The 268062-nt window shown below is 49.6% G+C and overlaps 9 protein-coding genes across 21 annotated transcripts; 5 read left to right on the forward strand and 4 right to left on the reverse strand.

Moving 5' to 3' along the window:
• Positions 1 to 10868: 10868 nt before the first annotated feature.
• On the reverse strand, positions 10869 to 103760 carry KDM4B (lysine demethylase 4B). Of its 6 annotated transcripts, none has more exons than XM_082331075.1 (23): positions 103664 to 103760; positions 90514 to 90676; positions 88188 to 88363; positions 87202 to 87316; positions 84926 to 85119; positions 67684 to 67733; positions 64433 to 64536; positions 59894 to 60031; positions 46026 to 46222; positions 45505 to 45537; positions 41209 to 41381; positions 35070 to 35572; positions 33374 to 33494; positions 30047 to 30225; positions 28716 to 28938; positions 25961 to 26037; positions 25715 to 25770; positions 25127 to 25235; positions 19273 to 19458; positions 18872 to 19036; positions 17977 to 18096; positions 15041 to 15133; positions 10869 to 13166 (listed from the first exon to the last, which is right to left on the reverse strand). In XM_082331075.1, the coding sequence occupies exons 2-23, from the start codon at positions 90652 to 90654 to the stop codon at positions 12981 to 12983; spliced, it is 3339 nt and encodes a 1112-aa protein (XP_082187201.1). In that variant the 5' UTR covers positions 90655 to 90676; positions 103664 to 103760; the 3' UTR covers positions 10869 to 12980. The 6 variants fall into 6 exon arrangements, 3 of the variants coding, with proteins under 3 accessions (XP_082187201.1, XP_082187200.1, XP_082187202.1); XM_082331074.1 differs by having other exon boundaries at positions 35055 to 35572; XM_082331076.1 differs by lacking the exon at positions 45505 to 45537 and having other exon boundaries at positions 35055 to 35572.
• A 3736-nt stretch (positions 103761 to 107496) lies between these two features.
• On the reverse strand, positions 107497 to 128047 carry UHRF1 (ubiquitin like with PHD and ring finger domains 1). The gene is made up of 17 exons (XM_082331299.1): positions 127970 to 128047; positions 120031 to 120193; positions 116931 to 117194; positions 115987 to 116159; positions 115329 to 115544; positions 114332 to 114438; positions 113967 to 114153; positions 113124 to 113247; positions 112929 to 113036; positions 112006 to 112110; positions 110994 to 111100; positions 109999 to 110161; positions 109761 to 109898; positions 109261 to 109372; positions 108983 to 109140; positions 108530 to 108628; positions 107497 to 107845 (listed from the first exon to the last, which is right to left on the reverse strand). Exons 2-17 carry the CDS (start codon positions 120181 to 120183, stop codon positions 107699 to 107701), a joined length of 2361 nt encoding a protein of 786 aa, XP_082187425.1. The 5' UTR covers positions 120184 to 120193; positions 127970 to 128047; the 3' UTR covers positions 107497 to 107698.
• A 1858-nt stretch (positions 128048 to 129905) lies between these two features.
• Positions 129906 to 142543, forward strand: LOC309599581 (perilipin-3-like; the record flags this gene model as incomplete). Its single annotated transcript, XM_082331129.1, has 9 exons — positions 129906 to 130023; positions 135152 to 135228; positions 135718 to 135913; positions 136550 to 136632; positions 136968 to 137898; positions 138334 to 138533; positions 138721 to 138849; positions 138942 to 139399; positions 142354 to 142543. 9 exons carry the CDS (start codon positions 129906 to 129908, stop codon positions 142541 to 142543), a joined length of 2382 nt encoding a protein of 793 aa, XP_082187255.1.
• On the forward strand, positions 141319 to 149350 carry TICAM1 (TIR domain containing adaptor molecule 1). Its single transcript, XM_082331300.1, has 2 exons — positions 141319 to 141384; positions 142354 to 149350. The coding sequence occupies exon 2, from the start codon at positions 142548 to 142550 to the stop codon at positions 144714 to 144716; it is 2169 nt and encodes a 722-aa protein (XP_082187426.1). The 5' UTR covers positions 141319 to 141384; positions 142354 to 142547; the 3' UTR covers positions 144717 to 149350.
• Positions 149351 to 149996: 646 nt separating this feature from the next.
• Positions 149997 to 153686, reverse strand: FEM1A (fem-1 homolog A). Its single transcript, XM_082331301.1, has 2 exons — positions 151374 to 153686; positions 149997 to 151200 (listed from the first exon to the last, which is right to left on the reverse strand). Exon 1 carries the CDS (start codon positions 153474 to 153476, stop codon positions 151428 to 151430), a length of 2049 nt encoding a protein of 682 aa, XP_082187427.1. The 5' UTR covers positions 153477 to 153686; the 3' UTR covers positions 149997 to 151200; positions 151374 to 151427.
• Positions 153687 to 194406: 40720 nt separating this feature from the next.
• DPP9 (dipeptidyl peptidase 9) lies at positions 194407 to 216079 on the forward strand. 6 transcript variants are annotated; one of them, XR_014230322.1, is made up of 22 exons: positions 194407 to 194519; positions 196440 to 196527; positions 199530 to 199783; positions 202559 to 202671; positions 203745 to 203918; positions 204146 to 204314; positions 204473 to 204586; positions 204889 to 205017; positions 205529 to 205590; positions 206119 to 206219; positions 207681 to 207858; positions 208661 to 208826; positions 208935 to 209014; positions 210567 to 210719; positions 210933 to 211068; positions 211777 to 211922; positions 212224 to 212370; positions 212526 to 212678; positions 213218 to 213360; positions 213699 to 213810; positions 214795 to 215219; positions 215512 to 216078. XR_014230322.1 is itself a non-coding variant. In XM_082331451.1 (22 exons), exons 2-22 carry the CDS (start codon positions 196472 to 196474, stop codon positions 214885 to 214887), a joined length of 2583 nt encoding a protein of 860 aa, XP_082187577.1. In that variant the 5' UTR covers positions 194407 to 194519; positions 196440 to 196471; the 3' UTR covers positions 214888 to 216079. The 6 variants fall into 6 exon arrangements, 5 of the variants coding, with proteins under 5 accessions (XP_082187577.1, XP_082187575.1, XP_082187576.1 ...); XM_082331451.1 differs by having other exon boundaries at positions 199530 to 199632; positions 199729 to 199783; positions 214795 to 216079; XM_082331449.1 differs by having other exon boundaries at positions 214795 to 216078.
• An 836-nt stretch (positions 216080 to 216915) lies between these two features.
• Positions 216916 to 223242, forward strand: LOC309599726 (procathepsin L-like). Its single transcript, XM_082331454.1, has 9 exons — positions 216916 to 217004; positions 219066 to 219191; positions 219309 to 219431; positions 219673 to 219822; positions 220073 to 220297; positions 220383 to 220551; positions 220742 to 220856; positions 221008 to 221217; positions 223220 to 223242. The coding sequence occupies exons 1-8, from the start codon at positions 217002 to 217004 to the stop codon at positions 221105 to 221107; spliced, it is 1011 nt and encodes a 336-aa protein (XP_082187580.1). The 5' UTR covers positions 216916 to 217001; the 3' UTR covers positions 221108 to 221217; positions 223220 to 223242.
• Positions 221946 to 225614, forward strand: MYDGF (myeloid derived growth factor; the record flags this gene model as incomplete). The annotated part of the gene is made up of 6 exons (XM_082331131.1): positions 221946 to 222215; positions 223220 to 223270; positions 224003 to 224064; positions 224410 to 224491; positions 225094 to 225166; positions 225535 to 225614. The coding sequence occupies 6 exons, from the start codon at positions 221946 to 221948 to the stop codon at positions 225612 to 225614; spliced, it is 618 nt and encodes a 205-aa protein (XP_082187257.1).
• Positions 225615 to 227658: 2044 nt separating this feature from the next.
• TNFAIP8L1 (TNF alpha induced protein 8 like 1) lies at positions 227659 to 235938 on the reverse strand (the record flags this gene model as incomplete). 3 transcript variants are annotated; one of them, XM_082331506.1, is made up of 2 exons in its annotated part: positions 227659 to 229817; positions 235819 to 235938. In XM_082331506.1, one exon carries the CDS (start codon positions 229813 to 229815, stop codon positions 229255 to 229257), a length of 561 nt encoding a protein of 186 aa, XP_082187632.1. In that variant the 3' UTR covers positions 227659 to 229254. The 3 variants fall into 3 exon arrangements, with proteins under 3 accessions (XP_082187632.1, XP_082187630.1, XP_082187631.1); XM_082331504.1 differs by lacking the exon at positions 235819 to 235938 and adding an exon at positions 233848 to 234034; XM_082331505.1 differs by lacking the exon at positions 235819 to 235938 and adding an exon at positions 232125 to 232446.
• Between the last annotated feature and the right edge of the window lie 32124 nt (positions 235939 to 268062).

Below are 268062 nucleotides of genomic sequence, written 5' to 3' on the forward strand. Positions count from 1 at the left end.
CCTCAAGCTCTTCTCACTGTTTTCCACACAGATTCTCCCTTCAGGCACCGATCTGATCTCAAACCACCGTGCCCTTTTTTGCTGTGCCAGCGAGGTGGTTTTTCCACCTAGGTTGGTACGCACGGCCTGTACCGCAGCGGGACGGGGTTAGGTGAATTGGGGACAAAAAGATGAGCTACAGGGCAATGCTCGTCTGAGAGAGCAGAGCTTCCAAAGCAGACTCAAACAGGCGTTTAAACAAAGAAATTGTAAACAAGTTGCTCACCTTTGGTGTGCTTTCCCGCAGAGCGGGATGCCATTTAACGTACAGCTGTATGCACGGCATTTCTGTGACTCCACCGAGGCAGATGCGCTCAGGCTCCCCGGTGACGACTTGCAAAAGCTCACCGAGGGCTCGCTCCGTCTCTTCACAGAAGATGGGAGAGGCAGAAACAAACCATCGGCGGATCCAATTCGCGTGGCAGATCGGCATCAGAGGGGGAAGCGTTCCGCAGGCGTCACCTGGAAACACAAATGTCACCTTTTTAAGCGGGAAGAAATGCTTTCACCGTGTCTCGGCCTCAAATGTCTCGCTCCCGGTCCCCCACTGCCATCCCACCGCATCCAACAACCTGCCTCCCTCTCCTTAGGGCTCTCGGGCATGCAGGGGGGTCTTGTGTTTTAGGATACCACCTCTTAGCTATGGGGGAATTTTTTAGGTGGAAACCTAAAGATAAATCAAAACAAATTACTATTCCACCAGGAAAAGCAGATTCAAATTGCTGCGCAATTTTTTTTATCTAAATAATGTTTAAATTTTAAAAAGAGGGGAAAAAAACTAATTACATCTTTGTGTGGAAGATCATAAATCACATAATTACAATGGGAACCTCTGCATCTTTCCAACAGACTAAAAGCAGACTACACAAGTTCTTATCTCATTACTGTTTAATTAAGAATTATGTTTGAGCATCTTCTTTTTAATTATCACGGAGCCCAGATGACTTCTAATCTCTTTTTTACCCAAAATGAGGGAGGGTGCGGTCCAAAATGGGCACTAATGAATTTACAATTTGCTCTTTGGGGAACTTTAATAAAATTACTCCACATAGAAGATTAACACCGATAAAGCGAACTTCCAACGAGAACATTTGGTTCCTTTCAATTAGCATCACACAGCCGTCAGGAGCTCATCGGGGGATGCTGAAATGGTATTTTTGGGGCAGGGATGGGAGTTTTGAGGTGGGCCAGAAGGCGATGCACAGCTCGTCGGTGGCTGTACCGACACCCCCAACACAGCCCCAGAGGGGACAGCGGCAACGGAGGGGCACGGGGGCAGCAGAAACCAACGGCCGCGCCTGCAGATGGCCCCAGCCCTTGTACGGCTTAAAAGACTCGTAAATGGCTTCTTGCCCATCAGATGAGAAAAGGTCAGATCCTAACACACCACTTCATCCCGCCCTGACCGCAAAAATCTTGATCAACATCTGAAGAGAAAGTCTCAGGACAGCTGTATTTTTTTTTTTTTGCTGTCTCCGGATAAAATCCATTGATTAAGGCTGCAGGTGTTTCGTGTCCATCTACGCTAGCACAGTGACTCAGGATTAACGGAGTTAGAGGCCGTGGCGTTCCTCCAGCTCCTACGATGCTCCAGTTCCCTCCTCTTAACATCAGGGGAAAGTTCTCCCCATCAAAACATTTTGCCACCGACAGCCTCTGTACCACGCTAAGCCCTGCTGACCATCATCGCTCACAGTAACTAGTTGCAAGGAGCACACATATATATTTTTTAAACCGAGGACAGAGCGAACACCTTTTAATTCAATTGGTTGAATCAACACAGAGAGATTATTAGTTTTCAGTAAGATCTGATTCAATTAATTAGCCTAAAAATATCAGCACAGCCAGGCAAGCAAAGAAAAACAGAGATAAATCCCTGCCACAGCACTGCTTCATCTTTTAAAGGCAATTAACTCTTAGTTATTAGCTTTTAATTAGGGAATAATAATGACACCATTAATACAGTTTATTATACTTGTCAGCAGACAGCTGTTCCAAAGACATTTTATTATCAGATCGTGGCGGCTTTTGTCTGCTCCCGTGTTTATAGGGGAAGGCAGCGGCTCCCGCAGGCCCGGGCTGGGGGTCCGCGGGTGAAGCGCCCGGGCGCAGGCTCCCGCCACGCCGAAATCGCCGAGGCCCCTGCCCCGCGCCGGGTCCTGCTCCTCGCGCTGCCGTCGGCGGGAGCTGGCTCTCACCCGCGGCCCCTTCCCAAGGAGGGATGCAGAATGAACGCCAGCTCCCTCCCAGACTTCAAAGGAGCCTTACATAATTCGCAGGGATTTTACTTTTTTTTTTTTCCCTAAAAAAACCATCCAAAATGGTTTCTCTCTCGGAGAATTCCAGTGGCAGCAGGATCCAGCCTTGACTGTGCATTTGATGTCTCTCTCACGGGTAATTCTCATGCCTTTCCTGGGGGGGGGATGCTGGATCTGCGCCAAAGCCGGTTTTACACCTCGGCTCATAACATCTGAGACGGCATCCGACGCGCAGAACATTTAAGATGCCAAAAGAATTCACTGTTTTATTTTGTTTTCTTCTGAGCTTATCCACCTCTTCGGAAGCGCGGTGTACGTTTAGAGCACAGCAGAGATGATTTGGAAACAAATAATCACTTTAAAGAAATAAAGCATCCCGAGTAAGTTTACCCATTCATAATCTCATTGCACCCCGCTGCTGGGCACACGTCGCTACGAGAAGGCAGCTGCAAAGGGTGGCAGAAATGCCATGCAATGCTCGCTCTTCTTGCCCCAAATTTACCCTGAAACTGTAAACTTCAAATCCTTCTGTAAGAGTAACCACTACCACGTTAGCAGTGGCAAACGGCCTCAGGTTTTCATTGATGCTTTATTATTTCTTTGTCTACTGCATCACTAAAATAAAATATCCAGAAGGCTCGTAATTACACACTGTCGTACGCACAGCAAGCCCGTGTTCCCGTTACTTTCACCGTCATCCTTTTTCGCTGTGTCCCAGACAGAGTTGTGGTATCTCCCCAACAGAGACTGCAAACCGTTTCCAGGGCACAAGGCTGCCTTAACTGTGTTTTATTATTCCTGTATCATACAGTCTTAATCCCAATCGTGTACGCAGGATGCTACTGTAATACAAAAATGCAGTGCAATAAATTTCCCTGATTTCTTTTGGAGTTAATAAATCATGAAAATACCGAAATAAAAAACAAGTGTAAATTATAGCATTGAGTTCCACTACCTGGATTTTAACATTTTTTGCCTTGCCCTGGACTGGAGGGAGCCCTAAGGGGAATACCAGGAGCTCGGAGGAGCTCCTCAGCACCGAAAGCCTGCTCCTGGCAGGCATCTTCCTCCTCCTCACCCAACGCGGTGCAGTCAAGTCCCGAGGAAAGAAATTAGCCTGGTGCAGGAATAAAGCAGCTGGAAGAACCTATTTGCAATTTTCTACAGGGAAGCAGAGAGTTGTTAAATTGAAAGCAAGGCTGTTCACAAGAAGAAACTTCCCCTACTGAGAACAGACATAAAAATAAGGAGGAAAAGGATGGCAGGATGATAACCATCACCGTACAGATTTAGGAGCTGAGGCACAGGAGAGCGAGATGCTGTACCTAAGGCAGAAGGCAACGGCAGGGCGAACATCGGCATCAGGGAACTGCCTCGGGACGCGGCAGCTCCCGGGGCAGACAGCCCCGCTTCCTCCGGAGCTCGGCCGGGCCTCCCAGGACCTAATTTTATTCTCATTTTCACCCCTGCGCTGACAGGGCTTCGGGTCCCAGGTGCGATGCTGGAGGCGTTCTGCACGTTTGTGTCAGCATGCAGCTCCCAAACCGTAGACGTTCACTATTCCTTCACACGGGTGACTAAGCCTGAATATTTTAGGAGAAACTGTTTGAGAGATCTTGGTGCAACTATAAAAACTTCTCAGCTGAGGGGCTTTTTCTGTGCTCAGCTGTATCCAGGCAGAAGTCGGGAGGGGAAAACCAACAGACAAATGGATTTTCATCAAACTTTGTCTCCAAAATACATCTGATGCCTGAGATCACAAGACGCTTCAATGCTACTTTCCTCGTGTAGCAATAAACAGCTTGAAAAGAGGGTTGTAAGGGAACTATAATTGGCGTTCTGGTAGCACTAGTACTAGCGAGAGCTTGTGGCAGTTCACCTTTAGTTTAAGCGCCATCATCTGAGGTCGTACAGCCGTGCTGGGAGGGAAGGGCCTCAGCCCAGGTCCCCAGAGGAGGACGGGTTCCTCCCGTTCTTCAGTGAGGAACGTCCATCAGACGTGACCGAACGGGACCCCCAAGAGCTCGGCGGCAGGAGAGAATTAACTTACCGGCGACCGGAGCTGTGCGAGCGCACGGTCTCGGGGGGCCAGCTCACCCTCCGGCGGTCCCGGCTCAGCCTGGGTCGTCCCTGCCCCGTGCAGAGCCGGGGCTCCATGCAGACGTGGATGTCCCCCACGGGAACACAACACGTCCACGGCGGGCAAATCTGCGGAGAGGAGTAAACAGAGCGGTTAATGCTGGGCCTTTCTCGATTCGAACGGGGGATAAGGAAAGAAAACTTGTCTGCAGCCCGGGGGCTGCGGGGAGCGGCCGCGGCTCCGCAGACCCCAGCTGAAGGCGAGGGGAGCGCAGCCCCTGCCCCGCGCCGCCCGTGCCGACCCCCGATCCCTGTGTCAGTCTTGCGCCAGGGGATTAATTTCAGATTTTGCTGCTGCTTTTTATCAGAGAGACAGCTCTGAAAGGCAGAAATTTTCTCCCCCACAATGGACCTGTCACAATGACAATTATACTTAATAGCGGCGGCTCAGCCTCGCCTTTCAGGGGTGCCGATTATGGCAGTAAATAGAAGCGCGTTAGAGAGGTGACAAGACACTGACAGGCTGTGGTCACGTTGCATCGGGGACTGCCACGGCCCAGTCGCGCTGAGGTCTTGACAAAAGAAACCCAAGGGATGCTCCCTTTTATCGGGCTTTTGGTGAGGGGGAAAGGTGGGAGCGTGAGGTTAAAAATACTCCGGTCTCGGAGCAGGAGCAGCCGAGGGAGCCCAGGCTGCAATGGCAACTGCGTAAGGAAAGGCCCAGTGTGGCGAGCAAACAGGTTGGTGTTTTGTTTCCCCTCTTTGCAGTCAATCACCTGCTGAGAGTGAAATAGTGCAGTGATTCTAGCAGTGCTGTAAGTGGACATGAAGTCTGGTCTCAGTGCTTTGAGAGTCAATCTTTCAAAAACATAAAATGATGTCCAAAGTCAAAGCAAGCACCTCCAAGCGTAAACCGCAGTGGGGTGGGGAGGCTCGATGTCGGGGTTCCCTTGCCCAGCTTTATCACACGGTTGTTGGGAAATCCCTGAGCAATTTTCCAAAAGGGGAGCTTCAGCGGGGCCGCTGTAGTAAGTCAGGGTGCTGCTGCTCACCGCAGAGCTCCACGGAGACCACGTCATCTGCAGGTACTTGGCCACTCAGGCCTGAGCATCAACATCTCAATTCCAGCCAGGAAAAAAAAAAAATGAGGGCATCTCTTACTATGGAGAAAAACTGCAGAGAAATTAATTTGGCCAAAATGGACCAGCTCCTTGGTTTGAGAACATCACAGAAGTGAGAGAAATCATAGCATTTAATGAGCAGCCAATTGCCTATGCTCTGAAGTAGTAAAAAATGTTCTGATAAATTGTTCCTGTAAAACAGAAACATCCCTAAGCAGTGGGATCTCACAAAAACAGTTGGAATCAGGCAGATTTTTCACTATACGCCGACAAAAATCTCATGCTAATCACCCAACGCAGGACTCAAAGCTACCGGATTGCAGTGTTAATTCCATGTTATATCTGAATCCCAGATTAATCAGATGCACCACTTCTTCAGCCTAGATATTCTCCAGTGGCTCCAAGCTATTAAGATAACAAAAAGAAAATAAACCTCAGCTCTAAGTGGAGACAGAAGGAATCGGACTTGCACAACAGCCCTTCTCCCCGCCTCATTGCTTCGCCACGCAGAAAATCGTCCAGTGACCCTTCTGTACCTACGATCAACTCACATTTGATCTTTTTAGCCAGGCAGCTGAATCCCTGCTATTCTAAATGGCAGCAGCATCTTGGCTTGCATCATGGCTAACTGACCATTCATTCCTAATCAAAGAAAATTTGCTATGTTTTCGAGAGATGGCTCCGTTAAATGAAGCAGATGAGCAGTGGATCTGTCCATTTATTTATTTTTAAACCGTGATCTGGGGCACAGGGGAGGGTATCGCTCCTGTTTCAGAGACAGCTTGGCTACGAGCTCATTTGCTGGGGGATATTAGCAGCTGGCATCTGAAATGGCACGGCTAGGGTAGAGAGGTAAGCCAAAGTCAACTGTGCTGAAACACAGCCAAATTCGTATTTATTCCACAGGAAAAGTGGTTAAGCTGTGGTCGCTATGTAATTCCAAACAATATTTGCACAGTGACCTTTACGTTTCCCCTCTTGGAAACAAAAAATTTAATTGTTTTGCTCCTCTAATGCTGAATAAATAACTCCCAGTAATTTTCTATTGGTGTGCAAGTAAACTGAGTAGTTATCTTTTTCTGCTGTCAAAGCTGCCAAATAATTCTAGCTAAACATCTCCAACTCATTCGAGTCTTGGCATTTTGCCAAAGTGGATTTGCCTTTATTTTGCGTGTGCGTGTGCGCGTGTGCGCGCCAGTGCAGTTGTTCACGGGCCCAGAAGCAAGAGAGACGACCTGAAGGTGGGGCTGGAAATGAGGAACCCCCAGGAACTCATTCGGAGTGTTTCTGCTGGCATCTCGAGCAATTTGTTGAACCTTTATTCCCGTTGGCAAGCTGAGGGAGCACTGGCAGGTATCGCCTGTAGTAGGTACTCTGAAGCAGAGACTGCTTAAATTTCACAGGGTTGAACTCATTCACAGGGTCGAACTCATTCACAGGGTCTCCTCATTAACCTGTAATGAGATCAAGGGACAAATTGTCCTTCTAACCCAAGAAACACGCAACTAATGCCACGGGAAATAACAAGGGTCACAAGAGGTACTCGTCAGGCGGCTCCGCCGTGCCTCCCGCCGAGGGACGCGCGGGCCAGCGCCGCGGGAAGCGGCAGCGCCGCGTCGGACAACAGGAGAGCGCGGCAGGAGCTGCGCGTAGCTGGGAGCACGCCCACCCGGGGAGCGGGACGGCGCTGGCGCCTGGCAGCTTCCACGCAGCCAGCCTTGCTCCTTGCTTTCATCCGTCAAAGTACGATCGCACACCTGAAAAAGCTCTTCTACAAACGTGCGCTCTTTCCGACTCGGTCTATTCGCAGGGCAGGACCTTGCAATCATTTATTTCAAAAAGGGTGTAAAAGTTTGTTAGGCCACATTTAGCTACACACAGGGCAGGGAAAAGAAGCCCAAACAAGAAGACTAACAGGGCCTTGCCCACGGCAGCGCTGGCAAAGGCACCCGCTGCGGGAAGGGCGTCACCTTACGCCGTGAAGAAATTCAAGCCAGAGCCACGTGCCGATCCGTCGCTGTCGTCCTCTGAGCCCTCAGATGAACGATGCCCACCACCACAGACCATTTCTCTCGTGAGAAATTCCACTAGTTCAACTCAAATTGCTATTAAACTGAAATAGCATGCCCAGATTCAAAGCAAAGTTTAGTTTAAAACGGCTCCCTATTACCTTAAGCTAAAACTCCCTGCGTAAACCACTCCAACCAAAACAAGAGCATTCTTCCAGAAGGGAATTGCACCTGTTTAATGAATAGTTTTATTAAACCGGTGCAATTTGTTCAAGCTGAAGGAGAACTACTGATGAAGAACTAATATGAGCAGCGAGGGAAGAGGAACAGAGAAAAATCCCCACAGAATAACCTCAAGAAATAGAAGTTCTGCAAAACTGGCCGAAGCACAGATGTCTACAGCATGTGACAAGGTTTTTTCCATCATCTGCGCTTTCCCTAAACTGAACAGTCACAAAAGTAAAGCAAAAAAGGAAAGGAGCAAGTACAGCAAAGAGGGAGTGCCCGAAAGCCCGTCATCTCCTCCCGTGTACCAGCAGCAAAGCTGGAAGCCCGGAGAGGCTGTGAATGGAAAAGCCACAAAATACCTTGTGCGAACACATAGATCTGCACGCTGGAGATTTGCAGCAACGCGTTTGCAAGAATTGTTTCAGTAGGACTAGAAGTTATCACAAGAAGTCGTCCAGAGTGAGAGAACCATGACGCAGCAAAGGACAAAGTGGTAGGCATCTCATCAAGCTTCGTGGAAGCTGGGGCTGTCCGTTCAGCCCCAGCACTACACAGCCTCATCTCAATCCACACTGCTGGTTTTAGTTTTCTAAATAATCCTGTTCTTTAGAAAGAAAAAAAAAGAAAAAAAAAAGGAACGATCTCCGTTTCTTCTCACCACGCTAAAGACCTTTCTCCAACCAGAGAAGGAGTTAATGAATCTCCATCCACCCTTCCACTCTCCAGGCATACGGCAAAACTCTCTGCTGGCCTCGGAGGAGGAATAAGCAGCCCGTTGATCCGTCTTCTCATTGCTGCCAGCAATTATCACAAAATGACTTTATTGTGCATGTGACAGTTGGTGACACTGACTCAGGGAGTTTTGTCAGCTTCTATGCTACAGGTTTCAAAACATCTGCTTGTGTGAACGCACCCTGCTGTTCGCCAGCCCAAGCGAGCTGGACCTCTGCAAGGCAGTTAAGGAGAAACCGCAGTCCTTTGCGCAAGACAAGGCGTCACATACGGGCATCTCGTCCCTACCCTGGCAGCTCAGGTCCGCTAATGGCCAAGGCCCAAGCAAAGCACCCCGCAGGGCAGGACCAGAGGCAAGCGGCGGGCGGGGGGAGCTGCACAGCAGGCACCAGAGCACGGACACGCTGTCCGGGGCGGGAGGAGGGCAAACCGGCCGGGCCGCCAGAGGATGGAGCTGGCACAAACGGAGAACGTGGAAAAGCAAAAGGAGGAAACCGAAACGTGCTTTAGTAAGAGATGCAGCTCAGCTGCGTGGGCTTAAAAGATACACGCAAATACGCTTTCTCCGGGGATAAGAAAGATAGAGAGGTTAGAAGAAAAGGCAAATGAGTTGTGCTCACCTACAGTCTTTCCTCCAGCCCCAAAGAGTACTCGGACAGAAGAAAGCATAGGAAGCAAAGCTCTTCGCTACAGCAGTTGCAGTATTCACATCGTCTCCCCGAGGACTCCCTGGGCACAGCATCATTTCCTATACCCCTCCATCTTCCGTATTTTAGCGTAATCTCAGCGAGTAACAGAAACCCACGGCGACTTAGCGGGGAGGCTGCGTGGAAACGTCTGTTCCACCTGCGAGGCTCTGACAGAGCGATGGAAAGGTTTGATCCTTGCCTTTTGATCACTGATCCAGGCAGTTACTTGAAGTATGTACTGCTTCTTAAGACATCTTTAAAATTATACTAGCTCTTATTACAGCAATATAGCAGACCTTAAATTCAAAAGGTAAGCTTTGTGTGGGTGTAAGTTCCAACGGACTGCGTATAACCAGCTTCTTCCCACTAGTATGATTCCTCAGATTATCTCAAGAAAAACTATTAAGCTGCAAAAGACTGCAAGTTGGACATTTCTTTCACATAATCTGCAGCATTAGCCTCATACTGCAACAACTGGAGAGGAATTTGTAGCAAAGTCAGGGCTCAGGATGGGAAATGAAGGTGTTTAAATGAAGGTTCAGGAAGATGCTATTTTAAGAGGTTCAATGTCAGCGCAACCTCCAAGGGCTACAAAGAAAGGCTACCGGCAGGCTGTGAAGCAGACCCCGAAAGGAAGTAGCAAACTGGCAGTATAAAAGATAAAGGATTTTAGAACCACCTCTGGCTATTTAGCAAGCACGGTTCTCATGAACGAGCCAGCTAGAGCAAATCCCGGACCTTGGACAAAAATGCATTGCAAGCTTGGTTCTTAATTTTGGGAAGGGGTGCAACGACAGACCTCTTCTCCTGCATGGTTAACAGAGAGGAAGGAAAAGACCACGCTCCTCTTCATCAGTCTCAGCTTCGCTTGGCTCAGCTTTATCAGTCAGCTTCACCAACCAGAGCCGGGAGCCACCTCCTCCTGCAGCACAAAAGACTTCAAACTTAGAAATGAAGAGACTTCAGCCCCCCAAAAAGTGTAATTCTGAAGTGCTCAACAGCCTTTAATTCATTATGAACCTAGAGGCAGAGGGAAAAAATATGCAAAAAATACATCACATCCTTAATCTAGGGGGAGGAAAAAAATTCATTATTTTTATAGCACATAATCAGACACTTACAAATATATTTCACTGGAGGAAGGGGGGGGTAGGAATGTGCATTTCCTATTTCCTTTTCAATAGTCTGATGCACAGAGGCCATCAATATGGTCATTATAGATAATCCGCACAAGTCATTCCTAAACCAAAAAGCGGGGTTTAAAAATAAACAAAAAGGGAGAACCCCTGCAACAAGGAAAAGGATTCTACAGTTCCAGGTTCACGTTTAAACATAACTCATCATCTGAATATGGGGTGAAGAAACACACTTTGTTTTTACAATATAAATAGTATTTTTAAAAGGTACTACATATGAATACAGTAATGGTGCTATTTCAGTCAGGACTTGAACATGCAGAGGAAATCCCCCATTGCTCACAACCACTCATCCCATCCCACCCTTCCCCTCCCACCTCCAAAAAAAATCCTCTGCTGTTTAAATTCTCTTTCAATTGCTTTAAATATTTCTCTTGTGGCCTGGCAACATTCTTATTCTTTTATACAAGCAAGTTTTCTCCTAAATCATGTCTTAACCGACAGGAGACAGCTATGTAGGAGTAACAACCGAGGCTTTTAAGAACCTTGCCAATTTTTAAAACTTTTATTAGTCTCAGTTTGTTTTTATTCTTGGAGACATCTATTGAAAACGTCAAAAACTCAGAAATAAAAAAACCCTGTTTCAAACGTCTTACAAACGCGCACGCGTGCACGCGCGCACAGACACGCACACGAAGAAAATAACCCGTAGCAGAGGCAGTAAGAAATAAAGGGAACTCCAATTCTCAAGGGAGAACAAAAATCAAAATAAAAAAAAACAACCTTGCTTTATTCTATCTCCACTCTTTCACTAGGACAGTTTAATACCCACCGAGTCTCTCGAGATGCTAATCTACCATCTGCTAGCCCACAAATCCTTCCCACTTATTCCCTTAAAGATCCAGCTATAGCATTGCTTAAAAACCTCTCCCCAGAACAACGACCACCTTGCAAAGGGGCTTTAAAAAAAAAAAAAAAAAGAGAGAGAGAGAAAGAATACTGTCTCTTTCTGTCCAGTAATTTCAGGGAATTAAGTGGAAAAGATTGCTGTGCAGCCTTCTGGAGAGCTCTGCTATCTCAGAGCGGCTTCTGCCCGGCCAAGGCATTGAGGTGCGTGGTACGATGCGCCCTTGCCCCCCTGCACCCAGACATCGTGGAAGCCACGTCCCCTTCCCAACTCTGCCCTAGGGCTGCCTTTTGCTTTCCCTCTGGACTGACAGAGGTCCTCCAAAGAGAGCGGAAGACTTTCCAGTGACTCCAGCAGGGTTTGGGATCAGGCTCTTTTACAAAACACTGCTCCGTAACAGCTCTTCGACCGGAGGTGACTTTCAAGTGTTCAAGTGGGAGCTGCCCACTCAATACTTTAGGATTTGTTTTTGCCTTTAACGCTCGTTCAATTCTCAGTGAACCGAGTCCAATCAAATGAAGGGCTTGCGTTCCTCTTCCCCAGGAGTGTCTCAAAGGCTCAGTCTTTACTTAAGTAAAGGATGTCACGACAATCAGAGATGTTTGGGGAATTTCTTCTTTAATAGGATAAAAGAAAAACATACAAACACCTCCCCGGCTTCTGTCATGGAATGATTCTCACAACTGTAAGGAGCACAACTCAAAAAAAAAAAAAAAAAAAAAAAAGAGAAAAAAAAAAAAAGAGGAGACAAAGAAAAGAAAAAAGTTCCTATGGGAGACATGCCTACCAGAGAGCTAGAGCAACGCCTCGACGCTCTAGTCTGCCGCGGGGAAGGGGGATGGCTCGTAAAGGAACTAACACAAGAAGCAGCAACAGAACACTTGCCAAAACTGAGTGGCATATTGTAACTGAAAGCCATGCTGATTTTTAACTAGAAAGCAACTGTGATGGCAAAGATGGGGAAGGAAGACGACAAGAATGACCAAAACCTGGCCATTTCTTCCTTAAGTCCCTTCCTGGTGACATGGCAGAAACGCACATATCTATCACATGTCTTTAAGAGAACTAATGGTAAGAAACAGCCCAGCTATGAAACATTTCTTTCCCCATCTTCCCCAGCTTACAAAGAAGATAGTGTTTCTTTACAAAAAAGAACCCAGAACTTTCCAGGACATCTGCTCTTGCTCGCTCTCTCCCCGCTGTAGTATTAGTCACATTTCAGGTGGGGGCGAGGGGGGAGGATTTTGTTTATTTTCTGTTTTAAAGCCATAATCTAGAAAAATGTTTTGTGGAAACTTTTGTTTTCCTATTTTTGTTTGCTTTTTTTTTTTAATAATGCTCATTTATAGAAAACTTCACAAAGGTGACGTCTATGTACAGAAAACACAATTCCAAAGGCTGCTTCAGTAGTCAATGTAATAGCACCTTTAAAGACAAAAGAGTTTGACATATTTTAAAAAGTCATTTCGTCAAATTTTAACCCTTTCCAAGCCTCATAAAAAGGAGCCAGTCACAAAGCTCTGTTAGTACAAACTCTTCCAAAGTCTCCGTGTGAAATGCTGTCTGAAGGTTTTTCAAGCTCCCTACTCTACTGGTCAGCAACGTCTGGCAAAGTAGAGGTAGCGTGCAGCCAGACGGGATTTTCTTGCCGTCCAAACCAAGAGTAGATGAAAGGAATTCACAGCAGGCTATTGCACAAGGATAGTCTTCTATTCCACAGTTTCCTGTTTATTTTTCCGCAGGCTTGAAAAGGGTTAATTTAATATTTTGAATTAATCCTGGTTAAAACATGTTGCTCTGAGTTCCAGGCTGGTACTGTGTCTGCAACAGGCTCTCCATAAAGGCCAAGTAATCTGGGTTTTGTCCGTATTCTTCGGGATTTCTTGAATTCCCCAGCCGGGGGCGCTTGGCTGCTCTCACTTCATCTCCCGAAAATACATCTTCCTGAGGGGCCCCGGTGCTGAGGGACTGCAGGAGACACGAAAGCACAATCATTAGAGGCACAGCAGGACAACAGGGAGAGACACGGGTGCAAACCGTGGAGCCCGCCTGTGCAACAAGACAGCAGGGACAGCAAGCGAACAATTCGGTCCAGAGTATTTCTGTAGAAAAAAAAAATGAACTCCGAAACATGCAAAGCCCACGGCTGAAATGAAAAATTCTGGGCTTCTGAAACCCAGCTGGAAAGAGAAACCCTCCAGTTGCCTTCCTTCTGTACCAGAATATCTTTCACTTCAGCTCCTGCCCTGCCAATTCTCTGTTTACCCCATCCTCCTCTGCCTCTTCAGGTTATTCACTCCTAGCAGAACGCGCAGAGGAAACCGGGGCTTCCCAAAGAAAGCACTTGGGGATCACTGTACAAACAACGGCTTCTGTTCATCACTCTCAAATGAGATGCATTTCTTGGTAGAACTTATTATCTCCTATTGCTTTGTTCCTTTGTTCTGCTGTTCTACATTAAAGCACTGTGAGCATCGCTTCCACAGAGCACAGAATAACACTTCTGGCAGCAGAAAGTATATGAGAAAAGCCTTAGCTTTCAACCAGACTTGAAATTTTCGATTCACTTTCCAGCTCGCATTCCTTTCTCTGGAACTGTTATAAAGCCTGATGTCTCCACCTCAGAGAATATGTTTCTTTCCAAATCCTGTATTTCAGGGCTCCAATATGTTGTCTTTATTATTAGACAAGCTTAAATAAACTGGAATATTGTGCACATCTTAGAAATTAATTCTGAGGTGCTTCTTTGCCACCCCTCACTTCATCTCCCGTCTTTCAACGATAACAAGGTAAATTATTATTAACCTCTAAAATTTATGCCATGAGGTCATATTGAGATAAACAACCTCAAACAAGATGGAGAACCCATCCAGAGCTACATTACAGAAAGCATTTTACAAGTGTTTTTTTGGGGGAAAACCCTTGAAGGTTTCATGCATAAGCAAACAAAAGTTTCCTCCAAATTGCCACCAGTTCTTCCACAGAATTGCCCGTCACCAGGCCATTTCTGACGATGTGCATCTCACACACCTGCTAGTGGCCGCGGATTCACAGGCTCAGCGCATCGCTGGTTGAACTTGGCACAGCAATTCCTATATTCCTAAGGGAAGGTTTTGTCTCATAAGAGAGACAGAAGCCCACAACCTTATCACAGGTTAGCTTTGTGGATCTGTCCCTGTCCTGCAGTGGCTCACATAACAGACATTTCGAATGAAGAAGAGAACTGTATATTCTCCATTTGCGTAGAAACCAGTCTCCTCATTTGTTTAAATGAGATGGCTTTAAAGGTTAAAGCACCACGTTTGAAAACATGCAGCAAGTCTGGAACCAAAAAAGCTATGAAATAAATCCCTCGTATTTTCTAGGCTCAGTAATCCCACTGTATGCAGTTAAAGACAGCCTGATCTTTTAGATTAAGAGCTACGTTCTGAATCTCCTGTTTGGTGAGAAATGGGGGTTTGGTCCCATGTCGCTAATCAGTTCTCCAGAAACCACTTAGCTGCAGACCAATTCACCTCGCCTCTGATGAAAGGCAGCACTCAGACAGAATGGCAGTCCATATAACTAAATTCATATGGTGTAAAATGATACGAACATAATCTTTTAACCAGAGAAAACAAAATTCAGATCTGAACATGCGAAAGGGAAAATCATTTAAATGCTTCTCGAGCGTTTACATCAAGGATTTCTTCTACTCTACGTATTTTGCGAATGACAAGTGGTTTTGCAGCAACAAAAATTGGAGGCTGCATTCAGCTAACGTCTAAACAATACGCTAAGAAAATGTGAATGAGTACTGCAAGTCACAGCCATTCTGCAGTTTCTGTTACTTCGATACCCACCAGGCGAGACTTCACTCTCTTGGGAAGCTCTTCCTCCAAGGTATAAATATCACCACGCTTTACCATTAGTTGGGAACCATCTTCAAACTCGACCTGTGGGGAAGGCAGAAGGTGAAATAAGAGCTTGGCCTCTACATTTACAGTACCCCAACAGTCCGTTCCCAGGCTGTGCCACATACGGTCCCTCCATGGGAATACCAAGGAAGCATCAGGCGCCAGCTCCCGTGGAATCCCCTGCTCTCGGCACTGCACGTCTCTAGGATTGCTGTAGCGCGAGCATCCCTAAGCTGCGTTACGGATGCTGAACCCAGAAAGTGCTGGTTTCAGTGCTGCTCAGGCACCCCTGTCTTATCTGGCCCAAGTGGTTTCATTCAGTGCTCCCGTGGATCCTAAAATGTCTATACTACAGCGGGACCTCTGCTCCCTCCTCCCAGTCAGAGCACTAGAGATTTCCACTGATTTTTGATTCAAATCCTGAAAAAAAGAAGCTTTTCACTTACAACAAAAGGCAGCCCTGTATTCAAGCAATATGGTAATAAGAATTTCTTTCATCTTAAACAAAGCATTTTCACACGTCATAAGGAAACAACTCCAGCTACTAAAATACTTTTGTATTTTAACAAGCAGAAATAGTCAGCCAGGTACAAAAACCGGTGGTAACTCCTCACATCAAACCTTTTTTGCTAAGCACTGATTGTATCATGAATTATGCATCAGACGTTACAAGGAATGTTTATTCATGGAAACGTGCATATAAAAATGTTAAAACTATTAAAAGTTTGTAAGAGATTCTCATTTCCTTTGCTCAAGACTTATTACGTTTTTCTGGATAATGCAGCAGGACGTACACCACAGCTTAATATGGGATGTCAGGTTCAGACTGGACAAATTCAGAAGGAAGAAAGCATCTGTGCTCTGAACTCCTCCTCCTGCGCTGCCCAGGTCTTGCAGCTCATCAGCCGTGCAAGCTCAGCGCTGCCTGCTGAGGTTCTTTAACCGAGCAGCACGCCCCAGCCGGAGTAACGGTGCAGGTGGGAGAACGGGCTTTGACAGGCGAGCTCTGCTGAGCCCTGCTGAGGTGGTTTAAGATGCTACTGGTCCCATTTACTCTCTGGTTTTACAGAGCATCGCTACCATAACAGAGTCAGAAGGGAACGCGAATTACGAAGTTTAACAGCCGAGGCACAAGCAAATTGCTGTCTGCCATTTCCACTACACGAGCTCAACTGCTAACAGAAAGGCAGGATTTGCAACTGAGGGCAGTGCCATCTTAAACCATCACAGGGTGGCGGGACCTTGTTTATTTAGGTTCCCAATTACTGATATGTGTTCGACCCCTGTTATGAACAGACATTAGAGCAAGTTACAAGACAGTCATTTGGCTCCATTTTTTAAAAAAGTATACACGTTTCATCTTAGCACACAAAATACAGACTTAGAGATGTGGACTGGGAAGCTACTGCAAAATAAGGCAAGTTTAAAATGCAAAAGCTAATCCATGCTGTCTTCCTATGAACCCACTTATTTCATAACAGAACTGTTTCTGTGTTTTTAAATATAATCCTATTCCAAAACAGATAAAAGAGATGCACCACAAGTACTGAAAAAGTATCTACATAGGGAATCAATGTGGAAAGCCATTCAGGCTATTTTCCCCATGGAGAAGAGCTTTACTTATAGGTAACTGCATGATTTGAAAAACACAGGCTCCTCATGCATATTTTTCTGTCATCTGGCACTACCAGTGGAATAGCCTGTTTCAAATTATTGTACCTTCGAGAAATCAATGACAATTTCCTATACTGTGATTAAACTGGAAGGGATGCATAACAATAGATCTTTATGAGCTATATATTGTACTTGTTCATAACCAGGGTCACCTCAGATCACATCTTCTCTGAAGCAGTTAACATCCACTATGCCCACCAAAGACCGCTAACTGACAAGGTGGATCTCGTGTGCTCTTTGCACACAGGTATGAAACGCTCTGTGCGGAAAGGACAGAAATCAGAACCCCATTTCAAACAAAGACAAGATATGGGATTTCCTTTGCCTTTTGTCCAGAGGCATTAATATCTTAAAAAAAACACCCAATTATTTGCAAATTTCAGCATATATTTTTCAAAGGATGTGCACAAAGTATACTTTGCAAATCACTATGATTTTCAACTTCTTGGTACCATTTAAAAAGGATGTATTCAAATGAATGTGCTGCATTTTGTAAAACCTTCTGTGCACCAGGTTAAATCTTCCTTTATTGACTGTGACAACCTTCTACAAACAAAAATCCCATATGTGGAACAGACTCAAAGACAAAAAAAAAACCTGGCTGCTGTTTTTCTCACCTTAAAAACAGAGATGGTGAGAGCGTATGAGACTAGAGATTGAAGGTTTCTAATTCCCCACGCACCAGCAGCAGGACATTATGCCCACATGCTGCTGCTGCTTCACAAAGTACCTTCCCGTGACCGGAGGATTATTCCCCTCCTTGAAGCAGTCTCCTGACCCATCGTTTCCCTTAGTCCCCCTCAAAGCGTCAAGGAAAGTTGTAATTATGCAGATATCGACTCATGGGGACCTACGGATGACGAGCTCAGCTCCAGCCACAGGACAGCCATCAGAGAGTAGTTCAAGTAGGTCACTTTTGACCTGAGTCAGATCTGAGCTATGAGGAAAAGGGCAAATTTATTTTATATTTTAAAAGGAGATACAGTGTAGACATATGTCTATCCATACCTCCACAATCTGCCACAGAAAACCTTTACCCTGATCCTATTTTAACGCTATATTCCTCTTTAGACTACCAGCAGTATAAATTTCAGAAGGCAAAATCTCCCTTCGTGACCAGAGCAAGCGTTCAGCACTAGGGAGCTATACAATTCGAGCACCGATCAGACACGTTGACACGAAGTACGCGGGTACTCTTCCACACTCACCTGGTAAATCTGACTGATCTGGGCTGCAATGAACTTGGCCTTATAGATGATCCCATCCGTCCACTGCAGCTGAACCAACTCACCCTCTGGAGGGGGTCCCAACTGGATGCAGTCTCTGCTCTGAAGACACAGAGTGAGAGAGGTCAGACAGCCAACACCAACAAAGCTCAAGAACTAGGTAAAGAGCTGCGTTAACATCACTGCTCAAGGAAGTTGCTACCTAACGCTATAATTAAGTGTAAGAAAGTTTCTGCACTTGTGATTAATTGCAGTCATCTCAAACAAAACCATTAACCAGTGAGAGACCAGAAATAAACACTTGCACCTCCTTCTGGTGACAGCACTCGCTTCTAGCAAACTTCTCATCACAAATCCCAAAACATCAGATCTCCTGTATCAACAAAAACAAGCGGGATGACTTGCTCTGTTTCACATGGTGAATCAATGGCACAATCAGGAACAGAATGCATGAGCTGACAAGTCAGCCTCTTCTAGACATTCCTTCTATTAAGTGAATTCCCTATTTTGAACCAGAAGTGCTTACAGACAATCTGCTTCCCCCATGAATCACACTTGTCAGTTGAAAAATAAGAGATTATTCAACCACAAAACAAAGAGGATGCAACTTAAAACAAACATTGCTTTCTGTTAAGTCATCTGCATATAGCAAAATCACATCTTTGTAAAGGAACAAAAAAATGAAATGAGATCATGTCATAAACAAGAACAGTAATGAAGAGCAGTATGAGTTTTTCTACGCAAGCAACAACTCTACTTTTGAATTCTTTTTAAGTTTTACTTCATTGTTCCACACCAAAGCACAGAGAAGAGGAATGCACGCATTACACTTTGTACTCATCTATAACGGTAATAGTCTCCACAGAGAGCTGCTTACAATAATGCTTTCTGGGTAAACGTTGTCACTGTAGGAACCGTCGTCAAAGTTTACTTCATAGAAAGTCTGCGTTGTCATGCCAATCACTTTACATCTGTAGTAGAGTCCATTCCGGTTCTTTGTGATCACAGTCTGTCCAAGGGTCACCTCCCTTCGAAACGGAATCTGCGTCATAGAGAAAGGGGAATAACTTGCAATTTGCAATCATAAAAGCTGTGACAAAAATACAGGTGCGGAGAAACTGTTCTACAAAAAAAAAAAAAGGAAAAAACAAAAAACCAAATGAAACAAACAATAAACCCAACCAAAACCAAAAAACCAACAAAAACCAAACAAAAACCCCAACACCCCACCAAAACCCAACCCAAACCAAAAACCCAAACCCAAACTAAAATACGTACATTCTGGTTAGCCGCTTTGTGTTTGAAGCAAGTGATGGACACCACGTAGGGCCAGTCATCCGGCTCCATGGGCACGCCGGCTGCGTGGGCACAGGTCACGTGGAAGGATGTGGAGCAGTGCTCGTACGAGCACTGGATGCAGGCACCCGACACTTTCTTCATCCGTTTCCGACAGTACACACATTTCTGAAAAGAAAGACAGGTCGGCGTTACCCAGGCAGTCAACAGCAGCTCTAACGCAACGTCTGGCACCCTGTTACCTGACACGGTGCAAAAGTCCGTACCATTAGTGTCTAGGGCCCAGAAGCCACAGCCAAAAACGGTGATGGTTGCTGCCGAGAGGTCAAGTCCAATACTCCCAGAATTGCCTGTACAGACTTATCTAGAATTACTCCTAAGGCAAGCAACTACAGCAGATACTAACTTATCATTCCCTTGAACGTGACGGCATCTACCAGTAACTCAGCCCTCCAGAACCACGCTGGACAGTGAAGCAGACTTAAATCCAATTTGAGACCGTGCTCACTGGAGGGCTGCGAGAAAGGGAGGGCACCACAGGCACACACACCCCAGTGTTATTAGAGAACTGCTACAGCTCAATACTCATCCTCCTTAAATATACAAAATGTACCTATCTTAATTCAAACAGCAGCTGGATCTTCGCAGATCCACTGCTAGAAAATAATGCTTTCATTTTTTGAAAGAACGGAACACAATAACTGGGTAATAATTTGTTTTATTATATTTAATGGAACATCAGACCTATTATATCTAATAGAATATAATTTTATATAATGGAACAAAAATATCGCATGTTTATTTTACACACATAAACATATCAACCGTAAATATTTTATTGGTATCCATGTCAGATTAGCTATTGTAGATAATTCAGTCACTGTGCTGCAAACAGAAATAAAAACATTGTACCAAGCACCATTATTACAGGGGGAAAAAAGGTATGAAATCTTTCAGTATTTTTTAAACTCCCTTTCTGCAAAGCAGATCCAGTTATTAGGGTAATCTAATCAGACAGCACTTAGGGGGGACAGGGAATCAACTTAGGACTACTTGAAAAAGAAATCTAAATTTTTTCAAGCTAAAAATCATAAGCCTTTTGGCACTGCAGGCTTGGCAGCAAGCATTAGGTGCCAGTGGGAAACAAGATACATTTCCTCGTTCCCTAACAGCACCAAATTCTCGTTTCCAGCCCCTCAGAAATACAGACCAGGTTTTGGGAATCCCAATCTAAAGGAATTTAAGTTGGACCCTTGAGCAACGTTTCCAGGGAACTATCTGGAAACACCATTCTTAGCTTTTAACATTTTAATTCTAGGGAATCTGTCACTGATCGATGGCAGCTTCTTTATCTTAGCTGAGGCTTGGACAAGGCAAATCAGGGAAAAATTAATATCGCACCCATGAGATGAACATGTATTTTACTTGTTAGAATGAACGGCTCATATAAATAAAATCCTAAGAGATATTATATGCCCATGAATCTGACTATACAGCTATGTAATTTATTTATTACAAAGAAATAATTTCCACACGTAAGGAGGAACAGAGGAAAGCAGTAATTTTTAGTGCCCATTTCAGACCAGCATCTCCAAAGCACATTACACTGGTTTGCTCCAGCCACTGCCCCCCACGTTTGGCCACCTGCCTCCCTCCCAGTCCATCATCTAAACATAAATGTCCTATAAACGTCCTGCGATACTATGAATGACAGATTCGTCTCCTCTCTGCAGCGTCTGATATTAAACAGAGCCCTTCTTCCCCTCTTGCACTCTTCATGGCCTCTCCGTTACCTCACTCCCATTAAAGCAGTGCGCAAAGTTTCCAACGTTACAAAACACGTGACCTAAATTTTAGAGATCCGTATGAATTACTGCATCCCATGGGATTACAAACGTAACGTAAGCCGCCCGGTATCACACAATAAGCCAATACAACCCCCAGAAGTACAAATTCACTCTGCTTCTAGGTCTGAGCTAACTTAAAAGTGTACCCTTAAAAATATTTAGAGTGGTATCATATTATAAACTATCCAGTACATGCAAAATAAGAATTGCCAAATTTCAGTGTTATATTTGTGTTACCATAGCTAAGAGCCCGGGCCCCACTTGTGCTAGCTACAGCACACTGCCAAGACACATAAAAGACCTCTCCCTCTCCAAAGACCATGTCTCTCTTCCTTGAAAGCAAAACGTGCAAAAGAAAGGGAGGTGCATTCTTCCCGATTTCTGTGCAACACCACCCTCCCTGACTGGGGTCTGCCCCCCACGTCTGTGAAATAAGTCAAATTCCCTTCCCGTGCATTAACTGAAGTCAGTGTGTTTACACCAAAGATTAATTTGGCCTTTTTTACTTAAACTAACAAAAGCCAGGAAATTCAAAGCCAGGGCCTTAGTGTTGCCAGAATGTGTTTTTTAGTATTTAATAAGCTATGCCTTTATCGCTCTGTAAACCATGTTCAAAGGCTAGATAAGCAGCACAGCAAAGTGCACAGCAGGAACCCAGCACTGAAAGCAAGTCAATAGCAATGAGATCTCATTATTAAACTGTCAATACCTAATTCTCCCGCCAGCAGGGACAACTGCTGATATACAGTGTGCTCAATGCTGCCTCTCGAGGGAGCATTAACCCTCCAGTATCAGGAATCTGCCTTTATTGATGCAAACTGGATTCTTCCAAGCCAGAAGGATTAGCATGCACCTAACGCCACTCCAGTGGCAAGACAAAACTCCTTGTGACAGGCAAAAGAGCTGCACCAACGGAATATTCAGAGCAAATATGATCAAAGGATAAAGAAAATTCTGAGCTACAGTGAGACCGACATCTAGAAGATGGTGGAAGGAGCGAAAACGTAAAAGATCTGGAAGCGTGGGAGATGGGACGGACAGAGGCACCGGTGCCAAGTGCTGTGGTAGAGCAGCACATGTCGATTTAAAGACATTTTCTGTGGGAGGGGAGGCAGCAGGAAGAGAGAAGGTCTAAAGCACAGGAGAAAAATCTTCAGAATAAATGCACACCGGAGAGTCGGGTCATAGCTGAGAGTAAGAAATGGGCTGTCTCCTGCATGATGAACACTGCAATTCATTTACTCCACTGAGGAATGACAGCTAATTATTCCAAATTTCCACGTCATAAATAATTTACGCGCACAGGCCCCTAATACACCATTCATCAGGAAGCATGCAAACTGCATTCTTTAAAGTGATGCAATACCCACAAACGGACGGAAAAGTCCGTGCTTGCAAGGGGAGGCCTGGTGCATGCTCAAAGAAGAGGGGATACTCTTTACACAGATCACTGGAACTGCTTGTTACCTCAGCCCTCCCACAGGAACTTAAAACAGTACAAACATATTTTAAAAAAATCAAAAAAATAATCACAGATAACCTCTACCCCTTTCTTTCCTTCATTACCTTCATCCATTCACTTCAACTCTCCTCAACATTCACATCATTCCTTCTCTCCTTTTCCAGCTTTTTCAGCAAAGGCCATCTCTGCAATTTTATCTAGTACTGCATCAACTCCATCATTGCCGAAGTCATCAGATCCATCACCACCACCTTTTAGTCACCTTCAGTTTATCTTCCTAAATGCAGCTGCACACCTCCAAAAAGCAGACACCCCCCTGCAACTCCTCCGCTGACTCCTCGCGTGCTCCATGAATCACCTGCCAATTCCTATAAAGAATCCGAAAACTCTCCACGATGGCTCGTGAGTGTGTTTCTCCACACAATCTTATCCAATTTAAATTTCCTTTGTACTTCTTCACACACTACACCAACACTGCTGCTATAGGCACCACTCTCTTTACATTCTGCCATCCAAATTAATTTTTTTTAATCTTTACCTAGTTCATAACTCTAAAACCCATTTCGATTTTAGCTCAAGATAATTTATTTGCTTTCTTTCCTGTAGCAAACGACACTCACAAAGCCACAATGTATGTGGTGACAACTGTTTTCAGCAGACATGGAGGGTGCGTGCATACATACTGTAAAGGCGTTCACAAGTAGAGACCAACAGAGCAGCAAGATTTTTATAATCAGTCTAAATACAACAATACTTACCTGATGGCATTCTCGAACACAGAGTAACGAGGCTGAAAGTCTACTTCTCACATCCTAACAGTTGAGCTAGCTGCATAGGGGCACCAGACATCTTACAGAGGGATCACGCTGGCACGCTGACAGAAGCTCAAGATCAAGACCTGAACCTGGGTCCAAAGCTACCTGGACTAGCCAACGTGCCAGTCGTGACAGATCCTGGCAGAAATAAAACAGCATTACACCTCTAGAAAAGTTGCTCTGATTACGATGAAGCAATGTGCAGCACCAGCCATGCTAACGCTTTCCAAGCAAAGTGCTTAAAGCCGGGCTTTGACAAGAACTGAGCTACAAGCCAGGCTCTTGCTAACTTCAACATAAGGAATAGGTGCCTGTAAATGACATCATTAGACTGTGTAAGTCAAGGTACTTCATATAAAAATTCTCTACCTTTCCTGAGACATGAGGAAAACATGAGGTGCGAATGGAATACAACACTGAAGAAATCAACAAAACCATAAAGCTTTAATTCAGGAACGGAACAGGAAGATGTGTCGTAGGTCTGTGCAGAGGCTTTGGATGGCGTAGCCAACGCTTCGGAGCAGACTGAAGCAACAGAGTTTTATGTACGTTAATACTGCCCGGGCTCTACAGTACTGTAAGGTAGCCACAGAAGAGTTAAAGAATTAAGTCATGTTTCCTTGTGAGGCTCCATTAAGCAATAAAAGCGAGTCTTGGGTAAAAGGATTTTTAGCCCATCGTTACAAGTGCTGGTAATGAAGACGATGCATGCTGGAAATGTCAGATGATCCATAAAGAACCACTGCTGCAAGATTTATCACTCTCACAACACACTGCTCCATCACTCCACCTGAATAATGAATGCTTTTTACATTCACATTTGTGTACAAAACCCATTTGCACAACAGAGAAATAACTCGGGAAGCAGACAGAGATTCTTCCTAATCTCTCATCCAGGCCCTGGCTGGGCTGCCTGCACTAAATAGCTGCGCCGTTAACAAATACATCAACGCTAACCGATGTATCACTGCTACATCACCTTCCCCCGTACCACATTCCCAACTGTCGCCAAGCTGACTTCTGTACGAAAAAAGCAGCAAAAGCACAATATATTTTGCAATAACACACTATAGTGATGGGGCATTAACTAACATTAAGATTAATTGCTCTGAGCTAATGAATCATCCATTACTAATCCCTCAGATGAGGCTATGCAACTAAATAACAAGCTGTAGCTGGACTTTTATTAAAATCTTTGCAGAGTCTCGCCTTGCAGTCCTGGCCACAAAGAAACGTTTATTAATTTCTACATGAGATTTCTTGATAGAAAAAGAGAAATATTGTGAAGAAAGACGAATCAAATTACAGCTGAACAAGGCAGCAATATGTCAGCTTCTTTCTAGTTACCACGTCCCTTCGCGCTCCCGCTATGCAGTACTGTCGGTAAGTGAAGCTTTCAGGTAGTTTAGACCTGATTGCCCTGTGGGTAAGCGTCCGAGGCTCTGCCCAGGGTAAGAGCACACTCCCAGAGAGTAAAGGCAGATCTGGTAATCACAACTTGTTTGTGTGTCAAAGCACTGAGACAGCACCTCAGAAGACATCCAAATGATACAGCTTCCTGGTGCATTTGTTGGAAATAAGAGCGAGAACATCGCCTCCAATCTCAGCTACTTTATGATCCCACACAAATTTTTTCTGTTTACTTAAAGCCTTTTTCTTTTTTTTTTGTGTCTCTTGTTCACAAACACTCTCTACAGGTAAAAGACACCTACCAGTTTCCATCTCTGCTCTGGAATAGCACTGATATCCACAGGATGACGCTCTATTACATTGAGAAAACGGGCCTCGGGGACAGCAATAGCGCAGATTATATGGATCCACCTGGAAAAAAAAGTGAAGAGACAAATCAGAGTCTACCATTATTTGAATTAAATACTCAAGAGGGCAGTTAACATTTCTCTGACTCCCTCAGTATCAAGGCATATTTATGGTGGTTGGCAGCCTTGGCAACATTACCAACTGATTGTTAATCATGGTCGTACAAGGTAAATGTCTCTGGAAAAACAGGGATCAACCTTCTTATGCATCTGATCTTGCATGATACTAAACATTCTCTAAAAATACTTTTCTCTGAGAATAAACCAAATTTAAGTGTTCAGAGCCATGCTCCCTCTGCTATTGAGAAGGCTGGTGCAGAGTGTAAGAGTACAGTTATTCAAGCTCATCCTGCCAAGTTAGTGAGTAGCAGTTACCTCCATAACGCCTAAATTAGTTGTCACACTGAGCATCAGGACCAAACTCACAACACTAGAACATTAGATGCAGTATAGAAGGACAAGATATTTAAAATCATCCCTTACCGCCCATCAGTGGTCATCTGAAGAGCTCCTCCCCTGAGATTACACAGGCAACATTCCTGCAGGAACAAAACTCCTTCAGATCTGGACCAAAAAGCTCTGCCAGACTGCCTGTCTTTCCCAAAAAATGACTACACCACATCTGGGATGCAAAGGCAAACTGTACCCTCCCACCACCCATCTCTGCTGAAGGATCTAATTAATTCCCACAGTAGGTTTTCTTTTGTCTCCCGAAGAGCAGATGCTTACCGCTGCCCATGCATTGGCTGAGCACCGCGAGCAAGACCAACTCTCGTTCACCAAGTCTGGACGTATTCCGTAACAGCCTGAAAGAAACAAAGTCATATCTTTCAGAGTTTTGCTAACATATCTGTAGTATTGACTTGTTGACTTTTCAATTTAGAAGCATCTTTGCAATCAGGTGTAGCATTTGAATAACTATATTCAATAGTCTAGGCTCAGACAAAAGCGGTAAGGAAAGTCATCCTTGGGAAGGGGGGCAGAACTTGGGACAAGCAAGTCTAAAAATGAACAAACAAAAAACCACACACAAGTAACCCTCAATATTTTTCTTCCTCTTTTGTAAGGACTACAATAGTAGTACTTTGATCCTTCAGGCAGGAACAGGGCTCAAAAGTGATGCTACTCCTGCTGGAACGCACTTGCACATCAAAACAGTTAAGACCACTGAATTTTAGCATGATTGAAGCAGTCATCTTCGCTAAGTGGTATTATGAAGAAGGACAAAACCACTAATATTGCAAGGAAATTAAATACATGCATTTCACATATTTAACAGTATTTAAACTAATAATAATTTCCTGTTATATGAAGTGTTAGAAACATCTGACTTTACAGAGCGTCAATGACTGTAATATGCAAGCACCAAATCCTCCTATGTTCTTCTCTGCAGCACCAAAATAGGAAACTGGTATTATACTCATTATAAAGACAGGGGAATAACACCAAAAAAGCTCTTAAAACTCTGTAAAAGGCACTGAGGTTTGCCACTGAAGACAATAGGGACAAGACATACAAATACTTTTGAAAAATTGGATCTACGCGATTCCTGCAAGCTTGCAAAGAAAGCCTGTAGCAGAAAATTAAACATACCACAAATTGCTGGCCAGCATCCTAGCTAACATCATCTCATGGCCTTCACCTATCCTAACAAAACTGAACATAAAATCTCAGCTGGAGTGTCTCCAATTACTGAATTAAACTTAAAAGAAGTTATTCAGAAAGCACCAAGATTGCCACAATAACCAGATTTATAAAAATCATCCACTTAACCAGATAAACATTATGTCAAAAAAAGTCAATAATATAGATCCACAGCTGTCTTCCCCATCTGAAGTCTCTTTTCATCATATGGCAAACCAAGAAAGCAGATTCAGCCCAGTCCTGGAAAATGGGCAGGGGTGTTGAGTCTAAAAAACTGGTCTGGAAACTGAGCTGAAAGAGGACAGACACCCTGCACTGAAATACTGCTGGAGCTCACAACAGCGTAGAAGAGGCTGAAATTTCAGCATTGATTTCTTGCTTCAGGACCACAGGTAGCTGGACTATGGAATCTGAGGGGAGAAACAGTCACGTTTACTGAACATCAGACCATCCCGTAACGATGATCCTAATGGAACAAGAAAAGTATGCTCTTTTTATGGATTTTGTCAACACCTTAAGAGCCCAGAAACCTTCACAAAAGCTTTCTTCTCTGTACGTCCTTGCTGTTGTCCTAACCTGGCACAGCTGGGCGAAGGCACTTCTCAATAACAAGCAGACTGCCAACTGGTTTTACAGCATGCTGCCAGATTAACCAAAATACACCTCAACACTGCAATCCTATAATAAAAGCAAATGGATTCTCTGCAGCAAAGTCAAAGGAATATCACAGTCTAGAAGTACAAACAGCGACAAGGAAACAACAAGACACTGGAGACCACATCAGACTAGATTTAACTTCTGTCCTATCCTCAAGGGTATAGCACAGCCAAAATAGAAAGCTAATTTCTCTACACCCTGTCTGAGACTGCGGATTAACATCACTTTGCCCACATCCCTCTATCCCTAAATAGAATTTTGCCACTGAAACCAGCAGACTAGTCTATTGAAGACATATGGATGTACAAGATGCAGCCCTTCTGTTCTGATCGCTACAGAGATCGCAATTTGTGAAGTAAGAAGGCAGTCTTCATCCTCACACTCACTCTGCCTCGTGTGCTCTTATTAGCCAGAAGTGACCATAATCACGGATGCAGTACAGAAATAAAAGTTGCATTCTAGTTCTCCACACGAGACAGTCGCGCTGAGCTGCACGGTGACCTGCGGACTTTAAAATTGGAACGACAAAAGTAATTCCAGATGATGCAAGTCAAATAAGTTTTCCCATCTGTCAAGATCAAACAGCTGAACAGTAATTCATCACATCTCCTAGTACAAGTGCAAATGTTAACTAGATGTCCTACAATCCACAGTGAAGGTACACCCTACCAGGATTAATCAGATCTTCTTTTAGACATAACTATCAGGGCAACAAACAGACATATGTTCCTTTTTGTAATCAAGTGCCATTCCTACAAACAGTAACACGGACACTAATAAAATATATCCCAGAAAGTATTCCATAATCTCTGATGCATGCAAGAACGATACCACCTTACCCAGCAGACCAATATCTGAACAAGTGAAAAGAGTGCGATCGGCTTTGTGATTTCTGCTTTATTACAAAAAATGAAAGATAACAAAAGAAAGGATCTTTTCTGTGAGACAGAGAAGAATCAGCCAACAAAACAAACAGTAAAAAAGAGTATTTGTGTGTATTTTTAAGACCAGTGACTGCCAAGATGGATTTGGAATACACGCACATACTAGTACCCGAAAATGAAAAAGCGGGAGTGACGGGTAGAGCAAGCACACCCAGAAGGAATTCAAATATAGGCAACATACAAAGGAACTGTGAGTTTCTCAATACCCAAAACAGCTCGGTGAAGAAGGAAACACTCACTAGCATGAACCTGCAGGCAGCATTTGGCACAGGATATCAAGGGACTGGTTCCATCCTCTCCAATATATGAATTCGAAGGAAGGGGCTCTGTGTTTTCTCCACTTGAGGTAAAGCACATCTCCGGGATCAGAGGCTTGGTCTTTTGTCCGCACTTAGAAAGGTGGACGAAAGAGGTGGTCTCTCCTACAGAGACTGGGACAGCTTCTTTATCCATCTGTAAGGACTTAAAGAGAAAATATCATCATATGGAATCGCCTCTTCCCTGGTCACAATTTTAACCTTAGTGTCAGAGCACTCCCCTTGCAAAAAAAGTCATCTTCTCATGCACAGCCCCACCCCTGCCTTTTGCTCATCTCTTCCTTAGGCCTGTACTGGGATCTGTAATTTATTTTGAAGGCTCAAAGAAGCATTAGAATAATGAGAAGCTTTCCTTGTTTTTCTTCTGTAAAAATCTAAAATCCTAAATTGCAGCTGAAAACACCAGGGAAAAAAAGAGGAAAATATTAATAAAAGCAAGACCTTCCCTCCCCCTCTCCCATCCTTCTGGCATCCTTCCCTACTCTTTCTGCAAGAATTTCTCCAGAAGGACATTTCAAGGTTTCTGGTAGCAGACCAGAGTTAAAACCAATGGATTAAACCAGCCCAGCTGTACCCAGTTTTCCTTACAACCATTATACAACAACATCCAGCAATCAGAACAGATATTTTATTTTCAGCCTGTATAATAAATCAAGAGATTTTATTGAAGGGGGAGGTGGGTTCTGCTTTTCTCAGAAAAAGCTTCCAACACATATATATGCATCTAAGGCACATATTCCTAGTGGACACACAAAGCCAGATTTGGCTCTATAAGCATGCAGGAACAAATCAATACACAACTGGGCAAATAACTAATTCATCTGATAAATTTTGCCTTTCTGCTCATAACATATCCCAAAGCGTATTGGTAGTTTCCAAAAAATGATGTATGTGCTTACTCAGTAAATTTTTATTTTGCTGCTTGTTTGCATATATTTGGAAGCGCGGCCCATATCTAAACAAGAGCGATCACATGCCCAATATGGCACTGCTTCTCTGCGTGAAATAATGTTTGCAGTACAAAGCTCTTCATGTGTGATTTTAAAAACGAAAGCTGAGAAAGCCAGAGAAGCCAGGAAAGACAACAAAAAAGGCTCCATCCACTGCCTCTGCCAAATCCAAACACACTTCTTTGGTGTGCAAATTTGTATGAGCCTTCTTTATTATTCTAAAGGTCTGCATCATAACTTACACAGTGGCCACCACTCAGTACCCACCACCGACGCGTCCATCTGAGCGGTATCAGGAATTACCTGGTTATACGGGTAAAAGAGGGTACAGACAGCACAGTATGGCTCGCTCAGGGCAGCAGCTGCATTGAATTTTCTTTCAGCTGGGAAATTATGTGCTTTATTCTTCCACTGGAGGGAAAGTAAAGATTTCAAAGCCTCTGGGTCACTCATATCTTCCTCCCCAGAAAATGGAAATGTTTCTAGAAAGAAAAAAAATCCCCAACAATGCACAGTCAGTAGAGGCAAACACAGCAAGGCAGGCTTAAACAGCTAATGTTTCGACAACACAAGAAGTTCACTAAATAAGAACATTCAACTTGTCCATGGTTCCTCACATGTGTATGCCTCAAATACTTCCTTAAATGGATATAAGCCCTGCTTTATGGGTAGGACAGACAAGAGAGAGACACCGATAACCTAATGGAACTGGCCACAAGGAAGAAGAAGAGAATCTAGATTTACTGCCTTCGTAACTCTCTCCACTTGCCAGCTGTGGAAACCTACAGCATCCTTTTAATGAAGCCAAGTTCAAAATGCCTGATGCAAGAGCAAGGAAATCCCCCCGTCCTTTCTCCAGCTGGGAGCTGCATTCCCTGGAAGACACGCACGCGGTTCGTGCTGGTTTGGTTAGGCCAGCTCCCAGTTCCCACTGGTCAGCAGCAAGTTTGTTTCAACCTTCCCAAAGTGCATCCCATACCTGTTTCTGCAAACACAAACCTTGGCCATGAGAATATTCCGGGTTCAAGTTTTCATTTTACTTTTCTGCCGCTGCTTCACAGCTACTTCCATCAAGCACACACCACTAAGCCTTCAATTTGTATTCACCACCACCTTTTCTTCTGCCAGAGCTCCGATAGGTACTGCTTGTGCTAATTAGTTTGCTAATTCTTTGTTTTTACAAAACCTTTAAAAGGCCCTTGGCATTTTATGATTAAACCACCGCAGAATCCATTTGTGTCAGTTTGGGGGTTCAAGCTTCTTACCATTCCTCATTAAGGAAGTTTGAGTCACTCTAAGTGTTAAATTTTCCACACAAGACTAAGTGTAAATCACTCATTGCACTGTCAATCTGCAAAGTTTCCAAAAGAACAGCTTTGGCCAGGGGAACTCAAAAACGTCTTAGTGGAACATTATTCCCAGAGCTCAGCACATCAAACCAAACTGTTGGCTGCTTCACTGTTAATTACTGGAAATAATGTTAATGTTAATGTTCTGCTCTCAACAAGCCTAAGCCTCCTCCCCATTTCTACCTCCCTTTTAAGATTTTCAGACTCTTAGGTTACTAGAAAGGATAAAAGGAACACTAATGGCTAAGTTTACATCTCAGATCTTAAATGTTCCCCCCAACTAATCCGATATATATTTGCCAGACAACGTGGGAAATTCTATTGCGTTTAATTAATCAATCCTTTTTTGAGATGACGAACACTGTCTGTGTATATCTGTCATGCTTCAAATGACGGTTACTTCCTAAAAAGTGTCTTTGCTTTCTTACTATATTTTTGTCTTGGACTAAGACTGGTATCCATAGGCTAACAGTAACAGCTAATACCATCGCCTTTTCCACAACGCTGCATAGGATTCTGCGGGAAAGGGAGACAAATGGGAACAGCCTTGCCAGCGGGCGAGTTAGGCTTTCCTTCCTAGAGGAAGGCACTGCTCCCGGCAGGAGCCGACTGCCAGTTCAGCGTGTGCCAGGCCAGAGCTGGCCCTCGTAACAAAGCGGGTTTACAAGGACGTGTTCTACAGCCTTAACTTCAGCTAGACGGGCTTACGTGTCCACGCCTCGTGTAAGGCACAGACAAAATTTAAAAAGACCAGTGACCTCGGGTATGCACACTGATACTTTCAAGATGTCTTAACTTTCAAAGCCAAGCTCACCCCTCACTTTTTGAAGAAATCAAGCACCTTTAATGACATTTTAAGACATAAGCCAAAAACTAAACCACATGCTTCTCCGAATCTTAGTCGAAGCACATCAGGAGACAGGCAAGGATTTAGGATACCAGCGAGATCAATGAACCCAGCATCATACTGCAGCGTGACAGTGTGAGGAAAAAAAGGAAACGGCTGTTGTACGTTATCATCACCTTCACTCAGCCCAGGATGGATTCTAGGTGAGACACAGCATTCAGCATGGCTCCTACGTTTCAAGCAAGTTATACACAAGTAGAAAAGGCTAACAATTTTTCTCAACTGAATCTTAGCGTAGCATATGCATCCTTTTAATTTGCATGCTCACTCTTCCTCACTGCAGCCTCCAGATCATCCTTACACATTAGCCCTGAAAAAGCAAGGAGTGCACAGAGCTGCTTCTATTCCCTGGCGGGGAAAAGAAGAACTTGTTTGATGAGATTTTGCCCAACAGTGCTGTAAATCAGTCCCCAAGAAATGCCAGCTTTCACAGAAAGTTGCTCCTGAGTCAGCCAAAGTCCCCGTACACCATCCAAAAAGTCAAAACAGCGAAAAGAATCTGTCTAATGAGGATCCTTCAGCACAAAGTTTGTTGCAAGGTCTCACACCAAAACAAGATAACTAGTCTCAACTGCCCTTCAACGCTTCACTCCACATTACACATATGCAAGACATCGAATGCATCATCCTTGGTAAGGAAACGGAGCTATGTATGTACAGAACATCCCCTTCCTACACAAAGTTTGTCTAAAATCAATGGATATATTCTCTGAAGGGAAGGGAACAGGAAAGAGTTGCCCTTTTGAATGCAAAGTTCTAAGTATCTTGAAAGTGAGAGGTAAGATGTTTTTGGGCCTTTTTTTTTTTTTTTCCCCTTGGTCCAGACTGTTATTGGCATTCACGGTGACTGGAATGTGGGAAAAGAAAAATCAGTGATGTACAGTTATGCACTGAGAGACTTTCTAATTCTCATTTCTGGATCTGCCAAGAAAAGTTGGATCCCAACGTTCACATGAATTAAAAAGCCAACCAAAAAGTTAGAACTAACTTTCCCCATACACACATAACAGCAGACCTAACCTCCACCACCCTCCGAGGTGAAGAGATCTCATTTTAATGCAGTATCTAAGAAGAAGCTTTTACTTTAAGATGTTATTTTCTGTGAACTATTTTTTTTCCCTTTGCCCAAAATGCTGCCTCACTCTGCAGCCAGCAAAATATTTTTCTTGACAGAAAAAAGGGTGGGAGGTGAGAAGGGACACCTCCCACAGATGAATTTTGTTTCCAGCTGGGTTATCAAAATGGGAACATGCTGCATTTTCTATCAGTTAAGTGTAACACAAAAAGTTTGAGGCCATCCAGTTATGTTAACGGCTTCAGCAATTTTTCAGATCAGACAAGACATACAAGCATTCCTAATGCTAGTGCACTCACCCTCATCGCTTGAGGTCTCCTGTTTAACCACCGACAACGGGGAGCGGGTTGGTGGTTTGCCCAGTGGATGACGACGACTCTTTTTTATCTCCATCTTCATTTTTGAAAAAGCAGAAGCAGTCTGTAACAAACCAGAACAAGCTAGATGGGAACCCCAAAAATATCCTGGCAAGCAAGGGAGAGTACAGGACAACAGAGGCAGAACCCTTGTCATAAAAGGTTCTTGAATTTATACAGCAAACTTTCCACTGCCTTTTGGCTGCAATCAATAAAGCCTTCCAAGCCAATTACTGTAGCAGATAAAGTCAACGCTATCTCTTAAGATGTCGGGTAAAGGTAAACTACAGTGTTTTTTCTTAAAATCAGAACAGCCTCAGGACAGCTTCAAGCCTGCCAATTCCATTAGCTTATGAAAAGTCTGGTCAATCACGTAAACAGCTAGGAACTCTAGCACAAAAATTATGTACAGAGCATGTAGGACCAGAAACATTTTACTAGAACATTACAGCGCATTTTATGACAAGTATATTTATATTGTACTGTACCCACGGCCCTGTATACCATCCAACATTGCGAACACTGCCTGCATCCTAATCACAGGGCTCTCGGTCCTCTTTGGTGATGGGCACTGAACGCAGTACAGGCGAGTTACTCTGCACGAGGAACCGACAGTACCACGTGCCTTGGTTCACAAACATGAAGACAAGCAGCAGTGCTACAGCATTAAGAATGAAATCCAAGTACATTCCATGTTACACAGGAGTGAGCAGAGATGAAGGTATTTACGGCAGCCCATCATAGCGGTTTTTTCCTCTCTAGTCTGCAGTTGTTATCTTACAAAAATTTACATGAAAGGTATGCTAATTGTGCCTCGCCGGTACGGCAATGCACATTTCGCCCTATCCCCGTAACTTCTAATAGTGTTTTGCCATTCTCTTGGCTCTTTGAGCAGCATCATGCAGGAAAACAGAGCTATGTAATATTGCTCTGACTTGCTGCTAATTCCTGAACATTTTCCTCCTTCCTCTTTTAGAAACTGTCCTCAGGAAAGCACTCTCCAAGGAAAAAGAGATGCCTGTGACAGATTACATGCCATAAACTGTACTGTCCACGAGAAGTTTTCTGCAAATTTTTCCAATTCTAAATCTCATGATGGAAAAGATCCCTAGGCAACACTATATAGCAGGCCAACACCTGGAAGCATAAAGCACATGTTATCAGCTGGAGAAGTCAGAAACAAGGGGGGATAAGTCTCGAAATGTTGGTGTGATCCAAGTCCCCCTTGGGATTGTTTGGTTTTACCACTAGCAGAATAGTTGCTCTGCAGCAGACATTTGCTTGTGCTGGGTCTTCCTGCCTAGTGCGTGGGACAATCATTTCAGTATTATCGCTACTACTAAATGATAATACATTTCAGTATTATCGCTACTACAGAAAAAGAGATTTTCTGTTTTATCTTTTGAAGACCATAACAAGTTTGATTAATCAGCCAGCATCAATGCAATGATGGACTGAACTGTGAGAAAATCATCAATCTCTTCCTGTAAAAGCACTCTATGGCTCTCCAACATGGCACTATTCCACTGGAGCACAAGTCAGGACTCCTCTCATTCCAAGTTTAGTCCTCAACTTGCTGCTTAAAACTAGCAAATCTTACAGTCACCTCCTTGGTCATGCATACCTGTAAATCACTGACCTCTGTAGCGACCTCGGTATTTTCTGCTTCTGCATTCTCCTCCTCCTTCACAGGGATTTCCATAGGGACCGTCTGCTCCCGCCAACTCGGACTCTTTTGCGTGGCAAACTGCTCAAACGCCTGCTGGCAGGACATGCGCTCCTTGTCAAACACCACCTTTTTGGTCCGTGGAACCACGTAAAGCATGGGAATGATCGGCCGAGGTTTGAAGTCATCTTCCTCAACTGGTGCCTCCGAGGGCTGGACAATGTTCAGGGGAGCTGGGGGCAAGCTCTTCTCTGCTGTGGACGACGTGGGTACTGCTGGGGGTACTGGTGGCCGTGCTGCTGGCGCCTCGTCCTCTGCCAGCTGCTGCTGTGGTGCAGGCGGCGGTGGCAGCGGTGGCTGCTGCTGCTGCAGAGGGGGCTGAGGCGCTTGCAGATGGTGCTGGTGTTGATGGAAAAGGTGCTTCTTCTTCCTCTCACCTTTTACTTTCGGAGGACGGGCCTTTACTTTGCAGTCACCTGTGTCAAGATAATAGGCAACATTTAGCTTCATATGCTAAGGTTTCTGGGCATTTAGTATTTTTCTCCTTTCATCAAAATGCTCCAACGCTGGGCTAACATATTACATTATGGTATTATTCTCCCTTTCAAACAGGCAGACTGAAAGCTGTAGACATATTCAGCTGTACTTCAGCACTGACTTAGCACAGCCCACTTCAGAAAGAAAAGACTTGTGTCGTTTCTATGGACTATTTAATTCTTGACTGGAACAGAAAGTCTGCCAAAATGAATGTTGCCCGGAGGGAAAAATATCTAAACCCCTAAGAAACTGGACAACGTGCCAAACAACGTGTAATATATTACATTAGCCTTGACTCTGTATTTCAAGTTTTCTGTATCAGCAGTCTCTGAAGTAGGGTGTGCAAAACCATCCACTGGGGTGCAGGAAGAAAATATTTTTGTACCATTAATAAAGAAAATAAAATACATCTTTAAAATAGTACTTTATCTCTGTTTAATCTTTTTTAAAATCTCTATGTGTATGTTTTATACTGTACCTAGTATTTTAGCACAGTAATACATATACAGATTTTATAAATAAATATACATATATCGGGACGTGTGCTCAAAATAATATTTTTGCTGACAAGGGGGTGCAATCAAAAATGTTTGGAGACCACCGTTCTGTATCACTAGTTTGCCCTAACCTCTGGACCACCCCCATTTACTGCTCCCTCCATTTGCAAGCATAGCTCTTATCTATTACTGCATGTCAATGCATTCAACAGCCGTAGGAAATGAAGAATTGAACAAAGACACCTGAATCATTATTACCAAAAAATTTCTACTGTAAGGTCTTTTAAAAAGATGCCTTTAAAGCATAAATCAAGTACAGCGCTGAACAGCCTATTACAGACACGATGCCAGCACTGGTTACGGAGACATCCTTTCCTAACACTTGCTCCATTTGTCCTTGTTTCTCCTAGCTTACTGTCATTCATCTTATCTGCATGGTGCTGCAGGTCCCTTGCATGGCTGTGACAACAAAAACACTTCTTGAACAGCTAGACGTCTCAATATTTTTACCAGAGGCAGTAACAAGCCATAAAAGTCTTCCCCACCTACCTTCCCAATATAACTCTGTTAAAGACTCTGTAACTCTGGGTATCCACACAGTCTGATTTTACAGCAGTAATTAAAATTCCTACTGGCCATTGAGCAGGTGTCTCTAGGTTAGGACAGGAGATGCCTTCACATCTTGCCTTATTCCATCTAAAATGATGTATGTTCCCTTTGCCCAGCTCTTCCCCCACTTCATCAATGAAGTTACCACTTCACTCAAAGGAAAGTAAATAATAGATGCTCCACAGGCAGACGTCAGTGCTCAATTTATCCATAAGAGGCTGTGTTCCACCTACAGATGATATGACTAGATGACCCTGCTGCAAAAGGTCATTTTCCCACTAACAGGACGGGGAAGAGGGCTGATGACAACGAAAGAGAGAGGAAGACTATCCGCCCTAATACCGGGGCTTCACCAATCCCCTCCATTAAGGACTAACCCAAAGCTGACCAGCCAAACCTTGTAAACAGCAAATCACATAATCCATCACACAATAAGGAGGTATCTGCAGGAGGAAGGGTCGGAGAGAGAAGGTGAATAATCCCACAATAAGATAAAGTGCTAAAATCCCTGTGGAAATCTTCTAGGGGATACCTCAGCCTCGACATTTCCCAGAAGTCTGGTCTCATTACTTTATTTACACTAATTTATAAAAATGGGAACAAGTCCAGCCCAAATAGTTATTGTTGTACTTGTGTAGGCAGTCCCTCAGATAAACTGGTTTGTTCTATCACAGAGAAAGGAATATTGAATTTCCTTGGAGAAACAAACATATTGAATGAAAGGCAAATTGGATTTTTCCCCAGTTGCACAAAACCAGATCATATTTACTCTCTATACACTCGGAGAATTCTCTACCCAACAACAAAACAAATGCCATTCACCAGCTTTATTGACTTCTAAACGGGTAATTTGACAGCAGCTGGCATGTAGAACTTTGTTTAAAAGTTTTTGCATTAAGATGAACAAACTAGTCTGCAAGTCAATCTATAAAATCAGAAGCCAGGAAAAAGTGAGGTACAATTCAAAGGCCCTATCTGGCTATCATGAATACTTCTAGAAAGGAAAGGGATCCTTCTGCACAAATCAATGCGGCAGCTTAACAGAGGGATGCCTATCAGCTGTCCTTCAGCATCAGTAATTTAGCCACAACTTCAGTTAAATAACTTGTACCGTCAACAGCTCAAAAAGCAACTGTAAATTAGACTTAGTAATCTAGCAGAAGCACAAGCACAGAGATAAGATGAAACTAAACACGGGAAAAAGCAGGAGAACGTTGCCAGCACATCCCTCTAATACGGCACCGCATCCTTCAAGATGTCTCTGCTTGTGCAATAGTTGCACTCAAGGGATTTTCTTCAATCCACGTGGGAGACTGTGCAGCAGATGAAGTAATCACAAAGACTCTTCCACCACGCCAAAGTTCCTCCCAAACACCAAGTTCACGTTTTCACTTAAACAGCATTACTTACTCCTAGGAAGAGAATATTACCTTAAAGCAAACCCCGCATGCTCAGTGTTTATATCCTGTACATCACCCATGCTAAACAGAATATGCAAACACGACTGATACAAGAGCAGAAAGCACAAGTGGTAGGAAAACACCTTCTACTTGCTTCTAGGGGGCTGTGTCTTGCGGTTGTTATCAGAACTTCATACGGCATGTACTACAAATACGTAGATGGCCACAGCGATTGCTAGCAGATTTCTGAAACGGCTCAATTTTCTCTGCATGGTGGCAGAAAGGTTCAGAAAGTCTCCAGGACAAACTCTTGTGCCATGACATCGTTTCATGATAATGCTGCCATCACATTAAACAGTCTCATCTCTTAACGACTTTACATTGCCAGCTTAAGCAACACCGGAGAAAAATGAGCGAGACACGAGCCACCTGGCTAACGGCCAGTTCTTGAGATCTTGCCCGAAATAAAATCCTCACGCAGCAAATGGTCACCGAAAAGTCAGTTATGCACCAATTTGCTATTATATACAGCTAACAGCAGAAAAGTTTTCAGTTCTGGTTTACTGGCATCTTGATCACAGTATTACTTTATGCAATTATGTACTTAGTTTACAACTGCAACACTCAAGGGGATATGTGGGAATGCCATTTAATGAAATGTGGTAGAAAATAACACACAACTATTTTGCAGTTAGGCAAACAAAGAATCCTCCTGTAAGGTGCATGGTTGGCAGCCCGAGCCTGCGGGACTCGGGCACAGCATCGCAGCGAACCTGCTGACTCACAGGATGCATTTCTGCTGCTTGGCACACCCGGAGAAGAGCAGAGCTTAAAGACTCTCCTTTTTCATTTCAAGTCCCAAGACAACGTGCGAAGAGTTCTAAATGCATTAATAGCAACATAATAAATTATGAAGATAAAGCTGAGTCATAAAAACCAAAAGAAAACAACACCTTAAGGTATCTGTGTCAGAAATCCTGAAAACCTCAAGTTATTAATACTCGGCTAGTCCAAATAACCAACGTGAAGCATAAGACCTACTTTGAAACTACCAATGATTACTCTGAAATCTCATTCTTCCTCCTTCTCAAGGTCATCTTTTCTGGTGTAAGTAGGAAAATCAAGCCAAATTAAAATCAGAGGAAAAGAAAACGTGAAGGCGGGGGGGAAGCTAAATTGCCATGAGCAGGGCCATCCGAACAGATGCTGTTTTCTTTTCCTAGATGAAACTGTAAGACACTTGTGAGACAGTAGGATGTAGAAAACTAGAGAATTCCGTGGTATTTAATTGCTATATTGCATTAAGAAACTTGTATATTTGCGAACAGCCACACCGAGCACTAGACCCCTCAGAAACTGCAAATAGTCTAGTTCTAGTGACGCCTTCTGCAACGGTGCTGAAAAGAAGTTTGTCCCTCCTGTGCTAACGGTTAAAGAGCTCTAAACGTAGTCTACGTGTATGATTTGGAACCTATGCGGCTAGAACAGAGTCTTTATTGTTCCTCTGCCATTCCAAGGATCTCGGATCTGTCCTTCTCACTTGTCTCCAAAGGGATATCAGCATTTTTGGGCCATTTATTACAAGCATCAACTGTTAAAACTTGTACAAGAGCTAAGCGCACACAATTTAACACACTGCTGACGCGTTCACGCTTAGGGCAATAGGAATTAACTATCTGCACGGTGGTACCCCTGCTCTGTGCTACCCCTGCTCTGTACAACAATGATTTCCAAACTCCTTATTTCCCAAGAAAAGAGAAAATACACTGTCTAGCTAAGAGACTCTGGAGCTGAACAAAGACCTCAAATCTTTTCCCAAGAGCTTCCACAGATTTCCTTTAAGATCATGAGCAAGGTTCTCTAAACAGGTTGCAGCATCAGTTTTCCCCAGATGCTAAACAAATACTGGGTCTATACAATATATGAAAATGAATTCACTAGTGTTTATGAAATGCTTAAGACTGCCTCAAAGAGGAAGTGCATCATAGACACATCAACTACTTAACCACGCACGCTGGGGGGGGGGGAAGCCATTTACTCCCAGCAAGAATTGCAACCTTTCATACACAGCCAAGGAAAAAAAAAAAAAATCACAAAAAAAAAGCCTCCAGCAAGATGGCTGAGGTCAGGCCCTTGGACTAACCATATGTATTAGGAAAATACCACACAAAAACCACAAACCAAGACATTCTCTGGTTTTGCAACAGGCCTTCAGTTATATTTTGCCCTAAGTCATGGTGTATTCCAACAAACAGCTCCAAAGAATTTTCCAGACACTGTTTCTTACAGGAGGACCATAGTATTAAAAAATATTATGTCCACTGTACAGATGTGTCAATGAGCAGAGAAAGGCTAAGTGACTTATCAAAGGTTGCACATAAATTTAGCCACAGCTTTCTGGAAAACAGCTCTGTTGTTTTATCAGCTCCTATTCCTCTTTGCCTTCTCCTGAACAGTTTGGAACCTGTGCTTTTACGCAGAAGAAATCATAAAGGACTGGGAGTTGTCACGGGCTGGTATTAACTTCAGCCATCCAAAGAAAGCTGAAAAGCTTCCCTCCTGCAGCGGACTTGACGAAAACCAAACCTGCAACTTGCACTCATGCAGCAGCTGTGCATCCCACACAACCTAAGGCTGACTTTATTCAGTCCCTCTAAGAAATGGGGAGGAAGGGAGGGAAAGGGGAAAAGATTAATTGCACATGGGAGTGCACAAATCATTCCTTTTCAGAGTAGTACACAAAATATATTTATTTGTTTCTCTGTGAAATATTTAAAAATATTCCTTCCCTAATATATATTTTTACAAACCTGTAATAGTTTTGGCAGAAATTTCAAGCCCTGCCAAGAAAGCTATTTGGACTGAATCCTTAAAGAGGGAGAAAAATCAATTGCTGCTGTAAATGACGGTGTATTTCAGTGAGCATAGATTTAATATTGGGAAAGACTCCACTGATATTTCAACAGAAATAAACAACAGCAGACAAGTTATTTACAAATGTGTTGTAGAGAGATCGCTTGCCCCAGTTCTTCACTGAAGTGAGCTGCCATCAGTGAGCAGGGCCCTCACCTTCTCCGCCCTCAATCGCTTTGCTCCTCTCCTCTTCCTCTAGATCTGGCCCTCTTTTCAGCTCCTCTTTTACTTTCACATCTTCCAAGGCTGTTTCGATAGCCATGACATCCCCAAGAGACTTCTGATCCTCTGTTTTATGTCTTCTGGGTTGACTTCTTTTTCTGTGAGACCTAGAAGTACAGAAGTGTGATTTGACATAAAAGAACAGCCTTCAATATATAAAACGATCACTGACTTAAAAAGCTGAATAAAAACCAAAAGGATCTTCTTTGCAGAGAAAACACAAGGTAGCTAACAATAGCTACAGGGCAAAACAGATATCTGAAAGGAAACAGATGAACCCTGCATAACGCAACATTTAAGATCCATTCACAGCAGCCATTAATTGTCCGGGTTTCTTGAAGAGCTTTTCCCCACCATTACTAATGTAAGCTCACGAGCTGCAGCTAAAACCATTTTAATTGTATTTTAAATCTATTTTGCTTATATTTCAAAATATAGATGAGAACTTGTTATACATCTTCCTTTCATCCTCTGCCTCCATTCCATCATTTCTTTTCATTCTGTACGTGCTTCCCTGTGGCAAACTGCTGGAAGTCTGCAAAGCATCATCTTCCAGCTCTGAAACATTACCCAGCACTGCCAGTTTCTAAAAACACAGTATAATGAATGCTTAGAGCATAATCAAGAGGCAGTCTATGGTTTTTCAGTAGTATAATTCACAGGGTCCAAGGCCTATGAAGAAGTCTAACTAAAAAAAGTGCGTATTAATATGGTCAGACTAATACTAACAAGCCAATAGCAATGCTGTTCTTTCTAAAGAGTCAACGCCACTAAGGCAAAGGGATTACAGCAGCCACGATGCGAAGACAAATGCCAATTCAGAAGCCAGGATAATGTATTTTGGTTAGGAACCGTGTTAGAAGCCAAGCACCCACACAGCCCCTCGCTCACTCCCCACCTCCCCAGTGGGACTAGGAGGGAAAACAGGACGAACAAGAGCCAGAAAACTTGTAGGTCGAGACAAAGACAGTTTAGGTGAAGGAAAGAGGAAATAATTAAAAAAAAAAAATCAAAAAATCAAAAGAAACAAGCATAGGAAATCCACTCACCCTCTCCCCCAGGCAGACCGCTGCCCAGCCAGTCTCCAAACAACGGCCACCTTGGAAGCCAACCCCTGCTTCTACTTCCTCTGCCCCCGTTTTTATTGCTCAGGGCGACGTTACACGATATGGAGCATCCCTTCTGCCACGCTGGGGCAGCTGTCCCAGCCATGTCCCCTCCCAGCCTCTCGCCCATGCCCAGCCCAGTCACGGGGCAGGGGGCAGAGTGGGAAAAAGATAAAGTCTTGACACCGTGCAAGCAGCGTTCAGCCACAGCCAAAACACCGGTGCCTTATCAGCACTGTCGTAGCCTCAAATCCCAAACGCAGCCCCATGGGCTGCTATGAAGAAAGTTAACTCCATCCCAGCCAGACCCAGCACAATTTCTTTACAGGATCTATCAAATAGCTGCTTGAATGTTGGGTTTAAGTCTAACAAGCTCTCTTTTGAAAAAGAGACTGATGCAGAGACCTGCAATTTTTACACCATTTTTAGCATGTAGAGATTTTTTTTGAAAGCAGCATCTTCCATATGGCCTCCCTGTTCCAGGCCTTTGCATCTACCATCGTGTAACAAACTGTAAAACGCAATCACACTGCATTCATCGGCCCCAAACTCTAGAAAAGCTGAAATTCAGCTTCCCATCCGCAGAGCCCAGAAACTCAGCTGCTCATTAGATTTGGAGCACAATGAAGTTAAGAGCCCTTAATCAGGTAACCAACAAAGAAGGAAGAAAAAAATTCAACCCGAAATGAATGATTAATAGAAAAGAAAGTTTATCTATACGCACAGTAATTTATAATTGCTAGACTCTAACCATATGGTAGCCCTCCAAGTATAGATGTTAACTTCGCACCTGCAAGACACTCATTAGCAGGAACACACAGCTCAACCCAGAAGGATCAACTTTTCTCCTCACCCGTATTTAAGAACACACCACCTTCTCTGCGGGGGAAGAGCAAGGTGGGAGGAGGAGACAAACCTGTAAGACTTCTCCATTGCAGCTGGAACTTTCCACAGTTGGTGAAGAAAGCACTGGAGTAGAATCAAGTATTACAAGCTATTTTTAGTGAAGTGTGTGTTTTATTCCTGTGGTGTAGAAATGCCAGGCAAAAATTAAATCACAAAGCTTTATACTCACAGTAGATAAAAAAGATCTTTTTGCAGTGCTCTTCTCACTCTGAAGTTGTGGAAAAATGAAGAGAGGCAGAAGGCACTTCATTTAAAGAAACTGTGCTTTCAGAACCACAAGCTGAAGGCTGTACATTTCCAGAAGTGAAGATGTTCTGTATCCGACATAATTCACATACCAGAAATGGGCTTTTTGTGGACTAAAACAGTCTCTCACTGAAGCCATAAACTAAACAAAGTTGAGTTTCTCAAGGTAACTAAGTATGAATGACGTTAGAGAAGAAATAACATATCTCTCTGCAGAGTTTAAAAGCTACATTTTCCAAGAGAGTTGGCAAAAAAGCAGCATTTGTACTCTTTGAAGAACAGACCAGAAAGTGACTTAAATTAAGTAGATACAACTGTGAAGAGGTTTGGGCAGAGGTGAATCCCATTCTTCCAGTGGAGTCCATCCAGCTGAGAAAAGTCAGCCTTCAAGTAAAATAATGTCTTTCCAGGACGTAAGCATAGGAGAGAGACTACTGCTAAGCAGTATTCAACTGCTTCAAAACTGCTTCAGGATAAGACTGAAATAATCTAGGAAACAATGACTAGATAAAGGGAAAAAAAGTACCTGGATCTTTTGCAATAGCTCAGGTTAAGAGAGAGGCTTCTCTTCTAAGCAATAGGCTCCAAGAGGGAAAATAATCCTTGGTGTTCATATCGTACCTTACAGTATGCAAACATTACAAATATCTAAGTAACCCTTAATAGCCATAGGCAGTAAAGAGATTCCCAATTTCCAGATGTGGAAGAAAAAGATCCAGGGACCCACTGGAGTTCAGACAGTCGTTGCCCATAGAGCGGAAATCCCAACTTCTGACTCTCAGATTACACTGCTTCTCCTGAAGCTTGCTCCAGAAGGAGTAGCTGAAAACATTTTAGGAATATAACCTCTGGAGCAGAGCAACATTGCAGACGTCAGTTATGTGCCAAAATATCCTATTTATTGTGTCTTTGGGAGCGTGGATTTAATGGGGAACACACTATCGCATTTCAGCATTTGTAAAATAACGGACACATCATTTCATGTAGAACAGGCAAGACACAGGACCACCAGTCCAAAGCAACACCAGGTGACTGAGGACTCCCAGAAGACAATAAAGACCAGTGCTAGAGAAAGGGAGACACTCTTACTAGTATGTTATCTTTTTCTTTCCTAGAATGCCTAAATAAATCAGCTACCATCAAATTATTAGGTCAAGTTTTTACACTGTTATTCAAAGTCCCTTTCAAAGATGGCTCCAGAAACTTAAAGTCTATTTAAAGCTTTTTTTCCTGGATTTCAAAGAAGTGATATTAGAACTGAAATTAGAAGCAGAATATTACATCTGGATGAAGCAGTACAATTTCCAGCGACTGCCAACACTCACACCAGAAATTCAATAACTACTAGATGAGAGGGGAAAGAAGCAAGCTCTGTGTGCTACACTGCAAGCACTTCGGGTAACAGGCAGAGCAGGAAGGAGAATGATGTAAAAAAGAAGGGTAAGGGAGGATATGGAAGGGCACACACTTTCCATCTGAGTACATTAGAGCCCTGTGATAATTTGATTTCCTATAATATAGAGTCTCATTCTTCAAGCAAGCTTGATGAGGAAGGAAAATTCTCCCAGCAGCAGCCCATGTCTCAACACCCTAGTTCAAGTCCACTTTCTGGGACAGCAGCAGCTTTCCATTAACTCTCTGCTTGGGTGACCAGTTAACTTTCTCCACAACCAGTGAAACATTACACATCAATACTAATTCAGTAGATTAACTGCACACTCAAGAATGGAAAACCAGAACAGGCATGAGATAGCTGAGCTTCTCTAATGACGCAAGAGGAGATCTCAGAAAACTACACAAAACCAAGATGAAGTCTGAGAAACCTCGATGCCCATGGGTTTTCTGTGCCCTTTCAAGGAAGCAGACATGAAAAAACTAACTGAAAAAGGAAAACACTTTCAGAGTTACTATTTTAAGAAACTTGACAGGAAAAAGAATGAAGTCATTTAAGTTGACGAGGGAAGTCACATACCGGTGTTTGTTGTCCTCTTCCTCATCTCCTATCCTATAAAGCAAGATTCCAACAGTAAAAGGTTAGCATGCCAAATTTTCAATTGAAGCATGCTGTAACACACAAAAACTACAAACTTGTAGAAAATTAATACAGAGATCAAAGGAAGCACAGAAAGGCATGCATAAAATCCCTTTTGCAACTGATAGGGTTTTTTTTCCCTCCTGCGTTCTGATAAGCAAAGCTATAAATGTTTACTATAGATTTTTTGTCTTCCAGGATAAGAGATGAGATGTGAGGGGACACACAGCGTCCTACTTTCAGAAAACATGTGCTTCTGTAACATTTAAAGGAAACAGAACAATGAGGGAGCACATTACCCAAGAAAAATTACAAGAGGAAGTGTTAAAAAAAAAAAAAAAAAGAACGAAAAAAGAAGAGTTTGAACTACCCCAAAATAAGAATTACAGTGTTTAAAATCTTAGCAATTAAAATCAAACACAGTGCTCAGACACAACTTTTTTCTTTTTTTGTCTCTTTACCTGCGAAGCAATTTAGCCTTCAACTCTGCCTTCGTCTCATTCCAGGCATCTAGTTCTGGGCTAGTCAGAGCTGTGGGTTTCATATGGTCCAGGACAGCAATGTCTTTTCCTTGTTTCCATAAATCGTAACGTTCTGGTTGCAGAACCCTCACAAAGACATCCATGGAAATCTTCACCATGTCTTTGCGGCAAGTACACTGCAAGAGATATCCAGACACCAACACCACGTCAGATCAGAGGAACGTTTTCTTGGCTCGTCAGCTGAGTTTGCCTTTCTCCAGAGCCACGCTAACGCTCTACCCATTTTGTCTGTAAGGCCTACGGTGGGTTACTAGAGCGGGTCGGTGCTAGGAATCACACTGATGTACACATGGGTATTTCAGCTTAGTGGAAAGCGTTGACTCTACCTGCCCTTGGCAAAACCAGAGACAGCACAAGCTGCCACACTCTCGGAGGGTGGTTGAAGACTCTGTTCCCAAGGATTTTCTTCTCCCTCTAAGCCCACCAACCAAAACTTTCCGGTGACTGACGCCCTGTATACTACTCATCTACTGCCTTACAGTAGTAACTTTGGCCGCTGTAGACCAGGTCTGAGTCTGATCTCAAACCTACGTTCCCCCATAAGCCAGTCTCTTGTGGAGCTTCTCAGCCTGAAAAGAGATTATTAATATCGCTTCATAACTGAAAAAAGCCTTAAAGCAACACAAAACTAACGTAGTGAACAAGGCCGTTAAACTTCATAGTTATACTTTATGACGTCGCACATAAATTCTTCACAAGACTGTAGAGAAATAAAAAAAGGCTACAACAATAACTACATTCTGCATCTAAACCACATATGCCTAAGCCCAAGAAAATGTGCGTTATTCACGTCAACTAGCATATGCTCATTAAAATTAACCTCTGGAATTACACCCTTGCCATTGTACGTGCCTACACAAAGACTACTTACAGGCGTTTTTACTTGGATATCCATTTGCTCTGATGAAGCACAGAATTAACCGTCCGAGTCTAGCAATGGGATTCTCACCCACCCAGGCCACAGATACCAGACGGAGCGAGCAGGTAGTCTTTAACAACTTTTAACTCAAAAGCAGGGACAGGATTGAAAAGGACACAGCAACGCACCGGTACCCGCTTGCCTCACGGAGGCCGCAACCACAGCTTTGCTGTTGTATGTGAAAAGTTGAGCCCCCTTTTAGTTCTGCTCTAAGGTGCAAAGCTTTGCTTGCACTTGCGCTGAATTGCTTTTCAATGTCAAGTTGAGGATGAGGTAATTAGAGCCACTTTGCAGGACTTCTTTTTTTAAAGCTGTTTCACCCTCACTCCACATGTCTTCAAAACTATTCTATCCTTTCCCTTAGCAGAAATGCACGAAATTAAACTTGCTTCTCCCCTTTCTTCGTTCATTTTTCACTACTCTTATTAAAAGATTTAGGGCCGTAGTTCAAAAGCCACCGAGAGAGAGAGTCTTTCTCTACAGTTCTCAGCTATCCCACTTCCCTCCCAACTCCTGTTTTTTGTTTTGCAAAGACCGCTGGCTACCTTCTGCTCTGCTCTGACTGGGAGAGCAGCAATAACCTGAGTGTGCCGAGTGGGAAGGAGGCACCTTCAGGAAAACTCAATTCATTTAATGAAAAATAGTGCGGGACAGAAAGGCTGGAAATGCAATTTGGCCAAAGAACGGCAGGAACACAGATGGTACCCATGCTTCGAATTCCTGGCCAGGCAGAAGCTTCTCCATCAATACTGGCTTAAGGGATTTGTATTGAGCAGATTTTCAATCACATTTCCTAAAGAAATTTTAAAAGCACCTGTGCACTGCTACAAAGAGGAATACAGAAGAGCACCTCACAGCACACATCATCACTGAGCTATGGAGATTGACCTCCTCTGGCTTTACAAAGTATGAAAAATGGCTTAAAAGGGGAACAGTCCACTTTCTGATCCTAACCTGGAACCAACATGCTGCCGCACACAGATGTGAATTCCTTCAAATCAAGCGGAGCAGATCCCAAGTCAGCCGGGTCTAAAGGTCTCCAGCCACCGTCAGCTTAAGAGCCTCACAAAAATGTAAAGTATACACAGATTATCAAGAATCCACATCCTGAGCTATCTGGATGCTATTCAGACGGCTATTCAGAGAAATGACACTGTGGGCTGCAATCTCCAGCGCACCACAACACCAGAAGCCTGCAGTAGCCAAGTTCCTTCCTTTACACAAATCTAACATGATGTATGTTTATATTTCAATTTTAATTTAATTTTATTGCTTTCACACTAGCAAGCATGAATAATTTACAAAGCCTCTTCCCTTTGGGGCTTCTTCCGGACCATACAGTTATATTTCCTCAGCTGCTGCAGTTGTGACACATTCCCGTTCCCATCATGGCCAGGGTATTTTTCCATACCCTTCCCTCAGACCCAGCAGCGAGATCCTGCTTAACAGAGCAGATGCTTCCAGTGCAACTGCAAAAGGGACTGTGCGCGTGTGTCCGAGAGGCGGGAGAGGGAGGGGAACGGGGGAGATCAGAGGAGGAGACTGCGGGGAGAGGGGCAAGAAATTTCCTTTGCAATTAATTACCTGCTCTATGCCATTAGAGCAGGACAAAAATAGCAGGCTTGTGTTTCCCTGTCCGTGATACCCATTTCCACATATTGCCTCCCCTTCCATATGCACAGTCTTATTTCTTTCAAAGTATTTAACTGTGGTAATAAACACACGTATTTCCTAAGAGATATTATGCCCCCCCCACCCCCCGTCTCTCCCTATCCCAATTTCTGCAGAACGTATCCTTCCATATTCCATTTTCCCCCCTCAAATTCTAACACTTATTATAAACTTTATAGAAATAAACAACAAAAAAAAAAGAGAACATGTCTACACTTAAACACCACCGCTAAGGGGAGATACAAAACCTCATTTCCTTTCTGTGAGCCAAAACCGAACCACAAAGCCTCGACTCGGGTATTCACAGAACTCCTACACACCAGTAGACCTGTGAAAGATTTAAGAGCGATGCGGTCACCCAAAGCACAGACCATGACTAAATGGCAACATGAAGGATACGCCTGTCATGTCAAAATGACAGGTGAGGAATTTCAGGAACTCTGAGATCTAATCAAATATCTTCCCGTCTCTCCCTGTCGTTCCCCGTTTGGTAGCCAGACCGCCACAGCAAACTGCTCGGGAACAGCAAGGCTGTCAGAGCGACAGATCAAACAACAGAATATTCATAACGTGGATCTCCAAGGATTGACTGCAAGTCCTGAAAATTAGAGTGGAAAAAAAAAAACAAAACAAAAATCATAACAGTTTTAGGTTTAGCTCTTTTCCTTTGGTTACAGGGGATCTGAGACCCAAAACAGCAACAAGACAAGAGGAGATTCCATGTTGTTCACCAAATCTGCAAGAACTTCATTTGTTCCATCTTCTGAAGGCTTTTCCTAGCCTCACCTCTGCTTTTTCGTAAGCTAACGGCTTTGCTACCCGTATGGGATAAGAACACGCAAAGGCAACTTGCAATCTAAGCGCGTGCAAAAATACTATAAGGAAATGCAGAGAGTGAAGCACTTCTCAAGCACAGAAAACCAACATTCTTCTTCTGCTTATTATTATCTGCTACTCAAAGTTGGAGACTCTGGTAAAATATTTGACCACACTCGGAACCCTGTCTCATCAATTATAACTCAAAGACTGATAGTGGGAAATTTGTGGCTACTGTACGGGTAACCGTTATCTTATTTGCTAGATTTTTTTAAAATAAAAACACTAGTAAGTCTATATAAAATAAGAGTCAAATAAAAAGACTGTCTCCTTGCAGTAATAAAATGAAATGATATATGGAAAAATGCAGCCTCATTCAACCTCAACCTTCAGCGTCATTTTTGTAAGGATATTTCCCTCCCTTCCCAGCTATTAACACTAAACTGAACCCCATCTGTTCCGTAACATATAAAAAGTTAATGTAAAATAACCCTTCTCCTTATGTAGAAATAGTCACAAAACCGATATATTTAAATTGGCACTTCTGGTTCTCATGAAGTCCCCTCACATTTAGATAAAATCATGGCCCACTGCACAGTTGTTTAAGACTCAGCTAGCCTCCCGTTTTGCCTTAATGGAAACTTAAATAGAAGAAAACCCAACACGCTCAAAGTTGAAGTTTTTTCAGCTCTTATGCCAGCATTAAATGTCAGACCAAAATCTTTGCTTAAAGCTTTTGTATCTGCTTTTTCATAATAATGAAGCCTAAAAGCAAGTTACTGGGAAAGAAAGATGGTTACGTTCAAAAGGCAGCTGGGAAATTCTTGCCGTATATTATAGGAGCACATATTGCTAACACAGACAACACTCCGAAGCTTCTCCCCATAAATTTCCAGGACAAGGTATAAAGTTTCAGCTTTTGGGAGAAACACAAAGTCCTCCCAGTGTAATACTCTTAAACAGCTATCCAATTTGTTATGGGATTACAGATGTCTTACTTGAGACCTAGTTAATACTCATCCGATATGACAAAATTAACTAGTTTGGGCTCCAGTTTAATTTTCCTTCCCCTCAGCCCAAAGCTGCATTGCCACCCAGACCCCGTACAGCAATGCTCTGATAGCCAAGGTGTCAAAAGTGACAAAGGCACCTAAATTGCAAGTATGTGCCTGGAAGACGAGCAGCAGGAATTCTGCAAGTAAATGAGGAGTTAAACTTGGAGAAGAAGGAGAAAAACCTAAAATGCATAGTTCGTGCGTTTAATGGTTGGTAGTTGAAAGCTTGTGGGATGAGTCTTGACCCCCTGTTTCTACTGTAATTACCAGCATTGCCGTAAGTCTCAACAACAAACCAGTTCATTAGGAAACCCACTGGAAATCCTCTACAGTTTCATAAACAAAACAATTAGGCAAAGATTTCCAAGGACCCTCCCTGGTCCCTGGCTGCAGGGCATGCTTCCTCCTTGTAACTCGCTTCCGTGATGTTCCATGCGGATGTTGGTGGCTAGGAGAGCTGGGTAAGCGGCAAGCGGTGTTAGCTGGGGAGTCAGACTTACCCCGCTCCGCTCCAGTTGTAATAAGAAGATTCTGGTTCAAGATGTAATATAAAATGCTATGTGACATGCTTTATTTTAAGCAAATAAAATAATAACCCATCCCAACTGGCACCAGGCTTCTGCTGATATGTTACAAGGAGGTTTGGGGTTTTTTGCTTTGTTTTGTTTTTTCTTTTTTGGCAAAGCTGTTTTGCAACCTCTGCCAGAATCCTTTTTTATCTTTTGCTATTCTGTAGACTACGCCTGTAAGGATGCTAACTACTCCTGAATCTAATCTCAAATATATGCAATCCTCATTCCTGCAAGACGAACGCAACCACGGCTCAAGGTCAGTCGGGGGGAGGATCCCCGCAGCGGGGTCCTGAGTTACATGTCCTGGGTAAGGCTGAAAGGCCCGAGAAGGGAATTCAGTGCTCTCAGCAGCACTACAAGAAGGGGATTCAATCAAGTACCAGTTCCCTTCTGTTTTGACAGACTCGTTCCAGTACAAGGGATAAACAAAACAAGACATCCAGTGGTTACGATGTAGTCTATAGTGAACATCATTCTGAGGTTATCTCAAGGTATTATTTCTTCCGCATCGTAGGACTTGCGAGCTGGTGAAGGCGGTCGACCACCGACCACTGTCGGCTGCAGAAAACACGTCCTTTCAGCAGGTCGGCACCCTGTGCTCGTGCATTAAGCAAGCAGCGAGCATGAACTGACGTGGCTTGGCGAAGATCTACAGCTTGAAGCGACAGACACACTAGACAATTCTTGCTAAGTGAGTAAAGTTACCCTTTTATCCTCCTGTTTGATCATCTTTTTATTCATTTCTTTTTAAAAGAAAGCCAAATGCTGCGCTGTATCACACACCTGTAAACCAACAGATGAAGTAGTAAAATCCACCATTTTGTATCCCATGTACGACAACCAAGATCTAGATGCAGTTTTTAGAAACATGAATAATTATGTTTGCTGGAATATGAAGTGTTGGTATCTAAAGTGACAACCCAAGATTTGCTTCTAGCACACTATGAAATTCTTTCCCCTGGTAATAGCGAGTATTCTTCAGTAACATTTTTCAAATGGCTACAAAGCTGAAAATATATTTTTTGCAACTCCAAATGCTACAACTCAGAATCAAGGGAGGGTTGATGTATAAATAAAGGAGGCAAGACATTGTATATCAATCCTAAAGGAAACAGCAATCAAGACCCCTCTGAAAACTGCACACCGAATGAAGCACTTCTGCCTCTTTCCTGCAATAATCTAGACCCACCTGCACATATTTTCGAAGCAGTTGGAGAGTCGGGTGAGTACAGAGCAGAAGCAAGATCTGAATCCTGATGACTGAGATTAGGAAGCACCCAGCTATGAGCCACCCCACGAAAACCCTGAAACTGCTAACTGCCACTAGGGAACCAAGCTGCAAGAAAATTAGAAGCACAGCTATCAGGGAAGACAAATAATAAAGCAAAATGGAGTTTAAAAAAATGAAAAGAGGCTGTTCATAAGCAATCTACTCTCACTGCACTATAATAAAAAGTGGGCTTTATTTTCCAAGTGTTCTTCATGCACAAAGCGAAGAGGCAGAAGGGTAAAAAAAACCTTGCCTTTCAGTACACTGAAGGAATTTCTGTGGAGGACATCAGAAAGGAAAGGTACCTGATGAGAAACTGTAATGTCAATTCACAGCTACTTCACACTTTTACACTGCCTTTCAGAGTTCTAACATCACCATTTCTGCAATTCTTGAACAGAAAGCACTATTTAGTTATTTATTCTTAGGTGGAACGTAAGACTTGTTCTTCTTTCTTCATATCTGTGCCCCTATGCGTCACCCCTGAAGCAATTCCAATGGAGCAACACCAGCTGCACAGGAAAGCACGATGCTAAGGCAGCTTTTAAAAGGGATTTTTGATGGCCTTGCCATACTAGCATCCCCAAAGCCAGATGACCCTTAAGCCTCCGCTCTGACACATGAATGATTGGGGCTGGCAGACTTTATCAGGGACCCCTGCGTGACAGAGACGCTGAAGGAATAAGCTGCAGGGAGCTCATTCTTCACGTCGCTATTTATTGCGGCCACAAAGCACACCACAACCTCCACACTATAAATCACAGGGTTAGCGAGGCAGAGAGAGAACCGGAGACTGTGTCAACCCAGCAACATCAGGACTCCACGGGTTCAGGGCACCTTTCCATCCCAGAGATCCGGCAGTTTCCATCGCAGGTTCTTGGAGAGTCACCCTGAGCTGGCAAAGTCATTACTAAGCAGCATTCAAAAAGTCAAGAACAGCATGCTTTACACCTTGCAGTAATTAAGCTTAAGTAAATTAGGCCAAGCAGCATAAATAGGCCTAGCCTGTTTAAAAAAATCTGTTTAAAAAACCCCAGATCCTCCCCAGTTCAGTGCTCTAAGGTTACACCAAACACTGAGCAGAGAGGGAGGCGAGCTGCCCGAGGTCGTCACAGCCCCCAGCTGCCTGCCCCGAGGTAGAAATGTCCCATTTGCTGTGTGAATCAAGTCTTCAGCAGTTCCTAATTACAGTCTGGATTTAAAATTAGTTTCTCAGATGCCCCTTCTCAAGGGCAGGACATCCAGAAGGGGAGGCCAGGTACCTACTTAGCACCCATCCATCCACACGGACGTCAGTCGTTGGGTCCAGCGGCAGCCGGGCATCCCGAGGACTGAAATCCCGGAAACCTCCAGGGTGTATTTTTACTGCCGACAGAAGCGTAAGTGTTCTTCCTTCATTAACAAAAATGATGACAAGCAACCTCCCAATCAGTACTTCAGAAGGGCATCTCGGAAGAGAGCTGATAAAACAAAGCTCCAAGACACTCAGAAAAATAACCGTCTCCTTTCCACCTTAGCACAAAAAACACTGTAAAAACTCCTCTTTATTGCATAGCATCAGTGCTTCGTGGCGAGTAAGGTATTAGGGATGTTTACAAATAACACAAAAAAAATAAGCACAAAAAACGTGGAAGATTTTGTACAAGAGCAATTTTTGAATCTGTCTTACAAAAATAAACTATGGAAATGGTTTTCCTTACTAGCTTTTTTTTTTTTTAAAGTATTCTGAGCTTAAAAGGTTTAATTAAGAGTCGGTTAAGGCATACATACAAAGTACTGCAAAAATGCAATTCTGATTTCCCTTATTTCAGAGACCAATTTTATGGGATTACCAGTTTCTGCAAAAACCTCATGAATTTTATTTCCTTGGAAAACAGGGGCATGTTTTAAGAGAAAACGTACTAACATCTGAATAGTAAGAAGGAAGCTTCAATTTTACAACAGAAATTATATGCTGGACAACTTTAAATCACAAATACTCCAAATGTAAATTTGAGATATGTTATTTCAATATTATACCAAAAAACCACCACGGCTGGAAAGGGTTCAGAAGCAATAAGCTATGTAAAAGACCACAGTCTGAGATCCAAAGGGCACCTCTCTCCAAGATGCCTTTATATATCAGTAAAACCCAAACAGGAGTCTTACTTGTCCCCTCTTCCCCCCCGAGAAATGACTCGGCAGCAGAGCAGGACCGGACCGCACCGGAGCGGAGGTCTGTATGGGAATACCGCCCAGGGGGAGATGAGGGCTGCTTATTTCGGAACGTAAAATGTAGGATTTGGGAAGGAAGGGCAACTTGACCCCATTTTACATGGAGATAGATAATTTCAGCACTATCTCTGGAGTAAACAGGAGATAAAATGAAGGTATGAAAATGTCAGCCGATAGTAACACAGACATTATCATCCAGGAGTGTCTGCTATTAATATAAAGGAAAGTGCAAGAAATTGTTCCCCTCCCATCCACTTATTTCCAGTCCAGTTTGCAAAAGAAATAGAAAAGCCGACCTGTGAGGTACGTTTGAATTTCTTATAAAATTGTACACGCTGAAAGTGCCTTTTTGAGTATCAGGAGACTTACAGGCCACCTTGACTTCAGGAAGGACACTTTACTAAAACACTTGGCTTTAAAAGGGTGGTTTAGTCAAACACGCAGCTAATAAGCCCCTCTGCCTCTCAATGGCTCCATCCAAGAGTTCAGAAACAAAGCAAATCAAAACAGGAATGCAGAAAGCACTGCAGGCTCATGCAGCAAAACAAAGAGGAAAAAAAAATGATGGTAAGGAATGAAAATGATCATTCACTGCCCTTCATGCACCAGGCCTTCTTCGACGACGAAACAGAAAAAGGAACGTGACAAAGAGTTAATGGAAAACAAATGACTGAAGAACTCTGGCTGTGGAGTACGAAGGAAAATATTTCTCCCTAATTTTCTAGGCTCTGCCTATGCAGGTAAGCGTTAACTCCAGTACATACAAATAAAACCATCCCTACTCAACCGTATTATTCAATCACTAATGTTAAGGGCTAAAGCAGAGTATTCAGATTACAGCTGACTCCTGAGGTATTGTGCCAGTATCTCCAACACTACGAAAAACCTTTTTAACCCATTTCTTCTGGATCTCTTTTTACTTTGCACACTGCGACAGACTGATATGTTAGTCAAATAGGACTGTATCTTAAAAAGAGCATTCCCTGCCAGAGTCTGATCTGCAAAGAATGCTGAAATGAATTCCCATCACGTATTTGGAAAGACCTAGTGACAGCACACCAGGATTATCTATGGGAGCCCCAAGATTAACTGAAGGTCCCTCTCCCCCCCAGACAAGGAACTGACAGATGTGCTGTTCAACCACAGCTTTTCACACAGATTAGGTGGAATAGGCAAGCTGCGGTTGGCCTCAAAGTCACCTTGGCTGGAAAGAAGTCAGCCGCAACACAAGGTTCCTCGAGGACAGATGGAGACATGTACATTGACAATAAATGGGATAACAGTTAAAGAGCTGTTAATTCTTACACTTCTGGGCACAATGTCCAGCTGTAGGCAAGACATCTATTTCCCAGCGGTACACCACCATATAATTAAAGACATGAAGTAAAGGAGAATGTTATACCCTTCCTCTGAATCTAAGGAGACTGACACTTGCTAAGAACAGACAGCAATCGGTCCTGAGGATTTATACACATCATGAGAGATGACATGAATTTTGTCTGTCACATACCAGCACTCACCACTGAGGCTAGAGAAGCAATTATTAGAAGGATCAGCAAATCAGACTTAAAGAGGCAAGCACCTGCTATAACTAAAAAGCTGAAACAAGACCAGGGAAAACTTAAAGAGAGAAAGCAGAGAATTCTGCTGAACATTTGTGGTAACCCATGTGCCATCAGCGCTCAGATTGCCCACCTGAGCCTGGGATATGCTAAACAGACACCGGAGACGTCTGATACAGATGAAGACACAAATTTACCTCTGTGTACTGGCCCTATGTTCAGTTAATAAAGATGCTTTGGTCAGTATGTTCATACAGTAAGAGGCTATTTGTCAGCAGTGGTTACAACTTCCATCTAAAGACATGAAACCCAGCACCACACCTAGCTACCGCTACACGTACACCCTTCCAGTTCCTTCACATCAGCTTCTGCTAAGCAGTTCTGAAAGAGCCTCCAAAGCCTCCCACGAGGTTCTCAAAAAGCTTTGAACTGAACAGGACAGCTAGTTTCTTCGCTTGGGTATTCACCAAACCAACTTCCACTTGAATTTTAAAGCATCTGTTCATCCTGTTACAACTTTACACAGATACAAGCATATTTACCCGCTATTAGTTTCCTACATAACTCTGCAGCCATTGCCCCTTTTTTTTTTTTTTTTTGCTAATGCTGATGCTTGTTCTACAATTAGAGCAGAACCAGCGTCTAAGAAGCTGATCTTTAAACTTCAGCCTGGTTATTATGTATTTTTTACAGCCTAGGCAGGTTCTGCTGTGGTTAGCAGAACATTTCATCCATCTGGCAGGCAATTAGCAGGGCTCTGTCTGTGTTTCTCCGAGGTGAGCCATTACCTTCCTATGTGAGCTCTCTCTTGTGCTATGCCATTGACATACATCGCTCTCAGTAGAGCGGAATCCAAATTTCATCCCCAGGATAACGTCCAGGAGAACGTTACAACTGGCTAATTTTGAACCTTACCTTGTCACCAATCTCGTGAGTACCAGTAGGACAAGACAGCCGTATTGCTAACCTGAGGAAAGGAGAAGAATCGCCTTCCAGCCAACTGGTTTCAGTGCAGTATGAGTATACACCTGCAGAGCGCGCCCAGTCTAGAGTTTCCAAGAACTTTATAAATGAGTATGTGACAAGAAAAAAACCAAACCTGCTCGGATGTGGGCAAGGATAATCTAATTGTGCCTGAGAGCACAGAAAGCAACACAGCCGTTTTTTAAATTTAGTAAACCTGCGGTAGTTATCCAAAACTCACACGCTCCAGGATGTGTCTCTCCACAAATTCTCTCTCCACAAACGTGCAGGCAGGGCGGGTATACACAGTCAGCTGATATTTCATTAAGTCCCTGTTTAACTTAAAATGAGATTTAAACAAACCTTTTGCCCTTACAGTGTAACAGCATTCATACCTCATCTGGAACCCGATAGTAAGGTACCTAAGGGTTAATTAACATGTATGCAGTGCGTGGTTTAGGCAATATTAAATGGAAATCTCTGAACAGACAAGTGTCACTGAGTGCAATGGAAATAAATTGGGCGTCTCCTTCCACACTTCAACTTTCTCTCCCTAGATTTGCTCAGAGCTCTCTATGCTGCTTGTTCAGTAATTTCACGCTACGCTGCTTAACAATGTAAGCATGGAGGCTCAATCTAAAACTGCACTTCCCAAATGTCACTTGTTTGTGAACACATGGCTGAACCCAAAATTGCTTTTAATATTAGAGTGGTGCCTGCTGGCACTGCTGTAGTTAAGGGTCTGTCAGAATTTCCACGATAAACCCCATTTTCTGGGGTGTAATACCATGACCATTTGCTACAGATAAACCTGGTATACAAGGTCACAGCAGACAAACGCGATTTTTAAAATTTTCAAACGAAGTTTGCTTGGCTATTTTTAAGACACTTAACACTGATTTGAGGCCTCTTACGGTTTCAGGTTTTTCTTATCATCCCTCCCCATCCAGAACAAATTCAAATGTACGACTCCCACTCCACCTGGCCCTGGAGCCCGATTACGGCCGCAGGGTCTGGCCTACAGCCTTGGTGGGACATGAAGAGATCACAAACACCAACGCAGGGTTCGCTACTTGAACATTGGTGGGGGACGGAGAGGACAAATACACAACTTTTCAGCATGAGGACTTCGCCGTTATGAGAATCATTTCAGTTGCCACTGCCGGCAATTTAGAGGTGTTACCGCACTGGCACAGCGAGTTCGTGTATCTTATATTTCACGACACTGCCACTAGCATGCCTAACAGAAGATGCTTTTACATCACTGTAGTTTCAGAAATGAAACAATAAAATCTGTTTCTTTGAGAAAAAGAGAGAGCTCACATCCCAAACTTGTTGCCTAATGGCAGATGCCTTGAAACTATGGGATGGATATTACCGAAAAAAATAAAGACGACAGACATTCCACTTTTCAGGAACCCTAAAGGGCTGAGCTTGCTTTCTGTGGGATGAACTCAGACATAGAGCATGGTGCCACTGGGTAGCTGAAGACTGCCTGCCTGCAGTTGCTGAGGGAGGATGTAGAATACCAAAGAGGGGAAAAAGCAGGAAAAAAGCTCCTGTAGGGTGACAACCATCTTCCTTTTCTAGTTGGGTTAATGATGTTCACTTATTAAAAAAGAAAAATAGGAAGAACCAGCATGGGGTTTTTTGTGATTCTACACGATCCCTTGAAGCCTGCAGTGCCAGAAACAGCACCAGCCTCCAGAAGCAAAGAAGTGTGACTCACGTTAGTCACAAAGCAGCCACTCAGGCTGATTAACACACAACATTGATCGCTACCGAATATAATTCTGTGCAGAAAGTTTCAGCTTGGCTCAAAAATGGCTGATGGCATTACAGCAAAAAGGTGGAGGGTGAAAAAGGACGCTGTCAAGGACCCCAGGATCCCAAAGCTGAGAAGAGAATGACGCCATTCAGTAATCATCTACCTTTTACTACTCTCAGAATACAAACCTTTGTAAAGGAAAAACGGACATCACTACATTGTTCCACAGACTGAGACACAGAGGTACTTGCAGTTCATTTTGAACAGCTGGTCTTGCCCAGAACAAAGCATTAGGATGCACTACAAAAGTTACAGAGTCAAGCTGAGTGGATAGAAGAAAAATAAGCGAAGGAGATATTATTAATGCTATTCTAGAGTGAAAACTAAGTCTGCCTTTCTGGAACAGAACATCTGAGGCAATTTTCAACTGCCACCCCACTGTAATCATTTCTCCTTTCCCCAGAGACTTTGTGGAACTGAACCCCAATTTAAAAATCCACAGATCCTGCTGAATCAGTTAAGCTGATCAGTTATACTTCACACTTAAAAACAAGAGAATGCAGTATGCGTGCCGCCATGAAAACCACCACTGACTTCAGAACTGTCAAAAGTAACAAAACATACAAGAAATTTGCCCTAATGAGAAACAGCCACACACAGCCATTCCAGCATGACTCTCCTCTTCAGACTTAACTGAGTGCTTTTGTACAGTGCACAAATTCAGATCTTTTCAGAAGGTTATCACCATAGCCTTATTAAAACTTAAAAAAGTATTTCCAGTTTATTCCTTCCCCTTCAATGTGTACTTAATGAATTGTATTCAGTTACATCAGTCACCGTATTCACTGCGAAATGCGGTTTAGATGCATCGGAAAACTAATCCTAACTTAGTAGTCTCAAAACAACCTCTACACAAGGTGTATGTAACATCTAGAGCTAGTGGTTCTAAGTAACCCTTCATCCTAACAGGCACCTACTTGGGTTGCCATTTTTCCGTAGTCAATCCATCGCAAAGTGGCAAAGTTGGTAGACTCAGCACAGTTGAAGCCATGATTGAAGCCAGCATGGTAACCGTAAGGAAATGTAATCATAAACTCTCCGGCTTCCTGGGTGATCTGAAAAACAGAAATAAAAGGAAGAGATACCCCACAGATCAGTTGACACAGCACCTTGAGAACACAGACCTATAAAAAACTCACGGGTTAAATCTCTCTCTCTCAACTGGGCGGTAGGCAGAACAGTCATTGCCAACTCTTGGCTAAACCTAGAACAATTCCTTGTTAACCGCAGAAATACTGCAATATTTCTATTAAGGAAAAAAGACAGTAAAATGGCTGGAAGGGGTCACAAGAGCTGAACTATTTAGACTCCCAAGCTCCAGTTACAAAAAAGGTCTCAGGCTGCAGCATTCTAAAAGATCAGTAAATCTGTAGATGGCGACTACTTTAGCTCATGGTAAGTCCAAATCTACACTCCCACCACCACGCCAGTGGAGCCAAGAAAACTGGATTTCCCTCCTAACATGCACTCTGCACTGCAGGGTCCTACTGAAGTACGCGCTGCCTTTCACTGTATTTATTTCCCCACTCACGTTACTCCCATTTGTTCACCCGTAAGTCAAACAACCTAAAAATTACAGCCCACCATTTGTCTACTTAAGTAAAATTAAAACAACAATAACCATTATGGACATTATTAATATAAGGTTTAAAAACTCTGCAGATTACAGCTGTAATCAGAGGCCAATCAATTTGTGATGCTTCTAGAAAATCCTCTTTTTAAATCTTATGCAGAGAAGATATCGGGGGGAAAAAGGAATTTAATTCTTAGAATATGGCACAGATCATAAGAGCAACTGGCAGTGACATAGCGCACTTGGAGCAATCCTTCCAGTCCAGCTCTCTCGCTTAGCGAGCGTGCAACAGCACCTCCCTCCTATGGATTAGGAGGAAAATTTCGACCTTCCCTGTCTTTTCAACCCAGAAGTGCTGACAGACCTTTCCTAGCAGTCACATGCCAAGCAACTCCATTTGGATTCCTTCCCACCAGCAGTAACTCACGACACAGCAGTTCAGACCCTACAGAGATTTCAAAGAACTTACACTTCTAAACACAAGGATGGGTCCAAATAGAAAATGTAAACAGGCAGAAGTTCAAACATTTACCCAGTTGGCTGGACTAACACCTAAACTTGCTAATGTCATTAATTTAAATAAAAAAAAAGGGGGGGGGAGAATAAAAGCTGCTATGATAATACAAGAAGCTTCTGCAGTATTTCTGGATGAGAGGTGCTGAAGTCCAGTCTGTACCCAGCTTCACAGAGCATCCTCCCATCCAGCCCCCTCCATAAATCAAAGCAGAGTGGTAGATTGCTAACTTCAGAAGACGGAAAGATTATGTTTCTGTCAGGAAATCTACATCCTGGTGTCTTCATTTCAAGCCCACAGTGTATGTCCTCCATGTCACTGCTGTCAACATTATCCCTACAATAAATTAGAAAGCACTCAAGATGATGGATAGGCCATGCAGAAAAGTAATAACTATTGAAGGAAAGCCAGCACAAACTGCCACTCATGGAGAAAGCCCTAAATTTACTGACTTCTGCAAGCTCTTGAAGAATAAATGGAGAAATCAATAGGAGATTACAGAAATACACATTTTTAATTATTAAAAAGCCCTAGTATTGATCTGTTTCTCTTTTTCCAGAAGTAAATACCATTATAGAGATTTATAAATGCGTGCCTATTCATTTCATTGAAATCTGCCAAGAATTTAGACGAAGGGATCCTATCTCTGTTTCTAAAGAAAAATGGCACACGTTCACCGTTTCTGAATAACAGTGATCCTCCTTCAAAAGCTGCTATTTCAGGACAGGAGGTATTCAGATAGAGGCTGCTCAGACTAAAGAGCTGCTCCTCCTTTTTACATTTAAAAACATCCTTCCAGTGAGTGCCAGCGAGAAGAGAGAAGCTATCATAAAAAAAACACACTCCCTCCACACTTTGTAAATCAGGATTAGGAGTTATATTTAAGTAATGTGTTAATAATCCCCCTTCCTTTGAAAAGTTTGGGTTTGACAGTAAAATACTCCTCTGTCTACACCGGGCTCTTCCATTTTTTGTAAAAAACGGGGAGACAAAAATCAGGTTCTTAGCATTCAGATAGTGCCTATTTTAAAGGTTTCTACATATACTCAGTATGAAAGAGACACCAATCTGCAAAAAACCTTCATGTCACAAATGATAGTGGGAAGATTCATAGTGAGAAGCCCAGCTAAGCAGGTAAAGACTTTTTACCAAGCAATAAATTAGAAACTCCCTTATTTAAACCACTCTGTATCCCATCCCTATCACCATACAGCTCAGCAAAGCTGACCTGGGATAAGCTCGGAAGGAAAGTTTTCCTCTACTCCCTTTTTACAAACTCCTTTGCTCCACTTGGTTGGTTATTGATCAGAAATCACTTAGTACATAATTACTAGTCAATGCCACTTTCCTTAAACAGATAAAAAAGCAAACATATAACAATGAATACATTGTTCTGGAGAAAAATATGCCCACCTACAACGTTCAAAAATTTGAACTCTTGCAAATATTTCCTTCGCTTTCTGACCTCTGGCAGACCCAAGAGCACTGCCCCAGCACGCTGCTTGAATGGAACGGCAGCAATTCATTCCCAGTTCCTATGCTCCTCCATTCTGCAGGACGACTGCACGTCGCCAAAGGATCACATGGCAAACTTCACCGAGAACGGCTAGTGTGCACCAACAGGTACTTTTTAAATTATTATTTTCAGCTGCGTCTTTAGATAAGCAGTGCACTCTTTTTAGGCTCTGTTCAGCCAATTATTGCACCACTTACGGCTTCTGGTTAAAACAACTTCATAAGGAAAACACCGCAAGAAGTAGCAAGACACAGCATTCAACTGATACTGAAGCAGAAAGAAGCATAAGAAATCCTTAAACTTCACAGTTTAGGCCAATAAAGATAAGGTCAGGCAGATTTTTCAGGAGCTTGCACTGGCTACAGATTTTGTACTCTTTTCTGAGCATGGTCAGGATGGAGAACATCTTTTATCCTCTATCAAAAGTCATTTCTCAGAGGGGCATCTATGCATTAAACTGAGATGCCTCCCATGTTCCAATCCACATATCCTTTCTCCTGAAATCTGTAAAGTGAAAACCCTTACCAAAAAATTCAGATCCCACAATTAGATATTTTCATTATTATTTTCAACCATGTGTAGCAGGTAGCTGTGTTTTCACACTTGGGAATTAGGTTCCACAGACAGAATTACAAGAAAAACGGTTTGTTGCTCTCTATGAACAATTTAGTATCACCCATCAGGTGCAAACTACGCCAAGTCCAGCCACTGATGTTGAACCATAAGCACCACATTGCTTCGTGCAAGTCTCCCCTGCACCGACAGCAAGCTCATCTGACATGCCAGATGATTACACTTCAAATTTCATTCATCATAGCCTTCCACTAGGAAAAATGAAACAGTCTCTGGAGCAGTAAATTGGATGAATTCATAGTTTTTATGCTACGGAAGAGCCAAGATCTTTTACTTCCATCTCAAAGAATCACCAGGCTCATCAAACAGGTGCTACACTTTGTCTCAGGTGGACTAACTCTAGCAAAACCATGCTTTAAAAAAACCTCAAAAGACCAGAACTTGAGAGTTCTTACTTAGAAAAAGATGGCCATAATATCTACAGACGATGGTGCAAAGGGGATGGGGAAGGATGCGATCAGTTTGCATCAGGCATTCTTTTGGTACTTCCCACTGGAGTTAGAGTCCTGGTGCCTCTAACTCAGTTCCTTTCCCCACATCCCAAGGCTGCCCTGGGCCCTCCTGGCAGGACGGGCTCTGCGGGCCGGTAACACGCAGCAGCAGTAGCTGTTTGATGGATTCTGCACAGATACTAAATCCGCAGTAAGCATGCTTGGCTGAGGAGATTTACTTCTTGCCAGAAGACTTTAAGAATAAGCATATTAAAATGATCATACCAAATAAACATGATGTCTCATTTCAAGTAAGAGGACTTTCAAGAGATTCATGGATCCTTACTGGCTTAGCGTAGAAAGAACGCTTACACAACAGAGAACCAGCATGTCTAACTCCACTTTTTGGTTCATACTGCATCCAGGAGAAAAAAGTCTGTGTTCAAGAATTACCAATGAGTTATGCTGCCTACAGATAAGCCACAGCATCTGTATTACAGTTTGCCCCTCTCTACCTAGAGAGGCTCCCTAATTGACAAAGTTAGTTCTAGCAAAAGCTTTTGTGAAGAGAAGCACTTCACAGAAAGTGTCTTAGCCAAACCACAAATCCTCACTTAGAGGCAGCCACCTGGTTTAAACCGATAGGATACATTTAGCATAATAATGCATTTAGAAATTAAGCAAACTGCTCCCCAGCGGTTTGCAATGAATTGTTTCCTTAAAAGAGGGGTGTGGTGCTTTGTGCACCTCACAACTTGCTAGTGTCTTCAACGCATCCTTTGTACGTACCCGGTCAAAAGGAATACCATACTTCTTCAAGATTGAGGGTGAAATGAGGGTCATCTTGTGACGGAGGAAAGCATCACATCCCTGAGAGCTTCCTGGAAAAAATCCTGTAGAGAGATTAAAAAGAGGAGGATCGCTATAGGAATACTATATCCAATCATTATTTAAGCAGAGACAAGCTGAGAAAATGAAAACCTGCCTCAATACTTTATATAGATCAAAACAATAGGCATACAACTGAAGGTGTCGGCAATTAGCACATCCCTCGTTGTTTAGAATACCAGATAAATTTTGTGACAAAACCTCGCGTGTTCAGCATCTAAGCCGTCTATGTCTGGGAATAAGCAACTTGGCCAAAATCTCAGTAAAACCCTAGCAAATTAAGAAACAGAACCTGTCTGTCTCAGGTTTTGGCTAGTACCCTAAACCCTGAGCCACCCTTTTGCTGAATACGGACAAGGAAAAAGTGACAAGCATGCACCATCTACTCCAAACACCGCTATGTCCTTTTTATCCCTTCTCTGACGGGCAGCTATATTATTCCTGGGAAAGGAATACAACTCATAAGATTCCAGACCGATCTGCCCCACTTACCACCCCCTAAAGGAAAAAAAAAATAAGCATGTAGATGTTAATATTCAGTCAAAAGAAAGAACGGAAACAAAATGTATCCATCGCAAGGCAGTGGAAGGAGGGACACTCATTCGCTGGCCACCCTGGTCACCAGCAACGCTGGCAGAGGCAGCGTGAGCCGACTCAGACAGCATCTCGGCGCTATGAGGTGTTAAGTTCTACCATAGCTACATGATCCACGCTGAGCTGGTAGAAGAAATCACAATTAATAAAAAAAATACTAAAATTGTGGTGAAAACTGAACAAACCCCTTGATGTCAGCACTTCGCTCCCAGAAATGTCAGCTCAACCAATGTAACACCATTTTCTTCAAGACCATGTGTTCCATTCCAAGTGGGTGATTCAATAACAAATTATGTGTTTATGGGGATTAAAAAACATCGCCATTTAGGAAAATAAATAACCCAAGCTCTGGAAACAAAACTAATTGATGAGACATAATGGAAGGGGTTTCAGAAAGTAAAAAAGGATTACTGGATTCCAGATTTTCTTGTATTTTTGTACTAAAAGCATTTCAATTAAAATTATGACTGTCTGCTACCCAGTCTGTCGTCCCTCTCTGCAGTTCCTCTTTTTAATGCACAGTTTAAGTGGCTCTCATTAAAGCTACTAATAAAGAAGCACATTTTAAGTGATTAGCACCAATAACATGGCAACACATTAACATTCTCTCCGTGGGCTCCATAGCTCTCCCAGTGAGCCCATTTACAGCTCAGCTATTCATTTTCCATATTAATTGCATACTCATTTCTCCATAGTACACTTCTTCATAGTATAGACCGCTGCTGCATAGGGCAGGGAGAATGCCCAAGCAGCAATACTGCTTCATTGTAGTTTCAAAACATTACCCAGCCCAACTTCCAAAAGGTACTAAGCAACAGAAAACTAAAATAACGACGAGATCATTGATAATTTCCTTCTGGTTGATACCTTGCCAACCATCTATGCGTCTCAAAAATTGATCATCAGTAAAATTAAGTTACAAGCAGCAAGAGACTTAGTATTACTTATGTCAGACTTTGGTGTGCTATTTCAGATTCTACAGACATGGGTCATCTGGATTTACTGACTTTTTAATAGATGAAAAAGTAACTTTTATAAAACCTGGCAAATAACTAAACTGAACTGTAGCTTTGAAATGCGACATTTCTGAGCAGCAATTTTCAATATTATTTGTATTTAGGGATCATGGCTCTCAGTGCACAGGAAAACAATACTACCATGCCCTAGGACATTTATACCCATTTATTCTACATTTATCCTACACAACCAGTTGCTCGCTCCCTTCAACACCCTCCCCTTTTTTATACAAGTATGAAACAGTCAATAGAACGTCAGACTATCAGCAAGAAATGCCATTACTATGAATTTGTCTACTTTCTGGAGAAACGGTATCAGAACATTTTTTAATTTTGCCTCAGAATACAGTCTTCCAGATTTTCCTGCCTGCTTCTGCTGCACTAACTTCAACAACAGATTTAAATCATTAAAGTATGCCTCGCTGAAGATGAACACGTAGATTTGCAGTTAATTATTCTGGGACAGGAGCTTTTTTTAGCTGGGCAGCACTTAGAACATTTGCAAGTGAATGAAAATAGCAACAAAAACCAAACACAACATCAACAAATTAAAAAATATATACTTCTGCAGTCAGACATCTTCCCTGAAGCTTCCAGCGTTACCAACTGGAAATCAGCAGAAATGCCAAGGACAGGACACTGAAGCCTGCGCTCGCCGCTCACCAGACGACCATGGCAGGTAGTCAGGCAAGAACTCATACACAAGGTTTTCAGCCGCTGAGGCTGGCACTTGTAAATTTTTGAGGCCAAGAATTTACAGACAGCCTGGTGAGAGGTGGAAGTTTACCACAGCTCGAGCTAGCCTTGCTCTTTCTTTTTTTTCTTTTATTAAGATGGCCTTTATTGCACTGTAAAGACGAAGGAGGATGAGGCTGGAACAAAAGGAAAGCCACCAAATACAGTGTGTATCACTATGGAGGGAAATGAGAACTCCACCAGCTATTCTTCACAAACGCTGTTGCTGAATTTGTAAGCACTTTCCTACTTAAGACTGATCTTAATCAACGCTAATACTGTATATTTACCATTTATAGTGTAGGAAGAAAGAACAGCTACTACCACCCTTTTTCCCTGCAGAACGCGTATCTAGGGGTATGAGGAAGACCCCCCAGGCTCCACACCACACCACTAGTTCTCACCTCACTGTGACAAACCTCATATTACACACGGAGATGCAAGATGGGTCTCTTATTAAACCCATTTCCCAGAAATGGAAGCATCAGGTCTCAATGCCTCAAAATTCAAGGTTTTTTTCCATTAGATTTAGTTACGGTCATGGTGTGTCAGAAGACCAAGGCTTTGAGAAAACAGTTGCACTAGTAGGAAAATTCACTGACAAGGGGACAAGGTTTCTGACTCTGAAGCTATTATACCAATGCAGGTTCATCAAGCAGCTCTTGCAAGAATAAATTATAGCAGCCAGTTCAATGTCAATTCTTTATCAATCTGTTTAAAAATCAAGGGTAGGATTCTCCCCTGGGATGCTTCAGTTTTCACCGAGAACACACCCACGTGTTTTTCCAAAGACAGGAGGAAGCTTACCTTTCGCCAGGCGTTCCAATCTCTTGCCATGTTCTGGAGGTATGGCATACCTAGGAGAAAGTTAACACCAAAGAATTAAAATCACACTAAAACTTGAAAACAGTAAAAGAAGGCTAGAAACAAGCGTGGTAATAACTTTTAGCACAGCACACTCGCAATTAACGTCTGGAAATACAACCTGAAATTTAAGTCTGGAAGGTATCAGTAACACGTAATTATAATACATGGAGAAAGCCAGTATTTTAATGAAAGTCCTTAGACATGTTATACGATGTGCATTATTTTCCTGCAATTTTTTTTTAACAGCATCACAGGACTTCACAAAGTGGAAGGAGAACCAAGAAGGCAAAGTGATGATACAGCACTGGAAAAAACAGAAATAAATCAGTATAGGGAACAGCAGGCATATTTTCTGCAGGCAAGACACCAGCAAAATAAAGCCATGAGGCTGTGATAAAGATTAACACGCAAGAAATTCTGGATAGGCTAAGTTGCGGAGGAGGGTCTGTGTATATTGGCATATCTACAGCGAAGGAAGACAAATTTTTCCAAAGAAAACTCTGTGCAATTCTTTTGGGTTTTATTCAAAAAAAGTAAATATTCTTCATAATAGCTGAAGTGGTCAATCCTTCTATCTATGCTGGACTGTGTTGCCTGATGCGAAATAACACAATTAAGCTATTTGATAATTTTCTTGATGAGGTGAATGAAAAAGCAGGGTGTTCTGAGGAAAACAACATTAAAGGGTATATGGAACAACTCCTACACTTTTTAAAGACAGTTTTGTATGATTAGGGATAAAAAGAGTGCGAAAGCATTTGATTGAAATGGGTTTTTCCCCCCACAAGTGCAAAGTATTGAACATAACTCTGGAAAAACAATCAACTGCCTAAGTCACACACAAGCCTAATTGCGATATCCTCCTGTGATCACTGGAAAACAGCAACGGAGTCCTACTCTTACAACAGTTTTGCCATGTGAAGAGATAATATGCTAGGCTATAGAAAAACAAAGACCATTCATTTGTACCACTCGAAGCCTTCCACTGAGCTCATTCGTGTGTGCAGCCGCTGATGGCTGCTGCGTACGTGCTCAGTCTGCTTCCCAAAGTTAAGAACGAGAAATTTCTGTTTCCTTACAGGCAATTTGGACACTTCAATGTGCTTTAATGCAACGCAGACAGTAGAAACAACTTGAAAAAACTGGCAAAAAAGCTTCTAATAGTTGCAGAAACAGTGCTGCGTGTGATGTTTATTTTAAAAAAATCAGGAAAGTTTCAAACGCTTGGTTTTCTTCCCCGAAAGTTGTTAGTTACCTTACTGCTTTGAAGTTATACTACCCCAGTATTCACAGAAGCAAAAATCAGGTGACGAAGATTTTGTGTTCAGGTTATAACGAGGCAACTAACTTGATACACTTAAACACGTTTCACATGATGACACACATAGTAATGCCAATGGAATTTTGTAAATTATTGTTTATATACTGCATCAACTTAAATGTGGCTCACGTGCCGTTTTTTGTAACAGAGAATTTTGAAAATTTACATTTGTGAGAGCGACGTTTATTGCCAGCTACAACTTTTGTTCAATGTGCATAATAAAAAATGCATTATTTTTGTTATTTTCAATAAAGATGTCAAAACCATCATGTCTCATTATAACAAGCTGAAAACAGGATATTGTAGCGGGCAACTGCATGATCTCAACAACAGGTAAACAGTATTGCTGTACTTGTGATAGGATCTCTCAAAATACACCTGATTTCAGAGGACTTTCAGCCAGGCCCCGTGCTGAGCTTCTCAATTTTCAAGTCTACAGTTTATCTACAATGTAAGGAGAAATAGATGGAAGTCCTATCCCGTACTGCTTTTGTACAAAACCAAAATTTACCTATTGTGGTCTGGCAGGTTAGAAAGGATAACAACGGACAGAAATCATACACAGGATGCTTCAAGATTTAGACATTAAGCCAACTTAAACTGATGGCTTAAAAAAATCTAAGCAAAAACACTATGTAGCACCTAATCTTGTAAAATAATAAATATAGCAATGGACTCCCAACATTCTCTGACCAAAGTCTGACAGTGCCTTAAACTGCATAATTATCAAACAATTCATTTGTCTGGGACAAAGCTAGGAGCTTTCATTTTACAAAGACCATTCATCACTTACATAAACGTGATAAAACTAATCCCGATCCAAAGCTCCTTTGTGGGATTAATGTCCCTTAAAACAGGGAAATGAGACATTCCATTTCTTCTGGGAAAAATGCTGAAGGATTGGGAAAGAACTAATTTATGGCTACAAGGCTGCCGATGATTAATGTAATATCCCCAGTCTACAATGCAACCTTCACTTAATTAGTGCCTGTAATTGGGAGTTGTAAAGATAAGATTAATTGAATCTTGAGGATGTTAAAAGTTTAATACATTGGAACATGGTTATTGTGTTATCGAAAACTGCAGACTGCAAAAAGCCAAGCTGAGCTTTAGAGAACAGTCCATGGAGAGACAAAGAAAAAGGACTTGCTTGGATAGAAACCAGCAACAGAGGAGGAATTTCCAGCTTACAAAAAAGAACTATATGTAATAACATACAAATCAGAACACCCTACCACAGAACAGCCTCTTGGTAACAGCTGACGCCAATTTTAGAACTTTTTTGTTTGGGCCAGTCTTGTAGGAAGCAGAGCCTATACATCTTTATACGTTTATTCTTAGGAATTCAAAAAATTAACTGCAGAAGAGAATTAGAAGTAGGTCAAATTCTGCTTTAAGTTACGCTCACAAATCTGACTGATTTACATAAAGATAGGCAATAAAGGAAGAATTTGGGCTGCTATTTAAAGCCAGTAAGAGAAACAGAAGGCTTCTGCAAGTATTGCACAGATTGAGCTAGCTCAATCTAGACATAAAATGATTGATTACAAGGTAGAATAACAATGGAGGCGACATGGATTGCTGCAATCAAAGGAGTACTGTTATTGAGCGTATAAACATCCACGAAGGGCTGGCTTTCGTGTACGACCTTATGGTACCATCCTCCTGCTTTCACTGTGAAAAACGGCCAGGCACTTGCTGGGGACAAAAACCCTTGACAGAGGGAACTGACAAAATACTGTCATTCAGTACGATTTGTTACCATCCCTCTTGCACCCACAGGCTGGGGCTCAGATCAACAGCAAAAGATCTTTAATTCCAGAGACAACTGACAAGATTATGCATGGCAAAGCATCTCCAGTAATTTCCTTTTCTATATGCACCACTTCGAATACTTGTTTCATCAAATAGCATGGTTCTTTTTCCTTTAGTACCCCAGCCCAAATACTGTATGGTGTAGGTTTCCTCTAGAAAAACACCAAAACCAAAAACCGCCTTATCAAAATCTCAAAAAGAAAAAAAAAAACCAAAACCAAAACAAACCACACACGTAAAGCTGCTTCCCTTCTCTGTCCCATTCAGGTCATAGTACAAATGCATTCCACAAATACAAAGAAAGAGAAGAAAAAACCACAGAACAAGCAAAATACCACTTTTTTATCAACTGGCCAAAATAGACTATGGTATCCACAAAAGATCTTGAATTGGGCTGTGTCGAGACTATCGGACTGAGAACTGCCCGATGCTTCGCCCCTGCTGACAGGAGCAGTTTCGTGACATCCCTCTGCCTGCGGAAAACTGAATTAGGAGTAGAGCAGGACTAACTTTGATCCAACCTTGAGCAGACACTTCCTTGTAACCACAGCAAAGATGGAGCAAGGATTTTCCATCGCCTCAAACAACCTAAATTAACGAGAAGCGGTGGTGGCAGCATAAATATTTTAACAGCCCTGCTTAAGAGCCATCTTTTTATAGACCACTACTGCTTCAGAGGAAACATCTGCAACAGCCAACAGAAAACACAACAGTGCCAAAAAAGCTGCCCTTGAGCCACTGCTTCAAGTGCAGAATCCGTCCCTTCTGGTTCAACCTGGTTCCCCAATAAAAGCAAAGTTACGTAAATAGTGCTAAACCAGCAACGGTTTTAAGATATATCAAACTTCCAAGAAACTGGGCTTGCAAACAAACCAAGAGACTAATGCCTTAAGTACGTACTTCCAAGGGTCTGCCTCGCAGTGGTTGACCAAGACAAAGGGCCAAGCTTAACCTGAAAACCTGACACTCAGCAATTTGTCGGATTACAGCATGAATAATGTCTTGCTGCTTTGCCAGGGAACACAAGATTTACAGAACGGGGAAAAAAATTATCTCAAGATAAAAAAAAATTATAGGTATATAACTCAAATGTCATCTTACCCCGAAGTCAACAATCTGAAAGTAATACGCTGATCCTTTTAAATTACCTTTTTCTACTCTTTCTACCAAAACAAAAGCAGGTCCCTGAAATGGATTAAGCATCACTTCTACAAATAGGGAACTTGCTGTTCTACCTGAGAGACTTTCAGCTTCCAAACTTGTTTGACAAAACCCAATTCCAGCATTTCTGATCTCTACTTCTGTGTAATTTTCTGAGCTCTTGAGTATCCTTCAAAACTGATTCTGACTGTAATTAACAGACATCAGCGTCACAGATCCAGAAGGTATTTGCCCCAAAGCTACAAATGCGTTAGATCCTCATTGCCCTACAGTGGTAGTTTGCTTTGGTTACCCGAAGTTTAACTGGACGGTCCTCTTCTTATCCTTAACACAAAAGAAAGATCCTTCCTATTTGCCATAAAGGATGTCATTAATAGCGTAATTTTCTTGGTGTTTTGTTTATTCCCCTGGAATGGTTTGATGGATGCAGATAATTATCAGACTATAAAAGCCAGCAAATGTGCTATTTTCTATCGCTCTAAATCATCAAACAAATAAAGTGTGAAACAGCACTTTTGAATACAATTTTCCCCTCTAATGGCTTAGAATTATTATCAGGAACAATGGAAATAAATAAGCAAATGTCTTGTGAGTTAAGAATTAAATGAGTGTGTCAGTAAAAAAGAGCAGGCAGACCATCCTGGGATACAAGGACCAGTTTAGAAGCCACTAAGGGCTGACATAACAGGGAATTCACTACGGCAGCGACAGTTTCCAGCATCAGGTGCTCGTCAGGGACTTTCCAGCCTAGCCCAGATTCTGTCCTCACCACTGCTTCTTCAAAGGCGGTGCAGTTCAATTTTGTCTTCTTGGCCACTGAAAGCTATTAAAAACTTTATCCATAACAAAGTCAATCCTCTGCTGGTCTCTCCGTTTAAGAAGAGCTGTTCTCACCTGAAGCTATCACTAGCTTTGGCAGAGGACCAGGCCATTCCGTCCCTTAGTTCAACCTCCCCTCAAAGCTTCCAAGACCTTTTCTTGCTACAGTCGTCACACACACACACGAGTTTTTGATAGTTACAACACCTTGCCTCCCCACCTCATCACACGTCAGCCTCTCCTTGCACCAACACAGAGCAATTAAGCAGTGATTAGATTACTAAATCTCAGGCACCCACTCTCTACTAGGGATTGGGCACCATGGGCAGGAGGAGGTTCAACCACGAGGCTTTGGAAATGTCACTTCAGTCCGATTCACGTGAGAAGGTAAGAAAGTTAATTTCACAGTGTCTGCACAAGGTCTGGCCAAACAGGCCTCACACAGTTTAACATGCTATAATTACTGAAATAAGGAACAGAAACGAAGAGAACAGCACATTTAAAATGCCTAAGACCACCTGTCAAGCTGGGGGTTAGTTATCTGTCTTCAAAGCAGATTTAGTTGTGCCAAGAATACTGACCCTTTGAAGATTCAAATGCCAACCTACTCTCAGTCATGACAGGCAGAATAGAAAGCTATTATTTCATTCTCTATACGACAAACTGTGTCCATAAATGCATAATCTGAACCCTGACCTTCAACATCTTTGACCCCCATGACAGAAGCAATGCCTCCAAAGAAAACCCCCCAGTCTATCAAGAATATTTATCACCCAATAGAAGCCATTACGAACCACCACTACGTAGAGGGTAGTCCCTCATTTGCAAAGTTCATATCCTGCTTCGAAGGCCTAATTTTTCTACAAGGTAAAGTAGTTATAATACTACATCTCCTGGCAGTGTCAAAGTAAAGCTCAGAGCAACAGAAGTCATTTTTCCACACTATTTTTAAGCTGTTTTGCAGCCTGTATGAAAAAAAAGGCGTTTCAGCAAGAAGAATGGATTGCTCCTTCATCGATACGGCTGTCATCTCCCTCCCTTTCATGGTCACATCTTTTTCCTCACTTTTACTTTCCTCCATGTTTAGCCTACCTTCATCCCTCTCTCCCTCCCAGTTTGTTAAAAGACAGAAATCAACTCCCTTTCTTCTTCTCCTCATCAGTATCTGAGGTTACCCCCCAGTGAATTTGCTCTAAGTATCCAGTTTCCCTTCTCAAGATCACTGTCGGAAAGGAAAATCTCCGGCCTCCCTCATCTGTCCCCTTCTGTTGTGGCTCCTTTACATCAAGAACGCAAACACGTGCTCTGGAGATAAGATCGCACACGGATCAGAGAGCTCCTTGTTCCTAGGAAAGAACCTTTATCGAGTGTCTGCAGTTTTATCTTTAATGGATCATTTTACAGGACAATAGATGATGGAATTCAGTATCTTTAACCAGCAGTGTCAATGATTTCAAATAATGACATTTTTATTGAAATACACATAGGTAGAAAGATAAACACAGAGACTGGGGAGGATCTGCTCAGAAAGTCATAATAAGGAGTAAATAGGTAATGACAGAACAAGATTACGACGACACAAACACAGCAAATCAACCTGTCTTCTGAAGCTCGGAGAAAAATGAGCTCTGCAGACAGCTGCTCAAATACAATCCTTTGGGAACCAGTGCAGGAAGAAAATCAGGACAAACCCTGCTCAGGAAGGGCCCGGGTAGCAGTAAGCATTCTCACACTTACACCACAGGGCCTGTTTCACTCGGTAAGATCTCTTCTCCACGCGCAGAGCTGCCTAATTATCAACCCCACTGCCAAGCACGATATGGAGAAACGGCAAGCAACTTTGCTGCGAACAGAACAGTAAGCAAGATGAGAAACTTCCTCCTTCCCTTAAGAAACTAAAGTTTGTGCAAGTACAAACTCTCCATTTGTTTTCCAGTAATGATGGGCACAGTATCTCGGGTCACTCTGGAGCTGGGATCAAATCCTTATGGACTGACTGTTGGAAGATTAGAGTCAAGCCTAACTCGTGCCAATCACATACGGCTAAAAGACTCTTTAACCCTTAAAGTTGCCATGAGCTAGAAATAGTATTCAAGAAGCATTAGTTTCAAGAACTGACATTAGGCAGCAGCTTTTTAAAATTCTGATTTTGAAGCAATATGCATTTTCAAGAGGTACACCTGAACTCATAACTGCAAGATTTGCCCAAAATAACTGAGCAACTGGCTATTTCCAGTGTTTCACTAACCCAGAATTCAATGAATACAAAAAGGAGATTTTTTCCAGAACTCAAATGCAATTTTTAAATACTATTTTAAAACAGAGAGTTTAATATGAACAACCATCTGCTCTTGGAAAGACTGTCAATGTACCAGTCCAGTTAGCTTCACAGCAACAAACGCCAGGCACAAAGCACAAAATTACAAATCACATTGGAGTGACTCTCCTTCCACGCGTACAAAATAAACCCATGGTCTGCTTCTGCATGCAGTGAATGAGCAGTATGAAGGGGGTATTTTACTAAGAAAAGGTGTTTTGGGAAAAACATTACGAAATCATTTATTCATTCAGTTTGGCCAAGAAGATAATTAGTATACAATTCAACAGAGATGAATGACTACAATATTCATCCCCTTGCCATTCTTCATTATTTGTTTTGAAGAACCTGTTCACATCAGATTTATTTCCCAAAACTGGCAATCAGATTATTAATTACTGGTTGGTTTTTGTAGCGGGTACTGTACGAATATAAAGAAAAGTGAAGATTATGCTTCAAAGACCTTATATTCTAAAATACCTCATTGCAACTCAAGAAACAAGGAGAAAAAAGGTAACCAGGGAGATCACAGATGTTCCTATCTTGCACCAACTGGCCTGTGAGAGCTGCCTCCTCTACCGGGCACAGGCACACGTACGCTCCTGCTCACTGCTTTTGGAAAAACATACAGGTAATTGCCTACAGCAGAACAAAAGAAATCTGCTCACTAGCAAAGAAAGGTATTTTTGGATTAGGAAATCCCTTGTGCTAGAGGTGCAATGCCTCTACGCACACTCTTTTCTTTTTTGAGGTAAAAAAAAATATTCCAAAGGCTTAATGCTCCTCATCCATCAAGCTGCATTGTTTCAAACCACAGCTACTACTTTGAAGTTAGTCCCTATGATCTTGTCAGCATCAAAGCTAGAAGTGGTATGGCTAAGATTTGATAAAGATCAGTGACAGAGTTTGTAAAGTTTCCTTTATTTCTTCTACTTGATCCCCTTTGTCATGTTGATTGGCCAGTTAGAAATGAAGCGGATAGAAACCCAGCACATGTATTACTTAGACCATTAACTAGTTAACAATTGCACAGCACTCAGACGACGCAGAGTGCTATTTAAGTACTGTCATTACTACAGGCTTCTGTTATTTTAAACTACACTTGTCCTGCACTTGGCATCACCCAACGTCAATTTTCTCTGCTGAGTAAAGAAAAAATCCCCGCTGATTTCTGCCAATGTGTTAACAAAACGTGAATAAAGACAAAGCCCTGCAGTACCACCGTTGGTTCCTTCTGGTCTTTCCAACCCCTGCTTTCAGCTCCATGCCAAGCCAGAATTCGCAAGCTCGTTCTCCCACAGGGCCCAAGTCAGATCAGGCTGAAAGGGTTGTACGAAGCACGGAAGCACATCTCCCTCCCATCTTGTCTCAGTGGCAGAGTGCCCTGTTCAAAAGCCTCAGTTATTAAAACCAATCTGTGATCCTGTCAGAATTCCATAGATCTTCATTTCAAATCAGGCCTGAGCTTTGAGCAGACACTTTCAAAACGCAAGAATGAGTTGCGGCAAGAGCCTTCTTGGATCAAAGACACGCTTCTCTCAATCCAGACTGGGACTACTGAGCTGTGATGAATTATTAGTGCTGGCGGAAACAGCAGTACACGCATTAAACACTGTGTCAGTGGAGTAGGAGCCCACTTGAAGACACTGCTGTAAAAATGAGGATGTGATCACAGATCAGCGTTACCACCACCCAAGATCACTACGGAAAGGTACAGAGACGAACGATAGATGGGAAGGATCTCCACTTTGCTAGGTTAGCTACAACAACTCACAGATGAGCCCCAGCCTCTAAGAGTTTATAATTTCCACAAACGAACTAAACAGGCCCAGTCAAGATGGACATAAAATGCACAGACTGAAAACTAAAATGGCAGCAAAGTACATACTAATACCACGTCTTCTGCAGCGGATTTAGACAAGAAACAGAAAGAGAAGAGGGCTTTGGAGGGGGAAGTACAGATACAGAACGGAGCTGAGTGAGAGGAGGAGGGAGCCGAATGGGTACGAGCAGCCAGCTGGCTGGCTGAGGTCGTTTCATCTCTTCTTACAGAGCAAGAGTCCCTCCTCGGACAAGTTCCATAGCTGATCCGACCAGTCCCAGAGTCTGGCTTCATCTCCATGGCATTGCCTCTCAAAGTTAGACGAGGGTGAATGAAGAAAGGCAACCCGCGAGTCCTGCCTCCCCAGGACACTGTGCCTCCTCTGCATCAGGAAAATTATCTTTTAATAATCTGTCTACAACAGTGTAATAAAACACAACAAAAATCTAAGTCTATTAAAAAGAAAAATCTCCACTATTCCAATTGCAGGCACCTGATGGGGAAGATAATCCACATAACACAAGTTAGAGCTCATAACTCTTCATATAGTTTGGTTTGATGAGTTAACCACATTAAAACGACTCCAGTCGCCCAAGATTCAGTCTCTGCACAATACGCCGATCCCTTGGATTTTTAAAGCAGACTATCAGCTAGCATTGTTCCCTCTCTAATGAGATTTACATCATCCTTCACCCGCAGCATCGTCTCCAGGACAAACAGTACCCCTCAGACCTGAGGGGAGCCTGGAGGAAGGCTTGTTTGAATATTAGTAGCACAGTGTGGTTTGTATTGATTAACTAATGACTGCGGTATATGAAGCTTGAAAGGCTGTATTAATAACTCACTGCTGCACTGCTCTCATTTATCAGTGAATTACAGGGGGATGCAACTCTGCATCTCAATATATCACTCCTTTCCCGAATCTCAGAGCAAATCAACATGCACATGGATTCTCAATGCAGAAAGCCTGTTCCAAAGCAGCTTTTACCTAACAGTTTTGGAAGAGGTAGGAGAGTGAAAAGCTGTTCTGCCTGGCCATACTTTATCTCACTTTCCTTTTATTTCTTTTAATGAATATCACTGTTCCTTCCTCCGTCCCTTTTATCAACAGAAAAGGCTCTCGCTTTGCCAAATCTGCCTGAGAGCAAATGGTGTTGCAGTGAATCTATAAATCAACCATCACCATAAATTCTTCTCTTTCTCCATCCAAAACTGCAGAGCTGTAAAACAGATTACATGGGATAGCAGAGGCAGGAAGGAAATTTGTGAGCTGCAAGGAGCCCATCATGGCCAAATGGCCTTCCCCTGCCGCTCCTTTCTCCCCCACTCCACCCCACCAAGCCTATAAATCTCTACTGCGAGGAGTGGAGCACACAAACCACAAACGTGTGCACACATTTAAGAGCAAGGCAACCCCACGCACTTCGCATGCAAGGCTGATGCAGACCTTGGGGATCAAGGGAGGAAAAGCTGCAGAATCTTCTTCTGAATTCCCTAATGCCAAAAAATAGGAAAAGCAAAACTCGGGGGGGAAAAAAAAAAATCTCTGTATGGAGCAAAATGGAAAGCCACAGTGTAACAGATTCAGAGTCCTCAGTTCCCTCGAGGGCAAAACGCCTATGTGATTCCAGCTAATCTAGCTTTAAGAAACTCACAGGATCTCCAGGGTGCAAGGGTTACTGAGATCCCAATAATCAAGACTTATAATCACATCTGATCAATTCAGCAATGCAACCGCCTTGTGCAATGGCCCCCTAAGGGAATGTAATAGTTAGAAGGCAATAAATGATGCGAGGGACAACTGCCCTTCCCCCCTGCTGCCATACAATTCGGTATCAAACATTAAAGCCAGCTGCTTTAAATGAGATTACATCAAGCTCGCAACAAAGTGCAACATATGTGAGAGAGTGTTAAAGCAGAGGGATGGCGCAGAATACCACATGGGGGAAACGGCGATAAGGACCCAGCATCCTGCACTGAAAATGATGAAGGAGAGAAGCTGGAAGAGTTAAGCTCCATGACCGTATGAGGTCATTTTCTTCCCCCAACATAGTTTTCCAGGGATTAACATTTTCTGTCCTGGGGGGAGGACTGGACAGCAGTTCTGACTAAGGCAGCTGCAATGCTTCCTAAGACAACAATGAAAAATAAAATCAGCAGTGAGATCCTCAGCACTTCATATCTGCCGCTGCTTTAGTATATTCTTGGCGAAAAGCATAAAGAGGGCTCCTTTTACAGTCCTCTCCCAGGGAACAGTCGTGTCTTGCTTTATAGCTCCCCATCATATCACCGTTAGAAAACGTAAAGCTTCCCTATTGGTGGCGGCGTCAGTTACAAATACTACAAATTTATTAAACTGTCGATGTTACAAGCAATTCCTCCCGTGGACTTGTTTTCCTCAATTCCTACAGACAGGCTTACCCTACACAGGGAACCTCGCTAGGCACCTGGAGGAAAGAAAGCAGAAATTCTAAAATACTTTAACCAACAAAGTTTTCAGGTAACTCTATGTCCTTTCAAGTAAGCAGTCTTAAGACTTTTACAAGACAGAATTCCGGAAGTGTTTTTTAAAATGTAATTGTATCTGTGACCAGTGCTTTCAACTAATCATATTATTTTAAAGTTCCTTTGGTAATTTGTCCTTAATTCCACATAAACTGCTGTTCTGGCATAAAGTGTACTTTGTGATATCAAAGTCAAACAGATTAGGCATGATCCACTTTCAGCAAGGGAACGTTTTGGAGAGGAGACCATATAACTTAAAAGCTACAGCTGGCTCCCTATTTTAATTAAAGGGGATTAAACATCCATCATGATAAGGAAACAGGGACATTTTATAAAAATCAATTACCGTCCTCAGTGCCACTCTGGTTTAACACCTGCGGTTTCTGAGAGAAAGAATACAGCATAGCATCCCATTAGACGTACAGAAGGTACGTTAAATATTGCTGCTATGCAGCAAGATCAGTCACAAAATATCTGAGCAATATAACCTCATTGCCCAGTCAGGTGTTAACAGTGTTGACAAAACAAGATAGAGACATTACACCTCCAAAGTGTATCCATCAAATTCACATTATTGAGATTTAAAGTTTCCTTCAGCACTTCCCTACCATAGGAAGCCCTCAAGGTAGGCACTGCACATTCCTACAGAGACGGAACGAAGCGACGGTGGAGTATCGCAGTGTTTAAAAATAGGCTTTTGAAATTGCAAGGGCTGAGATACACACGTTCCTCAATAAAAAGCCATAATAACCGTGAAGTATGAGGCTTGGCATTCAGTTTTGTTGCTTCTGTCATTATAAAAATCAGTCTTCTGTTAGCATCGTTTGACAATATGCTCTATTTTAGATCTCAGCGTATGAATGTATAAGGTAATTATACATAATATGTATAATTGATACAGTAAAAACTCCTACCACAAGAGGTTTAATATAGGGCTGCAAAATGAAATACATTCAAACTTTTGAAAAAAATGGAGACAGACTATGAAAAGGTTGTAATTAAACCACTAATGGGAGAGGGACATTTTATTGTAATTTGAGAAACAAGCAAGCAAGAGCCTTCATCTGGCAGCTCCCTGCCTGAGAAGCTTCACATGAAGCTACACAACAGCTCCCGATGCCTGGTAGGTTTGATGGGAAGAGCCCACACCTTCCATACCGCCTCTGCAGTCTGTCAGGCTTATTTTCCAGTTAAAAACAACAACAGCGTGACTACAACGTAGAACAGATGTGTGCACCTGAGAAACAGCACACCAGAGAAGATGATCAACTTCAATATGAAGCAAGTATAACCTAAAAAGGGCAGTACGGATATCTCAGCAGCAGCAATCATCATGGCGGAAAGACATGTAACAGTGCTCGTTCTTCTCGGTACAACGAGACAGAATTTAAGAAATAAATGCGTTGCAATCTACAGGCATAGATAAATCACTTAATGAGACTGGAAGCAGGAAAAAGCTGACTTCCATTACCCCCCTTCCTCTCCCTCATCACTGGATGACCCTTTATTCTCAAGTACTTCACGCTGAACAATTTTTTAACCTGCATCCCCAGTGACACAACTCTGTACACCACTCCCATTGCTGCAGCCTGTTCTACTCTGCTTATGGAAAAGGAACAGTACGGGAAAGTGTTGGCAGCAGGACTTCTCTGCAGTGACAGAGACACACATTAATCAAGGAGCTGCATGACCAAGCAGATGCTCATTAGGTTGTACAAAGAAGCCATCTTCGGTTGTTGAACCATAGACATTTAACTCTAATCCCAACAAACCCCAAAGCACCTGTTTTGTAAGAGGTATAACCCAAAATTTCAAAGACAGAAAGACACATAGAAAATACTTCAGTAACCATCCTCCCTGACCCATGAGACAGATTCCTTTCTCAGCTCAGCTCTGTCCACGGAGGTGGCTTCTCATGGTCTGAGCAGATCATCCAGACCTCCCCGAGAAGCTACTTCACCTCTTCCACAGCAAATAAACAGAGATTTCTTGTAGAACCCACTTGAATGAGGTCTGGGAGGCAACCTCAATCGGCTCGATTTCCTTTTCACCTTGCCTTCAGAAGGAAACAGAGCTGGTGGCTTCTCACTGCTCCTACGCACTACCCTGCAAAGCAAGGCTTTGGTTGCACAGCCCGGATTAAAGTAGCCTAAGATCATTTATGAGAGGCATGAAGAAAGAGTTATGGTTTTTAACAGACAATTTTGAGGTAGAATACTATCAATATACCGAGTCCTTGGTTTCACTATATAAATATCTCTGACAGCCAAACAATAACTCTGCCTCTTATTTTAGAGCTCAACCCCAAACCGGTAGACTTCGTAACTCTCCACACTCCTGCTATTCCCCGAGGTGCTTCTAAGATGATCACTGTCAGAGTCAAAGAGTCTATAAAAAGGATGAAGGAAGCTGGGAAATTTCCACAGAGGTGGTGCCAGAAAAACAGAACTAACATTTTAGCCATCTTTTGAGTAAAGCCAGGCTGCACCACTGGAATTTCATCGCTGAAGTCCAAGAGCTCCCCCAACTGAGCTCTGGGATGACTGCAATCCCAACCAGAAGATGGGCGATTGCTCGGGTACCCGGAAAGTTCCAGGTCTGCTCAAAGGGGGATTCAGATTTACTCCTCAGAAGCCAATGCATGTTCACATCACAGAAGAGCTTGAGAACTCATTAACAGAAGCTATCATAGCGAAGAACAAGGAAGAAATGACTTGGGCAAGTGGCATACTCTTGCCTTATGCTTAAGGGAATAGCAGGGGGCCTGCCAAACCAGCAGTGGCATCCTGTCACAATACATCTCGTTTTGCATTACACACTGTCATCTATATAAGAAAACTCAGTTGAACAGGAAAACGTTTTGCCCAAAACATGGTCTGTCCTCAAAATCCTTATTTTCCCCCAACCATGTAAGGTTTATAGAACTAGTTACTATAAAAGAACTATACAAACACAGAATGGCTGGATAAAAATCTTCCCTTCCTTTTTAAGTGGGGTAAAAGTACCTTTTTTTTTTTAAAAAAAACAACACACAAAACCACCAAAAAACAACCAGGTGCAGAGCATGTTCCTGCTTTGATTTTTAACTAGCAACACCTGAGCTCCTTTCCAAGAAGATTTTATTTCTCTTCTCTGTTCCAATTATAAGCAGTAGTGACTGAACTCTTCAACAACTGAAACCCCTCTTAGGAGAATATTAGGTGTTCCCCAGAATCTCCCCCAAATCCTCAGAAGATCAGGCAGAAATAAAAGCTACCAAGGACTTCTAAGATCTGGTATTTGCCAGATACAATTTTCCATCTACAATTTCCACTTCTTTCTGATTCTTAACCTCTTCACACAAACGTGCTACACAAAGGTGTTTCAGGTTTTACTGTTTGGAGCTTTGTTTTGTTTCTCTACTCTGCAATCCCCATTTCCCACAGAAACAACATCAAACATAAGGACATAAGGAGAAACCACTGTTTAGTAAAGATGAGGCAGCAGCTTCATGCAATGAGTTTATCGTCCTTATGATATACACAGTATGTGGATACCCACATATTGTATCTACAATACTCAAATAAAAAAAAAAAAAAAAATAAAAAAACTACCCACCAATAAGCCCCCACCAACCAACCAACTAACCAAAAACACAAACCAAAACAAAACCTTAAAAAAAAATAAAAAAATCAAACAACAGCATAAAGTTCCTAAGATGCAAGAAGAAAAACAGCTTCAGTTGGGCTACAAATACTTAGCGTAGACTTCATTTCACATCTGTTCTCTACCTTTTGCTCACAATGTGAGAGTTTGTGGAACAGCCGTTATTTTCATGCTGTAACCAGCCTCTCTTTTCAAGGTAATCTGTTCTTATTTCTACTTTTTGGAAGTGATAACCCTCTATTCTGGGCCCGGAACAAAGAACAAGCAGAAGACAGATGAGGCAGAACTGGTAACACGCAGGCATGAAAGGAGCGGTCAGAGACAGCCGTGACGGCATGACCCTAACGCAAACCTCAGGACAGCCGCTGTACAGCTCTTAAGAGCAGCCAACTTTGTGCGCTGATGTGCTGACACCTCCACCCTAACGAAGACAGCGGCTTTGCTGGTGGGCACTGCGCTGCGTCGGCAAAGGAGAGCAAGTGCTTCTCGTGTGCTGGTGGCACCACCTGCTGGAGATGGGGACCGAATAAAAAGGGGTTTGATGAACTGCTGCTGAAGATGGAGGAAAAAAATGACAGTATCTGAAACGAAAGCACGTCCCATTTCATTCATAATCCAGAGATATGTTTCTTGAGATCAAGCTTGTTTAACAGAGGTATCATAAGAGATTCTGCAAAATCCTTGTGCGTCTGCCTGAAAGAGGGAGACTACGAATCAGGTGTGCTGGGGAAGCAGATTTTCTGACATGCTGGCAAGACTTAAAAAATTGACATTAAGACTATAGCTGAATGTTACAGATTCAGCCCCTCCCTTCCACTCCTTTTCAAGACTGTAAAAGAACACTATAGCCATTCATTACAGCCCTTTTGCTGTTGGTAGCTTTTATATGCCCGCAGGCTCTAACAGCCTGGAGATGCTTGGTGTCACCGGGGAGTCATATTGCAGAGGGATGGGAGGATCTTGTCTGCCACTGCCAGGGCAGAATGACAGCAGCTTCACAGTGACATTTAAGCCCTAATTTGCACGCAAATGTCAACATTAGTCACATCAAGATCTTCAGTAAAGCTCTTCTGGGTTGCTAAGTCTCTCTGGTTATACTTTTAAACAGGAGACTTGAGGGGAAAAAAAAAGACAGACTGGTTCTTGGTAACATATTCCAGATTTCCTAGCTTCTTAATTTCATCCTTATCTATTGATTATTTCTGTGGAAACTTATTTCCAACCAGTCTATGCATCAACAGTCTTGAAAAATGCTTATCATTATTCTAAGAATCGACCCTGAAAAAGTAATCCTTTGACCTACCTTGTCCCTAGAGTTGTAAGCATATTTACATATTTAAATAATGGAAACTTTAAAGTAACAGATGTTTCCTGCCTACGGCACAATGCAAGAACAACAGTCTTTCACTATTAAAGTGCATCTGAAGCATCCACACATTCCCATCACCATTTGCTCTCCCACATTAGTGGGAGTGCTCTCCTGTGCATTCGTTTGCAAAAAGCCTGAAGTGCTGAAATGTGTTTTTACTTGTAATGTCAACAAGTCTTCCTAATTCTGCTACTTTTCTAGAAAGTCAGGAATTAGGCCTTCGAGCCAGTCAGCACAAAAGAAAGTAAAACTGCTTTCAAATGTAGAGTAGGAGAGGGGAAAAAATGGGAAGTGAGAGACTCGTTAGGCCTGATGGAATTAGGCAGACCTGAAGAAAAGGGTATTGCAGTGGTCTCTACGTGAGGGTAAAGGTACTTAGCCGCTATCTGTTGGTACTCTATCACTTACCAAGATTTTGGCTCCCCAAAATGCAAGTAGTTGATACTGTAGAGATCCATATCCTCTGTATGCCAAGCAAATGTTGTCTTCCACATCCCAAAGTAGAGGTAGGGAGTGTTTACACCTTCTATGATAATGCCACACTCATGTTCCACCATGTCTAAGAGGGTGTTCAGATTGCCAATATTCCATTCTGCCACATCCTGTAATTCAAAAGAAATGTTTTGTACTGGAACATATCAGGACTCGCTAAGCAGAATAATAGCCCACAGCTTCCTTCCAATGCCTTAAAATGTGGCGATCCTAGTGTTATCTGAATTAATTTAATTCCACCTGCTTCCAAAAAGCTCAATAACCATGAAAAGGATGCATTACCACTACTTTGTGGCAGTGGGATTGATTACTAGCTTCTCACTAAATGTGTTCTCTGAAGAGGCACTTGTACTATGTGATACTCTACCATTAAGTAACTGTTCTAATAAACAGAAGATAAACAAAGGGTAAAATACACTTCTCTCAATGACTATTCCATCCAGACGTTCTTCACCTGATGAACATCTACAGCTGATGAGAAATGCTAGACTTCAATGTGGCCAAAGTGGCAGAAGCCTCTACATCAGCTCAGTGCTTCGATAAAGAATAGGGAAGACAGTTTTGTTATTATCAATATTTAAACAGAAAGAGCAATAAAAAGAAGCTCTAAATCTGATAGCTGGTTTTCTGTACTTCAATGTGAAATAGAAAAAGTCACATAAACCAGTACAAATCTTTCACCTTCAGACTGCCTGAAGAGTAATACAATCTCCAAAAGGAAAGGAACAGCTCCCTTCACACCCTTTTTCCCCAGTGTACTTAATATGCATGGAAGTAACTGATAGGTGTGCGAGCAATCCCAGCGTCATGCTGCTTGCTGGAGTAACTGCAAGGCAGTGAAACTCAGGCTGTTCAATCGTGAAACTTTCTAAATCAACCTGAAAAAACCCCCACAGGGCCAGGGAGGAAAGGGCTGAAGAAAGGAAGCAGCTGAAAAGCGAGATGAAAAGGAGTGCAGAGGGAGAGTGTTTTTCGTGACTCTGAGACCTCAATGCTTGCAGCAGTGTCAGTAATCAGACAATAGGAAATGTTCTTTAGGTGTGACCGGTAATTCAATTTTTTCATTTCTGCTTATAGGAACTTGAAGGAAACTGAAGGAAACACAACGTATATTCAGTACACTGCAGAAGCTACTTCTCCTAAAGCTTGTGCTTGTGCCTGGTTATGTCACCTTCCCTGATCACACCAGGGGCAAGAATGCAATACTCTCATCCAAGCACCAAATACTACGGATAACTTTGATGTCCATGGTTATGAAGGCCTCAGATATCTATGTTTATTCCAATTAATTCCATATTAAACCATATGGATAATAAAAAGACACTTTTACATTAACATGCAGTTCATACTGCAGACAATCAGGCAACACTCCAAATAAAGGCCACTTTCCACTCAAAAGAAAAGTACAGAGAAGGGCACTGCTTTAGATTAGCTGCCTAAACAGAGTAAGAAGATAAGCAACCTTTATCATTTACAGCAGAAGAAACCACAACAGAATTACTTTAACCATAGGATGCAATTTCACCAAGGAAAAGCTTAAACAATTTGAATTGTAAAATAATTTAAATTATAAAAAAAATACAACACACGTGCATTGTATATAGCTGCCTACAAACAAAAATATTTTAGCTAAGAATCAAAAAAAGTATTTTTGATGAAGCACTCAGTTCCTTGAAATGCGGCTTTTTTCTGGCTCTCCAAGGTGCTTCAGCAGAAATGTCTACTTTATTCCCCTTAAAAAAAAAAAGAAAAAGAAAAAGAAAAAAACCACAAACCCTAACATGACAGAGATCAGGATCAGTAGCTTACTTTTAATTTACCTGCATACCATCACATATATCTGGGCATATCATTATGATACCAGTCCAGTTTTCTTTAACAACCTTTTCTGCAAGCTATACACAATTTTCGGCCAAACACTTCATAAGAACTCATTTAAATCACTTTTTCCTCATTTTTCTAGTAAAACTAAGCTTTTCACAGCTTCCATTGACTCTATTATCCTGCATCTCTGGGGAAGGTAGGAAGTTTAGTTACGCTTTTGTAATGAGGGAAAAATAAAGATATTATTTGCCTTTTTTTAAGGTTGCTAAACCAAATAAATTCTGAATTACTGTTCCTTAACGGGAAAACAGCAAGAAGGAAGTCAGTATCCATATTTAAAATAAATAAAAGAGGAGCATTTAACTTACTGCATCATATAGTGAGCCACTGATATCAGCCCCATAAATCGGTGAGACAAACGTGAGGTTCTTCCAGTACTTGCGCTCCAAGTCTTCAAAATCTTGATGGCGTGGAGTACAATACCTGGTAAGAACATGGACAAGATACGGATGTAAGAAGTCCTAAGGAACACTCATCACAGACAGATAAATGACTGAAAAGAAGCATGCATTTCAAAGCAGGCACACTCAGGATATTACTGAAGGTGCATTTCATTTTTAATTCTACTCAGATTCATATAATTTACTGCCTTTTAAATCTTTCTACAAAACCTCTTAGTGCATACTGACAAACAGGACGTGCACTTCTGTGAAGCACCAGATCCCCATCCCAAGGATGCAGGAGAAGTTATTACACAGGGAGCTGAAGGCAGGTAAAGCTCTCGCGTATACGCTGTACGAGCAATATTTCAAAGTTGACTGCAGGATGTCAGTAACGCTTGAGTCAAAACCCAAGGTACTCCAGAGCTCCGGGAAAGTGAGTCTGGAAAAAGGATGCAACTGCAGCTTGTATCAGTTGGCTTGTCCCAGCTAACCGAAGTGCTCCGCAAGTCCCCAGTCGCTTCGGAAGACGCTTATCAATAATAGCTCAGGAGCTCCAAGGTACTTGTATTTCTATCTCAGCAATAGAACACATTTTCCAGAATAACCACTAATACACTGAGAGCTCTTCTTTAAGGCCCAAGCCATTCTTTTCGGCACATTCTTAGCCAAATACTGACTTCGAAGAATTTTTCTATACCAACTCCCAGAAAAAGACCTAAGATACACCAAAAGCCACCAAGTTACAAACTTGTTTGAGATTCTGGATGTAAGGTTTCAAGAAAAAGCTGTTTCCTCAAAAACGCTTCCTATTTCACAAGGCTGCATTTTCTTTTCAGCTTGTTTCTAGAAAGAAAAGCTTTCTGCACAACTCCCCATTCACAAGGTAAGCGCATCACTTAACGGAAACATACTTCTCACTATTAGCCAGACGCCGGTATTCTCCCACAGTCATGGGTTTCTTCTGTATATTATACTGGGTGAATAGCCCCGACTGTCCAGTAACCACCTGCTGAATAGGAGCTGGGATAACCATGTCATCTATGTCATCGTAAGTTTTTCGGGGCTTCCATTCCTTGGGAGGAATCACCTGGAATTGGAAAAAAACCAAAACAATAAAAAAACCCCCACATTCACAACAGGCAAACACAACCTCTACTGAAGAAAAAACTGTTGAAGTGGAAGGTATTTCATCCTGCTGCTGCAGGTTATCAGATAACAGCAGCATCTCAAATAACCAGCACATATGGCAAGACACCTGCTCCGCATCTGCTGAAGCGCAGGACTGGCTGACATGGTTAGAGGGCTGATAGCCTGCCTGCTAGCAGTCCCATCAGTAGTGTCACAGAAGATGGCCAGTGATGATAAAAAGATATATAGTTATGCCAAGGAAATACGCTGCATGCCAGAAGGACTGCACATGCTTTCCCTCCAGAACGGCATTCCTCTCTCACCTACCATTCCGCAAAGCTGCACGAGGACTCCAGCAGCTTTATCAGCACGTTGCATCTCTACAAGTCCATAACCTTTTATAGTAGTCTACACAACTACTCCCTCCAGAAGATCACTTATGTTAGGATTTTCTTGCGGGGGTAGGTTTTTTGTTTTGTTTGTTTGGGTTTTTTTAACTAGGAAGGCTCAAAACCCTGTTGCATTATTGCTGTTGATGTTTCTGTATTTGTAAGTGACACATTGGGACTCCTTAAATGAAAAGGGGTACGGGGTAAAGAAGAACAAAAGAAAACTGTGGGGAACGCATCCAGGACTCTTTCCTCACTCTTGGAGGCTGTGCAAAAAAACTGCTGCAAAGCAGTGCTGAATCGGGAAGAAAAAGCTGTAATTTTAAACAGAAGAGCTGCCAACAATTCTAGGCTCGAGATCAGAGAACAATCAGTAGGACATTCAGCGGGCATGTGGAATGAAAAATAAAATATCTGCAATCTAATTTGGTGTAAGGATTAACCAAAAAAAGTTACGGGAACTGGAGGACAAGTTATTGACTTCTGTGGGCATGGTTCCTCCAGGATATGATGAGCTCTACTTCCATTACAAAGCTCTGAACTGCAGTTGCAAGAGAAAGGCACAAAAATTAACTTGGAATGCTCAGATTTAGTCCTACAAGTGGAGTAATTTCTTTACAACATCTGGAATTCACCAACAACCTTTATTAAAATAATCTACCCTAGCAGACTCATAGAATGTAATTGCTAGCACACTTGAGTGGACAAGGAAACATTTCACAGAGAGCTTTTTATCAATACCCAGCTCTATTTAGAACTGTAATAAAAACAGTAATTGACCTATGTTTTAGAAGAAATAAGAATTATTTCATGCCTAACAGCTTTATTTCTCTGCTGTGCTTTATTAAGTTCTGCTAAATACCATACATAACAACCACCTTGTCAGAACAAATGATCTCTCCCAGCCTGTGCAACAGGCTGTCATGTCTGTGCAACATGACACAGCCACAGAAATGCTCTTTCTAATCAGTTAGTCCTGATGTTTCCCAAGGAGTTGTATGTCAAGTACTGGAATTTAGAAGCTTCACATGAAGAGTTCTCATAATGTTTCATCAGTTTCAGTGGAAAGATGCAGACGGGAAGGAAACAAAGAGATGTTTTAGAGCTGGCTGGAGAACTGCTTCCCGAAGGTCAAAAAGGCTGTCAGGTATTCTGGGAATCGCAGACGCATACAGGACATGTTTGCAGGTCTACATTCAAGTCAGCTTAAGGTGGTAGCCCAAAACATTAAAAAGGTAAGAGTAACAAGTCTGCACCCATTCATATAGATAGGATTTAGGTCCTCTTCCCCACCCAAACCTAAGCAGACTTCAAAAGCTTGATCCTTTACCCTGCACTCTGGGGGAGCTGAAAACATGACGCCTCCAGCCCTTGAGGACCATGGCTACCACTATCTATAGCCTCAGCAACAGAATCAGGACCTGGAAACACCCTTAACCCATCCCCGCAAGGGCTGGGAAGGTCCTTGTTTTCCATTTAGGGATCAGGAAGAGACATCCTTCTTTTCACTCTTACGAAAGGCCTGGAACTCCTCTGCCCTTCCTCTCTCGGTAAACCGAAACAGAGATAGCAAGTACAATTTTCAAAAACACACTCTGCTTGACGAGATGAAAGAAAACTGCTTCTGAGTGATGAAACTTCATAGACTCCTTACCTAAAGCAGAGCCTTGGGAAGGCCGCCTTCAGGAAGCTTTCAACTACCTAAGCTAGGGCAACTCACCTTGGCAAGCCCCGCTCGGTGAGCTCCTTGCGATTCAATGTAAGCAATGTATTTCCCAAAGTCCCGAAACTCTTCAAGCGTGGGACGAAAGGTCATGATCTTACAGCCAGGGTTCTGCGGACTTGGGTTTTCCGACCCCATATTTCTAGTACGGCTGCAGTGCCTGAAGAGGGGAAACAAAAAGGGAGAAAGAAATGAGAGGCAGAAAAAAAATACTGGTTAAAAACCTTTGTTTTCCTTCTACTTGCTTTAATGAATTTCACAGAAAGGCATGGATATATTTTTCATTTCTCTCCCCTATTCCCTCAATTAAGTATTTGTAAGTACTATCCTCTAACATGGATATGAAGAGCTTCCGACCAAAAATCCACTTAGTCTATTTGTTAGCAGGGCCCTAAGAAGAGTCAAGTATCAGGGAACTCCTGACACCAGTATCAGCTGAGAGATCGGATGGGGTCTAAATATAGATCATAGACTTAACATCGCCCCCTCCATTCATCAAAGGAAGTTGTGCCACATCAGAATGGCGGTCACAAACAACAAACTTCTCACTATCTTCAGCATCTATTCAGTGCGAGCGTGGAACTAGCTGCCTCTTGAAGGTTTCCACCAGAACGCTTGATCCTTTTCTACATTTAGTTACAAAAACAACAGCTTTGGCCAATGCGTTAGCTGCTCTTTCTTCTGGTTCTTCCATGTGCCAGGCTACATTAAAAATCATAAAACTAGTTTTTTAAAATGTAGCTTCATTACATTTTGGTTGTATTTGCAAGGTACGTAGACAAAATAAATGGTGAGATAATTCTTAAAAGAAATGTAGACGCACAATTTCAAAACATTTTTCAATGTGAAAAGTAAAATTGCTCAATTTACTTCAAAATCCGCAGGGGGGGAAAAAAAAAATCCAAAACCATTCAGGATGAAAGCACAATTTTTAAAACGGACCTTTGTAAGGTTATGCTGGAAACTTACACGGCAAACAAAATGTTTTAACGACATTTCAGTTGCAAACATAACTACGAAAATATTCTCCATGTCAGAAAGGCAGCTACAGCACACACCATATGCTCAAGCTATCACGAGAGGGCAGTACGGGGCTTTTAAGGAATAAAAGGCGCAGCAACACTGTGTCAAATGGGACTTCTAAATCACAAGCAAAGCATGTTTGGATTTAAATTGATTTTGAACTAGCCAAGAAGTATTCCAGATGCTACTAAAAGTACTCTTTGTGTTAGCAAAAACAAAACAAAACAGAGAAATACTGCTATATCAGTGTTTTATTCAGTGAGCACGGCACAAAAGTCACACTTCTCCAGCGAGACAGCAGATACTCTCGCTTGCCTCCTACAATGGAAAACAACATCACACACTGATTTGGACAGACTCAACACCCAGCTCGCCCAAGACACCGAGGCTTCCTTTACTATTTTAACTGGGTAAAGCAGGTTTTTTTCACTTCAAAGGCAAATGAACAGTTTTGACTTGAAATTTTAGAAAACAGAAAATTTTAGAAATTTTCAGAGTAACTTTTATGTAAAATTTATTTCAAAACAGTGGTCCGCAAGTCTAAGCCCTTTCCCAATGCAGCCTTTAAAGGAATTTCATGCATAAAATCGCAGCCTCTCACATGCTCGCCCTAACCTCTAGCATCTGCCTGATGCCTCCTCAACCGCAGCGTCACTGCACCCCTAAACTAAAGGCGATGCCAGAAGAGCTCTTCCCAAGCCAGGAGCCAGAGATGCAAGGCACACTCCATAATAAAAACAAACTATAAACCCCAATATTGCACAATATCCCAGAGCAAAACCAACTGAGGAAAAAGATATTGTTTCACTCCCTTCACCCTGACAGATACTTCTAACAACTGCATTTCTAACAGAAATTGTTGCAGTCTTAAAAAAAAAAAAAAAAAAAAGGCCCTTTAATCAGCCCCTCCCATCTTCAGGGTGGCCCTGCCCAAAGAGATTTCCAGCCTTGCCATACAAAAAAAAAAAAATATTCGCTATGTTTCAGGGTCAGCACTTTCAGATAAGAAACATACTTTGTCTATATCCATAAGAACAATTTACTGCGCAAATGTTTTGCAGAAATACAAAAAGAGGAAACAGCATCTCCCGTCCCCGAGATGAACCACAGGAGCTGATAAGCTCCGGGCATCCATCTGCCAGAGGTTTCCTCCAAACTACTGAAGAAAAACGTTGTTCACTAGGAAAATATGGCTGATCCTGGTGAAGAGTTGGGGGGAAAAAAAAGTGACTGTTAAGAGAAGCGGGACACAGACAGAAACCATCCCCAAACTTCTTTTCCAACACAATCGTACTGAGAATACTTCTGCTATTTTTAAACTGGGTCTAGAAATGCCACGAAAGTTCAGCCGAGCGGGAAGCACCAAGTCACGCTCTGCAGCAGCACTGCGCACCGGCTGATCGGGAGTATCTGGCTCAGGGAAAGGAACTTGAATTCCATCCTGAGCAGGATCCGTGCCAGCACCATCTGCTCCAGGGATGCCTTCCCAGTATTTGCAGCTTTACCCACAACCAGGGGAAAAAAAATAATCAAAGCCAGGTTTTATCCTATCTTTTCCTCAAGATCATCTCCAGCAATTCCATTTTTTATTCTGTGAATTGGGAGCAAATAGTCAAAATACATGCTCCAACAACAGGGGAGGGTGTTCGAGTGGAACTTCATGCAAAGCTTAATCAATTAATTAAAGGGTCTGCCTGCCTCAATACAAGCAATGTCGCTCAGCACATAGCAGCATTAACGTATTTTGGATAAATAGTGGCAGTATTTACTGTTACCTCCTTCCCAGCTCCGGGTATCACAGAGGACAAGAGGCCAAGGCAGTGGGACAAGCCCAGTGGGACAAGCCACGCTGCAGCTTCCTTACGGGATTTTCAGGAGACAGCCTCAATAAAACAGTGCTGGAATAAGCTCGCCAGCATCACTGAGGAAGATTTCACAGCCGAATCTTGACTGTTCTGAGAACACTGAAAGCATTTTTCATTCACGGCTCTGCCATGCAGTGGGGTGGATGGTGACAATGTGAACAAACTCTTCTCTCTTCACTGTTAATAGCGAAAAGGATGATTTTGCAGAAAGAGTCTAAGCCCCCTATTAGTTCCTGAAAAGAAGTATTAAGGTATTTTTCTCAGCTGGGTGCATTCTGTTTCTTTGTAAGAAAGAGTAACAAATGTTATGAAAACCTCCTAATTTGCAACCGCAGTAAGGAAACACTAAAACTTGTCTCCAGAGGGATGATCTCGGTGGACACAAACAGCTGAGTTTTTAATTTCAATGACATTTACATGAGACTTTTCCCTCTCAAACTGATGTGAACCAAGACACTTCTGTGACTGAAATCCTACACCTGTTGATTGAAACCTTTGTACGGCAGAGAAAAAGCCCAAGAAACCCAGCCGAGATCAATGACTTGTGCTTGCTAAAGGACTTACAGGACTGGGAATCCTTCCTCCAGGGAAAGGCTTGGGACTTTCTGCTCCCCTGCTATTGATCTCGAGGAGTGGATAACACCAGCTCATTCTCCTCCGCTTTTGAGTCAGGGGTGGACTAAAGGCAGTGACTGTTAGGGGAAACAAACCTGCCTTTAGGCACCAGCGCTGGAGCTAAATGCTGTACCTACACCCAGGGCGTACGCCTGAAAACATAAAGCAAACCAGTCCTGCTGGTTTGCTATAAACCCTCCGTTATCAATCTGGATTTGAACAGTAAAAACACAGCAGAATTTATGACAGAGGACTCACTCTGTTTATACAGTAATAGTAGAAGACCATCTTTAATCTTACTAAACAAACTTAATATGCTCTCTGGGATTATCAGTTTCTTTGATAAACCAGAACGCGTGTCCCTTCAGAGCCCTTTAAAAATGGCACCAGGTCTAAAGGTAAACTTCTACCCAAGTGATGTATGCCCTTACTACCATGCACGTTACCCTGTATACAACTGGCAAAACCACTTTTGAACGACCTCCCGCCTTTCCAAAGATGCAGTTTTCCACCATCAGCCCCACAAAACCCCCTGCTAGCTTTTTCCCAAAGGTCTTGAAGCCAGACAACCAAAACTCAAAAAGATGAAGGAAAATGTCCTTTGGAACATATGCCTATAGCAAAAAAGGAGAAAGTAGGCGTTCAAAATCTGGTAGACAAAACCATTGCACAGAAGCCACAGGCAGCAAAAATAACTTTGTGAGAAGAGGATATATAGCATCCACAGCGACTCCACAAGACTTCGCTTGGGTTGTGTTGGAAGGGACTGGAAAGACACACGGAAATATCCTCCCGAGCGCACCCTGCAACCTGCTGCCAACTCAGAGCAGAAAATACACACGTTGGCCTGCGTGCACTGGTGGTGGGCACACAGGCTGGCACCAGTATCACACCCTGCTGAAGGAAAAAGAACCGCAGCCATCAAAATCTCACAGAATAAACAAAGCGCTGGCCACGGTTTGAAGCAAGAGGAAATTTCACAGCAGTACCAACTTGGATAGCTACTGAGCTCCCATCCACGGCCATTTGTTCTTCTCCTGTGCCAAATACGATGATTTGTGGTGCCACAGTGCAAAATGGTCAGGGAGCTGACTCTGGTTACATGGCTGTGCTTTAAAATAAGCGTGTAGTCGCAGAAGTAGGACTTTTATGGCAATAGTGCAAAGCCACCATCTCAAACTACAGCCTCAGCATGCGACAAAGAGTTTCAAATATCTGAAACAGTTATATGAAAAGTCTTAGTGGATTAAACTTTTCTAGAAGGCACACTTTTAACAAATTCTCCTCCTACAACATAGTCTCCCTTCCCCAAACAGGAGAGCTTGTTATCTCCTACATAAATTGGAGTTTGTACAGGCCTAAAAATGGATTGAGGGTTACTGATGCTCTTCAATCGAATTGCCCTTTTATTACAGAACACTGAACCTACTAACTCTTAATCTAATCAATGCAGACCACAAACATCACTGCACTTGTGTAACACCAGTAAAACTGCTGTTAGCTGTTAAGAAAATTAAGTTCCACAGCTCATTACACTATGTAAGGACAGTGAATTATACACCCTTGCAGGAGACCATCTAAGGACAACGCATGCCAAACCAAGGCAGGAAAGTGTAATAAGTCCCAGATACCGAGGAGGAAAAAAAAGAGGACATATAATGAGAAGATCTAAATGAGGCACATCTAAATAGCTTAGATAATTGAAGACATAAAGAAGATGTATCCAGCACAAAGCACAAAAATCATTAATATATAACAAATTATTCATTTCAATGCTGAAAACATAGCAGCTCACTCTTCCGGGAAGAAATTCTGAGTGCATTCTACTCCGGAGTGGAGGCAGCTGCTATCAGGTAAATAATTTACTGTTTTAATACTTTAGAAAGATAAAGAGAGATGCCATATCTTAAGCAAGGTTTTTAGATCATAACAACAAAATCTTAAAGCCTCCCTTGCCCTCCATTTTTCATTATAACTCCCCGGCTGTGTCAGAGCACCACCAAAGCCTGGCAGTACTGCATAAGGCAACGGGAAACTGAGTATCAACGGTAACAAATTCTCTCATCTGGTTTGAACACCCAAATTGTTCAGCCTTCTGTCTTCTTGCCTTACCTGGCAATTTCCCTTGAAAACTCCTGTCTATTGATCCAAATACATCTACTAAACCTCCTCTGCCCTTCTAATAACTAGAAAAAGAGAGGTGTGACTCATCCTAGGATTCCTCATCCCAGGGCAGGCTGGACAGCATATTAAGAGTTCCTCATCACCTGGACATGGTCCCCACCAGCCAACACGACGTGCCGTACTTCACCGTCACCGAGAAGCAAGCTACCACGCATTTACCACTGCTCTCTGGAAACTCGCGCAGAACGTTCAACGCGCTGGAAATCCATCCTTACCTCATCGCTTACCTCACAGTGCCCTGTCCCTGCAGCTCTACCCAGAACGCCTCTTTCAAGTGAGACCACCCTGGTAGGGCATGGTAGTTTTCCCTACAGGCATGGGCAAAACGTTAACACAACTACTTCTGTTAGTGCTTGCAAAACTGAAAAACCGAACAAAGGACTTAAGTGTGGCCATTTCTCTCATTGTCCTCAATTAAACTGTCAATCGGGTTGGTTTTATGCCCATTTTCAGGGAGATGAGGCCAAGCCGGGCGCTGATGGAGTGTGGGAGGAGGCAGAGCAGCCTCCCTCGCCTGCAGTAACGCACACTGTTCTCAGCAAAACCCAAACCATGTTGTACAGAGTCGGTCAGATCAGACAGCCAAGTAGCACCACAGGAAATCAGGAATCACAGCCTTGTTGCAAGGTTTCACCTCCCTCTGCTCTCTGCCAGCAGGGCTCTGAGAAATGCTTACAGGGGAACTTCTGCCTTAGGAACCACAGCCCCAGGCTCGGACCTGTACCTGGGCTTGGGCAGCAGGCTCCCTTCAGGATTAAAAAATAGGAAAGCTTGCGGTCTGTGAATTTTGCCCAAGTCTACTTCAAGTCCCTGGCAAACTTGAAATGAAAATAAGTTCAGTTTAAGGGGAGAAAAAAAAAAAGCTGACTCTCAACTGAAAATACTGTAAAGTTACAAAATGAAACAAAAACCCAACAAAATACAGATTTCAAGTGCACCTGAACTACCTTCTTGTTCTGACTCGCTTACTACTTCTGAGGCATTTCACATACAATAAGGTAAGAACTCTGTTCATGAAAAAATTCTTTAAATTCACTTTTAAGTCATTATTTGACTACAAAGTACTGAGCGTAAATATTAATGGAAACCTCGTGTTTATTTGAAATGGCATTTTTTTGATTAATTGGGCTGGAACTTAGAGGGCAGATTCTTCTATTTCCACCTACTTCCTTTCTCAAGTAAGCCAACTAATTATACTCAAATTTACATCTAGATTCTCATGGATCAGGCACTATCAAAAGTTTCTTAGTAGAACGAAAAACAAACTGTTGCAAAACATCAAGACTATATAAAACAGGCAATTATATATCACTAGTTTTAGAGAAGTTATGTGTTGCAAGCATAGCTGCGACAGCTTTCCTTTCTTCCCGAGAATCAATTACAGCATTTAGACAAAGAGTGTGAATTTGTAAGTTTGCAGTTCGTTGTGGTGTTGCTCAGCCCAGTTTTAAATGACTGTAAGATTACAGCAAGAATTTAAAGCTAACACCTTTTCCAAAAAATTATTTATAAATTCAATTCTTTAAATTTTTAACCTCCAAATTGCTTTGAGCTTCGTATATCCTTCATAAGGCCTAAGTAAATAGAAGATTTGAGAAAGAGGAACAGAGAGACAACATTCCCATACAGGCACGGCGAGTACCCACCAGCCAAGCTGATGGAGATCTACAGTGCTTGGGATTTGACAAATTAGTTATCTTCTATTTAATTTTACACTCCACAAGGCTTCTCCAGAATTCCAGATTCTCCTGTACTTGAAATCAAGCAGCATATGTAGCTCATTAAAGCAAAATAAAATTTTCCCTCAAAACATCCTCATAGCTATACAAACGTACGGTTACTCATACATTTCTTCAAACTGCAGCAAAATTATTTAGTCACAAACAGCATTTCAAAGCAGAAAAAGTGTTTAGATTTAAGAGCAATAAATCTGTAAGAAATTAAAACAGTTCATTATTGCCTGAAGCAAGGTAGTCAGCAGCCTTCTGTAATGTTTATTTCTGACTAAATTCAGAATCAGTACCCAACTGTCTTCCCCCTCAAAGTCAATGTTTTACTGAATATGCAAGACAAACTCATACTAAAAACACACAAATCAGCATACCACTACTGAGACAGAATTTATAACCAGGTTATCTTACAAACTTCAGTTTGCTGCATGACACAATTGTTATCCTTGCTGTCTTTTGTTATCTTCACTATATTTACTGCAAGGCTACAGGTTTTTAAAAAAAAAAAAAAAAAAAAAAAAGGCATTTCATCTGGACTGGTTCTTCTCAGGAGCTCTACTGGGACTTTGGATCTTTGATGCCAGGTACACAAAACTACTTTGGGTTCACTGTGCTAGAATATGAAGAACGGCATTTAGGAGCTCAGCATTTTGAACTGCAAGACTGCAGTGAAAGGAGAAACCTGCTGCCCAGACCTGGAGCAGTTGAGGGAAAAAAAAAGTACCTCTTTTTTATGTATTCCTGTTCAGTCTGAACGAGAGTTCAAAGTTTCAACCCACAACACCTGAATCCAAGGGAGCAGTGCTGCAAACCTTAAAATCCTGTAAAGTAACCCATAGTCTATTATTATTATTATCAGAAAGCATATGCATTTCAGAAAACTTGACTACTGCACCGCTTTATACAAAAAGGTAATTCCTCTATCAGATTAATACTTTAATGAGGACTAATTCCCAAGTCTTCCTTCAGCAAACCTGCCAGAAACTACAAGCCTGCAGCAATGTTCTCAGTAACTTGCTCAACTTCTTCTCCAGGTTGCTTCAGCTTTTTATACAACAGAATTCAACAAATGTGATTGTTGTAAGTGCTTTTGACTATTTTGCCAACGTAAAATCAAAATCCTGGTTGCATTTTTTGCACAAGGTGCTTTAGGTCCTGCCTAGAGTGGGTGCGACACACTGACCCAGATTCCAGGCTTAAGAGCAGCTGCATTGCCAGAAAATTATCTACTCAGGAAGAGACTGAGCAAGAGGCAAAGCCAGCAGGCAGAAGAACAGGACCAAGAAGCATAACGTAGCTCACGCAGCTCCAGAAGTGCCCTTTAGCAGGAACACCTATCCTCAGCTGCACCGGTAAAGGACTTAAAATCCTCATCATCACAGAGAGAAGCGGGGGGAACCCCACAGCCTTCTGTTAGGCATTTCATATCTCATTTCATACCCATTTCACACTTCTTAACCAAAATTGCAACTGAAAGGAGGGACAATTTAAAACCTAAATTGAAGCAAAACCTGGGATTAAACCAAGCTAGTTTCACATCAGCTTCAAGGGAACATCAGACAATTTTAATCTCTCCCAGCTCAATTTTATCCAGTTCTTCTCTCTGGCAGCTACAGCTCCAAACCTTAACACATACATCACAGCCAAAGCTGCACTGCTTGTTTTGCCAACACCGAACTAAGAACAAATATGGCAAACTTCATATAAACTTATCTACACACAAAAAAATAAAACCACAGAGGCTCACCAAAATCCTCCCCTCTACTCTGAATGCGTATCAGAAATTGTAAAGGAATATCAGAACACATCAGGAAATCATCTTAACACACCACCAGCTTCCAACATTGTCTTCTTAGGCCATATTCAAATACAGTATTTTTATCAAATAGATTTAGGAAACAAAAGAACAACCCTATATTTTCCAAGAAATTGGGAACTGGCTTGTTCCTGAGCCTTCTGAAACAGCAAATTAAAAAAAAAAAAAAAAAAAAAAAGACTTAAGTTGCAGGTCATTTTTGCCACAACTGAGGCACACACAGGCTAAGTAAGGATCTTATACCACACAAAAATCTTACAACAGAATACAAATGCAGTCTCCCATGTTAGCAGCCATCCAGTAAGGACATAATTGAGGAACTGCTTAATTTATAAGAGAGAATCATGTACTCCATGAAAATATAAATGAAAATAAGTACTTTAATCAAGCCATGGTAATAAGTGACTATATCCGTAAGTTGTGACAAGACAGAACATACTTGGTCCAAAACAAAGATTTAAAAAAAAAAAAAAATCTTACTAAGCAGTGATCAGTTTGCTGAAAAATACTGAAAATGGAAAAATGCCCTTCTTATCCCACAACGATTTTATACTGAGAACGATAACACAACATTAATATCACTAAATCTATGTACGACGACACGATTTCTGCCAATATCTTACAGTACTCAAGGATTTTGGTTTGCTAGTGCATCAGACAAACCATCTTTTGAGTCTTAAATAGATGACAAATAATTACTTCAAACAGTGCCTTGCACAGCCGCAGAGAATCCTGATGGCATCCAAATATATTAAGCAAATCCCTCACTTGCAGTGACATATTTAGCTGTCATCCATCTTTGATATTAACAGATGCTATATTGCAAGTAACGCTGCGTATAGCACAAGCAGACAACGAACGGACAGACAGTAACAGGCGTTGCAAATCCTTTTCAACAGCACACGGTAAAACATTAAAAAGTGAGTTAGAAAGGGCGGAAAATTCACCGGTCCGCAGTTCTATATTGCCTAGAATTAATTAAAAGGAAATAAAGTTTCTAATTCTTATGACTGCAAAGAGATTTTCATAACGTGTTAACTGATGCATGGTTGTCTCAGCCTGCAGCAAGACAGAGCTATTATTTCTGCTTACATGTGAACTTCCCTATTCATCGAAATTAGATGTAATCTTGGAAGACTAATTACAGCTACCTGAATGCCAACACGTTATTGTTTTACAGCTGGACATCCCAGTAGAAAATAAGAATACGTAACTCTTGATAAATGTACAAAAAACCCCATATAGTGAACATGCTTATCCAGCACGTCTGGACAAACTGGTTTTCCCAACTCATACAAAATTTCTTGAGACCTCTTATATGGAAATAGTTCAAAGTTTTCAGAAGTTGCCTGTATTTGTGATCGTTTAAAAGGCCTAGTGCCGGCAGATCTGTAAAACAACCATTCTACCGCTATCTGCTAAATGACAGGAGTTGATGGTATCACTAGAAATAGTTTTCGCTTCATTTTGCTCCAACAGTTGAGTTTAACAGGCCGGTAAGTAGTTCCAAGTACCGTGTTTGCCTCAGACCAATAACCAGCATTATCTAAAGGAAATAGGTGGGATTCTCCCTGAAAGTGCATTTCGCTATCAACTTCCCATCAAAAGCTGATGAAACCTCTTTACTACCTAAGGTCTTACTTACAAAAGCCCATGTTCACCCTAACATCAAGCTCTGAATGCCAGACCCCTGTACTTTGTTTTTTCGCCCGAGAACGTACTGAGAAAACTAACTTCTAATGTATAAGACCACGTATATTCTGGTCCCACTGGATCGGTTAAGTGAATCATCTCTTTTCAAGGAGCAACAAAAAGGAGAAAGAATAATACATTACTGAGCGTTGGACAGCATTTTTCTGTCAAAAGATGTTTCAGTGAGCGTCTTACACATGAGCAGGAGCTCTGTAACAAGGAATCAGGTAGATCCACCTACATGTACTTTGCATAGGAGTTAACTCCTACCGCTAATGAGGAAGAAACAGCCGCCGATTCCTTTTGGCACTGGAGAAGTCCGTCTACCTGCCTCAACTTCTTTCACTTATTACAAGGGAACCTAAGAATTAGGAACTTACTATCAAAAAGCAATTACCCCTACATACTCCAACAGTTATTTTATGTAATTGCTGGAATGTAACTGTAAGTTTTAAATTCTAGTCTTAAGATGCCTAGTGATTACATGAATTTTAACAAAGCAGGAAAAGGAAACAGAAAAAGGAAAAGTTGGTAAGAAAGAAGTGACTTATTCTGTGTAAAAACAGAAAAAAAATATGCTATTAGGTTTCTGACGGACAGGGTTCCATAAGATGGACTCCTTTTGGTTAAAGGAAACTTAACTTTGGAAGGGTCAAGCTTGATACAACACAATAATGTATTTACGCTGCCCCAGCACAAAGACAACCGAGTCACATCGCAAAACTCCCATGTTCTAGGCCTTAACAGCAACACAAAACCAGTTTGTGCCTCTGCGCAGCACCCGCTCTCTACAGCCGCTTTTATTAAAAACCATGAAAGTTAAAGAACATGTAGAAAACTAAATCTGATTTGTGACTTTAACCCTTTAAAACAAAGGGGTCCAAAACAGTCTTTCTGCAATATACCTATCTCCTAAGCAGCCATGCGTCCCGCCTCCAAGAACAAGAATCAAAGCCAGCTTTCAAGGAAAGCCAAGTACCACCTTCAGATGAAAGGCTTCCTGAACAGTTTCCCCTTCCACCACACACTACATCCCAAAAGGGCCTAATACATCTATTTCTTTCTTTTTAAAAAAAAAAGGGCAAACTGAGCAGCTAAAACCCAGGGCAAGTCACCAAAGCGTGACCGGACAAACAATTTCTGCGGACCACAAGTGTTTCAGAGCCGGTCATCTCACTTTTTCATGCTGCAAGGTTTGTGCTGAAGGCTGCTTGGCCAGGGCCGAGAGGAAGGACCTCTGCGTGTAACCACAGGGGTTTCTATTCACGTCAGGCTTGTGACAAAAAAAAAAAAGAAAGAAAAAACTAGTTTTGGCCCTAGACTTTGACAGTCTCGGGAAAGGGGGGAACAAAAAAAGAAAAGAGAGGAAAAAAAAATGCCGGTGTCATATTCTTGCCACCAGGTTTTCCCACAGCCGGGCCTGCTGCGCACCGCCGTGAGACGAAACACAGAACCACGGACCCATCGGCAGCTTTCAGTCGCCAACATCTCGCTTCACGCAGCGGAACCCCCGCTGTACATCGCCGATTTATTTATGATCCATCGTACAAATAAACCCCCGATCGCGGCGAACAACCGCCGCGAACGCAACCGCCGCCGAGACGGCGCCCGCTGCCGGTGCCCCGGGGCGGGGGGGGTAAGGGACCACCCGGGGCCGCCCCCATCCTCCACACCGAAACCCCTGCGCTGAAACACCGCGCTCAGACGCGGAGCCTTCCGCGGACACCGGGCCGGGGCCCGAGGCACCGGGGGCGGGCGGGCGGCGGGGGGACACGGCGGGGCGCGGGTACGGGGGCGGCGGGGGGGGGGGGCTCCCACTGCGCCGCCCCGAGACAAAGCGGGCGGCGGGGCCGGGAGGAGCGGGCCGCGACGGGCCCGTCCCGTCCCCTGGCCGCACAGGCCGGTCCCCCCGGGGCCGGGGCCCGGCGGCGGCCGAGGGCCGGGCCGCGAGGAGGAGGGCCGGCCGGCCGGCGGAGGGAGGCGCGGCGGGCCGCCGTCCGGAAACGAGAGGCGAAGCCGTGGCCCGTCGCTGAGGAGAGGCGGTGGGGAGGGGGAAGGCCGGCGGGACGGAGCCCGGCGCCCCGGGGGGTTGGGCAGCACCGAGCTGCGGGGGGCTCCGGCGCCGCGGTCCCGGGGGTGGAGCCGCAGGCGGCGGCAGGCCCCCGCCGCGGGGAAGGAGGGAGGGAGAGAGAGAGAGGGGCAGGCGCCGGCCGCCCCCGTACCTGAGCCCGCGGGCGGTCCCCCTCGGCGGCGGCGGCGGCGGCCCCGGGCTGCCCGTCAGCGGAGCGCCGAGCGGCCCGGCGCGGGGGGCAGAGCGGAAGGGGGGCTGTGAGGAGAGCGCAGCACCCCGCGGCCAGCACCTGCCGCCCGCCTCCTCGCCCCGCTCGTTGGCTGCGGCCGGCACCGCCTTCGCGGCGATTGGGCGCATCGCCGGTGAGAGGCGGCGGGTGCTGCCCATGGCGAAGCCGGTCAGCGAACAACAAGGCGAGCGCAGCCGTTGATTGGCGGATTGCGCTGGGCAACGGCCCGCCCACCAACAGGCGGGGCGACCGCTCGCTCTCCCGTCGCTCAGTGGCGTTCCGCCAATAGGACACGGCCGTTGGGAGATGGCGGCCCGCCCTCGGCTGCTATTGGGCGAGAAAGGAGTGAGGCGGGCTTCGATAGGCGGCGCGGGGTGCCCGTCACCGCCCCACGGCGCTGCGCTCCGGCGGGGGCGCGGGGCGGTGAGTACGTGAGGAGCCGCACAGCAGCGCGCGGGGGGGCTGCGGCCGCCCTGCGCCAATGGGGCGGGGAGGGACCGCCCCCCCCCCGCCTGTGGCGGCCTCATGGCGGCCGGCAGCGGGGTCCGGCCCGGCCCGGGGGTCCGGCGTTAACCTTCCCCTGCTCCCCCAGCCCATCCCCGCCCCGCCAGGGCCGGGCCCCGGGGCCATGGCGCCGCAGCCTGAGGGGGGTCGGACCCGCGCAGGGCCCTGGCCGGGTACCTCGGCGCTCTGCCCCCGAGGAAGGGCTGGAGCGCGGGTAGCACAAAGGTGTTAAAGATGGCATACGTACATTTCACGGCAAGACAGTCCCTCTCCAGCGGCGCCTGGCCTTTCCTCAGCAAGCTCATCACCGGCCCCGGCCCCGCACCGCCCCTGCTGCCCGCCACCATCAGCCCTGAAGGGACCTGAGGAACCGCAGCACCTGATGAGCAAAGTGAACATAAAAATGAGGTTAGATGCTCTCCCAGTATTCAGGCAGTAGTTTAGGCTCCCCATCTCTCATGACTCCAGCAGCTAGAGCTTTAAAAAAAAAGTTAACCATCAGCTACTGCCAGCGCACTGCATCCCCTTTTCCCGACCAGTTCATTCTTGCAGAGCAGCAGGGCTTACCTACACCTCGTCCCAGTTCCCCCACAGACGAGCAGCACCGTGCTATCGTGGCAACCGGCCCGGGCGGGCGGCCTGCCCCTAGCAGAGGGCCTGTCCCGGAGGCTGCGGAGGTGCCACGGGTGGCGGCGAGTACCTGCGCCCCGACCCCGCGCTCCTCTCCTCGCACCCCGGCTCCAGCAGCCGCCGTCGCCGCACAACAGACAACTCTTCTCAACCTGGCTGCAATTACGGGACCGTGGAAGCCTGCCAGGATGAAGAACTATCAGGGGCATTTTTTAATTTGTGCTCAATTAAACTGTGCAGACCATAGATTCTGTACACTGGCTGGGAAGCAAGATGGGAATTCCCAAAATAGCAGAAAGATCCTTGCCTGGTTTTTTTTGCAACGTTGTTATTCTTGCTTCCCAATTCCTTATCCACAAAACACTTCTTTTACCAAATCACAGATTGGATATTTACTCCAGAATTTCACAACACAAACGTACACAAGTATGCACGGGAAAGGAAGCATCGTCCTGCCACTGATCTCTCCCATTAAAACACACCATCCCTCCGCGCCCAAAGCCACACACCAGCTCACTTTATAGCACAGTAATTTTCCTGGTAGAGCTTTACCTTGAGATCTGCAAGCCCCAAATTATAAAGTGTCTAATTTGCAGAGAAATTCTCATTCATGCTAAGTAAACACTACACACAACAGTAAACACACACAGGACAGTACACTGAAACCTATGTAGGAAAATGAAGTTTGCTTTCCAAATTCCAAACAACAACAAAAAGAGTGTACTAAGGAAGTCGTTGCAATAGGTTCTTTCAATTTAAATACACGCACATTTCCTCAGTTTCCCCCACTCACCCCAAATTCTTCTCATCACAATATAGAATAAAAGCGGAAGGACATTTGCAATGCAATTTAAATACCTGAAATTAAAAGTGTTTAATGTTAACACTAACCTTAAAAGAAACCTAAAGAGGGCAGATTAAGCAGCAGTTGCACATTTTCACAGCTTTTGTTTTCCACATCGTAAATGCCTGTATGTTTTCTTCTTTTACTTCATCTGCATTTGTTTATGAAAACCTCAGTGTTTTAATTTATTTCTCTGGTTTGATAAGTTGATGAAGAGGCTCACGCTACTTGCTATAAACACCTCCAATACGGTGCACGACATGGCAGTTGTAACGATTTTGGTCTTATTCATTAAATGTGCAGGCAATTCCAATTGCCAGTTCATATTTGGATTTTAGTACTGTGGGAATCTAACATACGTTATGCCCCAAAGAGAGAGACATTTGGGGAATCTTTGGGGTTTTTTTAACTGAACATAACATATGCCTTTCACTAGTGCCTAGAAGCAAATATTTTGAAGACAAAAATACCAAATTAGTATTTTCCCAATTTCTTTGTAGCGAAAAACCGTAATGAAAATAATGGGCTTGAGAAAATAAAAGGCTTAGCATAACGGAACATAACTACAAATTCCTGCATAAGCAATTAGGTCTGGAAACCTGCTTCAGATAAAAAGAATTAAAAGAAAACAGTCACCACTTTCATCTGAAAAGATATTTATTTTGAGAACTTCAACTTGCACATTGTACAAAAAATTGACAAATTCAGCAAAAATCCTATAAAATGTTTTGTTTTTGTTTTCCTAACATATTAACATTATAATTTTAAAGAGGGTAAGAGTTAAGAAAACCAAAAATAGCACGTTTGTTCCAGTCTGTCTGCAGTAAAGTGTGATTAAAAACATCCCTGTCTTGTTGAGGTATTAAACTGCAAACTTTGGTAATGTTAGAAAGAGACAACCCATTCACAAAAAAGTAAGCCTTCTCGGTGTCATGTACAATAAACAAAATGTTCCGTAAAAAAGTCAGAATTGGTTATTCTCCATTTCCAGGTAGAAACGCAGCGAAACAAAGGAAAAAAAAGTCATGTTACCATAATACACCTAGCATTAGGAGGAAACCTGAAAGTCTGCAAATCCATGCTAATCATATACAGCTACAGTGTTATATTTTATCCAAAGAATAAAATCCGGTTGGGCAAGTTTAAACAATTCAGTGCTTATGAAAAATATATATATGGTGGTTCAGAGCCCAGTCTTTCAGAAAAGGACAAAAGGCACTTAAGAATGGCTTTAGAATATTCCACAATGGCATTTCTGGATAGAAGACAGCACCTGGCTGAACAAATAGTTCCCTAATAAGAAAGAAGTCCAACTGAGGTAGTACTTCATATCGCTCCAACCACTTGGCTATAGGCAAGCAGCTTTGTTTTTTTGATATACAAAATTAGCAGGAAATGGCTTTTGATAGGTTTGTCAAATGTATAAAAAAGTTCTTTAAAAAAAATAGCAAATACCCATTTGTGGTAAAAAGATCATAAGCCAGGAACCATCTTGTACAAATTGAGCATCAAAATGCTGCCAAGGTGATGCACAAGTCTACCTTTATGGCCAAATCCCCAAACGTTGAAGATTGTTCTAGCAACCAAGCCATTTTTTTTGAATTAAAAAAATTTAAAAATAAAAAAAAAAAAAAAGAGGGGGCACAGGGGGCACTCTAGGAACTTTCAGAATCATTAGCAGCCTTACCGGAAGCACTTTGTAAGTCCATTAAAAAAAAACAATTCTGTGCTGATGAATGGCAGTTTGGGGCGGGGGGGGGGGGACACACTGCAAAGTTCAACATTTAGAACAAAAACAAAACCCACAAACATACAAAAGGATATTCCTTGAAGTTTATAGTTTTTTTAAAAACAAGGAAGACTTTAAACTTTTTTAGGGGTCTGGGAGAACACAGACTACTTTTTTTTTTTTTAAATTAAGCCCATTGAAAACCCATTAATACGTTTGAACAAAAGAAAATTAGAAGTGCTTTACAGAATCACCGTCCATTGCCGTATCCAGGAAAGAGCTGAGTTAGGATGGTCTGCAGTGTTTCATTCACTTGCATGGTATAATTTTTGCCAAGATCGTAGCGGCAGGCTGGACAACTGTACACGTCAGCTTTGAAGGATCTATCCAAACAATCCTGGTGAAGGACAAAAAAAAAAATCATTGGTTAAGAGACGTGCAGTTTCGCTTATTGTACAAAGCCCCCACTGGAGAGAATGCGATTCCTTTTATATCCTAGTTCATCCAGGCATTGACAGGAGCTGAGAAAGGCCGAGAGCAATGCAAGGCTGCAGCTGGAGAGAAAACTGCCTTCGTTACGTGCAATAGCACGTGCGCTTCCCCAGAGCACGTTCGTCACGGACGCAGTATTTGGGTATGTGGTAGAGATCTCATTTCAATTACATTTCTAAAGATTAAGAACTCCCCTGCAGCTGTTAAAGACTCTTGGAGCTTCTGCAAAAACACTTCACATCATTCTTCAAAAAACCAACCCAAACCCCATACGCTCCGTAACGCTGCCGAATCCATCCGTGTCACCGAGCCGTGTCACCGAGCCCGCGGAGAAGCTCTCGGCATCTTTTGCAAGAACCGGATAGCAGCAATGCAATAGTGGAACCTTCTTTAAAGCACAGGCTCTTCTATGCTGAAGAACTTTCATCCAATCATAAAGTTTTCACATATAAACCCAGCTGAAACCAGGACAAAGAGCAACTACTGGCAAAAAAACCAAACCAACCCAGACCCCACCACCACTCAACGAGTCAGCTCAAGGCCCGGCGCCTCAGCGGAACTCGACGCAAGAGCGGTATCGATTACTCACCTTGCACACGTTGTGCTGGCATACAGTTGTGACTGGCCGAAACACAACCTCCTGGCAGCAAATACACAGGAAGGCCTCTTCAACTTTATTTAGAAATTTCTGTAAAGAGAACATTTGAATCGGCTTATTGCTGCTACCCTCTGAAAGATACAGCAAGAAAAAAACCCCACGCCACGTTAAATGCAAGGGATTGCTTTAGTCATAGAAAGTTTTTCTACAAAGCTCAACAAGAAAAAAAAGTTACATTAAACAAGTTCTGACGACTGTCTTCTGACTGACCTCAGGTACAGTGCTTTAAAGTTATGCTGTGGATGTCTACACTAAAAAAAAAAAAAAAAAAACCACGCTATAGGTCTGAGGCTCTTTCTTTAATGCAGCCAAGAGGTTTGTGCCCAGGGACAGCACAGGAGTTAGTTGTCACTTTATTACTGGGGAGGGAAAAGCGTGATATACCGGTCCATCTTTGAGAGCTTCTAGTACTTCATTCCACAGTTTTTCATTGGCTTCATCACTTTTTATAAGAGATTTTTGCTGAGATGTCAGCTTGTATGGCTCAACTTTAGTTTTCTTTGGAGTCCCTGTAGGAGAGGTAATGAGTTTTTCCTCCCCACCTGAAAGAAAACAGAACAACTTTTTAAGCTGACAAACAAAAAGCAACCAGAAGAGAGTAGCGAGGTAAGATGCACGAAGACCTACAAGGCTTTCTATATCCACTTGCCTACTCCACAAACCTGCTGATTTCCTTTTCCTCTTTCCTTTCCCCGGGGTATCAAACTCATCATCTCCATTATTTTCTTTTTCCTTATCTTTGTTTGCAACAGCTTCCAAATACCCTTCAGGATACTACAGGAAAACACAAAACAAAAAGCATCCAATGCAAACACGGCAGCTCATGGACTTACAGACTACTACAGGTCGGAAGAATGACTTCTGGAGAACTGCTCCAGGGGTTCTCTATTTTGAGCAATAGCTCCCTGCTCTGGCAAAGCACTTATGCAGACTATAGAAATTCTATACAAGAAAGTGAGTTTTGTCCATTTAGCCTCCTGATGTAAAAAGAAAACCACCAACCCACATGACTGAAAGCACTCGTGTCCCCCCTCAGTCTAAGGGGGGGCTGTCTCGATGCTTACGCAAGGATCATCCTCAGTAAGATCGCGTAATAGAAAAAATCCTGCTATCCATCAAGTTCGTTGCCCAGCGTCACCCTGATGATGTTCCGAAAGAGTACCTGCATTGTTAGGCCAAGCTTTTTCATCCTGTCCTTTCCTTCTTTGGTCCAAGGAGCAGGTTCTTCATCATCCCTCCTAAGTAAGTAACGCCACACTAAAAATCCAGATTTCCCTGTCTCGGGCCAGTATTTCACAACCTAAAAGAGTCAGATGCGAGTCCATCACGCGCTATAAAAACCCCTTGGCCATAACCAAATTCTTTCCCTGATTCAGCAGGCAAATTCAAATCCTTCTTACCTTATATATTCCATCGTATCTGTTCCCTTCTACAGGAGCGTATTTACTGTGTTTGCCTCCTTTCACATTCCTCACCACTCGGACGGGCTTCCCAGCTCTCCAGTCCTTGGCTTCAGCTCCGTTTTTGTCATTGATAGGGGCACTGCAGTTCAGAGCCAGAGCTCTACAAGAGAAAGTCCAAGCAACTTAGGGGATTTACCAGGCAGAACTCTTCAGAATCAGAGGGAGGATAAAGCAAAGCAAAGCTTGCACAGTAAACCAGCTACTAAGAAGTAATACAGTTAAACTATAGTATTTTACTCAGAGCAATGCATTGATACAGCTGAGTACGATGCTAAGAGTAGCAGCATATTGGCATTGTGCTGAACCACGCAATGGCTACCAAAAAACTGGAAGCCACTGCCTCTTTGCAAATACAGAAAGAGCCCCCCTCTGAATCTCTTCCGAGGAAAAAGGATGTAGCCAGGCTTTTGTTTGTTTGTTTGCCTTAAATGGTAACACTTTCAAGTATCTTGTATAACACTAAGAACTCTGGGAGATAGTAATTAAGCCTCCTGACTGGGGCCCACATTTTAAATATGCTGATTATTCATGACATTACCCTGATGTAATTGCAGGGACCAGCTCCTCCACTCAAGTGCACACTTATCTGTGAGAGTAACACTTGCGAATTACAAGTGATCTGGGCTCCCAAGGCTGCAAAGGTCTTCAGGAGAGAGCACGAAAACTTCTACACTAATTTACTACTCCGTTCCTTAAGTTTCAGTCAATATTAAATGCGAGACTAATACCATTTACAATTCTCTTTCATTTACAGTGCACTGTAAGAAGCACCTCCATCGTGCAACCGATGTGCAGCCTACAACACCGTCAAAACCTAAGTTTGACAGTTTTCCACTTAGCCGGTTTCTTTTGATACAAACAGGACAAACAGTTTTTCAGGTTGAGAGATTGCCAGCTACTAAGGTTAGGAATGGAGCGCGAATGTTGCTGACCTGTTCATATTGGTGAGTTTTTGATCGCAAGACTGTTCCGCCGTGCGCTTGTTTCCAGAAAGATCACGCCCTCCGCTCCCTGTATATGTGAAGGAATTTCCATGATCCTGAAACGTATATGGATGGTTTCAACACGTTCACAAAAATAATTCAATAAAAGCAGAAGAGTCTTTTAATCAAGTAGCTTTAATACAGCATTCTGAAAAAAAGGAAAGATGCTTCCTCCATCTAAGCTCCCAGCCTCGGCCTGTGGCCCTCTCCTGTACTGCCAAGGGAGAAGAGCCAGGGTGACAACTGTTGCCTTGTCACGCACCCTAAGAGTGCGGAGACCTCTGCCAAGAGAGCGGCAGACCGCTCGCACAGGATCTGCTTGCAAGTGCAGGGGCACTTTCCAGATAAGGATAACGGAACCTGTGCCTCCGTACTTACACTGTTACATGACCTTGCAGTCAGAATTAAGACTTAGAACGACGACCGAGATTCGTGGCTACCTGTTTTACCCGAGTCCTAACAGGCTTTCGGGGCAAGGGGGCGCAGGCTAGTAATGCGGCGGTGAGCTGCAAGAAGAATGAGCAGCAGAGCCTGGTGCAGCCTAGCACGGGTTAGGTCTGGCGGGCAGAACCAAACGGTACATTCAGAAGTAGGACCTCTGTCCCTAGTTGTGTTGTGAACGCTCCTCCGACACAGGAAGATCTGGCAGCGTTCACCGTGAGACGCTGTTCAAACCGTGGATGTGATGGAGGCCCTGAAAAGGCAGCTAAGGACTCTTGGATTAAGAGCTGACGTGGATATTAAACTTGATATTAAACTTAATTTAGATGAGCCTGTTTCTCAGGTTGGCACACATTACTGGATTGCAGTCTTCCTTTGCCTAGTTTTCTTCTGAAGAACATAAGTATCATCAAGATGGGGAAAGGTCTGATATAGAGTGTAAAAAGTAACTACGGCCAAGTCTTTCTTTTAACTACAAGGTAGATTGGTTCTCAGGCATAAGTAATCAAGATTCACTTACTATGTCATCTTCATAGCCTCCTGCCAGAACCAAGGAATAGGCGCCATCGTTACTTCTGCCGTGTATTCCTGCCACGTGCGGCCTGTGAACACCGGATTCGCTCACCTGAGGAAAAAAAAGTTTGCTAGGCAACTGCTGTCAACAGGCTACGAACAATACGACTGCCTGGTGGTCCTGGAACTAAATTAACTAACGGTGCTATTTCAGATTTGGTTTGCGTGCGTTACAGGGTGAAACTGTGTTCTCACCATTATCCTCCAAAAAGCTCCAGGTAGAGGAAAGAAAAAGAAAAAAGCTTTTAAAAAATAAGCCATTGAGTATTTCAGTAAATTGAACACATGAATATTTTTTATTATGTGAATTTAGAAATTTGGATCTTTCTCACCAAGATTGCTTATTAAAAAGCTCCAGGAATTTAAGAATAATACAGATATTAAAATGAAATGTTTGTATAAGGGGATTGGTTTTGAAAGACTTGCAATAGCAGCCTTCAGCTAATACTCGAAAACAAGACCTGGATAGGTAAGTGCTTTTTTCTTCCCTAACTTTCTAACAGGATGAGAAAACCTTCTGTTTAATATATCCAGGTATTCGAGAGAGACCCTTACCAGGAGAATAAGTAGGAGATACTACGTGTCTCCAGGACAAACTGCTAGAAACAAATACGTTTGGTTTGGAGTTTTTGAGTGACCAAAAAAAGCACTAAAGAGGAAAAAAAAAAAAAAAAAAACACACTTGAAATGCCTGGACAATGCAGCATTAGTTCTGGAACACTTGATCTAGACAAAGCCAGAATGCTTTCCTTTCTGCACTTACATATCCAGTGACATACGCTCCAAGATTAACTGTTTCAGGTTTCTTGTGAGAGCTGGATCATTCCCATTTGTCCCTACAGTGGCTCAGGCCGGGATTCAGCTTCATACCTGAACTCTGAACTTCCACATGGTGCCAACCGGAATCCCAGGAATTGGTCCGTAGTGGTTCGAGGGGACAATGGTGCATTCCTTTGTGCGACCAACACATGCCATGCCCTGTTTCAAAGAGCAAGACCGATCAGCCAAGAATTACACGGAACTAACACACACTATTCTTCAAAATAAAACGACTTTTGAACTGACCTTGCCCCAGTCTCTCCGCGAGGATGAATTAGCAGATGCCATCTTTTGTTTCTTTTTACTTTCTTTTAATTTCTCTCCTGCTAAAACCACCTCACTTGCATCATTTCGACATTCAGGGCAATACCTAAAGTCACCAGTCAATGAAAATTAACTAGCAGCAAAGCCTTAAATTAAAAGAGAATTTCCTCAAAACATACTGAGTTACAGTTTCCCCACGTGAAACTAGATGGGACACTGAAACAACTCTCCATACTGGAATTAGGCTTGTGTTAGCTAGTGTCCTTGCACAGTCTCCTAAGCCATTGCAGATGGGTCAGGAAACCAGCTGTACCATAAAAATCATTGTATAAAATATTGAAACAGGACACAAGGAATAAAACAGTATATTTCACTATCTATATATATAGATGGATATATTTCACTATCTCTATATATCTATCACCATATATCTATTTCATATATAAAACAGTATATATCACCAGCCTAATATGGTGATGGGGCCTGTGGACTACCTGTAAGTGACCCATACACGAGTTAAGCCTCCTGGCATCAGGTTTGTGTTTGGTTTATAGGTAGCTCCAGCTCTCTTTGAATAGGCATATAGAGCCCAAAACTAGGAAGAGAAGTTTGAAAGCCACTGGCTTAAAACATACTCTCACTAAACTGACACTCAAGAAAAGCTACAAAGTTCTAAAAACCAAAACCCGCAAAACCACACAAACATCTCTTCACCTCGTACAGTCACAATATTGCCACCTAAGGACAGCGTGAAGCCCTAGACCTCACTTTCTGCTCCTAATTAGATGGTAATTGCGATACCACACACGCATACTTAGAACTTACCAATCCTCATCATCTGGTATACTATTAAGGGGAGGGTTGAGGCAGTAGATGTGGAAAGCCATATCACACTCATCACACATTAGCTGTTTATCTGGATCTTGTTTACCTCCACAGATATGGCAAGCACAAATTCGGCAGGTCTTGTTCGGGTTGTCCTTACAAGCTTTACACACAGGTCCATTTTGTCCTGTTCGCAAAAAGAAACCGCAGTCTACTTCAGACTCTAGAAAGGGCCAAGATACGCTGGAAGCGGTCAGAGGAGTCACAACTACGAGTGCCTTGGAACTCTTAGATCCTCACAAAGCCAATTAGCAGAACATCACAAGGGAAGACTGAGACATGCAAGAACTATGCAACAGACTCACGTTTTAATGGACTGGCACTAATTGGACAAGCACTGCCTGGTTCTTCAATTTTATAAATTTCATCCACTAATGTAATTCTGCAGTCATTCAAGGAATCCCCAGCATCCCTATAAGGAGAAGTTGATAAAAGTCAAAAAGATCGTACTTTGAAAGTAAGATACAGCATGAATTCACAGCTGTGCTTGTGCGTCAGTAATACAGACGGGTCTGGTTCAGTCCTGCACCACAAGAACCCTGTTAGAGCATCACACGATCTGGGACAGTGGCATGACAGCATCACTACAAATCACATCATTTTCATGCAATTAAAGCGTAGCCCCTCTTGTCTCAGTGAGAATCCAGGCACTTGTAGCATTCAATTGGTCATGAGTAACTGTTCTCCTTCTTTCAGACTAACTCTTCTCGTATTCCATAGTTAAAAACTCAAAATCACTGTGGTGAGAGGAAAAAGGGGGAATATTCTGGCAACCCTGTGAAACTTTTATCTGAAACTTAAAAAATATATATATATATACACACTTTTTTTTTTTCCTGAAGTTGAGAGTCCCTTATACATAGGCTCATTTTCTCCTTTAGGAGAGAACTGGAGTAATTTTTCATCATCTTTATAAAGTGAGGGTTCAGTCTACATTATCGTATCTAGCATAAAATAGTGCCCTGAAGTTTTTGTAAACCCGTTATGGACAGTTAACACAGTAAACAATTCTTCGCCTCTTCGCAAACACGGGGCTTCGCAGCCTCCCAGCACTATGCGAATCCGCAGATCAGCGTGCCCTGCGATTCCTTAAAGCCTCCGATTCCTCCTGCGGAAGTTCATCAAAAGCGCAGTGCGACGAAGTCAATGCCCCAGCAAGGGCAGCCCGGCTCTCCTCGCTCCCCAGCCCTTCCGTTGCACCATTTTTGTTGCATTGTTTTTTTCAGCAGCGTCACTCAGACCTCATGAATTCCCCAACTCTGCTTAAATTTTCAATTTACTCCACATTATGAATTTGCTTACCCAAGTAAGATCTTTGCATTTATCTCCTTGATCATTTTCGTTTCCCTTTTTTGCAGAATCTCCGCATCGTACCAAAAACCTCTCTCTTTTGGTTCGTCGGGATTATAGTTGACCATCACCACCTGTCCTACTTCTAGCTGGTGCCACTTCAAAATAGTCCGTGCACGAGCCCGTACGTCATTCGAACTCAATTCTACGACTCCATTCTCTGGATAACTTGAAGCAGAAGGGAGGCATGGAGGGACAAAGAAGAAAAATCAGATTCAGCATCACTTGTTACAAGTGATAGATTTTAGCCAGACCGGTTGATTTAAGAACCGATGCCGCGTCACCTACAGGAATACCAGAGAATAAAATCTCCTTCTCCCACACAGACACAGCCAGAATCAGGCAGCCTAACTTTGCTACTATTGTATCCCATTTAAAACTTGGATAACGGCATTTTATATTTCTAAAAACATGATTCCAGCCCACTGGAATTCCAACTGGAATACAGTCAGAATTCCAACTGTAAGACAAACTTACAGTTAACAGGGCTCAGTAATGTAACTGCTGTGTCGGCCCAGTTCTGTTCTACCTTATGGATCTCTACGATAAAATTTCCCATCAACATCGTGATCCAAACGACTTCGTTAGCCAAGAAGGTGACAAAACTCACTCTTCATATTTCACGTGGTATATTACATCCTCTTCAGGAATGGTTGTCGGCTGATCGGGATCTGTGCAACTGTCAGCCGATTCATTTGTAGGTTTTTTTCTGGTTACATTTACAACCTGGGCTTCAAACCATGCTCCCATATTCATATCTCGAGCGTCGACCAAGTCATTGATCTACAGAAAGCAAAGCATACAGCTCACCAAAATGGATTTTCAAATTAAGCATTAATTTCCAAGCCTACTTGAATAAGTTCATAAGATTTCACCATCTCATGAACTTCACCATTATCAAGATATTTAACAGATAGTCTTAAAAATTAAGATTTCCTTTGCCTTCCTGATCCCATTGTGCACCCCAATGGTCTTCTCCGGTTGAACCTCTAAAGCTAAAAACCCATTCTACACCAACGTGTGTACAAACAGCTTTCTTATCTAGTACAAACCATTATTGGTTAGTCTAGAACAGACTTCCAGAACTGTCTTGCTCATAGTCTGGCAAAGAGATCCCTAGATCTGTAATAAAATCCATTGAAACAGACAAGTAAAATGATTCTGAACAGCTGGTTGAGATTTTCTTTTGTTCATTCAAGAAAGTTTCAGCTTTGACAAATGCAGTGACTCCAAGCAAAAATATTGGGAAAATTTTTTAAATCAAAACAGGCACTTTGAATGCCTTTTTTTTTTTTTTTAATCAATTAGTGTATTGTAGTTTTAGTTAAAAGGATAAAATGAAAAATAAAATATTTTGATCTACAACATGTTGCATTTTATTGGTTTGTGGGTTGGTTGGTATTTTTTGGTTTGTTGTTGGAGCGTTTAAGAGAGGAAAAAAAGAAATACCCACACAACTGGGAAATGAAAGACTTTCAGAAATTCTCAACTACAGAGAAACAATTCCCCTCCTGAAGCGCAGTTTTAAGTAATCTCAGTTTTTGAATGACTCACCTTATAGAGGCCAAACCCGGGGTCAGTCCAGTCAGGCTGCGCCGCTGTGCTCGGCTGTCCCTCCAGTTCCATGGCACCTTCTCCATTGTGAGAGCTTTTGTCAGATTCGCTTTGGCCTGAGCCGCAGCCAGAGTCTGTGTCGGAGAGCTCAGAATCCTTTTCCTTACTAACAGCAGGAAGCACTGCTGGGCTTTGTCTGACCAAGAGTTGAACAATATCGTTGAGTCCGACGCTGTAATCGAAAAGGGAGTGACCGTCTTCCATCTACAGCGAAAGCATCAAAATAATCTGGTTATTTCATTCAACGGAGGTTTTCCAATTCAAAACCACCCATCATGCTGTAATTGTCACTATGTGCCAAGAAAGACCACATTGCTTGAAAACCATTAACAATCAAGGAACTTGGCAGTTCTTCAGCATCGCAGTTACTTATAGACTGTTATTCTTACTATTTAAAACGTTCTTTTTTCAACGGACTCCACGAGCTAGAGGAACAAGACTTCTCCCATGCTGCGGCGGACCCGCTACCCAGATTGAGCCACCGCGTTCTAGGAGATCTGGAAAGGTTTGCGGTACGTTCCCTAGAAATATCCGTTCTGGGAAGAAGGACTTCAAGAACTACAGATCCCCTATGTTCCTATCAGGATTTAAAGATAATTCCACATTACCTACAAACTCAAAAGTTCTTTCTTCCTTAATTCAGACACATTCCATAACACAAACATTAACACAAACTCGTCTTTATATTCTAATTGTGTACGTTCCAGGTTATTGTTACAGCATCTCTCTTAAGTGTGGCGTTGAGGAGAAGCCAAAGAGTTAATCGCCTGCTTTTTTCTGGGCAAACACACAATTTTTCCATTGAAAGTAAAATCAAAAAAGATTCAATTCAACTTGAAACTACCCAATCACTTTTTAGCATAGCCAGGCACGTCCTAATTTCACACCCTCTCTAACTTTAAGAGTTTATTTTGCAAGTCTGGCATCGCATGTAGTCAAATCAAGATCCTGCCCCTGCAAAAAGGAAGAGAAGTGCAGAGGACCAAATAGGGCTCTCCATTACCTTTCAAGAACTCTGAGGAGCGCTACCATTTTAGAGTTAAAATGTAGTACTCGAGACCACAGTGCAGTTAGAAGTTTAGACAAGCTTCACCACATATTTAAGGTCTGACTAAGAAATTATACAGGAAATGATCATCCCCTTCCAGCCCAAACCACCAGAAAAAGCAATCCCCAGAGCTTTGTTCTCTATCAGTGGGAAACAGAGCAAAACCACAAAAATTTACACTTCACAGGAATCACTATGATAATTCAATTCTGATTTATGGCATAAAATGGCTATGGAACAATCCCTGGAAATCTGACTGTACAGGAAGCGATCTGGACTTTTTCTGGTTTAGAGATGAAAACTCATCGAGATACCAAACCAGAGATCGGCTGTTTCTTCTTAACAAAGAGACAGCGATACCCTGTTTGTGATACTATCAACAGCAGTTATCACAGAGAACACCAGCGACAACAGGTGCCAACAGAAATGGAAAAGCGGAGAACACGAACAGGACACGAAACCACAGGAGTTCAAAGGAGAGGCTGAAAGGAGCGCCAGCATCTGAAGATGTACCGCTAACAAAGGAGGCAGGGGGTTTAATCAACAAGTATTTTTCCTAAGACCATTTTAGAATTTTAACTCATAAGAATGTGAACATTTCTAATGATTCAAAAGCCAGACAAAGCACAAATGAGGGCAGCAGGGGAACGATGACTAAGAGAGCTCACATTGCACTGGATGTCTAAAAACCACGCCTAACCTAAGAACTACTGGAATTACACAGAGAGGAATTATCTCTGTAAGGCAAGTGCATCCTTACTGAAAAAAAGTTATCACTTCTACTGAAAATCTGTTTAACCTTAGTTAACTGCACAGGCTTCAGCGTAAGTAAGGCTGACAGTCGGTAGCACCCTGGACCAGTCCTCCCTTATCGCTTTATCTACAACCACAAATGGGTAATTACTGCACCCGAATCTACACGACACGAGAGAGAAACGAGGCGGCACAAGCCCTTCGGAGATGCTACACAGTCCTTTGTGTACAAACCTCTTTTTTTTACTACTATGGTACCCAAGCTTGTTAGATTAAAGCTACTCCAGGTGTATTTCCACATCCTACCGTCACACCTGCTAATTATAACGTACAGCTAGCTCTCGTCATCCCAAAATGGAGGGAAAGGTGGAAAAAAGCGACTAGAAGAAATTGTCTAACTCCACCCATCTCACAGCATTGCAACTGCAGCCTGAAGTAGCCCGCTATTTCTGAAATGAATTCCTTGCAACAACCAACCATCGGTTCAAAAGTTTCTTTAGCGTGAAGGTTTAGCAGCGCAGTACTACGCAGGAGATGGAAAAAGTATTTGAAAACAGTTTCAGTTGTCTTTAGTACTAATTTAGATACTTTATTAACTCATGTGGAAGAAAGTAGTTGTCGTACAACCGCGACCATAAACATGCTGTCGAGACCATAACGTGCTACCGAGCCACTCAAGGTTTTACAGCGAGTTCTGTACCGAATGAGATTTCGATAAAAGCGCAGAAGAACCTCAACCCCACGGGCTGGCATCCCAATTTACAAAGAAAAAACGGGAAACGGGATCTTTACGGCGTTCAGAGCAGCAAAACCCGCAAGGCTCGAAAAGTTGAAGACCGCAAAACCCTTGCTAATATCTGGATTTTCAGAGACTTCGCAAAGGCGGTGTCAAGATGGAAAAGCAAGACGCTAGGTGAGAAATAATAAGGAAAAAAAAAAAAACCCTTTGCGAGTTAAAAAAGCCGAGCTTTGCTGCCTCTCCCCTCCTTGCAGAGCCAGCAGCAGGGAAGGGAGCCCGGGAGTCACTAGATGGCAGCAAAACAAGCCATTTTCGAGCAATTAAAAAAAAAAATTAATTAAAATCTCCCTCCCCAGCTGGCGGGGGACAGGGTTGGGGGGGGCGAGGGCGGGCGGGGGGGGCCCGCAGCCGCCTCAGCGGCTGCGGGCCCCCCCCGCCCGCCCTCGCCCCCCGCTGCTGAGGGACCGATGCTGTCAAACGTCCCCCCGCCTCGTCGGTACCTGCTTGCCGCGGTAGAAGAGCCGTTGCCGGTGAGGTTCGACACCGAAAACCTCGTGTATCCGTAGACGCAACCCTTCCACCTTGGTGAGTTTGGAAAGGGAATCCACGCGGTGGGTCTCCTTCCCGTCCATGGTGCGTACCTGGATCCACATGGCGCCGGTCCTGGTCACAACCGGGAGAGAACGAACGGTGTTTTTAAACGACGGTACCCGCCGAGACGGGCACCCTATCAATGAGACCGCTCAACCTACCGCGCCGTCCCGGCCCCGCCGCCCGGCCCGCCAGCCAGCCGGCCGGCCCGCCCTCCCTTCTAACCCCCTCCACCCTATTGGTCGACAACCCGGCCGGTTCCGACATCCATTGGTTAACTGGCAGCTTAGTCCCGCCCACTCCCACGCTGAGCCTAACGGCTTTGGTTGCGCCCGTGCCTCCCTGCCGCCTCGCGGGCGGGCGGCGCGCGCCAACTGTATCTCGCGCCACAATTGAAACGCTCCCTCCGCTCTCGCGGGGGGCTCCCCCCCCCGCCGCCGCCGCCCCAAGTCTCGCGAGATTATGCAAATGAGACCGGGAGGTCTTAAAGGGGCCGTCACCAGCCGGCGGCCACCACCCTCCCACCGCGGCCCGGTGGGAGGTCCCGGGGCGGGGGGGGCATCGGGGACAGCGGGGCTGCCCATCGCGCCGCGGAGGGCACCGGCGCCCGCAGCCCCGCGACCCGCACACTCCCCCCGCGGCGGGGGACGCACACACACGGGGATCGCTGTCGTTCCGACCGTGGAACAAACGGGGGGTGTCAGCGGCCCCCGCCGCCGCCGGCCCCGGCCCGGGCGCCGCCGGCCCCGGCCGCATCAGCCCCGAAAGCCAAGCGGGGCGATGCCGCCGCTCACCGGCGCCGCCGCTCACCACCGCTCCCGGTCACAGCCCCCCTCCGCGGTCCCGGGGCGGGGGGTCGGTCCCGCTGCCACAGCCCCCGAGCGGCGCGTCCCGCCAAGCGGCACCGGAGCGCTCACCCCCGGGGAGACCGGGGCCGGGGGGGAGCCGCGCCCCGCGCCCCGGCAGCTGTCACCGGCCCGGGCGCCGCGCCCCGCAACGCCCCCTGCACGGACACGGGGGGACCCCCGCCGCCGCCCCCCCGCCGTCCTCCCCCTCCCGGCGCCACCGGCCGCTCCCCGCCCCGCGGCGGGATGGGGCTGCGGGGGCGGCCCGGGGCACTCACCGGCGTGGCGGTGCTGGAGGCCGCCGCCCGCGCTCTCCCCGGGCTTTGGAGTTTGGCGCGGAAAAGCCCCGTGCGCGGCGGGCGCCCGCCCATTGGCCGCCGCTGGCGGGAACGAGCGGGCGGGGCGGGGCCGCCGCCGCCTCCCGGGTGGCGGGGCCGGGGGGGGACGCGGGGCCGGGGCACCGCCGGAACCGGCGCTCCCCGGGGGCGGCACCGGGGATCCCCGGCGGGCAGCCCGGCCCGGCGCCCCCCGCTCCGCTGCCGGGGGCGGGGGGGGGCAACCCCCCCCCCCCAAATCCCCGAGGCGCCCGCCACCGGGAAAGCCCCTCACCCTCCGGGACCACGGCCCCGGTGCCGGTTATTGTGCTAAAAGCGGGCCGCGGAGAGCCCTGCGGGAGGGGAGACCCGAACGGTTCCCCCTCTGACAGCCGCCCTCCCAAGGCACCTCCTCACCGAGGGTCCCGTCCGCCCGGGGGCTCCGGGCCCTGCTGTGATGCGAATAATCCGAATAATCCGCAAAATCCGCAAGAGGCCTCTAACTCCCCAGGCCGTTAGCTCCGGGCCGCTCCTGGGGTTCCTGTACGGCCCCGCTCGTGAAAACGCGGCCTGGGTGACACGGCAGGGCCGCGCGCGTGGCTGCGTGAGCCGACAACAAGGGCTGGTCCGGGAGGGTGTTTTTCCCCCAAACTACTAATGCTACGAGGAAATTAAAAATGATAAAGTTTGCTTAAGGCGGCCATCGGATGGAGTAAACTGTAAGTAGGGGATTACCGAGAGGTTTCTGAGAAGAGTCAGCTTCAAAAGAAGGATAAAAGCATGAAAATTGGTGGTTGGCGGGGAGCGACCCCGCGGTGGGAAAGCGGGAATGGCGGCGGTTTCGGCGCTGCCAGAACGGCTCCACCGACACTGCAACCTGCCGAGGCCGCGCAGAGCCGCTGTCCTGCCTCTACAGACAAAGAGAACACGAGGCGCGCTGAAGATACATGCAAAACAGTATTTCCCCTGTTATACCCCCCCTGCAACCACAGAGCTAACCTCTCACGTTAAGAAATACGAAATCCGAGGGACGTAGCACCCTCCCAACCCCCCCGATTTGCAGCCTGCTGTAGAGAATGCACGCAGCCCGCGAAAGCCTCCAAAGCGGCGTGCGCCTCTTCCTCATTCCCCTCCTTTCTCAGGATCTGCCGGGGATCCCACAGCTAAGCCACCGATGGCAGATTGGAAGTCGCTGGCCTAGATTAGGTTAGTACCAAAGGTTAGGCATGTGTCAGTGCACAAAAGCCTTGAATCTGACCTGCGACCTGCAGCAGTCAGGCTTCATTTCCTCCCGGATCCAAAGGCTTTGCCTTGCCAAAAAGTCATTTTTTCCCCCTGTAGATGCACTGGAGTCTTAACCTTGACCTACCACAGCAGCAAGCCCTTCCTACAGCTGAGCGGCTTCTCAGACCTGGCAGGGAGCAGGAGGAAAGGCTGAGTATTGGAAAAACTATTTTCACCTGTATAAGGACAGGTCACATGTCTAAAGCAGCTCGGGTTTGGATCTCCTAGCCTAAAGCTCAAATTAGTGTGGCTTACCAGCACACCTGGATCCGTATTCTGCCACCCACCTAAGTCCCATTTCCAGAGGAGTGCAGAACCCACATCCCTCATGACTGCCAGGCGCAGGACAGTTTAACGACAGACTTTCACCACCCTCTTTCAGACATTTTTTTCAGCATCGCTTACATCTCTACAGAAGTGCCATAAAAAGCTCAAAAAAAGCCACTTTAAGAGACAGAGCTGACCCTTCTTTCCTTGAGTGCTCTGTGTCCCATTAAGCTGGTGTACAAGGACGGTATATTTGAACAGTTAGCTATTCATCTCACACACGCTCGGATGCTAAATATGGTTTTGATAGCACCTTATTGCCTCGCATTTGACCCTACCATATGCCCCATTAAGGTCCCACCTCACGTCCATTTAAGAATTATATATACATGTATCCAAGCGCATAATGGACGTGCGTCCTTTTACCCTCGGCAGTTCCCATCACAGCGCAGGGAACGCGCTCTTACTGTAAGACAGGGACTGTTCAAGGAAAAGGCTCCAGCCGGTCGCTGCATATGACTAGTAGCATCCCTAGGACTATCAGAGTCAGAAAACAAGAAGCCCACTTTCTAGAGAAACTTTTAGTCATTCAGTGAATCCACAAACTGCAAAACCTGTGCAGCATCCTACACACTGTTCAGCTGGGTCTACAAATCACTTAAAAGAAGGCTCAATTCTAGATCATTCTAGTAGTGGAACACTGATTTCATTAGAGGCTGAATTATATATGCTCTCCTTTTCAGGTCCTCTCTTCTGTTAAAACAAGGACATTGCCAGAGTAACTTACAGAGAACTTGGTGTCAGTGAGATAAAGCCCTGGCAGCATCAGGTTTCCACAGGCTGTCAGAAAAAAGAACATGACTTGGTCACACTGCAGTTATCTAAGAGGCTGATGAGTTTTAGTTTCCTCCCTTTCAGATTGTTTGAGGCATTTCTTTTCTTTGGAGTCACAATTCTGATTGAAAACACTTCTGCCATCTGGTAAACGCCCCATGCTGTGAGGAAACAATATCTCGGTTCTCCTGCCAGCAGGGATATCCAGCTCAGTTTATGAAAACTTAAAGCATTGTTGAATTCATCTGCAAAAAGATGCAGTTAGCAAGACAAAACTCTAACAGTCTCCCAGCCCATGGAAATACTGTTCAAAGTGAAGTTTTCGCACAAGGTTTTAGGAGAAATGAAAGCCCAGGCGTGTACATAAGACCTAGCAGCTGATAAACATCATTAAAACAAGCCTTGGATGAAGAAGCTGGTCTTACCAATTCCGAGGGGGCCAAATGTGTCCTTGGGTAGGCAGCACGGTCTCCCCGTTACAGTTACTATGATTCATAGCCCATCCCTTACAATGCCTTTACAGCACTTTCTGGGAAAAATAGCAGGGGGGCTGGTCCCATACAGCCGTAAGAAGCATCACAAGGGGTACAAACACCCTAAATGTTTAAAAGGCTCACGGTAACAGCAAGTCGCTCAGCTTGCAGAAGGCTGGCTGGGTCCAGGAACGTGCGCCTTCGACTTCTCCCTCAGCTCACCTCCCTGGCTCCCCTCCACGCTCACCAGCTGAAGAGGCCACATCTGCTTTGTCCAAGGGACTCGTCGCGGCTCTGAAATCATCCCAGCTACAGAGAAGACGCATTTACTGTTGCAAGAATCCCTTGGCAATCATGGAGGATGCATGCAAGACCCAGCAAGGGAAGCAGACTGTTCTGTCTGGCACAGGTGGAAAAACTGCCGAGACCTGACCCTTTGCCCCAGCTGGCTAGTCAATGGCTCGCCCGTCACTAATGGTCCTCGTAAAAAAATCATTGTTTGATGGGCAAATAACTTAATTCTGTCTTTCACCTTTTCCAATAGTTTGGTTTTCATGGAGCTTGGAAATCGATGCTCCGATGTGGAAACCAGCGCAGGAAAACATTTGGGACCCAAAGCAAAACTATCTGAGCTGGGGACGCAGAGGCTCACGTTCTCATCTAGGGCCTTAACTTCCTACTAAACATCCACGAACTTCCATCACTTTGCTGAACCTTCTTCCTCTCAGTGTTCAAGTGACACCTTAACTCAATTCTGCCATCTCTGTCCTGGGGTTTGCACTGTGTTTCTCTTCTAGCACGTGATGCATTGTACGGCTTAACCCCGAGCCGTAGGAAGTGCTCCGAGAGCCAGGACTCCCTGAACTGGGACAGCAGCTCAGAGAAAATCAAGGTAGCTAGAACATACTGCTTTTAACCATTTTTTGGCCTTCCTTGCAGGTGCTAACATTTATGCTTTTACATGTGCAAATACGTATTCTTTGTGTGGCTGCTTACAAGGACCCGTGATGATTCAGTCATGTCACATGCAACACAGCGAGAGACCTTCCCCTGGGTTAAACAGCAGGGCCAAGCGGTCTCAGCGGGTGTGTTCAGACCTCCACGTGCAGTGAGGTGACACAGAGTCATGCTGCATCCAGCAACAGGAACTCACCAGATTTCATTTTCCTCTCCCTTCATGCAAGGCTCTTTGGTGATGGAAGCTGAACAAGAAGCAGTTTCTCTCTGCTGCTTCATATTTGCCCTTGGTGAAACCACTGTCTGCGCAATCGATACTGACAACAGGTTAAGCAAATACATTCAGAACATGTTATTTATTTTGCACTCAGTTGTCCTGTACGAGATCTTCACCACTTCTCGAAAGACCAAAATGAAAGAGATGATGCTGGAGTCCAGGATAAATGCTGCCCTCCTTAATGCTCCTACAATTTCCAAAATAATGGGGGTAAAGCTAGCCAAACTCCAAGACCGGGGAGCGCAAAGGAAGCCTGTGTTTCTGATTACTGGGGAAGCAAGAGCAGGGGTCTCGGCAACAGCCTGAGATGGAGAGGACACACTTAGCAGGCCCAGATGACATCCACCCTCTCATCTATCAAAGACCAACCAGCATTATGTTAACCCACCCCACCTCTGCCTAAGGCAGGAGGCAAGAGTGCAGCAGCAGAGGGAGAAGCAGACAGGTATGTAGAAAACCAGCCTGCGGTCTGAAAACCAGCAGAAAGGTGAACTGGAAGACTGGGAGAGCAGCCAAGAACCCATCAGGCTGTTCCCTGCAGTGAGGGCAAAGCCGGCTGGGGCTCAGGGCAGGAACCTGCCTGAGCTGCCGCCGCCTGCCCCTGTGCTAGGGGAGGTAAGCTGTTGGAAGGGAAGCAGGAGCTGGGAAACCCTCAAGGTGAGACGGGCAAGCAGGCAGCAGGAGATGGGCAAGTCCTGTTTCTGCTGATGCAGGGTGAGGGCAGCAGAGAGCTGCAGCATGCCCTGAACCAGGAAAGCGCTTTGAAGACTTGGAGAGACATGGGGGGTTGGTTGGGAGGCAAGAGCTGGGCTGAAGGTTTTGGTACCTCACTGGAGATTGTTTTCAGAAGGCCATAGCACTTTGAAGGCCATTACCTTTGGAGATTGTCATGCAAAGACTGGTGACAGAGACTAACAGATGGGCAGAGTAGGACAGTATCCATCAGGGAGTCTTCTGCCACGGCCCTGCCTCCGTCACTCTCCTCTGGATCCAGACACCCGGTGCTGAAGGACGAGCTCAAGGACACCCAACATTCCTTCAGACTGTGGCCTTGGACAAGGCTGCTGTGAGGAGCACCAACAACTGCTGTAGCTGACTGGAAGCTGGAGCGTGAGGGGGAAAGAGTGCTTTGAGTTGATGTGACCAGCTCAGACTCTTTCTGCCAGTGCTACCCCAAGGACCACTCACTCCTGGCAAGGGGAAGTGGTGGAGGAGAGGAAGACAGGAGCATGAGAAAGCAGGGTCTCTGAGAAGTGGAGACAGACGGGGCTGACAGCAGACATCTTGTGGACCTTGCACAGCAACGAATGGCAAAGACCACAGGCTGATTTGTCCCCTCAGTGGGCTCCAGACAACACTGCGCTGCACCTTGTAAAAGAGGAACACCTGAGCTCAACAGTACGGAGCTTCTCAAGCAGTTTGCTGGAAGCCCAAGGGCTTTGCTTGATTTAACCGAGGAACAGAAATCAAAGCAACTCATGCCTCACCCTTGAATCATCTTTTCCCGTGCCTGTGTCTGCCCCGGGGAAGGTGACCATGGCATCGTGGCAGGTTACTAATGGAGTAAATGCCATGGACGATCAACAAGATCATTTCCTTTGCAGTAGATGAACACTTGCAGATGGGGCGCTTCAGTGTCACATGTGGCCTCTGGTCCCCAGCGAGACGATGTTGAGCTGTGACGCAGCACAGAGCAGGGAAGGGAATTGGACCTAACAGCGGGGACTCAACATAAGGGCCTGATCCTCCAAATGCTCCACATACCGGCATGCTTTCCTCTCAACAGAAATCCAAACAGGACTGGGACAGCTGAGAAGCATGTAGCTGGCGAGGCCTCGTCCACATGCAGACCCCAGGAGACGGCTGAAACGAGAGCTGTAAGCTCGCAGCAGGGTGGCAGAGGAGCAGGGTGTCCCGGCTGCCGACGGGCACGGGAGACGGGGTTTGCGTCTGGGGATCGCCAGAAGGATTCTGCCCCATGTCTTGATGATGCAGCATTTGCACAAAGGCCTCAGTCACTGACGCGATGCTGCCTTTTGTGGGAAGCGCTGCCCAGTGCCACAGGGCTCGTTCACTCCAGCCAACGCTCCCTTTCTCTTCCCCAAACATGTTTCTCTGCTTCCTCCTACACCCTTCCCACGCCCACCAAACCTCTTAGAACTGATTTCATCTCAGCTTTAAGTACATGGCATTTATACAGTAACAAGAATCAAAGAAATGATCATGCAAACCTTTGCCCTGCAATTGCAATCTCCAAATCTTCCGTGTTCTGACACTGCAGACAGGTCTACCACTGAGCAGGAGCTCCAAGCACGGCCTAGTATCTAAAGCCACGCTTTAGACATTAAACATTGGCTCGTTAATTATAATTACCGGTTATCTCATGCAAACCACTTGCCACTTCTGCTCACGCTCGTCTGTGCCACATTACAAGCCATATGGAGGTGTACTGTGCAGATAGTGCTGTTTTACCCACTTAGGTGATGAAATATAACCTGCCTCATGAGACTTTCACCATCGCCACCGCAACTGGCCTGGCCTACTCAGGCACTTCGCACCCATGAACTAACTGACAATTTGCATCACTGACACTTTACCTGAGGACGCAGCCACTGTCCGTATACAGGCCAAGATTCAGAAGAACATAGGACTAATTTCTTGATTCCTGGTTCCTGAAAAAAAAAAAAAGATTTCATCAAATATTCAGAGGACAGACAAGAGCATCCATTCTTTCCCCTACACACATCACAACCTATAAAAGCCACCATGTGACACCTGCTAATCAGCTTAAGTTTTAGTACAAGACATTGAACATTTCAAAACTGGAATTTACCCCGTGAAGGGAATGAGATCAAAGGAGGGACCGTGCACTGCCAGGGGGTTTGTTAGATAAAAGGTTCCCAGGTGATGCTAGAATATGAAGTTTATGTCACACAGACAAATAGGCAAAAAGTCTTCTCAGCAGTGCACGTGGTAAAACAAGAGGCAAAAGCCACAATTGGTAGCTGGGGAAGTTCAGAGTGGACATTAGGAACTGCTTCTTCAGTAGGAGCATAATGTGATACCGGATCCAATACCCAGCAAGGCTGTGCGAGATCTCCATCCCTGGGAGTTTTCCAAGACTCGGCTCAACAAAGCCCACGGCTGACCTGGCCTGGCATTGCTAATAGTCCTGTCTCAAGCAGCAGGTTGGACTGCCTGAGCTCCAGAGGTCTTTTCAGCCAACGACTCCATGGTAAGTCTGACTCAAGTAAGGAGGGGGATTCCTTTTAACCTCAAAGCTGAGAAGTGATAATTGTCTACATTTTTGTCAGCTTAACAGCACATTTTCAAAAACCATTGACAACCTCCTGCTCCCACTGCCTTCATGGCTCTGTGGGCAATACAGAAATGAGACCCAAGGTCTCCTATGTTCACTGGCCAAAAACAAGGTGACTCAATCAGTTTAATAGCTTTAGAAGACTTCAGATAATTCTTACCTGTGCCTCAGTTTCCTCCCCCACTGATCTTGAAAACAGACAACAGGAAGCATAATTGATGGTTTCAAACCAGCTTTTGAGATCTGAAGATGAAAAGGCACAAATGGAAAAGCAAAGCATTAACTAAAATTTTCGTTACTTGTTATTGCTATTAAAGAGCCCAAACTTCCCCCAGCCAGGCTGAGTCCTGCATTGCTGGGTCCTCTGCAAGTATAACAATAAAAGGCAACCCTTGTCTTGAAAATCACGGAAAACTTGAGAAGCAGCACGTTTCACCATCACGTATTTGCTGTAGCCAGGCAAGGGCTGAGAGCGGGAGAACATGTCTTACTCCTCGGGTAGTTACAGCACCCATGCTGCAGGGTAGGAGAGATTTGCCAAGAAAACATCAGGGCTGAGTGATGTTTTCACATCACAGACCCCACGTCCTGCTTCTCTGGGGCTTCTTGACAACGTCTGCGATGCCATGCAAGGAGCAGCCCAAGAGCAGGCGTAAGCGTGCTGAGCCCCACCACCCATGCACGGACTTTCCAACTGCGCTACGGGCTGCTAACGCAGCTGCTCTTTGGAAAAAGCCGAGCGCAAGCGGGCTGCTGGCGCTGGCTGACCCTGCACGTGCCCACGTGGGGAACAGGTCCCCTGCCCTGGGGAACAGGGGCCGAACTCCTGCCCCAGCACCCTCCTTCCAACCAGCTCCAGTGCTACGGCTAAACCCAGGCTGAGGATGGGTTTCACAGCCACACCGCGGACGGCGGGCAAGGCCTGCGCTTGCATCCGCGTCCCTAGTAGCACAGACATACCTTCGTGAGCGGGGCTTTGCTACAGAGTTTGCAGGAATGGCTCAGTCTTTGGCCAGGCCCTTCTTGGCTCCCAGAAGCAAGGCAGTGCATTTGGGCCAACGTGGTGGCAAGCAGGATCGCCCGGCTCAGAGATTTAGGCATGCAAGGGCATGGGAACAGGAGCGGTGCCTGCAGGCTGATGGGCTGAGCCCATTTCGCAAGCACGGGGCAGATCCCCATAGACTTCCAGCGCCTGTGTCCCTCAGCACCCCGCCATGCCGGGGGGTGCGTCCCTGTCCACAGCTGCTGGGGAGCAAGGCACGGCGTGGCCCCGAGGCCAAAGCGCTGGGGGATGGACGCCCTCCGAGAGGGCCCGCCGAGGTGCCCCGGCAGGTACGTCCCTCCTGGGGGGGACAAAGAGCAGCACCCCCACCCCATGGCCGTCGGGTCCCCGAGGGATCCCCAAGCCCCTCACCTGCCTCCCTCACCCCGCCCCACACGCGCCTCCCACCCCTCCCTCTCCCCATTGGCCAGCCCAGCACCTGCAGCGTCCCAATTGGCTCCCTCAGCTGCTCATCAGGCCTCTGGGGTATTTATGCGGGGCGCGGCCCAGCACCCTGTGTCTTGTCAGTGCTGGGGAGCAGAGGAGCCAGGTAAGGCAGGGCTGGGGGGAGGCGTTTGTGGCTTGGCTTGGGGCCGGAGGCTGCCCCTTGCCTCGGGTGGCTCTTTGCAGCCCTCCCAGGGATGGAGGGTAGAGGCTGGGCTCGGAGCTGGCTCCATCCTTGGAGCCCTTGGCTCCTGGTCCTGGGGAGCCCTGAGGCTAAAATGTACCTGCTGAGGGGCTGTGTTCCCCCAGCTGTGCCCATGGGGCTTCTCCAGCTCCCTGGGAAAGCACAGAGCTGTGTGCTGCCTCTCTGCTGCTTTTCCCCATCTGTGGGTGGGGGTGTCTTGGCTTTCTGAGGCCAAAGGTGACACCTTATGGTGTCATGCTGCATCTGCTGTGCCTTGGGGAGAGCTGAAAGCCTTCAAATCCCTCCCTAAAGGTTTCTTCCCAGCCCTGAGATGATGACTTGGTAACACTACGGGTCTCCGATTTGTGACTGAGCAGCTTTGGGTCTGAAAGCTCTTTTCATCTTACTGCCTGAAGAAGATCAAAGGTGCCTGAGGGGGTCCACAGGAGGTGGCTCTCCCACCCAGCCACGCAGGGACAGCGCGTGATGTGCACCCCGGGCATCACCGCCGACTTGCGTTGACGCTGGGGGCAGCGGTACGTGCCTGGATCAGCTGGGCATTCCCTTCCTGTTGACAGTGCGGCCAGACCTGCCTGTAGCTATTTCACATGATCATTTGGTGTAGGCATGATAATAGCGTTAACGAAGGGGGTGGCTTGAGTGACAAGGTAACTTCTCTCTTGCTCAAGAGCACCGTGTCTCTGCAGATGGAGGCTGCAGCCATGCACGGCTCTGCCAGCTTGCTGGAGGGAGCGCTTGGCAAACTAGCTTTGTGTTTCTCAAGACTAACAGGGTTCTTAAATGTGGTTGTGACTACCTGAAACTGTACGGCTGGGAAGGACTTCAATTACTAAAGCTGGTTCTGCTGAAACTTCCAGACGAAAACATGCGTTAAAGACGCTGCAGCACGCTGCTTGCTCTGCAAGTTACAGCTTCTGTCTGAAACTGCGAGGTCTGTCCTCACAGCAAAATTGGTAAATGGAAAGCACTTGAAAGCTGAGAAGCTGTTTTAATTAAACTCCCTCCCCTCTTTCCTAAAACATCTCCAAATTCTAGTAGCTTGGATAGCGTATACGCTCACTGTCCCAAGGACAGTGCTGATGGCTTCTCCAGAAAGGTTAGATGGGCACCTCTGCCAGCAATTTTGAAACTAATGTCCTAAGGTCAAAGCTGAAAATCATCTGATCCTCCTCCCAAAACTAACTCTGCCCTCGGAGCATTTGCAAACGACTCCCTCGGTTGCGGGCAGCGCCATTCCCCACTGCAGCAGGCATCCTGTGACCCAGTTCTGTTTATGGTAACTGGGGTATCGGTGGCAAATCTCGAAAAGAATGTAAATAAGTGCTTTAACCACAAATTAATACCTCTGCCCTGATTAGCCCTCTCTGCTCATATCTAAAGCACTAAATTTAGCTTTGTTTTCCTAAATGGTCATTAAGGAATTGCCAGTTAAGCTATCGAACCAGGCACGCTAGCTATGGCTCAATCTGTCTTCCCAAGGCAAAGCACGTTTGGAGGGGAGAAACGCTTCCTGAACAACAAGATCCTGCCTCTCTGTCTGCAGGACAACATAACAGCAGGCTGTCTTCGTGGGGCAGAGCTTCCTTCCACAGGAAAAATAAAAACCTTACACAAGTTAAAGAACTACTTTTATGTATGCTGGTCCCTGTCAGAGCGACAGAAATCAAGGGAGGTGCTTACCCCAGCAGGACAGTACTCGCTCTTCTGCCAGGCTAGGGTGTTGCACTGGCTGTGACAGTCTGACCGAGGCAGGGAAAACGGAGAGCAGCTTGGCAGTTCTGGTGCCGTTGCCCTTCACCGAGTCCAGACTTGTGCCAAATTGGGCAACGATCAGCAGTTAAGCGATTGTGCCACGCTAGAAACGTGCACTGAAGAGTTTCATCTTTCTGAAACCACCTGTTTCAAGAACTTTCTCCAGCAGTGACCTAGTATTTCTGATGTAGCAATGGTGTGAAATCATCAGATCATCACTTTCATGCAAAGCAAATGGTGATGCTGTTTCTGATCTTCTGCCTGGTGATTCCCATGCATGGGGTCTGCCTGCTGGGACTCCAACTTGCAACTACCCTGGCTTGAAGCTGTGCCTTTCTCCAAAGGATTCTGAAACAACTGACACAGAGTTGCTAAGTGATGTGCTTTCCTGCAGTCTCTGAAGTAAAACAAGGTCTGCTCAGCACTTTTGCAGGGGAGAGACTAGAAAGAGAAAATAAAACCCTGCTGTGGGCTCCTAAAGACTTGCCACACCACAAATACTGGTGTTGCAACACACCCCGATTCCTCCTACACAGAGGAGAGCAAGCCATGTCCTAACATGACTGTGCTGCAAGGATTGCCACCGACACAGCCGCATCCATAATTACGATGGGCTCCTAGGACTTCAGACGTTGATTCTAACCTTGTACTAGTTTTCACATCAGCCAAGGAGTTACTCCTGACTTTGCCAGCAACTAGAGTCCTCTCTTTTTTTGCTGCAGCGTCTGTGTGCTAACCCCGATACCAACGCCGCTAAGACACTCTGCAGTTTGAGGTTTTTCCCACCTATCCAGAAGTAAAACAACTGAGCAAAGAGGTTGTTTGTAATGGTGTTGAAATAGTTGTGCTTTGCCCTGTGACAGGGCTGTGGACTCATTCAGCCTACTTGGCTTCAAAAAAAAAACAAAACCAAACAACAAAAAAAACCCAAACTTGTCCTAAAGCAGTGCGAGAAGAATAACCACTAACTGAGCAAACCCTGTGGACTTTGGGACTGAGGCTTCATGTTCAAGCCCCGCTTTTGTTTGGAGCAGTTTTCCAGAAGCTCTCCCAGGCTGACAAAGTTCAAGCTGTGTTTTTGCTGCGCTGTTACATTAGGCAGCCCCCTGGGCAGGGTGGTTACCAGGAATGTGCAGAGGAGCGCTGGCTCTGGGCTTTTTGAGAGGCTGGAGGTCCCAACTTTTGCTGTAGACATGTAGCACTCTGCATCCCTGCCTTGCTTGAATCTTACTAAAATGCCGACTAATCGCACAGTTAATACAGTTAATAATTTGCCATCCTGCCAAGTTACCTCCTAGCTCGATCCATAGTTAGTCCAGGGCTAACAAATGCTTGTTCCACTGCTTCTTCCCCAGCTCTCTGTTCCTATTTCCACAGCAAAATAAAAACCTTACACAAGTCAGAGAACACAAGAAACCAGACAATGGTCTCTGTCACAAATCAGATGGCAAGTTTTTTGGGGCAGAGTCTGCCAGTGAGCCTGGAGCAGTGCCTGCCTTGGGAATCCAGTTTGTGAGGAATTTTGGTTTGGGGGTTTTCTATTGGAAAATGCCACAGCAATCGTAAGAATAGGCACTGACTGGCAAGGGAGAGAAAAGCGGATGCTGCACTGAAGAACAAACACGCTGAAGTCCCTGCTGGGCCTGACTAAGGCTGGGAAGTAATCCTGGATTTATCGCACAACACTGGAGTGTCCAGATACCAACCTAGGTCTAGGCTAGGGAAGTCAATACATGTTCAAGATATTGCATAACTCTTATACTTGAACTTCATTAATCCCATTGTGTAACGAGAATACGGCTGAGACTTGGTTTCACAGGAAGCGAGGAGAGATTCGGTCAGCAGGATGGGAATGCAAGTTTCAAGGTAGCCAGCCTGAATGCTGCAGCTGCGAAACCTGGCTGGCTCTTTGAGGGATTTTCATATCCTTCCCAGAGCTGTGAGAGTGCTGGTGTTGCTGGAGTTGGCAGCGGCGGGGAAGTTGATAAAAGTTCCCCGCGATGAACACAGGCATAGTGGGACTACTCTAAAATGACTCTCATCTCGATGTCCTTTGCAAAGGATACTCCAGAATGAGCCTTCAGAGGAAAGGCGCTATGAACACTGAACGCTTTTTAAGAAGGTAAAATATGCCTATTGCTGTTTCAGCATCTCTGTTGAGTCTGGCCCTGACACTCTGCTGGAGGGGAGCTGAAGTCCTGCCAGTATCTCTTTTTTTTCTTTTTCCCTCCCAAAGAGGAAAATGGATTAATCCATTGTAAAACCCATCTCTACTTCAGACAAAGTGGGGGAAATCTGCGGGCTTTTCCCCCTTAAAGGGTATTAAGCAAGTTCAGACACTCTCTTTTCAAAATAAATATTTCTGGTTTTAAACTCCACTATGAAACTGTTGGAGCTTGCCACATTTTGAAAATTAAAACTAAAAAATTACTTATACTACTGTCCTAACAAGACCTCCTGCAGCTGCATTTCAGCAGGGCTTGTCAGAAGGACAGTAATCCGCCATGATCCAGTGAGACAGCGTTCAGTGATTCCCACCATTACCCCGCTTCTGCAGGGTGCGTCAGTCCTTCCAGCGTTCCAGTCCTGGGCCAGCAAAGGGCCCGTGCAGTGGGAAGGTGAAGCAGAAGCATCTCTAGCAGAGAAAATGCACAACAGATGAGAGAGTTATCGCCTACTTCTAACCTGCAATTTTGAAGCCAGTCAAATGTTATCAGCAATGAAATAAGTAGGATGGTTGGTTAGTTTAAAGTATTTGGCTGTTTGGGGATTGAGGGAGGTGACTGAGTATAGTCTTTGTCCTACATAAATATTTGCACATCATAAATCATGGAGCCTCTCAAATATCTTCACACCCTTGCAAGAAAGATTAGTGATGCCACACTGATGTTCCTAGGACACGCGGAATGATGCATCCCAACTTTGCCCTCTGCTTTTCACCAGTTTTGCTAAGACTTTAATTCACTGGAGGAAATTAAGTTGTACTCATGCTGTTATACTCTTGTTTTTCCTTTCAGCTGCAGTTGAATTCAGTATGGCATCAGAAAAGACCACAAAAAAAGATCTGCTGAAGGCTGAGGAACAGCAGCAAGCGGTAGGTGCCAGGGCAGCCAGTACTCTAACACGCAACAGGTAAACTACCTGCTGGTAAACTAACTTCTGTCAGCACCTCAAAACCAGGCTGGGAGTAGCAGAAAGATTAACCATATGAAGCTGTGGCTAAATCTAAACTCAATTGATACAGAAGCTAACTTTTTTTTGCTCAAGAGAACTTCAGGGCTCGCTCAAGTAATGCAAGTAATTCTGAAACATGAGCTGTTATAGGTCCTATTTCCACATCTGGGTTTGGTGCTGAAACCCAGTGTGACTCAGAATCGATGAGCCCAGAGCTCGAACTTTCAATCCTGGCTTGTCGCTGACTTGCTAGCCGTCTTTGGATGAGTCCCGTCAACTCTGACTTTAAGAAGGGTGAGGAGATGGACTGGAGGTCCCCTTAGGACCTTTCTGGATAGACACAAGGCTTGTATTCACTCACCAGCTTGAGGCTGGGCCTCTAACGTCACTTATTTCTCTTGGGTTTTAGAGCGCTGTTAATCGGGTAACCAGCTTGCCCTTGCTCAACTCCGCATTCAACCTGGTCTCATCTGCCTACAACTACACCAAGGAGACGCATCCTTACCTCAGCGGTGTCTGCAACATGGCCGAGACTGTGGCTGCTGTCGCAGTAGGTAGCGTGGTTGGTGGGGCACAGCCCATCCTGAACCAACTTGAGCCACAAAGTAAGTGAAGAGGCTGGAGTGACCCTTTCTACGCAGAGAAATAGGTGGGGAGGGGAGTTTCATGTGCCTGTTGGGTGATATCCATCACCTACAGCACGTTGTTCTAGCTAATTGGAGCACTGAGTCTTCCACTCAGCAGCTCCCAGCGGCTCAATGAAGCCACTGAATTTCATGGACATGAAACTGTTACTAGCAGGAACAAAGTTTGGCCTCTTGCCTGTGGTTTCTTTAAGTCACTAAGCAAAAACTCCCTGCTTTTTCTCTATCGCTCCAAGTTATGAGCGTCCCAACTGGCAGCAGCAGTGTCCGTCCTGGATATAGCTCAGTCTGTCTCATCCCAACACTTTTCAACCCTTTAAACCGATCGCTCTATGCACCAGGGGCAAGTATTACATTCCAGTTGGAGCGATGTGCTGCCAATAGCTAGAAAGCTGGGAAGGCAAAATGGAGACTATTTGAACCAGCCAAATTGTAGGGTCCGTTCACTTTTTAACAAGGCACCCACACACGCGCACCATTCCAGAGCAGTAATTTTTTTTTGGCTTGCTTTCATGAGTGTGTCCTGAATTGGACACTGTAGGGTCAAAAACCCCTCTCCAAATTGAAGAATAAACTGGTACCTGTTGTCTTGTCTAGTTGCACTTGTAAATGAATACGCCTGTAAAGGACTGGATCAGCTGGAGGAGAACTTGCCTTTTCTTCAACAGCCAGCAGATAAGGTAAGGTAAAGGCTTTTCCTGGGGAAGCCATGACTTGATCTCCTGCTTGATGGAACTGTTATGGGTACAGAAGAATATGGGGAAATAAACTTCAGCAGCACTGCTTTGTCAGGTCAGTCCTGGTACGGGCTAGAGGAGGCACTGCTAGCTGATGAAAGCTGGAGAGATGCCTTCAGCATGTGGAAGTGAAGATGTCCATGTAAATACAGGTGTACCGACTTCCCCAGCTCTCCCACAAGACTGCAAGCATGATTTAGCTGTAAGGAAAAGCTTCAGGGAGGGAAAACCTATCTCAGGAAAAAAAAAGTCTCTTTCTCTGCCTCTCCCTGTTGTAGGTAATCTCGGACACCAAGCAGCTGGTTTCTACCAAAGTGATGTCTGCTATGGATGCTGCCTGTGAGGCAAAAGAAGCAATGGCTGATAAAGTGACTGAAGCTGTGGACCTCACTAAAAATGTTGTTGGGGACAGTGTCAAGCTGACTCGGTCAATGGTCACCTCCACCGTCAACAGTGCTGTGGAGGCTGCCCAGGGTGCCAAGGACCTTGTGACAAACAAGGTGACAGAAGCAGTAGACCTCACTAAACACATGGTGGAGGACAGCGTTGGACTGACCAAGTCTGCAGTTGCTTCTACTATTGTCAACGCTGTGGAGGCTGCCCAGGGTGCCAAGGAGCTTGTGACGAACAAGGTGACCGAAGCCGTGGACCTCAGTAAACACATTGTGGAGGACAGCATTGGACTGACCAAATCTGCAGTTGCCTCTACTATTGTCAACGCTGTGGAGGCTGCCCAAGGTGCCAAGGAGCTTGTGACGAACAAGGTGACCGAAGCCGTGGACCTCACTAAACACATGGTGGAGGACAGTGTTGGACTGACCAAGTCTGCAGTTGCTTCTACGATTACTGCTGCTGTAGAGGCTGCCCAGGGTGCCAAGGATCTCGTCACCAACACAGTGACTGAAGCAGTGGACCTAACCAAAGGGGCTGTTCAGGATGGTGTTGAGAAGACCAAATCAGTGGTCACTTCTACAGTCAATACAGCTCTGGATGCTGCATATGGCACCATAGCTAGCAAAATAAATACAGCCCTGGAGCAGAGCAGAGAGGCTATCCAGGAGGGTGTGGAGATAACTAATTCAGTGGTCACCAACAGCATAAGCAAAGCCAAGGCAGTGAGCCAAGCAGTGGCAGGCGGTGTGGAATCTGTCCTGGGTATATCAGAAGATCTGGTGGATCACTACCTCCCGATGACAGAGGAAGAACTAGGTGAGAAAATGCTTAGCTGGCGATTGTAAATGCAAATCCTTTCCCACGTGACTAGAGAGCACCTGACGCTGCAAAACACATCTTCCAAAGTAGACAGGTAGCTCTGAATGTCACCAAGTTGGCTCTCTGTTAACGCTGACTTGCCACATGGTATGGGACAGAGTTCAAGCATTTTCTAGCTGGTCGTTGCCTGTCAGCATCAAGGCAAATAAACACGTGGGTGCATGGTTCAACCTATCTGTCAAGTCTGCTTAGCTGAAGAGAACACGTTGAGCAGGGACTAGCCTACCTTTACCATCTGAGCAACTACAAACCTCTACTAGTTACACAGCAAGCTTCAGCCTTCATGTTTTCCAATGGGTGATCTTACCTCTTCCCCTCACTTACAGCTTGGGGAGTGGAGCACAGCTGCATCTCTGTTCTTGTTTCCTCCAGGTGAACTGGCCACTGCCATGGAGGGATTTGGTATGGCTTCTGTGGAGGAGCAGAAACAGCAACGGAGTTACTTTGTGCGTCTGGGTTCCCTCTCTAACAAAGTCCGCCACCGAGCCTACCAGCACTCCCTGAACAAACTGCAGCGCGTTAAGCAAAGCACCCAGGATACTCTCTCACGACTACAGCAGGCAATAAAACTGGTACAACCATGCTTTTTCCTTTTTCCTCCTGTCTGTAGTCTTCCTGCCCTGCTATCCAGATGGAAGCTCTTCCTCCATCCTGCACCAGCTGCATTGCATCTTGGATCCCTCCCTGGGAGGGAAGCACTCATGCTTCTCTGATTGTGTGTGCTTGCAATACAGCTCTTCCTTTCATTTTTCCCATCAGATTGAATCTGTGAAACAAGAGGTTGGCCAGAAGCCTCTGGATGGGCAGGAGAAGCTCCATCAGCTGTGGGTGGACTGGAGCCTGACCCAACCCAAAGGAAACCAAGTTAAAACCGCCTCCCATCCAGAGGTATCCCTAGAAGGGCGTGTTTAATCGGGCCTCTGGTGGATGGTGTACATCTCATCTGCTCTGGTAACTGAGCTATATCTCTCTCCCAGCAGGTAGAGTCACGGACTCTAGCTATGCTGCATATCATCACCCAGCAGCTACAACCTGTTTATGAGAACCTGAAAGCCAGCATCCAAGGCCTCCCCAGCAACATCCAAGAAGCTGTGTATCAGGCCACTCGAAATATCCACAAGCTCCACAGCTCTTTTTCCAGTGCTACGTCTTTCCAGGACCTCTCCAGCACCACCCTGACCCAGAGCCAGGTCCGTGTGGCAGAAGCCCAAAGGTCCCTAGATGACCTGCTTGAGTACGTAACTCAGAACACCCCGCTGAACTGGCTTGTGGGTCCCTTCAGGGCGATAGCTAACGTGTCACAGGATAGCAGAAAGCAGAAGAAGAAAGATAAGGTGACTGATATAAAATCACCCATGTTGGAAAAGACTACACCATCAAAGGAGGTGGCTAAGACACCCGAAGAACCAAAGGGAGCAAACGGGATTCCAGGGGAAGGGTGTGAAGCACTAGAGAAGCTGGAAGAGAAGGCAGAGAAAGATGCAGAGATGGCACTGGCTGCAGAGGAGAAAAAAACCAGGGCAGAGGAGAAAAAAACCAGGGCAGAGGAGAAAAAAACCAGTGCAGAGGAGAGAAAAACCAGTGCACCAGGGGAAGATCTCTGAAAAAGTCCCGCTCTTCTGGCCAGGCCTCCCTGGCTAGAACAGCGCTTTCTCTTTTAATCGCGTGTCCAGCTGCCAGTCGTGCTAAGAGTGCCTCCTGCTCGCTCACCGTCCCAGACTGAGTTTACAGTAAGATGTAGTTTGCAAGGAGACTTGCTAACCAAGGTGGGGTGATTCCGTATCTTGATTTACTGTCTTTTAAGTCATGCTGCTGCACTGAAAGGGAAGATGGGGATCTGTATTTCAGCTTTCTAAGTCAGCCCAGCTGTATGCGTGAACGTCTAATTCTTGCTGAGAAGAGTTGTGGGAGAGAAGAAGTGGTCTCAACTTATTTTTAATGTTGGATTTGTTTTTAATTCATCCCAGCTGCACAGATCTTGAGAGGATGATGCACTTGGCCTTTGATACCGTTTCCCTCCTTCTACCAATTTAAAAATATGTGTTACAGACAGAACTTCCTCTCTTCCTGTTGTGGTTCCGGAGAGGCTCAGCCCTGCAGCAGACCAGGAACAGCTGGGGGCAAGAGGCTGCTTCTCAAAAAGAGATTTCTCTTTATGGATCAGCCAAACACTTTTACTTTCACAGAGAAACACTTAGCAAGGTTGGGATTTTCTTTTAAGCATGCCAATTTGCAGTGGGATTATCTTTCCTAGTCATATAAATGACTTCAGGGCTTATCTGTTGGTGTGTAACTCCATGCATGAAACCTCTTGCCGCCATTAAGAAGCCGGCAAAGGAGGCAGCTTTTGCCAGGAGTCACTCTGCCAGGGTGACAGGATGCCCTGTTGTTAAAATAGGGGAGAGAGAGAGAGGTGCTGGTTATTTTCCTGGCAAACAGCGCTTTGTAGTCATTCCTAATGTAACTTATTTTGGTAACTTCTGTCCTGGCATGGTCCCTGTGCTAAGGCTGGAATAACGGCAAGCAGACTTCAGAATAAAGCGTGACCTGCGTTCAAAGGAATACCTGTCTCCTATGTGTATCTAAAGCTGCAACCTTATGTTGTCCCTTTAGCCTGAGTTGGTAAGCAGCTTGTATTTAACACATCATTTCTCTGGGCAACTTGCATTTTCCCTGATCTTGCTGGAGGAAGAAAAACCAATGATTTTAGCAGGTCCCGTGTTCTGCCTCACTCTTCTGTAGAAAAGCGTCTTCGGCATTTGGTCCCTAAGACCAAATACCAAAATACCCAAGAGCTAAGGCTGTGCCCCGAGGCTGAGCTGCATCAGTTCCACTCCAGCTCCACCCTGCCCCCGGCTCTGCCCCGCTCCGTACCCCGCACGGGGGTAAAGCCAACAGCCCCCCCCCCAGAGGGAGGCGTCGGTTCCTAGGCCGAGTCTGCCCTCACCAGCTCGGCTTCAGCGCCTTCAGGTGCTCATGTGGAGGACACCAGGTACCAGGGGCCGGGGCCTCCTCTGCCGGGAGGGCCCCGGGCCCGTACCGGGGAGCGGGAGCCTTCCCACGGGGACGGAGCTGGCAGCGCCCCCGGGCCGAGACGCTCCGGCCACGGACACCCGCGTACCGCTGCGGGCCGGGCCCCCCCCGGCCCCGGCCCCGGCCCGGCCCCGCTCCGCCCCGGCCGTGCCCCGCTCCGCTCCGCCCCGCCGCTGCCGGGCCGCGCCGCTTCCTCCTGTGCCCGCGGGCTCCGGCGGGGCGGGCGGGAGGGAGGCAGGGCGCTGCCCGCGGCCCCGCGCCCGCCGCAGCCCGGATCGCCCCGCGCCCGCCTGCCCCCGGCCCCGCCGGGAAGCGCCGCCCGGCCCGGGGCGAGCCGGCCCCGCCGCACCAAGCCCTCCCGCGGGGAGGCCGGAGCAGGACCGGCCGGAGGTAGGCTGGCCCCTTCCCTCCCCGCCGAGGGGAGGCGGAGGAGCGGGGACGCCGTTCCCGCGGGGCCCGGCTGCAGCGCGGGCGGGGGGAGGCGGCAGAACGCGGGGCGCGGAGCGGGGCGCGGGTGAGTCAGCGGCGGAAGGGCAGCGCCGGGCCGCGGCCGCCCGGGCGCCTGCCCTCGCCGCCCCGGCCCTCGCCGCCCTTTCACCGCATCAGAGGGTTTCACGGGAAGGGCCGGCAACTTCCTCAGGTCCGGCTCCAGCTCGTTCATTAGGCAATTAGAGGATTTTTGTGAGATAGAAAAAAAAAAACAATTTGAAATTATAAACTTTCCCCACTTGAGAGCTATTTTGGGGCATTCGCTGGTGCTCCCTTTAAATAGGGACGCTTTTCCAGCAGGCTCAGTCGGTGCCTGTGAGCCGTGCCCTGCCCGGCTGCCGTGGGCCCTCCGGCCGCCCGCTCCGGACACGTCCTGCTGTTTGACCTAACCTTCGGTGAGTGCGAGGGTTCAGGCAGGGCTCAGGGATTAGGTGTGGACGTCCGCAGTTTCGTTAGGCAGCCTGACGCTGGGTGCGCGTGGGTTAGATCAACCCTCCTGGCATAAGCAATTTGAAAGGGCTTCCTCTAAACGCGCTTTATTCCTCGACTGCCCGTGGCAAGGAGCCTGCGAGGCCGCTGGAACCAGCTGCCGGGAGGAGACAGACACTTGGGTTTACCTAAATACATTATTAGTTCAGCAATTATTTTAATACAGTTGTAATTAATGGGAAATGAATGCAAAGAGCTTGCTCTTTGGTTAATAATGGAGTTGGAATACTGCATGGAGCGCTGGCAGATCTGCAAGCACTGAATAGATGCAAAAATACTCGAGAGCTGTGAGGGAGAGCGTGGGAGCTCCGCGAGCCTCGCGAGGGCCCCCCAGCTCCCCACATCGCTATTTCTGAACGTCGTCCTGTGTTCTTCCCGCAGGGTCCTCAGGACGGAGATAGCCCGGTTCGGAGACGAGCCCCTGAGCAGCAAAAAGCTATCGCTCGTGCGGTCTGGGAAGCGCGACCGGGGCGTCACAGAGCACCGCAAGGAAACAAACCTTCGCTCCAAGCGCCGTAATATGCTATTTCCATCCATGCTGCTTCAGTCCGTCGTCTGGGCCACCAGCTGATGAGATGGCACAGAGCGCCGAGCTCCAGCCAAGCTTCGAGGACGTTTTTAATATTCTATCCCAGATCCCACAAGATAAACTCCTTAGCCTCAAATATAAACTGAAGCACTTGATATTTGGGCCCAGCAGCAAATTACTGCAAGCCATGGTCCTGCTTACTCTGGGGCAAGAAGCGGATGCAAGAATTTGTTTGGATGCCTTGAGAGATAACCGGGCAGCCCAGTACGTCCACCAGACCAAACTGGGCGCTGCAGGAGTGCAGGCAGATGGGGAGGATTTGCAGCCTCCCCAGCTGGATGCAGGTGCCATGGCGCTTCTGGCACAGATCTACTCAGTGCTGGAGAAGGAAAAACTGTGCAGCCACGAAGCCATGGACAAAGCCTGCCAGGCTGCCACCAGAGCCTGCAACGCCAGCAAGGAAGCTCAGGGGGACACGCTCAACAGCAGCCCAGCTGAGGACCAGGAAGAACACGGCTCTGCTGTCAGCATAGGCCCAGGTGACAAATTTCAGACGCTGAGATCTGATGAGGCCCTAAGATTTCTCCAGACGGCCGACCCAACCTACGTGGTGAGAAGCTCCCCCGTGCAGATTGGAGGCAACTCAGACCTTCCAGGCCCACGGACCTTGTGCTCCTCAGGGAGTCCCTCTCTCCCCAGTCACTTTGAGGTCAGTGCGTCGCCGACAGTTGTTTTTCACACCCAGCCGCCTTCTTCCCACAAGCGCGTCCCCCAGCCCAGCCGGCTGTGCGAAGGGAGCACCAGCGGTGCTGGACAGCCTGACGGGGACAGACAGAGCCACGGCCCGCAGGAAACAAGCTGGGACAGCAGACCCAGCTCTCATCCCGGGCAGGACACCGGTGCCCAAGTGCCCCGACCGGAGAACGTTCCGCAGGTCAGTTCACGTCATCCAGCTCTCCCTATTCCTGAAACGCAGCTGCCCGCGCTGGGTGCTCTGAATGAACCTGCCGAAAGCAGTGATGTTTCCAGCACAGTGGCAGCAGAACCTTGCACACCAGAAGAAAACACAGACAAAAAGCGAGATGAAAAGCGATTACCTACAGGTCTTCCTGCCTCAAGGGCTACAGTGGATACTGCTCCTGCCCCCAAGTCCATGAAGGACTCCGAGGTTCCAGCAGGCATTCCTTCTAACTCTGCACCTGCTTCCATTTCAACCTCTTCCCCTCCTCCTCCTCCCTATTCCTCCTCCTCAACCCTTCCCCCTCCTCCTCAGGGAGTTCCTTCCAGCTTCTCGTATCCCCCTCCCCTCCACGCATCCCCCTCTCCAGCCTGGCCTCCTCCTCTCCAGCCTGTAGAATCAGTGCCCACGTCAGAGCCAGATGATGGGAAGTTCTTCACTTTTGTTGTCCTGCACGCTAGTGAAGATGAGATTATTGCCCATCGAGTCAAGGACCTGCTGGAGAAGATGGGGGTTCCCAACGGGGCCACACTCTGCGAGGACTTCTCCATTGCCGGACGCAGCCATCTGACTTGCTTCCAGGATGCTATGGAAAACTCTGCTTTCATCATCCTGCTGCTGACCAAGAACTTCCCGTGCAACCTGTGTATGTTTCAGACAAACACCGTTCTGATGGAGTCCATCCTGAAACCATCCAAGCGCGACTCAGTCATCCCTTTTGTGCCCAAGGAGAACCCGCTGGAGCGGAGTCAGATTCCCAGCACGCTCGGCGGGCTGATGCCCTTGGATGAGAACTCTCCTGGGTTCTCCAGGACAGTGCAGAACACCTTTACCACCAGCAGGATCAACCAGAGGAAAGCCATGTGGGAGCTGATGCAGAGTAGGAAACTCCAGGAACGGTATCAAACCCTGCAGAACTTCGCTGCTCTGAACCTCGGCTCCCTTCCCCAGATGCCTCCATCAGCAACGCGGCCGCAGCTGCTGGAGCAGCCACCCCGACAGTGGTGCCCCCCCGCTTCGACCGTCCCTCCTGCCGCGTACCCACCTCCCGCCGCTGGCCACCCCATGCCTGCTCAGATGGGTCCCTCTCCTTTCCAACTTCATCTCCCACCAGGCCACTACGTGATGCCAGGTCCAGGAAGCATCCCGCCCCTCATCATTCAGCATGCTCGAATGGTTCAGATTGGGAACCACAACATGATGCAGGTAGAAACTGTCACGCCGGGGCCGCAGGACAGCGAGGCAGAAACCAGGTAAAATGCCTGATCAGAGATGCAGCAGGTCAGCCAAGGCCAGAGACGCTCACACAACGTTCAAACCCAAGATTATAGTGATTCTGCTGGGATCGGGACTATTCTTATTTCACCGTGGGTAAAAGGTGCCACTTTCTTCGAGCACAGGAGAAAATTACCTTCTTTTTTGTTGGGCAAAAAGGATTGCAATCTCCTGCAACTGTTCTCCTTGTGCTTATTTTCAAGTAACTGAGAAAACTCTTTTCCTGATTTTCTGAGGCCACTGAAGGTTTTATAAATAAATTTTAATTAATTTATTTGTGTTTCTCTGGTTCTTTCCTGTAGAATTAGCAAAGCGGATTACCAGGAAAACTGTTCTGCAGGTCTCTGCCTCTGGGGCGGAGGGGGCTGGGAGATGGCGCACCGGGGTTCTGTTTCATCCGCTGCTGACCAAATCATTTGAGGGAAAATCTTCAGGGGATGCTCTGGGGAGTCGCTGTGGCCTCCTGTCAAGGCGCTAAGCACCACGAGGTCCCACCGTTTTCTCCCAGTCCTCTTTGCTCAGGGTTGCACAGTGTCCTCTCGGCCTTTCACGCCGACGCCGGCTCTGCGTGCACGGCCCGCTCCCCTTGCTGCGGCGCCCCAGCAGCGCCATTTCCCCCCCGGCCTCTCGCATCGGCCCCAGGAAGGTGCAGGAAACCAGCGTCGCAGCCTTCCGAGAAGCTGCAGGCCTCTGGGCTGAGACATCAAAAGATCACTTTTCCCAGTTCCCCTCTGAAACTACAGAGAGAGAAGTTTTTTGTTTGTGAAAGACAAGATTCCCATATGGCCCTGGAGGCATGGCTTGAGGGGAAGTATTTTTGTGTTTAAGAAAACTGCTAAAGAACTGAGATTACACACCAGATAGAAGGCTAAACAAGAATCTTTACGGTAAAGCTGTGTTTGGGAAACAAAAATTACTTAATGAAGGTGGAGTGAGAGGGGGCAAATGCGGAGAAAGTCCGAGGAGGCAGAAGCTGAGTGTTCGCTCTTCCATTCTTACCTGCTTGTACACGGTCAGAGGTGGGAGCAGGGCCCTGTTAGGCTGGCTGTTGCACAGAGGATGTTCCCTACGGAGATTACTCCACCTCTTTACGTTATTGCCCTTGAGGAAAAAGTTTGACGGAAAAACAAAAGCATCGAGCAGAGCGTTACAGAAGGGGTGGAGAAAGGCCAGAAGAGGGGAGGTGTCCTGCAGGAGCTGGGTGAGGGCTATACCAGGCAGATCTCTACTGAGCTATTAACACAAGCAGGGCAGCTGAAGCAAAGCCCCAGACCCTACGCTCTTCCTCCGACGGCTTCTGTCGCGGCCCTTTGCCTGCTCTGTCAGCAGAGGTCAGCCCAAAGCCACCAGACGACTAGAAATGGGACTCCTCGCTCTGCGGACCAGAGCCCAGCCAACAGCACCCAGCTCTAGAGTCAACTCACCCCGCGCCGGGGCCTCTGCGAGCCGCAGGCAGCGCTCGCCCTACTCCTCGCCCCAGGAAGGAGCCCGAGAGCTGCCAAGCCCTCATTAAGCTGGACCTCGAGGGCCGGCGCGATCGATACAGGGGAGGTGACCCCGTTTCGGGTATTTCTGCAGATGTGCGTGAGCTCATGTCGCTCTGAATAGCTGTCCCAGTGCGTTTCAAAGCGAGAGGAGCCAGCAGGGTCTGGCAGTCAAAGCGCAGGACTCCCACAGGCCATCCTGGACCTGGGACTACCCAAGCTGGGCACTCACAGCACCTAATTCTGGATTACAGTCTTTGTCTAAGAAGCATCCAAGACCTACAACCAACACCTCCACAAGAAAGACATCAATAAGTCCTTGGAGAAGACTGTTCAGCTGACATTAATGCCCTCTCGGGGAGCACTCTGCTCACCGGGCTAAAGACCGTCCTCACTCTTCCCCTCTGGCTCAATCTACCGCAAGCTCGTTCCGCACAAAGCAGGCCCTCCCAAACAAGTACCAGCCGACTGAATAAAGCTCACTGCTGAGATGCGGCTCCCCAGCACGGAGGAGAGAGCAGAATGGGGAGTCCCTCCTTAGTCCTGGCTCCCCAGAGGACAGCAGGTAACAGTATAAAGGAGGACAGTCCCCTCCACCTGCCCCGTGCTGAGAGCTGCGACTGCTGCCTTTCTATTTTTGAGCAGCTTATGCCCCTCGGGAGGGGCCAAGGATGTCTGCAGGATGATGCTGGAGAGCCTGGGCGCTGACCGAACTTCAGTGCAAGCTCTGGAGCTCCCGGGCACCACCAGACGTAGGAGCCGAGAGCCGACGTGTCCCTACTCTCAAACTGCAACAGCGCAGTGGCCATCACAGTTTTGGATTTAAATCCCACAGAATTTCCTCTTAAGAGGCCACAGGTCCTTTCTCACGGATCTGGCCACAGAAGGTCTCGCTGCCTCCCTCCCCGCCACCTCCAGGAGGCTTAGCTCCTCCTGGACCTCCTTGGCTGAGAACTAGCACAAGACACCAGGCTCAGACAAATCAAAGCCCTCTCTGTCCTGACCAGAACAGGAACCACATAAAAGCATTGCTATTTAAAAGCTGCCATCAGTTGTTGGCTTCCAGCTTTGAAACAGTTTGGCTTTTAACTTCGAAGGACCCAGTGACAATGGATTAACTCATTTACTCTTTATAGAGTCTGCTGGAACCCTCCAAGTGCTTGGATACCCTCTCTTTCCCTATTTTCTCTCCTCTACGTCACCTTTGTGCAAATAGGTGTTGTGTTACTGCAATTCCTGTCACACTGCAGTGGCTGCGCAGCCACCAGGACAGCCCCTCCCCTTGGGAGAAAGCACATCCATCACTCCTTCCCCAGCTCTTCTGCTTTCTATAAATAAACGTCATGCAAACCTAGTCAACTGGAAGCTGCTCTAGCTTGTAAACAACCTCAACAGTCACATCAAGCTTGCTTGGACCAGGGAGAGGGAAGATATGGCAGCAGACTGTAAAACATTGCAGGGTTGGGTGTTTTTTTGAAGCTTACAGTGTGCGCAGGGCCGAGGCTCAAAGGTTATTGGGAGCAACTTCCACTTACGAGCCACAGCCCTGTTTTAACCGCGGCAGCAGGTTCGCTCTTCCCACGTTGTCGGGGCCGTCTGCTGTTGCTCACCCTGCAAAGGGAGCTTTGCCACCAGGGCCTTGTTTTCACCAGGAGAATCCACGTGTGCCTGCGAGCCCCTCGTTCTTCCCCAGTTTCTCTGGGAACCTGGGAAATGCTGACCCGGTATCCCTGTCTTTATGCTCTAGGCCCCTTTCTTTGTAAACGCTGATCTTACGGCATTAGGAGGCTCCGAAGTCCATAGAAGGGCACCAGCAACCGGCTCCAGGAAAACCCCAGCACATTTCTCACCACTTTCACATTTCTAAAGAAACCTGTACGGGAGGCTTTATCGTCAAGAGGGACAATTACCAGCGTTCGAGAGAGAAAAGCACATCTTAGGTTTTAAGAAAGGAATAAAAGGCAGCCGTTTTGTTCGTGGCAGTGTACCGAAGGGCTCCTGGAGAGCAGTGTGCTACAGGAGGGTCTGTAGCCACCCCAGGGAAAAAACCTCCGCTCTCTGTCCAAGACAATCACTCAGGTAACAAAATCATCGCTGAAACGTTGCACTGCTCCCCACACCTCCTCGTTTTGCCACACATACTGGAGCTAGCCCAGACCACGCCTAAAATAAATAAGGACTGTTCATTGTAATTACCCCTAAATTCACGCAGCGATTGCTCCCACCCAGTAATTACTATCAACATTTAATTGCTGGGTCCTTACTATGTAATTACAGATTATTTATGTGTTAAAAAAGAAAAAAATTAAAGCCCTTTTCTATCACACACGGTGTTCTCCTCCTTGAGGCTTCTGTACACGACTGGATCCCCCAGCTACCCGATCACAAGCTCGCGGCTCCAGAGCAGCTTCCCCACCCCAGCTGCGGCAGACCTCCCTCCTCCTCTCTCCTCCCAGCAGCTCTCGGACGGGACTGCAGCCAGAGAGCACCGCAGGCAGGACCGATGGGCCGCGGCCCCGGCCCCGAGGCTATCCGCTTCCCTGCACCTGCGGTGGCAGCCACTCACCTACGTACCTGCAGATCCCTTACGGCACAGCAGTAGTATTTTGATGGGAGAAGCGTGCCCCACAGAACTGCAGACACGGCTTTAATGTCGTGTCTAGCACTTTCAAAGGAAAGAGAAGGCAGAAACACGTTCAAACCATCAAGAATTATTTTTGAGGATGGAGCGATCAATGAAGGGACAGCCATTCAAATATTTTATCCATCTGCTCCCATCCTCCTTGGGGAAGGCCGAGCATTTTTTTGAAATCCAAATTCTTGTGTGGAACTAACTCCAGTACCTTTAATTCCTCTGTCTGCTTTTGACCTCCCACTGACAGCTCTGGGGTTGAGAAACACAGACTGAGGACAGCCACACTGCATCCCTCCTCCTGCTTGCTGTGCCCAAGTCCCAGCTGCAGGTAAGGCAGGCAACATCCGAGGCAACGGAGCAGCATCCTTTCACACAGTTTCATTTACATCAAAAGATAAAGCAAAGTATAGAAAGAGAGGTGTCGCTTCAGGGTCAGTGTTATCCTTTTTCAGGGGAAATGTTTGCAGTTGCAGTACAGATTAGCTGTTCCCAGGAATAAATTCAGATGAAACGAAACAATCAATCTGTTGATTGCAAATGCCCAGTATTTCCATACCCACAAGTGTACCAGCCCTAGGAAACAAGCTGAAAATAGAGGCTTACCAGCAAGAAGTCCAAGGCACTTGCATTCTAGCAGCCATTTTTTGTTTTATTATTTAAAGTTAAGAGCGCTCATCAGCTCACAAATTAACAAATTCCATTCCTGCAGTTTAGTTCAGGTTTCAGCCAAAAGGGAAAAAAAAAATAGAATGTAGCTAAACTAACTCTGCACTTTACATCTCAATAAAAGTTAAACCTCCTTGCTTTATAAATAAATGTTATAGTTAACACTGCAAAAATGTAATGGCGGATCTACAATATCTTGAAGGGGCAGAGAGCATTGGATTATTGAGGCAGACGGATATGCTGGCTTATAAATACAAGTAGAGAAGCTTCAGTAGCATATAGTGCATGGTTGTTTATCAGGGTTCTGCTCTCCCAGTCTTGACCTTTCCCAAATCTCAGAGGCAGCTGCTTCACCCCCAACTGTGCTTTCCACTCTGCCCGGGGCCAAGAAATGAGCCACAGGCTGCCAAAGCCCCATCACTCCCCCTGCGAGAAGATAAACTGCTGGAACAGCATCGTGTTTACCAACACTGACTGTTTACCACCAAGGAGGGTTCTGCTAACCCAGGCAAATACCTACCCTGAGACTCTGCATTTAAAGAGAAAAAGCAAGTTGTGTGCAGATCCTAATTAAAGAAAGGAGCTTGCCCAAACAGTAGCCAAATGAGACTTCAAATTCAATCTTTGAAACAGCACCATCCTCAGTAAAGTTGCAAAAAGAATCAAAAGCCAAAACCAGATGCTAACAACCCGCTCCACGTAGGTTTTCAGAATGGGATAATTAAGGGAGCCCAATCGGTTGATACTAATAAACCTCAGAAGAACAAGAAGGCACCTTTAACTTTCATTTCTTTCTTGCTTCTTCCTTCAGCCCACCCTGATACAAACACGCCACCAACACTCACTTGCTTGAATAACCCCGCAAGCACCACCCACGCTCCAAGTACCTCCCGTCCTAGAGGGCTTGCAAGAGCACATCCTCAAAGACGGCTCGAAGTGCACCGGTTTGGCTCGGAAACCTGGCCATATCCACCCTGTACAGCTCAATCCCTGCCAACCTCTGGAGCACGAGGCCCTACGCGCGGGGAGGGGAGCGGACGTGTGCAGAATGGGCGAGCTAAGGGCCTGAACGCCACATTAGGATTTTGGTTTTAAAGTAGCAGTTTTTCCTCCCCATTCATAAAAACCAACATCTATTGATGAAGCTGTATAACCAGAACTGACCTTACTATATCTTACAGGATTGAAGAAGTCTTGCAGCATAGATAGGGCCTGGCTCTAAAAGAGAAAAAATAACCCAGCTTTATGCACCATCGTTGAAATCTCAGGCCTTTAACACCACTTGCTACTTGGCCAACCAAGGGAGAATAAAACCCGTCCTCAGCATACCCAGCCCTACTGCCATGCAAGGCAACTACCTCAGCAGAGCACAAGCCACTCGGCTGTTAGACTCGTACGGGACCGAATCTGAGAAGGGGGTGGGGGGAGAATTAGTTGGAAGATTATTTTATTCCTCACTTGCATTTCTATCTGTTTGGTATTTGGGATGGGAAGGGCTAGAGCACATGTGTGATGTGTAGCTGCTCCAAAGCTTAACGCTGAGTTAATCCAGCACTAATGGGAGAGGCAGCAGGTCCCAGGGATCTCCGTTCTCCTTCCTTCTCAGGACAAGACGGTTGGCATGGGAAAGGGCAGGGGCTGCGGCCTTCTCTGGATACAGCGCACTGGAGATATCTGGTACCTGAAGGTGACAACAATGAGGGACAGCCATGAGCTCTCGAGCCTCCTCCTCCCCTACCCCTGCGCACGCCAGCTTGATGGTGACAGATGAGGACAAAGCTCGCAGCCCGTCTCAGCGCGGCGACGGCCTTCGGCACCGAGGCAAGGATGGCCTGGGATCTCAGGCTGCACTACCTCTGCGGGGTGAAAGAGGTGACGCGAAAGGCTGGGGACTTCAGCTCTCCCGCCCTAGTGCAGTTCAATGAAGGCTTCCAGCTCCTCGGGGATGAAACCCTTGTAGGGAATCTTGTGCTTGTCCAGGGCTCGAGCAGCAAGGCACTGGAGGGTGATGTAGTTGAAGGGCTGCATCGTGCTCTTGGTGAGCAGCTTCTCATCCAGCAGCTCATAAGCAGTCTGCTTGAAGGCATTGGTGGCGTCCATATGGGCTCCAGCCTCCATCAGGGCACTCATGATCAGCGGGCAGTTGTTGCGGGCAGCAACGTGCAGCGGGGTGTTGTTGTCATAGTCACGGCTATCCGGGTCAGCCCCGCACTCCAGAAGCAAGTTCACAACGTGGAGCGATGGGAACTTGCCCACGGGATAACGTCCCACTGTTGTGGTATCTTTGTCCACAGCCATATGCAAAGGAGTGAAGCCGTTCTTGGCCCGGGGGCTGCACTTTAGCAGGCGGTAGATAGTCTGGCGCTTCTGGTGTTCCTGCTCCGGGGTGCACTCCACCTTCTCCAGCAAGAAGACGAGGTGGAGGATAATGGCCAGCGTCTTGGTGAACTGCGCCGAGTCAACTACAGGGTCCTTGCCATGCACGAGCGCCCTCTCCACCTCCCGGACCCCTTTGCTCAGTACTCCCATGAGGTCAGAGAAGCCCAAGTGAGTCGCTAAAGTGCCTTTGGAGCGGTCCTGAAGCACGTAAGAGAAAAGCTCAGCAAAGGAAAGGAAACTGCTGGCAGTCATCGGGCTGAGAGGCTCCAGGTTGCCTTGCTGCATGTCCAGAGCATACTTCCACAGGTTAATGCAGCGTTCGAAGTTGCCGGAGTCGGCATAGACTGCCCCTCGGTAACGGATGTAATAGGAAGTGTCTGGGTGGGAAGGCCCCAAGATGCGCTCTCTAATCAGCAGCGCCTGCATGCGCATCTCATCCGGATCAGTAATCAAGGCTTCCAGTTCCTCCAGCGAACTCACTTCCCGGGAATAGTCGTAGGCCAACACCAGCTGCCGGGGCTCAGGTTTAGGCAGGTACTGCCCGCCCTCACACCGAAGCTCCATCGCCCTTCGCCAGTACTTGTGGGCTCCCAAAAGGTCACGTTTCTTATCCACAAATGTCGCACCCAGCAACTCCAGCGCTTCCACAGCAGCCTCTCGAGTGCAGAACACGTTGGGGACCTGCTGCTCATCCTGACTGGAAGCTGAGGCACAACATCTCTCGCACCCCTCTTCATCGCAGCCCTGAGGAGTTTCCTTGTCAGCGCTGCAGCACCTCTGATGGCTCCCACCTGATGCACAGGTCCCACTTTGGTTCCCTGCAACCTCCTCCTCCTCCTGCTGCAGCCCTCCTTGGATGAGGTACTCCACGATGTTGGTGTGACCGGTGACGCTGGCAGCTAGCAGAGGAGTCATGCCATAGCCGTCTTTCTCCATGCGGGCCTTGGAGCGGAGCAATAGCTGCAGGATCTCCAGGCTGCCGGACTCAGCGCAGTCATGCAGGGCCGTATTCCCCTTCACGCTCCGGCGGTTGACATCAGCCCCTTTCTCTAGCAAGTAACGTGCGATTTCCCGGTGCCCTTTGTAGCAAGAAATCATCAAACAAGTGTGTCCGTGCCGGTTGGCTACTTCCAGGTCAGCCCCGCGCTCCCCGACTAAGTAGCGCACGATCTCCAGGTGCCCATCGAAGCAAGCAGCCCGCAGCGGCGTGGAGTTGGTCAGCGTGGTCTGGTTCACCGAGGCGCCGTGATCCAGGAGGCTGCGCACCACCCCCAGGTGCCCGGCAGCGGAGGCCGCCCAGAGCGGCGGGGCCCCCTCGATGGTCTCCCCATCGAAGTTGACCGAGCCCCCCTCCTCCACGCGGGCCCCGCAGTGATCCAGCAGGTACTCCACCACCTCCAGGTGCCCGTGCCGGGCCGCGATCAGCAACGGGGTGCTCCCTCCCCCGGGGCCGTCGCCCCCGCCGGGCCCCGCCGTCAGCGCCTCCAGCTCCTCCCGGCTCCGGCTGCCCAGCAGCTTCTGCAGCAGCTTCAGCTTCCCATCGCGGGCCGCGTTGTACACGGCCGTGCGCAGGTCCATGGCGACGGGGGCCGCGGCGACCGCACCGGCCACCTCCTGGCCATGGACCGGCCGCTCCTCCGCGCCCCCAGCTCGGCCCGGGGCAGGGGGTGGGCGAGGGCGGCCCCCCGGAGGGGAGGAGCCCTGCGGGGCCGGAGGCGCCCGGCGAGACAGCCCTCACCTCCGCACGGCAACCTTCAGTCTCTCCGCCCGGCCGCCATCTTAGGTTGTAACGCGAAACAAAATGGCGCCCGGAGGGACGCAGGGGCGGGGCGGGAGGAGGACGATGGGAAGCGTAGTCTGGCGCCCGGCCCGGCCCCGCGGGGGCCGCTCCCCGGGGACTCGGTTTCCCGGCAGGCAGCGGGAAGGGGGCGGTGGCCGGAGCCCCCCCCCGTCCGGCGCGGGGCACCCTGGGCAGTGTAGTCCCGCTGCGCCGCCGCCGGCGGCCGCTCCCCGGGGACCGCGGCGCCGCCGAGCCTGCGTTTCCCAGCGCGCCCCGCGCCGCGTCCGCGCAAGGGCTGCGGGGCGGGGGCGGGGTGGCGCTGAGGGGGGGCCCGGGCCTCGCCTGCTCCCCTGCCCCGCTCCTACCGCAGCGGCCGCGGCTCTCGCAGGGGAACAAGCCCGGGCCGGACCCGGGGCCTGGCTGCCCCCGGGGCGGCGCCGCGGACCCTGGGGGACTCGGGCCCGGGGCGGGATGGGGCCCGGGGGGCGAAGGACCCCGGTCCCTGTGCCGGGGCGGCCGCACAGCCCGGGCGAGGGGCCCGGCGCCTCCCGGTCTGCGCGGACAGATGCGGCCGGGGCTGTCAAAGTTCTGTTTGCAGCGTGTGCGGATTTCATGGGCGGTTTTATTTCTGTTCAATTCCTGGAACCCATGGCGCTTCAAAATACAATCGCTACCCAGCGTGCTGCACAGCGTTAGTCTGACGCGGTTTTAATTGTAGCGAGTCATTTGGGTTTGGTAGCGCGCTTTAAAGTACAGCTTTTCTGCCTGGGAGAAGACAGCCCGGAGGTCGCCAAGCCTCGTCCGTAACGGCAAACACAGATCTGTTCCCGTTGGTCCCTGCCATCGGACAAGATGTACAGCTTTCTCCGTTCCTGAATGATAATACGTGGCTGGAGCGAGGGAAAAATATTCAAGGCAATAAATAGCCCAGCTTAGATGAGCGAAGCTTTAGTTACCAGGACCTATTTTTAGGGCGTAAGTTGAATTTAAGTGGCTCTGATCTTTATATGGGGAATTGGCACAGGGTTTCTCCTGTTGTATTTTATTTATAGCTGTTTCTTCTCCTTTCCAGGGAAATAAGATTAGCCTCATTATTTCTATTATTATTATTCTGTCATTATTATTATTCAGTCCATCCATCCATCCACCCATTTAGGTCTTGTCTGGAATTACCTAGGATTATCCTGGTAATGCATGTTGCCTTCGCACAGAATATAATTTTTGTTGCTAAGAAACTGCTTTTGCATAACAGACAGCGTGGGCCTAATTTTCACTTCAGCAGCTGTTAAAGTCAACGGGAGCAGCAGGTGCTCAGCGCTCCTGAGAGCTGGAGCCAAAGTGTCCGTGGCAGAATTCCCGCACGAGGGCCGGCTGTGCGTGCGAGCGTGTCCTCTACACGTGCGATGTGCTCGGGGACGCAGCGGCTTCGCGCGGGATAAGAAAAGGAGCAAAGGTGTTTTGAGCGTCTCCCGTCCGTCCGCGCTGCGCGAGCGCTGTTCCCCGCACGCCGGGACAGGAGGAGCGGCTGCGTGCGCTGGAATATTTGCTGGGTGGGAGCGTTCCCGTGTCCCCCCTGCACACACGTATGGATACACACCTATGGTCACAAGCTAAAAATTGGGTTCCCGTAAGTAAATAGCTGTCAGCAAGGAGCGTGGGCACATGTGGTCTGTTTTAATATTAACGTGTCAGCCTTCGTGCGCGTGTCTGCGTGCCCCAGCTCAACTGTGTGCGAATACTTAACGGCTGAACGCACGAGCGGGCTGCGTGCGTGCGGGGCCGCGTACCTGCGCGCGTCTCTGTCCCCGCTTGCGAACATCCATGGGTGAAATCCGCAGCACTTAGGCTGTTTATGCTGCGGGTCAAGGCACAGACACGGTGACATTTCCTCTCCCTGCTGGCTCCTACATGTTGCTATGGTGATCAGATGCACTCGCACTTTTATCTGAAGTATCTAGTAACTAAAGCTTCCTATTAATTTCCTCTCCGTAGAATGCATATGGAATTCACCGGAACACCAGGTAGGCTTTTTAGGTCCCAAATTTACATCAGAGCCTGCCCCCAGTTCTCGGGGGGGGGCTGTCAGAACCATCACGGGGTAGAAGTGCCGCTGATGAAAATGCTTTTTCCACGAATAAAGAAATTGCTTAGTAATGAGAAAGAGAATAAAGAGTCCAAGGAGCAGTGTCACAGCAGCCCCTCCCTGCAGGTCCCTGACTACGAAAGGTACTCGAGCCTCGGTACCTCGCCCCCGGCCTGGCTGTAAATGGATTATTTGGTCGGGGGAGTCAAAGAGAGCGGACGGTGGGGGCGGCCGCGCTGCTCGCCCGGCGCGGAGGGGCTGTAACTGCATGGGGCTGCTCGGAAGGGTCTGGGGTGAGATTTTGACTCTGCACGGGGCAGAAACCAGAGGCACCCTGGTTCGTCCTGATCAAATTCCTTTGTCACCTTGGCTCTCCTGCATCCTCGGGCTTCTCTTATTGAGGTCGCCACCGAAAATTAGTGTCCCAAACCAGGGCACCGGGGTGATGGAGATGTCACCCGAAGGCGGCGGCTCTCCTGAACCAGATTGCCCTCAGAGGCGCGGCTCCCCCTTCCATTGACAGGGCAATGGGGAATAAAAGCTCTGTGCGTAACACCCCACCTGAAAGCGTGGCTGAGCCACGCAGCGCTGCGACGGGCGAGCGTGCGCAGGGGCGCTTCCCGCGTCCTCCCGCAGAGCTGGAGCTGCTGCTGCTGTCAGGGAAGCTGCCGGGAACCTCCCTCTGCAAGCGACAGCCACGAGGAACGGGGGGGATCTGAACACCTGCGGTAGAAATGAAGGGCTCAAAACTATCGCGTCCTTCATCTACAGAACACGTCCTCCACAAGGCCCTGGAGACTCCTGTGAAGGTTTTGCAGGGTAATGCAGATAACGTCCCAGCCGGTATTCTGAGAATATAGAGGGAAATTAAATACCCACCAGAGGAAGGGAAGATAAAAAATGAGACGTTTTGACAGGGCTGCCAGATTGTGTGGCAGGAGGGTTAATTTTTTTTGAAACTGCCATTTCATATTCCCTTTCAGACAAGCTGAATTACACAGTACTGGCTGCTGGAGGAGTTGCATAATTTTCTTCACAGAAATAATGACAGGGTACTTAAAAAGCAAGTGAATGGATGGCTGAAGTGTTGGGCAGAGACTTAAGAAATCCGGGCTGAGACCCCACCTTTGCTAGAGACTCCTTTTGTGACCTTGAGCTGGTCATTTAATCTTCCTGTGTCTTATTTCCCTGCCAATAACATGGGAATAATAACTGGTCTTTGTCGGTCTTGCTTATTTAGACTGCAAACTCGGAATTTACAGGTTGCATCTCCTGTGCTTATAGGGCAACCAAAGCCAAAGGGCCTCAATTCGCGCTAAGGTGTCTGAGACAACCATAATATACAAAGTAGAGGACAAGAAAAGAGCTTGGATATAGAGTTTGGAACATTTTAGGCATGAAAAGCTCAGAAGTTCCTAATCCATTGTGCCACATCTCTTCCCTCAAAATGTGGAGAGGTTTGGATCTGTGCTAGGGTTTCCAAAACCACATAAATAATTTAGGAACTAAGCCCATGCTGATTTACTGAATCCCCGAGTTACCTCTGAAACTGTGAGCGGATAATTTAGATGCCTGCAAAATTTTCTGCAAGGTCTTTGTGCTCAGTCTGTCACTGCATTAAGGGTTAGCAGCAGACTGAGTCGAGATCCTCATTTTTTCAAAGTTTAAATTCAGGTTTGCAGGCGGCTGTGTACCAAGTTTTTATCAATCTCTTCAGCTTTTAGGGGTTTGTCTGATTTCCAGAAGTCAGAGGAAGGTGGCTTCTTGCTACTAGGTCCAGTGAAGACAAGATCTTCTGTGTAGTTAAGCAACTACATGAGAAATTTGCTGTACAAAAGGAACAATTCGAAAAATAGCGAGAAATGGCACCATGACATTAGCAGGAACAATGACCCAATACCCAACTTGCTGCAGGGGCTTTTGTCCTATAACTACCTTCATCATTAAGGCCTGTGATGACATTATTTTCTGTGCTTATATAGGGCATAAGGCCACAGCTACCTGGAAGGAAGGATTTTGATCAGACTGCAGAAGATGAACAAGCAGGAGAGGCACGTTGGGTAACACTAAATCAATGTAGTTTCATTTACATTAGACACCAGCCCGGCAATTTCAACATTAATGGGTGCACTGCTGCCCTCTGAATTTTAGTAGATTTAATATATCAGTGGGGGAGTAAAAGAGAGGGGGAGTGTGAGTCGTTCTTGCTTGTGATACATGGATCTTTTCTTTCATGCATCACCAAAGGACAGCAATTTGTACAGTTGTTAAATTCTTGTGGCAATACGTTTCCTGGGATAAGCGTTGCTCTGCTCCTGCCTCACAGATTATCTAAGACGATAATAGCAGCAGTATCTTTGGATCCCTCCCTCTCCCGAACGGAAAGGACAAAGGACTGGCTCTGAGGCAAACGGCAAGGTAGCAAGAGCATCAGATTTGGACCTAAGCCTTAGGCTCGGTTTGCTTTTGCGGAGCCACCAGTTTCCTTTGTGTCTTTTGGCGAGTTATCACCTCTGTCCCCTGCCGCAGTTCTCCCATGTAGCGCGCGGCTACCTCGTAGGAGTCGCGATGGAATAAAGCGCTCAAATACAAAAGCGATGAGGGACATACGGACTTCTAGATAGACGGAGAACTAAGTTAGCCATCTTCCTAACAGGCAGGAATCACTGCCTCCTTTTACAGAGGCACCAAGCGAGGCAGGGACTGGCCTAAGAAGTTGCAACAGGTCAATAGACTCGTAGGAAACAGAGCCCGTTCAATACCAGCTGCAAAGAAAGAAGTATTAGGACCCACTAAGAACCTGGATGCTATCGACTGGCTTCAAGGGCTGTAAAGCATGTTTGTAAACTAGAAAGCACAGAGACGTGGAGGTCAGTGGACATCTGCTGCAGTATGCTCTGGTGCTCTGCTGCACCGGCTCTACAGATAATTGCCCAGGTAGGGTTCTGTTTTCAACCCAAGTGACCGAGTTGAAGGTAAAGCCGAAAGGACTTGAGTTCCTAAATCACATATGCCATAATGACAATGACAAGTGTGCAGTGCTGAGCATATCCTGGTTAGGTTAAAAAAAAAGAGAGAAAGAAAATGCTCGACAGCACCAGCAACCCAAATTATTAAAGACATTTCAGTACTTACTTTTACCACTGGCCTTGGCAGGATTCATTTTCACACCTAAATACCTTTGAGAAGAGAGACTCTGGGTGGTATTGAAAATTTGCTCTTTTCATGTTTTAAAACCCTGTTGGGAGCGAAGGTCTAGGCTTGCCAAACAATCCCCTCCGGGCATCGAGGTACAAGCCGGGTCTCTGAGTGCCCAGCAGACCTCCGTGCTCTCAGCAGCTGGTGTTTGAATCCTAACGCTGCCACAGATTTGTTCTGGGGTCTCTGAGCGAGACGCTTAACTTAATGACAGTTGATTTCTATGTGAAATTGCGTTGAAGATAAAGCCATGTTGGGGGGGGGCTGCTCAGGGCTGCAGGACGAGCCCCACGGCTTGGTTCCTCACAGACACTTCTGCGGCTTCACTCGGAGCCCAAACGTGGTTAACTTCAAGGCGATGGGAAACGAGGAGCAGAATAAGTCACGATAAGGCCTCCACCGCACCAAAGCACTTAAATACGTACTTAACTTTCGGGTCCGGAGCGGCTGCAGCGCAGACAGGGCTCTGCGTGGGCAGCGGACCGCTGCTCTGTGGCCCAGCCCGTCCCCTGCCAGCGAGGGCGCGGGTCTGTGCTGTATGGCAGGCTATGATTTGTTGTCGCCTTTATAAATCAGAACAACAAAATCACTAGTCTTCCACACAGAGCCAGACCACCGAGAGCAGCGCACGTCCTCCTTCATGTCTTCTTCTGTTCTCCTCCCTCAGTTGTTCCCATTCTTTCCACACGCGTTTCTCATTTCAGGGATGGATCTGCCCTTTGCAGTGCAAAAACACCCGGTGTTCTTTGTGAGACTGTGTCAAATCTCGCTGTAATCGCCTGTCCAATTTTGTGACTGTAGCTGTGAGTTTCTGTTCCATTTTCTCACTCAGGAGACTATATATGGCTATAAAAATTTGGATAACGTTTTTTTCAGGGATATCGGGACTCAGCAGGGTCTCCTTTTTCCTTACTCTATGATAAACTTCTCCAGGAGTGCTCTGTCAACCTGTCTATCTCAGCTGTATTTTGGTCTGACTAAAATAAGCAAATGCAATATATACTCGGGAATGCTAGAGAAAAGGAATCGGTTAGCAAAGAAAAAGATAATGATAGTGCTGAGTTTCCTGGAATCCTACTGAGAGACTGATTTAAGCAAGAAAAACAAAACCTTTTTGCTGTTTCCTTCTCTCTGAATTTGTTGATGAGCAATCTTTATTTCACCCCAGGTTTAGCTTTGCTTCCACTACCCAGCTTTTTTCTGTTAATACCTCGCATATGGCATGAATAAGGTGTGAAAGGACAATGCTGGCTCACATCCATGGAAAGGATCTTTATTCCTTTCCACCGCCGTTGTCCGAGTGAGGCTTACTTACCTCAGCCGCCAAAATCAAACAAGGGACAGCATCCTTCCCGTCTTCAACCCAAGCCTGTGAAATGTACTTTTGTAAGCAGTTGTAAAAAAAAAAAAAGGGGCAGAAACAAAAGTGTCCTTCAACAGTCTCGGCTCTGCAGAGCTGCGGTGGTGAAAGGCTCCTTTCACAGAAGGAGAAAGCGTTCAGCAAGAGGAGAGGGTTTGCTGCTGCTGACAGGGGTTGTGCCCCACGCCAGCTCGCAGAGAGCGGGCCAGTCCCTCCCTCCCTCTCTCTGTGGGTTTGTTTTTTAACATATGTGCTTTCTACCGACACTTTAATCAAACTCCAGATGGGTTGTTTCAATCTGGGGATTTGTGCTGCTCAGGAGATAACAGTCCATTGTGCTAGCCTAGGTGTGTTTGTGATAGCTGGAGCTGATACCAGGAGATGTCCAGGTGGTCTTATTTAACAGGGGTATTAGTGATACCGCCATTGTCCAGGAAATCAGATAAAACTGCGGTCCAGGTGTTACCCTACACCGTGTTTGTGTAATGACATTGCCAGCTGCCGATCCCTACCTACATTAAAATAGAGACCAAACACTGCAGAAGGGTGATATTTTCTCGTACAAGATTGCCGTCACCCCCCAGCTTCCCGGGGTGCTCCGTTTAAAGTGCAAAATTTAATGTGAATACAAACTGTAACAGTAGTGAGCACGCACCCCTTGCTCACGCTGAATACAGCTTTACTCTGATACCTGCCTGTTCCTGGCCTGGGCTTGGATTTCCTAAACTAAGGTGTTTCCTCTAAACCGTCGCATATTTTCCTCCCTGCCCTACCGCAGAGTTCTCAAATGAAAACGATTTGGGGGGCAAGACAATTTTTAGAAATAAGCTGCCCAGGACAATTCCGTGTTCTGCCAAGGATAATTAGAAGAGAGAATGAATTGTAAAGATGGATGACCTTGAGAGAGAGAAGATAGTTTGGGAAGTGCTAACCTGGGTTGTAATTTCAGGTGACAAGAACACTTTACAGTCCTTCTTCTGGAACGACGCTGCCCAGCACAGTGATACACCAGGTCCAGGAAGGGCTTTGCCACAAATTACCGCCAGGCAATCACCTAATAATCAAGCCAGAAGAAATAACTGCTCAGCTTGAGCAAGGGATGAGGTCCTCTGCTGGTCTTACACACAGGCATTCCCTTTTTGGAGCAAGGTATTTAGTAGAAAACATAAATTCCAGGCTCAGAGGTGTGCGAGACTTTTGTCTAGACTTCAGATAGCGTGATCTGTCTCTGTAGGGCCATATTTCTCAATGTGATATTTTTCAGGATGGGATCTGCCACTTCTAGTTTGTCCCAGAGATTTCAGCAATGTGGAAGCTTATGGCTCCTTGTAACCGTGGCAGATGAACCCCATGGCGCTGAGAGGCCGCTGTTGTTTCTTTGTAATTGTTTATATAGATAGGATCTAAACTTAGCTACAGAACATGGTGAAAAAAAGCCTGGTTAGAAAGAGTGGGGACTCAAGAGCTTAGCCTCCAGCTATCTTAGAAGAGGCTGGCCCATCACGGAGAGATCCCCAGCTGCACTTCCAGGCTGTAAATTAAACAAACAGTATTTCCTATATACCAGACCACAGGGATGGCAGAAAGAACAGTGTGGCCTTATTGCTGTTATTTCCTTTGGTTTCAATCTCTGTCCTCTGCCCCCCACCTCTTTCTCAGGCTGGTGGTGCCCACTTTACCCAATTTGTTGTTTATTACAATGGTTTAAAGAGAGGCAGGGGGAAAAATGCTCAGTGCAAATTATATTTTGAGCTGTTGTGCTTTGCCTCTTTGGCGGATAATAAATCTCTCTGGCAATGCTCCTCTGTATAGGATTTGTCATTAAATGCAATTAAACAAACCCTGCAGGTGTCCATGATCAGGCCTGCAGCAGCCCATTCACAACTGCAATGTTATTATCATCCTGACAACAAAACACCAGATATTTCCTGAGCTCCTCTGATCGATGAGCTTGCCTGACTTGGAACTGGAGGGAGGAGAGAAGGGGAGAACAGAGTGGTTCAAATGCTCTTTAGACTTATTGATGGAAAAGTCAAAAAGCTGCTCAGCAATCAGAGAGAAGGTGGAAAGAGAAAAAGGCAGAGGAACGGGAGGGCTGAAAGGGAAAAATGAGAGGCGTGTTTGGGAGCAAGAAGATAGAAATGAGGCAATATATCACATGGTATCCATCTACCCAATGATTTTGTTAATGCACAAGACTAGAATTTAGGAGGCAAGCGAGGTATTTTAGGTATGATTCTTCTCATGTAACTTTAGCCTGTTCACAGTTAGGCTTTTAGTGTTAAGTGAGTCACGTAGGCTCCCTTTGCAGTCAGTGCAAAAATTAACCTTGCCCTCAGACAGGACTCGATTGGTAGGTTGACTTGTTGTCCAGAGATATCCGCCTGTCTCCTTTCACTGTAGCTGAATGGTTGGATCAGATACCCAACTAATTGCAAATCCCACCCGTAACAGCCAAAGGAATTGGCTTTTGCTGCACACATGTTCCTTTCTATCTTCATTCACGAGGCGGCATTTCCTGGCACAGCTATCAGGAGAGCGTGCTACGGAGGCATTGCTAACAGTATTTGGAGAAAGCTGTCCTGGTTTCAGTTCATTTTCTTCCTAGTAGCTGGTGTAGTGCCGTGGTTTGGATTTTGGATGAGAATAATGTTGATAACACAGTGAGGTTTTAGTTGTTGCTAAGCAGTGCTTACACCAGTCAAGGACTTTTCAGCTTCCCAGGCTCTGCCAGGGGCACAAGAAGCTGGGAAGGGGCACAGCCAGGGCAGCTGGCCCAGACTGGCCCACGGGCTATTCCATACCGTATGGCGTCATGCCCAGTATATGAACTGGGGGGAGCTGGCCGGGGGGCAGCGATCGCTGCTCGGGGACTGGCTGGGCATCGGTCAGCGGGTGGTGAGCAATTGCATTGTGCATAACTTGTTGTGTATATTCTTTTATTATTATTATTATTATTATTATTATTATTATTATTATTATTATTATTATTATTATTATTATTATTATTATCTTCCTCTGCTGTCCTATTAAACTGTTTTTATCTCAACCCACAGTTTTTACTTTTCTTTCTGATTCTCTCCCCCATCCCACCCGGGGGGGAGGGGGAGCGAGCGGCTGTGTGGTGCTCAGTTGCCGACTGGGGTTAAACCACGACAAAAGCAGATGCAACAACATTTACACCTGAATTGTTGTGTGCTCTGACAATCGGGGAAGAGGAAAAAAAGTCCCGTGGTTTATGTCAGCCATCCCAGGCAGCCTGCGGAGTGTGAAGGTCAGAGATTCACAGGGGACTAGCTGCCATCAGGTCCAGTGAGACAGAAAATTTTGCAAGCACCAGTCAAATTATTCTGCCTGAATCGTTTGCTCAGCTCAGCCTCAGGGTGCTCTCAGGATGAACCTCTTTCCTCTTCTATTCTCACCCCAGGAATCCTAGTTTAGTCCAGTTGATTGCTGGGGCACATACAGAATTGCAGCGACAAGGGATAGTTTATATTACTCTAGCGCCTTTGCAAATGCGTAGTACCGCAGAAAGGAAGCCATTTTTAGGTTGGATAAAGGGAATTAAATGAGTGGGCTTCAGTAGTGCGTGTGCATACGTAGAGTGTAAGGGATGATTATTTACTTCTACAACAAAAAAAGCTATCGTCAGGGCCTTTGACTAAGTTTTTATAGCCTCATCTGAAATGCCCAGTAGGGCAAACAGCATGGAACCCTGTTTGCTGGCATCAGGGATGAAGTTGGGATTATGGCAGAAGGAGCCGGGATTTCTGCTGTCAGTCTGCAGGTCTCAGGATGACAATTTCCCCAGACTAGGGGGGATCTAGGTCGCTACGCGGTGCTGGTCTCTGCCTCCACGGTTGCCAGGGCAGTCCAGATTCCTATACCAAAGAATGTCCTCTCTTTCTTCCTCTCCTCCTCAAACACTGGAGGATTTCCCTCTGCCACTTTGTGTGTCCTTCTTTCCACATTGTATTACCACTTAATCTGCTGGTTTGTGCCATTAGCAAACCAACGTGCAATTATCTAGTGGCACAAGTCAGCACTGGTCTGTGGAAGCTGGCAGAAGCGCCCTGTTCCTGGGGTACCACGGAATTTGGCCCTCAAGTCTGTCGACGAAGCGTCAATTCACTGGACACACCAGGGGTTCACCGGTTGTGGTCCTTGGGTCAGTGGTGGTCTGCAAGGGCATGGAAAGATCCACAGCTACCAGTAATATTTATGAATAAGTCCATTTTGCATGGCTTCACCTATAGATCTTGGGGACATTTGAGGTGACACTGGGTCAGAACATCTGGGAGCCATGCACGTATGCAAAACCAGCGGCCTCACTGGTAACACGGCATTGCACCTCTCTAGTTTCTTCTATTTCCCTCAGTTTCTGCCTAGACTCTGCTCTCAGACACGTCTGCCGAAATCTAGAAACATCTCTGATTTACTCCTCCCAGATGCTGTAGGGTTTGCAGTGGGGTGACAAAGCCGACACAAAGGGATGTGCTCTCTTCTAGGGAAAAAAGACAAGAACTGGCATGTCCCGGCTGCCAGGCTGGGGAGCCCGGTGACTGCTAATGAGTGTCACTGGGACAGATCTGCAGCTGGCGTAAATGAGCACTAGCTGATTGTAAGTCCGCAAGGACTTTAGCGAAGCTCTGTTGATTTACACCAGAAGAGCAGCTGGGCCAGGGCTCAGGCTGGCTGGGGAAAACCCCCCGGAGTTTCCATCAGTGGGTGTGAGAGCGGGGCAGGAGCCGGCTGCATGCGCGAAGGGGCGCAGAAAGCAAATAAAGGGAAGAATGGGAAAAGCACATCTTGTTGGATTGACTTCTCCAACAAACACTTGTTTGTTTTTTTTTCCCCCTTCTTTCCACTTCCCTTCTTCCCCACCTCCAGCAGCTCCTCTCTCCCGCGCTCCCTCGGCGCTGCTCATCTCCCTTTGTGCACCTCTTACCCACACTCTCCTCTCTAAACAGGTGCAGTTGCCACTCAATAGACTTTAATTACCACTTCAAGGGCTCTCACCAGGCTCTGTTGGGAGGGTGGAGATGAATTTTCCTGAGGATTATGCGTATGTCTGAGTTCTCTTTAGTCAGATGGCAATATTGCTGTCAGTCTGTATCCTTCGAGAGATTGTTTCTTCGTGTTCTCTCCGCTTGTGTTAACAAAAAGCAAAACTGCTGATGAAGGAAGAAACCCCGGCCATTAGCTAGATTAATTATCAGGACAGCAAATTGGTCTAGAGGAAAATATTATGGACAGTTTTAAAACAACCAGGAGCCTCAGCTGGGCTTCTAAAACATTATTTCTGCTTGCAAATGAGAGGCCCGATTTTCAGAAGTGGAGAGCTCAGCATCTCCAAAGATTTCTGTGGGAGACTGGGGTCTAAAAATACAAGTTGTTTTTAACCACTTTACCTTCTTTTTTGCTTCGTGCTCTTCCCATCACAGCTCACCGGAGAAATGCGCTGTTAATGCATTCTGCTGGTACCCCGGGGGATTCCTCCAGAGTGAACACGTCAGCTGATTTCTGTCTTCAGTATAGTTTGCCTATGATGGAGAGTTATTCCCAATGTTTAACTAGTAACATAACATTATTTTTATTATTAAGATCCTCTTCAAAAGACAATCCTGGAAAATGCAGAGCAGAAGCTTACGTCTGTCGGGTCTGCTTGAAATCGTTTGCACAGCATGTGAGCATGCACTGATGTATAGATGGAGATGCACACAGAAATGTATATACATGCTTATATGTGCCGATGCATGCGCCACCGGAAAAGATAGGAGCTGGAAATAGAGGAGCTGGAAGTATAACAGTGTCTTTTGGGACAGGGAAGATTTCCAAATATTTAAAAAATAATTTTGCTTTTGTTCAACATTAACATTTTTAATTTTTTCATAAAATGAAAAGCAGGGAGGAGATTGTTTTATAGCAAATTAAGCAACATTTTCTTCTGCCAAAATTAGGTTTGTTTTCCTAAACAATTCAGCAAATTGGGGCAATAGTGTAACCAGATCTGCATTTTCGCATACATGTTTTCCATGAAACATTTTGCCTAGCTCCAAAACAGCTGAGCATATGCAACAGCTGGGCTTCTGTTTGGCACTGGCCTCTGTACTGGGCCCCGTGCATGCCCCAGCGCCCGTGCCGGAGGGGAACACAGGGCCGTGCTCTGCAGGACACAGCCTGTGCTGAGCTCTGCTGCATTCACGCCACTGAGCCAGCTTGCATTTCTGGGTTAGCATCCAGGCTCCTCTTACCCCTTGGCCATTAGTAACCGTGCAATGAGACTCAGACGCTGGGCTGAGGTTCTTACGTGTAGTCATGCCTCTGCACTCGAATGGCATTCGTTTCCCATCCAACGTTGCCTCTGTGCACTCCTGTCCGCTCCCAGCTCTGGGCTTGTGTTGGTACCTGCAGCAGAAAGACAGAAGAGATGAAGGAAGGACAGATGGAAAACACCGACGGGAATCTGCTGGTAAAAAAGCAGAGCAATCGTAATTGCCCTTCTGTCCTAGAACATCACCTTAGTCCCCGTCTGGGAATGTTCTGTTCCTCCTTCCTTAGGCTCGGAGTGCAACCCTGACCTGATACAGGAGCGAGGGGCATGACACCGTGGGCTGGGTCTGGGACAGCGCTGCCCGCTGGTACAGGGTCCGTGATGGGAAAAGGAAGAGGCATGGTGAGGTGCCCACAAGAGACGTCTCCCCGTGCAAGCACCACATGTCTGTGCCACTTTCTCTGGACTTTCTCCTTGCTCGGGGGATCCGTTTCCCTCTTCTTCCTGCACTTCTCCACCAGGAATCCTGCAGTCCCTTCCTCTCCTATTCCTGCCCTCCCCAGCCTCTGGAGATCTGCCAGCCCTCCTGACGTTCCCACTCTCATTTCTCAGGTTGTGTCCTTCTACTTCTCACTGTAGCTCTTTCTTTCAGCTTCTGGGATTTTAAAATCCTTCTATATCTTCACCGTCTCTTCCTCCTCCCCTTCCTTTTCTTGTCCATTTTGCTTTCCAGGCCCATCTACCACATGTTCTCCTGCCATTTATGTGGGACTACGATGAACATCATTGATCACAGCCGCCTCAAACCCCTCTCTCTCCTTTCCCAAAGAGCCAATGAAAATGTCACCCATGAGATAATCATCATGTTGCTCACGTCCCTTAATTGCTCTCAAAGTACACATTGAGACTGCAGAGCCTCTTTGAAAGGCAGGTTCTGGCCTTTGGCACATTATTGACAGGCTGTTGATAGGCCCCTTTGTTGAGGAGCAATTTTGTCCCTTTTGCTGTACAATTTTTTGTTTTTTTTAAAGACAGCCCTTTCAGAGAGAGTAGATTTTAAAAATAGAGCTGAGCTTTGAATGAACAGGCACCAGACTTATTCCTGAGAAGCCGTGGCATACGTGTGAGACGAGAGCTACCTGCATGTTTCATGCAAGCCTCCATACAAGAAATCAAAGCTACGATGACTGATAGCTTCATCCTAGTTCCTTTTTATTCCTTCCCTTCTTAGACCTGGTAATTAGGTGTTTACTTGCAGTGTATTACTAAACTATTAGATGTCTTGTGTGTGCCGGTGCATGGTCCCTGGTAAATAAGTAAGAGAAAGTTGACACTCAAGCTGTGCAGCAACCCATTTGTATCTATTAGTGGTAATTCTTTTGTTTATTTAATACCTGCTGATTAAAATGGACTAAGATTTCCTCATCACAGCAGCCCTTCACCATCTCAAAAGCTGTACAGGTCTGGGGCAATTGCTGGCGTGCCTGCTGAAAGGGAATATTGAGAGCAGAACAAAGCACACTTGCTCTCCCATTACTGTCATGGGCAGAGATCCTCCATTAGCAGTGCGGAGTCTATGACACATAGCTGAGCAATTCTCACATCAGCTACTGACTCCTGTAGTACGCACACACTTTAAAGCCACCTCTTTAATACAAATTTATTTTAACGTGCCCCCATGTGAGCTGGGGTCCCGCTGTGGTAGATGCTGCGTGTCCATCTCAGGTTAACCCTACTAAAGCCTTCAGCATGGCTGCACAACCAAGCTCCAGCCTCCATCTAAGTAGACTTTCCACACAACCCTTAGCAAAATCTCCAGGCTATATGCAACTAAAAACCAAGCCTGACAGAAATGAAATTCTTTCCTCTCTGAAACAATGTCCCTTGGAATGATTTGGCTGTTAATGAACCCCGACTGAGCTGCTGTATTTTGGAGCTACTGGTGTGCATTTTAACAAGGAGCTCTCTACGTGTGGATGTGCATCAACATAGCCAGCCCCCATAATGGAAGTCTGTTCAGCATTGTAAGTCCCGCATTAGGCTGTGCCTGTAGGAACCCTGGGACGTTCCACTGAGACTGCCTGGAGGTAATCATCTCTCCCAGCCTCCTGGCTGTCCCTAACCAAGTGCCCAGCTTGCATCTATTCCAGGAAACAGCTCTGGAGATTATAAAGTTTAGACCCTAATGCATTCACTAGCAACAAGGGGGGGAAAGTGCCGTTTGATTATAGATGAAAAGGAAAAATGCAAGGGGCTTTGGTATTCAGGAAAATCTCCAGCATGCTGTGATTTGGTTGTTGAACCCTGTAAGGGACTGGAAGCCCTTGAACTTCATTGTTTTCTCTGAGTCAGTTCAGCCAAATCATAAGCAATACTTGAAAAACATAGTCCACCTCGAACATATCTTAGAATCCTGCATGATTAAAATGATGCATCCCCGTACTTCCCATCACAGAAACCTATATTTCATACATTACATCCCCTTAAATACATATTTTTCGTGTGCGCGTGTATCAAGCACACACGTCATGGGGAGCAGAACACATACGCATTATTTAGGTCAGTGTACGTTACACAGAATGGAGTCCATTCTGTCAAAATTCAGGAAAAGGAGTTCTTTCAAACCCGTTCCCTCATTGATAGGCCAGCAGAAAAATATAATGCCTGTCTTCTAGAAAAAAAAATCAGCTAATTTGTTTTTAAAAGTTGTGAACTCGTTAGTTGGCATCTATTGTTCTACCTACCTGTGTTGCACCTTGTCAGGTTATGTAAAATCTGCACATACCTCTGTTGCCAAACACACCTTCATCAGCATGTAGCGAGAACTGTGCGAAAATAAAATGTTGGCTGAATGAGATGGAGCAGATTAGAAAGATGATAAAAGATAAGCTAGGAGAAAATAAGACGATAAATAGGTCTGGCAAGATAGATGGATAATCTTCCTCCCAGGCCAAACATGACAAGATAATAGCCTTTTTCTTTTCTCTAGTTCCATTTGCTCTTGGATCTCCAGAGCTTTACGAATATCACTTAATTTGGTCCTCTGGTACCTGTGAAATGGGTATCACAATGTCCATTTTTACAGAAAAGGGATCTGAGGTGCATCACTTAGGAAGAGGTTTCAGTTTAAGATGAGGATCGCAAAAATCAACCAACCTGTTCTCTTTTGCTGGTTTGCTTCTCAGCTAGCCAAGATACTGCACTGTGCCGCGGGCAGGGCGGTACGCTGAAGACAAGCTGGCAAAATCAGAGAGCTAGAGCCGTGGTTTGACAGCTTGCCTCCGCCACGCTGTTTGCGCAGCCAAGCCAGAGCGGGAACGAGTCTTGTCCTCTCCTTCGGAGTGTGTCCCTGTTCCCGTCACCAGCTGGGGACCGCGACTGCCGCAGGAGCCAGGCAGCGTTCAGGGCTGGCTGCGGCCGCCCTGAGGGCGCAGCTCTCCTGCTCCCGCATCGTCTTGTGATCTGGAGAGCAGAGGTTGCACCCGGCGATGGGGTCAGGGTAACTTTCCTTCTGTCCCCTATGCTTTCAGAATACAGATTCTTTCTGAGCAAATCTAAACAACCTATATGAGCAACTGGTAAGCTCATTAAACGTCCAGGACTATGACGGGGCTTTCTGAATTCGGAGAAGGCTTGTCTGAACTGTCCTTTGCTCTCCTTGCTCAGGAGAAATTCCCTAGAATTGCTAGATTCAGTGCAAGGTCTGAGCCTGCAGCCTGCAAAGCACTGGGCCCTTTTCTGGAGCCTTTGCCTTCCAGAGGGTGACATCTTAACCGAGTGGGAGGTCCTAAGTAAAGTTTTCTATCGCTTTGTGTCATTGATTTCTCCAGGTACATTCAACTGGCAACACGGAGCAACGGAATATTTGATTAGACAGAATTACAGACCACAACATTAATAATTTTGTGAGTTTAACTGAAAAGATTTGCAATTGTTCTCCCTGGGAACTGTACAATTTTCTCCTTCTTCTTAAGAGAAACTCTCCTTTTTCCTTTAATGGCAGGGTGTATTGTCATCTTACGGTAGCAGGGACTGACTATTGCTTCTGATTCGGGGGGCTTGAATCCATGCAATTTTCATCTGGGCTGGAATCTTGTAGGTGGGCTGTTCATCATGGCTCTGGATTTTCAAAAGAAGTCGGCAATTTTGGATACCTTCTATTTGTGTTTGAGACACTTTGAAAGGGGACCGATTACGAGAGAGGCAGGTGCTTAGCAGTCCCTGAAAATCAGGACTAATTGAAATGTGTCATGCTGGGCACCTGAAAACAGTAAATGCTTTGGAAAATCATGGTGGGGTGTGCTGATTCTGAACACGGCTTGGGAAGACCGTACAGCTTTAAGTAACATGGGATAAAAAGGAGATCTTTGCATAACATTATGGAAACATCCTTTAATCCTCAGTTCAGCCAAGTGCTTAACTTTAGGCATGTATTTTGTTCCTGTGGGAGCTAACTGCTGAAGTTTCTGCAAGCGCATTTGTATTTTCCTGAAGTGGGGCCTGATACTGTGTGAGTTACTGTAGGTTTGTTTTATGAAAATTCCTGAGTCGGTCTCCAAATGAAAATAAAACAAAAGGCAGAATTCTCCCCTCTATCCTGAAGTGGGATGCTGAGTAGGACACGGAGGTGTCGCTGACTTTCTGCACGTCCGTGCGTTCGCATGCGGAGCCACAGACTGTACCATGAAACGTCCATTCTTTGCACTTCCTAAAAACCCAAAGCCTGAGTCACAGGTTGTGTTAAGCGAACACAGAACAAAGTGTCCGTGCCCCAAAGAGATTACAGTCTCACGCGGCGGGGCTGCCCACCGTGGTGATGTAGCTGTAGGGCTTGAATTAATGCGAGATTCTGCATGGCTGCAAACATGCACTTGAAAAGCAAACAAGTGATCATGCAAACAAAACCCACCCAGCTCCTCCCCTGTCAATCAGCAACCCATCTGAAAAATCCTTGCTTGGCAACACTTGTTAGAGCCTCCCCTTACAGCTCGGAGGCTGCTGAAGGCAAAATCTTGGTACGGACCTTTCGCTGCACTACTACGCACGCAACCGTGCGGTCTGTTTATAAACACGGTAAAACTAAAACCTCCGTACTCATTAAACGCCAGGAAGGGGGCCATATCTCACAATCGAAACTCGCAGGAGCCATCTGGTCTCTGTAAATAAGGGCTACTGGAGTCAGGGCGTGAGCGTGTAATGATTGTAGAATGTGAATAGCCCTATTCATGCGAGTAGTATAACAAGAACTAAGCTAGTAGCATGCTTAAGGCTCTGCTGAGTCAAATAAAAATGTGGCTGAGGGGTTTTTTCCTGTTGCAGGGTCAAACCTATAGCTACAGGACTGAGCTGCTTTTAAGGCAGGGCTGGATGCTTTCTGTGCCCACAGGAGCGGGGATGACGCGTGCTCAGTCCTCATTTGTCAGCAGTGAACTATGGCTGGGATTTTCAAAGCTGCTTGGAGGGCAATTCCTTTTCATCTCAGCGAGTGCTGAAGACTCCAGATATCCTGGGCAGCCTTAGGATAGGCAAACACAAATATCAGTATTGAATATTGTATTAACTGTTCCTTAGCTGTTTTTTTTTTCTCTTTTCCTATTTCTTCTCCAGGCTTAAATTTAGGAAATTTTATTAAATTAATATCCCAGTACCTATTTCACTACGGACACGATTTACAAAGATATTTCAGCATCTAAAGACAGATCATTTTAACAGAATTTACCAAGGAATTTGGAACCCCACTCCTACTTACTTTCAGGTGAGGTGTATGCTGACTCGTTTTACAAATCCCACCAGGATGCTAACGTTTGTTCTAAACTCATTCAGATTTAAAGAGGTGTTAAACAATGACGCGCTTTGAGGCCAGGCAAGGATCAGAACAGCCTTTGAGGGAAGGCCTGCCTATACAGGAGTCTACATCAATTTTATCACCTGCTTTTCACCTCTTCTGTGCTTTGGGTCCTGGTCAGGACCTTAGGGTAGTTCCACAGGAGGTTTATTTCTTTTGCTTTCCTAGTAATGGGTTGCTCTGGAGGGGTCTGAATTGAGTGTCTTAACGGAGGCAACTCCCATTGATTTCAGTGAGCAGAAAAACCAAATTCTTTGCTCAGAGTTGTTCCTTGAGATCTCGTTCTGGCCCTGATTTCTTGGATACCTAAATCCTGCTGAACTGGGGGCGGATGCAGGTGCTTAAACTGAAGCGTGTGCTTAAATGCCTGGTTGAGCCAGGCCCCTTGTCTCCTGTTGTCCAGCGGAGAGAATCGGGTTAGGTAGGACCACGCTTGTGTCGCAGTGCAGTAGTGGCCCATGGCGCACGCAGACACACGCACATTTAATGCGCATGAACGCAGGTGTTCGAAAGAGACTGAATGTAAAATTGCATGTGAAGGCAGGTGTCTGGAGCAGGCGTGGTGCCTAGGTCTGCGTGCCAAGTTCAGGTGTCTGGGGCGGAACAAATCTCTGCTAAGGAGCGAAGAACCTCGACGTGTTTATCCAAGCTCAAAAGCTGTTGCAGATATTGCGTCTGCAATCCACTCTCTCTTTCCTGCTGAGATTCCCAAGCACCTCCCAGTCTCCCAGCTACTCACAGCCTGAAACCCTACCAGATGCCATGATTGCAGTGGAAAAGCAGCTCATTACTGGAGTGGCAGGCGACGCACAGACAAATATTTGTGCAAGGCATACAGAGCCCAGAGACTGGAACACGTTGTCTCTCTGATGGGAGGAGGAAAAGGGGAAGGAGGATCTTGCCTTTAGCAAAATTAAATAACAAAAATCTATACGGCGTTTATTTCTAGTAAAACTTAAAATGTTTCCTTCTAGCAGGCAATGCGGTAGCCTCCTGCCAGATTGATTTCCAGTTTACGCATTTCACTAAATACTTCAAGGGTCAGGAATGAAATTGAATTAAGTTCGGATCTTACCCTGAATCCCCTGTTCTTCAGAGACCTCTGTGCTAGGATCTCTCAGAAAAGAGACAGGATTGTATCCTTCTACAAGATGTGTTTGTTTTGAGATCTACAGAAAATTGCTAGTAAAAAAAAGGTGACAAAATATGCCCTAAACAAACTGAAATGTGACTTCGATTAAGCGATACACTCTGCACAATACAAAATTTAGTTAGCTTTGAGGATACGATATCATCTGTCCTAATATTTTTTTATATTAAATATGAAATCTGATTAGGCAATTTCCCAGAATGCGGAGATGCACCCCTAAAAGCAGGAATAGGTATTTGGTGCAATATAATTTTCTGGCTTCTTCTCAAGTTCTTTTGCATGTCTGTGGTGGGGCAGGAGATAAAGAACATGATTTCTTGCACTTATTTTACAGCTGAACCTCAAAGGGAAAAGACCTTATATTGATGTTGTAAGAGACAAGGCATTACAAAAACTGAACCTCAGCATTATGTTGCACCGAAGAAAGATCACAAACTGAGTCACTGTGCAGACACAGAACTGATGGAAGATGTTGAAAGATTTACAGATAGATAAAAGATACCTCTCCATTCAAATTCCATAGGCAAGCATTTCCACCAGTAGTATGTTCAGTGTATATAAGGTCTCTCTCTGAAGGCTGTGTGTATATTCAAGGCCTTAAAGGAAATATCAACTTTCTTTTCAAGTGTGTTTCTTTTTTCCCAAATATTTAATTCTGAAACAGCAAACAGGGTTTTCCTTAAAATGGAGAACAGCTTGTTTCCTTTTCCTCTCGGAGACCAACATCACTTAAGAAAAATACAGGTGTAAACACAGGAGACGGGGGCAGTCTGAGCCTGGGATTATATTGCCTTGTTGAGCCTCTGTTTAGCAAAGTATTTAAACATCCGTTTAACAGAGCTGGGTGAGAATTTTCAATGAATAGGGATTCATTTAATGAATAGTCTCAGCTTCCAAAAATGGAGATAAAATAAATGCAGCAAATCATCTGACAATAGCGATATGAAATGCTTTATTCCCAAAGTGCTCAAACACTTTACTTTTCACATTTTATATTTTTTATTTTCTAAATTATATCTGTGGTTTAATAATCTAGACAGGAAAAAAATGTTTTATTTCAGCTTTGTTCAAATTTCTGAGTCGAGCCAGAGTTAAATATTTTGTTGTTTTAATTTTGTCAAAAATAAAAAAGAAAAACTTTGTTGAATTTGATCCCACTCGATTTTTTTTTTTTGGGGGGGGGTAAGCATTTTGTGAAAAAATCCACTATGATATAGCCAGTGAGCCCTTAAATATAACACAATCTCTCAATGGCCCCTAAATGTACCACTAAAGCAAGACAAATTTTGCGTACTCAGATAGAATAAACTACTGAGGAAAAATATTTTTAAATAACTGTTCATTGAAGAATTTCCTCCCAACAGCATGTTGGTGAAATATCCTATTTCTCCTATAAACTAGAGAATTCTAAGAGCAACTTTATACACCAGTCAGCCACATTTTCAAAACAATAATTTTCAGTTTTTCAGCTTTGGTATTGGAGTAGGTGGACAGTGTAGGTTTCATTCAGATTCATATAGTCATTCTTGGCTTCCTGAATTATTTTAGTCCCTGCCCTACCCCAACCCTGAAGCTGTGGGTGTATCTTACCTGGGGCTCTCAGGGCTATTCGGGAAAATGCAGCTGGATCTTTTCCAGTCTCCCTTCCCACCACCTTCAGCCCCTGGCTCTGGGTCAGATCCCAACTTTCCCGATTGCAGCCTCCCCGATGCCCCTTCCCGGTGCAGTGATCTTCTAGCGTTCGTGTCTACCTGCCCGGCAGCCGCCGGACCGTGAAAGGGCACGGGCGTTTCTGCCCCGGCACCGGGCATCCCGCGGGCAGACCGGGGCTGTGCCCGCCCTCCCTTCCAGCTCGCCTTGCTTCTCCCCCCAGAGCCCCCTCGCTGTCGTCCCCTCCGGGACCGGACTCACCCTGGCCCCGGTGAGCGGTCCAGCGTCGCTTCGCAGGCTCTGGGAGGGGGACCGGGCGTCGCTCCCCCCGGGGCAGCGCTGCCCCGACCCGCCGGGCCAGGGGCCGGTGCTCGGGGCCCGGTACCGGTGCCCGGTGCCCGGGGCCCGGGGCCCGGGGCCCGGTGCCCGCCCCGGCGGCGGGCGGGACGCGCCGCTCGGGCCCTGTCCGTGGTGCTGACGGCGGCCGGGCCGCCCAGCCTCCCCTCCCGCTCCCCTGCCCCGCCGCCCCGAGGCCAGGGCCGGGGGGGGCCGGACCCTTCCCCTCAGCACCCCCCGGGCACCGCAGCCCCCCAGCACCCTGGCGGGGGTCCCTCTGCCGAAGCCACCGCTGGAGGAGTTGGCCGGCTCCCTGGCAGAGCTGGGACCGGCTCCACAGGTGGCCAGGGCGCCCCTCGCCTTCCCCCGGCGCACCGGCAGCACCCCCGGCTCAGCCCAGCCCTCTCCGCCCTCGGCCGAGCCTGCCTCCGCACCCTCGCCGGAGCTCACCTGTCCCTGGGTCACCTTTGGAAGCCGAGGGGCTGGGAAAGCTGCCCTGCCTCTGCCTCGGGGCTTTTATGAGCCGCCGGGGGGGCGGCGGGAGGAGCACCCAGGCGGGGACTCTTCGCTTTGGCCAACGGGAGGCTGCTTTTCCTTGCAAATGCACAGATTGCACAGATTACATCATGGAGAGCTGCCTGCGCTTCAGTGTAAGAGTCTCCTCCTCGCGTAAAGGCGGGTCAGAGGAGGGATGGCAGATAGCAACAGGTCTGTCTGTCGGGGTAGCGACGCCTGGACCCCTTGGAAAGAGGGCAGTGGCGGGGAAGTGGGTGACGGAGCTGTCCCCGAGAGGGACACACGCCTTGCGTGCGCACGGGTGGCACAGCCCACCGGCAGAGCCGACGAGTCTGCCTGTGCTTCAGTCTGAGCAAGGACCCGCGTGTTGGGCTTTGCGGATGTAAGGTGCTCAGTATCTCCCAGGATCAAACCCTAACCAGCCCGTTCTTTCCATCCTACCATCGTGTCCCTCAGCCTTTGCTGCTCGTGCCCTCTGATTTCCCAGGCCGATGGACGAGCCAAGTTTCACCCCAAACTTCTCAGCCTTTATCATCCTGGTTTTGGAGCTTACACAAAAACCCAGCCCTCCATGTCTTCCCAGAGATACCAAGCTGAATTGCAGAGTCAGATCTGAGCATCTAGCATCCATTTGGTTCTCTTATTTTCCTAGAGCAAGGAGGTCAGACCGTTACTCCCTCCAGTGTGCCAAAGAACAAATTGTTCGCCAGTGAAAACAAATTTATTTCCTAACCCGTACACCCAGGAACACGCACATGTTTCTGACTTTGACTGGAGGGTGTCAGCTGGGACGGGTTTATGTTGCGCCTCTTAGATTGCAAATACAGAGGTTGTAGGCATCGGTTCTTCAAGATTGCCCTAGACTGTCCTAGGTGGTCGGTACGTTGAGGTAAAGCTTTGTCTTCTGGTATATCCTGTGCACAGGATATATTATCACATCATACCAAAGGAAAAATAACAAGGGATTGTAACATTAATTAGATAGAAATCAAAATGGTCCAAAGTTAAAGGCTTGGTCTGGGTAATACTTGAGATCCCCATTCAGATCTGCTTTGGGGAAATTGCTGCCTGCTACGAACGGATCTCCTGCGGGTAAATACTGGGCTCTTAAGATCTGGATCTGAAAGCAGATGACATGAAGGGAGCCCATTTTCAAGTGGCATTGGATGCTATTCAAATTACAGCATGATTAGGATAAAGCCAGGCACTCTGTTTCCAACTCGTTTTTTTTTTTTTCTGGTCTTCAGTACCATTGCGGCTGATGGGCCAAATCCTTTGGCTGGCTTACTCAGCTGAGAATCTGACCAGCCACTGTGACATTTTTGTTGTTGCCTAAGATAAAAGATGGTTTTGAGCAGAATATACCTGTGTTCGACATGAATCAGTGAATATCCTGGGAGGCTCAAACGCTGATCTCTTGAAGGAGGAGATGGAGATTGAGCAGTACCCGATGACCTTGCAATGCATTAGTCACAGCATGAAGAATGTAGACTGGTGCACGGGTAAAAGAAGATGTTACAGTCTTGCTAGTGCCTGGCCTTGAACGTGTGTCTGAGAGAGATTTTCATTCAGGAGCCAAATCTGGAAGCCTTTGCTCTGGCTTTATCCAGGCAAAGCAGGAATTTGGGGGAAATGTGAAAAGGACGGGAGCTGAAACTGTAAATGGCATCTTACGGAAAATGCTGAGGGGTGCCTAAGTCCCTCCAGAACACACATCGAAAGGAGAGCGAGGCTTGGGTACCTAATTCCCTCAGAAAATCCTACTAGGCAGGAAACCCAGAGTTAGGGATCGAGGCCAGTGCTTACGGCTGTTATTACCCCAGCTGGATCTCTTCATCCTTAATTTTCCCTTCGCCTCATTTGCTCACCAGGACTCTCCCCACTTTCTCTCAGTTCAGTCTTAATGTGGTAACTGCTGCTATCCCCTGGCCCAGAGCTGCAGCGACAAAACCATCTTTGATTTTCCTTCAGCTTCTGCCTTTGAGTCCTCTGTTCTTGAGTCAAATGGAGAAAGACCCCACTGGGGTTAAGGAAATGGGCCACAAGGAATGATGAATGATGAAGAATAAACCCTCCAGCTGCGTATCTACGAAGGACAGCCATTTTGCAGCCGTGGTGAGTCCACAAGTGACAACTGTACAGGCACTGTCTGTTTTCCTGAGAGCTGTAGCCTCTTCTTTTAGAGGTAACGGGCAGGAATTTGTACTCAAGTCCTCTCTGTGCCATCTAAGCAGTAATTTTGGCCAGCAATTTCAGTTGAGACTTCAGAAACTTGATTTTCAAAGGGATCCGAGTTGTGAACATGAGGTGTACCTGAGTCGAGCCCAAACTGGCTCAAGCCTGAGCTCCTCATTCAAAAGATGCATTTGAAAGGGCTTATTGCGAGAAGAGACCTGGAAATTCACTGCGTCTGCGGCAGATTCATTCTCTCTGGCTTTTCCACCTTGGGAGACTCCCCTGCCTCACTCATTTGCATTCTAGGTTCGTTTCAGTGGAAGAGAGGATTGGATAGATTTTTCTCGTGGAGAAAGTGAACTTAGAAGCCACAACAGGAAAGGTCACTGTTTTATTTAATTATTTCAAGTTGTTTTCCACCCCCTACTCAGAGCAGCCCTCGCAGCTTGGTAATTAGCAACAAAGTGAAGGGGGAGCGAGCTGGACTTTGGCCCCAACTGACCTGATTCATACAACATGTCTGATTAATGCACCTGGTCACATGGCAGCTGCCAGCGACTTGTTGCTGGGCATCCAGAGGTTTCCAAGGGAACCGCTCCTTCTCCTGCCGATGCTCCTCAACAAGTGCGGGAGAGCCGCAGTTCGGAGGGCCTGACGCCCAGCCGGGCGGAAGACGGGAGCAAAGGTGTACGGAGAAACACCCAAAATAGAAAGCGCCTGCACTGAATTTAGTGCTCCGCAGCAGAGCAGCTCGGACAAAGCCCTCTGGGCAGAGCCCTGCGGTGCGTGCTCGAATCCCCAAGCCACGGGACTGCCTCTGCTCAGCCCTCCCTGCCGTCCTCTCCCGCACACCCTCCCTTGTGCACACAGCCGTAGCTGCTGCACACCTATCCCAGCCCACGCACGCATCGCTCATGCACAATCCTACATACGCCCCATCAAACCAAAGACACATCGCAAACAAAACAACAGCTATGTGCTAACAGAGACACGCTCCCAGCCCCCGTGTGTTTTCCTCTTTTTGCAGAGGAGCTGTAGCGCACGTTTGAGACCCCTTTCCTGAGGTGTGTTTAAAAACTCTCTTTCATATTACAGAGACCTTTACGGGCAGAGATCCAATCCCCTAGAAAGCTTTCCACCGCTGCACACACAGATCCAGCCTACCTATGTGGACTGGCACAGAGCTCCCACGTAAACCAATCTCACCTCCCTCCCCCAAATCCCTCTCCCCGCACACGCAGCCAGAGTGCTGCCTACGCACAGGCGTGGCGGCTTCCACACACACAGCCGCTCTTCACACCTCCCCGCTAGACACACGTCCTTACACATGCACACACTCCGCACTACTTGCAGGCATCTCCCTCTGCGCACACGCTTCTGCAGGCTTACACTCACATCCGTGTTTGTAGGTGTTCCTGCTTGTTTGCACACAGACGGAGACACCCTTCTGCATGCACACACACACTCACACTTTGATTCCACGCTCCCCACAATCTCCACACTCACCCTCAGCACGCAGCCAGTGATGCACATCTCAGGATGGCTTTCTGTGCGTGCCCCCGTAATTATACATTCAGTGTCCACCAGCACACCCCGACACCTCTGACAGGGCCTTCTGCTAGCGTGCACCCCCTCGTCCCTTCTCCCCTTCCTTGTAGCTGCAGGGCTTGCATTGTCTCACAAGCCTAGCATGTGCTATACACATGTACGCAGGCCAGCAGTTCTTGGCAGTAAAAATAAAATCCCTGAACTAGCAAACAGAGTTGACTTGGCAAGCAGCGCTGTTCTGTAATGCCAGTTTTCCAAATATATTGGGCAGTCTTACAACAGCCTGTCTTTCCTCTTTTCCCTTTCGCTATGATGCAGGGTCTACATCTGCACTGTGCACTCTAACAGTAACTTCCCAAGCTTGTTAATGCTGCACCAGTTTTGTTAGTCATGGGGTAAGCATCAGCCGCAATGAGGCTCCAGAGGTTGTTAGTGCTGTGCCAGGAGACCTTCCATTCAAATCTCACCTACACCTGATGCTTGGCAGCAGAAAGTCAGCTTCATTCAACTGATTTTTGTAGAGCAACACTGATTTATCCCCGCTGACACAATGGTTTGCATTGCTGAAGGACATGAACACTCAGGGAAACATGTCTCAAACATGCTCGGTTTCCTCGCACCCCTTACCTTCCAAAAGCTTTCTCCTTTTTCCCAGGAAGGTAATGCATCCTCGCTAACTCTCTGAATCAAACTGCTTTCAGGAGGTGCTTATCCACTATCTTTTATCTTATCTTCCAGACTAGAGCATGTGCCTGCAAGAATATAAGATGTGAATGGCTTCATGTAGCAAACTGGATTTACATGATGGAAGAGAAAGGTTCAGAGGGTCTGGTTCCTCTGCCTCTTAACTCAGTTTTACACCACATCAGAACATTTGATACAGGAGGTGTATCAGACTGAGAAGAAATGTTATTTGGACTAAGCTCAAAGGCTTAAGCAAGAGGAGGCATGTTCAAAACTGCATATAAGACAGCGCAAGTTAACAATGCAACCAGGAAGATACAACGCCATGGAGGGCAGAAAAGGCTATGAATGAACAATTGCTTGTTAGAGCCAAGGTCTCTGTACGGGCGTACGTAAGGAATCGGACATATTTGTGTCAGGGCGAGCTGTCTCTCACCGTGTTCAAATTATGTGTGTGAGCATGCATGCCTGCGAAAGTACAAGAGCATGTTTATGTGTAATGAACATAGTTTTAATGAGGTGTCTGCAAAAGGCACAATCAAGTAGCGGCAGAGTATGTTCATGCCTCAGGGGAGAGTGTGGAAATCTATCTCCCTGCCTTTATCTCTGTGTTGTATTAAACCCCATGTGCATGTACTTGAACTTGTGACATTGAGACCATCACAAATATAATGAGGAGAAAGAGGTCATTCAGAAAAACTTGCCTGTCCTTGGTTGAGTTTGTCTCGAGCAACTGACTCTCAGCTGCTGAAGCAGTTCAAAGGAGAATATTGTAAAAAATAAAGCCCGTGCTAACTGAGTAAACAAGAAGCTTGAGAATGGGATCTGTCAGGGGCTAGAGCAGCTTGTAAGCAGAGGTTAAAGGAAAAAATAAAATAAATAAAAACAAGCTGAAGAGCAAACAAGAGCACTGGAGGCAATATTTTCATAAGCATTAAAAGTAGAACCTATGCTCCATTTTCAGAAGTGGTTTTAACACTTAGAAGTCAAAATCACATGACCTTTCAATAAAATCTGGGATTCTATGTCCCTTAGACATTTTAGATGCTGTTTCTCACAATACGAGAAGTTGGTGCCCCAGTGAAATTACCAGGCAAGTTTAAATCAAACAAAAAGAAGTGCTTTTTCACACAACACATAATTAAATTTTGGAGCTCATTTGCCACAGGATATTGTGTAGACTGAAAGTATAAATAGGTTCAAAAGGTTTTAGACAAGTTTATGGAGGTTTGGTCTATCAGTGGCGATTAAACTTAATAGTCTGGATGCAATGTCCAGGCAGTCCTCACAGATTGCTGGAAGCTACGAAACTACAGGTAGGAGAGGCCTTGTTCTTTATATACCCTCGTACACTGTCCGAAATATCTTCCTCTACTAACTTACCAGGGCCAGGACACTGGGATAAGGACGGGTCTGCTGTGGATCAGTCAGACCCCGTTTATATTCCTAAACATATTGTGAATCACCAATTTAGGCTTTCAGAGGGATCTTAATAATCAGTCGTTCAGGAACCCTGATCCTTAGTGATCCTCATCTAATTTACTCTGCTACAAATTAGATGCTGTTGTCCCTAGACCCTAACAGAATTACGCCTCTGTGGAACTCACCTCATATGGTGAATTCCAAACAGTTAATTTAGGGTCGTTCGACACTGGATCTGAACCCAGTGTCCCCTCTGCAAAGAGATTCCAGAAGAAGGTGGTGAAAACAAGGCTTTAGTTGGCATAAGAGCACATATAAATGCGTAACAAAGTCTGATTCAGATCCCACCGCACTGGTTAGAAGCAAATTCAGAAAACGTGGTCATTGTGCTTCGAAGAGATTTTTCAGGCAATGCTGCTCCACGTGTCCATCCCAGGAGAAAAGTAAACTGCGTATGAGGAAAGGTGTAGAGGCAAATTCTGCTCTCACACGCAGCCGTGTCAGCACGGAGTATCTCCGACAAGCTGACAGATGCTTAACTAGTGCAGAATTAGGCTGGCAATTAGTGAGCACAGTGCTGATCAGAGAGGCTAAGTCCTGAGAAACTCCACTGATGTGGGCAGAATTACCATAAACTGGTACTAATTCTGAACAGACTGGGACTACAGAAGCAAACGGCAATGCTTGGTCCTTGAATATCTAAATAACAGAACAGCGACCCGTTGATGTCCGTATGTCTTGTAGTACTTCACTTCTGGCAGTGGGCAATGATGCTTCCAGAGAAAGTTGTGTCCCTTCCAGTATACCAGATCAAATGTTTGGTAATTTTTCCCTGTGTGTGTATGTGTGAGTTCCTCTTATCAGGGTTCCTGGAGACCATATTGGTCCAAACCACAGCACGCCTGTTCTGCCTTTATTCATGGCCCTTCTTCATTTCTCTTCCCCTTCTACTCTCATCCATATTTCTTCTCTTCTGCCCTTCTCTTCCCCTCTGTCTCTGTCCTGCCCTCCCTGCACCCCACTCCAACTCAAACACCCAAGCCTTTTTTTTGGATGAAAATGATGAAAAATAAACCCCTTGTGAGGAGCTGCAGTGTGTGCTCTGCCAGAGAGCGGTCTTATTCATTAAGGTAATGGTCTTGTATGCATTTGGGCATGTTATCAGTAACACTCCAAAGGGAAATGGACTACTTAAACCTATTATATCACTGCTTTATTCACCATGTGCTGCCATTTACCTCCTACATGACGCTGGGTTCTAATAGCACCAGTTCTGAGAAACCCTGCACATTAGCCACAAGCAGCTCATTAATCCAGTGTTTTCATTCTTGCAAAAAAATGGGCTCCAACCACATGAGAGCTCAGATGCCGAGCGCTCAGCCAAAAACAAAACAGCTTTGTTGTGCCAGCAGCTCTGAGGTAGCCCCAAACAGAACAGCTCTTTCTGCTGATGGGGCACAGAGGGGGTCCTGGGGTTTGGGGGACACGGATGTCATCGGGGAGTGGGACAAAGCTGTCAGCCAGCAGCTGCTGCAGGGAGACTTGGAGAATCCGTGTCTCAGAGGCTCCAAGCCAGGCCCATGTAGCCTTCACTAGAACCAGGTCCTGGCCGTTGATGCGGCTCCGTCCCAGGATATCAATTGTCCCAGACAGAAGAAAGAAAATGGAAGGCATCTCTTGAACTCCAGCATGGGGAGCCTGTGATCAGACCGGAGATTGGCAGAATTAATTCTAAGCAGGTACAACGAGATCTTCCTCGAGAGCCCTTGAAGAAAATGAAAGGCCCCGTGTCCCAGCCCCGAGCCACAAATCTGTGAGCCTTTTTGCTTCTTTGCAAACACACAGTGGTTGTGGCATAAAAAAGCAGGCACATCTGCTTCATCAAAGAGAAGAGCCCTGCTAAGGGCCCAGGCTTTCTCTCCCTTGTCCCCTGCTTGCACCATGCTGAGGAGGCAAGCTGCTCCATCTCCTGGCTGACTGGGCTCCCTGTCCAAGCCCCTCTTTATCTCAGGGCAGAGCTCGCTGGAGAATGGTGCAGGTGTCTCCAAACATGATTATTTCTGCTGAAATCTCCAAGGCTGACAAACAAACCCTTCTAACCAGAAGATGCGCGGCTTGTGGACAGGACCTCACATAAAAACAACTGCTCATCCCTGTGGGAATAATAGAACATCTGTGTCCACAAACTAGGCATGGACCAGAAACAAGAGGCAACACTTTTTCATAAGTGGGATTTCAGGAATCTGGGATCTGTTCTTCTGGGACCTCTTGGTCACTTTTTCCTGCCTTATTTATTGAAATAGCTGCTGCTCCCTGGCTGCAGGTCCCCGCTTTCCTACAGAACAAAGAGAAATATAAAGGCAAGGGGATCTGACCAGGATCACTGGTGGAAACAGGAGCAGAATCCAGGAGCTACTGCAGTATTTCACAACCCTGCTCTGAGCCCTGCCTTCTATTTCAGTAATTCTAGTTCAATTACAAACTCAGTCACAGCTCTGCTATGGCATGGCCGTCGTCAAACCTTCAGCTCTCCTTTTCAATCTTATGGAAAGCTGTTGCAGAGGCAGTGAGAACTAGAGATGCAAATGTTGGTCTTTATGACCTACAGCATCTTGTTAACACCTGCGCTCCCCTCCTAGCCAGAGATCCCTTTCCCAGCTGGAAAGAAGGGTAGAGATGCTGCTACGCACAGAGGAAGGGGAGCTGCATGCAGGATTCAGCTCTGGAGATACTGTGGGGCAGAATTAACCACAAGAGACAGTCATCAAATGATGGATCTTTTCTGATTTAAGATCCCAGCTGCTGCTTCTGGTCACCAAGCAAACCTCCAACCACTACCAGATGTGCCCAGCTCTGTCCCACTCCCAAAGCCCTCCCAAAGTCACTGGGGTGCACGTGTTGCTTTATTTGAGATGGCTTAGTGAAAAATCTAAGCAGGGAAATAGGGCTTAGAGGTGTGCGGTTGAACTCATTTCTGCTCTTGGGTGAGGACATGAATGAAATGGGAGGCGAGGGGTAGAGGGCTGCTACTGGTGGAAGAATTCCAGGCTGGCTGGGCTACGAGGTCTGCTCGGGAGAGCCTACAGCCAGACCGTTCAAACTGCCCAGGGAGACCAAGGCTGATAAAATACCTACTGCCAAAACGAAATGCGACTGCAGGCCTGATCCCGTGCCCTGCCTGCTTCAATGTGTCTATGCAGAATGGCTCACGTTGAGTGCAAAGCTGAGAGGCACTTACAGAGGCATTTAGTCTAACACAAAACATTCTCTTGGGGTACAAGGGGGATGGAGCAAGGCTGGGCAGACTCCTCTCCATTGAGCTCAGCTTCACTGAAATCAATACGTTATTATGGTAGTGACTCCAGCCCTTAATATTCTACCTCTGAACAGTATCGTGTTTGTGTTGAACAAGGAAGATTTAGGCTAGACATCAGGCAAAATTCTTTGCAGTGATAGGAACAGTTAAGTCCTGGAACAGAGCACTGGGAAGGGGATACAGTTTCCAGTGCACAAGGTTTTTAAAAAGAAATTCAGGCAAAATTCTTGCAGAAGGGATGTGAGCAGGGAGGGAGCCTTAGGGCAGCAGGATGGGACTTCTGCTCAAACCTATTTCTGGTCTCGTGAAACAGAGTTAGGGCAGGTTTTACAGAGCTGCATGATCTCCTGACAGCTCTCTGAACAATATGGGTGCCAGGTCCTAGCTTCAGGCTGTCTCTTTGCCCCTCTTTTCCTCCCTCTCTCCTCCAGTCCTTAGCTGAAGGTTACCTGCTAGCTGACATGTAAAACAAAGCTGCAAATCCCCTCTCCCCCACCTCTCGCGTGTCTCTGCCTCTCACTGCCCCACCTGAGGCCTGTTTTCTCTTTTGATGCTTCTAATGAAACTAAGTGGCTGCAACCAGAAAGTTTCCACTTTCTGCCTCTGGGCTGATTACTGTGGAGCTGACACAGGCAGCAACCTGCACCGGAGCCTCTACGGATGGGAACCCTCAGGGGAGGGGATAAAGTAATGCTCCGTGCCCTCTGCTCATCAAGCACCATTAGAGTACTGACTGCCTAACCTGGCAACCTGAGAGAGCGGGACCTCACCAGCCTGACTTCTGGGGACAAGGTCTCTGGAAAACATGCGCTAGTGCACGGATGCATGATATCCTCTGCAGTCCTTGATACTGGGCTTCAGAAAAGAATAAGTAAAATTCTTTTATCAGCCATTCTGCAGCAAACTTGGCTGGTGCTGCTAAAAGGGAGCTGGTCTCGCTTGCTATTTTTGTGTGTACTTAATGCTGTCTAGAGACACTTCTCCACATCCCTGGCGGATGGAGACTGTTTGTGCCCTGAGCGGGGACAGATGGAGCAGCTGTAAGGTACTGGCCCACCCCTCCAACCCCTTCTGCCTAGCCAGCCTCACCTTCGAAAGCTGGCGAGGGAAGAGTCCAGCACGAGGGCCAGCTCAGGCCCTGGCTGTCCTGCTGACAAGGATTTCTGCTAGAGATTTCCGAGCATTAAGGCTGAGCTTTTCCAGAGCAGCCGCTAGCTTTCTGTCTGGCCAGAAACACTGAGGCTGAGTAAGCTGAGCTCACTGGGATTTCCAGATGACCAAGACACCCTGAAAATCACACTTACTTGGGTCTTAGAAGGCAGGCTGCTGCCTTGTTATTCCCCCTCCGTTCAGGAACCGTGAATGCATGCTCAGAACTTTGCTCCAGGTAAGGTCAGTGCCAAAGACCTCCACCAAACACACCACGTGTTTGTCAGCAGTCTGAGCTCTAACCAATTCATCATGGACAAGGCTCACATGCCTGTTGCTCCTGGCACCTCTCCTGCAGGCTGTCCCTTGTGAAACCTTACTCCGGATTTCTCCTTTAGCCCCCGTGCTTTCTTCCTGCATGTGAATCAAGGGCTTCCCAAACAACATCCTGACCCCTTGCAACTACAGCCCTGTTCTCGGGCTGGCCTCTGAGTTAGATCAGGGCTGGTTGTTGCCACGTTGCTGGGCCTCTCAAAGATGGCTCTTGGGTCACACTCTTGCACCTTTGAGTTCCCGGCCACTCCTGGAAATCCAGGCCTGTAACAGCAGGGCTCGGTTACCCTACGTATCACCTTGCTGACATGAGGGGAAAGTTAACAAGATTCTGCTCAGCACTGCAGAGACCAACTGCTCCAGTGTTGCCTGGCAGATGGGGCCCAAGAGGGAGACCATCTGTTCCTCAGTGAGGCCCTAAATTTCTCCCTAGGAGATCCTGGGCTGAAGATATCCAACAGAGTTCAATGGGCGCAGAGGCACAGGGGAGCAGCCATGACCTTGATCGCTACTTCAGTCCTTGGTGAGTGGGCATCCTGCAGAGCTGAGCCAGGGCTCAGACCTCGAATCTGTGGGCCTTTGGATGCCTGCAGCATTCCTATTCCCTACATTATTTTTTTTTCCTCTCCACATCTCCACCCTCTTTTCCTCTCTGCGGTCCTTCCCACACGTGTGCAATGCTTTGGTACAGGATGTGTTCCCTGTTGCAGAACTGGGCAGAGGCTGCGTCGTTCCCCTGCAGCCCTTGCAGCCACCGCTAACTCTGCCCTCTACTCACCCTGCTCCCCTCGTCCGAAAAAGCACAACTGCCCTCTGCAAAGGCCATTTGCCTGATACCTGGCTGTCGACAGTTCACCTGGCTCCTCCAGCACATTCTGGTGACACTGGAGGGGGTTAAAAAGAGGCACACTGGGGAGGCTGCAGAAATGCTGTTAGAGCTCAGGGAAGAGGCTGGCATCTCAGAGAGAGAGGGAGAGAAGGGGATGATATCCAGGGAAGGCTGGAGAAGGAAAGAGCAATCTGCTGATAGTCAGCACGTCTGAGAAGCTGGGAACATATTGCATTAAACCGATAATAACACCTTGAACAGCAGGGTGGTAGTTTCCATCTGGCCTCGTGCTGAGCTTGGTCTCTCTCATTTCTCCCCCCTCTGCAGCTGGGGAATCTGAGGCACAGGGTTGGCCCTGGGTCACCCAGCAAGGCTGTGGCAGAGCAAGGATGAAACAGAAGAGCTTTATAGTGAGAGCAGGGTGCTGAGAAGCAGCAGCGCAGCCTCTTGACTCTCCTTTCGCCCCAACTAGATCCTCCTTGGGCTTGGGAGGTGGGAAGGCACTAGAGCTCTTTGCTTAATTAGTAGCAACAGCTGAAGCACTTGAGAAACAAAAGCTCCTCTCTCTCTCTGCCCCACTTTTACTTGGGAGCCAGGGGTGGGGAGCAAATTGCTTAGAAGCCAGAAAGCGCCCTGGATCTTGTCACCATGGCTGCACAGACACAGCCTCCTGTTATCTCCAGAGGAACAAAACCCTCCTCCCACCCTCTCCTCTCTCAGCTGGAGCTGATAAAAGAAGAAGAAATAAACAAAACAAATAATAATAATAATAATAGCAACAAAAAAATACCCCAACCCAAATGAGCAAATAAATACCCAGGGAATAAACCAGCCTTCTGCAAAACATATTTGTTTCTGCAGTGGGTTTTGGGTTGCTGGAGGACCGAAGGACGCAAATGAGCATTTCAGGTTACAGAGTCCATCTCAGTGATCCTGGGATTTACAAAATCGCAACTCAGGAACATCCCAGATCATGCCATTTGCTTGAGAATAATGACCTCTAGCTATATATACCTAACTCTATAGTTCTGATTTTCTTATAGATATGGATGTGTGTACTATTAACATGATTACATATAATTTTTATGTCTTCTTGTTTGGAACCCACAGGGATCACATCTGTAAGTTTTCTGTAAGAGCGGGAGTCTTGCCTCTTCTGTCTCCGTCTTGCACCATGTGCAGGGAGAGGCACCAGAGGTAGCAGCAAGTGAGCGGAGTGAAGTAGCAGAACTAATCAGCCAACACAGATCGTTGTGCTACCACAATTAAACTGCTCTTGGTATCTGGGCACCTCCAGTCTTCGCTGCAGTGTGGACAGGGGCTTTAGAAAGGAAACCAAAATGAAAAACAAGTGGGACTTTGTTGTTGTGTTGTTCTGGTTGTGTTCTCACAACTAAAAGGCTAAAAACATGCCAAATAGCATAGCAGTAAAGCAGTGAAAACTAGCAACCATATATTTGTATTTTGAGAGAAATTAGGGCTATTATGGTTGCTCCAGACGGGCTTCCTACATAAACTGGGTAGATGATTTCACTTGATGCTTCATGCATCAAAGCTCTGACCATCTGGCTGAACGCGAACATACCTTTTAGCAACATTCTCATTTTGGCTCGATGCCTTCGGGGCCACCTCCCTACAACAGGCACTATTTCAGTGCTTAATTACACTTACTGTTAAAAAAGGACAACTTATTTTAGCGTGTATCTTGCCAATATCAGCTTCTGGCCACTGAATATTCTGCTGTCTGGGTATGCACGTAGGAAGCGGTATGTTTAAATCAACCTGTGAACTGCGTAGGCCATTGGGGGTCAGAGGATGGCCCACAGAATGACTCTGCGTTGTCCTGGGTTTTAAAAAAAGTCATTCATATGTGAACAAGCAAATGAAGGAGAATAAGAATAATTCAAAGTTTAACCTGGTTTTCTGCTTTTGGCACTGGCTGGCACACTCAGTTCTTTGGCTCATCTACTTTTTTACTATCAGTAGTTGAAATTATAATGCTTGTAATTCTAGCAAGAAAATTATGACTTTGTAATACAATAAATATTTGGCTTAAACAATAAGTATTGTCTTTGCTTACAACTTTTTCTTGCAACTGCCCAAGAATACCAGGTGGTCTTTTGGTTCAAAAAGGCCGAAGAACACCATATTAAATGGCTGATTCTGTCTTTCAACTTTTCCACACCCATATTTTCTCCCATCAGTAGTTCTTTGGCCGACTGTAGCAAAGTGTTACCTGTAGAAATCCAATCTGGGTGACAAAAGACTACTCAGTGAGAGACATTTCTGCCTGGGCCACTTACGCGGGTGAACTCTCGTTTTTAAACTTACCTGACCTTCCTTTGCATATGGACTTCCCTGGATAAACTCATTTAGACCATGACAACAGCTTGCTCAGCCCGGCCTGAAAAGATCAGGCTCTTATTGATAGCTCCGAGCACACTGTTATTGCTAAAGAAAGCATGCTGCTCGCATGTTCTCCCATTGCCAGATGAACACGAACATCTGCATAACCACTGTAATAACAGCCATGCTAATATTAATGACACCGCGGTGAGAACTGGGACTAGCGTCCAGTGCTTATATTCTCCTGGGCAACTGCCTCCAGGCGCTCTCTCTGAGGGCAGTCAGACCCTCAGATGTCTTTGAGAACCTGGGTTAAGTGATCACTTTGAAGGAGTTGCTGATTTTTCCCCAAACCCATCAATCGATAAAGAAGCGAGTGTAGGATTTCATAGCGCATCAGGTGTTGGGGCTGGGTGTGGACTTTTGATGAACTTATGAAGGGAGAGAAATTGCGAACCCTGGTCAATGCTGGGGATTGCAACGCAGGTTTCTGGGGCTTCATCATACCCTGCCGCATGCTCCAAAAAAACTACTGTCCCTTTGCAGTTTGGTTTTTTTTTTTCCCCAAGAAGAAGAGCAGTATCTCTGGGCCTGAGGTACAAGAAGTAAGTAAGTCCCTTAGTACAAAGGCCCCAGAGGGTCTCTGCCCCCTTTCCCCCCTGTACGATCGACAGGGCTTGCGCTAGTGCTCAGGGAGGATGTTATGGGTCAACATCACCGTCACCCCTTTGCCTCATAACCAGTTATGATTAAAGACCAATTTCCAAGGGTGCACGGCTGTGCTCTCGCACCCCTTGGTGTGGCAGAACTAGCTGATAATTTTGTTTCTGCAGAGACGGTATTTGACCCCTCTGTCCCCTGCGCCCCCATTGCTGTATTAGCATCAGGCGCTGCTTGGAGTGTCTGCCCCTCTGCTATCACTCGCGTACATACACCCCTCATCTCCCAGCACCCACCAACTCCCAGCATCTGTGCCACTTGCTTGGCCTCTTTTCCTTTATGCTGCTCCCCTCCACAGTCGTGTGACTGCTATTGTGTGGTCCCCGCCACACAAAAGCTAGCCTGACCTAATTTAAATCAGTGCTATTGAAGCCGTTCTTGTTTTATCTCCCAGCACAAGGGCTGTGCTCCCCATTTCAGAGGTAGCAGAAATGAATGGCTAATTGGGGGGGTATTGTGCAAAGCTGCGTTGTCTCCCAGCCCTGATTGTCAGCTCTCCTGCTCGACAGTGCTCCGAGCTCCCCTCTCTCATAACAGCCATGCAGGCTGTTGAGGGAGCGGAGGGAGGAACAGGGGAGAATGGGACTCCGCAGCCATCGCGGCGTGTCAGGCAAACAAAGCAGAGCATGGCCGCCTTCGGCACGCTGGTGGAAAGGCTGGCTGGGGGAGGGTTCCCTTGCTCAGAGAGGGCAGATGCTGGTGATAATAGTAGAGAATATCCATCCTTCACCTCCAGATAAGCCCCCTGCTTTCTTTTTCCTGGGTATTTATGTGACAGTCCGTCCTAGCGCTCTGGAGGCTGTCCTTGGGGAGAGGGAGAGGCAGGGGGGGCTCCCGCACACACCAGCAGTGCCGCAGGGGTGGTAAAGTCTTGGGAGCAGAGGAAGTGGGACAGGTCAGGGGCTGGAGGGGAGACTGAAATGCTGCCAGTCCCTTTGTCCTGCAGGGTAAGGTTTGAGCGGTCGCTGACAACGGATCCTTGTAAGAAAAGCGAGAACATCCCCGGGAGCCATTCCAGCAAGTGGCAACCAGCTTTGTCTGGGCCCTCAAAGCCAGAGTTGCCCATGCGAGGAGGATCTAGAGCCCACGACCCATCTACACAGTATATCTCAAGGCTACCAGAGTCCGGTGCTGCCTTAACGAAGGACCAGCGCAATATTTGGGAGTTAACAGGGGCAGCACAAGGTCTTTTGTCTAATTTCTGCCTCTGCCTCCCACAGGTACCTTCCAAGAGCTTCCTCCCTGGGGCTGTCTGGTCTGCAGCTCTCCTTTCTCCACCAATCACCAGACTGAAAGAGGTCTGTGGAAGAAAACAAAACCCGAAAGCGTTTGAATCTTTCCATTGATGGTCTTGGGTCACTTACAGATCCACTTCCTCCTGCTCTAGGGAGAGGACTTTGCCCCCAGCTATTGATTAGGTTTGCCCCCAGCACGCTCCACCGATGCACAGTGCAAAGGTTGCTACCAGGGTCCTCTCCCGCCGGCTCTGCCAGCTGCAGGCAAAAAGAGTGCAACGCCGGGATGTTTAACAGCAACGTGAAGCAAATAAGTCCCAAGGCTTCAGGTTTGTCGTGGACTTTAATGTAATGTTCTAATCCTTATCGCGAGTCAGATCAGAACAAAGCACTGGCAAGTCCTGGAGTTCAAAGAGATGTGACAACCTCCTCTCTGTCCCTTCTGGCCCCAAATCAAGAGATGAGCTACAAAATTCTAAAATTAAGTTTTATTAAAAGTAAGATTTATTAAAAGTGAGGTTCCTTTCACTTTCATCTGGGTTTATGATTCGCTTCTCCCTTCTAAGCTTTTCTCTGCAGCCAGCAGAGCATAAAACACACTTCAGCAAACAAAACAAAACAGGAAAAATAATTCTCATGTTACCACCTGATTCCAAGGGCTGAGGTTTTACCAAAAAAAAGAACGCTTGCCATGGGTGTATGAGTTCTTAACACTGCATTAAGATAAAAGGAGAGGAACTAGCATATCCCTAGAACCATCTGGGATCATCGACAGGGACTTTACCCGAAACCTCAGTGATGGGAAACTCGCTACGGTGTGATGCCCATCACGTCACCCTGCTCTGTCCCATCCTATCGCACAGCCTTGGAGAGACACCGGTGATGAGAACAGGGTCTGGCTGGTTGTGTGTTACAGAAGCTTCATCTGCAGGGAGCGGGGAGCTCCAAGGGTCTGTCCTTCTGCTCAGAAAACAGCCAGTCCCCTTCCAGCTCCTGTCCCCTGGGCTGGATCCTCTCCCTCCTGCGCAGCTCTGCAGGGAGCTCCGCTCCCTGTTGCCACTATTCTACCGACATCTGGTGGCAGCTGCCTTAGGAAGAAAAGATGCTTCTTCCAAAGTGGCCCAAGCCCTGGCACGTCCTGCCCTCCTCCTCGACCTGCGCCCGGCCTCCCCGCCTGGCTTTGGGCCGGGCCGGTGGGCCCAGGGTCTGCGCCCAGGCTTGGAGGGTGAGGCCGGGCCCGGAGGGTGAGGCCGGGCCCGGGTCTCCCGGCAGCCGCCGTGGCTTGGAGCAGGGTGCAAGGCCAGGCCATGCTGGTTCGGGGTCAGCCGCTCCTGCTCCCCCGCAGCGGGAAGCGGCAGGTTCCTTTTGGGGCTGTCCCCTGTCTGAGGGGAGCACCACCGAAACGCAGCCAGGCATGGCCCAGGGACGCCCGCCTCAGCCGCCTTCTGAGGTGAGTGGGCCTCTGGAAGCGCTAATTACTCATTAACGCTAATCACCTGGGATCCCGCACGGCGTTTCGTAGTGTTTGAAGCAGATTTTATTTGAAGGTGCTGTGAGGTGAGGGACGCGCCGCGGGGAGAGGCGGCCGCGCGGGACGGTGCGAACATCACGCGCCGCCCGCAGAGGGACAGCAGCGCGGGTTTCCGTAGTGTAGCGGTTATCACGTTCGCCTCACACGCGAAAGGTCCCCGGTTCGATCCCGGGCGGAAACACCTGTTTTTTGCCTTTTTTAGGTTGTGGCTTTTTTTTTTTTCTCTTTTCTCTTTTTTTTTCCTTCGAAAATTCTTTATTTCCCTACGGTCTCCCGACGGCTCGGGGCCCCGCCGCGAGCTGGGAGAGAAGTAACGGCACCATGTGCCGTACCACCGGCCACCGCCCGCGTCCTCGCCGCGCCTGCCTGGCGACCGCCGGGGTTCGGGTGGGTAAAACGCAGCCGGGCGGGGCGCCGGGCGCGCAGAATTCGCTTTGGAACCGGTGGTGAGCGGGGGGGGGGGGGGGGGGGGGGGGAAAAAAAAAAAAGGAAGTTGCGTTGGCCGGGAATCGAACCCGGGTCAACTGCTTGGAAGGCAGCTATGCTAACCACTATACCACCAACGCTCCATGAGAACTCTTTCTCCGGCCTCCCTCAGCAACCTCATCCGCCTGGACTCAACCATCCTCCAGCGGCGGGGGGACACGCAGCGAGCGCCGAGACTAGCGCCACAATTGCCCCGCGGCGGCAATAGGGGCTGAATTAGGGGCCCGTCTCGGAGGCCGGGCGGGGAAAGAATGTTCTCTTTGTGCTTTTTTTTTACCCTCCGTCAGCCTCAATTCTCTCTCTACCCCCCCCCCGGAAGAATAGTTCCGCCCTCCCGCAGGCACCCCCCCTCCTACGCAGTGGTTCCTCCCAGCCGCCTTTCTCCCCCCTCCCCACCACGACTTGGTACTTCCCCCCCCGCCCCGCCCTCCGCGCGCTCCCGCCATCCCGCCCCGCCGCCTTCCCGCCGCTTCCGCCGCCGGGTGAAAGGTCGCGCTGTGGCAGGCCGCCGCCTCCGCCGCCCCCCCGCCCCCCCCGCCCCGTTTCCGGGGCTGCCCAGTGTCCGGGACATGGAGCGGGAGTGACGGAGCCGCCGCCGCCCTCCCGCTGAGGAGCCGCCCCCCCGCCCGTCAGGGGGAGGTCGCCGCGCCCCGGGGTGAGTGAGGAGGGGACCGGCGGGGTTCCCCCCCGCCGCGGAACGGGCAGGGCTGGGCCGGGGGCCCATCCCCGGGGAAGGCGTGTGGGCCGCCTTCCCCCCCTCCCCCGGGCCGGCGGGTGCCTTCGGGGGCGAGGGCTGTGTGTTCGGCCCCCCGCGGCTTCCCTGCGTCCCCCCGGGTGTGGGGGGCGGCCGTTCTCCCCACCGTTTGCCCCCCAGGCGCGGGAGGGCCGCCGGGCCCCGAGGGGGGCTGTTTGTATTTCACCCCCCCCCCCCCCCCGTGCCCCCCAGGGATGGGGTGATGGGGCGGGACGCCGGGCCCTGGGAGGGGGGGTTCCCCCCCAGCAGCCTCTGCTCTGCCCGGGCGGGCGAGAAGCTGCTCCCTCGCTCCTCTCTTTCCACAGGCCAGGAGCCGCCTCCAGCGGGGCCCGGGGTGCTCCGGCCCCGGGCTCCCCCCTCTCCTGCCCACCCGTGGCCCGGCCTTCCCTCCGCAGCAAGGGCAGGAGCTCCCCGTCGGGGCTTTCAGCTTTGGAGCGATGGACACGGGCTGCTGGCAGCCTTTGCCAGAGCTCGTCCATCTGTAGAGAAATCCCCACCGGTTTGTTCCACCCTCAGTTGCTTTTATTTTTGGAGAAGGAGGTCTTAAAGCTCCCAGCAGTGACAGGGACACATTTATAAGGGTTTCTCTAGGTGACTGTGTTGCTTTGGCTCTTCTTGAATGCACCAGCAGGCCCCTCGGGGTCTCGCTGACAAATGATTCATGCCGGGTTTCTGATGTCTTGTGTCTGTTTTATTCAGTTTCTTTTTGTCTGGGTTCAGCATCGGAGGGTGTTATTGTTCCTTTTCTCTGTGTGAGCTGTGGCGGGTGGGATGAGGGTGAGGTGTTCCTCTGAATCATTAAAATCACAGAATAACTGAGATTGGAAGGGACCTCAGGAAGGCTCTGGTCCAACCCCCTGCTCCAAGCAGGGTCAGCTGTGAGATCAGACCAGGTTACTCAGCATTCCTGAGCATCGCTCCTGTTGCCCTTCGTGCTTGCATCGAAAATGGCCCTTAAATTACTGGTTGCTGCTACTTCGTCTCTCTCTGCTCTGCTCTGCAGTTTAGGAGCTTCACTGCTGGTGCTTCTTTGTGACACTTTGTCTCTCTTGATCCTCTGTGAGTGCGGTTTTGGTGGAGAAATGGCTGTTTGGGCAGACCGGGGACCTCTGCAAAAGACAGTGGCAGGTCTCGGGTGTGTCTGTGATTCAGAGCTCTCTTGAAGAGGAGACAAAGATCTTTGTACTTTAGTCTACTTGGGTAGAGAGGACGATAGCGAAGGTAGCGCCTTCTTACGCTCATGGAAAATGGGCTTACGTGGTGAGCCAGCGTTCCTGCTCCTCAGGCTGGGGCAGAGGGAGGCAGCAGTCTGGCTCGGAAGACAAATGTGGTTTTTATGTCCCAGGTGGGACTGTGACGCCGTTGGTAATGGGGCTGCTGACCCTCTGCCCGGCTCCTTATGGTGTCCTTTGTTTGACTCTTGCCTGTAAGTGTATGGACCAGACCTCTGTTTTCCTCAATTCTTAGTACCTGATACTTCAGAGGATTTAGGATTTTGGGAAGGGAATGAAAGGAAGGGTCAGTACAGAGGATTCTCAGGTTTTAAGAAGAATTTTGTAGGAAAGAAAGAGGCAGGCCACAGAGTTCGCCAGGTCCCATTGTTCACGCGAAGAAGTCTCTCTCGGATTTATCTGGGTTGTTAATATCCAGCCTGTGCTGGTGGAACAGATTTGGACTGTAAAGTGCAAACCAAGGATTTCATTTGTGCCGCTGCGCTCGGTTGGAAATGTGACCTATGGAGGATGCTTTTATACAGCCTTATTCCTGTGACGGGAGAAGCTGCAGTTATATGAAATTTGCTTTTTTCCTCTTCCTTCCTAGTTTCCTGTCCTGCCCAGCTCGCTGAGTAGTTAATGCAGAAGATAAAGAGGGTTCGTCTGGAAAACGAGACTGCAGGAAGTTGGAGAAGGTATGTGTCCCAGTTACTCCCAGGGCCTTTATTGACCTTTAGGTTGTGTGGGACAGAGAAATAAGCACTTCTTGGAGTGAATGAAGTTTCTGAAGAATCCCAAGGATATAATTCTGCCCGGGGAGCTCTGTGTCAGGACCAGTGGGTCAGGAAGTGACTCAGGAAGATAGCTTGTTTCACGGACTTCCAGTTCCAAGCTTTACAATTTTTTTCCTGTGCTGATGTCCCACCTGTGCTTGCTTGTTGTCTTCAGACTAATGCGTTCCCTCTGAAGGGAGAGCTTGGTGGATGTGTGCCTGATCCATCTAACCTGGCCAGGCAGGGCAGAAAAAGCATGAAAAAGATGTCCAAGAGATAGCTAGATGGTTTGGGGAGTGGGGTTAGCAGTGCTTCTGCAACAACACTGAATCATCTAAATCAATGCCTCAGCATGAGGACTGTAAAGGACAGCCTTTTTCCAGTAAGGTGTAAATCTCAGATGCGCTCTATCAATGCCAAAGTTTCGAGACCATCTAAGAATAAGATGGTTAAAATCGGTGTCTTGGTCTAACTCACCTTTGAATAATTTAATCCCAAAACTCACTCTGTAATCTCAGTTAGATGAGTTACTCCTTATGCTTGTTTACTACATGTATGGTGTTGCCAAATACTTGTTACGTTTTGTCCAAGAGATGGCTGTAGCGACGGATGAAGCAATTGGATTTTCTTTTTACTCTGTACCATGTCAGGACCTAAGTTTTGTGAGACTCCACCACACTCCAGCTATGGCAGTGGTATTTCCCAACACTTTCACGTAACTTTGTGTGATGGCTGCTTTGCTTATCCCACTACTCCACTCTCTTCTAGCGTCAAAATCACTAGGATAAGAGCAGTACCAAACTAAAACTTGTGCCTTTTACTTCCCTAGCAAATCATAAAATCATGGCAATATAGTTTGGAAGGGACTCCAGCCTCCAGTTCAGTTTGGGACAGTTACCAGTATTGCATTCGTGGACTGTTTTGAGCCCTTAAAGGTGCAACTTTCCCTCCTGAGGAGTCAAGCTGGCTGAGTAAGACAGTTTCACAAGCTGGGTGAGAGTAACCTAAAGGTCAGGCATCTTGAGCCAAAGCCAGATTATTTTAATTGGCTGACTTGACCTGCAGTGGGATCGAGTTGGGAGAATTGTACCCAGTTCATGGGCTGTTGTGGTCTTCCTGTCGTGTGTTTCTGATAGGCAACAATTCTGCCTTCAGATGTGATTTTAGTTGCTGTAATGGAGACCCTGGATATAGGCAGTAGAGGCCGCAGACACACTCGCAGTCTTAGAACATCCCGTCACGTTCTCTTTTGTGGTTTCACTTGGGCTTCCTGCCTGGCTTTGATTGGAAAATACTCTTTATTCATTTTCAAGCTGTGGATTTACTGCTGGGCAGTACCAGGAGTACCTACAGATTTATTTCAGGAGCTTGTTCTTGTGTTATTATTCACACATTTTGTACAATTTAGGGACTTAGCAGTTTGAAGAGATGGTTATATTTACAGCCCTTGTACAGTGTGCCTGTAGTTTTAGGAAGTCCAAATGTACTTTGGTTTAGGTTTGCTAATCTCCTGTCGTAATTGCATAAGATGTCAAATGAGGTGAGGACTTCCTTTTAGCGAGTCTGTTAGAAGGTGCAGGCTGGTGGGGAATCCTCAAGGAACACTCGGGGTGCTCCTGAAAAATATTCCTGGTAGAAAATGGGCAGAGGTGAGTGTTTTCTTGTGGTGATATAAATAACCATCCTTCTCCTTTCCCCTGATTCCCTCCACTGGGAAGGAACTCATTGTGCATCTTACTGAGGCTGAAGTCTTCAAGATTTGGTTTATGTGTAATTCTTGCTTAATCCTTCATCTCGGAAGCTGTTCTCCTGTCAGAATGCAGGTCGCTGTCCCAAATGACAGGCAGCATTCAAGAAACATCTAATTTGAAAATGTAAATTTTAGGGCTGCTGAGGACAAGGCCTTTTTTGGTGTAATCCTTGGTCACTGTTTTGCTCTTGACTCTGTGTCAAAGGTAGCGATTCTGTCTCCACAGAGCAAACTTCTCCAGCCTAATTTTTCAGTAAACTGAAGTTCTTCTGAAATTCTTTGTAACGTTCTTCCGGATACCCCCAAAACAACTAAAATGTCCTCATGGAGGGGAAATCCAGCTTCTCGAACGGAGTGCCAAAAACTGGTTTCCCTAGTCCTAGGCTCATTCCTGCTTTGCAATAGATTACATCATTGACCTTGGGCAAGTCTGTTAGTCCACCTCTCCTCAAATTAACATTTGCTGTAGTTGCTTGTGGAGGCGTTTTTCGTAGACTCTCATTCAATAACTGCTAGCTTGGAAACGTATGAGGAATGCATGCCACATTTTGCAGGATACGACCAGGGTCTGTTACTGCTGTCTTCTTTCTGTTAGCAAAGACAATTGCACTGTTTTCTTCCCGTTTTGCCATCTCTCCTACTTCATTCCTGGCTGCAATAGCTCTTCAGGTAAGTGAGGTGCTGTGCTTGGGCTTAAACCTCTCTCTCTAAGTGATGAGCAGGCTTTCCTTTAGGGCAGGAAGGAGACTTCACTTTTGTGGTCTTCCAGGGCAGGAGTTTATGTGCCTTTACGATAGGTCATAGCTTTCATGGCTTATCCATCCAAATTCCTGGGGTGGTTTTCCTTTGAGTCAAGCTGATTGTTTTCTGCACCAGAATCTGCTGCTTGTTCTTCCTTTAACAGCTTATTTCTAGAACTAGTCCTGGGAGAGTGAGTTTTCTGAGGTTAATATCTTCATTTACAGGACTCGATGCGGGATGGGAGATGGACTTTTCCTTTCAATACATCGATGTATGTTTAAAATGTAATCTGTGAGTGCAGAGAGTCCTAGGATCTGTAGTTTAAGGAGTGCCTGTTCTCTTAAGCTTGTTGCATGCTTAGAGCTTTCTCTAAGCAACAAAATGTGCCTGCTTGATTTTATGGCTTAATTCTCTCCCTCAACTCCTCCCTCAGTTTTTTGTCCAGTCCTGAAGGGGAAGAGAGGATGACTGCAGTGGACACGCTATCAGACAGTTCTGAAGTGGTCGAGATGGAGGATGTGCCTTCCCAATTCCAGGTGCAAAAGCATTCTTGGGATGGGCTGCGTGACATTATTCACAGCAGCAGGAAGTATTCGGGCATGATAGTGAACAAAGCTCCCCATGATTTCCAGTTTGTCCGGAAAACAGAAGAGTCCAGCCCACACTCTCATCGTCTTTATTACCTGGGTAAGCCAGCATGCCAGACACCGGGTATGAATATGTTACAGGAGAGCTTCCAATCTAAACAAGCGAGGAAAAGGATGGGAGGTATCTCTGTTTATGAGGTGGGGGAACTGAGATTAAGTAATGTTGCTCAAGGTTTGCACGCTCCATCTATAGCAAAGCCTGGAACTGAGCAGAGACCTCTCCAGTCCCAGCCAAGCGCTTTAACCACAGCCTTTCTGCTTAGCGACACGGGGAAGCGTTGGCTAGCCAGACCTACCTCGTGACGGAGGTATGAATGCAGTGTTCTTTGCAACCCAGGTCAGTCCAGGTGATGAGGCAAGAGAAGGGATGTTCCTCAAACTCACGACTGTCTTGTGCCTCTGTAGCTTAGCAGAAATGGAATTTACTTGATTGATCAACCGGCCTGACTTTCCAAGGAATTCGCTGTCAGTAATTACTAACTGTATGTTGCAAGTTCTAGGTATTAATGGTGGGGTGGTGGTGTCTCCCTGCTTTATTAAGTACCATGCAGGTAGGATACTTCCAAGGAGGGGGGGTGGGAGATTAGGTGGGAATGAACTATTAGTGGTATTCACAGGGAAATATCCTCTTCCTTACAGCAGGATTGAAAGACAGCAGAATGCTGTGTTGTACAGGTCCCTCATTATAGTTGGAGCCACAATGTAATTAGTGACAGAGCGGTTGGATTTTAGTAACCGGATAATTTTGTGGGTGGTAACATGGGAAGCTTTATAGACTATAAAGAGTTTGTTATGCCTTGGGGCATGAACTGATCGTTACTGGGCCAGTAAAGAAATTGCCTGCTGTGCAACTCCATACAGCGACTGCTTTCCTGAAGTGACCCTGCTTTTTTTTCTTTTTTGAGTTGTTGAGTGTAGCTCGCTGTAGGACATAGGGTGCTGCATTTGAGGGACTGATTTGTTTTGTCATCCAGCAGCTCCTGTGTGTCAGTGACTTGATTTGTTATAGTTCCTTATACATTCTTATGACACAAGTGCTACTAAAAGGGCAGTATCCAGAGTTAGCATATTTTTCTTGTTGAGTCTGAACAATGAGACTTGATTTAAAGCTGAATGTATTTCAAGGCCAAGTTGACTTTGATACAGTTTTTGATCTAGATGACTAAAGAACTAGGGGTCTAAGTGGCTAATTTAAAAAAAAATAATAATGTTCTTCTATTATATGAAATGGCAACCAGATCAGCTACCGGCTGGTTGGTGTTCTGCATGGCTGTGACTGTTACAGGCGCCAGAACCAGGAATAAAGATACACGAATGTCTTTTCAGTGTTTTCTTCCTTAACGAAATACACAGTGCATAGAGCAGATTGATCCATCATTTAAGATCAGGATCCGCCAGGTAATACCGGGGTGCCTCTTCTCAGGCATTCCTAATAAAGGGTGAACGCTGATTCTTTCTGTTGCCTTAATGAGCATCTTTTGAGTTGCGTGTGCTGTTAAATACTCAGAACCCATTTCAACAGTGCATAAGTGTTTAACACCGGCGTGCTATTACTGTCCCAATGTTAAATAACATTTTCAAGTTTTTAAGTGAATACTGCTAGTGACTGTATGCTGAGGAGTAGGATGAAGAATTCTGAAGAACTTTGCTGTAGAAGTTGAATACTTTTCTTCACTTGTGAGCAAAGTATAATGTCTTTTGGGGAGGAAAGCAATATTTTTCTTGTAAATGCTGATTGACTGTAGTCAGCCTGAGGTCATTGTAGAAAGTGGTAATATAATAAAGAGAAAGGAAGTCCAGGTCGCAGTCGCATGAGTGTCAAATGTGTGTATATGTAGTCATTTGTTCCTATCTGCAGTTTTTTTTTCTGTTTGGACATCTTAAATCATTCCTGGGCTGTCCCCGTAGAATTTTATGTTGTATCATGGCAGATGCTGCTTATATTAAACACCACATGCTCAGCACTTTGGTGTTTCTGTATCTCTGAGGATTATATGCTCACATATTGCTTTGCTTCCTGAGCACTTATTAATATTTAAGTTTTAATTTTAAGTGACTGTGCTGATGGGTCAAGCAGCTCAGAAATCTTTCTCTTCTGCCCAGAATATGTGCGGAGTAGAAAATATCAGGGCACATTTCTCTGTGCGAAATTCTGATCTAGGGAGTCTGTCCAGCATACGTAGAGGGCAAGGTCATGGTCTTTGATTTTGTTGAAACTGCCAAAATCGTGTGTCAGGATATTTTATTTTTCATGGTTGTTTTGGAAATTGGATGAAGGCCAACAGCTTATTTGATAACCACAGTCAAAGGCTTATGTGAAATGACAGGGTCTGTTGACTATGTGCTATACTGTTTCATATTTGAATGGGCTCTCTAGAGCTTCCAAGCTTTTTCTTCCAGCCCTTGCAGGCTGGTGTGTTGGCCTGAATGAGGTCCCCGTAGCAAATTTCTGGCTGAGAAATGTGGAGAGTAATGTTGAGTCACCCATTCAGGGAGTGGCTTTTTTAGAATGGATCTAGGGCGTGGGTTGAACAGTCCACAGAGAGGAAAGTTGGATGTGAACAATTCTGAAGAGGTTGGTTAGTGTTAAATCTTGCTTAGGGAAATTTCTAAATAAATAAATATCTAAATTTAAAGAATTTGGATATTATTCTGTGATTGAACTGAGAGCTGCTTGGGAATGACAGCTGGTAAAAGCCTCTGGACAGCCCCAACCCCTCTGTTATCAAAGACTTTTTTTTTTCAATTTGCTTTTGGTCCTCTTTGTCCTGGCTAACTAATCTTAAGTAGGATGATGCTTTTGTCCTCCTAATAGGAATGCCATATGGTAGCCGAGAGAATTCCCTTCTTTACTCAGAGATTCCCAAAAAGGTACGGAAGGAGGCCTTGCTACTCTTGTCATGGAAACAGATGCTGGATCACTTTCAGGTAAGCCAAAGTGTGAAGAGCCGGGCTTGACAGTGTTTGGGAAAACTGGCTGATGTTGTGAGGCTGGTATAGTGGGTACTACTCTGCTGAACCGCAGAGATAATAGCGTGGCAGCGTATAAGACACGGAGAATGGTATTGGTAAGAATGTTGTATCGAGAATTGCTTTGCTTCATAATGCAAGGTAGCCGCTTGCACGTGCAATGAAGCTGGCAGCGAGTGCGAAACAGCAGTTGATGTGGCAAGCAAAAGGCTGACCTAGCAGAGAGGAGCCTGTAAATTAGCGTGTAGTCTACCTCAGATTATAAGCTATCAGGACAGCGCGCTTTTTTTCTGAGTGTCTTGTCTGGGCTCTTGCCACGCTCGTTGATGTGCTCAGTGGAATGCCTGTCTCATCTTTCCTGCTTTTAAGGAAGTCGGGGAAGTTGAATTTAAACTGCTGCTTCTGCCCTACGTTCTACTGTGAGTGAACCAGAAAGGGGGTGAATTTTCCCCTCCCTGATTTCAGTATCTTAATGTCCTTTGTTACTAACAGCACTGATGAAGAGAGTGGAGGGTGTTGGTCTGTCTTCCCTACTAAAAAGTTTCCTGGTGGAAAAGAATTTAGCTGTCTTGACCCCATTTGGATTGCTAGTCCCATTCAGGGTAATTCAAGATCCCCGGAAGAGCTTTTGTTTGCAGTGTCTGACATGGAAACTGTTTGTGAAGGCTGTAGATAATGTCATTAAGTTAATTGGTTACATCTGATTTGCATAAGCAGAGCAAGTGCAGCTCTCCTCAGTTCATGCTGAAGTGCCAACCGCAGAAATGACAGATTCGCAATTCATCTCTCACGTAGAGGGAACTTTGGGGCATGCCAAAGTTGGTTTAGTTGGTTTAGTCCCCCTGGACCACACCTGTAGCCTAGAGTACAGTAGTTAGGGAGCTGTATGGTAGGACTGCTGGCTGGTTTTGGCTGGCATGTTGTATTTTGGGCATTCACAGACTAGCTGGTGCCAGTCTTAGAGCATTCCTGTTCTGTGGAAGTTTCTCTCCTTGCAGATTCTTTCAGATTTTCTTTTCCTTCAATACTAGGCAACCCCTCACCATGGGATGTATTCTAGAGAAGAGGAACTCTTGAGGGAACGCAAGCGACTTGGTGTCTTTGGTATAACATCTTATGACTTCCACAGCGAGAGTGGCCTGTTCCTCTTCCAGGCCAGCAACAGCCTCTTTCATTGTCGAGATGGGGGCAAGAATGGTTTCATGGTGAGTCTGCTAGTAATTTTATGAATATCACCTGAAACGGACTTAATGGGTTTCGTTGGAGATGGCTGCACATCTGCATCCGTTTGGTTATGGTCATTTCTCTTGTGTCCTGTCAGGGCTACATTTGCCATCATTTCGTGGGCTGTACTGCATCTGTGGTTTCGGCCTTTAAATATGAAGCTGGAAGCTGATTTGGTACAGAGCTGTTTGTGTGTCTGTTGCTGTAGGTGTCTCCAATGAAGCCTCTGGAGATCAAGACTCAGTGCACAGGGCCACGCATGGATCCCAAGATCTGCCCTGCTGACCCTGCCTTCTTTTCATTCATTAATAACAATGATCTGTGGGTAGCGAATATTGAGACGGGAGAGGAGAAGCGGATGACATACTGCCATAAAGGTAACTGGTGCTTCTTGCCAGATTCAAAAGGAAATTCCTTCTGACAGGTTTGAGCTGGAAGGGCTCATGTCTTCGTGGCTTGTTTCTTACAAGTACATTCTTCTTTTGGACCCGCTTTTCCAAGGAGATGTAAATGCAGTCTCTCTGTTCCTCTCCAGGCTTATCCAATGTTCTTGATGACCCCAAGTCTGCTGGCGTAGCCACTTTTGTCATTCAGGAGGAGTTTGATCGGTTCACGGGCTACTGGTGGTGTCCCACAGCTTCCACAGAAGGTCGGTGTTCTGCTTATCAAATTCTGATGCTGTAACTGCTGCCAGACCCTGCTATGAATGACATTTTGAGCAAGGTTTTCCTTTGGCCTGGGTTTGGTCTGTTTCTGGGGAGGCTGCCTGGAGGAACAAAGCACTGAGGGATTACAGTTGTGCTCTGAGGAGTATTTGCAGGTGGTCGCTCGGAGCTGCGGCTATACAGGAGATGTACGCTCCGGTGCACCAGAGCGTACTGCCGCAGTGCTCCAGGCAAGTCAGAAACGGCTGGAAAACACTATAGCAAACATGCTTACTATCTGTCCTAGGTTCAGAGGATTTAAAAACACTGCGGATCTTGTATGAGGAAGTGGATGAGTCAGAGGTGGAGATAATTCATGTTCCTTCACCTGCCTTGGAGGAGAGAAAAACAGACTCCTATCGGTACCCCAGGACAGGTAAGTGAAATACCGCGGGGCTGCTAATGCAACTCTTGACTCCTGCTGGCAGAAGCAGTGGAATTTGTGCTATAAACTTTGCATGATTAATCTGGCTAGTTACTAGGATGTAGGAGCTGGTTGTAAATGTTGATGCCTAATTGAGTCTCTGAGCCCAAAATCTACTGCAAGAAAGGAATGGGATTTAAAGTTCAGCTTAAATGAAAGGATTGCTGAGAAAATGGAATATATCTGGTGGCATACAGTGGAATACATTTTGAATCCTGTCTTTGCTCTCCCTCCTGAGAACATGCACAGCCAACTAGGCAAGGCAAAAGCAAACTTTTCCCATACCCGGAGTGACTCCTGTGATTACAGTGGTGTTTGCTCACATACCTAATTTGGTGTTTGTTCATTCACACACAGCCGTTTTAGTAAGACCAGGGTCAGTTCTTCTCTAGAAGCTGTGTTGTGTATAACCATGGAGTGTTCAAGTTGGTCATCTTGATGTTCTTTCACTCCTTCTCTGCAGGCAGCAAAAACCCCAAGATTACATTAAAACTGGCCGAATTTAAAACAGACAGCAAGGGTAAGGTAAGTGCTAACGACTCAGAATGGGATATTGCGCAGGAGGGTTGACTGCTTCCGAAGCTCCCTAGAATTAAGACAAGGTCACTAAGAATTCCTAGGTAGTGTTAGCCTTTGTTTTCATCCTCCTGTAACACCTGGTTCTATAATGTATTTATCCAAGAAACAGAAAAACTTTAAAATGCAGAAAAGTGGAGAGGCAGCTGGGAGAGGGGAGGGAAGCGAGAAGCAGGGTCAGCCTGGTATGCCATATTGTCAGTAGTAGAGCAGGAGGGATGAAGCCCGACCTAATCCTGGGCTTCAGTCCCTGGCTGTATCCTTTTCTGTGGCTGAATGCCAAAATCATTTTGCTTTGAAGCTTGTTTTTCCCTTCTCTTCCTGCCATTTGTAGAAAGGCTTGCTTCTCCTGGCCTGACCCTTGCTGATGCCAATAGTTAAACTTCCTGATTCTCCCATTCCACTGAGCTTCCCTAGGAGAAGGTGGGGAGGTCTGGTAGCAGTCCGATTTGATATTGGATCTTCCTTTTGCTGCAGATCGTGTGTGCTCAGGACAAGGAGCTGGTGCAACCGTTCGCTGCGTTGTTTCCGACTGTGGAGTACATTGCCCGCGCCGGATGGACCCGAGATGGCAAATAGTACATAAGTTTTTCTTCCAAACTAGCGCTCCCAAGGGCTTCCCTGGCTGAACTATTGCAGGCCCTCAACGTGCTTTGTATTGTAGCCATGGCCTGGTTTTAAAGCCCTGAGTGTCAGAAATGGCACATGAGTATTTGGCTTCTTCAGTGTTATAACATCCTAAAAGTAGGAATTAATCAAATGTAGACCAGAGTGACAAGCTGTGGGGTTTAAGTTGCAACCACACAGTTAAATGACATTGATATATTAAGCGGGCAGTCCTAGGGAATTCTTTTGCGTTGAAGATGTTTAACACAAGTACAACATGCTTTCTGCTGAAAATGAGAACGTACTGCAAGCAGTTTTATCATTGTTCATCGGTCCAGTTTGTGATCAGTGCAAATGTATCATGGGGAAGTGGGCAGCGTGCGTGGTGCTAAGCCCTTCCTGCAGTGTGTACAAGGGGAAAGATTGCTCTGTGACCGGTACGCTCCTGTAGCTTGCTATTGCTCTAAATGTGATACACACTCTTGTGCTGGCCAGCCTTGCCTGAAGAGTTACAGAATTCACACCAATCTGATTGGTTTGAAATGTTAAAGCTCTTAATTTTTTCCCCTCAAAAGCTTGCTTGACTGTTAACTAGTTTCTGTCCAGATAAGGTGACTTAGCTGTCTTTGAAGATTGCATTCTGTAACTCATCATTAATTTTCTGCTCTGGAAACTAAATTCATACAGCTTTACAGAAGGTAATCCCATAGGTGATTCTTATGTTCTGCACCAGAGCTTAACTAAATGTGCTGAATATATCAGTTCATGAAATCCACGGTCACTGAGATGCTAGGGAGAACTGGCTCTTTTGAAAGTCTGTCTTAATGATGAAACTTCCCTTGATGCACTTCCAGGCCTTGGGGTAGCCGCACTATGCAGCGGTGGCTTGCCATCTGTCATGTTGAGAGGCCTGCAGTGCAGCACCACTTCAAATGACTCTCCTTGGAGAGGAACAAGGCTGAGACTGAAGCGACTCCTTCACTTGGCAGTTGTCTTAGGTCTGTTGCCTTTCCCTGCTAGTGCAGCGTGCAATGAGGAAGCTACAAATGGATCGCTTTAAGAGCGATCGCTTCGGCTCGTTAGGAGCTTGCTAGAAAACAACTAGTGCTTCCTGATGGAAGGGCTGTCCAAGGAAGAGTTACGTTCTGGAGACAGGGTTCTGTTAACAGTGCTCCCTTGGAATAGACGCTCTGGCAAATCTGTCAGACATCTTGTCTGAACGATACCCCTGCGAAATACCAGAGATGTCTGGCAATACGTGTTTGTTGGCAAAGCTTCCAGGAGATTAGAAAGCAGCAATGACGAGAAAAGCTTTGCATTCAGATGCCTAAATCCTTTCTGCCAGTGGGGGGAAAAAGGGTTGCATGTTCTGAGTGTTAGAAAGGGACATCTATTTTGTGGTACTGACATTCACCTCCAACTTCTTTCCCCAGTGCCTGGGCTATGTTCCTAGACAGACCTCAGCAGCGGCTGCAGCTAATCCTTTTGCCTCCAGCCCTCTTTATTCCAGTCCCAGAAAATGAGGAGCAGCGCGCTGAATTTGCCAAAACTGTGCCAGAAAATGTCCAGCCATTTGTGATCTATGAAGAAACCACTGATGTGTGGATAAATGTAAGAGGCTCGGGGCTGGGAGGAGAACACAGGCTGCCCCTTCCTCCCCCCCAGTTAACCGTTTTTGTGTTGGCTGCGTGTCCAGTTCAGTCCAGCAGACTGCTTTGCTGCTCAGTAGTGCCAGATTTGGTGTTAATTCAGGGGGCTTGATAAAGCCATGAGAAGGACTTTCATGCAGTCAGCATTGGAAGAGATGAGGATCCTTCCATCTCCTTGCAGTTGGAGCTGTTCGTTTAATTCTTGCTAACATTCTCGGTCAACACAGGCATTTTGGACACTGACACTTTTGGATGTAACACTGCCATTCTTTTGGGGGAATTTTATTACAGGGTTAAAGGGCTTCTTGAGGTATGAGCAACCCTAATCCCTGGAATTTGTACTTCTTTAGATGGATAATGGACATAGGGGATAGGGAATAAACTTCAGTCTCTTAAGATTAAGCATATTGGTACTGAAGTGACAAAGGGGCCCGGAGTTCACACCATGGCATTCCTAAGGTGTTGGAATAACAACCACCCTGTGGGACTCGCGTAGCTGAAATGCCTAGCTCGGAGGCAAGGCTGGTGCTGGTTTCGGTGGTAGCCACGGAAAGCCCAGGGCACGTGGCCTTCTGCATGGGCCCAGAGTTTCTTTGTGGTAGTAGGAAAGCAGGGACTGGCTTTTCCCCACTAGCTGCTCATCTGAGATATTTCTCCCCCCTCTCCGTTCCTTTGAAAGCCCAGTAGTTCAGCACTGACTCCCTTGGCTATGTCTCTGCTGTCTTAATACAAATCACTCATGGGTCTTTTGCCTTGTGTGACAGGTTCACGATATCTTCTATCCTTTCATCCAGCCGGAGGGAGAGGAGGAAGAACTCTGCTTTATCCGAGCCAATGAATGCAAAACAGGTTTCTGTCACCTGTACAGAGTCACAGCAGTCCTAAAGCAAGGCAGCTATGACTGGGTGCAGCCATATGTCCATAGTGAGGGTAAGAGCTGCGCTTTGTCGGCCTTTCAGCTTTGGGAGCTCCCTCTCTGATTTGCTTGTGCTGTCTTTTGGGGAAGGCGGTGATTTATTCTCATGTTATTTCTTCTAGATGATTTCAAGTGTCCTATCAAAGAGGAGATTGCCCTGACTGGTGGGGAATGGGAGGTGTTGGCGAGGCATGGATCGAAGGTAGTGGTTATTTTTATTCTGTCTTGCAGTGTTACAGCTCTGCATTGTCTGCCCACAGTTCTGGCCTACGCCCTCTGTTACGCCTGGGACCAGCTAGAACTACTTAAGCTTCATTTTGTTTCTCTTTTTATTGCTGCTTCTGCTTTCCCCAGAAGTGCTGTAGTCCAGCGCACATTGAACTGATTGCCTTTTTAATCAGACTTCAGATTGCTTCTTAGGTAAATCCCATGAGTGAGTCAGACCATAAAAAAGGACACAAGTCTGAGGTTCAAGAGCAACAAAGAGCTGTTTTGTGGAGAAGCTTGGGATTGCTGCCTTTGCCGAAGCATTTTAACCCCAATGAGCAGTGGTGCATTGGAAATATGTTCTAGCGCTTACAGTGAACTCCTGGTCTCCAGCTGATCCCTCAGTAGAGCCTTTAGGAAGAAGGCAGCTAGGGAGTATAAAGCGATTTAGAATATGGAGAAACTGTATCTGTTATTGGTTGCAGAATAGCCAGAAATGAATTTTTATTAATCTTGTAGAAACCTAGTTCCGTTTTTGCTTCAGGAATTAACTCTGAGTCTGATCTTTAATGCTCCCAGGTGATTTCTGTCAAAATAAAGACCTTGTCTGTTCATTTCCAATTAATCTGGATTTTCACTTCTCGCTTTTTAAAAGGCCTACAGCTCCATGCATTTGGTTTCTGCTGCTTTTCCTCAATCTGCAATTAACCTGCTGTCCCTCCCCATGTGAATTCTCACTGTACATGCTGTTGATTTTGGCCACAGCTCTTCCCTGCATGTGTTACGGCTAAAATTGTGTTAGCAGCCATTATTTTGATGTGTTTGTTGCTCCACAGGGCGCTGCCCGGTTTTCCTGGCCAATTGAGTTGGATATTTTTTTCCCTTTGCTGTCCGCAGTGGTCTTCAAACTGTGGGCTAGCCAGAAATAGCATTTGGGCTTCAGCATTTGGAAACTGTAAGGTGGAAAACAGTTCAGTTACTGTTGCTGGATCAATGCAGTATTTAAAAGCTGTAGTCTCTATTGCTGGCTGGCCAGGTGGTTTTTAGAAGCAGCTTTATCTGGACATTAAAAACATATTTTAATGTGGCTTGAAGTTTGGTACTGTTAGAGCTATTAGGCTGATCCTTCCACAGATGGGAATTCATTGTCGTGATTGCTGGAAAAAAATATATGTGTACCCTTACAATCCAGGCATACTACGGGGAGATGACATATTTAAGCACGGAATCTTCCTAGCTTCACCTATGGGGAACAGAGCCCAACTTCTTATGCTCCTTAGTAAGCAAATGCTTTGAGTCTCTCAAAAAAGCTGAGTGACCGCTTTCTGTTACTTCTTTGGACTATATTCAGTTCTCCTTAAGTGCTGCGTATGTGTTTTCTAGCCTATGGTATCAACAGGCGTTGTGTACGGTCCCTAATGCCGTGAGCAGTCTGTCATGGTCTATTTGTGTTTTAAGCTGACTCTGCCTGGGGCCTGACTTTTTGAACTGGCAAAGGAGCAGTAGTTGTCGTCCTTCTGTCGCTGAGCCCTCTCTCCTCCACATAGGTCTGGGTGAATGAGGCTACGAAGCTGGTGTATTTCCAAGGCACAAAGGACACCCCGTTGGAGCACCACCTCTACGTAGTCAGCTATGAGTCTCCTGGAGAAATCGTGCGACTCACCACTCCGGGCTTCTCCCACAGCTGTTCAATGAGCCAGGTTTGTTGTTTCTTGGATGCAAGACAGCCTCGTCTCCTGACTGACAGGGATCCTAACTGGGAATGGTGATGAATCACAATCAGTAATGAGTCCTGAGGGCTTCTTTGTCTTGGTTGCTTGAAATGTGGGAGCTCTTGTCTGAGAACTGCATGGAGATTAGATGTGGAAAATGAAAGACCTCGTTCCCCTAACTCTTCTCTCTCCCATCTGTAGAACTTTGACATGTTTATCAGCCACTACAGCAGCGTGAGCACTCCGCCTTGCGTGCACGTCTACAAGCTCAGTGGCTCCGACGATGACCCGCTCCACAAGCAGCCCAAGTTTTGGGCGAGCATGATGGAGGCAGCCAGTAAGTCCCGTAGAACGTGTCAGTGCTAGGTTATGTCTGTGATACTCTTCCTACCAGTGGTAGCCAAAGGTGATGGAGAGGGAAGTGGCCCAAGTAACTTCACTCTAAGGGAAAATGAATTGTGTTATCTTAGGGGGGAGATATCTTTAGTGGGTAGCTCACCCAAGAAATGGTATACGGGCTTTTAAGATGATGATATTTCATGCTTTGGGTGAAAGCAGTGCACGAGGGTGCAGGGTTTAGATGGCTGTGGATTTAGGGCTTTCCTTATTCGTGATTTGTCTGAAGAGGGGCAAGTGTCTGGGATGCAGCGACTACTTCATTCCAAGGCCTTTAAGGATTTAGGCGCAGCTCACAGCAGCGCACGAACCCCTCCTGCAAAGGTTTTCTCCGTTTGACCTGTCCCTGTTCTTAACCTTCTGCATCTTGCTGTTGTGGCAGAGCATGCCTTGTCTGAGGATACCCAGCTGATGATGTTTTCTTGGGTGATCCCTTCACTCTCTATTATATTATTATATTATTGGTCTCTTGCCCTATGCAGGCAGATAGAGGCTGTTTGTTTCCCAGGGAGAGGCTTCTCTGAGAGGCATTGCTAAGGCTTGGTACGGTTTGGTATTGAAAGAGCCCTGACTAGGGTCGGAAGGAGCTAGTTCAGGCGGGGCCGGAGTGCTAGCACTGCAGTGCTAGTGTCTGAACTTCCTTCTGCAGGTTGTCCCCCAGATTACATCCCCCCTGAGATCTTTCACTTCCGCACTCAGTCAGATGTCGAGCTCTATGGAATGGTCTACAAACCTCATGATGTCCAGCCTGGGAAGAAGCATCCCACAGTGCTCTTTGTGTACGGAGGCCCTCAGGTAATAATCCAGATTGTGGAGTGCTGGTGATGGCCATGGGATTGCTGTCCAGGGCAGAGCTCTGCGTAGCTCAGTCATGCATCAAGACTTATGCTTTGGTTAGCACTGAGCACTGGATCTCTATTCTGATCTCTGCTTCAAACCTCAGATGATTTTTCTGGCGTTTAGTCTGCATTCTGTGGCTCTGATAGCTCGGTCAGTGGCTGCTGTCTAGCTCAGGATCCTACAGAGTGGGACGGACAAAGGAAGGTACTGGAAGGCAGCTGCTTGGCTCTGAAAGTTTTCTTCCCTCCTCCTGCAGGTGCAGCTAGTGAATAACTCCTTCAAAGGAATCAAGTACTTACGGCTAAACACGCTAGCATCCCTAGGCTATGCTGTGGTGGTGATTGATGGAAGGGGTTCGTGCCAGCGAGGACTCAAATTTGAAGGGGCCCTGAAAAACCAAATGGTAACGTACTTCTTTTGTTGATGAATCACTGCTCGTGTGCCCTTTCTCAGGCTGCCTGGCTGCATGTTTCCTGCATGAGTGTTGCTCTTGTCTTTTCTGTCTCAAGTTTCTAGATTTAGAAAGCCACTAACCTGAGCTTCTGTGTTGCCTTTTAGGGTCAGGTGGAGATAGAGGACCAGGTGGAAGGTTTACATTATGTAGCAGAAAAATACGGGTTCATCGACTTGAGTCGGGTAGCCATACACGGCTGGTCGTATGGGGGTTTCCTCTCCCTCATGGGTCTTATCTGTAAACCCAACGTCTTCAAGGTAAGTCTGGACGTGGGGCTGTCATCCTGGGACACTTAGCGTTCAGCTTCTGTAGCTTCTGGCATCTGGAGTTGGCTTTTTTGCTTGATGTTTCCGATGGATGGGTGAAAATGTCCCTCAGTCCTGCCTGTAGCTCCTGGCTACAGTATGATTACAGATCATACCTGTCCGAGGGTTAATGAGGATGGGGTCATTCCCCAGGGACTGCCAGTGGAGGACTTAGCCTAGCATCCAATGAGATATTGATGTGCTATTCCTAATCCCCTTCCCAAGTCCCCGGCACAGTTTCTGGATCGTTCCACAAGTTCTCCTTGAAAAGGGGAAGCCTTTAGTGCTGGTATGCAGGAATTTGCCCCATTGTGAGGAATATCAGGAGGAGGAATCTGGGTTTTATGTGAGTTCGCTGTAGAAGAATCCTGGTCTGAGTGACAGGACAGTCCAGAGCCTGTTTTTCCTGCCTCTTCAGGAAAACAGGGAACACTTGAACTCTTTAGCACATGATAATTGAGGCTGTCTCCTGCCACCTATTTGTTTGACAGATTGCTATAGCAGGTGCTCCTGTCACAGTCTGGATGGCATATGACACTGGGTATACTGAGCGGTACATGGATATCCCAGAAAACAACCAGCAAGGTTACGAGGCTGGCTCTGTGGCATTACACGTAGAGAAGCTTCCCAATGAGTGAGTACCGTGGGGCTGAGTGATCTGCTAAAAACCTGCTCCCGGGTCCTGCTTGGTGCCACCAGTTGCACCTCTGCTGAATCCCAAAGGCATGGATGGATTCTGATCCCATTTAATCTTAACTCACATGGCTGGTTGCCGCCTTCTGCAGCAAGCTGGGGCGTTGTACCCCCGGCCCCCTTTGCCAGGGAGCGGTTGAGGACCATGTCCGTGGCCTTACGCTACTCTGGCTGCCTGTCCATTGCTCAGTTTTGGCTTGCAGACTGGCAGCTCTTTGCTCAGACCCACCGCAGAGCTCTTTGTGTGGTTTCTCATCCTATCTCTCATCCCACCTCCAGGCCAAATCGTTTGTTGATCCTCCATGGCTTTTTGGATGAAAATGTGCACTTTTTTCACACCAACTTCCTGGTATCACAGCTAATCCGGGCTGGAAAACCTTACCAGCTGCAGGTAGGAGGAACAAGAGTGAAGTGGGAAGGTCCCTTAAATCTGGAAAAAGTTTCTTCTGCTGTGTGTTCTGGGGGCGGGAGAAGGTGGAGGCAGATGCTCCCACATCTTGTTGCAATGTAGATGACAGCAAATGCCTCGTTGGACTCCAAGAGGTGGCCGGGAGGTGGCACTGTGGCTGTTTCATGGCTGGCAGATGTGGCCTGTATCTAAAAGCATTTGCAAACAGGGCTCCTGCCCTCAGGCCTGGAACTTTCCTTCTCGGCTGAACTGTTGCTGTCTCACTGGGCTGGTGGCAGCAGAGGTGGCCGACTCGCCGAGCGGGCTAGCAGCGCACGCCAGCGCAGTGAGGGAGGGGAGCTGCTGTTCTAGACCTTCCCTGGCACCTCTTTGTCCCGACGGAGACTGGGTTGAAGGGCCCCTCACTACAAGAAGGACATCGAGGTGCTCTAGCGTGGCCAGAGGAGGGCAACGAAGTTGGTGAAGGGGCTGGAGCACAAGTCTTATGACGAGCGGCTGGGGGAGCTGGGGCTCAGCCTGGAGAAGAGGAGGCTGAGGGGAGCCCTCATCGCTCTCTGCAGCGGCCTGAAAGGAGGTTGCAGCGAGGTGGGGGTCGGTCTCTTCTCCCTAGTAATGAGTGATAGGACGAGAGGAAGCGGCCTCAAGCTGCTCCAGGGGAGGTTTAGGTTAAACATTAGGAAAAACTTCTTCACCAAAAGGGTGGTCAGGCATTGGAAGAGGCTGCCCAGGGAAGTGGTTGAGTCTCCATCCCTGGAGGTATTTAAAGAACGGATAGATACGGTGCTTGAAGACATGGCATAGATGGACTTGGCAGTGATAGGTTGGCAACTGGACTCGATGATCTTAAGGGTCTTTTCCAACCTTGACGATTCCATGATTCTATGAAAAGGGCTGACGTGAGGGAGGCTTGTCCGTGCCGAATGAGCTGCTCCTGCCTAACTGCCCCGTCTCTCTGCTTCTGCACAGATCTACCCCAACGAGAGACACAGTATTCGGTGCCCTGAGTCAGGAGAGCACTATGAAATCACGCTGCTGCACTTTCTACAAGAATACCTCTGAGAGCACAAGCCTCTGCAAACTGGACACTGACAGCTCACCTTCCCCCTCCCGTGCCCCGCCACTGCCGCCTCCCTCGACAGCCATCTAACCCAGAGCACAAGCGGCTGAGCGCCCACGTCGGGCTGGGCGTCCCCACCCCGCGCGAGGGGGGAGCGTGGAGGGCACCTTCCCTTTGGACAGTGCCACCTTCTTTCACTTTCCAAGCTGGAGGTCTGCCCCTGCTCGGCTGCTCGTCCTGTTCCTCTCCTCCGGCCTGGCTGTTAACGCTTTTTTTGCTGCTACTCCCTCTATCCTGGGAATCAATGGACAGTGGTCTGTCTCCCGAGGCTGAGGTTTGTGTCCATCTCTCTCTCCCCCATCCTTTTCCCCTTCCGCTGCACCTCTGCAGTTCCCATACTCTTACCTGCAAGAACTCAGTGCCTGTGTTGGAAATGGAAGAGCCGAATCAGCAAGCTGCCTTAAGCCAGGAGTGGGAGGGAAGAGAGAACTACCTAATGTTAAGCCCCAGGGGAGCTGATCGCTGCTGCTGCTGCTGTGTCCTGGCCCTGCTGCGACAATGTGGAGCCCTGGGATGTGAAGAGAGCTCTACAGAAGCATGCAACACTAGCCTTTTCTATTTTTCAGTTTAATTTTGCAGAGCAGATGGAGGAGGTGGCTGGGGTCGGTAACGGCGTCCTCTGGTACCTTTCTCTAATGGCCGCTCACAAGCAGAGTTGTGCCAACAGGTAGCATGGCAGCTGAAGCAGCTGGCTACAACCAGAGATCATCTCTCCAGAGATCACAGCAGCGTTTGGGTTTTTGCAACGCAAGATGGATGATATTTATGCAAGTCCTCCCTCCCTCCGTTCTCTGTGCTGCCTCCTGACCCCACCTTCTCCTTCCCCGACACTCTGGGCTTTCAGATGTGCACTGAAATTGGCTGTGCTTCAGTTCTCTGCGGGTCAGTGACTGTTCCCCTTGCCCGTCTACTCAGCAAATGCTCTCTTCTGGGTTTTATTTACCTGGTCAACAGGAACTGCAGTTCTGGGGAGGGGGGATTGAGCAATCGCACCTCAGGGGAGCACATACCCCCCTCAAGCCAAGGGTTCTGCCGGGGCAAAAAGGAAAAAAAAAAAAAAAAACAAAACCCACCCAAATGAACCACGTTGACTTGCCCTGGAGTATTTTAAGTGCGTATTATGAAAAGAAAATATTTTTATGGATTCTTATTCTTTTATAATTATGAGTGTAAGATGTAGCGATGCATTAAAATATTGGAAAGAGACACGCTGGCTGGCGTTTGTGCCTGTTGCGGAGTGCAGGAGAGGGCTGGGGAGGAAACGGCAGCTGGCTCACGATAGCCAAAGCCGCGTCTGTGGTAAAAGCACAGCGCTCCCTTCGGTTTCTGTGCCGAGCGGTGGAGAGAATATTAAATCCCTGATGTTCCTCGGGGGAAGCATGATCCAAGCAATTGAAGATGCAGGGTGGAGGGCTGGGAATCCTGGACCGTGTTCTTGGCTCCGCCGTGAAGGCGCTGCATGACCTTGAGCAAGTCAGACGTCTCGTGTTCGCGAACACCGGCCACGGCGCTGGAGGTCGGTTCCGCGCCCGGCGCCCCGATTCCCTCCGATGACTTAGGGGGATGCAGCTGCGCTGATCCAAGCGCTTCCGAGCGCTCGCAGCTCTGATCCCACGCTAGGAGACGCAGAGCTGCTTTTCGCAGGTGCTGGGCCTGCCTGTGCTCGCCCTCACAAAACCTGGCCTTGCTGTTTTCCTTTCCGTGCAGAGTCAGGCGTTAATTAAACTGCTGCTAAATGCCCTGAGGATGCAAGCCGGAGGCTTCCGTTTTAAATGCAAAGCATCTTACAGCTGGAGCATTTTGTTTTCTGAATACGGTTGTGAGCGTATTTGTTGCTCCCTTCTCATCCCCGTGCCCGAAGGATCGTCCCGACTGTCGCAGTTGTGTGTTAGCTTCTACGGCGCAGCCCCTGGCGCAAGCCCTGGTGCAGCTTTTGAGGTCGGAGGGGCGGAAGGGGAGGTAATGGAGGAAGTTGCACATCTTGAGATAAATCTGCAGACAGAAAAGCTGCTCCCCTTTCCCCCTGCCTTCTTCAGAGCCGGGCGTGTGCCAGTGGATGGTAAGAAGCTTTATTTTGCAGGGTTTGTTTCTTTTCAGTCTTAAACTGCTTTTTCCTGTCCCAACAGAGCAAGTGTTCCCTAAAATGTCTGCAGCGCACTCTTGAAACGCTCTTGCCTAGAAGAGTTTACAAATCTGTCAGCTCCTTTGATCCTCCAAGCTTGCTTCTGAAGCTGTAGGATTATCTGACGCCATAAAACGGGGCTGGTTTTCTTCTTTTGAGGAGTGAGAATCCTGAGCGGCATTAACTGGGAAATCACCCACCGCAACCCTGAGCTTTTCAATATGTAACAGGCTCTGCCGGGGCCTGAAATACAAGCGGTGTGGGAGGCCCCCACCCAGGTGTCCTGCGGGAGAGGTGAGGGGCGCTGGGAGCACGGTGCAGCCGGGTTCCTGGTATTGCTTTCGGGTCGGGGATTTGCAGTTGAAGTTGAGTTCATTTCCTGAGCGAGCGGTAACGGCCGGAGGAAGCGGCGGGGTTGCAACGGGTGCTGGGGAAAGCGGGCGAAAGCGACTCTTCCTCAAGAACTGGGACTAAGCGTGAGAGAGGCCTGGGAGGCATTTCTCCCACGAAAACCCAACGTGTGGGGCTTTATTTTTAGGCGGAGGATGCGGAGGGAGAACAGATGTTCTTGATGACTTATTTTTAAAACAAAAACACTGCTCGAGCTACAGAATTAGCTCAGAAAAGCCACCGCTCGCCCTGAAAGATGCTCGAATGGAAAACTTTCCGACGTCTCCCTTCCCAAAGCGTGTGGAATAAAGGTGCGACGACGGCTCTCGCTCTTGGAAAGCCACGTCAGTGGAAACTGCATTGGCTGCTTAGGGGTGCCTCGGGCCTTTGATCTCTGTCCTCTGCCGAGGCCTGGCCGTGTGCTGCGTGGCTTTGCAGAGCAGCACCCCCAGAATAACTGAAGTTGCTCAGAAATACCAGGGTCCATCAAAGGACGCGCGGCGGCGATGTGAGGAAGACAAATGGCTGCGGTGGAGGGGGGCTGGCGGCGACGGGGGCCGGGCTGGGGCTGGGGGAGGGCTGCGTGTGGATGCTGGTAAAAAGAAAGGGTGTAAATTGATATTGGAAAATCCTCACAGAGGGATTTTAGTGGAGCGTGTACGCCCAGGCCTCCTGCCTTCGGGCCGGGACAGATGCAAGGTTTCAGTCATCGGCGTGGAGCAGCAGCTCCTCCACCTCCCCGCCTCTGCAGAAAAACCTCTTCGCTCCAGCTCGAGCCTCTTGCTCGGCGGCTGCTGCAGGTTGCTGCTGCTGCAGATTTCCGCTGGCTTTCAAGTGAAAACAGCTTTGTCCTGGCCCAGCGGCCGCGGCCTTTGCTCCGCTGGGCTCTTCTGCTTTGCCTCACGTCCCAAAGCCGCGCTGGGTTGCAGCTCGGAGGCTGAGGTGTCTCCAGCCAACGGGCAAACCTGGCTCTGGAGGGGTGCAGATATGATCCTGCCTTCCCCGCTCATCCTTTTGCTTGGGGCTCGATCCTGCTGGGTGCTGAGCCCCCGAGCAGGGGTGGTTAGCTGTGCTCCTTGGCGGCGGTGCGGGGAGAGCTGCTGCGGCCAGGGATGCTGCTGTGCGAAGGGGAAGAGAGGGTTGGGCCGGTGGCAGAGAAAACCAGCGGCGTTTAGCAAATAAAAAGAGTGGGGAGAGGCCGTAGGAGCGCAGTGGGGCAGGGAGGGGGGAGAGCCAGCACCGTCCCCGCCGCTCTCGCCGCCCTTTCGTCTGCGTTTGCCTCCTTCTGCCGTCCGGGCTCTGCTCTCTCGTGAAGCTGCTTGTTCCTAGCCTAAAAAGGACAGTTAAATGCCACCCGAGGGATCGCTAAGACCTCCTAAAGCTCCTGCCAAACCAGCGGTACGGCCACGCAAAAGCTGATCCAGCTGAAGGAGCCAACGTGGCTCGCTCTCCTCTGGCTTGGCCACTCTGTTAGCGTTTCTCTGCCTCCCCCTCACCTCTAATTGGGGCTCGGAAAGACTCGTCCTGCTCCCAGCCCGTGGCCCCAGCTGGTAGCCATGGGGCTCAGCCCGGGGACCCCCCTGACCCCGCTCTTGCCGTTCCCCCCAGCCGGGTGCCATGGCCGTGCCGCTGGGGCTGCTGCTGGCCCTGCTGGGCTGCACTGCCGCGCCGGATCCTGCCCTGGAGGAGGCCTGGGAAGGGTGGAAGAGCCTCTACGCCAAGGAGTACCCAGAGGTAGGTCCTGCTCCCCCCAGGCCTCCCGGCACTCTGGGGGGTCTCACCCACCCCGTCCCGTGTCCCCGTGCTCCTGGGGGACGTTTCTGATCCCGCTGCCGCTCTGCCCCGTGGCAGGAGGCCGAGGCCGCCCGCAGGGAGGTCTGGGAGAAGAACCTGCGGCGCATCCAGCAGCACAACCGGGAGGAGTCGCAGGGGCAGCACGCCTTCCGCCTGGCCATGAACCACTACGGGGACCTGGTACCTGCCGACGCGTCCGGCACCTTCCCCGGGGGCCCCTCCCTGCACCCGGGGCCTGGGGACCCCTCGATGCACCCAGGGCTTGATCCGGGGATTGGGTACCCCCAACCCGCTCCGCTGGGAGCTGCAGGTGCCCCTGGGGCTGGGCTGCTTCCCGAGGGTCAGCCGGCCGGTGGGGAGCCGCGGTGGTGCCGGCCGGGCGCTGGTGGCATCACACGAGTTTTCCCTTGGCGACCTGCAGACGGATGAGGAGTTTAACTGGCTCCTGAATGGCTTCACCCCGGTGCAGCGGGAGGAGCCGGCACCGCTCTTCCAGGCTTCAGCAGCCCTGGAGACCCCGGCGGAGGTGGACTGGCGGGCGAAGGGCTACGTGACGCCCGTGAAGAACCAGGTGGGCACGGGGCGGGGGTCCGGCCATGGCTGCGCAATGGGTGCCGGGAGTCTGGGCAGCAGAAACAAGCAGCAGCATCCTCCCGAGCACCAAAACCTCCGGGCAACCCCAAGAAGCAGCTCCTATAGTTTTGGCCGCTGTGGTTTTGCAGCTGAGGAGCTGGAGAGCAGCGCTGAGGGGGGCACAGCGTCCCTCTCCGGTGGGTTTTGGGGCGATGCCGTGACCCCCACATTGTCCCCATCTCCCACAGGGGCACTGTGGGTCGTGCTGGGCGTTCAGCGCCACGGGGGCCTTGGAGGGACTCGTCTTCAACCGGACGGGGAAGCTGGCGGTGCTGAGCGAGCAGAACCTCATCGACTGCTCCCGAAAGCTGGGCAACAACGGCTGCCACGGCGGCTACATGACCCGCGCCTTCCAGTACGTGCGTGACAACGGCGGCTTGAACTCGGAGCACGTCTACCCCTACGTGGCCACGGTAAGGGACGGCGGGTGGCCCTGGGGACACGGCGGAGCGGTGCCGGCGGGTCCCAGCCCCAGCGTCGCTCTCTCCCTCCTCTCAGGACACCTCCAGCTGCCGATACAACCCCCAGGACAGGGCGGCCAACTGCTCCACCATCTGGCTGGTGGCCCAGGGCAGCGAGGCGGCGCTGGAGCAGGCAGTGGCAGCTGTGGGCCCTGTGTCCGTGGCAGTGGATGCCAGCAGCTTCCACTTCCACTTCTACCAGTCGGGTACTGTCTCGCTCTTTGTGGCGTGGATGGGTAAACTGAGGCAGGGCTGCCTCGTGGCGGGGTGGGCTGCTGAGTCCCAGAGTTTCCCCAGGGCATCCAGCCCAGGGGAATAGGATCCACCACCCTGCTTTCACCCGGAGAAGACGCAATCGGGGCTGCCCCCGGCTCACTCCGGCTCTGCTCTTCTCAGGCATCTTCAACAGCATGTTTTGCAGCCAGCGGGTGAACCACGGGATGCTGGCCGTGGGCTACGGTATAAGCCAGGAGAACGGGCGCAACGTGAGCTACTGGATCTTAAAGAACAGGTAGGGGCTGAGGGAGTCCCCCCAAACCTGCCACCCCTTCCGCTCCTGCCGGGGTCGCAGCTGCGTGGCAGGAGCATCCCTGTCCCGAGCGGAGCCAGGTCTCCGTGTGTGTGGGAATGTGGATATGCTCATTCTCCGTCTCTTCCTGCAGCTGGTCGGAGGCGTGGGGTGAGCAGGGCTACATCCGTCTGCTGAAGGGTGCCAACAACCAGTGCGGGGTGGCCAACCAGGCCAGCTTCCCTGCGCTGTGAGCCAGGGCTGCGGCGGGAGAGGACGTCCCTCCCTCCTCGGGCATCTCTCCCTGCCCTGACTGCGGATCCGGGGCTGTTTCCTTCTGGAAAAGGGCTTTTGTTCGCGTGCGGTGAGAAGCTATTAAAAGTGGTGTGGCTAATTGCTCTGTGCCTGCAAACGGTGGCCAGGCAGGGTTTGGTGGCCCAGGCGCGGCTGATGCAGCCTGTCCTTTTCCTGGTGGGAAACGCAAGGCTCCCTCCGCACGATGCTCGGCAAGAGGCTCCTTCTCCGCGCCCTTCCTCCCAGCCTGGCCATCGCTTCCCTCCTTTCCCCTCCCGTGGCCCCTTTTCCTTCCAGCCGAATCCCAAAGGCCACCAGCCAGGGATGGGTTTTTCTGGCTGCGGCCGCAGCTCTGCCCGGCCCTGCGCACCCGGCTCGTTACAAAACAGGCCTTGACCCCATTAAACCGGCGTGACGAGGCACAAAACGCACCTTTCCCCCGTCCTGCTTTTTATTCCCCCCGCCCCCATCCTGAATAATTTGGGGGATTCAGCGCCAGGTGCAGCCCCGCAGCCCGAGCGGGGCCAGGCTGGGGTGTGAGGGGACGTGGGGCCCGTGGCAGCGTGGGCTCCCCAAAATGTCCCACAGTTGCCCCGCATCCCCCGTGGGAGCGACCACGCAGCAGCGCACGGCCCCAGGGGCACTGGCTGCGGGGAGACTGCTGTCTCCATGGCCCCTTGTCCCATATCCCGCTGGCTCCTTGTCCCAGTGTCCCCACGCCCCTCGTCCCCGCGGTCTCTTGTCCCCACCGCGGCCCCCCAAGGGTTAACCCGCCCGGGCTCCCTGCCCACACCCAAGATGGCCGCCGGGGCGCCGGCTGAGCGGCCGCAGCCCGCATTGACCCCTCCCGCCCGCCGTAGTCCGGGCTTCCTTTCCAAGATGGCGGCGTCCAGCGGGAGGAGCGGCCGGAGGCTGTGGGCCGCCCTGGTGCCCGCCGCCCTGCTGTGCCTGGCGGCCCGGGCCGCCGAGGAACCGAGCACGGCCGAGTTCGACGTGCGGCCCGGCGGGGAGGTTCACTCCTTCTCCCGGAGCCTGGTGAGAGGCGAGGAGGGAGAGGGTGAGGAGAGGGTACGCGCCTCTCCCTGATTGGCTGCACGGCACGTCGCTCCGGCTTCCCGCCATGGGGATTGGCTGCCAGCCAGTGAAGGAAGGCGGGACGAGATGGGGGGGGGGATCCGGGCTCTGACGGGGGCAGGGGAGGGGGTCCCCAGGGGGAGAGGGGTCCCCAAGGGGGGGTCTCCAAAGGCAGGAGGCTCCCAGGGAGAGGGGGGGTCCCCAAGGAGGGACGGGGTCCCCTAGGGGAAGGGGGTCGCCAAAAGGGGGGGTCTGCAGCAGAAGGAGGTCCCCAAGGAAAATGGCTCCCCAAGGTGGGACAGTCTCTGTGTCGAGGTCCCCAGGGAGGGAGGCTTGCCGTGGAGAATGGCCCCCGAGGAGAAGGGGGTCCCCGGGGGAGGAGGTACCCCACGGGGAGGGAGGGGCCGCCAGGGGGAAGGGGGTCTCGAAGAAGGAGGGTCCCCGTGGGAAGGAGGCTCAGGAAGGGGAGGGGCCCTATGGAGAAGGGGGCCCCCAGAACACGGGCCCCCACCCCAGCCCCACGGGGTCCTGCTGGCCCCCCACGGGGGACGAGGGCTGCACGGTCCCTGGCGCTGTCTGCACTCCGACGAGGCCCGGACACGGCCGTGCTGCGTGCTCCTCCTCGCTCACCCCGGGGTGAGACCGCCGGGGGCTGCGGCACGGTGCAGCCCCGGTAATTCGGTCAGGTGTCCCCAGGTCACAGAATCACAGAACGCTTTGGGACGGAAGGGACATTTAAAGCCCATCCAGTCCATCCCCCTCCCATGGGCAGGGACGCCTTCGACCAGATCAGGTTGCTCAGAGCCCCGTCCAGCCTGGCCTTAAATGTTTCCAAGGATGGGGCATCCACCGCCTCTCTGGGCAACCCCTGCCAGTGTCTCACCACCCTCAGCATGAAAAATTTTTTCCTTGCATCATCGCCAAGAAGCGGCTGATGGTGAACAAAGAGAAGGTCCTGCTCGAGCAAGGCTGCTCATCGTCGTCTTCTCTTCTTCCAGGGGGATTACACCTGCACTTTCACATACTCAGCTCAGGGAGGAACGAACGAGGTGAGTTGGGCAAAGCTTCAAGTGTTTCCCTTACACTCAGTCTTTACAGCTGCACAGAGTGAGAAGCTGTTCAGGACGATTTCATTTGCGATGAGCTGATTCCAGGGACCGGGAGCTGTGAGGAAGGGTGGTGGCACCATTTCCAAGGCTGCATGTTTGCAAAAGTAACTTACTGGATTTGCTCCCTGAACGGAAGCGTCCTTCATGTGTTGCAACGATGCTGCGGTTCGCGAGGCCGTGACATTTGTAAGGCTTAACAAATCTCTGGGCTGGATGTCTCTGGAGAAGAGGGAGTGACGTTTTCATACCCTGGTTGGTAGGAAGGACCTCGTAGGAGTAAATCCCGTGTTATTTAGGAGGCTTGGAGGTTTTTGCTGCTCATGTTGCTGCTGCGGTAAGCGCCGTGCAGATACACAGTTTGTACTTTCTTATCTGCAAGTCCTGTTAGAATCATGTCCTTTTCTTTTAGTGCAAAGAGAAATGAGACTTTAACTCTTTCCTGTAACTGTACTAATGAAATCGTGGAGAGGAGAGGGCAACCAGGCCTTGAGCTTTGTGCAACACAAAGTAAAAGGGGCCATCAGCAAGCCTTGCGTAGTTAAGTTGTGTTATTTTGGAATGGTTGAAACTTGCCGTGCCTGCAGCGGAGAGGGGAGGTGACTGGCCTCGGGGGCGAGCGGGAAGTCGGAGGCTCTTACCCGCGTTAACTCTTTGGGCCTTTCCCCTCTGCAGCAATGGCAGATGAACATTGGAGTCAGTGAAGACAACCTGCTCTTCTCCTGCTCTGTCTGGAGGTGTGTTCTTTAACCCCAAACTCTCTGAGGCAAAAGCGACAACAAGGCAGGTGGGATCTGGGCCAGGGCCCCTGCCAGTGGCCGGGGACCCTGCCTCCCGGCTGGGTTTGCCTCTGCAGGGCAGCACCGGAGGGCTTTCCTCTCCCGAGAGATGCTGTGACTCTGGGTGGGCTCTTTAGCCAGGCCGTGTTTGATAAATGCCGTGTTCCTCTCTTCCCCCCTCTACGCTGTGTGGAGCTACAGGAGAGCCAGAGGTGGCTGTGGAGGGAGGGAGCCATGAATCCTGAGCTCTTCTGCACCTCCACCCTCTCTGCCCATGTCAAAGACTCTACTTTCTTGTTTCAGGCCCCAAGGGAAGTCTTACCTCTTCTTTACCCAGTTTAAAGCTGAAGTGACGGGAGCCAAGATAGAGTATGCCATGGCTTATGTAAGTCCCCGCTGATCGCTTGGAAGCAGGTGTGTGGGAGGCTGCTCTAACACATGAATTGGACATGGAAACCATCTATTAGACATCTGTCCGATAAAATGCACTCCATCACGTCCCTAATTAGAGAGTGGTGGCAGTCAGGAGAGAAGCCGCAGGTAGGCTCTCCTGCGCCATTTTATTTCTGCTCCCTCGACGCCATCGCGGTGCTGCTGGCTTTGCCAGCGTCGGTGACTCCAAAAGACACCAGCCTGCCAGGGCGCACTGCACAAGGGGAGTCTCGGTTTGCCTCAACAAATTGCATGTGACAAAGTCAATAAAACCTCTGCTGGTGGTTTTGTTTGGTTATTCTTCCATTTCCCAGTCGTCAGCGGTGAGGCTTTCAGTCACCCGAAGGACTCAAGTTTGTGGTTTAATAGGAAATGGAAAAAGAGCCAGAGATTTTCCTTCAGATTTCCGTTGTGGTTTTTATTCTTTCGCCCCACATTATTAAAACACAAGTTCATTCTTCAGAAAGTGCTGTTTGTTTGTTTGCTTGCTTGCTTTAAATACGGCAGCTTCTTGGATTGCCTCAGCTGCTTGAACCTTCTTCCTTCCCGTTTCAGTCTCAAGCTGCAGTGGGTGGACAAAGCGACGTCCCCTTAAAACAGGAAGAATTTGAAATCACCGAAACAACAGGTCTGTGACCGAGAGAACTACGCGAGAAGGGGGCTGGGGTGGGAGACGAGCCTGGCTGTCTACCAGGAGACGAGTACTTAAGCTTAATGCAGATAGGTGACAACGTATAGGACAGTGCGTGTTACGGAGTCGGGGGTAGGGTGCTCTTGATCCATAGCTGGCAGCAGGATTTTGTGGGTCCCGTTCCAGCGTAAATGTTAAATTAGCATGGGGGAAGAACGGGTTTATCACAACATGCTTGTCGCGTGCATAAAAAGGAAGTGCAATGCCCGACTTGCCGGCTTTATCGTCCTGGAAAGGAACCAGCAGGGCTGTTTTGTTCATGCCTTACCATCTGTTTATCCTGTGCTTGTTTTCTCTCTTTCTAGTGTCTCACAGGGAAGGCAAGTTCCGTTTTGAACTGTCCAAACTCATGATTGTAGCAAAAACACCCCGTGACGAGCTGTGACCCTAAGGCCGCTGTCGGGCAGGGCATTTTGGCCAGAAGAGCATGGCAGATAAAGAGGATTACTTGTTAACGGCGGGTTTTTTTTGGTTGGCCAAACCTTTTATGTTTTCCATATTGAAATGTGCGAGGGTCCAACACAAGTGGGACTTGGAGGTGTTAAGACAGATGCATTCTGTCTTGTGTCAGAGTAACAATGTGCTTTGCAGCTGGAAACCTCCTCTGAGACTCCTGATCTGCAGCCAGCCATTCTGTCGCCCGCTTTCTGCTTGGTTGATCTGCTGAATATGGCAAAGCTCCCCTCGAACCGGGGCTCCTTATCTCCCTTGCTAGGGAGAGCAATGCAGAAAGATAAGTGGCTGGATTTAAACAGGGTTTGCTAAAAGAAAGTTGTTAACTCCGTAGTCTCTGGAGGGGAGACAGGATTTCTCTCTCCACAAGCATGACAGGAGGAAATAATTAAATTGGGGGTGGGGGGGAAGGAAGGGATAGAGTTGGCCAAAGCTACCCGACTCCTCGTTGAGCGCGGCTGCCGAAGACCACCGCGGGCTTTGCTGGGGAGGGTGTTCTGGACCTGCCCTAGGGCAGAGCGTGGGTTGGGATAACTTGGCATGGCGAAGGCAGAGCGGCTTATTCTGACACAACCCAGGAATCGATCGTGTCTCAGTACAACTGCAGGACTATTTTCTACATACAGAAGTGATTTTTTTCTTATCTAGAGTAATAACAGTGAGGGAATGTGGAATTCCTTTCCTGTGTAAATACAACACAAATAAAGAAATAAAGCATCATGCTCTGGCCTGAGCTTGCTCTGCTCTGTGACTCCTGCCCCGTCCAACTGGATGCCCAGCGAGCGGCGCGACCTCCGGTGTTTGCTTGGCCAGGAGGAGCCAAGATGTCACACGGGAGTTTGGAGGCTGCAGAGGGTTTAGGGGGCTTCTGCCCACCCGAGAGGAGCCCCAGCACGGGAGAACAAGACTCCAGCTGTAAGTTTGCATAAGCCAGCACTGTCGTGACGAGTGCTTTTGATGCCCCATGATGGTTGTGGTCGTCGGTAGCTGCTTTGCCCATTTTGGGGGGGAGTTTCCTGGTTTTTGGCAGTCTGAGGTGCTTTGCACTGGGGATTTTACAAGCTCTGTTTTCCAGGCTGTTCCTAAATGCTGCATTTTCTGCTGTGCAGCTCCGTCTGGATCTGCAGATAACCTGCGGGGCCCAGGAGTGTCCCCAGTGTGCTCCCACCTGAGCTCCGAGCCGCATTTAGGGCGCTGATGTTGCAGGTCTCAGACCTTTCTCCCTCTGCAACCAGTCGCTTGGAGGGAACCGGACCAAAGGGGGTTGAAGGGGCTCATTTCCCAGGCTCGTACAGCCAGGGTTGGGATGGGAAACCCAGGCCACGAGATGGCTCTTCTAGCAAGAGTGTGCTCTCCAGGGCTTCCCCGGGACAAAAAGGCAGGAGTTTGGGAACGAGGTGGGTGTTTGGTTGGGGGAGAAGTTTTGGCTTAGACACCTGTATGCCAGGAAAGCTGGTGGCAGGCATTTGGTGGGTTAAGTGTGGTCCTGGCCTGTACGAAACCCCGGGGACAAAGGGAACAGCCGTGAGTCGGGGCTCGTCTGAGCAGCGATGTCTCATGCAATTAAGGAGCATCTTGCAGCTGGTGCCGACACACACCTCGAGAACAGAACGGCGAAGCGTTTCTGGCTGTCAGCGCAGCAGCCGCCACCACCGCATCCATCAGCCCCGTTCCGCTTTGCCTGCTTGCCGCATCTGCCGATAACTCCGCTGAGCCGTTTCCAGCTCCGGCTCCTCTTCAGCACCTACCTGACAGCTGCCGCCAGCCCGGGGGGACGGGAACGGCTGCTCTCAAATGCCGTGTGCCAAAGGCCGACTTCACCCTGCCCTCCCCGAGGGACCAACACCTCGGTGGATCTTGGCCGCGTTCTCCTCCACGCACACCTGTAAATGTGCTTCACCCCCCACCCCGAGCTGCGTCGCGCAATTAAATTAGCTGTGATAGCTGGAGCCAGGCCTGTGAAATGACAGAGATAGGGACTTTATTTTTTTTTATTTAATCTTTAAGGCTGAAAGTTATCAGTGCCTCGAGCCAGCGGTGGAAAGGGAGCAGCAAACAGGAGCTGTGGAGCCGCGCTCTGCCCACGAGCGTTGGCAGCCTCCTGTGCCTGGAGACATCCCATGGAACAGGAGGCACAAGAAGGTTGCGGAGATAAGGCCGGCTGTGATTGTGCAGCAGCTTGTATGCTAAAAGGGCAATTTTCGGTGTTCAAAGCCGAGATCAGCGCGTTGGAAGCAGGCCACGGCTGGGGCATCCACGCTCTGAGAGCACGACGCTTTTACAACACGCCTGTATTAAATTCTGCAAAGTTGCCCCTTGCTTTCTGCTATCAGGGCTGTGCTTTTTTAGCTCCTGCGCAGCGAGGGGATGCAGGGATGCAGAGGAGCACGTGTCAGTGTGTGTGGGAGCAGGATTCGCTCCCCCCGGGACCCCAGACCTTTGCTATGGGGTTGCACTGCGTTTTGCACCACGTTTCCTCCCACCGGTTCAGCGCCGGCTGTGCAAAGCCCGGAGCTGCTGTGCCACGGAGCAGAGGCAGCCTGGCCAGTAGCGATGCCATGGGACGGACATTAAAAACCCTAGGTCGCAGAGAGCAATCACCATTTAAAAGACAAAACCGACTGCCCCCGGCACGCATCTTATCACTGTCAACTGCCTTTGTATCAACCGCATGGAGCACCCAGGCCAAACAGGTGAGTTTATTTAAATAACTCATCAGGGCTACAGAGTTTGCTAAAAAATAACAACCATAACTCAGTCGAGGACACAAAAAGGTCTGAAATCCTAGGGAGAGCTTTGCACAACCACCGAGGAAGGCGTCGGAGCCATCACAGTGGTACTGTCACGGGAGGCTGGTGGGGCAGTTGGGTCTTGGATGAAGGGCTGTACCTGGGATGCAGGGACAGACCGGGTCCCTCCAGCTCCCTCCCTGCCCCAAGGGCCAGCCGCTCGCCCAGGCGAGGTGGGATCCTTCTGGTCTCAAGGACTTGTCTTTTAGGAGGCCAAAGCCCACACTAGCCTCCAAGGTGCAGAAGCACCTTCCTACCCTGGGCAGCACAAGTCTGGACCATGATTTGCTCCCACCATGTCATGGAGCTGCTGAAAGACCACCATGGGGCTCTACAACCCTCTGGTAATAGGGTCTCACAACCGTTCATCCAACCAACTGCCCACCCGCTCAGAGACACCTTAGAGGTGTTTCACACCCTGAGTCTTTGGTTCGGTTTTCCCCCAGGAGGGTTACAGTAGAGTTCAAGGTGAGGAGTCCAGTTCCTTGGACTCTGAGCTAAGAGCACTTGGTGGGCAAAGGAAATCAAACTGTACAGCAGGAGCCCAGGAGCACCCAGAAGAAGGACTCAGTCCAGCGCAGGGCGGGTTTGCAGACCCCAGGCAAGGGTTAGACAAAGTCAAGGGGTTCAGTCTTTTGTAGAAACGAGGAGAAAATGAGTTAGCACAACAGAGGAGAAGAGGACATCAAGCCTGGTGATGGTCAAAACAGGCGTACGTCCTGTCCTCGGTCTCACAGGAGGCAGAGTCCGGCAGTCGCTGCCGATGGCCCATCTTGGCCAACTTCATATGTTGTCCTCCTCCAGCATCTTGTTAACCCCTTCGCAGATCCTCTTCAGGTGGGTGCGGTAGGGCTCGGATGGCCCGTAGAGAGCCGAGAGGAACTCGTAGTCCGCAAAGTGATTGAAGACGTGGTTGATGCGGGAGTGGGATTTGGCCGTCAGGTGGCCGTTGACAGCCTGGTGCAGCAGGTCCCGGCACTCCGTGAGGACACTCGACATGACCCGGCGGTCAAAGGTGAAGTCTATCTGGTGGAAGCTGACGGCCGTCATGGCCAAGGTATGCACCTTCTTGCGGAACCGCTCCATCACCAGCAGCTCCTCGGGGTTGAACTGCCCGTTGCGGTAGAGCATGCCCAACTTCATGACGATCTTGATGAGGTTTTTGATGATCTTCTGGGCCTCTTTGCGGTTGTGGGTGTACTCCTTGGTGGCCCGGTAGAGCTCATCCAAGATCTCGCTGCTGGTGTCGTCAATGAAGACGTTGGCTATGGTCTTGGTAGCCATCTTGCTCAAGAGCTTCTTCTGGGCCTGCAGGGCCAGGTTCTTGGTGCTGAAGGTGTCCATCTCTGCAGGGGGAAGAGGCACGCACATAGCTCAGCCCATGCCCTGGATCAGTCCCCGTCCCCTCTCCTCCCCACGCAGCCTTTTGGGAGGAGGAAGAGCATCTCCAGCCAACGGCAAGACCGAGAGGAGCTCCTGGGTGCCAGAGCAGGCAAGAGCTGAGCTCACGCCCCGGGTTTTGTTGGTGGGATGAGTTACAAGGTGTTCCCACCTTCCCCCAAACTCCGGGGAGAAGCTACAGCGCGACAGGCAGCATCAGAGGCGAGCGAGGTCTCCATACCTGAGCATCGCCCGCAACCTTCCTTCCCTGTCTCCCTCCTGCGACCAGCGCCGCCCTCCTCCCCGTGCAGGAAGGACTCTTGCCCCATCATTTTAACATTTTTCTTCCTTAACACCTGACTCATTTCCTGCAGGGTGAGTTGGGGATGACCCAGGTGACGGCTGAGTCACCCACCGCAGCCGGCACAGCCACGTGCTGATGTACAGCCCGGCAGCCGCCGAGGCCGGGCCGGCACGGCTGGTTTGCAGCACCCGCTGATGTGCACTGAAGCCCTTTTCCCTGGTGCTGCCTGCCCTGGTACGCCCACGCCGTCGGAGCTCGGACTTGTTCTGCCGTCATCGCTGCTTCCTCCGCAGCCGGCACGAGCATTGCACACAGGTGAATAATTCAGCAAGCCGGAAACCTCACCCCTTGCTCACCTACAGCCCGACTCCCAACACCCCGGCACAACCAAATCAATCATCTCGGGCAGATTATGGCTTTAAAAACTGCTGTGAATGAATAAAACGCCACCGACCCTGGAGATGCATCTTGCCCCAGGAACTCGCAGAGCTACAAATCACAGGGAGGCGAGAACAGCGTGATAACAACCGGCTCCCGCGCCGGGATGGATGGGCAGAGATGGGGGTTGCTTATGCAAGAGCCTGCACGTGGCACGGTCAGCCTGGCAAAGCGGGAGTGGGGAAGGGATGGGATCACGCTATAAATACATCACCAGGGAGGAGAGAAGAGCTATTTAAGCTAAAGGATGCTGCTGGTGTGAGAATGGATGGGGATAAATTGGCCACGGATACGGAGAGGAGAGTTAGGTTTAGGGTTATTCTAGCGCAGAACCAAGTTCATCTCCATCGCCGGCAGCCCTGCGGACCCCCCGGCCGAGCCGCCACCCAGTCCCGGACCCCCTCCGGGAATCCTCGATCCCACTCCTCCCACCACAGAGCACACACCGGGCTCTCAGGAGCGAACCCCGGCTTCCCGCGGGGCTCGGATGCCCCTCTGTGGCCCAGGCTCCGTCTCGCTGCAGCCGGTTGTGCAAGAGCGATGGTGCAAGGGTGACGGTGCAAGGGCAATGGTGCACGGGTGACGGTGCAAGCTGAGCCCCGGTTTCCCAGGCATCTTCCAGCCTCCAGCTCCCCGAGCCCAGGGGCGGCTGAGGCTCTGCGAGGGCGTGAATTAAGTGAGTGGTAACGGAGGCAGTGTCACCATGCGAGCTGCCGCATGCGGCGTTATTTACAGCCCTCAGGAAAAACACAGAGGTTTGTAAGTATTTCCTTCGATGTGAAAACATTGATTTTTGCCAGTGCGAGCTTTGAGCTGAGGCTCTCGTGCTTAATAAGACCGAAATGACAAAGCAGAGGCCGCTCTCGCAGAGCCATCGCAGCTCCCAGGTGGGCTGGGCTCATTTAATGCCGACGGCCACATGCACGAGATGCTGCCGGAGCCGAGCCCGGAGGGACGGGCAGGACGGGCAGAGGCAGCGCGGCTCCATCTTCTCTCCCTTGGCTGTAGAGGGGGACCTGCTCTGCCCGCGGCGGGCAGCCTCTTTTGGAAGGAGTGGGGCTTTGCCATGGCGTTGCCACCCTGGAAGTCCCCTCCCTTGCGTCCCGTGGTGGTTATGGGGTGCCCTGGGCTCCCCGCCGGGACCGGTGCCCGGATAAATAGGAATTCCCACGCCTGAGCTCTCTGTTGGGCGACCGCAGCCATAAAATGCGTGCAAACTCCACCTACGGAGCCCATAAAAAATAGGAAGCGCCAGCTCTTGCAAGCTGCCCCACGCACCCACGGCTCCCAATTAGCAACTGTAATAACAGATCAACCCTCCGCTCCCGGCACTGAATAACACCTGGCTGCCCCGCAGCTCTCTCCTGCCGGGGACCGGCGAGATGAGCATCACTCGTGGGGGGAAACTGAGGCACGAAGCGGCGGCACGGGATCTTTCCTGGACTCCCAAAATGCGACCTGCTCCTTCTCCACCGCCCACGGGCTGTTCTGCAGGTCGCTCGCTGCAAACCCCAAGAAAACCCAAGCTCACCTCCCTGCACGTTCGCTCCCGCTCAGCACCGGGCCGGTTAACCTGGCACGCTCCGCACCACGCTCTGTCCCACCAGGACCTGCTGACTCAGCACCGATCGGGAGATTTCACCGGAACGAGCCGTTTTCCTGCCGGGAAGGGCCCCGCGACCCCATTGTTCACGGAGGGGCTGCTGTCGGCGCACGGAAGAGGCAAGCTTTGCCCCAACGAGCAGACTCAAGACTGAAATAAACCACCCCGTTTCCTTCCTGTCGCTGAAGTTTCCAGCCCTGCTCAGAGCTTGTTTTTTCCCCCCCCTTCTTCTTTTTAATGAAAACGCCCTCGAAAAACAGCTTCTTCCACTGAAAAAGAGCAACCGGGTGTTGCTTTCACCGAGTTCCTCCCTGCTCCGGAAGAGCGCGGCGGGGTTGTGGTCCCAACGGTGGCTTTGGGGACAGTCACAGCCCTGGTTTGGGGGTTTTTCCACCCATTTTGCAGGTTTCGGGGAGGGGTCTGCAGCCCTGAGTGTTGGTCTGAGGGCTCGGCCCAAGGTTGGGACATGCGGATGTCCTGCACGAGGTGGGGATGCGGTGATGCAGCCAAAGTCCCTGCCACGGGCTCCCCTGGGGACAGACGCGTGCCAGCGCCAGGGCACAGCACCATCCCAGCCGCGCCGCCGCAGGGCAGGGGAGCCGAGGGCCAAATCCAGCGCTGGCAGAGGACAGGCAGCCCTGCCGGCACCTCCACCGGCAGGTTTGGCGTTCCTCCCCGCCGGGCTGGCATCCACGAGCATCTCATCCAACACCTCGCTGCAGCCTCATCCCCCATCCCACGGGGACCCTCCGCAAAACATCTCCTACTCCACAGCGGGCGCAAGAGAGAGCAGAATCCGGCCCTCTCGTTAAAAAGCATCAATTAAAGCTCCCGTCTGCAGCGGGGGGGAACATGAGACCCCGTCGTCCTGCCAGCACCGGGGCCGGTGGTGCTGGCACGTGCCGGCTGGCAGCTCATTTACGGCAAAAGGGCCGAATCCAGCAGCGACGCCGTCCCAGGGTTATTTCTACCTGCCCCAATGATCCCTCTCCCCCGACCGTCCCAATCACCGGGTACCCACCAGCGGCTCCGTGTGCTCATCCCCCCCAAGCCCCCCCAGCTCCCTCGGCCGCGGGCTGAATATTTCATGCGGGAAAGCAAAAGCGCTTAAATAATTTATGGGGCAGCGCGGAGCACGCGTGCGGCGCGAGGGGAGGGCTCCGCGAAGCTCCAGCTGAGAGCAGAGGCACCTCCGCCTCCTCTTCCTCACCAGGGCCATATTAACAAGCCCCATGCTGCAAGTTTCCTCCAACACAAAAGCATCATCTCCCCGGCCAGGGCCAACACTAAAAGCAGACATTTAATGGTGATCTCCCCGGTTTTCCCTCCATCCCATGTGCTGTTTCCTCCTGCTGCTCTGGAAAATACCCTGGCTCCGCACCCTGGCATCCCCGGTCCCCCCAAATCCTCAGCCAAACGCCGGGGGGGTGGGTGGGATCCCGCTGCTCTGCTCTCAGTCCCCCGGCATCGCTTTTCACCAGCTGCCCACGCCTCCAACCCCCATTAATTAATTAAACCCCGCTGCCGCGCTGGATTACAGGAGACGGGTCGGAACGCCGGCGCGGCACGGGGATGTAACCGGAGAGCCCGACTGCCGTCACCAGCCATGACCCCTCCAGCTTCCAGCCACGTCCCCCAAGACCCATTTTACCAGCGCTGGGGCGACAGAGGAGGAGGAGGAGGAAGGACGCACGCCGCCTTTTGCAATAACCGTCCCTCGCACGTTGCCATGGGTGCAAACAGCACCGAGAGCCGCCGGGTCTGGCGCGTGTGTGCCGAGCGGGGTGAGGCCAGAGAGGAAGCCACTGAGTAAACACCTCGCCTGAGGAAAAACTCATTTCTTGGCACGGATGGTAAAAAAAATGCCGCTGCTGCGGCTCCTCGGGGATGCTCGAGGTCTGGGGATGCTGCGGGGAGCGCTGGCGTCGCCTCAGCCGGGCATTGCACCGTGCCGGGTGGCTGTACCTTACTCCGCTCGCTCCTGGCACTCGTGCCAGCGGCGCTGCCAAGCGCTCAGCCATGTCCCCATCATTGTCCCCACCATGTCTGGCACTGGGATCTGAACTCCCCTATCCCATAATCTCCTTCCCGGAGGTGCCCTGCATTCACAGCCCCGGCGCGGGCACCCGCGGGAAGGAGGAGAAGCTTTTTAGTTTCTCCTTTGCACCAAATCCGGCGTGCGCCGATGCCTGGGAACGCTGATCTGCCCCGGCAACTCCAACATGTCTGTGCAAAGAGCCGGGCAGCCGATCCAAGGGGGCTCCAGCGATGCCAACCCCGGGCGTGGGTGGTGAATCCCGCCGGCGCTTCCCGTTTGCAGGCACCGCGTGGGAATGGGATGCTGGCACATGGAGGGTGCTGATTGTGGGTGCTCTGGCATGGGGGGTGATACCCCCGGTGCAATCCCGGGGTGCTGCCCGGTGCTGATTCGGGATGGGGGAGCTGATCTGGCGCCGTGTCAAGGAATCCCCCTGGGATTACCGTGCCCCGGTAGGGAGGCAGCTGCAGCATGGAGAGGAGGAAGAGGAGGAAGGGGGGGTTATTTTGGAGCATCTGTCTCGCCCTCTATTTCCTCCTTTTCTTTATCGAGCTGCCACCGAGCCGCTCTCTCCAGCAGCAGCTTCCTTTCTCCTTCGCTCGGAGCAGACGGAGGCTCAGGAGACTCATGGGGAAGTGGAAAACGGACTTGGGGGGGGAGCAGAGCCCAAACCGCCGTCCATGTGTCTGTCTGTCCCGCCGGCGGGGGCCTTGGCGCATCACATGCTTCCTGCCCGGGGATCGGCGAGGACAAAGCCGCTCCGGGAAGGGAGAAAAGCTCCACGGGACAATTCAGATCCGGTGCTGGGCTTAGGGTCAGCAAGGAATATTTACGGCCCAAATCCTTCCCCGCTCCGGAGCCAATAAAGGTTTGGTCGGTGGGAGTTGGGAAGTTTTCCACCCAACTCTGCTCCGAGCAGGATCCGGCCTCGCCAAAGGGATTCGTCTCTCCGGGAATGGAGGAATTCCATCTGTTAAAGCCCGGGCAGCGGCCGGGCGCGGAGGGAGGACGAGGGGATGCGCGAAGCCAAGCGCTGCCATGGGGCACCCGGCCCTGCCGTCGCACGTGGGCTCCCGAGACGTCCCCGTGGCGGGGGGCTCCGGCGCCTTCTCCACGCTCCCGTTGGCTGGCGCCCACCGGACGCGGCGACGTTTCGAGCCCCCCTCGGATTTCCCACCACTTTTGGGGGCCGATCGCCCCTTTCCCCGTGTTTTACCCACCCGGGGAAACTGAGGCACGGCGAGGGGCCCCCGGGGGCAGCCCCGGGCACTGCAGCTCCCCCCCTCGGGGCTCCCCAAACCCTCGGTGTCCCCCCCCGGGGCCGCGCCGCCCCGTGGGCCGGGCGGGGCCGCCGGTGCCCGGTGACACCGGGGGGGACACACACACACAACCGATGCCCTGCAGGGGGCTCCGCTCCCTGCCGGGGACGAGCGGCTTCGCCCCGCTGCCGGTCCCGGAGTGGGAAGCACCGGTACCGAGCTCCCGCCCCCACGGACCGGGGGAACCGGGAGGAACCGGGGAGGGAGGGGGGCCCGATCCCGGCAGCGCTGCACCGGCGGGCAGCAGAGCCCGGCCGGCCCTTACCTGCTGCCTGCCTCGGGGGAGCGCGGCGCCGGGACCGGGGCTGCTCCGGTGCCCGCGGTGGGACGGGACGGGACGGGACGGGACGGGACGGGGCGGGGCGGGGCGGGGCGGGGGGTTTCCCTTCCCCCGGCGCCTCTCCCTGCCCGGGCGCGGCGGTGCCCCCGCAGCCGGTGCCCGGTGCCCGGTGCCCGGTGCCCGGCGGGTCCGGGCCTCCCGCCCGCGGCTGCGGCGAACTCCGGAGCGGGGCCGGGCGCGGCGGCGGCGGGGGCGGGACCCGCGGGCGGTGCCAGCCAATGGCGGCGCGGGGCTTGCTACGAAGCAGCCAATGGGAGGGCGCGGTGGGGACGCGGGGGGGACGGGGGTCCGGGAGAGGGAGCGGGGCGGCCGCGGCCCCGTGGGTGCGCACCGGGCGTGCGTGGGCCGGTCCCGTTGGCGCGGCGTGGGTCCGGCCCTGCCCGGGGCCCGCCCCGGGTCCGTCCGGGGCTGCGCGGGTGACGGGGAGGCGGGTGCGTGAGAGGGTCACGCGTGGAAGCGGCGTGGGATCCCGCCGGGAGCCGGGGCGCTTTTGAGCAAGGGCTTAGGAGGGCGCTGGCAGCCCGGGCTGAGCGTGGGCAGCGCCCGGGGGCTCGCAAAGGGCCTCCCGGGGGGGGCCGGGTGCGCTACGGGGATGTGACACGCGTGGGAAGGGGGGGGCGGCGTGGGGGTCCGCGGGACGCCTGCTCCGGTGCCAGCAGCCCCGCACCGGGCCCCTTTCCCACCCTTCGCTGGGGGCAGCGCGCCCGGGGTGCGCAGGCGGCTGCTGCCCGGGGGGCTCTGGGGGAGGTTTGGGGGGGGGGGGGGCTGCTCCCGGACCCTACCCCCTCCCCCGGCCCCGGTCCAGCCCCCACGGCCAGCACAAACCGGGGACGGGCATCTCGGCTTGGCCGGGGACGCGGGGGCCTGGGTGGTGGGCAGTGGGTGACGGCAGCCCCCACGGTGGGCGCAGGGCCGGTTTCTCACCGGGGCATCGCGGGGACCCCCCACCCCGGCCAATGTCAGCCACGTGGAGGAGGTTTTAGGCCAGGGTGCAGCAGCCGGGGGGGTCGTGGCCGTCAGCTCATCCCTGCGCTGGGGACCCCAGGAGCCCCGCGGTCCTGCCGAGCCATGCCGAGGTTTGCATCCCCATCCCGAGCTCCCCAGCGTCGGGGCTGTCGGAGCATCCTCCTCTTCCTCCTCCCGGCTCGGTGGGAAGGAGCCACCGCACAGGATCCTAATTCCGAAAGCTGGCATTAAACAGATTAAAGGTGGGATTTAGAGTGGATTAAAGTCTGGATTAACTGGAGCCTTGACTTGAATCTTGGTTTCACGCAGCGGCTGGGAAGCGAACCTCAGCCCCCCCAGATCCTCCCCAGTCCCCCCACCCCATGGAGATGCCCGACACCCCCGGGGCATCGCCCACCCCGAGCCCCCGCTCCTGCCGCCGCTGAGGGTTTGTTCCCGGCCCCACGTTGTGCCGGAGCAGCCGGAGCAGCTGTTCCCGCTCTCCCGAACAGTTGTGGCGTCAACCTGCCAGGCATAAATCACCCTCCCAGGCTCATCTGTTCCTGGCGGCCACTTGCAGCGATGGGAAACGAGCCGTTAGCAGGGAGCACCACGGCACGGGCCTGTGGGCTAAAGAGACGGTGATAGATCGGGGGGGAGGTGGTGAATGGAGCTGGGGAAGCACTGGCAGAACGTGGCGGCTTCCCACTGGCAGGGCCGGCTCCTGCATGGCACCATGTCCCCATCACTGCCTGGTCCTGTGTCCCCAGTGCTGTCCTGTCCCGTGTCCCCGTTGCTGCCCCATCCCATGCGCCCATTGCTACCCTGTTCTCCATCCCCATCGCTGTCCCGTCCCGCCTCTTCATCGCCGGGGCACCCCTGCAGCCCCGGCCGCTGTGCTGGGGTGCTCAGGCCCTTGCCGAAGGTGCTGCGGAGGGTGATGGGATGGGCTGGGTGTGTGGGAGGCACCCTGCTCCCCCAGTACACCCCCAGTGTGCCCAGCATGCAGACCCCACTCCCTGTCTCCAGCCCCTTCCCAGGAGCATCTCGGGGACGGTCCCCTGTGTTGCACAGCTCTCCACCTCACTCTCAGCCCCGGAGCCGGACCCCAAACCCTCCTGGGGTCCCAGCAGCGGCTGAGGGTGGCTGCTCGGCTGGGGGCCAAGCTGGGGGTCACCCCAGCAAAGCCCCATCCCTGCCGGGTGGCACCGAGTGCTGCCGGCGTGGATGGAGCAGCCATTGCCAATCAGTGGGGGATGAGAGCTGGCGCTGCACGAAAAGAGAGAATAAAAAAGAGGAGAAACAGGATCTGGGCCAGCTCGCGTGCTGTCTCTCTCCCCCGTTTCCTCCTCTTCTCCTTTCAATGGAATGAAATGGTGTTTGCAACGGCTCCTCTCCCGCACGCTGAGCATCGCTCCATGCTCGGGGAGATTTCACGTCTCATCCCGCTCCCTCTCGCACGGCGCATCCCGCCTCGGCGGCCGCCACACGACCAGCGGCACCAGCCCCGGCTGCTCCCCACCCCTGCGGGCCCCGGCCGGGCGCAGGGGGCTCCGCTGCGGGCGAAGGGGGAGCATCCTCGGAGAGGCAGCGCCTGAATAATTCACAAGAGCTCAGCAAGAGAAACAGGAGCTGCTGCCCGCTGGGTCGCTGCTGGGAAGGACACGGAGCCGCTCTCTGTCCTCCGCTTTGTCCCCGGTGTCCCTTTGTCACGCTGCTTCAGGGACCCGTCTCCATCAGCCTTGCGAGCAGGTTGCCGGTGGCACAGCCCCGGCTCCAAGGGCACCAGGACCCCGGGAGCACCCCAGCACCCATCACCACCACCCCGCTTTGGTGAGCGGGGCTGGCCCGTGGCTGTGCAGGGGGACAAGGCGGGGACGGGGTGTCCCCAGCACCCACGTAGCCCCATCGGGACGGCATATGCTGGAGCCCAGCAGCTCCTGGGGCAGGGGACAGCCTCGCTCCCCATAAAGCCCCTATTGTCACCGGGACACGTGCGGGGTGGGGAAACACCCTCGGGGGGTGGTGAATCCCCCAAGCCCTTCCCGTCGCCGGCATTTTGCATTCCCATCGCTCCTCTCCGGCACCCCGCGCAGCTGCGCCTCGCCACAATGGCCCCTTCTTGCCGCGTTACCGGTGCCGGCTGCGCCGCCTCGGCCCCTTCCCCGGTGCTGATTTTCCCCGCCAACAACCGAGGTAGAAAAATTTATCCCTGTTAAAAAAAAATCCATCCCAGCGGCCACCGGCTCCGGAGGAGAACCATGAGCGGGGATGCTCTCCCTGGCACACACCAGACCAGTTATCCCAGAGATGCACTGGGATATTTAGCTGGTGTTGGATGGGGGGAAAGGGAGTGCAGAGGTGTCACTTAGGGGTGCTGACAGCTGTGGGTGCAGCACCCAAAGGGTGGCTGGTGAGCCCACGGGGCTGCCCCAAAGCCGTGGGGCCAGGCTGTGGCTGTGGCAGGACCATCCAGCTCCTGCATCCCGGGAACAACAGGGTGGGTGATGCTGGGACAGGGATGAGGCTCATCCCCGCCTGGCCCAGGGCGCCCGTGGGAGAGAATCTGCTGTGGGAAATAAGGATCCCTTGGACCCCCAGATGCGTTTTCTCCCTGCCATGACCCCGCACCCGGCTCCCGCAGCCTCCGGAGGTGATTTTTCAGGATTTTTCAGGCTCACTTGCTCTCTCCTTACTGCCTCTGGATGCCCTGTGCCGCTGCACACAAAGCCGGGGCATCGCCGGCACAGACCCCGCTGAAAGGCTGCGGATCCCATCTGGGGTTATCAAACCCTCCGGGGATGGAAACAACCCAACGAACTTCATCAAGGAGGAAACAAAAATAGGCAGAGCCTGGCACCGCCGCGAGCATCCCAGTGGGATCGGTGTCACCAGCCACCACCCCGGCAGGACCCTTCCCGGGCTGGGAGGGCGCGCTAAGTCCCAGCGAGTCCCCCCAAAGGGCTCGTGCTTTGGTTTGGAAGATTTAAGGAGCCGCCGCTGTACGGACCAGCTCTGCAAGGGCGGCTGCATCTGTGGGGCCGCATCCAGGCAGCGGCAGGGGAGGGCGCAGCCCCCCAGGGATGGGGTTTAAATGGGGACCCAGGAGCTGCTGAGCCAGAGGGGTGACACCGAGGGTGCTCGGGGAGCATCTTTGGGGTGGTGGGTGCAGCCTGATGGGAGACGAAGGGTGATGGGGCTGGGTGCTGATGGGTGTCCCCGGGGGTGGAGCAGGACACGGCCATATGAGCTGCACCCCAACATCACCTTGTCACCACCGGTCCCCAACCCAGGGATTTAACCCCTTTGCTCCTGGTGCTCCTTTTTGCTGAGACCCCCCCCCATGGGTCCCCAGGGTGACGTCCCCGAGCAGGGCAGTCCCCGCTGAGCAGCATCCCCCCACCACCCCTCCTGGGCTCCCCCCTCCCCACTGCACATCTGGCCCCTGCGCCACAGCTGGAGCGGGCGCCTTCTGCCTGTGTTTGTTCACAGAACAGCGGCTGCGAACGCCGAGACTCATTAGATGATTAAAGCTCAGTCGAAGCTGTCGTCAGCGAGTGCTGCTCCTTGGGGGGCTGCCGAGCCCCCGTCCTCCCGGGAAGGGACGGAGGAGGATGCTCCAGGGGAGGCACCCTGGGGAAGGGGCTCCTGTGATTAACCCCCCCAAGGAGGAGGAGAAACACCATCCCCACCCTGGGGACACCGTGCCGCAGCCTGATGGCATGTCACCGTGTCACCGCCTCCGCCTGAGCGTGACCCGCTTACCCGAGCTCATGAGCCCCGCGAGGGGCAGAGAGGCTGAGCCCTGGCTGCTTAATTTGGGTCTGGGGGCTGCTGAGAGGGACCCCAGTGCCGGGTGGCACGCCGAGCCGTGCCATGCCATGCCGTGCCGTGCCATGCCGAGGCGAACACAGGGCCCCGGGCATGCTTCTGCTGCGCTGGCCAGGACAAAAGCAAATGTAGGTTAAACACAAAGCAGTGCGGCTACCGCAGACGAAGCCCCCTCGGCCACGCTGGGGGGGCCGGGGCGGGCACCCGCCGCAGCCTCCCGCTGCAATCAGCTAATTGCTCTCTCTTCCCGCGCGGGGGCCGGGGGAGATGCTATGATCGCTCCCCGCCGTGCTCGCCCTGTGCTAAAGCCACCCCGGGGGACACCGTCCCCTCCCCGCCTGCCCCCCATGCTCTGCTGCAGCACCGGGGGATCCGGGCTGGGAGGAGGGGGAGCACGTTGCCCCCCAAAACCCGCTGCCCACGGCCTGGCTGGATCCTGCGTCCCTGATGTCACCTGCTGGGGACGGTGGGGACAATGCTCTTCCTTAGCGCCGGCGGGGAATCTGGCTTTTCCCCCCACGTTTTGGGGGTGCCCTGCTGCACCCCAAGGCTTCAGGATACTTCATGGCCCAATTCTGCCCAACCCACTGAGTGCGAACCAGCAACATCCCACTCAGGTGGCACCTGGGGTGAATGTGGGCGCCTGTGACATCATCACGAGCCTGCGTGACAAATGACATCATCAGACAGAGGGGGCCTTTTTTATGTCACTTTGCCGAGCGGAGGGAGCCCCAGCCTTTTGGGTGACGGCAGCGAGGACAGGAGGGTGTGGGGGCAGGCAGGATGCTGATGACATCATCAGCATGATTGATGACATCAGATGGTGGCAATCAAAAGTGGGCAGAGAGAGGGGTCTGGGCAGGCTGTGCTGGAGCGGCACAGGAGCTGGCTGGGGTGTGGAGGAGGAGGAGGAGGAGGAGGAGGAAGATGCCGGCCCCATGGAGCGGCGTCCCCAGCTCGTGGCCGCAGAGCCTGTCCTTGCGCTGGTGACATATTGACTGACAATTCTTAATCAAGTGGATTATTAATTAGCAGAAGAAGCCGGCTGCTTAATCCTCCCCGTCCTCAGCCGGGCTCGGAGCCGGTGTTTGTGCTAATAGAGCCTGTTATCGTGGCGCGGCCGGTAGCCGAGGCCGGGGCTGCCAGGAGAGCGCCGCGGCAGCGAGAGCTGTAATCGCAGATTTCATCAGACGAAACGTTTGCTGAAGCCGACTGCACCCCACGCCTCCACAGCCCCGGCGTGCCGCCGTGCCGGGACCCCCGCGCTGGCCCAGGGCGTCCCGCTGCCGGCGGAAAGGAATGGTTGCATCCATGCTGCCGTCCCTGGGGCTCGGGTGATGGCCTCGCCTGTTGGTGGTGACCCGAAACCCGTGGGATTTCACCACAAAACTGGTGGGTGTCACCACAGGACTCGCCCTGGCACGGCAGGACGGGCAGCCGGCCGTCTGCTGCACGCCTCCGTGCCATCTGGGCCACGCGGGTGGAGGTGACAATCATGTCACCCGTGCCACATGTCCGCGGCCGCAGGGACCGCTGCACTGGTGGCCGTGCCACGGAGGGCGCAGGGTGCTGGGGCCCAGCCCTGCGCGGTGCATCATCCCGACCTTGCCCGCGGGGACGTTACCCGCCAGTAGAGCATCTTAGGCCCCGCGCGTGGCCTCGTCCCCGCTGTCCCCAGCCCAACCCGGGCGTCCCGGCGGGGCCATGCCAGGGGCCGCTCACCTGCCGGATTGGGGACAGGCAGAGGGGGCTGGGGACCGATTCCTCCAGCCCCATCTGAGCTGACGCCAGAGCCGTCCTCGTCGCAGCTGCTGCCATTTGCCGGATCCGTCCCGTGTTTCACTGCCTGTCTCAGCCATCTGCCAAGATCCCCGTGGCTGAGGGGGCGCGGGTTTGCTCCCCAAATCCCTACCCATGGTACCGGTCCCACGGCATCACCGGGATCTGGGCTGGGAGCATTTTGTTCACTATTTTGGAGCAGATGATTTAACTTTGGACCTAATCCCTTCCAGCGCCAGGCTCGCTTACCCGCGCGGCTGTCGGCAGAGATTTCCCATCCCTAATTAAAGCTCGGCGCGTGCGGCGGCGATTCCCCGGGGACGCTTCCCTTGCCTCCCCATTTCCCGTCAAGATCAAGGGGATAAACCAATGTTACCGGGAAAGTTAACGCTGGCAGCAGCCGAGGGAAGCGGTGACAAGCCCCGAGCTGGCAGCAGCCACGTCTCCGGAGGCGAATCCCTGCGCCGAGCGCTGCCTCGGGGTCTGGCGGGATGGCAGCAGGGGCTTGGGGCTCGTGTCATGAGTTGAGCAGGTCTCAGCCGAGCACCGAGCTCCATCTGTGGCAGCTTCTGGTGGCCTCGTTGGGTGCATGGTGTCACCGCACAGCCAGGTCCCTCGGCCAAGTGTTCCCAGGCCCCGAGACCGGCAGGAGGGGAGGTTTTGGGGTGTCGTGGCCCCCAGCGGGCAGCACCATCCCTTGGGGTGCCACCACCGCCGTCCCCCTCCCGCAAGCCCCTGTGGGGAGCAGGGCCTGCACCCTGAAATGAACCCTCAAGGCCCAGAGCACCCCGTTGACCCCCGGTGAGGGGCACCGGGGCTGGCACCCAGCCTGGCGAGCTGGGAGAGCGGAGCTGCCTCCTTGCAGGCAGCCCTGCCTGCACCCACCGAGCAACCAAACCCCGGGCATCTGCGCTGGCTCCTGGCTGCCAGCCAGCTGCCCGGTCCCCGCGGCACCGGCGGGGTTTGGCAGGAGGGAGGCACAGCACCCGAAAAGCCACCCGCAGCCCCGCGGGGTTATTTCCCAGGCCTGGCCGGGGGACGCATGTTGCAGGCAGGGATGCTCCCTGCTGCCTGGCACGGCTGCTGCCTGCTTAATTGCGCTGAAAGCACAACAGATGGCAGAATGGCTTCAAGATGTTCTTTTGCAACATTTCGGTGCTGCCGGGCTCCTTCGCTCGCCTTCCTCCAAAACAGCTCCAAGGAGGGAGGTTGGGAAGAGCCCTGTGTGCATGGGGGGGGACGATGACCCCGACTGCGGCGGCCAAGCACGGGGACACGCTGCAGCCGGGGAACTAAAGGGAATTAAAACATTTGCTGGCCTCACACCACATCGCTTTCTTCCCGCTGTAATCCCTGGCTGCGCTGCCCTTCCCGCCTGCACCTCCATCACCTGCCCGCAGCTCCCAGGGGACAAAAGCCCCTTTGCCAGCGCTGCCGGCGGTGGGGCCACGTGCCCGCGGCGGGGCCATGTGCCCGCGGCAGCTGGCGGCAGCAGCCGGGTGCTGGGGGTCACCCTGAGACCTCGTGGCTTCTTCCAGCCGAGTCAGGGTCCTGCCGCGCTCCTGCCTGCGGGAAGGATCTGGCCCCGCTCCCCTCGCTGAAGCTAATCGCAGGTCCCAGCCCCGGTGGTATCGCCACGTCTCCGGCTGTGCCGAGCTCTCCCGCCACAGCACCGGGAACAGTGCCAGGGCCCAGCGCCCACCAAGCACCCTGGGACAGTGTGGCACCCCAACCCTGAGCCTCACTGGTGCTGGGTCTCATCCTGCACAGCTGTGCAATGCCAGCGCCCAGCATGGCTGTGCTGCACCAGCACCCAGCACCCAATGTGGCCGTGATGCACTGGCATCCAGCCCCAGCACCCAGCCCTGGCACCCAGCACCCACCACAGCTGTGCTGCACTGGCATTCAGCACCGACACTCAGCACCAGCACTCAGCACCCAGCCCTGGCGCCGAGCACCCAGCATGGCTGTGCTGGACCAGTACCCAGCATGGCTGTGCTGCACCGGCACCAGTTACCAGCACCAGCACCCAGTGTGGCTGTGCTGCACCAGCACCAGTTACCGGCACCCAGCACCCCTCATGGCTGTGCTGCACCAGCACCAGTTACTGGCACCCAGCACGACTGTGCTGGACCAGTACCCAGTCCCAGCACCCAACCCGGCTGTGCTGCACCAGCACCAGCACCAGCACCCAGGCCTGGCACCCAGCACCGGCACCCAGCACCCAGCCCAGCTGCACAGCTCCTCCGCCTGCCCCCCCGCGGCACACAGGGGAGAGGTGTATTAACACGCAGCTTTGATGAATTATTTATAAGGCAGGTGACCTCATTCATTCAGATTGATTTTCCTCCGTGTCACTCCAATTCCATCGTGCTCCTGGAACCGGCGGGCAGACGGGACGTCAGGTACCGCGCTGCGGGGACGGACGGGGACTGCTCCGCTCCTGGCACGAGCCAAAGGCCCTTTGCCAGCTCAAGAATAATAATAATAATTATTATTATTATCATTATCGCTATATTATTATTAAAATAAAGACTATAAAATAAATATAAATAAATTATTATAATATAAATACAGAATATACACCTATAAATATATTATTAATATTAATATTGAAACCATTACCTCCCTCCTGTCCCCCCCAGAGGCTGTGGCACTCCGGGCCATGCCCACCCTGCCCTTGCCTGGTGCAGACAGAGCCGCGGGTGCCCAGGCTGGTGCTGGCACAGCTGCCAGCGGGCCGGTGGCCCAGGGCCACCAAGGGCTGTGCTGTCACCTCCGTGGGGTGTCCCCAGGCGGGAGGGTGGGAGATGGCAGCCTGGCTGCTCTCCGTAACCCATTGCCTTAAGGACGTGGGCTACAAGGGCACCGTCAGGTTCAAACTGGAGATGTAGGGAGATATATTTGTATTTAAAAAGAAATGTTCTTCTCTGTCTTCAACCAGATGCTCGAGTTTGTTAAAAATATATATAATATTAAAAAAAATGTATATATATACACAAGTGTGTGTGTGTATGTGTGTATATATATATGTGTATATAGATATATACATACAGATATAGATCTGGTCCCCCAGCACGGCTGCTGCTGGGGCTGCTCTGGCCCCATCCCCACCCAGCACCCGCAGGAAGAAGACGGAGGTTGGGGGCCGCATTCTGCCAGCCCGGCTGGGGGGTTGCAGGCGGGGGGCAGCTGCACTGAGGGGCTGCGGGGTGCTGAGCTGCAGGATGCGGCCGCAGGGGCTGGAGCAGCTCCTGCAGTGCCTCCCCAGCTGCTTGCTGCCTGTCTGAGCACCCTGTGCCTCAGTTTCCCTCCCGGGTAGGCAGGAGGAGCATCCCGTGGGCAAGCAGGAGGGGAGGCTGTGACTTGCGGGAGGAGGGCTCGCTGCAGCTGGGAGATCTGCCGGTGGGGAAAGGCTGAGCTCGGGGATGTGACAGACAGCCGCACGCTGCGGGAGGTGACAGATCGGGGCTGGTGGTACCCCCGCTGCTGCTGGCCTTGTGGCATGGTGCCCCTGAAGCAGAGCATCATCCCTGTGGCCCCATCGCCCTCCCCGCTGCCCCCAGCATCCCTCCAGCCGAGCATCCCTCTGCCAGAGCATCCCTCTGGCCGAGCATCCCTCCAGCCAAGCATCCCTCCGGCCGAGCATCCCTCCCGCTGAGCATCCCTCCGGCCGAGCATCCCTCTGCCAGAGCATCCCTCTGGCCGAGCATCCCTCCGGCCGAGCATCCCTCTGCCAGAGCATCCCTCCGGCCGAGCATCCCTCCGGCCGAGCACCTGGCACTGGCTGATGGCCAATTCCCTTAACGAACCTGCCGATACCCCAAATTCCCCCCCCATGCCAGCGATGTCTAATGAAGCCGGGCCCACAGCGGATCAGCGGGGCGGCTGCCCATCGCTATTGTCGCCTGACAATGGGAAGCGCCCGGCCCCGCTCCCCGAGAGCGCTATTAGCCCAAATATTTGCTTCCCGTCTCCAGGGTGACGGGGTTGCCAGCGCTCACCCACATCCCTCCTTTGATCATTTTCCTCTTGATCTTCAGCGCGCCAGTTCCCTGCGCTCCTCTCCATCTCCCTCGCCTCGCGGGGATGCGGGAGCTGGTGGCAGCCGCAGCATCCAGGCGCAGGGATGCTGCGGTGGGGATGAAGGCAGGGCTGGGGGTGATGGAGATCCTCCCTGGCGAGGGCCGATGGGGAGCGCAGGGAATACCTGCATCCTCTGGCAAAGGGACCGTGGGCAAGCAGCTTCCCTTTCCTGCACCTCCCATTTTTCCCTTTTTGGCCCATTTTCACCCTGCCTCACCTATGGAGGCTGCAAAAGAGGAGATGGGGCCTTGATCCTGCCCTCTCAGGGACGGATCGGCTGGTTGCAGACTCAAGCACCTGACGCAAACCCCATGGCCACAACCACCGTCTCCCCATGACGTCAGCCATCTCCCCATGACCACAATCACTCTCTCCCCATGACGTCAGCCATCTCCCCATGACCTCAACCATCTCCCCGTGACCACAATCACTATCTCCCCATGATGTCAGCCATCTCCCCGTGGCCACAACCATCTCCCCATGACCTCAACCATCTCCCCATGGCCACAACCACCATCGCCCCGTGTACAGGCAGGGCAGTTCAATGACCACGGACGGGAGGACAGACACTTATCGGTGGGACCACGCTCCCTCCACCATGCCAGGACAGCGATACCTGGCTCAGCATCACAGCAGAAGCTCCGGGGAGGGTTGATCCAGCTTCTCCTGCTCCTCCCCCCGCCTCCTACACACCATTCCTGGAACAGGTTTTTCCCAGCCCAGGGAGCCAAGCGGAGCCGCCGGCAGCCCGGGCTTGTTTCCATCCCTCCCAAAACTCACCTGGGTCCAAAACCAGCTCTCGGCAGGGGGGGTGGGGATGGAGCTGGGAAATTTCCCCCAGAAAAAGAGGAATTTCAGAGCCAGACGGGATCAGCTCCAAAATCTCTGGGGATTTGGCAGTGGCAGGGGAGGGACCGACAGCACCGAGCGATTTCTAAGCAGCATTTTTAAAAAAAAAAACAAAGTGAAATCTTCGCCAGAAAATGTTATTTCAATCGCTTCGGCAACCACAAGTCGTTTCGAAGCAGTGCTTTGTGTTTGGAAGTGGACCCAAATATAGAGGAGATGGGGAAGGAAAAAAGCCTGGCTGGATCCGCACCCCCACGTTATCCCCCGGCTGCAGGACCACGGAGGGTGCTCAGGGGGTGCCACCATCCCTGGTGACAAGCCAGCCCCAGTGTCCCCATCCCTGGGCAGGTGGTCTGGGGAGTCGTGGCTCCATGGCTTTTCCCTTACAGACACAAATCCAACCCCCTTTGCTTTGCAATGCCCCAAATCCCGCAAATCCGGCTTCGCTTCCTGAGAACCTTCGGTGGTGGCCCGGCTGTGGGCTCTGGAGATGGGCTGCGAGGGGGGGGTTGCCTGAAGCATCCCCTGCCCGGGTACAGCACGGGGACAGGAGGGACCAGGAGGGATGGCATCATGGACCAGGAGGGACCAGGAGGGATGTCACCATGGGGCCAGGAGGGACTAGGAGGGATGGCATCATGGACCAGGAGGGACCAGGAGGGATGTCACCATGGGGCCAGGAGGGACATGGTTGCAGGCCCAGGATGGATGTTGTTGCACAGGGCCAGGAGGGATCAGGGAGAGACCAGGAGGGACAGCATTGTGGGACCGGGAGGGACCAGGAGGGATGTTATTGCATGGGACCAAGAGGGACCAGAGGGCACCAGGAGGGACCATCATTGGTGGGCCAGGAGGACCAGGGAGGCATCATTGCTCAGGGCCAGGAGAGACATTGGTGTGTGGGACCAGGATGGACATCACTGGAGAACCAGGAGGGACATCATCGCGGGGCCAGGAGGGACAAGGAGAACCTGGAGAGCCTATTAGGGACAAGGCTTCAGGACCAGGAGGGGATGCTGTCGCATGGGGCCAGGAGAGACATCGTCAGAGGACCAGAGGACACCAGGAGGGCCATTGTCACAGAGCTGGGTGGGACCAGAGGGACACTGTCACCAGGTGGGAGCACCTGAGGACACCACAGCCACGGGGAAGTGGCAGCGCGGGTGGTGGGAACGGCCGTGGCCGGGCGGCCAGGAGAGACGTGCTCACCCACACTTTGCTGCATGACGGTGATTAAGTTGCTTCCCTTCGTTATGGTCCCTCGGGGAGGTGTTAAACAGCTGCTAATAAAGACGGATGTTGCTGAAGTGGCGTCTCCGGAGCCTTTACAGCCATTGAATTTCGGGAAAAGCCACCGAGGTGCCCGGAGCCACCGGCCAGAGCAGCAGCACCCTTGTAGCGGCAGCACTGCGGCAAATACCCCGCGCCGATGGTTGTGCCTTTGGGGTGAGCTCTCCATTGCAGGGGTGGTGGTGGGGATGCTGGGGAAGGCTTTTGGGGGGCTGGGAGGATGCCAGGGGCTGGCTGCGAGCCCGGGGATGCCCTGGGGAGGAGAAGGGGCACCTGAAGGGCCGCGAGCGGGGAAAAGCAACGGGAAGGGAACGAGAAACCCGGCAGCAACTGCCCATTAAAATTCATGAAACCTGTTAAAAAGCAGAAAGCAGCGCAAGCTCCTGGCTGCTGATGACAAAGCCGGCGAAGGAGGTGTTGGTGACAGCTCCGTGCACCTGCAGATTTGAGGGTTAAAGCCCCATTCTCAAGCCGGGCTCCATCTGGGTAACGAAGGAGGCTTCGTTAGTGCCCACCCGCTGCCGGGCAGAGGGGATGGATGGAGGTACCAACCCTCCAGCTCCAGGCACGTCCCCGGATCACGGCCACCCCTTCCCCTCGCAGGGGACCCCCAAGCCCCTCCGCTCCCTGGCCGGTGATTTGCATCTTGGAGCTGGTTTATTTTCCCTTTCCCATATATTTTTAGGCCCCCCCCACGCACGCAACCCCCCTCCCAGCTGCCTGCGAACGGGTTTAACAAGCCACAGCGCATTTCCCTCGCCGTAATTAGCAACGTTTCTGCAGGCAAATGGCAGTCGGGAGTGGAAGTGGCATTTCCTTAATTAAAACAATTAATTAGGGTGGAGTGAGAGGCAAGATAAAACATCTTCCCTGTAGAAATGGCTCTCGGAGCAGCCTGACCCCCATGGTGGTGCCAGGTCTGTGGCTTCCCTGGGATGACAACATCATGCGTGTCCCTTTGGGTGCCCACCCGAGGGAGCTGCCCCACCGCTGAGCACCCCAGGGTGCCCCTCGGACCCTCATCTCAGCTCCTTGACCCACAAGGACCGGCCGCTTGTCCCAAAATATCACCGTCCCCACACTGGCCGGACCCCAGCCGGAGCATCCCGGCGATGCCAGCAGCGTGCCGCCCCGGTTCCTCGCCGGGGTATAAATATCCGCATGTTACTTAGCGACTAATTGCACAGAGCGCAACAGCGGGGGGTGCCAGCCCCTAATGAGGATCTGGAATCACAAGCTGCTAATTACCCCTGTGCTGAGCTGCTGCTTCGTTACTGCCGGGGTCCGGCTGTCCGGCCCGGCCGTACAGATCCCACCCGCATCCCTTACGGCATCTCCCGGCACTGCTGGCCTGAGACCCCTGTGCCACGGGTTTATGGGGTGGATGGAGGCCAAATCCAAAGGTCTTCCTGTACGGATGCCTTCACCCAGGGCAGGCGCCTTCTGGCACCCGTATCCCGGGATGCTCCTGGCTCTGCCACGGACCTCGTCGCATCCCTTTGGGTGCACGGCCGCAGCCGGGCTGGTGTTTAAGGACCAAAGGGTGCCCGTTTGGCGGCTCCCGGGGACGGGCTCCATCCCCACGCGGCCCTGGCTTTGGTGAGCGCGGTGGAGGCAGCTCCATGGCCAGGGAGGCGTGGGGCAGTGTGTCGGCACCCCAGGAGCTTGTCCGTGTGTCCGGCTGTGGCACCCACGGCCGGGGAGGCTGCGCTGCTCTCGCTGCTGCTCATCGTGGGGTGCTGGGGAGCACGTGGGGTGTGGGTGCAGGGGGGCGTGAGGGCGCGTGGGTGCGAGGGTGCACGGGTGTGAGTGTGCAGGGGTGTGTGCATGCACGGGCGCATGCAGAGGTGGGCGTATGCACAGGCGTGTGCATGCACGGGTGCGTGCAAGGGTGAGCGCGTGCACGGGCGCACGCAGGGGTGTCTGCGTGTGCGCGGGTGTGCGCACATGCAAACACAGTGCGGGGGTGTTTTAAGTCAAGGCCCTTCCACGTGCTGGAGGAGCAGCCCCAGCCAGGCCAGGGGCACCCCCTGCAACGCCGACCCTTCCCCGGCGGCGCTTCTCCCTCTTGCTGAGCCCATCCATCTCCTGGCTCGAACCGGGGCATTTTACTTAATCGCAGCAGCACCAACACTCATTGATTCCCGCTGGCTCCCCACAGGACAAGGCTCCGGCACAGGCAGCCCCGCTCACGGCACTGGATTAACCTCTGGCTGAACTGCCACAACATCACGGTACCTGGTGTGTTCCCAGCACTGGGGCCGCCTTTCCGCGGAGCAAGATGCTCAGAACTCAGGGTACCCAGCCCCACGCGCACCCCAAACCCAGGAGCATCCCTCTGGGCTCAGCATCTCCCTGGGGGGGACTTTTCTTTCCAGGCTCTGGCCACGGTGCGGATGGTGGAAAGCAGGTCCCGGGTAAATACCTCCCGGCGGGTGCATGCGGGGATGCTGTCTTCACAGGATTTACAGCTTCAAAGCCTCGGCCTCAAAGCCTGCAAATATCTTTTCATCATTTCAGCCACGGTCTAATTACCCGGCTGGCCGCCGGCGCTGGCCGGCTCTCCCAGGTATGGCCTCCCCTTAATAGCTGGGATTTATTATTTAAATGTCGTTTTTCAGCTCTTGTTTCCCATTCGGGCTCCGAGGATGCTCATGGGGTGCAGGGGGTCTGCACCCCAAAACCTGGGCACCCTGACCCGCCAGCACCAGGCATTCATGCTCTCAGCCGTGCCGAGTTATTAATTAAAGGCAAGGTATCATTCCCCGCTTCAGCTTGGGTGTAATTAGATCGCGGGGATGCCGGGAAGCGGTGCTGGTTAACGCTTGCTGGAGGGGGATGAAGGGAACCTGAGCCATCCCAGGCCAACCGGTGCATCCCGGCGCTGCCCGGCCCCCCGGGGATGCTCCCTGGCCCCCTGCAAAACTGGGGGGGTTTCTGCTCCACCAAGGGACCGGCTCATGCTGGGGGGCTGGTGATCGGGGTTGCCGGCCGGCATGCCTTGGCACAGAGCCTCCATGCCGGTAATTTACAGCCGGCACCAACCCTGCCAGCCCCGGGGCCGTGTGCCGTGATGGATGCGGGGAGCAGCCCCGGCCACTGGCGCCCATTAATTATTCGCTTTGGATTGATGAGAAATTGCAGCTCCTGCTAACGATGGCAGCCGGCTCCCTTCGATTTAGCCACAGCCAAGGGAGACGGTGGCGATGCCGGGGTCCGTGCTGGCTGTGCCGCTTCCTCGGCTTTTCGGAGGGGCTGCCTTTCCCCGCAGCCAGCTCAGCCGGGAGGATAATTTATGGTTTCGTATCAGCGCTGCTGATCTTGGAGCCTTTCCAGCCTCCTCTTCCCTCTCCCCGCACCGCTTTTCCTCGAAAGCCGACTTCCCAGGACAGGATCCAGCTCCTCGCCGGGCCGTCGTGGCCCCCAGCATCCCCGGCCGTGCCGCCCCTTGGGGACCTGGATCCCGCTTGTGATGAACTCATGCGTGTGCTGAGCTGCGACAGGGCTCAGCAGGTCTCTGGCACTGGCTGAGCTGGCTTCTGCTCCCATTTAAGGATGCTCCGGCGCTCCAGCCACGTGGGCAGTGCAGGATAGCACCATCCCCGCGGTGCGGGAGCCCTCTCCCAGCCCCCTGGACCCCACCGGGGACGTGCACCCACCCAGGAGCTCTGTGGGAGCATTGGCACCCAGAGCCCATTTGCAGAGCCTGATTTTAAGGAGCCAAATTGCCTTTTAGTGATTAAATTGCTCCGTGGAATGGGGCATGGGGTCTGGCAGGGGATCTGGCAGGGGATCTGGCAGGGGAAGGTCAGTGGCTGGCGGTGGTGTCCCTGCAGCCCCAGTGCCACCAGCAGGTTCCAGTTTTGGGGAGATTTTAGTGGATTTTGGTGTTTTCTCGGTGGTCCTCAGGGAGCTCTTTGTAGCTGGAGGAGAGGCAGAAACGGGAGCAGGCAGCTAAAATAGGCAGAGCCCTGGGGCTGCAGCGCTGCAGCAGTGCCCAGAGGCCACGGTGATGGGCACCAGGTGGGTGACGCTGCCGGAGAGCCTGGTGACCGCCATGGCACGGGCAGGGTTAAGGCAAGCGGCTGCAGGCAGAGCCCTGCCACGGGGATTAGCCATGTCCCTCAGGTGCAGGCAATTCCCTGCCTTGTCCATCGATCCCTGCGAGGTGTTAAGAGAGGCTGGAGCATCGATCGGAGCAAAGCCCTGGGCGGCAGCGAGGCCAAAGGCTTCCCCGGGCAGGGGGATGCAGGATCCGGCCTCGGGGGCTGGAAGCCAAAACGGGGAGCATTCCCGGTGTGATGGACCCACAGAAGTGCTGGACCCCCCCGGCACAGACACCCCTTTGGGGACAAAGCGTGCCGGGGTTGGGGACACGCAACGACGTGATGCTTGGCCATGGGAAACGTCGACAAAAGCTCTCTGCGCCTGCCAGGCACCCGCGGCGTGCTGGCTTGGCACTTCACCGCCGCAAACCGCTCGCTGGACCACATCCCGGGCGCTCGCGGTGACAGACGGGGACGTTAAACAAGCCACGGGCTGATGCCCAAAGCAACTGGCCCCGTGGCACCCGGTGTGGGTTTGTCCCCCACCCCGAGATGCGGCGGGTACCGGGAGCATCACCCCGTCTCGCGGCGTTGGGTACCGCACCCCCGGCGTATAAATAACACACGGATAAAAATAATAGGATTCCATTTTCCTGAAAAGAAAGGAAGGGCTAAAGACAAAAGAGGCCGCTTACCAACCAGCTGGCAGCCCAGGGAAAATTGCTATCAAGGTACAAAAATCACAGATTAAGGAAAGGAAAGAGCTGGCTTTAACTCCGGTCCTTAGACAGGGAGGAAGGGCAGGATTTTCACCATTTAATTGGGGTTTTTTAACCATTTAGGGCGGTTTGTTTGCTCCACTTCAAAGCCGGGAGGGCACCTTTTTTTACTAACTTGCTGTAATAATAGCATAAATAAATAATAATTTTAAAAAGCAGCTTCTTCGACTCTGATTGTCCTTGAATTTAGTGAATTTGATCGTTGTTCAAGGAAGAGAGCCTTGTGCGTGTGCCCTGCTCCCGGGGTTTTATCCTCTCAGAGAGGGGACATCAGAGCTTCAGGACTGGGCTGAAAGCTGGCAAATAGCTGATGGAGGGGGGAAAAAACCCAAATAAATGGCAGGATGGGTTCAGCAGCCTGCTCCAATTTTGTGCCTTTATTTGAAATTCTTGTGATTTCTTTTCTCTCCCAGCAGTGGGAGGGGATTCTCCCCCCAGGTCTCGTCTCTGCAGCGGGTGTTGCCTGAGCTACCCCGTGAGGGGGGGGAAAATGCTTTGGCTTCGGCTGTGCCGCCCGGCGAGCGCCGGCGTTAGCCACGCTTGAGGGGAAAATCACAATTGCTGCCAGGGCCGGCTCTTCGCCGGCAAGAGCCGCTCTGCCAAAGGGCATCCGTACGGGGGGCCGGTGGCATCCGCGCCGGCTGCGGGCCATGGGGACAGGCGCGTTGGGGGGTGCTGGTGGCGGCGGTTGGGTTTGGGGGGGTCCGTTGGGCATGATGTATCGGGCCGCTGGGGAAACTGAGGCACGGGGTGGGAGCGAGGGGTTTCCTAGGTGGGGGACACAGGGAAAGGAGCAGCGGGATGGTGTTGAAAGGTGGACGGCGGGGACAGGCTCCTTCACTCCATCACCACGCTCTCACCCCGACGGGCAAATCCCCCCCTGCCCACCACAAAAGCCTTCGCTCTGCTCCTCTTCCTCAGCAGGATATGGAAACCCAAAGGGTTTTGTCCTGGTAGGGAGAAAGGGGAAAGGCTGGGGAGAAGCGAGGATGGGTGACAGCTCTTCCGAGGAAAAGGCGAGTGTGGCAAAGCCCCTCGGCAGGGACCCGCGGAGACGGGCACCTCCTTGGGCCCCCCCGGCATCGTTTCATCGCCGGAGGGAGGGAGGAGAACAGAAAGTCTCTGGGTTGGAGAAAGGAGGTTGGGAAAGTCACTGGCGCTGCGTGGAGCAGGAGAGCGCTGAAGGGGAGGTTAAAAATAGCCCCGGCTCGGTGGGAGGCGGGGGGGAACTGGGGGGGACGTGGGGACAGGCTGGGGTGCGGGGACGGCTGGGAGGAAGGGGCTGGGGGCTGGGGGGGGCCAACTGGATTGGGAGAGACTGGGCTCATGGGAGCACATCTGGATGGGGGAGCCCTGGGTGACTGAGAACAGCTGGTTTGGGGGCATGGGGGAAACATCTGGATGGGAGACCCCTGGGTGGCAATGGGAACAGCTGGAATGGGGTCATGGGGGGCACATCTGGATGGGAGAGCCCTGGGTGGCAATGGGAACAGCTGGAATGGGGTCATGGGGGGGCACATCTGGATGGGAGAGCCCTGGGTGGCAATGGGAACAGCTGGAATAGGGTCATGGGGGGGCACATCTGGATGGGAGAGCCCTGGGTGGCAATGGGAACAGCTGGAATGGGGTCATGGGGGGGCACATCTGGATGGGAGAGCCCTGGGATCACGGGGAGAGAAGCCAGAGGGGCTGTGCAGGGCTGGCAATGGGAACAGCTGGATTTGGCCTTGGAGAACAGCTGGATAGGAGAGCCCGGCGACGGTGATGGCCGTGGCTGGGTGTCGTTCATGGGGCGAGGGGGCTGTCCCGGCCGGCACCAGGCCAAGCCGGGTCCCCACGGGGCGAGGGGGCTCAGTTCCTTCCCGGCCACCCCCGGAGCAGCCACAGAGGGTTTTTCTCCTTCCGAATGAACTTGATGAAGTTACCACTCGTCTCCCGGAGCTGGGAGATGGCAGCGGAGTGGCAGGAACGAGGTCGTTAAAGCAGAACGAAAAATACATTAGAAATGTTCAACTGCTCAGTCTAGCCTGAAATGTGCTTAAATCAGCCCTGAGTAAACAATAAGACGGGATTAATCGCAATTAGTTTTCATTAGAAAGGTGGCGTCACCCTCCCCTGCTCCCCAAGGGCTGCTCCCTGCCTTGTTGGGGATCCGGGGATCACCCAGCCGGATCCAGCCCCAGGCAGGCGGGCGGCAACATCCTTCCCAGGCTCGGTGGCTGTGGGGAACCGCTTTATCTCCGCCAAGGCAGAGACGAGGGACCGGCAGCAGCCGGAGGAGCTTCAAAGGGAACCTGCAAATCCGGCGTATGCAAAACTCCAGCCGGCACCGCAGATAAACAGGGACGGGGCTTGTCGGCCGCTGCCAGCCCGCGGCTGCTGTGGCACGGGGCAGCGCTTGGCCTCGGGGGGATGTTCGGTCGCGGGGTGATCCTTGGCCCCAGGGGGATGCTCAGCCCCAGAGCGATGCTCGGCCCCAGAGCGATGCTCGGCCCTGGGACAATGCTCGGCCCTGGGGAGATGCTCGGCCCCAGGACAATATTTGGCCTCAGGGTGCCGCTCAGCCTCCGGGTGCTGCTTGGCCCTGGGGTGATGCTCAGCCTCAGGGTGATGCTCGACCATGGGGTGATGCTCAGCCCTGGGGTGATGCTCGGCCCCAGGGCAATATTTGGCCTTGGGGTGCTGCTCAGCATCAGCACACCCCATCCAGCCCCCGTTTTTGCAGTCCCCCATCTTCAGGCAGGGCTTTTGGGGACTAGGAGGAGCCGGCAGAGCTCTCAGGGATGGGACGGGAAGGGGTGAGGACGCTGTGTCCTCCATGGGCCCTGCAGTTCGAGGTGCTGACAGCTGGTGCTGGGCTCCCCAGGGTGCTGCTGCGAATGCCACCGGTGGCCCCGCAGGGTGGGGACGCTCCGGTGGCCGGCTCGTCCCTCTGTCCCTTGGAGGCTGGCAGCTGGCTGACACGAGTTGCCAGGTCTCAGCTCACCACCACCCACATCCCAAAACACCTCCCTGGCAGGAGGGATGGAAGGGAGCCATGCTGCCTCCCGAATGGGGCAAATTCAGTCATTTTGGGGTCTGCCCCATGTGTACACAGCGTCTCCCTGCCTCGCACCAGCAACGGCCGTGCCCAGCAGCTCATCGCCTTCTCCTGACGGCATCAGCCTCGCCGACAGGTAGTGATTTGTAGATATTTAAAACCCAACTCAAATTGCCGGTTTGCGGCACGGCCCCAGCTGCTGCCGCCGTGCTGGGCAGGCGAGGGCTGTGGGGAAAAGGCAGAGCCCGACCAGGTGCTGGGTGAGCCCCTTCTCCCGGCCTCGCCGGGCACCCACATCGCTGGGTGGACCCGTTACCCGTGGTGATTAATCTCTGGTGCATCATCAGCATCTGTGCAACCGTGGGGTCCTTCTCCCCCGCCCCCGGAGCACAGCCCCCATCATTAGCACCCAGAAAATGTTGGGTTGCTGGCTGGGAAAACACAGCAGATATGTACATTAAACATCAAATTATAAAATTAACAGATTCAAACTGAGGATGATTTGCATGTGCAAATTAACTTAATTACCACTCTTCCTCCCCCGAGCGCCACGGCGTGCTGGGGAAGGCCGGGCACAGCCACGGCCGGCGGCAGGTGCTGGGGACCCAGCGGCGGATTTTGGGGGGGCCAGTGCCAGCTGGGGAGGTTTGAGGGGCGATCGCGACGCTCCCAGCCGAGCGAATGCAGGGACACATGTGTGCATGCACACACACACGCGTGCACACGCGTGCACACATCCCTGCACGCCCGGCCGGCGGCACAAAGGCGGCTCTGTGGTGCGGTGCCCAGCTCCCGGCCCAGGTGGGTGGCGTTGGCACAGCGCGGGGTGCCTGAAAGGCAGGCCTGTGTGCGGGCAGCCTGCCCGCCGGGGCTGCCAGCGCGGCCTCGCCGCCGGCACCCAGCGCCGCAGAGCCCAGGGGCAGCGAGCCAGCACCGGGCGCCCGCCCCAGCAGCCTCGGCTGCAGCTGGAAGGCGCGGGGAGACGCGCTCCCTGCGCTGCGGGGTGTGCGCACGCACGCACATGTACGCATGCACACATACGCACATGCATGTGTGCACACACACGTGCGTGCATGCGCACGGAGGCATGCACATACACATGCACGTATGCACACACACATGCACACACGAACATGCACATATGCACACACATTTACACACACGTGCATACATGCACACACAAGTACAGGCATGCACACACATGCATGTGCACACACACATGCACTCAGCCTTGCCCCATCGCCTTGCTCCTGTCCCTGGGTCGCCCCGTGCCTCAGTTTCCCCACCTTCCCAGCCACGACGCCCTCAGCACCGGGGCCCTCCCCACCTCGCTCCACGTGCAGCACCCATGGGTCCCTGTGCTGCTCCGCACCCAGGCACCACACAGGGAGGGGGGACAAACCCCTGCCCCACACCGGCAGCACCCACAGGGTCCCCACGCTCCGGAGGGGCCATGGAAGCCATCCCTCCGGAGCAGCACCCCTTCCATGGGCGCAGGGCTGACCCCCTCACCCTGCTCCCTGTCTCAGTGGCCAGCTGCTGCTCCTGGATCCGGGAGATCTGGGCCAGGATAAGGCGGAATTAAGGGAACAACTTGTTGGGAATCATCTCCCCCTTCTCTCTGTCCCTCTCCTATCTCTGTTCCAGCTTTTATTTATCTTCCCAGCCTCCGTCATGGCACAGCCCAACCCTTGGGTGCCCCCCTGCCTGGAGCATCCCCGGGCCAGCACCCAGCACTGGGTGCTGCGGGCACCCGGCCAAGGGGAGAGAACTGGGTTAGCCTGGGAGGATGCTGTATGATTCCCGGTTTGCCCAGTTCATCCCATTAAGAGGGCTGATGTGCAAGGCAGGGCCTTCTCACAGCTGCTGTGAGGTTGCCGGGAGGAAGGAGGGCAGGGTGCTGCCGGGGGTACATCGCCATGTGGGTGGGGGGTCCCTGTCCTGGGGAGGGGACCCCAGCAGGGTGCTGATCCAGGGGGGTCCGCCAGCGAGGATGGGAGCTGCTGTGAAGGCACCGCTCCCCAAAACCCCTGCCTGGGCCCCAGCAGGGCTGGGGGGGGCCGGGGGTGACCGAGCCGGGGAGGTGGCACGGGATCTCGTGCTGTGCCGTGCCGGACGCAGCAGGCGTGCCGGGACAGGCCTGGGGACCGCAGCTCCACCCCGCGCTGCCCCGCGTGCTCGGCATGCACGAGGCCGGCGGGGCGCATGCACACGGGGGTCAACCTCCCTCCCCGACCCCCCCCTCAGCCAGCTGGGTGACCCCCCCCATTCCGCACCAGAGAACGGCACCGCTCATCGCACGTGTGGCTGCAGGATTTACGGCAAGCCAATTAGCTCCTCTGCGACTCGCTCTATTTCCGAAAGGTCAAATAAACCCCACAGCCGGGAAATAAATCTCGATATGGAGGCTGTGGACGAGAATAGCCCTCCCCGAGCCGCGGTTTTCCAGATCGCCGGCCAAAATCCCGATCCGGGAGGATTCCTGTGACCATCACGGCTGTGGGATGCTGGGGTGCTGTGGGATATTAGGGTGCCATGGGATATTAGGGTGCGATGGGATGCTGGGGTACCGTGGGATGCCGCAAGATGTTGGCGATGTTCAGCAAAGAGCACCTCGGCGACGCTTGGAGGACACACGAGAACTGGGGAGGAATTAATTCAGAGGAGTGTTAATTGGCCTTAATTAGCCCGAGTTTGGCCAGCGTGGGGAGCTGAGGACCAGGATGCGTGTGAATAGGTCAAGGGGCTCGGCGGTGTCCCCTCGCTGTCCCCCTGGGGACGGTGACTCAGGCGCTGAGTCACGGCCGTGGTTTCCTTCCCCTTGAGACCCCCCCTTCCGGCACGGGCGGCCCAGTGTCCCCCCCCGGGGGTGGCTGTCCCCTTCCCCGCCGTGGGACCGGGAGGGACCGGAGGAGAGCCAGGAAGAGGTGAATCACTGGCGGCGTGAGAAACCTCCTGCTTGCCAGGGTGGGCTGAGCACTGGGCACAACTCGGTGCACCGATGACACCAAGGCAGGTAGGAGATGTGCTGCCACGGCACCGGCAGCTCTGCGGGATCCATGCTTTGCTTCGGAAACCCAACCGGCTGCGGAGCCGTGGCACCGATGCCAGAGGTCGGTGGCATCGCCCATGGCGCACCCCGGCACCTTGGGGGGCTGAGCTGAGATTTCCCGCGGCGAGCACCTGCCCAGGGCGGGGGGTGCAGATGGTTTATTTCTGACTACCCTGATTTGGGTTTTTTTGGGGAAAGTTCAGCTAAAACGGGCTGGGGAAGCAGATGGCGGGGGGGGAACGGTGGTAAAGCATGGAAGCAGTGACAGTAAAGCACCTTCTCCCGCCGCGCTCGGCCCCCACCCTGTGTGTCAGCCCCAGACCCTGGGGTGCCCCCCCCGGCACCCACCCTGGCGTCCCCTGCACCCTGGGGTGGGGAGGTTTGGCCTCCCCTCGCTGCGGTCGGGCAGCACCCGTGGGCCGTAGAGCAGTGCCGAGCCCTCGGTGCAAGGGGAAACTGAGGCAGGGGGCTGGGGGCACGGGTGTGCCACCTCTCCAGTGCCAGGGAGGGGAAGAAGGCAGGGGGGAGCCCTTTCGCAGGGGGAAACTGAGGCAGGGGGGGCAGGGATGTGCTCGGGGGACCCCCCTTGCCGGGGGGGGGTGCGAGGCTGAGGCGGGACGAGGGGAGGGGGTCCCACCGCCTGTCTGTGCCAGGGAAGGGGGGAAACTGAGGCAGGGGACGGGCGGGGGTCGGTCCCAGCCCCTCCGGTGCCGGTAAAGGCGGGGGGGGAGGGGATGCCCTTTTGCCGGGGGGGGGGCCGAGGCAGGCGGGGCCGGCTCCCCCCGCCTCCCCCCTCCTCTCCGCGCCGGGGGCGGGGGGCCCCGAGGCCGGGCCGGGCCGGGCCGCCTCCCCGGGGCGGGGGCAGGGCGGGGGGCGCAGCCGCTCCGGGAACGGCGGCGGCGGCTCCTCCAGCGCCGCTGTTGCCGGAGCGGCCCCGGTGCAGCCGCAGCCACCGGGCGGGCCCGGCTCCGGCTCCGGCTCCGGCTCCGGCTCCGGTCGCGGCTCCCCCCCCCTCCCCACGCCGCCCGCGGCCCCGCCCCGCCCGGGCTCCGGTGCCCCGGCGCCTCCCGCCGCGGCGGAGCGGAGCGGAGCGGAGCGGGGCCGGGCCGAGCCGCGCTGCCGGCGGCCGCAGGTGCGCGGTGCCCCGGGCCCCCCCCGGACCCCCCCCACCCCGGGACGGCGAGGTAAGAGCGCGGCCGGTGCCCCCCCCCCCCCGGTTCATCCCCCCCCCTCCCCATCGGTTGCCCCCTCCCGGGGGGGGGATGGGAGGGAACGGGGGGTGCCCCCCCCAGCCCTCCCCCCTCCCGCCGCCGCCGGCTGCTGCATTGGGAAGCGGCGCTTTTGTTAGCGGCTTCTCCGGGCGGAGCGGGCGGAACCTTGAAGGGTCACGGGCTGGAGGGGCCCCCCCGGCCCCCCCGAACCCCCCGGTACCCCCAGCACCCCCAGCCCGCACCCCTCTGCCCCCCCCTCCGCACCCTGCGGCCCCCCTGCACCGCGCCTCCCCCCATCACCTCCATCCTGCATCCCCATCCCCACCCCAGCACCCCGGGGGCCCCCCCCGGCACCCCAATCCTCCCCCCCCGGCCCCCTCCGGCACCCGGGGTACCCCCCGCACCTCCAGCCCGCACCCCCAGCCCCCCCCGGCACCCCGGCGAGCCTCCCGGCACCCCGATCCTCCACCCCAGCCCACCCCCGGCACCCCGGGGACCCTCCCCGCACCCTGATCCTGCGCCCCCATGCCCCCCCCCAGCACCTTTGTCCCCCCAGCACCCTTGTCACCCCCCCAGCACCCTGCTCCCCCCGCAGCATCCCGATCCCGCACCCCCGTCTCCCCCCAGCACCCCGATCCCACAGCCCTCTCCCCAACCCAGCACCCTGATCTCCCCCCCCCCCCCGCACCCTTACTCCCCCCCCAGCACCTCAATCCCGCACCCGGCCCCCCCATCCCCTCCACCCAGCACCTAATCCCACCCCTCCCACGCCCCCATCCCACCCATCAGCACCCCGGGCCGGCTCCCCGACCCCCCCCAGCCCCGGGACACGGTGATGGGCACAAGGTGCTGAGGGGGGGCCCCCCCGAGCTGGGAGGATGGAGATGGGGGGGTTCCTGCTTCATCGGGCTCCGTTTTGCCTCCGCCGCCTCTTTGGGAAGCAGCCAGGGCTGCTTATTTGGGGGGGGCAGGAAAAGGGGGGGCTGCTTTGTGCCCCCCCATGCAGCTGGGCTGGGGGGGTGGAGGGGCTGAAATGGGGGGGCCCGGCCAACGCAGCCCCTGAAAGGGCAGCAGGGAGCGCTGAGGGCTCAGCCTGGGGGGGTTGGTTGTAGGGCCCCCCCAAATAGCCCCGCAGGGCTGGGGGGGGGCAGAGCCCTCACGAATTGGGGGGGTGCCTGGCTCCGTCTCGCTGGAGCCGTAACTTTTCCCATGGTGGGGGCAAGGGATGGGGGGGGGACACCCATCAGAAGTGGGGCACCCCCCGTGTGGGGGGGGAGGGCTGGCACCCCCCAGCATCAGGGCAGGGCTGGGGACCCCCATGCAGGCAGCGTCTGTGGGGCTGGGGGGCCCCGTCCCCCCCTTTGGGGGCTCAGCACCATCGCGCTGTCTGCGGATTTGGGGGGGGGGAGTAACCCTAAAATAACGCAGGGTGGGGGGTGCTGAGCCTGACCCAAATCCTGCCCCATCACCCTCACTGCGGGGTGCCCCGGGCACCCCCCGACCCCAGCACCCACCCCCGCCCCCCCCCAGGCCTGGCCTCCCTCGCTCCCACGTAACCCAGAGCAGTCGGGGTGCTGGGCCCCCCCCCCGAGCCCCCGCCTGCCCTGGCCGGTCCCTCCGGACCCCCCATGGGGCGGGAGGGAGTGGGGAGCCCTATCCCTGCACGGGGGGCTTTGGGGGGGCCCAGCACCCCCCAGGGGAGGGGGTGGCCGTGGGGCTGTGCTGTCAGCTCGGGGTGACCTTGGGTGAGCGCTTCCTCCTACCGTGCCTCAGTTTCCCCTCTGCCAAATGAGGCCATGAGCCACAGGGGGGTGCAGAGGGGAGCCCCCCCCCGCCAGTGTTGGGTGCTGCACCCAACCTTTCCACCCACCCTAGGGAGCAAGGTGGGGGGGACCTGCCACGAGCGCTCCCCCCCTGGGGACACCCACCTCCGCTTGTCCCCAGCGCCTGGGAGAGGTGGGGACGATGGTGGCACGTGTGGCACCACTGTGTCCCCCCCCGGTCCCTGCTCCAGTGCCTGCACCCCAATCTCTTCGGCTCCGGGGGTGCCCCAGCAGGGCCAGATCCTGCTCCAGGGATGCACTGGGGGGGGATGGCTGAGCCCCCCGCCCCGTCCTGCTGAGACAGCCATGGGGAAGGGGCGCGTTGGCTTGGGGGGGCCCCCTCTGTGTGTCCCCCCCGGCAATTTTAGCCACAATTTAGGGCCTGAACTGGTGACACTAGAGGGCAGCTCCCAGCTCCGCGCACCGCCGGACGGTGCAGGATCCGGCCCTGGCTGCCAGGACCCTGGTAACAGGGTGTCCCCCCCCGCCCCGAGCCATGGGGTGCTGTTTGCAGGTGCGCGTCCCCGCTGGGTGCTGGGGGCCGGATCCAGGCAGGTGCTGAGGCGAGCGCGGGCAGCGATGCTCTCCCGGCCCCGCCAAGACGCCCCTTTTGCAGCGTCCCCGGGGTGACACGGGAATTGGGTCACCGCTGTCACCGGGGCACGTGGCTGCAGTGGGGAGGTTTTGTGCATGGGGGGGGCTGGAGATGGTCCCTGGGGGGGGGATTCAGGCTTTGAGGATGTTGGGGGGCAGCTCAGCCCCCGCCAGCGGCGCTGGTGCCGCCGGTGTTTCGGCTGTGGGGGTGACGGCTCCTTTCTCCCCCCCGGCAGCCGCTTCCCAAGGTGTTTTCACTGCCGTTCCCATAAACAAAGGGAAATCACCAAATTCAATCCCCGGCAGCGGCAAAGCCGCCGGCAAACCAGACCGCGCTGCCCGGTGACCGCAGCGGGCTGGAGGTGGCCGTGCACGCGTGTGCACGCGTGTGGGTGTGCCGCTGCCCATGGCAGAGCTGCCCCGGCTGCGGGGGGGGCTGCAGGGACCCCGGTGCTCTCCCTAACCCGGGCGGTTTTCGGTGGCTTTGCAGCCCTCCGAGCCCTGCCAGGAGCCCGAAGTCACGGGGCAGGGTGGTGACGTGCCAGGCTGGGTGTCACCGTCCCCCTCGCACGCCCCCTCGGCCCTCGGAGCCAGCATCCCTTGCAGCTTGCTCTGCACACGCCACGTGATGGTTTGGCTCCCAGTTAAACCAGTGACTCCTGGGAGGGCTCTTCCCTCCCCACCAGCTCTGCCATACCAGCGCTGGGAGGGCTCAGCCCGGCCACGAGGCCCGTGCCGGCGCGATGCTCGCCGGGTACCGGAGCTGGATGCAGATCCCTGCTGCAGTGCCGGACGCAGTTTGTATCCTTAGACAAGCTCGAATATTTTTAATTAAACCTGCCAGTTTGGATGCGATTTAATTTTTCAGTGGGCTGAGCTGCGCCGGCCCCTCGGTGCATCTCCCGCGCCGGGGCCGCTCCAGCCGTATCTATTTCCCGGTGTTGCCTTCGGTGAGGTTTTCCTACCGGGTGCAGACTGGTGGCTTTCCCGGTGCCAGCACCTCTCGCTGTGCCGGGCGAACGGATTGCCTCCAGCCCGGATGGGATGGTTTCGCGGTGGTGCCGGCGTGGTGGCATCCGGCGTGCGTTCGGCAACATAAACAGTAGTAAAGAAAACCAAGAGCAAGCCCGGTTCCATCTGGGCTGTGCCGCTGCGCCTGCTTAACCCGTTTGCACCCAATTGCCGCCGGCATCACCCGATCGCTGCCGGCATCGCGGGTGCTGCATCCCGGGGGGCTCCGGGATCTCTTCTTCCCATCCCTCCATCCCCAGGATGGTGATGGAGGCGGCTGCCGGCGCGTGGTACCCAAAAGGATGCTGCCGTATCCCCGGCAGCGCCCAGCCCCACCGCAGAGGGGACGCGGTGGCCCTGGGGACCCCCCGGCGCGTCCCCGGGGACCGTCGGGCTTGGGTTGCGTCCCCCGAAAGGGGCGATGGAGGTTTTGATTCCCTGCGCGAAGGCGGGAGGGAGAGGAAGAGCGATCGTCTGGCGCGGAGGAGATCCCAGCGGGGCTGCCTTGTGCTAACAGGATTTTACTCCCTATTTAATTATAATTTTGTCGAATTAAAAGAAAAAAAGGGGGAAAAAAAGATCCCTCTCCTCTCTTTGTGCCGGTTCCCAGCAGCCGGTTAATTAAAGAGCGGCTGGTGAAGCCACCGGTCCCTGGAGGAGGTCCCAGGGGACCCCAGCCCCAGGGCTCGGCAGTCACACCTCAGGTCCAGTTCCTCCCAGTTCAACCCACTGGCGGTGAGGCTGGCCGTGGCCGTGGTTGTGGCAGCGGTGTGCCGATGCTCCGTGGCTAATCCCCGGCTCTTCCCTGTGTAATCCTGCCCGCCGGGATAATCTCATCAAACCCAGCAGCGCTGCGGCCAAGCTCGGTGCCGGGTTTGGTGCCGGATGGATCTGGGGGTGGGGGACTTGGTGGCCCTGGGGGAGTGGCGGCTGCGGGCGCGGCTGCGGCAGGGCGATACGGGGCTGCGGATGCCCATGGGGCGCTCGGGCATCGGGTGGGGAAACTGAGGCATGGAGCGGGAGACAGCGTGTGACTTTGCAGTAGCTGGGGACCAGGACAGGGGGGTCCCCGTCCCAGCGCCGAAAACAAACCCAAGGTGATGGAGGAGGGCGGGATGGGAAGAGGCAGCGGTGGCAGCACCCACGTCTCCTCTGGAGAGACCGGATCTGGCCCCGGTTTGGGCGGTGGGAACATAACCGGCTTTTATTATCAGCCCCATCCATCATCTCCCGCCGGGGGACCTCGAGATAAAGCGCCGGAAAATTAGGAAGTGTTAAGAAGGCGATTTGGGAGGCTGGGAGCCAGGATCCATCCTCGCCCGGCACGGGGCCAGATCCTGCCCAGGGCAGCAGGTAGGGAGCGCGGAGCTGCAAATAACCCCGGCAGCTGCCCCGGCACCGGCTGCGCCCTATCCTTCATCTCACCTTTCGGGGAGGGAGCTGGCGCAGCGTGAGGTCAGCGCTGGGAATAGCCCAGGAGCGTGGCCCGGGGCCTGATCCTGCCTGGCTGGGCCGGGGGGGCTGCCTGCCGCCCCGGTGTGGGGGTGCTCGGCTCCCGCCCCCCCGCAGCACCCCAGTCGGAGCCGGGGTGCATTGCACAGCCCTGGCTGCTCACACACACCACACGTGCACATGAGAGCCCCGCGCACACACGTGTGCACATACAGCAGCGCTGTGCGCAGACGTGTGCGTGTCCCCATGCGTGTGCAACAGCCGCACGCACGCACACACCCGGCCCCGTGTGCACGGACGCACACCACTCCTGTGCACACCCGTCCCTGTGCACCCCTCGCACGCATGACAGCCAGGGCACAGACACCTGCACACACGTGATACCCCGTGCACAGACTCCTGCACACACGTGACAGCTGGTGCGCACACCAACACCTGCACACAGATGACACCCCATGCACACACACCTGCACATGCATGACAGCCGGTGCACACACCAACACCCGCCCACACGACACGTGGTGCACGCATACCTGCACACAGATGACACCCAGCGCAGAAGCACCGGCACACACGCATGACACCTGCTGCCCACGCGCCTGCACACATGTGCCAGCCGCTGCATATGCTGACACCCGCACGCACATGACAGCTGGTGCACATACAGGCACACACGTGTGACACCCGCTGCACACGCACATGACACATGGTGCACACACACCTGCGCACACGTGACACCCCATGCACGCCCACCTGCACACAGCTGACACCCGGCACATCTGGCGGGGCCACCCAGGGGACGGGGACCTTTGTCACCCACCCTGCCACGAGCTTTGCGGTGCCGGTGGCCGGTGGCCGGCAGCACGCGGTGGCGGTGGGGAGGGGGCCCTGGCGGGTGCCCGCGGCCGAGGGGGCTTTGCCGGCGCTGGCAGGAGAACAAGGAGCTGTTTCGAGGGCAGCGAGGAAACACCTGACCTTCCGGCGAGGCGGCGAGCGCGGAGGCGGCGGCGCTGGGCGCGCACCCGCGAACAATGGCCCTTTGTTCCGCGCCGCCGCTGGCATCCCGCATCCCATCCTGCATCCCATCCTGCATCCCGTATCCTATCCTGCATCCCAGCCTGCATCCTGTCCTGTATCCTAGCCTGCATCCCAGCCTGCATCCCATATCCCGTCCTGCATCCCGTATCCCCTCCTGCATCCCGTATCCCGTCCTGCATCCCAGCCTGCATCCCACATCTCAGCCTGCATCCCGCATCCCAGCCTGCATCCTGTCCTGCCTCCCAGCCTGCATCCTGCATCCCAGACTGTGTCCCAGCTAGCATCCTGCATCCCAGCCTGGATCGCAGCCTGCATCCCGCATCCCAGTGTGCATCCCATCCTGCATCTCAGCCCACATCCCATCCTGCATCCTACATCCCAGCCCGCATCCCACCCTGCATGCCATCTTGCATCCCGTATCCCATCCTGCATCCCAACCTGCCTGCCAGCCCGCATCCCATCCTGTATCCCACCCCACATTCTGCATCACATCCCACATCCTGCATCCCACAACCCACCCCCATCCCACATCCCAGTCCGCATCCCAACCCGCATGCCATCCTGCATCCCGTACCCCATCCTGCATCCCATCCTGCATCCTGCATCCCACCCTGCATCCTGCACCCCATCCCGCGTCCCACATCCCACCCCGCATCCTGCATCCCACCCTGCATCCCGTTCCGCATCCCACATCCCATCCCACACCCCGGCAGCGCCGCAGTGCCAGCACCCACGCTAGCCCAGCTCCGGTGCATCCCACAGCCCAGTCGGGGCTCGGGGTGCCCCCGTGCCGGGGTGCTGGTGGCTCGTGGCAGCGGGGGACTTGGGTGTCACCCCCCCATGGCTCCCATCTGTCCCCGGCCATCGCAGGAGCGGGACCCGGCAGAACACACGAGCCTGCAGCCTCGCTGTGAGGAGGAGGAGGAGGAGGCCGCCGGGTGAAGGCTGGGCTCACGTGCCGTGGCCCACGCCCTGGCACCGGCAGCCGCTTCCCACCTTCCTGGCACACCGGCCGTGCCGGGAGCTGCCGGCGGCGGGAGCGGGTTTGCCGGTGGTGGCTGAGGGTCCTGTCCCCACGGAGGTCCCCGTCCCTTGGTGTCCCCAGGAGGTGGGTGGCTGGGAGGAGGAAGAGGGGGGTCCGCAGAGCGGGTGCCCTGGGTGGGAACACGCCCGGGTGGCAGCTCCAGGGCCACCATCACCTCGGGGACGGCGTGGTGCTGGGGCCGGTGACACAGCGGGGACCTGCGGGGATCCCGGGGGCTGCAGCCCCCCAGTGCTCGCCCACACCCCTCGCCCCTCTCCGCGCTGTTTGACCGAGCGGATATTTAATCTTATTTAACTTC

The sequence above is a fragment of the Platalea leucorodia genome (assembly GCF_965183815.1).
Source record: "Platalea leucorodia genome assembly, chromosome: 21".
Lineage (NCBI taxonomy): Eukaryota > Metazoa > Chordata > Aves > Pelecaniformes > Threskiornithidae > Platalea > Platalea leucorodia.

Coding starts and splice junctions, on each gene's coding strand:
- KDM4B (XM_082331074.1), bottom strand. CDS start 90,654: ATGGGGTCGGAAAACCCAAGTCCGCAGAACCCTGGCTGTAAGATCATG. Junction 19,459..25,126: donor CAGAGCAGAGATGGAAACTG/GTAGGTGTCTTT, acceptor CTTTCTTTTCAG/AAATGTGTGTACTGTCGGAA. Junction 18,097..18,871: donor TTTACCCAGAAAGCATTATT/GTAAGCAGCTCT, acceptor CTGTGTCTTCAG/AGCAGAGACTGCATCCAGTT.
- UHRF1 (XM_082331299.1), bottom strand. CDS start 120,183: ATGTGGATCCAGGTACGCACCATGGACGGGAAGGAGACCCACCGCGTG. Junction 114,154..114,331: donor TAGTGCCAGTCCATTAAAAC/GTGAGTCTGTTG, acceptor TTTTGCGAACAG/GACAAAATGGACCTGTGTGT. Junction 111,101..112,005: donor GAGGCTATGAAGATGACATA/GTAAGTGAATCT, acceptor TATACGTTTCAG/GATCATGGAAATTCCTTCAC.
- TICAM1 (XM_082331300.1), top strand. CDS start 142,548: ATGGCACAGAGCGCCGAGCTCCAGCCAAGCTTCGAGGACGTTTTTAAT.
- FEM1A (XM_082331301.1), bottom strand. CDS start 153,476: ATGGACCTGCGCACGGCCGTGTACAACGCGGCCCGCGATGGGAAGCTG.
- DPP9 (XM_082331449.1), top strand. CDS start 196,472: ATGCAGAAGATAAAGAGGGTTCGTCTGGAAAACGAGACTGCAGGAAGT. Junction 204,587..204,888: donor TCCCACAGCTTCCACAGAAG/GTCGGTGTTCTG, acceptor TATCTGTCCTAG/GTTCAGAGGATTTAAAAACA. Junction 213,811..214,794: donor GAAAACCTTACCAGCTGCAG/GTAGGAGGAACA, acceptor GCTTCTGCACAG/ATCTACCCCAACGAGAGACA.
- LOC309599726 (XM_082331454.1), top strand. Junction 219,823..220,072: donor TGACGCCCGTGAAGAACCAG/GTGGGCACGGGG, acceptor CATCTCCCACAG/GGGCACTGTGGGTCGTGCTG. Junction 220,552..220,741: donor CTTCCACTTCTACCAGTCGG/GTACTGTCTCGC, acceptor TGCTCTTCTCAG/GCATCTTCAACAGCATGTTT.